The sequence below is a fragment of the Daucus carota genome, chromosome 1 (assembly GCF_001625215.2).
Source record: "Daucus carota subsp. sativus chromosome 1, DH1 v3.0, whole genome shotgun sequence".
Classification (NCBI taxonomy): domain Eukaryota; kingdom Viridiplantae; phylum Streptophyta; class Magnoliopsida; order Apiales; family Apiaceae; genus Daucus; species Daucus carota.
In genome coordinates, this window is record NC_030381.2 from 41,145,405 (window position 1) to 41,388,443 (window position 243,039).

Genomic DNA, 243,039 nt, shown 5'->3' on the forward strand with positions numbered 1-243,039 from the left:
TTAACACATATAAATTAATCTTACATGCTATCTTTCCTAATCTGTTAATTATTATTGGATTTCATCACTATATCAAATTTTCTTACTTTTTTTCATACTAATTTATTTATTTTATCTGTCTAATCTCAATGTTAAAAATTAAGTGAGACATATTTTTGTTATTAGAGCGGGTAGCTTAATTTACTGTAAACATCAAGGGCAGAGAGCTTAAGTTTTTACCATTTACTTGTCGACAGCCTCCACTACTGGTGCCTTGTCCGATATTAAGCCCTTGAAGTGTGCTGGCTTATGGCTGTAATTCGAGCCGAGCCTAATTCGAGCCAAGTTTAATCGAGTCGGTTCGGCTCGGTTAACTAATCGAGCCTAAATCTTTGCCCGAACTCGACTCGGTTAATTTTACGAGTCGAGTCGAGCCGGCTCATTTAGCTAAACGAGCCGGTTTTCACTAGTCGAGTGAGCCGCCTCGTATAATTTTACACTTAATCGAGCTCAAACCTCTACCCGAACTCGGCTTATTTAATTTCACGAGTCGAGTCGAGCCAGCTCGTTTCATTAAACGAGCCGAAACTTTTGCCTGAACCCGACTCGTTTAACGAGTCGAGCCGAGCCAAACACACTTAAACGAGTTCGAGCCGAGCGAGCTCGCGAGCCGCCCGACTCGAATTACAGCTCTATGGCTAACTACTCATACAGCCATACCAATCAAGACTGTTCACTCACTAAGGGGTCGTTTGGATTGAGGTTGGGAATGAGAATCGAGAATGGGAATGAAGGGTATGGGAATGGGGGTTAACGGGAATGAGAATGGTATGGTAACTCAAAGGGTGAGAAGGGTATGATTTAACTACCTAAAAGGATTGGGGTTGTCATTCCATAGCACCAAATAACTAATCCAAACACTTGTTATGAGATTAAGGTTCTGATTGCCGTTAACTGGCCTCATAAACCATGAACCAAACACCCCCTAGATACTTCACGTCAAATTTGCTGAATGGAATATCTTCGACGCCAACTTCATATTTCATAAGGATTTATATGGCAATAAAGGAAAAACAGATCATTTTTACCTGGACTTTGGAGTCATTTTCGGTTATGAGTTGATTCTTTTTTTGTTCATATAATAAGTCCCGAGTTGGCTTAAAATCAAAAATAAATCAAAAAATGGTATAAAAGGATAAGTTAGTTTGATATATTTTTTCTGATCACTTAATTTTTTTAATATTTTTTATATAAAAATTATCCAGATGTCAACCCCGAAGGAGAACAATTGGTCTGTAATCTGTATATATATTATACTTATATTATACTTTGCATGTGTATATTGGTACCGCCGTGTCTAATTTTTTGTATGTCATATAAGAGCATCTCCAATGTAATTAACTACAATCGTTGGCAAAATTGGACTAGTATGACATTATTTAAAATTTGCTGAACTTATAAGAGCATCTCCAACGGTGTTGGCTATAATGGTTGGCTAAATTGGACTTGTAAGACATTATGTAAATTTTGCTGAAACTGTAAGACATTTTGTTTCGATGGTATTGGCTATATTGGTTGGTTATAATTTAAAAATAGTATGTTATTAATATTTTAGATTTTAAAATATAATATATCAGTTTAATATGATAATAAATGATATGTAATATTTCTACAGATTTCTTAGAGCATCTCCAACGGTGTTGGCTATAATCGTTGGCTAAATTGAACCTGTAGGACATTATGTAAAATTTGCTGAACATGTAAGACATTGTACTTCAATGGTATTGACTATATTGGTTGGTTATAATGTAAAAATAGAATGTTATTAATATTTTTTTTTGATAATTCGATATTTCATTCATATAAGGGGACAGTACCTCACTTTGAAAATGAGGACACTGAGAATACAACGGAACGTCAACAACACGCCTAAACAGCCAAACTAAACATACGACTTAAGCTAGCTAGAGCATACCATTTAAACTAGAACATGCTTCTAAGAGGAACCATAGATAGGGAAGGGACTATACTAGGAATAGAGTTCTACTGTAGCCTCTATTCCATACAACCAAGCTACTGACTTAATCTATGTCACCTAATGGAGGCTCATAAGCCCAGAGAGGATCCTTGAGATCGTTGGGGCCGAAACTTGCCACAAACGAGTCTTCCACCGCGCCTTCAATCATTTCCTCCATCTCATCTATATCCATCTCAGAGCGAGCGAACCTTGGAGCATTCAACTGACCCAGACCCAGGTCATCAACTTGGTCTGCAAGAGAGACTGACATCAAAATTCACAGGGTCTAGGGCGTCATAAGGGACCATGATGTCCATGTAGTCTGCATGCGGCACACCCATGCCCTGGTCCCAATCAAGAAGTTCTTCCACGCCCCCAACTGGCCTATCGAAGGTATACAGCCTTTGATAGGTTTCCATACCGAGTTTGACGAGGAAGCGAGGGACTCTGTTACGAGATGGGTGAACGTAAGCCACCGTGCACTTGCGACTCTTGTCCTTTATGAGAGTATCCAGTTGGTCAGTAATATCAAAAACAGAAGCAACAACCCTCCCTGAAGTGCTTGATTGTCATGTAAGCCTGAAAGTTGTCTGTCTCGAGAATGATATCCTTGAAGTCATGCACGATGGCCCTGCGGAGAGGAGCGTACATCGCCCACAGTTGATTTCCTATAAGAGTCAGCCCTGGAATGACACCCGTAGTGACGAGCCTCATATCTGTTTCAGAATCACGGTAAACAGCTCCGATTCCCATTGAGTTTCCAGTGCTGAGAGGGGTTTTGATAGCTGTTAGTAATATATTTTAGTTTGTTAAAATAAAATATATCAGTTTAATATGGTAATGGATGATGTGCAATCATCCTACAGATTTCTTACAGACTGGTTCGAAAATATAGTCATCCATTAAATATAGTCATCCATAGGAGGTTGATATAGTCATCCATTAAATATAGTCATCCATAGGAGGTTGGCTAAAATTATAGACAATAGGTTCATGTGGTGGAGTATGATTTTTTCAACAGGTTGGCTAATTTTTTTATATTTAGAATGCCAACTCATTTTTTAACCAATGGGTTTGTATGGTTGAAGATGCTCTCAGAACATGTAGTGATTCAATAAATATAGTCATCCACAAGAGGTTCACTATAATTTTTTAATTTAATGTTAGATAATTATTGACTCCAATTGACTCTGCATACACAAAAAATTATACTTACTAAAATTCCGTATCTAAATAAAAAATTGTTAGGCACATCCTAAAATATCCATGAAAAATTACCTAAATTAAAATATAAATTTTCATAATAATTAAAATATGATTTTATCATGGTTGCTAAATGCAAATCAGTTTTGCTTGATGCAATTCAGAGAAATTACTTTACTATCCCTTCTAATTTTACGTGCAACATTAAATGTGTACGGCGGTACAGCATCAACACTAATGAGAATTTACAGTTTTATCTTTCCTGTTTACGGTTTATCTTTCCTGCCATATATGTAGCGTTTCCTTATTTTTGTAAGTAAACCAAAATAATGTTTAAATAACATCGATATATATATTATTTCGTTTCAAAAAAAAAGTTCAATATATTATTGTAAGATTAATTTTTTTAACATTTTCTAAATACTGTAAATGAGTTCTTTAATATTAGTTGATGTTTAGATTTTTACCACACATTTTTAAATATTTCGACAGGATAGTTAAAATTATAATTGTTTTATTAAAAAACATATAATCAAAATTTTCATTAAAAATATAATACAAATTAATTAAATTTGTCTTGCATTCAAAATATCTAAAATTAAATGTTGAAACTTAAAATGACAAATAAAAAATCTTATTTATATCTTTTTTTTGAAAAAAATCTTATTTATATCTTATTTATACTTGAGTACATATTGTGATTATATTTACTTGCTATGCTCAAATTAGTATATACAACTTTTGACTAGAATATATAGTGGTAAAAGACATCAGCACAGTGTAATATTTATTTATATAAAATAATAATTATTCAATATCAAAATTATAACACTGTGAAAAGTGAAAATTACAAGTAACTTAGATATCAAAGCATGATTTATATATAATATTTACTATTTTTTTTATTTACCTCATGTGTCCAAAGTTATCATTTTTTTTAAACATGTATTTTAAAATATAGACCAATTGCTCCACTAACTTTTACTTAAAATTATTGTTTTTAATAAAATTAGATTTTAAAATTTTATTTGAGAGAAAAAAAATTGGAAAAATATATGAAGCTGTCTTTTTTATTTTTAAAATACATATAAACAATCAATACGAGAGACAAATAAAATATTATTTTTTATAAAATAAAAACAATATATATACTGTGATAAAAAGAGTTCAAGATAAATTGATTATACTCATTTTCAGAATAACATAATTTTACTAAACACGATGATATATTAATTATACTGAAAATATGAAATAAGTATTGACAAAAGTAAAATATCTTTCTAATAATTTCTAATTTAAAGATTTGAATTTAAAATTTTAACCAAAGACCATTTAAAGAATATTTAAAATAAGTAAAATATGATAAAATCTTAAAATTTTATAAAATATCTTTATGATAATTATTAATTATGTGATGTCAATTTAAAATTTGATATATATTAAAGAATTGAATTTAAAAATTATCAAAGACAATTTTAATTATTAAAATCTTTCTTCTAAATAATAACACAGGAAAACACTAAAATGCAAATGCTCCTCTTAGAGCATCTCCAATAAGCTCTTTAAACAAGCTCTTAAATGAAAAAATAGAGAGCATTAACAAAATGGAAGCTCCAATAGACTCTTAAAGGCTCTTCAAAACCTTAAGAGTCTATTCTCTCTCCTCTCTTTTAAGAGTCTCTCACTCACTCTTAAGTTATATTTTATTATAAAGTAATACAAGCATCCACTTTCTCTTTCCACTCTAGTATTGTAGTCCTATTCATTTAATAATAAAATATTGTTTAAGAGTGGATGTAAAGAGTGTTGTTGGAGATGAATATACATTAAATTGTTAAGAGTGAATATTTTATATTATATTTGAGGAATGACTTAAGAGACTATTGGAGATGCTCTAAGCGCTTCTAATATACCCCCACTCACATTCAGCATTTAATACGTATTGACTGTACTAAAAGGCTAAGAAAGTACTTTATAAAAGAAAAAAAAAAAAGGCTAGGAAATTAATTTGTGCGAATTGCATTAAGCAAAACTGATTTGCATTTAGCAACACCCGATTTTATCTGTTGACAATTGCCTCGCACCATTTTTATGGTAGTTTAAAACTGCACGAATACGGAGGCTAAATTTTCTGTATATACAAAAAATCTCCGAGCTTTCGTATTTTTGTGGCGGCGTATAAAAATCTCAGCGTGCTTCTCTCTAAACTCCGGCGCACACACCCCTCCTATGGCGGCGCGTATACTCCCACGCGTCCTACCTATCTCATCTCTCTCCACTATCCGATCAACCACGCACTTAAAATCTCTCTCTCCGCTCTCATTCAACCGATTCTCGGTGTCATTTTCGTCCTCGATATCTTCGCTGTTCGGCATTCGCCGCCGGCGGAGATTTTTAAGCGACGCTTCGAGGAGCGGCGAGGAGTGGAGTGTAAGGAGAGGAGTATTCGCGGAGCAGCGAGGGTATCGGAAGCTGAGAAGGCGTGCGGCGAAGAGTAAGGAGAAGGAGTTAGAGCTTTGTGTTAAGATTTGCGTTGAAGAACAGTTGCCTGATGATCCTGAAACTCTGGTACGTGTGTTTAATTTTGAAAATGTGCGTCTTTGTTGTTGTCAATGATTGTTTTGTCAATTGGACTCAAGTGTGATGAGATAAGTGGTTGGAATTCAAAATTTGAGATAATATTGGTGGATTTCACGTTTAAAATTTGTCGAGAGAGCTCTCGTTTTGAATTATGTTTCTGTTTAAATTGTGCAGTAGTAGTGTGTGTGTGTGTGAGAGAGAGAGAGAGAGAGAGGGAGTACTGAATCTACAAGAGCATGGGTTATGACAATTTGAAAAATGTGTTGTCATTGGATGTATAAAATTCTTTGTGAAAATGTGAGTGATTTTATGTATAGCAAACTGACTACAATACGTACCTAAAGATATGTGACAAGCTTTTACTACTAGATGATGCGTTTTAAGTGACTGATATACAGATATAGCTACCAGTTACTAAATTTTAAAAAGAGAACTGATTAATTATAACCTATGTTAGTCCAACTCTTTGGTTCCCGTCGTACTTAAGTCGAACACTTGGGCATGATATTTATGGCTGAAATGTGGACACTTAGTCCAGCTGAAATACCCACATATGAGTTGAAAACAGGATGCTAAAAGGAAATCGATGACAAGAAACAAGTAGAATTGAGAAAAATGAACGAGAGATGAAGATACCTAAAATCTATAGTCCTTTTATTAAAATAATGCTTAGTTTGATCTTCATTGTAACTTTTGGGTACTAAATTTTTCCTAATATACTTACTTTTAATAATTTTGCTGGGTCCCCGTGCCTTTGTCTATATATTACAAGTCAAACACTCAGATATATGTCGTTTCCTCAAAGTGTGATGGATGGCCTGTACAGCAAACTATGTCATGGAAAATGTATCTTGTAATTTGATGCTATCTATGATTTGGGTTCCACCGAAACATACTTCAGACATCTGAAACCACAATGATGTTGATTTCCTGCTCTATATTTAGGCTTATGGGAATGCGCTCAAGTTTTTATGATAAGATGGATATAAGTACAGTGTATCCATTAGCAACAAATGAAGTACTATATGGTTTGGTTCTTATTCCCTGATTATTATTTTTCTTCCTACCTCCGTGGTATTTAGAATTTTAAATACCTACCTTAAGAAAAAACATTTTTTTTGTTAGTGATTGTTTTTTGTCTAAAAGTATAAATCAATTTTTGGAATAAATAACTAGTTATTGGATGGAAAGATACTGCTAAAATGTGTTTGTAATCTCTTCTTGCATATCTCTATTAGGAGGTGTAGGTCGGGCTGTGCTGAATTGGCACAATTAAGTGTGAACCGTCACTGAAATTTTTTGGATGCTGGGTAGCCACTAGCCATGTGACAGCAGTAGAATATGTCTAGGCATTTTGTTTTCTGAATTATTGGAGCTCCTGTCTAGTCCATTAAGGTCACATTGAGATATCCTTAAATTAAAGTTTATGTTCATAGACACAAATGCTTTTCTGAGCATTGGCTCGATGGAGTTTTGTGGTAGTTAAAAAAAATGTTACTCGTAAAGAATTGTATGCTAAACAGTGGCCTAGCCACCCTAGGGAGGTACCCACTCCTGGAATTTTTTACAAGTTCTGCTTGGATGATTCTTATTCGTTTTAGTTAGTTAGAACTTAGAAATAGGATAAATCTAAATAACACTTATATTCTTGTGTTTCTTTTATCATTCTATTCTTTTAATTCACATGTAAATGTAAAACTACACAACGATGTAATTAGTGAATATAATGCTCCAATTTATCCAATAATTTATTAGCTATTTAAGCATATCGATTTTGATATTTTCTTTTTTTTATACACAGTATTTGTATTGGGTTTATATAAAACTTTATTACCGGGTAATGGATAATAACAAAGAACAATATGACAGCTTGATTTTTTTTTTTTTTTATCATTGTTAAATTCCAGTAACTTCTATAGTTATTCAACCATATATCTTAAAAGTAACTTTTAAATTTACCAAAAAAAAGGGGCAAGTCATAAGTGTATATTTGCCCCCTTGAGTTTATAACCTGGCTACTGCACTGTGTGAAAGTATTTGATCTATAATATAAATGCTATTAAGCTTTCAGAAACATCCACATGTTGCCATAGGACCCAGTGAAAAATATAAAAATTTATATCCTTGATCCCACTTATATATTTGCTACAAATATTGCTAATAAAATGCTTCCAAAACTATATAAAAAGGCAGTAGTTGTCTTTAACACAAACAAGACAATTTCTCTTTGTTCTTGTAGTTTTAAGTTTCTATTATAATTGCCAATTTAATTTATCATTTGATGTCTTTACTAAACTGTTTTACGATTGAAAACATTGATTTCAAGTTATCTTAAATAAATAGTTCACCCAAGACGCCCTTACATAATTGATTCACTCAAAATGCCTTCACTTGTCAGCTAGTCTTGTTGAAGTTACGCAAGCTCCGAGCCTCAACTTGACACCGTAGTAACCATGGTTGTTACAGTTTAGACATTACCCAGATAGCTGAATGTTTTTACTTTCCACATTCGGCGCAGGATATTGCAGAAGTTCTGAGATTAAATGTCCCAATGGCCATGAAAGTAGCATTTGATGGTCTGAAAGATTCACAGTATAAAACAAGGGATCCTGCAATTGATGATGTTGGTTGTTTTGAGAATGTTGAACTGTCCGTACTTCTTTGCAATGACGAGTTTATTCGCAAACTTAACAAGGACTGGCGGGGTGAGGACCATGCAACTGATGTTCTCTCCATGTCCCAACATATTCCCGAACTAAAGCTTCCGATTGTAAGAATTTTAGACATTTATCTCGCATCATCACTGCACAAGTTTTTGTTTACACATTTTATTCTTTTGCAGCTTATGTTGGGTGACATTGTAATTTCGGCTGAGACAGCAGCACGCCAAGCAGCGGAAAGAGGGCACACTCTTCTTGATGAGATACGCATACTCGTGGTTGGTTTTATTTCCTTGCTGACATGATTTTTTTTTGGTTTTTGATTGTTAAACACACTCACACGTCCATCTTGTCTTTAACAAGATATGAACCCTCGTCATACCGTAAAGGGAGTGAGGGACCATTAAACCAAGAGGTCGTTGATCTTTGTTTAATGTCTGTCATATAGTATTATGAAATATATATCCACTCTCTTGAGAATTGTCTGGGCTGTTGACTTTGAAAGCAGTGCTTCTCTTCCCTTTACATTCAGTAAATATCTGTTCATTTTAATTCGTTTTATATATGCAAAAGGTGGGAAGAGGATAAGTCATCTTTTATATTAGATATGATATAATATGCAATAGCAGGGGGGAAGTTCTACTATCAAGTCTTACCATATTGTCTTGACTTTTGTGATAATAAAAGTTGTGATTCTTAATAATTACTCAATATTCATGCAAAATGACTTTTAAAAGATCAGAACATTATGTGGAAAGTTTGGAAATATTGGTTTGTCTTAATATATTTTTTTTTACTATATTCTGGTAAATATTTGGCTCAAGGAAAGAATTGATACTGTCTAAAGCATCGGCTGGCATTGAGCTGGAATCTTAAGTTTTTTTTTTATATAGTAGTAGATACTACTTAAATGCTTTATGCCCTTTAGGTTCATGGGTTGCTACATCTTTTGGGGTTCGATCATGAGCTCAGCGATGAGGCTGAAGCAGAAATGGAGAAAGAAGAGGAACTTCTGTTAAAGAGTCTAGGATGGAAAGGAAAAGGATTAATTCAGAGCACCCATGATGCTGTTGAAGATAATGTTGCCTCTCATATTGATGTTCTGACTGGTAACGTTCATCTTGTTCAAAGCTTATAAGATTCAATTTCTTTCCTTCTTGTACTTTCTTATTTTGATAGGTTTCATGTAACTGTTCAAGGCAATAATGATTGAAATTATTTTCACATTGGCAAAGTTTACATTCTCGCCCATTCTTCAGAGACCATCAAATTTCATTCCCCACCCTTTTCCCTAATTTTTTAGAATTTAGTTCCCCCCTTTGTTGTCTGTAGGTCCAGCTGGCTGCTGAAAGGTCACATATGTATATGTATTCGACTATCAAGTTACTTAACTAAGATTAGGCTATTAAGTGCCGTCTAGTATTATTAAATATGTACTTGAACCATATAAACTTCTTAATTACAATGTTGCCTTCCGTTCCTAGCCTTTGCACAAAATTGTTTTCCCTCAAGGTTTGCGCCTAGAATATGATGTTTATGTCATTTATCCCAGTTTCGGCAGACAAAGGGTTAGTTTCGAACGGTTTATTTATTCCTGAAAGCAAATTGTGGTGTAAGATTTAGCTATCACAACTCATGTTATCAATTTCCTTAGTATTGAACCATCAAATGCATATGCACAGGGGTGGCAATTTCGGGTAACGGATCGTGTTTGTGTCAGCAATCGGGTCGATTTCGGGTCAACCTAAAATCACTTAAAATTGAATAAAACCAAAAATTGAAGTTATTACAAATGAAATTCTAGTTTCGGGTCATTTCGGGTCCATTTCGGGTCTGTCGGGTAATTTTCGGGTCATTTTCGGGTTTCTGTCTCAGTAAATCGGGTTTCGTGTCGGGTCGGGTTCGTGTCGGGTTTCGGGTCGTGTCTGATATTGCCACCCCTACATATGCATATATACATATATACACATACATACATATATATATATATATATATATATATTGTGTGTGTGTGTGTGTGTGAGATTCTTTGCTGATAAAGTCAGAATCCTGAATCCAGTTTGTGAGCAAATCATAGTTTTATAATTATATTTGTTATCAATACACAAGTTGGACTTAAAGACTGTAACTAAAAAAATTAAGTTTACAAAAATTTATAACAGCTCTGTTAGTGTTGTGAAACTAAAATTTGCCAACTGATTGAACGAGGAAAGGCATCCATTGGTGCATCAACTATGTTCTCACGGTACATTGGAGATACACATTTATGATTTGAAATATAGAGTAACAGCCCTTAAAAAAAGCTGATGGATGAGAATCAATTCTTCAAAGAATGCTTTAAATCAGCTTCGGTCATGACAAGTGCTGAAAACTTCACATAACAAGAATCGTGGTTGGGCATTGTTTTTGTTTCTCTTGCATATATTAGCAATGGCGATGTTTATCAAAATAAAATTTTAAGTTAATTAAGATATATGCCTGTAGTTGGACCAAATGGATTTTAGACTTGCATAAAGGGTTGGAGATTTGAGGAAGTTTTGGTCATTAGACCTTGTAATCATATATATATTTTCTCTTTTTTAGCACATTCTTTTGTGATGGTATGTTGCCATCAATTTGTTAGATGCTTTTGCTATTTCATAGATCTAGATACTTGATAGGATCTTAACAAGTGAAATTGTTAAAAGACAGAAAAAAAGAAGGCAGTCTTCGTTTCTACAGACCAAAGTACAGTCATATCTTTTGCGATGTGGATGGTGAGTATTCTTTATTTGATATTTTGCTAATGTCTTATTTTGTTTTTATCAGCTTTAAGTGCTTACAGTTGGTATTTTAAATGCAAGGAACATTGCTTAACAGCAAAAGTCGAATCACCGAAGCAACGGCAAAAGCTTTAAGAGAGGTTATATCAAGGGGTGTAAGGGTGGTGATAGCTACAGGGAAGGTAAGCATAAGGCTTTACTGGCCTGTCTTAAATTGTTTCTGTTTCCTTCTTTGTCAACACTTTCAAGTTCTGGATGTTTAATCATAAAGTGAACTTTAAACAGACTCGCCCAGCTGTCATCAGTCTTTTGAAGATGGTAGATTTGGCAGGAGAAGGTGGCATTGTCTCGGATTCTTCTCCTGGTGTTTTTGTGCAGGTTTGTTCATCGTGATATAACTTTTGTCTTTCATCATGTTTGGTGCTATAAATTGCCATATATAGTTTTGGAGGATCAAATTAAGATGACAACTTTCCTAATTTGGCATTTTTACAAGATACAGGGACAGTTTGATAGGTCCGAAATAATTTTTAATCTAGAAAGAGCTTGTATACAGATTATGATCGGGTTTTATATCAAACTGGCCACCCGTTACGTCAAAATATCTCACTTGAACCACCCATCTCATCGGCGACTCATTTAAGCCACTACAGATCAAATATATATCATTTTACCCACATCACTATTCATACCTCTATACTTAATCATTTATCAAAAATTAACCGTTTAGCTTTTTACTGCAAAACCACTTCGAGTACTTTCATAATTGTTCCTAGTATTTATCAAAATAATTTGGGAATTTCTAAAATAACATAACTATGTTGTTAAAAATATATATAGCTATAAATATATATTTATGTGATAACCCTAACTATATTGCTTTATAAATTCCCAAATTATTTTGATATATACTATATACAATTATGAAGGTACTCGAAGTGGTTTTGCAGTAAAAAGTTGAACGGTTAATTTTTGATAAATGATTAAGTAAAGAGGTATGAATAGTGATGTGGGTAAAATGATATATATTTGGTTTATAGTGGCTTAAATGAGTCGCCGATGAGATGGGTGGGTTAACTCAGATATTTTGACGTAACGGGTGGCCAGTTTGATATAAAACCCGATTATGATCGGTTCCAGTATTTTATGTTAAATTACAAACTTAAATGATATTCAAATATATACAATAATCAAAGGTATATTTTACAGTGAGTAAACTGGACTCTGGAGAGTCATAATGAATCAGGCTTTAAGACTAAAAATTCCCAAATTTTTGTATCGGAATTGCTTATGCGAAACTTAGTGGTTTCCTTTTTTGAACTGTTCAAACTCCTTAAACCTGGTGGAACGTGGAAAGGCCTTTCAGACTTGGTCTTTTCTATTTCTATGCTTATCCAGACTGTTGTTTTTGGATAGGAACTGATATTTCTTTGGAAAATGATACCTAACTGTAGCCTTTATATTAATTTCAACTGCATAAGGTTGAATGCTTCAGACACACAGAAAACTTGCCGAATTAAAATTAATAACCTATGATTATTGGCTATCCACAGATAATATGGACTGTTACGTAAAGTAATTTTGGTTTTATTGTAACGCTTCGAAGGGTGAAAGTAACTTTTCGTCAAAAGGTCAATCTTGCAAACTTGTATCTTATGTAATGTTTTATTACATTTCTAACTAGCTTATCACTTTTAAGGAGAGAATATAAAAAAGACGAAAAATGATTTTAAGTTGGACTTTCATATTTAGCGTATTATAAAGTTGATATTTTTTTCTCAAGTATATACATATTAAAAGATCTAGAAAAAAAGAAAGGTCTGTAATACCATGTGATAAGCTTTCAATTGTTTCCCAGTTAAATTGATACATAAAATAAGAGGTCCTTATCAGTCTTGGAAAGAGTAGCCTACGAGCAAAACAGAGTCGGTTAGGATCTGTAATTGCAGGTTGATTAAGATCCTAAATTGACGAGGAACGAAAATAAAAATATATAAGGAGTCTTTTAGTTTAGTCCTATCTAGAGTGGAAATTAGTGTAAATTTTTTCAATGCGGTGCTAGTAGCTTATTGAATATGTATTAGGTTATTTATGATAACCGCAATTTGTTTACGGGGCTTAGTCCATTATATAAGTGATGAAATCCCCACATATTAGCAAGACATGATAAATGGAATATTTTTTTGAATATTGAATGGAGCCCCCATTTCTGTTGGGTTGCGATCCGTCATAACTAACCCTTCTGCGGTTGCCTTGGGGTGGTGGATTTTCTGCGGTAAATCCACTCAAATTCTTTTAATCCATCTCTATACAAGCTGTCCTGCATCGATTACTTGTCATGTAAATATTTGTCCTGCAAGACCTTTTATATCTTAACAAGTAATCATCGTGACACACTTCTCTTGTATCATGTTAGATTTTTATGTATGTTTCATTTTGCATTCATTAAAGTTCTAATGTTCAGTTGATTAGCTCCATGAAATATCAATCTAAGTTTCTAGTAATTTACAGGGATTGCTTGTTTATGGTAGACAAGGCCGTGAGATTTGTAGAAGGAACTTAGATCCAGATGTATGCAGAGAGGTAATTGCTTTTCTGCTTGTTTTGTACTAATCTTCTAAGACCATTCTTATCAGGACCATACATCATTACTATTCACTAGTGGTCTTTAAATGATATTAGTTAATTGTTGATTTCGTAATGAGCTGATAATCTGAATTGATTGGTCCTTAATATTGGGTAAAGTAGTGCCTTTTGGGGTCCTTTCTTTCCGTGGAGTAAGCTGATCATCCTGATGCAGAACTTGGTGAATTATTTGATATGGGAATGTTGGATGCATATTACTTAATTCTGGTTTTTAGCACGTATAAGGCGGAATACTGACATGTATGCATAAAACACATGTTAGTTGTTTCTATGCTATTTCCTGGTAGCCCTTCAGCTGTGCATTCCCCATTCTTATTTTAGTTCCTTTTTTTTCTATGGAGTAAGCTGATCATCCTTATGCAAGACTATTTTATTATCCCATACAGGAATGTCATCTGTAGGGTTGTAAATGAACAGAGTTGTTTGTGAACAAAACTCGAATCTGTTCTTTTATTAAAAGAACGCGATCAGCTCGGACTCGTCTAACTCGAATCGGCTCTGTAAAATTTGTATATAAAATAATTAATAATTTAATAATTTAAGTTGACATTAAATACGATTACATGAAAAATGAAAAGTGACTTGTAAGTCTGAAATTGACTTGAACTATGGAAGTTGACTTATAAGTCATGAATGATTCTATGAGTACATTATCAAAAGATAGTTGGATACTATGGGGGCACATGCTTAAAAAAATAGTTAGACATTAAGATGAGACCGGATATAATTTGTAAAATATATTTCAAGATTGGTCAAGTTAAAAATATATGAATATATGCGATCTGTTTGTGGACAACTTGACTGTGTTCGAACTCGACTCGAGATCGGTTCGACTCGAATTGTTCATGGGGTGTAAATGAGCCGAGCCGAGCCGAATTCTAGAGTGCTCGTGTATCGTATGTTAAAAAATTAGCGAACTCGAGCTCGAGCTCGAGCTTGGATCGAGTCAAAAATATTGTTTGAGGATCGACTCATTAAGGAATTACTCTGTTCACAAACAGCTCGCGAACCGCTCACGAACATGTCTACGAGCTGTCTCACGAGCTTTTGCTCACGAACCGCTCATTAACTCACGCTTACGAACATGTCTTACGAATTTTTGCTCACCAACCACCCATTAATTATTTTCACGAGCTTGTTTAATAAACTTTGCTCACGAGCTAGCTTATACTCATAAATTTATTTACGAGCTTGTTTGTTATTTAATATAATTAAAAAAAAATTAAAATTCTAACACTATTTAAATTTATGCTCTAAGGAATCATAAATTCATAATAAATTATCCATTAATGAAACTCCCACATCCTTAGTCCAAAGGGTTCACGAACCATGTTCACGGGCAGAGTTCACGAACTACGCTCACGAGCCAAGTTCACGAACTTATAATTCGAACTTGTTCGCGAACTATCGAATCGAACTCTACTGTGCTCAAGTTCAGCTCGTTTATAAAACGAACTTTAAAATTGTGCTCAAGATCGACTCGTTTATAAATCGAACCGAGCTCGAACCGAGTTTTTTTCGAACCGAACACCGAGCGATTATCGAGCGTATCAACTCATTTACAGCCCTATAATCATGAGCAAACTCGTGTTCGGCTGGTCTATTATCGAGCTGATCTTGATCACCACTTTCCGTTCGGTTAGAACACTCGGATTGGCCAGACTGGTTTTCAGAAAATCTTAAACTCGACTCGGCTAAGACAAAACTCGGCTCGACTCTGTTCATTTGCAGCCCTAGTCATCTGTGTGGCTTGATTAACTTGGCACATAATAGGGTGGCAGACTGACATTTATGCGCATCAAACACATCTTAGTTTTTATGTCAGATACCTGTTTTCCTTCAGCTGTGTATTCTCCATTTTTATTGTCTCATATTCGCCAACATCTGGTTTTTTCTTTCAATCCAAATCAAAATGAAGTTGCTCCTGCATAACTTTTTTGCTTGCTTTATGAAAAACAATAGACGAAACTTGTAGTCCCTTCTTTGTATTAAAATTAATATTAGAATGCTGTGTAATCATATTGGATGATGATACTGAAATTTAGAATTTCTGATAAGTTAATACTTTGTATGTTACTCAATCTGTTGTAAAATCTTTTTGATCTAAAACAAGTATAGTGTCTCTGTTAAGGATTTTAAATAAAGTAAGATCCTAATTCCTATTGCATGAGTACATCTAGATTGTGATTGCAACAATTATTTGAATGTTAGTGGCTGCTTTATTAAATAATGAAGGTATCTGGATCTTTTATACCTGCAGGCATTTCTTTATTCTCTTGAGCATAAAGTTCCACTTATTGCATTCAGTCAGGACCGTTGCTTAGCATTAGCAAATCACCCTTTTGTGGACTCACTTCATTCTGTATATCATGAGCCAAAGGTGCCTTGCTCTTAAGCTGTTTTCTGGTAGCATAATCCGTGTACTTGTTTTGCTAGGTGTTCTTTACATAATTCATTTGATCTTTTAACAGGCAGAGATCATGCCTTCTGTGGAGCATCTTTTGGCTAGTGGTGATGTACAGGTATATTACTAATGTTTTGTTGTTGACACATATCAACTTACACTTATAAAAACTACAAGATAGCTAGAACTAATGTAGTAGCAAGTGGGGCCAAATCCTAAGTTTTGAAATTATATAAATTATGTAATATCAAAAGTTCTAGTTCTTTGTACGCTTGGAACATTTAATGAACATGAGGCATGTGTCTAATATGTATGTTAGCAGTATAGCATATGTCTACGCATATTCACTAGCATACTATATATGTGTATTTGCATGAGCCTGTTACGACCATCATCAAGTTAATATATACTCCCTCCGTCCCATAATAAACGTCCTCTTTTTTTTTCAGGTTTTTTTCATGCATTTCCAAGCTTATAAAAAACATACTTGTACATATTATTTTTTCGTGTTTTTTGTTTTGTATACAAATAGGAAGTTCAAATTATAATACAAAATAAAAAATATGAGAAAATAATGTCTACAATTATGTTTTTTATAAGCTTGGAAATGCGTGAAAAAAAATTAAAAAAAAAAAGAGGACGTTTACTTTTTTAGCAGAGTCCTCTTGATAAGCGAGGATATATGTAAAAACTTCAATGTCTTTTTCTGGCTACTATACTCGATTTAGGTTTAATGCAGAACTTGAATGTAGTCAAAATTGAGCAGTGGAGTTTTAATCTGGAATGATTTTTGTTGCTCTTGAAAGCTATGATATTAAAAAGACACGTTTCAGGAAAGAGGGAGTATAGATGTACAGACGTACAGTCACTTGTCCTCTTGTGGTTCGAGGTTTAACATAATTCAAATTTTGCTCAAAATTTGCAGAAGGTGTTATTCTTAGATACGGCTGAGGGGGTGAGTACTACACTGCGGCCTTATTGGTCAGAAGCCACAAGCAATCGTGCCTCTGTAGTCCAGGCGCAGGAAGACATGCTGGAAATTGTACCCCTTGGAACTTCGAAAGGGAGTGGCGTAAAGATGTTGCTCGATCATTTGGGTGTCCCTGCTAAGGAGGTTTGTTAGCCAGTGTACTGCACAATATTATTTTACTAAATGGGGGCACTGTCTCTTTATACTAATTGACGCACTAACAAATGTTCCACTTATAGAGGGCCTGTGTTAACCAGATTGTGATCTTATATATATATATATATATATAGGGTGAGACTCAAATGAGAACTAGTATGTTCTGTACCTCATATTTATGTGTTCTGTAAATATTTTTCACTATTTTTTGCTTCAATCACATAAAATAGTCTCTTAATTACCTTTTTGTTTGCACGACACATCAAAACTTTATAGAACACGAATTATAGAACAACTATGTTCTGTACATAACATGCACGTGTTCTCAAAATAGTTTTTCATTTTTTTTTTATAAATGCATGTTTTTTCTCATTTTTGGGTTTTAATTTACAGAAATATTTTGAATAAAAAATTTGTAAAATAAGAAGAGTTCTCCGGAGTTCTCCATAGAACCCAAACCTATATATATATATAGAGATATAGAGTTAAGTTCTATGGAGTACATAAAAACATTGGAGTATTGGAGTACAAATCATTATTTTTTGGTTTGATCCTATATAATATCTTTGATTATCCAAATTTTGATATAATCTATCATTTATAAGTTGTCTTGCACATAATTGTCAATTAATCATTAATATCTTTCAACTTTAACAAGTATTAAGATTATTGTTCTGCTTATTAGTTATATTGCGGAACATAGAGTCCTATGATTTATAAAAGTAATTATTCTACCATTTGATCACGATGTTTATGTTGCAGAACATAATGTGCAGGTTGTCAAATGTTTACAAATATTATTGGACAAAAAAAAATTGAAATTTAGATGACTAAATTACATTTTATCAGACTTTGTACTCCAATACTCCAATTTTTTATGTACTATATATATATATATATATATATATATACATATATGTTACATAGGGTCGCGCTCCACATAGAACCATTAGGCATAGAACCTTAGAAGTTAGAACCATTAGCTTATTTCTAGTATTAGTTAGGGTTCTGCAGCAGGAATGCACATGAAAAAATTGTCGTATTTATGTATTATATTTTGAAATTACTTGTGAACACACAAAACGATGCAAAAAAACATGTATTTAGATTTAGATCCTAGTAATCAATATCACTTTTCTCCACAGTAGATATTCTTAAACCTTGTAATGAGTAATATGAATGTAGTTCCCTTTTTACACAAGTGGTGCTCAACATTATCCTATTGTGAAAGAATATTTGACTGCGAGTTGGTAAAACAAACATTTAGTGTAAATAAGCCGGGTGCATATATAAAAAGAATAAGAAGTATATATCTGGTAACTTGAGTAATTGACTATATCTATGCATCTACTTCCTCCACTAATCTTCTTTCCATTTCCACCAACCACATGCAACCTAGGTATTTCAGTGATTAGGGAACAAAGTCAAGGACCCATCTTTATCTTGATAAGTTTCATAGACCTGGCCAATATCCTTTTATCTCACAGTTTTGTGTTTTCTTCTAGGTGAAATCTATCTGAGAATCTGGTATTGATTTATAAAGTTATGAAGTTTGTGAAATTTGGTTCAATTAATAAAGATATGAAGTTTGTGAAATTTTTGTTTATCAGGTCATGGCTATAGGTGACGGGGAAAATGACGTTGAAATGCTTGAGCTAGCTTCTCTAGGAGTAGCTCTTAGTAATGGATCTGACAAAGCTAAAGCTGTTGCTGACATCATTGGTGCGAGCAACGATGAAGATGGAGTGGCCGATGCAATCTACCGATATGCATTCTGAGCATGTACACGAGCTTCAGTATGCACTTATTATTTTTCTTTAATCATGACAAGTTTACAAGGTGAGGATTTTACCGTCAATAGTCCAGATAAGCAAATAGCATTCTTTTAATCAGTACCTGTCTCACGCGCGCGCGCACACACACACATAATTGTCAGTTGTTTCACATCTCGTTTCCACTTGCATTTGCAGGATCTTTTGCAAAGCTATTGCCCATGGAAACCAAGATACTTGTGGCGTTCGAAGGATATTGTATCTAAGAGGGCGGAGACTGTACTGTTACAAGAGTATGGCGATTGTGCTATAGCTATTGCTATTGATATATTTATGAAATAAATTATAATATATATCACTCCATTTTGTGATAAATATAATGCTAAAATAACATAAAATTATAGGCGGTACAAAAAATATAATATATATAGTAATTGAAGTGTTCTTATATCGCTAAAAAGGTAAAAAGGGAAAAAAGAGAAAGGGAAATATATAAAAATACCTATTAAACTGATCACAAAAATACGCATTTTAGCTCTTCTGGAATGATATTTCACCAACGGTTTGGGCACTTGAAGGAGACCTTCTTCGCCTTCCACCTAATAGGTCCTGACATAAGGTTAGCATTTTAGTTCTAGAATGATATCTCACTGACGGCATGGCCTTAGAGGCCTTCTTTGCCTTCCATCTAAGTTACGCCCCGATTACGAAAAGAGGGAGTGGACCTGTGCAGTACCAGACATGAGCTGAAGTTCACAAGAGATCCCATTTCTTTTATTGGGTTCTGCTAGAGATGAAAGATCCTGAGGACTGAAATGACTAAAGATCTCCTTTATTGTTAATTTCTCTGCTCGAAGCCTCATTTGTATGAATAGATATTGCCTCAATTTCATCATTTGAGATTAGTTAAAGTTGCACATTATCCATTATACATTTTCATTCGAGACGGAACTAAATATTTTTTCTTCCAGGTGCGATAAAATAAATAGAATTTATACCTATTTTATAAAGAAGTTAAGGTTAATTAAATTTGAAACAATTTAATAAAATATAGAACTAATCATTACAAAATTGGTGTTTAAATGCTGACAATTATATTTTGATGACGAATTATAGGAATAAATTGATTTTCACTGGGGTTACTCTAAGTCTTTAACCCAACTAAGCGAAAACAGTTTAATGTGTGTTATCATCTAGAAGACTAGAACAAGTGCTTTTAATATTCTTGATTAATTAAAAATCTCTGATCAATTTTTAAAGAATAGTAGTTTGTTGATTTACCGATTATACTCTGGTTTTAATAAAAGTTCTAATTCCAGATTTTTATGATTCCGTTTGACTTATGACAGTGACTTAATATTCTCTCTGGTCCGTTTTATACGTCACCCAAACTTTTTGCACACAATTTTATATATCCTTTGACCATCTACTTAAAGAATTTTTTTTAAAAAAATTTGTTTTCATATATTAAAATATGAGATTTTCATTTCAAAAAAGAAAATTTTAAAAGTATTAATTCTAAGTATGTGGTCAAAACACCTAGATTTGTGTGTAAAAAGTCACAGTTTCTCATATATAGAACACAAAGGGAGTAATAATTATTATATATAGGGATTTAACGTGACAAGTGTATAACTTAAATTGTTTGCTTGGGTAAGTTTATATTCAAATGATTATGAGTTGTCAAAATGTTGATAATAAATATATTTTAATAGATTATTTTTTTAATAATAAAATTCTCTTTTATTACAAAATCACAAAAAAATTATTAGAACTTTTTTATTTCTAAATCAATACTCTATATTTTTAAGTTAGATAAAAAAAATTAATTTATTACACAAACCGTTTTAAAACCGGACATATCACATATGAATAGGCTCCATGTCTAAACATATTCAACTTTCAACCCAATGATGTACAATCTCGATATAGTGCTTGTTTAAATAATATTAAGGAGTTTAGTCTTTTGTAATTTCAAATTATTATGAAAATGATTATATATATATAAAGTTAAAATTTATATAATTGAGTAAAAGAACTACTAGAAATCATATTAAGCTTATTTTAAAATATAATTTTCTTCTAAAGTAAATATATTATAATATTTAGTTAAATATCGATTATTTTTACTTCCAGAAAATCGAAAAGGATGGTAATTTAGGACAAAATAAAATAATATTAAAAATAATAATATCATACATAAGATTATAATCAAGGATAAATATATAATTTTTGAATCAATTTACGCAATGTTTTCTTTTTGAAGAGAATTTACGCAATGTTGTTTTATTAGAAATCAAATCAGCCTTGTTCAAAAGGGCATATTGTACACCGCATGAACCATCGAGATTGTTGTGTGTAGCTCTCAAGTTGCTCAGCTCAACTCTCAGATTTCTAACTGAGGTAATATTTCCCGTCATCTTATTCTTTTATATGAGTTGAATGTACATTTTTTACTGTGCGATTGACTTGTCAATTCATCTGTCCTATGAATTATTCTTCGTTCCTTGGTGTTAGCTGATGTTGGGAGATGAAATTTAAGAATGCCCTTTAGTTCTATTGTTGTTATGTAACAATATTTGTTGGTCCTATATCATGTTTTCAAACTAGCATGGCTAGTGTTTGATGAAAGTCCTCTGAGAATCTTTTTCCCCATTTTTGGAATTTTGTGCGTGCACATTGTTTTAATTATTCTTCTCGCAAATTGTACTCAAATGGGTGTGAGTAACTACTTGAGGAATAACCAATTTGTTTATGATTACAAATAAAAAACTATGGATGTTTATTTTCACTTTTGCAGTAATGAAATTTAGCTTAAATTTGGTTCTGTATGCATAAAGAGTTCACTTTTATCGGTAGTGTTGTTGGGTGCTGGAGTGTAAAATCTTATGCTTAAAGTTAAAGAATTTTCTTGTTGATCAGTTTCAGCAAGATGTACAGGTGTTTTTTGAGTATTGAAAGTCATTGTTGTTCGTAATCTGGGGCTTAGTTGGTAAGAGATGGCAAAATACATGTTTGGGCTCTTAACCTTGGGTCAAAAAATCCAATAAGTCCCTAATCTCACTTCTGACAAAAATCAATAGCTTATATTTTAGCAAACCAAATCAAGTGTACATCACCTTCTATGAAACTCCTACTTAGTTCACCGTCTCTCCTTGATTAGAATTTACATGACTCAGAAATCACAATATCTTTCCCTCAAAATGAATTATCATTCAGCAGAATCATCTCATTCCAAGGTTGTACAGAAAGTTGGTAGTGACGCGCTTGTGCTGACGATGTGCCATATATCTTCCACATCTATACTATACTATTAAAGCCGAAACATTAAAAGTTTGGTCGGTCGGTACGCGGGCTTTTATACGAATTTTTATAATTAGCGGGCTTCAAATAAAATTAGTGAGCTTCAGACAATATATAAACAAATCAAAACATAAAACAAATATACGATCAAAATATAAAACAAATATAAAACCTATTTGACTATACCAAAACTAAAGTCAAACCTTAAAAAATACTACTCCCTCCGTCCCCCTGAGTTGTATACATTGGGGGACGGGGACGCGGCACGGACTTTAATGCTCCTGTAAAGTATAGTTCTATAATTTATTTTTAAGATTTTTCTTTTCTGAATAAAAATTTGAATGTTATATTTTTATTCAGAAAAAGAAAATTTTAAAATAAGTTATAGAACTATATTTTACAAGAGCATTGAAGTGCGTGTCGAGCAGTGAAAAAGAAACGTATAGAATTAAATGGGACAGAGGGAGTATACTATACTATTAAAGCCGAAATATTAAAATTTTGATCGATCAGTACGCGGGTTTTTATAAAGACTTTTATAATTAGCGAGTTTCAAACAAAATTAGTGGGTTTCAAACAAATCAAAACACAAAACAAATATAAAATCAAAACATAAAACAGATATAAGACTTATTTGACTATACCAAAAACTAAAGTCAAACCTTAAAAAATATATACGCATCTGTACTATTATATACTTATATATAATAAGCGTAAGGGAGATAATTTGGTCGCATGGTTCTATGGTTCAAAAGTTTATCATCCGTTGGATCGTATATTGAACAAATAAGCACCGTTAGATTAGAACAAAATTAACTTCTCTACAAGGCAACTGATTGCTATTTGCATGTTCATGATTCCTTTTCTAAATCCAAAACAAATTCTGTCTTTTATGTGTTTATGATTTTTTTTAATGTAAAATAAATATTTACTGCCAGTTTTATTTGTAGAATCATATAAACCGCACTATCTGTTTCAAATATATATATATATATATATATATATATATATATATATATATATATATATAAATCGCACCATCACAATTTTTATATAATATATTTCAAAATTAATAAGCCGGATTTATGTGAGGAACAAATACAAAAACTTTTTCTTAATCCAAAACAATTCTACCTTCTTATTGCATGTTTATGATTCGTTTTCTTAATGCAATACAAATTATGTTTATCAATTTTAATTTAGAACCATAATTTAGAAAAATATTTAAATCACATTATAATAATTTTAATATAAAATACATTTATAAATATAATCTAATAGAAATTGGCCTCACATATTCAACTCAAAATTTTATTACAAATTGATCGAAAGAATTTAATAATTTGGCATGATACATACGAGAAAAAGAATGGCTTGATTACAATAGTTTATTTGAAGCCATTAATTGCTGTGATGGTGTATTTAGAACCGTTCTAAGTTACAAACAAATCATAATTTCAAATTTTATTTTATTGAAATTTTGATTTATTATTTATAAATTAAATTTTTTTCACGCCATTTAAAATATATCAAAAAAATTTATAAATAATTAAAAAGTTCCCGTGCCTTGCACGGGCTATAAGCTAGTAACCATTATACCACTGTGATGAATAATCTACCTCACCTTTGTGTCCTGCAAACCCCCATTGTAACTATCTGCCCTAACATAATTTATAGCAGAAGATTAAATGAAATAGAGTGCATTTCAGTGGTTACAGAAACCTGTCTGGGGTTTTTAGAGGAGTTCTAATAGAACAAAATATTTTTTATTGGTTTGTGTTTGTATAATTTATATGCTCATAGCTTGAGGGTTTTGGAGAAACGACTTGTGTTGCCTAGGGAGTGGTATATATTTGGCGGGAGTTGTTTAATTGGGCCATAAGATCTAAATGAACATGAGGGACTGAATTGATTTTTGACCCAAATTTAATGGCCAAAATGTGTGTTTTGCATTATAGATGGAGGCAAGTTAATACCAAAAGGTCCAAAACCATATGCTTCATTGTGTCATTTTAGCATGCATCAAAAATCATTTCGGTGAACCAAAACTGATGTAGAACAATAATTAAAGTGGATAAAAAAAATATATTTAGGGTAAAGGCTTATGCTCAGTTATTACATGTAAATTCAAGTAGTGTGCAGATTAAAATGTTGAAGACATATAGCTTTATGTTTGTGTAATACAATCATACCAGAGTTCATTTTGTTTGTGTATATGTTGTTATTAGAAGCGATAAGCAATGTTGCTTTTTCTTGAGTTTTGTTGGTTACTAATAGTGTAATACTTGATAGTGCATGTGATTGGTACTTTAGCTCTATCGAAGTAAACCTTTGAATATCTCTAGCTAATTGTAATCGTCATTTTTTCATTTTGCAAGTTAAGTCTCTAGATGGCAAAAAAGGGATCCTCATCCTCAAGTAAAGCTTCTCAAGCCCCTGAGAAGAACGTAGTTGTAGAAAAAAATAAATTGTATCCTACAATACAAAAAACTGTTGGTAAGAGAAAGGCTGTAGATCCTAAAGTTTTTGGTGCCGAGATTGATGAAATATTTTCTAGCAAGAAGAGAAAGAAGCCCGAGACTGAAGACAAAGTGGTGGAAAATAAAGCTGCTACTTCGACGAAGAAGAAGAAGAAACCTCGTGCAACAAATAAACCTACCAACGACATCAAAGGGCCTCTGGACACACCTGCTGGACAAAGAAAGAGAACAAAAGATGGGCTTGTTGTCTACACAGAAGAAGAATTGGGCTTTGGCAAGTCAGACGCTGGAGGTACCCGATTATGCCCTTTTGATTGTGACTGTTGTTTTTGATAGTGACATATTTCCCCCATCTAAGACTAATTTTCTCAACCCATTGTTATGGTCGAATTGTATGAGTTCTTAGGTTTAATACCTTTTTGGTTTTGTCTTATGATGATTAGCATTATTTGCAGTGAAAAGTTGTTAGTAATTTGTGGGCACATAGGTGTACTATATAGCCCCTCGTTAATTCTTGATGGACACAATCTTTTCAATTTCCTTGTCTTGGGCCATGATTTTGTTAACCTGATAATTGAGGTTGAAGATCTGAGATGACATTTTCTCAATCTTTTCAGAATTTCAGTATGTTGCTGAAGTTGTGACTCACGTTACTGCTGTTGTTACACTACATCATAGATGGCTTACAACAACCTAATTTGATTTGATGTTATCATAAACCCCAGTTTGATTTTGTTATAGTCCAAAAAAGAGTGAAAATAATATTTCAGGTGTGCTGGACTGTTTGTCGTTAGCTGTCTATCACATAGGGTTGTCCCCGACGACTTAAAAATTTGCAGAAACTCAGATAATATTGACATGAATATAAGAATATTGCACTTAAACACTAAGCTAGTACAACAATTACTACATTCTTCTGCACACAATTTTTCTTACCTTAATTTCCACACAGACAGAGTTGGTCCAAAAGCAGTTGAATACATGAATTCTGAAATCTAAATCTTGCACTGAAAATATGTTTTTACGTATTCCACAATAAGATGAGTGAAGTAGGTCTTGGGTTGCAGGGCTCTTGGTCTCTCATCATATTCAATTTCAACAATGTTTACATGATATCCTCTGTATGCCAGATGTTGTTCTATCTTCTTATGTGAGCAATGAAATCGTCAAAATCCAGGCGACTATCGCCTCCTTCGCCCACTGATATCTTGACAGCTTTGCACAGCTCTACCGTTCTCTTCCTCATCTCTTCTCCTTCTGCTGATGTCATCAACTTTCTAACAGCATTCTCAATCGCCAACGATTCCACCAACTCATATCTGCGTGACCAGTCCCTCACCACAACTCCGATGTTAAGAACCTCGGTTACTAACAAGGCATTATGGGGTTGATCAGAATGCATAGGCCATGTTGCTAAAGGGACTCCCATTGTAATACTTTCCATGCATGAATTCCATCCGCAGTCTCATAAACCCTCCTGTTGATCTGTGCGCCAGGATTTCCAACTGCGGTGCCCAATCTCTCACTACAATCCCCTGCCCCTTGAGTTCTATTCTTTCTTCGTACTCTTCTGGCAACTCGCGTGCTCTCCCATCCCCCCCAAATATGTCTCCTCTATCCGCGTCCCGCAATACCCAAATGAACTTCTGGCCACTGTTCTCAAGCCCAACCGCAAGCCTCTTTATCTGTTCATCTGTCAAAGTAGTTGTTGATCCGAAAGAAACATATATTACAGAACTTGTAGCTTGTTTGTCTAGCCACTCCAAGCATTTGTGGCCTGAATTCTTGCATACCTCTACGGGGTTGAATGGTCCGATAACCCATTGTTTGGAATTCACCTTTGCAAGCACATCAAGAAATGGAGCTTCGATTGCTCTACACGAATTGAAAAGCGCGCCTGATCTGTACTTGTTATGCTCCTCCTGGCTATTAATGAATTCCATAACTTGTGGAGTCAGGGTAGACGCTCTAGAAGGGACCTGTTTGGCAATCTCATCACCGATCCCATGAGGCCTCCCCAGAGTTTCCCAGAAATATGATGATATTCGGAAGGCTGAGAGGGACTGAAAAGAGTAGGCTTCTGCATTTGGTATTTTACCCACGTCCTGAATAATTGAGGGAACAGAATCATAAATTACGACAAGCCTTCTGGTGGTGGGAGAGAGCGCAAATAGTAGTTTGGTCACCGCTTCTCTAAGGTGCAAGACGGAGTAAAAAGAGGGTACAAGGTGGGAAGGAAATCCAACTTCGGTTTGTGGGTTGGGAAGAGGAGAGGGAAACGCAGGTACTGAAAAATCATGGAATTTCATCATATCAGGAGTCGAGAGTGGGTTCCAGCCCTGGACTCGTAGCTTGGCCTGGCGACTGTGGATGGCGGTGCTTGCATAGTGAACGGGAATGTTGTAGGAAGAAATGAGACGGGAGAGGTGGAGGAGCTGGTTCAGATGGCCTTGCGCGGGGAAGGGAACCATGACTACTATCACCGCATGACTCTCTTTTGCTTGCTTCTCTGCTTCATCCTCACAACTCATCCTTGGCTTGTCTCCTCAAATCTGCAATATCAGTCTTGATAACAAGCAGGGCCGGCCGGCTCTTGGGTAAGGCAACCAAGACTAACGCTTGGAGCGTAAATTTTTCCTTTACAATCTTAAAAAATAGGGACACAGGGACACCATTTTGAAAATTTGTCTAGGATACTCAAATCTCAGGAGCCGGCCCTAATAACAAGTGGAACACCAACCAAACTATACTAGTCTTCTCTTTGTGATTTTAGGCTTCCCCGGAAGCCTTAATATGACAACAATACATGCTGTCAAAAATCATTATGCAAGTTTAAAATAAGAATGGAAAGATATTGATGAATAAAGAACGTCCAGCGATTAGTTTATTACAGGAATGATCCAGTTGATAGATGCTGACAGGTTGTGTTTACATCACTAGCCTGCTCTACAGATATCAACCATTGGTGACCGACATTTCCAAAACCCAATATTGGTTCAACTAGAAAATAATGAATACTTCATATATAGAATTCAATACTAGAACATGCCAATAATTTTCTTTTGCATGGTGTACATTTCATACAAGAATGTAATTTTCGATGAAATATTTTTTTCATAAACTTGTCAAAGATCACATTATCTAGCCAAAGATCCCCGAGAATTTAGATATTAAAACTTATATGTGAAAGGGTAAAAAAAATAAATTCAATAAGTCTAATCCCAAAAAAATCATCATCAATAATATTTAATCATCATCATATATGGTCAAAAATATCTTCTAAGTATGGCCAAAATCATAAAATATTGTATCCATGTCGGCAGAAGCACACTGAGGTGGCACCCAAGAAAAAGAGTAGCCGCTTTCCCACTATAATTCTATTTTCATTCCAACAAATCAATAAAACCATCTCGGTTAATCTGAATAAAAGACACGACTTCCAGTTTCAACAACCAATTTTTCTACAAATTTCCTTTCTGAGAGTCTGAGACTAAAAAGACTTGGTTTCGCCACCCCTATTTCATTAGTAGAGCTTTATTGAAAAAGACCTTGAAATAGGCCGATCACTAAGGTTAGTATTCCTTTTTTTTTTGACAGAACTAAGGGCTAGTATTAAATAACCTAATCAAGACACTAATATACAATGCATATAAGTATTTGCACAAAAAATTTAAAATTTTAAAACAATTAATGTCTAGAGAGTCGATCACAGTTTAATAAGACGTGACTTGGGTTAGACATGCCATTTTTAACACACTTTTTTTTCTTTGATAAATATCTTGAATGCACGTCAGGATTTTAACATGCCATTAATTTTATGTGTTCTTTTCTACTATTACAGTACATAAAGTTGGTACTTTTCGTACACCAACGTTGCAGTTCTAATTTACCTTAAACTTTTAATGTATTTTCTGTTGAGTCCGGGTAGCTGGTGAGTTATTTTTCGTCTGTTAAGTAGAATATCAAGTGATCAGGATTGTAATAAAATTTTAATATATTAGCACTTTTTCACTGTTAGACACGTAAAATAATCTCATCCAGCGATTAAAATACGGAGAAAAGACCCTAGATCTCACAAAATCTAGAATTAATGTCCACAATAACATAGTTATGAGAAATGATCTCAAATATTATATACAGATGAAGTTGCGTTTTATTTTAAAATACACAATGCTTGTGTAGTGTTTTATATAGCAACCTAACGTTATTTTGTGTAGCGTTTTCTACACCATAAATCAGTAACTCAACACCTCGCAGTCTCTGATTACTTGTTGTGGTATGACTAATGACTTACTTTGATAATTCAATTTGGGCTTATTTTGATTTCTGCAATTAAATCTCAACTAGCTTTTTTAAGCAGCATTCAAATTGATGGTATATGATAAAATATGCAATTAGTGAGTTTAGAAATCTATGCATAGAAAATGATGAAACTAGAATTTGACAATCTAACGCTTTTTGTTTTAAAATATTACACTAGGGTAAATCAACGCTATTTCGTATAGCGTTTTATTTTTTAAAATAAAAATATCACACAATATGTTATTAATAAATAATACCCAAGATCATATTCCGAATCTTACAAATTGAGACATTAAATTTTGAAATTATGATAACCGGAGTCAATGTCCTAAAAAACATTGGACAAATTCTCATCCAATGGATAAAATACACTTAAAATATAATAAAATTGGTATATCAGTCATAGAAGGTCCTGCCAACCGACCGGTACCCTAAATTGTTACGGGAACCGGTACCTTTTCTTTTCTCATACACAAATGTTAGTCTTAATTTATCGTAAACTGTTAATGTTAATGCAGAGAGTCAGAGACTATAGTGTCTTCTCATCCATGTGTTACCTTCAGGCGGTGCTTTCGTTTTTTACCAGCGGTAATAATCGATTATTTTGAACCATTTGACTTGATCAATTCTAGAATATATGCATAGAAAAATTAGGATTACAAAGTTGCATGCAACAAGTCCAAAAACTAGTTTAACACAATAAGATGTTCAATTCTTAGTAACTTAACAATCAAACACTTGGAAACACAATAATACCGGGCAGCACAGGGACATGCAAATATGCTATTAAACATAATATCAATCACATATTTCAATAACAAAACCAAGCACTTGATAACCCAAAAATACCCGAAGCTAGTCTGATGCACTTTATAACCTAGATAATAAGACTGACTGGGGAATACATCAGCATATGATCAACCTATCAGTTTTGGGGAGAGGTTTTGACAACCCCACTAGCAGGAACAGACTGAGAAGCAGGTGCTGCATTTGCGTCGGCGGTATAAGCTGGAGGTTGCGAATAGGCATTTCCATAGCTATTGTTATATGTAGGTGGAGGCTGTCCATAGGCAGATTGCGTTGCAGGAGGTGCACCATATGGTGGTGGAGCATAACCTGAAGCTTGTGCAGCACTATAACCAGCTGCTGGAACTCTTTGAGCACCAGGATCTGGCTGAGCATAACCAGTTTGTGACGGGGGAGGTTGAGGATAGCCTGGCTGCACCTGAGCAGGTTGAACGTAACCCCCTTGGGCAGAAGGGGACTGCTGGGTCTGCCCATAGGCTTGTTGGGTGGCTGGAGGCTTCTGAGTTTGAGGTGCTCCATAACTCGAGACATACCCTGAAGGCGGTTGAGACCCGTACCCAGTTTGTGAAGTTGGTGGCACACCATAACCCGGCTGAGTTGGCATCTGGGATGGGTAGGCAGAATTAGGACTGGGCTGCTGGCTAGTGTATCCTTGCTGTCCTGGAGCACTTGAAGGAGGTGCTTGATTGCCATCACCTTGAGCCCCATAAGATGGAGTTTGCCCATCCGGTGTTGCGTTAGCAACATTAGAATATCCTGATGTAGTATTATATGCTTGTTGCTGATCATAAACTGGCTGTGGCTGACTATACCCAGTTTGAGGAGCAGGTGCATGATACCCACCATAGCCATCTTGGGTGTAACTCTGACCTTGTTGACTGTAACCAGAGACCGCTTGTTGACCGTAAGCATAGCCAGAAATATCTGCAGAGCCAGGAGCGCCAGGTGCCTGCTGTGGCGGAGCTGGCTGCTGACTGTAGTAATCATAGGCACCTACTTGAGTAGTCTGCTGATTAGTTGCAGCAGCATTGTGGTCCCAGCCCGTACCATATCCACCAGAACCAGGTTGTGAAGGATACCCAGCATATTGTGGTTGAGTCATATTATACTGTGGTGTTTGTCCAGAATAACCTCCAGGCTGAACATATCCATAAGCAGGAGGTCGGGCCTGATAACCTTGATGAGAATATCCTGTTGCTGCAGGGTTTCGAAGACGGTTCTGCACAAAGTTGTCATCTCAAATGAACCAAATGATCTAATCCAGTAATCCAGTTTACCATGGGAAATACAAACGAAAAGAAAAGAAAAAATCATTTATGCACTCATAGCTAGCTAAAAACATGCCCGAAAAACAAAATAATAACACAGAACAGCTTACCATATTAAGTACAAGAGATAATACAAAATTGTATCAAGTGCAATTAAGTAGGTACCCACATACCCGTACTTGTCGAGAGGTACTATTGCTATGCGAGCAGTCCCATCCTCTCCCTATTCGAAGTGAATGGGTACAAAAGAAAGTTTGCCCCGGGAGAGAATATATGATACACGAGATTGTACAAAACAAAGCATATGCAATATCTCATTCAAATGACAAATTGAAAACAGCATGAATATATTAAGCAAACAACCCAGGGAAAAAACGAGTAGAAAGTAAGCAAATATAAAATCAAAATTATGAGAAGACAAGGCACGATTCGTCTCTTAAAAATTTGAAGGCCAGTGAACAATAGTTTTATCAAAAAATAATTTGGCAAGTTCAAACCGAAAAACTAAATTTTGATAAAAACCTAGAAAAAGTTCAAGCCCTGTTTTTGAAGAGAAATTTTAGACACTGGCACAGCATGTAAACTCAATTTCGATACTTGAAAAAGGTCCAACACCTTGTATACACTTGATCCAAAAAATGGTATCCAGTGCCCCTCCATGCTCACAAGTATGGAATTACCAGCATAAATATCAGATGTCCAAAATTAGATATATAATATATTCAATACATAATGTAAATGCATAGTCTTAATTGCCAGGATTACTAATCATTATAGTGTCAACACATAGAACTGATGAAGTTTGGCCTCACAACTTAAAGTCCAGCACTTATCACAGATATCAAAGTTTATCACTGTATACTCAAAACCTGGTGTCAACAACTAGAGCTCTTGACCAATCCTCAACTATATCACCAATTCATCGCCCAGCTGTTATAATTAGAGACACCAGCCAGAAAAATTATGTGCACGCTGCCAAATGGCCCTGCAGGGGGAGTCCGAATATATACACACACTATCCATCTATCACAGGTATACACATTTATAAACATTACAATCAAAATTATGGTCCCATTTCATTTATGTAAAATGCTTCCTAAAGCACATTTGAAGCAAACTACTCTATCAGGAAAAAATGCCAGTTCCAATAAAGGATAAATAGCTTTAATAGATGATTTTATTACAGATAACATACCCAGCCGTGTACTAAATACTAAATCACTCACAATATGATTCATCATCCTTTGATCTGAGCTCATTGCACAAATAAGCAGTGTCGAAAAACACAATATATATTCAGCTGTAAGAGCCTGAACAGGCTTGATGACAAGATGAAAGAAGTAAGATGAGCAAAAACAGAAGGATCCATACATAAACTGGGGAACAAGAAGATGGATAATAACTTGAACCAAAGCAATGAATACAAACAGTAATATTATTAATTAATAAGCATCATTCACATGCATATAAACACAGAAAATATACATGTACATTGCTCAAAAATATTATAAGGATTAAATGAGATATTGACAAAAAACTTTGACAAGGTGAATGTAATTAATAGAGATGATTAAAGGGAACATAAAAAAAATACAAATTGAACACAATAAGCAACTGTAACTACAAATCAATTTGATATCACATACAGCCGTATTTCTTTGCATACATACACATACCTCAGAATTGATAACTTCATTGACCAATACTTTTGCAGCTTCAATTTGGTCATTTGTCCCATCTATTTGTAAGGTCCTTTCAGTGGAGGTATCACCTGGAGGGGGGTGCAGAGGTATGACCTGCAAAATATTCAAATGCAAACTGAGAGCTAAGCCACTACATTTATACCTTTGTCATTACTCCTTAGCAAGCTGGTAATAAAATGATTTTTACAGGTTGAAAAAATAATTGTTGACGAGAGTGTCAGCAAATTAATTTATTCATTATACCTGAATACGAGCACCTGAATTACTTTGCATATTTTTTATGGTCTCTCCTCCTTTACCAATAATAAGACCAACCTGAAAGTAAGAATTTCATACCAAGACATACTTAAATATTACGAAATACATGGACAACATCAAAATAGGACAGAAATTTTACCTTGTTGTTGGGGATCATCATAACAAATTGCTCATTGCCACCCTGCTGTCCAGTTCTGCGAGAAGGTGCACCAGAACCACCTGATTCAGCCTGTTTCCATCAATAAAAATTTAAACATGTTACCACATGAGAACATCAATTGATATCAATATGGAATAGTGACCCTTTTTTTATAAATGCAGCTAAGCCGAGACTTGCTTCTGAGGTTCAGAAGGACTTCTTTCAATCGAAGAAGGTTTTGAGTGAATTTGTTGAATGAAGAATCTAAATATTTTCCTAAAATATAGTGCAATACGTTATACACGAACTTTTAATAAAGTCTATGAAAAAAAATTATATCTACCTCACTAAGAACATCGGTAATCAGCTGCTCGGCCTTGGCAATCTGGTCAGGATTACCCATGAGCTCCACCCCTCTAGTTGGGGAATTTGGGTCTGCTTCTGTATCCCTGGTAACTTGAATCTTTGCTCCAGATTGAATCTGAAGGTACTTAATAGTCTCTCCACCTTTACCAATAATAACACCGACTCTGTTATTTGGGATCTCGATTTTTTTGCTATTGCCACCATAACCATAAGAAGCTGGAATTGAAGCCACTGTACTCAGTGGCTTTTGTCCTATATCTGCAGTCACAAACACTAAGGTTATTAGCTGAGGATTTCCTAACAGTACTAATAACCATATGAATGACAAAACCAACTAGACAATACACAACACTACTTACACACACACAGACCTATCAATATGATGAGTGAAATTTACTAGCAGCGAGTACCCCCCACCCCCCCCCCCCCCCCACAGAACAGCAAACTGCTAAGCAACTAACAACCAAATCAAATATTTAAAATCAGTTCAAAACTTAAAAGCAACATGATGTAACTTCAATTAACAGGATCTAATACTTAATTAACAGACGTCGCGATATTACCTAGTAAAGCTATTTAAACATATATACACACAATGCACAAATAAGAAGCTTGAGAAAAATAAACAAATCGAAACCATAAAACAACAAATAAAATTATGGAAAAATTAAAACATCGAGAGGCGAAGAGGAAAACCACTAGGAGCCGAACTAAATCCCGAAACAAAAGTCTTAGGCGCCTCATAAGAATCCCCATTCTCAAACCTCGGCCTCTTGGCTTCACCCTCCGGCGTTGCCTCGGCGCTGAAACGAGCAGCCAGCTCCATCGCTTTCTGCCTCGCTAAGAGAATCGGATCTGCCGGCGGCGGAACGCTATTGTACGACGGAGCCGTGGTGTCCGGTGAGGGACCGCCGGAGAAGCCGGTGACTCGAGCGGTCAACGGCGGCGTGGTGGACTCGTCGCCGTACTTGCGCTTGTTAGTGGATGCATCGTATTGCGCCTCTTCCGCCATGGTTTTGGTTTGGGTTTGAGCTGTGTAAAACCCTAGAATTCTACAATTTAGATGCAAAAGATTTCGATGTACTCACGCCTTTTTATATCCTCACTTTTAATTATCTGTTTCACTTTTTTTCATCTTTTGTCTTGTTTTCTCTATTTAAAAATATTTATCGTAATGATTTAATTGAGTCCAAAAAAAAATGAAAAGATATTTACAACTGTATATTATTTTTCAGTATTAAATGTTTAATAAATATTTAACGTTTTTATAGTGAAAATATGTTTTTTCTTCTTTTGAAAAAGTACACATTATGTAATTTTCTTGAAAATAAGTGATGTATTTTTATTTTTAATTTAAAAACCCGGAACTAGTATCATGTTGGTCCTAGCTCTGGGTTCTGGACAAGACTATGGAACTTAAAAATCCCTCCCAAAGTTAAAAATTTTATGTGGCGAGCAAAATCTTAATGTCTTCCTACAAAGAATCATCTTCGTGCGAAAGTGTAATAAAGCTGCAGAGACAATTCTATATGTTCTGTATTTTTGTAGCTAAGTAACTTGTTGGAATAAAATTGTATACTTTATTTATGAGTTGATGTAACTCATATTTTAGCAAAAAAAGAATGAAGAAGTCAATCTAATAGCTATGATGTGTTGGATGTTGTGGAAGACTCGTAACGCTTTAGTATATAAATAACACGGTTTGGAAGTAACCAAAATGGTAGAATCTAACATATTCAGTTTTTAACTAATAGCAGAGTGTTCAAGACAAAACTTTCGATCGTTTTATGGGTTATATAACTCAAGATGATAGTCGCGAATACTAACAACCTCTAATGATTGATAGAGTTAAGATGAATACTAATATGGCCATCTTTGAGGAATCCAAATATTATAGCTATACCTTTGTAATCTGTACGTATAACTGCGAGTTTGTAGAAGCAAAATCAAAATGCTCATATGGTCAAATTTCACCAAATTTAGCCAAAGCTATTGGCATTCGTGAGGCATTGAGTTGGGTCAAAAATAAAACACAAGAAGGTGCAGAGATAGAGTACAAATTGTTCAATCCATTCGTAGTTCTTTTATTAGCATATCTTATTTGGGGAGAGCAGTTGAGGAATGCAGAGCATCACTTGGCAAGTTTAAAAGAGCAAAACGTTGTGTTAAGATTTATTAAATGGTCCATGAATAGAGTGGGTTACTATCTAGCGAGGTACAACTGTTTAATTGTTGATCGTTATTGGAGGATGAGAGATGTCCATCCCAATTTTCAATATGTAAAGATGGATGACTTGAGAATTTGAATGAAATTTTCATTTTGTGGCAACAAAAAAAATATTCTCAAGTTTAATCATTATTCTTTCCCAACATTTTCACTTAAGAGTGTATTCGATTGTGTTTCGTAATTTATATGTAGTATTGTATTAAAGTAAAGGTGGTATCAACCATTTTTAAAATGTATACCAAAATATATGAGTACTAGATTTACACTACTAAAGTGTCAACTTACAAGTAAAGATTTCTATCATTATCATCTTCTTTTTCTCTCCAAAATTAGAGCATATTAGTTTTCTACAAACTCTGGCAAAAATATATTAGACTTGTATCATTTCCTACAATCAAACCTTTTTTAACATGCAAATGAATTTAAGATTTTAGTTATCACAAAATAACATCAACAATAATCAGACATGATCTTAGACACAATCAGTAATTCATTCTATAGATTAGATAGCTTTTTAGCACAGACAACAATTCAGGGTAACGACCAAAACTGATTCTTAATCTTGAATGACAATCTCAAATATAAAATTAAGTCGGATGCATGATGTAATAGTATTCTATGGATATACAATCTAACTAAATAAAGCACTAAAAGAAAAATAAATTACATGTTTCCTAGTGAACCACCTCTTTTCTTATAACTTGTGTTACTGAACCAATGCGGAAGCTATTTTCTTATCCAGCTCTGCCCTATTGGCTCCCACAAGCTTGTCATATTGTTGCCCATTTTTAAGGAAAAAGAATGTCGGAGTAGCTTTGATATCCCACTGCGAGCTGAATTCCTACATACACAAAGATATCAGTGCCATGAAAAATAATAAACTCCTACGATACCATGTAATAAACCCTTCCACAAAATAGACTTCATTTTTCTAGAACAGTGTGCAAGTTGCCCAGGGTTGGAGAAGCATTTATTAAGGGCTCTCGAGGCCCTTCTAATCATTTGTTTAAAAGTGATCAAAATCATGAAGACATGACTTTTTCCACTGAACATCTATGTGCACATATCTTTTTTTCTATTTAGTATTTATAAATAATTGTACTAGTACTTACATTTAGATCGTCAACATCAATACTTAGAAACATTAAAGAAGGATGCTTCTCAGATAATTCAGAGTAGTAAGGCGCAACATTTCTACAAGGATCACACCATGATGCACTGAAATTAACTATTACCTGTCACATAGAAATATTAGTTTAAGAATTGAAGGGGAAGAATCTACAAAATTACTTAATAAAGGATAACAATCAAATTATGGGACAATTCCTGTTTGATGTTGTAGAGTACACTTCTCAATCTTGAAATGACTTGATAGTTTAAGTTTTTTAAAAAACTTTTATTGTTTAATTAAAGAAGACGTTTTGTCTTCAAGTATAACATATACTATTCCTCAAACAAAAAATAAGTGGTTCGTTTCTCTCTAATCCTTAAATATAATCACTTATTTCCTATGAGAAGAAAAGTAGTTGATTCTCTTAATCGTGATCCTCCAAGAGATTTCTATGCAAGCTTCCTAAAGATCGAGATCCTCCAAGAGAGTTTAAGATATGCTTTGAAGGTTGTTAGATAAATTCTTGCTGCACAAACAAATTTTAATTTTTTTGAAAAACTTCAAAAATGGGACCTTTTAGCCAATATATATTTAACTTCAAAAAAAAGACAAGAGTTCCTAAAAAATTCTAACACCATTTTTAATGCATCTAGATAATTTATTGCACATCAGAACTTGAACCGCTGATCTGAAAAAATTGGAATCTCACTTTATATCAAAATAAGTATACAAGTCTCTAACTTTTGACAATATGTAATTAGCTATGCAACTACCTCTTGAAGCATTTTTTTTACTTACAATCTTGTTATCCTTCTTTGCCTCTGCTAGCTTTTGTTCCCAAACATCGTTGGAAGTGATTATATGTATGTTTCCACCAGAGAACTCACTTTCATCTTCAGATTCTTCTGTATTGTCGTACTACAAACCATAATCATATCCTTACATATTTGCAATTTAACAAAAGCATTAAACAAAATACTAAACACGTTAAAAAATGCTATATTTTAACCACTAGTCAAACATGAACAAATAACATAAATGTCAAACTTCAGAACCCAAAATCACATAGATGACTTTTACTTCTAAAAATATTCATTTCAGAGTATATTAGAAAGTAACTGGTGATGTAAAACTGAACTCCTACAATCTCCATTCTTTATGTTTTGTCTTTTGGATGGCAAATGCATAGACATGAGTCATCATTTACTTAAACACAAAGAGAATTGTATTATGCTTGTAACTTTTTTTATAATTGTGTACAACATGACCTCATAAGGGCAAGGTACCAACCAAATAAAAATATAAGTGCACGACAATGTGGCACAGTGATAATACAGAAGTAGATTAAAAGGGGAAATAACAACACAACACATATGTATTTGTAATCTAAGTTGAAGTAAAAAAGACAAATAAAAAAGTAATTTAATACTTGTCAGCTTAATAATTAATTTATAATTTTAATGACTAGGAATATTTACCTTCGAGAAACAAAATCCCATTTCGTCGTAAATGAATTAATTAGTGCAGTATGCCCTGAAATAAGAGTGATGAGTTTTAAATGAGTGTGTATTGCCAAATATAATATATGTAAGAATATGTGAACATTAGAGTAGGTTACAACTATGAAGTATTGTCGTTAGTGAACAAAGCATTTCTAAAAGATAACCCGATAAGCGTAACTGGCTCATTAGTTTTGATATAAGAGAAGGTTAGGTTGATAATAAGAAAATTAATAGCTTTCAAGTCTTATCTTCCTTATTTGGCACTTCTTTTGAGAATTCTCCTGTGTGTGTGTGTGTGTTTTTATTCCTTTGAGATTGCATCTCTTGGAAAACATACCATTTACTACAATTGGTATTTCAAAGGCTGACTCTATATTAATTGTGAGTCAAAGATAGTTAATCTCAGTAATGTTAAAAATTAAAATTAACAAAAAAAATCATAGGTATTGCTTCCAAGATTATGATAACTGATGCATGAATTATTAAGTTGAAAAAAGAGTCGATACTGAAAATATTTCCAGTCAAAACCTTCTTTTTCAACTCAGGTTCGCCCAAAGATATGGGAACAAATTATTTAACTATGGCAACGATATTGGAGGCTGGATCATAAAATATTTATTTATTTTTAATATTAAACACATTTGGGGGGGGGGTTAAATTGCATTTACAGTAATGCACTTTAAAGGAACATCTAAGATGTGGTTTTTATATGTGATTAACAAACCAAACCCCCTTTGAGATGAATCTCTAGCATATATTCTAAGTAGGATTGAGCTAGTAAAGATTAGTGAAAAACTTTTAAAATCATAATGAAGGGGGTTCAACTTACAAACATAATAAAGATAGAAGAGCTCATCACTCTAAAAATTTCAAGGATTCAAGTTTACCAGAGTCCTAGCTATAAATTACGCCAGTCAGCTAATGACTGAAATTTGATTTGGGATGAGAATTGTTAATCACATAATAGTAAATACAGTGTTATATTGGGTTGATAACATGAGAAAACGGATCGAAATTAGAAACTAGAAATTTCATCATATTCGCTAATTTGGCACCATCGCCATTTGTTATCATGCCATCTTGTAATAACCATAACTCTAAAATAGTGAAATGTAGCACAAATATCATCACATTCAAATCAAATTACCATGTATACTGTCCATGTACAACTATTGAAAAATAGAAATGTTTGTATTAATTACCTAAAGCGAGATTCTCCAGATAGTGCAAGTTCTGAAAGATGACTAACAGATTTAACAAAGGTGAGGTAGATGTTGCATGGTAATTTATTTTCCTAAACTATCGCGTTGTTAAAATTTGGAAGTCTCTGTTGTATATTGTTTGAGATTGCATTTGTCGGTGAGTAGGCAACACCTGCATGTAATATTAAATATGATATAATGAATGATATCATTATTATGTTGTAATGTGATAAAAACTGAAATGGGACAAGATTCAGAAAACGAACCTTGGTAAACTCGAAAAATACCTTCCCGACGTGGGTTGATGATTTTTCTTATGCATGTATCATGTTATATGTAATTTGAAACTATACAATGCCATCAATCCAAACCTAAAACAAAATTGAGATGTTAGTTATTCTTCTGAAAACAAGAGTAACAGAAGGAACATAATTAAAACAAACCTGGTGGTAATTAGAAAATTGTCCGACAAGGGGGATTGAAGTGATTGCTAGCTAATTAAGAATTGAGATTTGTTTTGGGAATCAGAATGAATAGATGAATATAGGTTAATTCTGGAAATTTGGGGTAAACAGTCCCATCATAATTTACAAATATATGAATGTTAAAAAATTTAAAATTTAAAATTTTTAATTATATATATATCTTTGATTCTTATACATATAATCCCAATATTATTTGTTTTAGTTAATGTCTTAGACATACATTTAAATTTTTGATAACAACTATCATATATTTGTACTACAGGCACTATCCATCTATTTTGTTATATTATCATAACTATAACATGATATATTTGATTGGTATAATATTATAATAATCACAAAAGTTTAGGTACACTACTTATACTATTTATGTTAACCCCCCCTCCCTCTCCCGCCCCAAAATACATGTCCCTTTTGAAAATAAAATTTGTCCCAAAATACTTGTACCTCTCTTTTTCAAATGAATTGTTTGAATGTTTTTTTTTTTGAATATCCTTAAAATTCAATTTCCAATGTTTGACTAATATACATATACACACAACACAATTTAATTTACTCCACTTATCAAGGATAAACAAAAAATTAAATGTCCAGCTAACATTTTCTTAAAATGCGTAATTTTTTTAAAAGAGACATGTATATTGGGACAAATGAAGTGTTTATTACTCCCTCTGTCCCAAAATAAGTGTCACTTTGACTTTGAGGTGCAAAAAAATCATACTGCTACATATTATTTTTCAAAATTTCTTTTTTTGCATTAAAGTTTAACATCTATATATTTTTTTCAGAAAAATAAAATTTGAAAAATAATGTGTAGAAGTGTGTTTTTCTTGCACCTTAAATTATGTGCCGAAAGTCATAGCGACACTTATTTTGGGACGGAGGGAGTATCAGATTGTGCAGTGAAAAATCAATATTGCATGCACAACTATGACCTCATCACATCAAACAAGACCGATACACCTCTCTCTGCTTGTAGCTACTCCTCTGTTCTCCTTGATTCTCCAATGTGACATTTATTCTCTGTTTTTGAAAATAATTTATTATCTTTTCTATATTTTGGATTAATAAAATATTTTTAATAATTGTTTTATCTTATTTTCTCTAGTCCAATATATTACGTGTTTCAGTGATCGTCCGAATAATTTAGATGACTTATTATAACTAAGTCAGATGTTTACATTGAATTATATTTTGAGCATTTTAGTGAAAAGAGTTTGATTAGTTATTTTGTAGAATTAAATACAAGAAATTTGATGAATGTATGTTCGAGATTGGTATTAGTGAACTGGTGAAAATTGAAGACGCACAAGTTTTGTCTATAAAAAATAGTAAAATATCATATCATAACTGACATAACACAAATTTGAGTATAGTAATGGAGATTTGTTTTATCCATTGCTTATATGAGCTACTAACGTGATGCATTAATTTTTGGACGATTTGATGTTCATCTTACATTGTTGTAATCTTAAAGAATCTTCGAGCATCATAAATCCTTAGCTAAAAATAGTAGACTATCCAATTTAATATCAAGAATAAATCTAAGATATCATAACTATGAATACTTTTAAAGTACCCATTGACAATCTGAAAATAAAATTCTATGAGTGACGATTTTAAAACTTCTGTACTAGAGAAAATTAGGGGGAACTGAACAAATATATAGAAAAATCTCAACTTGGCTGATTTTTAAAACCCCAGTGACATTTTTTTGTCGCTGCGAAATTATTCTTTTATCCCATTTCTTGACCGAAATGCGTTGGTATTAATTTATTGCAAATAGATGTCTTTTTTATCATTTGTATTTCTAATATTAATACAAGCAAGTAATTAAAGAGATAATAAAAGCAAGTAATTCTTATTGCTAACATTGTTGTTGGTGGACTGATCTACATATCAATGTTGAAGACCAACCACACATACTAATATGATATGCCACTAACTAAATCTGCTTCATACTAAAATCATGTACCGTTTTTCAGCCATGGACAATTTTACATGACAATATGGAGAATCACAACAAAGTTGAAGACTAATCACACAAACTAATTATCATACCATTCGTGAATCTTTGTCATGTTAATTATATAATACGTCCAATATACTCATTTATCTCACTAAATAGTTTGTGTGATTTTTGGTTGATCAAATTAATCAAATTCTCATATTCTAACTCATATTTATAAACAACTAATTTTTAGTTTCACAAATCAAAAAATTATATGCAATAGTTATTTTCATTATATTATTGTAACATTATTTATTAAATATTTTTAATACATATAAAATTGATTAATGTAATGAATGGGAAAGTATAATTTTACAAAACTACATAATATAAGCCCCCAAAAAGTCTATGAAGCCGTTTGTGTAAATTTAAAATAAGTGCTTATTATCTAAAGTATAAAAAATGAAGTAGAAGTTAGAAATTAGTTAAAACATATAAATGATTAAAGTGTTTGAGGGAAAAAATAGGAGCCATGAAACAAAAGTTAAATACTAATTTTTTATAAGTGTTTCTCGATTTTTTACACAAAATAAATATTTCCAACTTAAAATTAAACTATAAACTTAAAATTATTGGAACAATTGGAACAATACAAACAACCGAACTCGAATCAAATTGGAACTACTCCTCGATAATCCGTCCAAATCATCTACTCCGAGCTCCGGCGATTAAAGCTTCTTGTTTCTCCGGCGATTTCAAGGTCCAATTTTCCCTTAATTATTCTTTAATTCACGCTTAGGGCTAACAATTCGCATACCCACCTTGCTAAACTTGTTCAATTTTTCTATTTTAGGGTTTCAATCTTTTATACAACACTAATCGTATGTCTACACTCAATTATACAGTTCAAGTTTCAAGTTTTTTGGCATTTTATTTTGCAAGTTTTAATTCCGACCAACATATGTGTGTATATACAGTAGAAACTAGAAAGCTGTTAATGAGTAAGCAGAAATTGAACACTGGAGATTAACATGGAGTAATGTTTTCGATATATTTGTGAAGTTACTAGGTTTACGTTTTTTTTATGATTATAGACGTATAGTTGTCGTGTAATTTGGTACATGTTAGGATCTGTTGGTATGCGATAGTAACGTAGCTAGTTTCATGTTTTTCAGCATATTTTGTGTGGCAGAAAGTTGTGATGATGGGTTGTCAACAGACAAATTGAATGCGGAAAGAAGAACTGTCTGAGAATCAGCGATTAAAACGGAGCAGATGAAGATGGGGCAACTATGATATTCAGCTGCTTCTTTATCTGTTACTAAAGAGGAAGTTTTCCGTGAAATTTGGTGATAGGAACGAAGAAGATAGAGAAAGGATTCTTCTTCCTTTGTGAATAAAATGGCTACTTCTCAGCATCGATGTGTTTTTGGTACTTGTTTCCATCTAATTTGTGTGTGTATAACTTTCGGATCTGTATTGAAATAAGTTGATTCACAAGTTTATTATGAAGATTGCTGTGAAGATCTTAGTAACTTGCTTGAATCATATGCAAAGCCAGGCAAGTTTTGAGCTCTAAGTTCAGAACTTTATATTTTTGACAGTGGGGAATATACCATATGATGCTACTGAAGAACAGCTTATTCGAATATGTGAGGAGGTTGGTCCTGTTGTTTCCTTCAGGTTAGTTTTCATATTACGAGAACACTTAATTACATGTTTTCCGTGGTCCATTTAATATTTATTACAGACTTGATTGACAAAAGAGTCTTTGGGCCTGCTGCCTGCTATTAAAGTTAAATTTTTTCATTCAAATATCGTACAGGTATATTGTTTAAGAATACAACACCACCATTTCTGTTTTCGAAAAAGTAGAGGTTCTCATTTGCCTCAGTCAAATATAATTAGAACCCTCGCTTTAGGTGGACAGTAACGTTGGGCAATTAGTTAATTAGCTATAATAGTGAAAACGACGGGCTCTATTTGCTGTGGCTATCAATGTTCTCATCTCTTTCTCAAATCTTAAGAAACCCTTGCAGCCTTGAGGGCCTTTACTTGCACAAATCTGTGAGATACATCAAGAAACCAAGCATGTTTCTCAGATGTCCTCAATCTAATGATCTATCGTTTAAGATATTTAAGCTTTTACTTTTAATTTCTAGAATCACACATCTTTACATTCTCTATTCAATGGTTTCAGAAACTTTTCAGAATTTTTTTTTATTTGACAAATGAAGGCTTTATGTTCATTTTGTTTGATTTCCATATTAAGAAACAAAATTATTTAATGAAGATCTCTCCTTGTGAAAAAAAACCCCTTATTGTCTATTTGCTTATATAGACTTTGCTTACTATCACGAGCATGAGTGAGGGGATGTTAAACACTATATTGTCAGCTCCATCTTTACGCAAATATTAACCATCAGTTTTGGATATGTTTTTATCATATAAATTAAAACCAGAGACTCCTCAATTGTCTGATAAGCTACGACCTAAGGCATACTCAAGTTTAATGAGTAGTAGATCTAGCTGAATGACAAAAGAAGACTTGTAATTTTGTTAGTGATGGTGCATTGTATCTCTGGACGGTGATTAGCTGTTTTATGGACACTTGTTTCTTCTTTGCAATATCTTTTTGCAGTAATTTTTTTTCGATTATTTACATATAATTTCATATCTGTTCCAAATTATATCTTATAGCCAGAAATCGTTTTTTGTTTTTAATATTCGCCAGATTAGTTATTGATAGAGAAACGGGGAAACCAAAAGGTTATGGCTTCTGTGAATACAAGGATGAAGAGACAGCTTTAAGTGCTCGCAGAAATCTTCAGGGTTATGAGATCAATGGGAGGCAATTGCGAGTTGATTTTGCTGAAAATGATAAAAATATGGATAAAAGCAGAGAGCAGGTAGACAAATACGTCTTAGTTAGCCTATACTTTGCTTCACCATGGTCATTTTCTTATTTTTAATTGTATCAGACTTGGAAGTGCTGCTATTTGTTTTTTTAGCTTATTTCACTTTGTAAGCAATTGACTAGATGTTCTTTTTAAGATTCAAAAGTATGATATAGTTTTGTCCCAGAATAGCTTGAATTATCTAGTACAAAATATGTTTTAGGTCCAAGTCATTAGATATCCGACTAGCTATGATCCGCAAGATGAAATTTAACACTACTTCGACTATATTCACTAATTTGACATGGATATTGGAGAGTCAAGTCACTGATAAAAATATTAAAAATTTCCCTGATGACAACTCCAACAATCATTTGACGAGTTTTCAACTGTTAAATGCTTATCCAGCGACACATCTCATTCTAATTTTTTTTGAGGAAGACGAGATAAATTTCAACCTCAAAAATGAAAATGAGATCTATTAAATTATATTACTTCAATCTAATGCTTTGCTTTCCATGTCTGTGGTTTCATCAGCCCACACCCTCAAGTCTCAAACACGATGCCTATTTGTCCTTCTTCTGGTCAAATTTTCATTTATTAGTTTATTGTTCATTTAATATAAAATTGTTTGTTCAAGAAACTACAGTTAATGTACTACAAAATCAAAATTTAAGATTGTAAATATGTAAAATAATATTTGTTAACAAGTTAATTGTAATTCTCAATTTGATCAAGATAAGGGAGGGAATCTGCATGTCTGTATATATATTTTTGTGTGTGTGTGTGTTTTTGTGTGTGTGTGTGTATACATGGGCAAAATCCGAGTATGGCAACTTTTTATCAAATCTATTTAACTATTGACAATATCAAAAATCATATAAATCTAAGGCTTATTTCACTTAATAATCCATGTGTTTGATTAACAGTTTAAATATGAAACTAATATAATTCATTGTTGTACCAAAAACCTGAGGTGCTTGCATTTCATACTATATGTTTTATCTTCAATGCAAATTTTCTTGATCGAAGAAATGTCTTAGTTGAATTAATGTTAGTAGCTGGATGATTTTTGTTTTGCAGGGTCATGGGGGACCTGGATTGAGTACAAATATAGGCGGTCAGTTTTTCTTACTCTCTTCTTGGAACTTTGTTAAGTTCTTTTTCTCCCGAATATTTGATACACATTAATATTTGTTTATCTTAATATATTTTGCTTTCTTACAGATAATCAAAAACAAGTTGGGGCCCAAGCGGGCCGACCAGGTTCTGGTCTCCAGCAACTAATTGGTCTTCCAGTTGCTATGGCTGCTGCAAACGTCATGGCTGGAGCTCTCGGTGGTGCTCAGATTGCAGCAAAGCCGACTCAATTTGGTTTGGAGAATCAGCCAGGATTTGGTAGTGACCCTTTGACAATGCACCTGTCCAAAATGTCAAGAAACCAGCTGATTGACATTATAGCTGAGCTGAAGGTTAGTGTTTCAAGTAAAGCTCAAGTTATCTAAATGGAGTAATTTTTATTGACAATATTTTTCATTCCTTATGAAAGGTACTAGCTACAGAAAACAAGGAAAAAGCGCGTCAACTACTACTTGCGACCCCATTGCTGCCTAAAGCAATCTTTCAGGTGATCTTTTTTAAATTTTTAAAGGGAATCGACTTGAAAATATTACACAAACATGACACAAAAATTGCATGTGTGGGTTTTGAAAATTGGTACACGAAAGACGAAGGTACACAAACAAAAAGTACACGATAAATTAATCATGGGTATGGGTTTACACTCTGGGTGCATGACACAACACTAAATGAATATATATATGATGTAGTAATTAACTAATTATATATATATATATATATATATATATATATATATGCAGTATATTTACTTTAATGTAAAACACACATATATACAAGCTCTTTTAGAATTATATGTAAATACAAGTGTTTATATGTAAATAATTTGTAAATGTTTCGCAAATATATGCAAATGTCCTGAAAGCTTTATGAAAAATCTAAAACTCAAATTCATAAGTTTGACACTCTATTAAGGCTCCAATGAAGCTCTAAAAGAACAAATAAAGCCTCTCATCTTGTCGCATGACCTAGAAATTACTGATAAATAATAAAGAATAAACTCTAAATGTACTACTGTCTGTAAAGTTATGATCTCTCGTTCTACACACAAAAAAAAGATGACGACGAAGACCATTTTAGTTTCTGCAGGTTTCAATTGCATAGTATAATAATATTTTTGCTTGTGCCTTTTATTTCTGTCTTTGGAGTATTGTGGAAATTTGTAGCATCATTTCTTACAAATTTGAGCTTGATTCTGCTTGCAGGCACAAGTGATACTGGGAGTTGTAACCCCACAAATGGTTTGTTGCTGTTTGTCATATACTAATATAGATTTTCTCGATGAGAATGAAATATTTTTAGAAATTGACACTGTTTTTACCTTTATGTAGTTGCAAATGCCAAATATTCGGGCTTCTTTCTCTTCTGGACAAGGTCAGCAGTCGGGAGTCCAACCTCTTCCTAGCTTCCCTCCTCTTGCACAGAATAACCTGCATTCTGATTTGATGCTCAAGTCACAAGAAGTTGAAGTCCCTGCTGTTCAGCTTCCCATCTTAAGCCAGAGCAAATATCAGCAACAAGGTCCAGCACCAGTGCTGCCTGGAACATCAACAGTTTTTCCACCACACTCTCAGAATATGATGAACATGTCTGCAAGGCCACACATACAGGCGGCTGCTACCCCTTATGCGAAACAGCAAGTGCAACCTTATATGTTTCAACATCAAAGCCAGGCTGTGCCTGCAAAACTGGGGCATAATAATAGTCAGTTGGTACATCCTCAAGGAATCCGAGAGCCGTTTTTGGTATGTCCACTTTTGTTAAACTTTTGGATCCATGGTTGTATATTAAATCCTTCAACTATCAGGTTCTGGTATGTCAACGTTTGTTGGATTAAAATATTAAATGAAAATCATTTTCATCTCATTGCGCAGAATGATGAGTATGTAAAGTTAATTTTTATCTTTTCAAAATGCACTTTCACTACATAATTACTGTTTCTCTACTCACCTTTAGAAAGTTTATTCCGGTACTATTTTGGAGATTGATATCAGCCTGGGTGCAAAATGTCACCTAGAGTTTATATTTCAGATTATTTCTTGCTTTACAAATTATAAATTGGCTATCGGTGCTACTTTTACTGTTGAATCACAAGTCCACAAGTACTACAAATTAATTCTGACTTGAAATACAGGTTCACATAACTTTATGTCAGTAGTTTAGAAGCCTTTACTTCAAACATGTAGTTCATTTTCAACTTCTAAATGACACTTTTACTGTTCCTGGTTTGGTATTATACATTTGGTGCTTCAGTCTCACGTCAGAGTATAACTGAACCAGTTTTTCATCAATGAAATAAGTTCATATCTTAATTCTTGATAAAAGGAATCAAATGAAACCTTTGGTTCATCCTCTTCCCACGCTGAACCAACCCCCCAACCCCCCCCCCCCCCCCCCCCCCCCCAAAAAAAAAAAAAAAACAAAAAAAAAACAACAACACACACACACACAAACATAATCAAAATATGATAACTCATCTGTTCTGTTGTGCCTGGGTTTATGGTTCTTTAGGCAAGAGCCAAGGCATATGCTAACGACTGTGATTGTGAAACGCTATCTTTGCTACAGTAGTTCTAGCTGCGTCTGGTCTTGATATGGAAGGCAATAGTTAGTGCATATGCTAATTGCTAACTGATTGTAAATGGCAAGACCAAATGTAGTCTTACTTGGTCTACAGGAGTGCCAAAGTTAATGTTGAACAAATTTCTTCTGTACTCCTGCATATGTATCTATATAATGGAAGGCATGGTTCTTTTTCAAAATGAATGGAATCGAGTAATATTGGATCACATAGGTCTCATATAGTTTGGAAACAATTCAGAAGACTTTGACAGATATCATAGGAAATTATATACTACTGGAAGCAACCTTTAGTATTATCGTTGAAAGTTTTAATTGTCATTTAAAATATCCTTGGACTAAGCCAATTTGGCTAGTGCCAATATAAAACTGAATTTTTAGACTTAGCAGAAAAAAAAAGAAAAGAATTTTTAGCCTTGTAATTTAGAATGTCAAATAAACTTTTTTTGTTTGATTAAGGTCTAAGTAGTAACTTAATGTTATAACATATAAGCTTTAAACAACAAAAATAGCAAGAGTAAATCATTGAAGACATATGTAAAGTTGTGTCATCCTTAGTTCAAGTTGTTTCTGTTAACATTGGATGTCCTGTTGCACAAATCTGATAGTGTAGATGTCAGTGCTGGATGTAGTGTGTAGCTGTTGCATCCCTGGTAAAGTAAAGATTTGTCAAATCATAATAGTTGCTACTAAAAATTTGCCCTTTTAGTCTTATTGCTAATGGATTTTTTTCCTGGTCGTTTAATTAATTTCAAATGTATCTGTTCAGATGTTGTAAACTATGTTCAATAATAATACTCTTTCTGTTAGCAGTCTAGCTCCTTAAATGTGGATGGCGTTCCAAATTATACAAGCACAGAATATGTTAGACCTCCCCAACTTCACAACAACACAGATAGGGAAACCTATCAGCGGTTGCCTCAAGGATTATCAGAGAAGGCGACCATGATCAACAACAATCAAGATACAGTCAATCGTCCTTCCAAACTTTTAAAATTGAATGATGGAAGGTCTACCTCCTTTCCTGCAGATGTCAATATGTATACTTCTGTAAATGGGCCATCACAAGTTACTGGAATGTACAGTAGCCACCCTAAACCAGAAGAAGCCTCAACTTCTGAAAAACAGACTTCTCAGGTAACTTGCTGTTTTGTTCAATTCAGGGAAATTTATATTTTGAGCAAGTGCTATCAATAGTTATAATCCTATATATAATTAGTCAACCTTCAGTTCTTATTAGATCTATTTTCCAGCTTTATTTACCTTGGTTTATGGTATCTAAGAAACGGACATATTGGTATCAAGAACTATAACTTCGAGGAACATGGCTATTGTTGTAAAATTGATAATTTAAGCTCAACCCCTAAATTATTCTCAACGCTACAGAATACAGAAAGGCGTCTGATTTCTAAACTGCATTTGTTGCATTACATCCATTCCCACCTCTATTTTTTGCCACTATGCAGGACTAGCATTAGAGTCGAGGATCCTCGTCCCTCTTTCTATGTAAAAATGGTGAAATTTGAACAAGTCTTTCAGAAATTACTTGACCATTTTTAATATTAATCCAACAATAATGATTTAAGATTTAGCAATGGTGGTACATTTTACATAAAATGTTGATAAGTGAATGCTTGTGTAACACCGAGAATTAATAATCTTTGTGCATGAGGTTTTCTTGGTCTAGAATACACCGAGAACTGGTTATATCCCTTTTGATTAATTTTTGCATTTCTTTTGCTGTCACAGTTACCCCTTGAGTTGGATTCTGCCATACTGCAGCAAGTGCTAAGTCTGACACCAGAGCAGTTAAGTTCTTTGCCACCAGATCAACAGCAACAAGTAATTCAGCTCCAACAGATGCTGCGGCTTAGTTGATAAACTAGAGCTTATCTGGTCTAAAGTTTCTGAAACCTGTCAATTTTCATGGTACATCTGACGAAATGCAAGAGAACTATATCATAGATGATGTATATCTTCTCGCTGGTGAGTATATGTAGAAACCGGAGCTCGATAGCAATTTTTTGGTACAGAACATTCGAAGGGGTTCTGTATCATTTGTAGTACATATTCTGGAGTCTGATCCGCTCCATTGATCTTTACCTTGGGAGGAGAAAGAGAACAGGCGAGGCAACAGTCAAAACAATTGAAGATTAAGAGGGGTTGAAGTTTACAATTGTATACCATGATATATATATAGTGCTTGAGCAATGTATATGTTGCGACATTTTTGACCAATGTTTTCAAGGTGATTGTCATCCGACGGAGTGTATTGGCTGTTTAGCCTTATAATTTTTTTTGCTTGAAAAACAAAGTTGTGTTGAAATAGTGCATTGTATTTCTTCCATCATTCATAACTTTCTCCAGGTGTTTTAGTGTTTGCCCAAGTTGTGGCTGGGATGGGCACAGAAAGTATTGTTATTTCCTTTACTCGAGCAATTCAGATATTTTACTGTTAGTTGTCTACTACGTTCTCTGAAGCCTGGAGCTGGATATATATGTTCCTGACTGGTTTGATGCAACAAATATTTGTCTATCTTACTTGCTGGAGTTGTCGTTGTAACTTTGTACTGAGACAATTCCATGTCAGTATAATGAGAATTAAAATTCGAATTAAATTCAAATTCTGAGCTAATTAACATTTCATTATAAATAATAATAATATGTAAGAGTAAAATTGTATGGAATCCCCATTTCATTTAATAGGAAGATGTATTTAAGCAAAATATATATTTAAAATGACATTATTCCATGAAAAAATTATTGTGGAATATATATAGGCCATTACTATAAAAAAAAATTCTAAAAGAAGAACAAAGAAAAATAATTTAGAATCGAATACAGAATCTTATCTAAAAATTAAATGAAATTCTAATTTTAAGATAATTAATAATTTAATTATGAAAAAACCATTTGAAATCCCATTTGCACCCGATTCAGTTTCTTTCGAACTAGCAAATGAACTTTCTGAGCCAACAACGGATCGGCTTGGCCCATTCCTCAGATGAGGAAGAAAGAGTACACTGCAATCAAGTCCGTATGATTCTATTGTCTGCATGAGCTTGGATTTAGATTGCATACCTTCTAGTTCTATATACAGCAAATTCAAATCAGCTATGAGCAAGAACAATAGAGTGGAAGATGGTTACTAGATGTTGGACATATCACTTAATTATTTGTAAATATTTTAGTTTGTAAATACCAGCTCTCATACATTTTTCATTTTCCCGCCTAAGATTAGTTAGATCTGGATGGTTTGTTACAGTAGCTTCCATCTCTATATATTTCACATTACTCATTTTGTAACAAGACCATTCTCTTCAGTACCTCAATGATAGATGATAATTTCTCAAATCTCTCTCTCTCTCGATTCTCTGCTAGCTTGTTACTGTATCCGCAAAATATGACATGGTTTCAGAGTCTCTGAATTCGCATATCTCGATTTGCATAGTGCACATCAGTGCCGGTTCAAGCAGACTCCATTGTCGTCTTCTTCGCTTGCTGCAACATCAATTCGATCTGTACGATCTCCATTGCCGTTTTCTTCTCGATTGCTGCAACAACAATTAGGTTTTTCGTCTCAATTTAACAATCAATTACGTTCTATCACACTCACACATATCATTGATTCTGCTTGTGATTGTGTCAAATTCTGTGACATCATGACTACATCTAGCTCTACATCTGTTCCTGAAACTAGAACAATCATAGATCAGAGTAATCCTCTATATCTTCATTCATCGGATAGTCCATGTATGAAGCTTGTTAGTGATCCGTTTGATGGAACTGGTTTCAGTTACTGGAAACGCTCTATGACTATAGCCTTATCAGCTCGCAATAAATTAGGTTTTGTAGATGGAACTTTATCCAAACCAGATGCTGCTTCTTCTACTTTCGAGAGTTGGTCTCGTTGCGATGCTATGGTTATGTGTTGGTTACTTGGTTCTCTCTCAGAAACTATTGGTGGTAGTGTCATGTACTCTAACTCTGCACATGAAATATGGAAAGAATTGGAAGAACGATATGGCTCTCCTCGTGGTATTCAATTGTTTGGTTTATACAAGGAATTGCGTGAATTGTCGCAAGGGAACAATAGCATTCTTGATTATTTCACTAAGATGAAAATGCTCTGGGATGAGATAGACTTTTTGTCTCCTTTGCCTGTTTGTACTTGTGGAGGATGTACATGTGGAGCTTCAACGAAATTGTTCAAGTATCAGCAGGACCAGAGGGTAATGCAATTTTTAATAGGACTGAATGACTCGTACACTTCTACGAGAGGATCTATTCTGATGAGAACACCTCTTCCTAGTATCATTCAAGTTTACCGCATTCTACTTCAAGAAGAATCACTTAGAGAAATTCACTCAAGACTGTCTGGTTTCCATCAATCTAAGAGGCCTGTCTTTGATACTAAGAAATCAGCATTAACTTGCAACTATTGTAAAAAGACAGGGCATACTGTTGACAAATGCTACAAATTGATTGGATTTCCAGCTGATTTTAAATTTACAAGATCCAAACGTTTTGCTCAGGCGGCTGAAGCTGAAATTTCCTCATCTTTCTGCTGCTAATTTTGCTGGTAATATAAATCTTTTTACTGCTTCTTTTTCAACTTCATACACTGTTACCTGGATTCTTGATAGTGGAGCTAGTGATTACATGTGCTCTCATAGGGAATTGTTTTCTACTTTTGAACCATTATCTTCTCACTCACCGTGTCACTTCCCACTGGTCATATCCTTAAAATTACTCATGCTGGAGATATAGATATTTCACCTGAAATTACATACAAAATGTTCTATATGTTTTACATTTCAAACTTAATCTACTCTCTAATAGTAAGCTGGCAGAACAACTAAATTGTGTTATCAGTTTCACTCATAATTTTGCTTATTGCAGAGCTCTTCTCTGAGGAAGCCACTGGTGCTTGGTAATACTCAGAGGGGCCTGTATACTTTCACTCATCCTACTCTTGCATCTATTGCTTCTCCTGCTGTTCCTGTTCCACCTCAATGCTTCCTGCTGCTCATGTCTCTGCCTGCAATTGCACTGCTTTGTTATGGCATCATAGATTAGGACATTTGTCAATGTCAAAACTCAAAACACTTTCTCTTTGTAATGTTGATTTTGGTACTGATTTTCCTGTTTGTGATGTTTGTGCAAAATCTAGACAACACAGACTTCCTTTTCCCCAGTCAAATTCATTCAACTGCTTGTTTTCAATTAAATCATGTTGATATTTGGGGGCCATATCCTGTTAAGACTTACAACAAATATAGTTATTTTTTAGTTATAGTTGATGATTTCTCTAGAGCCACCTGGACACATCTTCTCAGTACTAACAGCAATGTTTTTCTTTCATCAAATATTTTGTAGCCATGGCTGAAAACCAGTTTAATGCTTTTGTTCAATCTGATAGAACAGATAATGCTCTAGAATTAGGTCTAAGCCATAATGCTAGTCAGTTTTTTCTCCGTAAGGGAATCTTACACCAAACATCTTGTGCTCACACTCCACAACAAAATGGTGTTGTGGAGAGGAAGCATAAACATCTGCCGGAAACCTCAAAAGCTCTTTTGTTTCAATCTAATCTATCTAAACAATACTGGGGCGATTGTGTCCTTACATCAACTTATCTGATCAACAGATTCCCATCTACAGTCCTTCATGGTATTACTCCTTATGAGGTGTTATTTGGTCATAGACCACTATATGATCATTTAAAAATTAAAACCATTTGGCTGTTTTGCTCATGTTGGTATTCCAAAGGTGCACAGAGATAAGTTCTCTCCTCGAGCTATTTCTTGTGTGTTTTTGGGAAATCCTTTTGGCAAAACGACTTACACATTTCTCAATGTAGCAAACAACTCTATCACTATTTCCAGAGATGTCAATTTTATGAAAATATATTTCCTCTTGTGAAGAGCAATAATTCTTCTACATGCATTCTCTTATCTGTTGTTCCTGATGTATCTGATATTCATTCCAATTCACCATCGGATCCTATTTCTCATGATACTGATATTTCCTCTTCTCTACAAACTACATCTCCTGTTCCTAGATAATCAACTCGAATTATAAAACTACCTTCTCATTTGCAAGATTATGTACATCCTTTACATACTCACTGTTTATCTTCCTGCTGCTCTTATACTCTTCCCTCTATCTGTCATCCATCTCAGTTGATTGTTAATCCCACTTCTGTTTGTTGTGCATTACCTACTGATAGTATATTACCTCCATCTGAACCTTCTTCATATGACATTGCCGCTCAATTTCCTGAATGGAAACAAGCTATAGCTGCAGAGTTTTCTGCTCTTGAAGCTAATGAAACTTGGTCACTTTTTCCTTTGCCAAAAGGCAAGAAACCAATTTCCTGTAAATTAGTTTTCAAAGTTAAAAAGCATGCTGATGGCTCTATTGAACGTTATAAGGTTCGTTTAGTTGTAAAAGGTTAGATGCTTTTAAAAAGACGAATAGGGAAGATATTGCAGTTAGATTACTCATAGAAATGCAAGAAATAGGTCATGACCCGACACCTCCATGACATTTAAACATGTTATTGAGCTTCTGTTTGATATGGAAAATCCAGAGCAGAAATTTCTCAGAATGTTGGAGATTCAACTCTCCCGTAAGGGGCAGAAGCGTCATGTTTACAGGATGTTTATTTTTGCTGCTGGACATGCCAGAGAACATGATCTGGCTAGGGCAGTGTATGACATGATGTCAGCTAGTAATATTACTCCTGATGTGAAACAAAGATTCATATGCTTTTATGTTATCTCAAGAGTGAAAGGACTTCTTCAGCTGACAAATTATTTAACGATTTGAAAGGAGAAAGGAATGCTGGGAAAAAGTTGTGTCAGTGCTTGATTATTGGTGTTTGCAGGATGAATAAGGCAGAAATGGCATTGAGCTATGTTGAGGAAATGAGGAGGAACAAAGAAACACCTAGTCTCCGATGTTACGAGGAGCTTGTGCCAGTCCTTTGCAATAACATTAAGTATGATGAAGTGTTTAATATTGTGGACGACACACAATCAGAGATGGAAGACCTCTTTCAACTTTTATTGGTAATTAGCTTCTGTTACATTCTTCCAGGGCTGAAAATCTCTGTTGTTACTGGATTCGATCAAGACATAACACCACGTCACCACTGGTTTCAGTTGGGCACTTGGTGAGCCGATTCGTGCATTTTCCCTTACATCAGTGATATTTCAGATATTTTGGACTTGGAAGAAGTTATTCAACACTTGGCTTGCACATTGTTTAAGAGGTAATGTCAGAAATGGCTTGAGCCCAATAGAATAACTTGCGATTATGTAGTACACGGTTTTGCCAAGTTTGGCATGGAATCTGAAGCTAGAAGATGGTCAGAAGAGATGATGAGGAGACGGTTTGAACACACAAGCTGTACTAAATTACTATTGCTTTGACACATCTTTGTCAAAAAATAATATACAAATTAGTAATCATCGAGCTCTCTTATATTCTTTTACGTTTCTTCCACTTTTATGTTCTATCAAGAGCTGGATTTTATTCTGTCCAATACATATAATCACTATATCTGGACTATAGGGTTCTTGAAAATTTTGGACCCTTTACGAGTTAATAGCTGGACCAATTTAAAACTGCAATATTTTTTTATGTCCAACTGGAACATGCACCGTTTTTGTCAAAATGATTACTCGATCACTATTCTAAGAATGGTAAAAAACTATCTAAATGATTATTCGATCTTTACGGTAACTATTTTAATTATTAAAATTATTATATATATTATTATATTAAATCTTAAAAAATAATTAATATAAACTCATTTTAACTACTAAAGTCCAAAATCACTATATATATCATTACATCAAATCTTAAAAAATAATTTATAGAAAATTTAATGAAATCATAATCATGATGCATGCGCCACCCAATTATAAAACTAAATTGGAATCAAAGGTTACAATATATATATAAAAAATTATAATAAACACAGTTGTAACTTTTTTATTAATATTATTTTAAAATTTGAAAGAATGATATATATAGTGATTATAATAATTCAAATAAATCTTACAAGATCGAATAGTCATATTAACAATTTTTTATAATAATGATGGGCACCATTTTTTTACAAGAATGATGGGCGCATGATATAATGCCTCGTTCAGGGCCTTCTTCCCCGCTGCTGAGTACAATCTGGAGCGCTTGTAAGTTGCACTTTTTTTTTTTGAAAAAGTTTCACGCTTTTACAAGCTTTACTTATAAGTACTTGATGATTAAGAGAGAATTAACGAGAAACCTCAGAAAAGTCCTTTCTCGCCAAAACACTTGCCTTTCTTGAATGACTTTCTTCATACAAAAATCATGTTGAAAATAGTCGCAGTTTTGCTTAACCAACATGTCAAGAATAGTCTCCCTGTGAACTCGCCTAGATCTGTTAAAGAATCTATAGTAGTATCTATTATTGTTTAGATATTAGAATGCAAAGTTATACAGGATTACAGGTAGAAAAGCACTGTCATTTGTGTAAACTTCAACTTGTTTCTCCATTTTTGTGTTCAAAATTTAACATTTTCTTCACTGCTTTATATTTTAGCATGCACCGGGAAATTCGGTGAAGCGAAGAAAATCTTACTCTGTAAACTTTTCCCCACACTAGAAAGCAGAAGCAGCTGCCCCGATGGGTATTAGTATTACTACTGTAGTACATATGAACATGCAGAATGCTTTATAACTACTAATTCTCAAAGGAAAACCAACAAACCTGATGCAATTAAAGTACAAATTCATATTTAGTTATACAGATGTAGGTTGCACGACAAGTACAAAGCAGTTCAGCAGAATTTAGAATAATTGAAACCATAATAGTTTTGGATCACCCAGTTAGTTATTATATGTGGCGCAAAAGTCCCAAGAGCTTTAGAAATCGAATCAGAAAGTCCGGACTTCTACTTATATCTTACCTGAAAGGTACCTTGCTACAGAATGGATGGGCTTGTGGGGTTGAGTAATGGCATCTGTCATTCCTCCACATTTTATTTTGATCCTTGCGAGGTAGTCAGATGCTATCCAAGGGAAACTTAACATTACAGTCTCTTTGTCATTAGCATCAGGATCTTGCAGGTCCAGCGCCATCTTGACCCATTTGGGATGGTAAGTTACCTGGTACCATGCCGACGCCTTGCGTTCATACGCTGCATTCTTTTCATCATTGGAATGGTTTTCAAAATCAGTATCCATGTGCTCGAAAACTCTCCTGAACTCCTTTTTCAAAGCGTTGTAAGCATTTTTCAGTCTCTCCTTTAGTTCACCTTGCTTCTTGCTACTATGTTTCTGCATGGACCAAATGTGTCCGGTTACAACCTCTTCTTCCTTGTTCACTTTATACTGTCCTAGAAGATTGTTCAACTGCTCATCGTAAGAGCACTTAATTCCCCATGCTTCATCGATGAAAGATGCCGATCCTGGTGTCTCCAGATCCATGTCATAAGGAATTTCTCTGGGGAGAAAATTGAGCTCCATAGAATCTGTCGAATCGATTTCATAATCATCTTTGATCTTGCGATAAAGCCTGCCCAATATTTTAGTAGATTTATATGACTGAAAATCCTCTTTTTCCATGAAGTCGGGGTACAATTTTGGTTTTAGATGAGTAGGCATGTTTATAATTTTTCCCGTTTTTGGGAAATCAACAGCTTTGGCAGCAAGCTCGGCCAAAAGAATGCAATTTTCATCCATCGCTCCATAATCGCTGCTATCAGCATGAACGACATGGGCATTGCAGATGGTACCCAGGCTTTCATTGACCATGTTTTTAGCAAAGAAATCTGCTACGTCCTGTAATTTCATAATTTATTTATAAAAGCTAATTTTATTCAGATATAAGGAGATACATTATCTTCTCATGTGAGTCTGTATGCAACATTATGACACAAAGAGTTTGTGAACAAAGTTAGGCTCCTGTTTTAAATAATAAAGTATACATAAATGTCCTTGGTAGATATCACTGAGTGACCAGGTCATAGAAGCAAATCAAACCAACAACTCGTAGCAGTCTAACATTTTTAACTGAAGACTTCTACATGTAATAAACACAACTTTAACTAAAAACATTAGATGGACTTTTGGACAATCAACAATCTATAGCACTATTAAAACACTGTATTTTTCTGTACGTGAAGTAAAGGGGGAGTGTTGTGCCACAACAACTAGAAATTATTTCTTCACTTGAGAACTTTTTTTCTTGGTAGCATTAAGCCATTAACTGTATAATCTAAATCTTGGGACCTAAAAATGAACATTATAAATTGAAAACACAAAGTACTCGTAACCTATACAAAATGAGCATGTAGCAAGTACTTATCTAAACAACAATCAGTCATAATTACATGCCAAAGGTTATTAATGGGACATAAAACATTAATACCATTTTGACTCATTTGTTTGTATTTGATATCAGATATAACAAGTTATGATTATTACGCACAATAATATTCAAAAATTTAAATGTAATAGTTGTCCTGATAAAAATATAACTTGAAGTAAGGTTTTGTTTCAAGTCTCTCAATTACTCAATCATGATTAACAATTTTATTCGGTTAAGTTTAGGTAAGAAAAACTTGAGGTTTTAAATGTTGGGGTGCTTGGTGATTAACTGGCAAAGATACACAAAAAATTTCCAAGATTTTTAAAAAATAAACCTCAAGCAAGTTATCAGCATATGCAAATAATCACCTGGAGCTTAATATTGCGCTGCATCTCTTTGACTTCTACAGGGGAGTAATCCATTGCTGGCCAGCTCTTTTCACCAGGCGGGATAAGATTCTTATCCCATGTCACAAAGTAGAGATCACCATCAAGGTCACTTCCTGATGCTTCATTTGTATGCGGACGATCTCCCTTCTGTGGGAATACCACGCAATCAGAAAGGTGACGTAAGCTGGGGACATCTACTGCCTCTAGAATGCGCACATCTCCAGGATGTAGACATGGATTCTTTGCCACCACCACAAAGCCCTTAATTACATGTAAATCTTTTTTTGTCTCCGAAAACTCTGAACCATGCTTCGCAAAACAGTTTTCAAGTGAAGGATTTGACACTTGGACAAAGCACTGCCCTTGTTCAAGTATTGCTTCTTCATCCAAACATCCCATTAACCACCTTCCAGAAGAAACATAGATCCTAGCCTTTTCTCTGAGGTCCCTAAACTGTGCAGCTCTTATACTTGTTAGCATGCCTCTTAAATGTGGTTCACTATGAGGCTTAAAACCAGCACCTAACATTATAGCAGCCGTATTCCCTTCTTCACCACACGAGGAAGTAACAACATCATAAGCTACGTCTACACTTACAAGCATCTGATTCAGCTTCGAAATCATTGACTCCTGCATATTCCAAAATACATTATCACTGACGTTCAAAGCTGAAAGTAAGGTTATAATCTGCCTATTCAAGAACCCAGGCTGGAAACGAGTCCAAGAGCAAATTTCAAGAATTGTGTGGTTGGACTCAAACTTATTCATGCTTTGCCTCAAAGAAAGACGGATCCCACTTTTACTGGCTGGCCAACAGGCAACAACACCTTTGCAGCCACCATACCGAATCTGATAGGCACATGGAGGGTTTACGTTCAACTGCAATCTCTCTGCAACTTCCTTTGCAAGATCATGTGATATCTTGCCGATTCCATCGGAAAAATCATATCCGTTCCTCTTGATATCTGCAAGCTCAAAATCGACGTTATTATGAGGAACTTCAACAGTTGCATAAGTGGATGAGAAGCACAGACCCATTCTAGCAGCACACTTTGCAACATTCCTGTTGGTGAAATGGCCCATCGACTTCATGATTTCCAGCACGGGAGTATTCTGGTCTCCAGCAAAAAACCAGGCAGACCGATCCCTCAATTGATTAGCTGAGAAGGCCAAAAAAGAGTACTTCCGACCACATAAATAGAATCCTTCAGATATGATATCCTTCATTCTCCTAAACACTGAGGTTTTTTGGGGATTCAAAGTTGATGTGATTTCTCTCACAATAAGAGCAGGATAGTAAGTGACAACATTCTTATTTAGGGTCTGCATGCCATCATCCATGAAGGTAACCCGTAAAAATCGATCAGCAAGCAATTTATAGTGTCTAAGAACCCTATTTGAAAGTTCAACTTCTGGTGGAAGACAGTAAGCTCTTGTTGGGGTGATGATTAACCTTCTAACTTCAACAATATCATCCAACTCTCTGGTTCTTAGAAGCTTAGGATTTTTCAGCAACCTATCCTGATCATTTTTCAATCTTTTACATGCATTAAAATCAGGACGCTTGGCAGAACATATATGTTTCAGCGCGGCTATATTTACTTCCTCCTTTTGGGATTTCAGTAAATTAAAGAACTGGTCCGACAATGTGTGCAGATTGAATATGCCTTTATGCAGTAAAGCATTCACTAGGAACAAGATTTTAAAGTTAATACCTTCCTTAAAATGTATACAATATAATGGATCATGCAAGCGCATCCCAAAATCAGGTTCATCTTGGACAGTAAGTCGTGTCTGCAAATCTTCGATAGAAACCCTTTGCTCTTTCAGGTATTGCATAGTTTTCCTCAGCTTCATTCCGTAGCGTGGTTGGATCAGTATTCGATATTCACTACACCGCCCGATGGCACCACATGCAGTAAAATCTGTGGTCCGAATCCAAGGATCATCATCGTCCAAAATATCAAATGGAACTGATTCTTTAATATCATCATCTGCGGTTCTATAGTACAACTTCGGAGAGGACTCCAAATGCAGCAATACAATTAAGTGTGTTGTATCTTTATAATTCTTTATCCATCGAATGTCTCTAACCAAGAATTCGACCTTATAGTTACACTTTATTACAGAATGGTTTCGAAAACCCAGGAAAGAAAAAGCAGTATCCCTCGTAAGAAGAAACTTGCAAGTTCCATCAAAGGGGTCCACAAGAAAATCTGCACCAGTAGGAGGGCCTCTCCAGGCAACAAAAAACTCATCTTTGCTAACCCGGCTCCCAATCTCAATACGGACATCTGGTAACTTGAAGGGCGCCTTGTTTCTTCTCATCTGATTCATGCGATGTGGATTTCCAGCCCCTAATCTGACTCTTAAAGGATTTTTATCCAGTATAAGCTCTGAACGCCCTGAAGCATCGGCGGCTGATTGTGCCGAATCAGGGATTGCAAAATGCACAAACGCATGAGGTATCAAGTTCTCATATGAATTTAGTCTTTTACTTTTTTCAGTGTCAATTTCAGAATCTGGAATTGGATATGCCTCGTTAGGTGTTGAAGAGGTCTTTAATCTACATCTCCAAACAACCCCCACATTATTTTCAAAGTACTCTAGGAGGGCCATTGCAGTTGTAGAAAAATCAAACCCACCAACACTAATTTGAGTAACAACCAAATTCCTTTCACTTTCTTCAGAACCCATTCTTTTAACCCCTGCAACTACAAACCACGATCCTCTGAGATTCGATCTTTAATTTGACCTGGCACGAAAGGCAACATACACTATTTATAATTTATAATAATGTTTACTTCCTTGATGTCAAGCTCTAGTCTTTACACATACATACATTTGTTAATTGATAACTTACACACACATTTAATCTTTTTAATGGATACAAGAGGATAAATAACAGTACTGTCGTAGCAAACTAAACAACCAAACTACATAAAAAAATAAGGTTCAGCATGAACTTATAAAAATAGCCTAGAGATGAAGCATAAAACTAAAAGACAAACTTTCTTCAATCCAGAGCATTTAATAATCTCAACACAGCATAAGCAAGCAAAACTTCAGTCAATGAAATTAAGAACAAGAATATACATAAATTACTTAATTACAAATGGTCTTCATCTTGATAAGTAACTGATGTAGAGTACAATGCAGACTATCAGTAGCATAAAAAGTAGATTTACTTACAATAGTATGACGGAAATAATCAATCACAAAAATCTCCAACAAGAAGTAAAATAAACAAGATATGTCTTTAACTTTAACAAACATTAAGCATATGTAAACACAACAATTTGAAAAGAAGAATACCAACAAAGAAATTATATACATAAAGTTCGAGCATCAAATAATTTCAAACATAACCAGAAAACCATAAACTGCAAAACTCTACAACAAAAATACAAAAAACACATTCCAACAAATGTGGCCATTAAGTTAACTTCCATATAAAAAAGACCCAATATATCTAAACCCTTGTAACATCATCCAAACCGTTATAACAACAATGAGAGTGGTCAATTACATGATAAATTGTTTCCACATCAAATTAACAGTTTTCAAGGGTGACCCAGAAGTGATCAAGTAAAGAACTTTATCATTAAGCAATCAACACAGTCATACATAATAAAAACAAGAAATCAAAAACAGTACAACTTCAAGAACTATAAACCCACATAAGAACTATCATAAATACACATATGTATACAAAATACCTTCTTGAGTTGATCATTCAACAAAACACAAGCCCGTTTGAGAGAAAGAGAAAGAGATGAGATGAAACCCACTATTTCTTTCTCTTATGGCCTTATGGGGTGTTTTTCACTTTTTAAAATTTCTTAATAAAGATTTCCTTACAGAGGAAATATTGAAATAATAATAATAATATATGAATATATGAATAAGAAAAGTGTGTTTATCTTCACGCGGGAAGTAGGACAAGAATAATTTAGGAAAAGAAAAAGTAGGACAAGAATAAAGTGGAAAGAATGATTTTTCAATTTCTTGCGATTATTAAGTGGATACTCATCTATATTAGAACTTCTTGTAAACATGTTTAATGTTAAGGTTTATTTAAAAGAATTTTACAAATATAATAACAAATTTCTTAAATTGTCCTAATATTATTTTGGCTATGACCACTCTGTTTTATAGTTTATTTGGTATTATTAATTTTTTTAAGTTTAATGAATATTGTTGGTAATTTGAATATTTATATGTATTTTATTAGAAAATATAGATAAAAATTAGGTAGGTTAGTAACAAATTCAACACTCACTCGTATTGTTCAATAGAATCAAGGTTACTCATCTCGACTCACTAAATCAATTGATCATCTTTACCTTCTTCCCATTTTTAACATATTTCATGACTCGTCTGCTAGCATAAATTCTTTTTTAAAGTAAGCAGCGTATAAAATTAGGAAATAAGAAACTAGACATTATCTTTATATGCTTTACAATGATAATGGTATATATACACACACACACTAAAGGAGTGGCCAATATATAATCATAATTGATGTATTTCAAAAACTTGAGAGTGTGATAAATGAATTGAATTTATTTTACGAATGAACTGGATTTTTTTTATGGAGGTAACCTATTTGAGATGAATGAAATGAAATTTAAAAACGTGAATAAAATAGTTACTATCAAAAAATAGAAGAATGTATGTCTTATGGATATTATAAAAAAATTAAAAAAAGTTAATTACTACGATGTATCTATATCATTACTTCATTTTAGTGAGGCAAGTAAAATTTCATGGAGATATATTACTTACTAATATTTTTGAAACAATTTCAGTGAAAAATTTGATAATTGACCCAAAATTAAAACAATCAAGTTATTGTAATTTATTTTAAAAGTATGATTTACGGAAAGAAGAATTAAAGAAACAAACCATCTAAATTAACTAAATAAAGAGTTAATTGTAAATTCCACCCCTGCACTTAGGTACAAACACACTTTAGTATACATACTTTTGAAAATTGCATTTCGCATCACCTTGCTATTTAGTGCTATGTAATATACACTTTTTCCACCCATTTCCGTTAAATATCCACGTTACCGTCAATCTAGTAAGGGGTAAATTAGGAATACTATTTTTTAACAATCTTTTTCCCCATATATATCTAGGGATATGATCAAATAAAAACTTTTTTAAGTTACAAACCTTTTTTTGAATTTTTTCTATTCTCTCAACCTGTTGATCCTTAGTTATAGAAAGTATCCATGTTGAAAATTATTGAAAAAACATCAATATTTTAAAAATAACACACAGATAAATCGTGCATTCATCACATTCGTAAATGGGGTTCAACATTAGGTGTAGAACATCAATCATCATTGTGTTGAATATATTTATAGAGATGCTTAAACTATACCTCTGGAGTTTGGTTAGCGTCTAGAAAGATAAATATTGGTTATATAATACGTTTAACTTAGTTCTTATATTGAAAAACTAGTTTATGTATTTCTCCAACACAATTTTAATCGATGTTCAACAAAATATCTTTAAAAAATGTTGAACTCAAGTTATATATGTGTTGAACAAGAAAAGTTTGTAAGTTTGTACCAGAACCCTCCCCTATATACTGCCCTAACTAATATTTACTTTTGCCTTACTGTATATCTGCCCTAATTAGTTATTAATTGCCCTACTGCAAATATAATGGGTATGTATCCGAGAGTTAGGCTCATGAGAGTCGATACAAAGGATACTACCGCCATGGATCCAGTCATGGGTATGGTGTTTATAGCTCTCGTACAGGTGATAGTTATGTAGGGGAGTGGTTTAATGGACAGAGTCATGGAACTGGAGTGCAGACTTGTTACGATGGGTGTTTTTATGTTGGTGAATTTAATTATGGTTTAAAATATGGGATTGGTGGTTACCATTTCACGAGAGATTTCTGTAAAATAATTTTCATTGCTAGAAATTGTAAAATAATTTTCATTGCTAGAAATCGTTAATGGCTTTTGGTTACGTATCTGTAAAGTAGAAGTGGGTCTAGGTTTTTTTTATACCACAAGTGCCTTTAAATTTTTAATGGCAGCGTTAACTTTTAACGGAAAGGGTGTATATTGCGGCGCAAAATAGTAAGTGGATGCGAAATGTAATTTAGAAAAATATGTGTACTAAAGTGTGTTTGGACTCAAGTGTACGGGTGCAATTTGCAATTAACTCTCAAATAAATAAAGAGAAATTCATAATCAACTGGAAATAAGTTAAAATAATTTCTTATTATCAAATATCTAATAGGCGACACAAACAATGACAATACATGATTATCTGAAACTTTTGACATCATTAATCAAGATTAACACAAATATCAAATTTCAGGGAAATTACCAAAAACTGTATCAACAAAACTATAAATAAATTTATAAATCTATAACAACAAAAAAATAAGATATTTTAAAGTTTATATTAGATGATCAATTAAGAGTATATATATATATATATATATATATATATATATATATATATATATATATATATATATATATATATAAGATACCCGATCTAATTCAAATTAGAACAAATATTTAGCCGCGTTTTTTCATATTTTGACAAATTCATATTTTATATTAACATAAACACAAATAATTATATGCGTTTCTTCAAAACAAACTTAAATAAATAAAGGGAAAAAATATCATGACAATCAAGTTTTAATAATACAGAAAAGTATAACTTTACCATCTATAAAAATATGAATAGATTCATAAATCAATTGATAAATCGTAACTCTACCCATTAATATATCAGCAGATCTATCAATCTATTATTACGATAAACATAAGAATTTATATCTAATATATAAATCAACGATTTATATATTAGATATATCTCCTAGAGGGTGTTCCACTGGAGCATGAGTTCATTGTTCAGCAACTTAATCAACGAAAAGCAGACCCTAACTTTGATTTGGAACCCTCTCTGTGCGATAATAACGCAAACGCTCTTGCTGAATATCTAGCGGACTATGGTGCTCATAACTTCAAGGTAATGGTAGTGATTGCACATCCTTTTGGTAGAATCTTTGAGTTGTGGTGCTTGGATATGGGGCTAGGGTCTTCTGATCAACGCTTTATGGCTGTGCATGAGGCGGATCTTGCTCCTGCAGTGGAAGATGGGGTGGATGCTCAGGCTCCGATGGTGGACAACGATGTCCAGGATGGTCAGGAGATTCTTGCTGGTGATGGCGGAGTGGGGATTGTCGAGATGATTAACTAGCTAGTGTTTTGATGTTTTCAAGGAATATGGAAGGGCTGCTGATATGCATGGGGTTTCTTCTAGGAATAGTAATATATCAGTCTGCATAGTTTCATGTAGTTTTGGGAATCGTCATTTTGTCTGCATGCTTGTAGTAGTTTGATTGTTTAGATTGGGACTGGTAATGCTTCTGGATGTATTAAGTTCATTATCTATATATATTCTATTTTGCTTTTCAAAAAAAAAAAGTAATAAATTTAGGAGTTAATTGCAATTGGCACCCTTTGGTTTCAGCATATGCACATTGCACTTAATAATTTTGAAAAATACACTTTGCAGCCCCAGATTTTTAACCCCTAGACACTTTGCACCCTTTCCGTTAATTTCTGCCGTTACCGTTAATTTTTGCAGGAGCATTTTGGGAATTTAATTATATTTAATTAAAAATCAGACCTTTCTTTAAATTTTTTGACCATCTAAACGATATTTTTCAGAAAAACTTAAAGAACGAAAGTTGTAGAGAATAAAAAGATCTTCTTAAAACTATAAGGTTCGAAATTTTCGTAATTATTTTTATAATTATTCTAAAAAAAATTCAAAAATTAGCTATCTTGTAAAAATGAACAATCGTTTTTAAATAATTATTTAAATTTTGAACGTTATTGTTCTAAAAAGATCTTTTTATTCTCTACAACTTTCGTTCTTTAAGTTTTTCCAAAAAATATCGTTTAGATGGTCTGAAAATTTAAATAAATGTCTGATTTTAATTAAATATAATTATATTTCCAAAAATGCCCCTGGAAAAGTTAACGGTAACGGCAGAAATTAACGGAAAGGGTGCAAAGTGTCTACGGGTTAAAAGTCTGGGGCTGCAAAGTGTATTTTCCAAAACTATTAGGTGCAATGTGCAATATGCTGAAACCAAAGGGGTGCCAATTGCAATTAACTCTAAATTTAATTTTAAGAATACAAAGAGAGTGATGATATCATAGAAGGCGGTGGTGTGCAAATGATAAAAAAAGAAGTGAATCAATTGAATCTTGAAGATGAGTAATAATTAATATGACATGTGTAAATATTGTACTCATATGGTATTTTATAAGATAGAGATACTAAATTATGCATTTCGCAAATATAAAGTTTTAAGAATCAGGAAAAAAGAATTGATCAAAATAATCAAGTTTCACTATCATCGACAAAGCATAACTTTACCATCTACAAAATATCAACAAATTCACAAATCAATCGATAAAGTGTAACTCTACCATCTAAAATATCAATAGATCTATCAATCAATGATATGAAAAACATAGCGATTCAGATTCAAGTATATAAATCAACGATTAAATATTGTAAAATTTTAATTTTAAGAAAATAAAGAGAACGGCGATACCTGAAGAAGGCGGCGGTGTGCGAACGATGGAGAACGAAGGTGAATGGCGATACCTGAAGAAGGCGGCGGTGTGCGAACGATAGAGAACGAAGGTGAATTGTGTAAATAATGAAGATAGTAATTAAAATGACATGAGCAAATATTGTATTCACATTGTATTTGAAAAGATAAAAATATTGAACCATATACACGGTGATTTCCCAAGATTTATTCATTTTCTAAAATTAGAATAAGGTATATTTATATTAAATTTCATTCTCTTATATTTAAATAAAATTGTTAGCACAATGTATTTGGAATTGTTCATGTGTATAATTAAATTATTCGGATGTATACGATTCATGTGTTGTTAGCATTTAATATTTCATTATTTAATTTATCAAATTATGTATAAAAGTATAAATTTAAATTTGAGAATATATATATATATATATATATATATATGTTTTATTAGAATTCATAAGTTGATAATAATCCAACTTTGAGTAATAGCATTTAGTGAAAATGTTAAGAATATGTTATGCTTGATAATGCAAAAAATACTTAATTATTTTTCTTAAGTCATTTTCATGTAGCTAATCAATGAATGACATATGCCCGTTTGTTTAAGAGACATAGAAACTGTTTCTAACTTCTGCTTTTCTTGATCCATTTGTGTAAATAAATAGAAGCATTTTTAAAAAATTGAGAATGCTAGCTTCTTCTCATATATTCTAATTCTTATCCAAACATTTTATTAACTTATTTACTTTAATAAAAATCACTTATTTTAAATTTGTCCAAACAATCTTATAAAATTGAAATGAGGAATCGGGTTAAGGCATGAGTTTAAGATTCTCATGAACCAAAAGGAACCCCTACTTATAATAAACACCAGCATCAAAATGTTAATAACACGGAAGGCAAGTTGACTCGAGCTTCCAATGTGCTGCATCGTTAAAATACTTGATTTCAGCTCTAAGGAAAACATATAAACAGAGCTTCAATTATCAGCGCATAGCAATCCATGAATCCAATGTACATATTAGAGTTATACATAAAAGATACTTCATGTTTAGCTTGCATTCTTTCCTTACGAATCTCATCAACAATAATATTGTTGCTCTGTATCACTTAACCATCACACCAATCGCGATATTCACGACATTCGTGATCATCGATATACTTTAGTCATCTGTTCTAGGGATCAAATGTGTTCATGAATCCCCCAACAAAACCAGCTCCACTACAGTTCCCACACAACATGTCTTTCTTTCCGCTGCAACCAAATCAACCGTTTTGTTAGAAATAGCTGTACTTGGTTCATTATCACTACTACTATCAAAAGTTGATCAAAAATTATCTTAAAACGATTAGGATTCTGCCCCCCTTGATTCTTTTTATTTGTGACAGATGGTTTGACACACATTTTAAGACTCCTATAAATTATACTTTCAAAGTTTTTTTTTTTTGGTTTTTTTTTAAAAATAAGTTATGAAACTAAAATTTATATACATCTTAAAATGTAGTCCAGCTGTAAAAAAAATCGTAGAAAAATGGGCGGGATGCTGGGAGTAGTTACCCGCAAAGCCAACATGATTCACCAGCTTTAAACTGTCCATTGAAATGGTCTACGGAGTTAACACCGTCACCTTTGCACTGAGAGCACAAAACGGCGCCTGTGATTGAAATTAATTTCATCAAAAAGCCGAAATAAGGAATTTCATCATTAAGTTGTTCTTTATCCATAAATTCCTAGTAATAAAAGTGAAATTGTGACTCAGAACATCTCTTATACTAAAACAACGTGATTGTATATTAGAGCGAGTAACAGATGCACATCAGATGTTATTTTGTCGTCATCACTCATAACATATTAAGATTGGGGACACCCGGTTACAAGTAGCCACGGCTACCAGTTATATAGCAAATAATATTGCTTGTAGAAAGCTAAGAAGGTCGATTATTGATTTAAAGTAGGGTCTGGTTCCCTGACATATGTATGTTAGTAATATACGATTCCGAGACAGATTAACCCTAAGTTTTTGATATATATACACGGGATGCTACAGTATTATTCAGCGAAAAAATTGCCTCATTTTAGGATTTTTGATGTCCAAGACGTATGCTATTATCATTCCTATGTTCTCTGTATTTACCAAGGTTTTCTATTACATTTATCTAGTTCCGGCTAACAATTTTATAGAACTTCTTACAGTTGATTCGACAAGGATTCAATTTATGGAAATCAGATTGATGATACTAAAAACTACTGACATAGTCTTACCATTACCGTCGCAGTCCCCACATATAACACTATTCTTCTTTGTATCTTGATCACTATTTGTAGCCTAAACAATTCAGACAATGATCAAACAAAGTTCACCCAACAAAATCATGATAAAAATGTTAAAAATAGCTGTAATTTTACTGACAAGTGAAGCAGAGTGCAGTTCTGACCTTGGCTTTTACGCTACTGAACTTAACCGTCCCACGAAGCTTCTGATTGATAAAATTGGCTCTGCAGAAACAAGAAGATGTCGAGAGACCTGGTCTGTGTGCAACTATAGCATCAATATGTACATACAATTGAGTAGTGGATGCTGCCATAGAACTTTCAGGGAGTCTGCTTAGATATTAGATGGGAAAGAATCTAGGAAGTTACTTGGTCTGTAAGTGTACTTGTGCTGCAACCTCTTATTGTGTGGCAAAAGCACATGCCATAGGATAATGTTGGATATTTATAGGCTCTATTTATTTGCAATCATTGTAAATTATATAATTATTTATAATAAATTTAAAAATAAGGTTTTTATTTATGTTGTGATTATTCTGGCTGCTATATTGAATCCCTTGTAATCCCATAGATATTGAACTAATGTTTTGATTGAAAATAAGTTATATGATAATTTAAGTATAATATGTAATTAAAAAAGAGAAAAATTAATGTGCCAAGGAAAAATTGAAATATTGTCAAATGTTAGTGACAGTGGATGATTTCAAAAATATTACATTTTGGAAAATTCTTGATTTGCAAGACATGGGGCACTTCATGCAGAAAACAAAATTCAAAGGCAGGTACAGTCAGTATTATTAGTTTTTGGTCCTGATTAATTGGCTATATTTGGTAATTCCGATCTAGTTCACAGTTTAATGTGTCTTCGGTAGATTAGCATGTCAGATATGGGAGTTTTCCTCATTCATCCAAGGAGAAGTTGGAAAATTAATGAAGCTGGCAAAATATAGGAAGAGGGTTGGCAATTGCTGATAGACATATTGACAAGCAGAGGCTATAGGAATGCAAAGGCTGTAAGGGGTCATATGAAGTGGATAATAACATACCCTCTGATAGTAAGTTTTCAAGACATTTGTGTTGATAAGAGCGAGTCTCTGTAGTTGTCAAGAAAAATAATTGCTGCTGCAGAATTGGAACAGTCTGTGCGTTACACGTGATTCTTGTGTCAGATACTTGATAAGTTGTTGGCTATGGTCGTGTTAGTTGTCATGGTCTCTTGTGGACAGAAGCTTTACTTCAACTCCTTACACAATCTGTGTTTGTTGAATTAGAATTTCGTTTGTACATATAAACAAATTAACATTATTTTGCTAGACTGACCTAATCCGGAACAGTGGCAACAGATTAACAATTCATGTTCACTTCTGCAATGACTAATTTTACTTTCTTTCTTAATTTTTAATTAACTGGTATTCTGTTTTTGTTAGAAAGTTACAGTTAAGTTCATGTTATTTGAATAGACCTTCATCCCCTACTTGACTAATATTTATCAAGGAAACAATGAGTCAACCAAGACAAACTAGAGTAGATCCTCATATTTGTTAATGTTATCTTTGGAACTTGAAGAACAAATAATAGAATCTCATATTAGAATTATTCAAAATACCCTCAATATGACAACAATCAAACAGTAGAAAACAAGATTAAGATCCAATACTTGTATAATCAGTCTACCCTTTATATACATATGCATTGATACATCAGATTCTTAGTTTTCTTCTGGTTGTCTTTCACCATTCAGAAAAATGTTAATCATTGTATTGCTTCTTTTCGGCTTGTTAAACCAAACATATTCCCTTATGGATCCGTTTACTTTCTCATTCCCTTCATTTGATTCTAGTAGTTGTGCAAATGGAAGCAATTTAATATGCATGGGATCAGTTACTGTCAGCAATGGCAGCTTATGTCTTACCCCTGATCCTGAACAGAAGCTTGCAGGGAAATCGCCATCATTTATGGTTGGAAGAGTTCTTTATAAGCATCCTGTTCTTGCATGGCCAGCTTTCTTTTCGACTACATTTACCATATCCATCTTGCCAGAACCAGATTCAGTAGGAGGAGATGGAATGTCTTTCATCATGGCTCAGGATGATAGACCTTCACCCCCCGAAAGCTTTGGCTCATTTATTGGGATTCTTGATCCCTCAACTCAAGGTTCAACTTGCTATTCTGATGAATTTTTAAATTATGAGAGATAAATTCAGTGATTATATATAGTTTATTTAATCTTGGAATTTTTATTAAAATTGTAGGTGGTGCACTTTCTCAGCTTGCAGTAGAGCTAGACACGTACAAGAACGAAGGAGAACCTGATGCTAATCATGTGGCAATTGACACGACAAGTGTGGTTGTGCCAGTCACTGTGAAGAGCTTAAACAGCACTGGGATTGACCTAAAGAGTGGCAAAGAAATCCGGGTCAGGATTACATATGATGGATATAGCAAAATTGTTTCGATTGATTTGGCATATGCTGAGAACCCTCTACTGAATTTCCTGAATCATTCCATTATAATGAGAGATACTGTCCCAAACTATGTCTATGTTGGGTTCACAGCCTCCACGGGTACTCTGTCAGAGACTCATCGTGTTCTTGACTGGAATTTTACATCGTATGAATTGCCACTGGATTCGTTATCAAAAAATAGTCAAAAAAGGGATAAAACCAAGATGTTTGTAATAATCATTGTTCCTATATTTGTTGGTTTATTAGTTGTTGCAGCAATTGCTTCCCCATTAGCCCTTCGAGCTATTCAGAGAAACAATGAGAGAAATATTAGGAAGGATGATATGGAGAATATGACAAGAAATGCTGCAAATGCTCCTAGAATATTTACTTACCGTCAGCTTTCCAAGGCAACACAGCATTTCAGCAGAGAAAGGCTCTTGGGAAGTGGCGGCTTTGGTAGCGTTTACTTAGGGATTTTACCAGACCGGACAGCTATAGCTGTTAAGAAAATATCTGCAACTTCAACTCAAGGTAAGTTATCTCCACCTGCTATTTCAAATGTAGGCATACTTATATATTAATTTTTTTTACCTAATTTGCTGGCAAGTAATGTTATTAAAACCACATATACAACAAACTCAAATACTTTTCAAAAGTTCAACAATCTTTCAGAGATCATTTAGCAGAAACTGATATTGGCTTTATTTGTTCAGAGTAGATAAACCTATTTCTGTGTATAAATGAACTAGGTGAGAAGGAGTACTTGGCCGAAATATGCACAATTGGTCGCCTAAGACACAAAAACCTAGTGCAGCTCCAAGGTTGGTGCCATGAGCGCGATCAACTCCTCCTAGTCTATGAGTACATGCCTAATGGAAGCCTAGACAAATTCATTGGTAAATGCTTCCTGAATTGGAAAACTCGATACCAAATACTTAACGGACTAGCTTCTGTTCTTGTTTATCTTCATGAAGAATGCGGTGTGCCTGTGGTTCATCGTGATGTAAAACCTAACAACGTCATGCTAGACTCTGACTTCAACCCCCATCTTGGTGACTTTGGGCTAGCTAGATTGCTCCAAACTGATTCATATGTCACAACAATGGTCGCAGGAACTCCGGGATATTTAGCACCAGAAGTGAGCTTCACTGGTAGGGCTACACCAGAATCCGACGTTTATAGTTTTGGAATGGTGGTGCTGGAAATTGTTTGTGGTAAGAGATCTAGAGGTATAATGGAAGAGAATAGCTTGGTTGATTCTGTATGGAATGTGTACGAAATAGGCGATCTATTAAAATGCGTGGACCCAAAGCTTGAAGGAGATTATTGTGAAGAACAAGTAAAGAGGAGTTTAGTTCTTGGACTTGCATGTTTACATCCAGATTTCATGTTAAGACCAAGAATGAGGAAGGTTGTGCAGATTCTAATGAATGAATCTGAGCCACTGATGAAATTACCGGAGTCCAGGCCAAGTGCTATATGTGTGTCACTCTATTCTTCCTCCAATTCAACCACATGCTTTGGACCAAATGTTGCTAATGGAAATATAGGATCCATGGAGTCATTGCCAGATGAGATGACAGTAGTATATGATGAATGAGAGCAATGTGATCTATCTTCATCACTTCGTAAATAGATTGTTAATAACTTATAACTTTCTCTTCAATTTTTGTATAATGTGGCACTGCAATAGTTCCAAAACAACAGATTTCTATGATTTTGATTTCTTTGTATCGACTGTTTTGTCGATGGGCTCTCAACACTGTTGATCTGTTAGGTTTTTGGGTCCGGGCAAATAGCACACAACAGGATACATATCAAGACTAAAACAGTGAACTGAAACCGATAACATGTTTTTCTATAACTGTTTACAGCAAGCACTCTGTATATTCAATTCAAACATGTCCTGTTATACTATCTTAGGATAGCATATATTCTGACACTGAAAGGAATTTTCTACCTAACAAAAAAAAAAGCAGCAGATGCTCTGTTACCAAAAATGATCAACAAAATAGAAGCATTGGACCATAGACAACCATTTTAAATCTGGTGTGAAATCATTACTTATCTACTGCAATATTAACCCTGAGAGAATTCTTCGTGTACCATCTGTTTCAACTCACGGAAACTCTGGAATTACAAGTCCCATCAAATCATCAATGCTGCAGTTGTACAATGTTTTTTCTCACATGTAATGTCTACAAAGAATAACTTGAAACGAATGAGGAGAGTAAGTATATCCCCGTTCTAAGCTCAAGTTCAGAATTGAGACTCAAAAGATGGTATAGCGAAGACTAGCTATGCAAGGGGTTTTACTGCAAATCTCCAAGCATCATGGTCTCAATAGCATAGGAATAAGCACAGACACAGTTGCAAAACAAGTAAGATTAAAGAGATGAACATACAGTGGAAAGCATAAAAGATGAGAAATAAGCAGTAACCAAGAATTCAAAACGCCAAATAACTGCAGCAATTTGCTTCGGCTTTGAATGGATCAAAATAAGATAAGTTCACAAGCAAAGAACAATGAAAACAGTATGTAGGAGAAAGTACATTAGCGAGTTCAAGACTACACTGAATTACATCCAAGAAGCAAGATGGATAGTCTTGAATCCCCCCTATTATCAGCAACAAAAACAAACACAAGCCTAACAATACTAAAAATCTAGATATAGATCATTACCTAGTAAATAACTCGTAGATCCATTTGCAATTAGCAGATGGGCGCCCCCAGTCCTTGTATCATCAATCTTTATTCTAACAACGCCAGCCATTTCACACAAACCTGAAAAATTCTTGCTTTTTTATTCTTTTTCAATAATCTTTATATTAATATTTTGGTCCTGTGAATCGCCTTCCTCACTCACCCATCCTCGCCCCCATCCTTCTCAGCCAACAACCTCCCGCCTTCCTCATCATTCCCTCCTTGAGTCTGCGCCTTCTTCTGCGCCTCCTTGGCCTTCATCGCCTGCAACTTAGCATGATTATAATATCCAACACCCAAAAACGCGAGTCCATACCCAATAAGATTGATTGGAGTGACCGTATCCTTGATAACGGACCAAGAAAACGCGATCAACAGCCAGTCCTTAACCACACCAGCCACATTCATGGTCAGAGCAGAAGTCTTCCCAACCAGCAAAAACACAGCCAAATTCAAAGCAAATGCGCAGAAAGAATTAGTCCCAAAAATCAAGAAATCAAAATGGAAACTCGAAGTCTCCCTCAGAACAGGGTACTCCACAAAAACCCAAGGCACAAACAGAAAGGCTAAACAACACGGCGCCACATAATAAAGCGAAGTAATCGGATTCAATTGAATCCCCTTCGATGTCAGCAAGATCTGAATCATGACAAGCCTGGTGGCCTCAAACGCCACGGCCCCCAACTGCAAAACCACCCCGAAAACATCAAACTTAGCCTCCCCATAGGCCGCAATGGCCACCCCAATAGAAATGGAGATCATATTCGCCATGGTCTCGCCCTTGTAGGCCTCTTTCTTGAAGCAAATCCCGATAGTGTAGACGGCTACCGGCATCAAGGCCTTGAGCATCTGAATGAACGAGACCGAGAGATAAATATAGGCAGAATTTGATAGCCAGAGAGATATCGAATATAGTGCACCAATAGGCACAACAGAGGACATGAAGACGTCCGCAGTCATGGTAACAGGCTCCACGAAGGCGAAAACCCGAATAGCGAGGAAGGCGAGGGTGGAGCAGAAGGCCATGTGAATCATGGTGAGGGAAATGGGGAAGGGCCAGTTGTAGAGCTTGCGATCGAGGATGTACTTGTTGTAGACGATGACAGTGAAGCTGAGGAAGATCCAGATGGCGACGTAGGTGTAGGAGAGGATGATCTTCTTGAGGACGCCGTCGGAGAGGTTGGAGCCTTTGCCCATTTTGGGGAGGTTCGGTTGGTTGTGTTGATCTGGAACGAGTCAGAGATTATGTAGTGATTGTGTAGGGGGAGATGGAGATGAGTTTCATGTGTTTAGCTCTTGTGTTTTACGTGTCATGCTACGTTACATGTAGTGTGCTTCATTTATGCTCCCAAGTCTAATTAATGTTTTGTTCGCCTAGGATTTTATTTTATGTTCACTTTATTGAGCTTCACATGAATTTTTGAGTTTGGTTTTTCGTTTTTAAAAAAAAAACGTGACCTATATCATGAGAATAACACAGTTCACGAACAAAATCATGAAATATCACACGATTATTATTCTCTGCGTACATAGATTAGAATTTCGTGTGTTCTAAGCAAGTCCAACAAATGCATATATGTCCTAAATCATAATTTAGAGTATCATGTAAAAAAACTTAATCCAACAATGTATTAGTGATGTCTTATATCACTAGTACAAGCTCTTAAAACTTTATTTTTGAGGCACATATTTGTTTGCCCTATCGTAGATTTTATAGTAAAATATTACTCACACTCATTTCTATCTCTTCCTTTTGTTGTCTTTTAACGATGAAAGAAAACTTTTAATAATAAAATATTATATATGTAATGAAGACAAGGCACATTGTTGGAATTGAAGTTAGTTAAGTATGTCATAAATCACTCGGACCTACTCCCCTCATCCCAAATTAGATGAGTTTTTTGAGGAAAAAAATTCATCCCAAGATACTTGAGCCTCTATCTTTTCAATGCATATTTATCAACAATTTTTCATACTTATCATTTTTTATTTATCATTTCCAATATAGCATCGTAGCTAATACAATTGAAAGTTAACACAATAAATATGGGTAGTGATGGAAAAAAAAAGAATCATTTAATACTCCTTAATATGTGTGAAATGAGCAAAAGACTCATCTAAATTGGGATGGAGGGAGTAATTTTTTATACTCCTTCCGTCCCTTTTTAGTTGTTTTTGTTGGTCAAATTGACTAATTTTTGAACAAAGATTATAAGTCACCCTTTCATTATTTTAAAAAACTGAAAATTACGTCTTAAAGTAGATTATAAGTTATTTCCGGTGACATATTTTTTATTTTTATTTTTTCACTTGATAAAATATTAATAAATTTCAATCAAGCTTTGGTCAATTTGACCGGAACAAACCTAAAGGTGACAACTAAAAAGGGACGGAGGTCTAATTGTTTTAGTTTATTTCAATTATAGTTTGATTTCTCTCCCTGGTGAGAGTGTGTGATTTTTCTCTCCTTTTGTGAGAGTGGTTTGGATTCATAGATAAAGCCTTTCAGGAATTGCATTTGTGGTCGATAGCTCAAACGGAGTTTTTGGAAAAGATGGTGAACACAGAGAAAGGATCTATACATGTACCATCGTCAATTTCAACATCGCTTATTTGTCTCATCTTGGGACAGACATGTTAATTTTTTCTATGTTTGTTCGACTCGATCATTCTTGTAGATGCCGTATGGCCATTATTTATTGAATTATCTCTTTTTTTTCAAAAAAAAAAGGGACGGAGGGAGCATTATATTTAAGACCTCACCTAGGACACTTTTGGACTTGCTCTAACAAACCACCCCATAGAAATGAAATTTTTAGAAGATATTTACTCAGATAATTATTAACAAGCCAACATTTCAGAGAGTTACCCCTTATATGGAGTTACATAGTGCGCCATTGTAAATCATCAAATTTTATTACAAATTCTATTATAGAATACATATAAAACGTGATTCTAATATAGAATACTATAAAATATATCTATTTTAAGTAATTTAACACTTAAAATTTGATGAAAATTAGTATATTTCGAAACTGATTCTACAATAAAATAATTCTGGATGATTATTATTCTGTTATAGAATCATGTTGAGATATTGCATAATTTTAGATGATCTTTGGAATAAAAAAATTGTATAAATTCGTTTTTGGTTTAATAATCAAAATTTGCAATTATATTCCACAAAAAATATAATAGAATATATATTATGTATATATTTATGATGGTGGCTACGTAACTCCATGTAAGAGAGTATGCTATGGAGTGCTCAATGTGAAAAGTCATATAAAAATATATGAAAACTACTAGAGGGGCTTGAAACACTTCTTATCATTCACTGTCTCGTATTTTCTGTTAATATAAAATAATAAGTCATATCAATTATTTATGATTAAAATAATTTTATAATATCACTGTAACACAAATGAAAACTAATATAAATGAGAGTAAATATTAAAAAAATATATTTTTATAATATCACTGTAACACAAATGAAAACTAGTATAAATGAGAGTAGATATTAAAAAAATATACTCCCTCCTTCCCATTTTAATTGTCCAGTTTGACTTTTAAATGGTCAAATTGACCGAACTTTGACTGAAATTTACACATATAATACAATTCTAAAAATTAAAAAAATTATATCTTTATAAAGTACATACAATATATTATAAAATGTAACTTTTACTTTTTTAAAATAATAACAAATTTGTTCTATATACTTGGTCAAAAATTAGTCAATTTGACCGTTGAAAGTCAAAACAGGACAATTAAAATGGGAAGGAGGGAGTATTAGTACTAAAAATTTCTATAAAAAAAGAGTATAAATTCAAAACCCTTGACAAAACTCTTTCATAGAATTCAAAAAATGCAGCACTCTGGCGCCAAAGCCAAGCTGCTCTGTTCTCTTGCTACTCCACCATTTCATACCACCGGAAGAGCTTCAGAACAAAACATCTTATCTCTGCTCCAATCCTGCAAAACCCTTCTCAATCTCACTCAAATCCACTCGCAAATCCTCAAATTTGGTCTTCAAAACAACCCATTAGTCCTCACCAAATTCGCTTCCACTTCTTCCCTGCTCAACGCAATCGATTACGCTTCTTCTTTCATCTTCTCTTCCAATTCCACCACCCACTATGATGCATTTCTGTTTAATACTATAATTAGAGCCTATGCTTTTACGAGTCATACGAAAAAGAATGCTTTGCTTTTGTACAAACATATGGTAGGCATTAATGTGATGCCTAATAAATTCACTTACCCTTTTGTTCTCAAGGCTTGTGCTGGTCTTGGGAACTTGAATTTGGGGAAACAGGTTCATGGGTCGGTGATAAAATTTGGTTTCGATGATGATATTCATGTGAATAATACTCTGGTTCATATGTATTGTTGTTGTAGTGGAGGGATTGAGTTTGCGAGGATAGTGTTCGATGAAATTTGCAAGTCAGATTGTGTGAGTTGGAGTGTGATGATTGGCGGGTATGCTAGGTTAGGGATGTCTACTGATGCGGTTGAGTTGTTTAGGAATATGCAGATTGCGGGAGTTAAGCCGGATGAGGTTACTTTGGTTTCGTTGTTGTCTGCTTGTACTGATCTTGGTGCGTTGGAGCTTGGGAAGTGGGTTGAATCTTTTATTGAGAAGGAGAAGGTTCAGAGAAGTGTGGAGCTTAGGAATGCACTTATTGACATGTTTGCGAAATGTGGTAATGTGGATAAAGCGTTGAGCTTGTTTCGGGGTATGAAAGATAGAACTATTGTTACATGGACTTCAGTAATAGTAGGTCTGGCAATGCATGGGCAGGGTTTAGAGGCTGTTGCGTTGTTTAATGAGATGACAGAAAGTGGGGTTGCACCAGATGATGTTGCTTTTATTGGGTTGTTTACTGCTTGTAGTCATTCGAATTTAGTTGATGAAGGGAAGAAGTATTTTGATTTGATGATGACAGAATTTGGTGTTGTACCTAAGATAGAACACTATGGTTGTATGGTGGATTTGCTTGGTAGAGCTGGACTTGTCAAAGAAGCTGTACAGTTTGTTGAAAACATGCCAATTAAGCCAAACTCGATAATTTGGCGAACACTAATTACTGCCTGTCGTGCTCATGGTGAGCTTCATTTAGGTGAAACGATCACAAAGAAGTTGATTAGTAAAGAGCCAATGCAAGAGTCAAATTACGTCTTGCTTTCCAACATATATGCAAAAATGTCCCACTGGGAAAAGAAAACCTCAATTCGAGACGTGATGGGGAAGAAGGGGATAATGAAAATTCCTGGAAGCACTATGATTGAGCTGGATAATAAGATTTATGAGTTTGTTGCCGGAGATAAAACACAAGATAATTACAAAGAGATATATGAGATGATTGATGAGATGACAAGGAAAATGAGAAGGGCAGGATATGTTCCTACAACAGAAGAGGTTTTACTTGATATTGATGAAGAGGACAAGGAGGATGCACTCAATAGGCATAGTGAAAAGCTTGCTATTGCTTTTGCACTTCTGAAGACACCACCAGGAACTTGTATAAGGATTATGAAGAATTTACGAATTTGTGGAGATTGTCATTCTGCTACCAGATATATATCGAAGGTTTATAATCGAGAAATAATCGTGAGAGACAGAAATCGTTTCCACAGTTTCAGGGATGGAGTATGCTCTTGTAATGACTTTTGGTAATAATACCAGGATATATATGTGTGTGATTTCTTGAATGATATTTTTAAGTCCTTTCAACTTTAGTTCTGCTAATTCCTCATCACCAAGCTTCACCTATAAGCACAAAGCCTTTATAAGACTGAAAAATCCTAGGAGGCACTAGTTTCACACAGTGAGGTCCAAGGCATTTCCACAATCCTTTAAGTCCTTTCGCAGATGAATGCTAGCAAGAGCATGGGCAAATCACTGTATACCTGAAAAGCAGCAGGTCCAAGATGAATCAAGAGGGTTTCTCCTTTGCCGATTGTCTCCAACTTGCAAATTTGCAGTTGTTCCTTGAGGTGACATGAGCTAAGTAATTGGAGGAAGCATATGGAGAAACTGCTACCAGAATAGGTGTAGACCTCTGTCCAGCTGCCCAGCCCACCTTATTGCAGAGTCTATGAAATGTGCTAAATCCAGAGTATCTAATTATCTATAGACGGTGGGAAGCTTTGCCCCTTACTGTTATATTTTATGAGCTCCGTTTCAGTTTGCTGTTTCCAAAATTTAGTTGAAACCAGATGGCATTGATGATGAAGCTGATCTAGTGCAATTTTCTCAGCCTGTCTAGGAGTCTCTTTTTAATCTTATTAATCACCCTGTATTGCAAATTTCATATTGACTTCCATGGTGAAGGTGAAAACAGTGGGACTATATTAAGAATACGTAATCATCCACATATATATGAAGGGCAGTGGAGTCAAGAGGAACATCGATTAGTACAGTTCCAGTTTGCTAGTTTTGAGGATGATGATGACATTAGTGATAATAGAAGACTGTCAATGTGCTATGGGTGCATGTAAGCCATAACAGTTTCCCATCTGTCTTGCTAAGCTTCTGTCTGATGCGGGTTTTTTTCACTCCTGTTCCACTAGGTTGCTGCACAAAATGCATGCAGGAGCATCCTCATTTCACCCCCACCTTGTCTCACTAGTAGCACTCCATTGTCAGCAACTAGTGCTGATAACACCATATGGAATAGCATTTGGAATTTATTTGTCCCTCCAAAAGTGAAGAATCTGATTTGACATATTCTCAGTCAATGTTTGCCGATGGTGGCAGCACTATATCAAAGACATGTCTAGTTAAATGTTTCTTGTTTTTTGTTCTTCTATCATACAGGATGATTACCATATCTTCTTCGCCTGCTCGGTGGCTAAATCTGTGTGGAGTATGACAAATGTAGGAGAACTTAGTAGCTTGTTTGTGACTTTCTTCAAATTTTTGAACTATATTACCATAATAAGAGTATACAGAACATCAACATGGCTGCTATGTGATGCTGGACGTTATGAAATAATCGAAATTTTGCCTAGAAGATGAATTTCTACGCGATGGCTGTGGATTTCTTACTCTCAACACCCCCTTGTGCTCGTACCATGTCCTGATTATTGCTTTTGTGAGGTCAAGTTCCCTTATTCATGTGAAGGATCTGATGTTGATGTGTGTATTTTTTGTGCTTTTGCTCCTTCTGAACCCAGGGTGCTTAATCATCAAGGTCACCGAGAGCACACTCTCACACTGCAGAGGGAAGCCTTGTTTAAGTGTGATGCTTGTGGAGTGAAAGCCGAGGACTATTCCTATGTATGCATCGTCTGTGATTTTTGGATTCAAATATGTGCTTTTTCGCCATTGATGATTCCAGCTCCCACCTATCACCATCACCCTCTCAGTCTTATCTATTCCATTCCTCACACGCATTGCTATTTCAATGGATTTTGTGCAGTCTGCGACAAGTTAGTCTGCAAAAACAACTGGATGTATTATTGTCACAAATGCACATATTTTGTGCACATGAGAGCTTCATCCTCACATACATTGCTGTGAGTGCCCAAATCCAGTGTTGCTTTCGTTTTCTTTATGCTAACTATTCAGTCTTGTTTTCTCTGCTAATTTAGATCAGTTTTTTCCTCTTTGTAGCGAGCTAATTTTTTGTTATTATTATTGCTAAATTATCTTCACTTTGTTGTTTACAGGGATGATATTGAAGCAGATAGCACTGGTAAAGAATCAGATCTGGTAGAATCTCCTCTGTCTAGAGAGCAATCACCATTCGATCTCGTTGAAACCCAGTGTGGCAAATTTAAAGTCAGAGTTTGAAGGTGAATGTGAAAACAGTATGATTATATCAGTATTACATGATGATCAGCACATAATTGAAGAACGGTGTAGTCATAAGAACCATTCAATAGAACGAATCGAACTTCTAGAGAGGATGATCCAGAACTCGATGATCGTGATAGAAGAATCACGGGATTCTCGGGTTTGATTCTCCCCTACATTCTTAAGACACCCTCCATTCTTCTACGAAGGAGTGTTCTACTGTTAGATATGCAAAGAGCGAGCAAGTTAATAATAGTCGGATGTTCTATCATTGTAATGAATGTGATCATTCTTTTCACAATGATCGCCTCTGTCTGTCCCAAAACATCAAGCTAGGAAGAATGGTTAAATTAATGACTGGCAATCAACAACACTTGCATTGGTCGTAAAGTCAAGTAAAAGAAAGAATTCTCGGCTGTACACTTGTGGCAATTGTAATCAGGCTAACAAGTTTAACTTGTTTATAGAATGTCATGGGTGTGGATTTCTTGTCTTCTTCAGTTCTGCAATTAAACTTCTGGTGGAGTAGCAACTTCCGAGATCTTCATACATATACTCGACCAGAAATTTGCCATGAACGCATGTAGGCAACAGATTGCACAAGTAATCGACCAGAAGATCTCATAAGTAGTAGTATTATCTATGCATGAACGCATGTAGGCAACAGATCGGCACTATTATTTTGGACTAGACACCTAGACTACACAACTCAGAAACTAGATTGCCTGATTTTTCCTTGCACCATCAAAATATATGTTGCATGGACAATTAAGAGAAACCTATTAACAACAGTATTTCCAATCTTTCAGAATAAAAACATTAGGAACAAGGCTTCTACTATTTTCATTATCTCACGCGAGAGCCAGCAGCTACTTCCTCCCATCCTGCCTGCCACCACTTGTAGTATTCTTCAGTATCTGAAAATTGTTGCAATAGGCAAGGATGAGCAATTACGCAAATCTTATAATTCGATTTGTTGCAGAAACAAGTCCAATGAATTTCTAAAAAGATACTCCCTCCGTCCCTTCCAATTGTTATCGTTTAGAATGGAGTGTTCGGCACGCATTTTAAGACTCATATAAAGTATTGTTCCATAGCTTATTTCTAAAATTTTCTTTTTCTGAATAAAAATCTAATATTTAAATTTTTATTCAGGAAAAAAAAATTATAAAAATAAATTATAGAACTATATTTTATGTGAGTTTTAAAATGCGTGCCGAGCCTTCCATTCCAAATGATAAGAATTGGAGGGGACGGAGGGAGTACAATTTAGTATATGAAACCAGCATTTCACAAAAAAATTCTTACATACATTGCTGCACATATTACTTACAAATTACACAAAGATATATAGATGTATTTTTTTTCACAAGATATTGTAGCCTTGAGGAAATTAGAATTGGTAACATCTACATGATTAATTAGCAAAGGAAATTGAATTCAAGTGGCAAACTAATATTGAATTGGATTCAAACACCATTTATATATTGCACCTATACAGTTTAGTATACTCTTTTCAGGTTATAAAGATCACTGAGCACAATATTTTCTTACAAAATCTGGGTTGCTCAAATTGCGCCTAAACAGAAGCTGCCCCTAAGTGCATTATTAAGACTTGAATAAGTTTGCATATTTGAATTGTTTAACAGAATGTCAGCTGTAAAGCACAATTCCAATAGTATCCGAAATGCAAAACTCTGACTATTTTAAGTGTGTACAAACAGCCATTAAATGCAAGAATGCCCAGAATTTATCATAGAGACGTACATTCAAAAAGGTTTAGGCAAGTTATTAAAGTGATAAATGACCAGGCGAAGTAATGATGGGATATTTAGGTTGAATAGTTCTAGTTACATAGAATGAGATAAAATACTAGGCTAGGTCATGATGTAATATTGTTACCCTAACAAGATTCGAATGGAAGTAGTATTATGATGCACAAGTGTAACTAATTAATGTAAATATAACATACTTGTCTCAGCATATTGTTCTCATTTTGCAAAGTGGACAGCCTCTCATCAAGCTCAGAGTTTTTCTTCTCCAAATCTTTCACCCTCACTTCCAATTCACTTAAGTATGCCTTCTTCCTTTCCCTTGCTTGTTGAGCAGAAACTCTATTTCTTAGCAATCTATAACATACAAACCCAAATTAAAAAAAAAAACTAACTTAGAATAAAAACAAGAACCAAAACTCAAACAAAACTTAGGGAGAAAAAAAAGGAATTTAATCTGCAAGTCAAGTCGGCCCCATTCAGATCTTGCTAAGCCAAAAAAGAATTCAGAAAATGACATTAGTTTTGTCCAGCTTACCGCTTTAAACGCTTATTCTCTTTGTCAGCTGGGCTTTTACCCCTCTTTCTAGAACCCTCTCCAGCCCCTTGGACCCGGTCTGGACCACCTTGAGAGCTACCCTCCCTCCCAGAAGCTGAAACACCAGCTTCTCCAAATTCCGGTACTCTTCTGATCTCTTCATCACTCTCCACACCTTGACAGATCAAATCCAAACTTATCAAACACTTCACATACTCCCATTTAGCAACAACTTATTATCCTAACCACAAAACATACATATAGCATCAACATAATAATGCTAATTCCAATCAAATCACCACCTCTCCAGAAAATTTCACACCCAGATCATGAAAACCCTTCATCTTTAAAACCCATAAGCAAAAACCTCAGATTCTCGAGAAATCAGCATACCCAACTAGAGATTTACAATAAAGATCCAATCTTTATGATCTAAATTCTAACATCTCATTTAATCATCCTACTCAAACCAAACTAAAAACAAAAGATTCAATCTTTAACATCACCTAGCTCAGCAAAGCAAACATTATCAAACTACAATCCCAATGCACAAACACCCACATAAAGATCCACAAAAATAAGCTCATAAAACAAAAAAAAAGTACCTTCTTTAACTTCAAGTTGAAGAGCAGAGCTAGAAGATCTTTCGCTACTTGATGGTAAGCTCCCTGCAAAAGAACTCGTCGTCGCCTCCAACATTTTTCTACAAAATCATACGATACATACACATCTATATATTTATCGAATATAGTGATTGATACAAACGGTGGACAAAATAGAGATGTAAGAAAAGAGCGGGACATTAATGTTACTATGTTACAAGCAGATAAAGAAACATAGAAAGTGTTTTCAGATTATCACAGCCGTTGGATTGCTTTTGATCGGATGGTTGGAAAGAGTTTGTCGTGGAAGCACTAGAGCCACATCTACGAGGGTCGATCAAAAGGATGGAGTGCATGGATCGTGGATGGATAGTAGCCGTTGGATGAGATTTGTATCGTACGGTCAGTGAGATGTGGAAGGGGATGCAATGATTTTGGACCAGTATCAGTGTATCGGTATGGTGGTTTTGTCGAGGTTTATGAATCATAAATGTAATATTTGGCCGTGGGATATTTTCGGTTTTGTCAATAAACGAGTGTCAAGGATTGCATGGAATATGAGTATTTGTTTCTGTGTTCTCAATATTTTTGATTTATTACAAAAAATTCAACTAATTTTTAAAAATATATTATTTTATTTTGATAATAAAATTTGATTCATGAATTTTTTTTAATAAATTGTGAAGTGATAAATCAATCAATCAGTTTCAACTCCTAATTTCTAGGATCATGATTTCCCTCTATTTATTGAGCTACAAAGTTACTATAAATTATCTTTTTTTTAATATTTAAATGAATATCTCATAATATTGATCGATATCCATAAAATAAAATCTATTTTATAACACATTTTGTTATAACTTTATGTTTGGAACTCTTCATCTTCACTTGTATCTCATACTGAAATGCAATCTTTTTTAAACATTTGTTGAACTCAGGCTTGCTTGGAATGACAATTTGATCGATCGAAACGAGTTTAGTATAATAAAATTCGAACTTGATTTTCTTTAACAAATCCGAATTCAGGACTCAATTGCATCTTGATTTTCACAAACTCCAGTGAGGAATTATTAACATCTAATTCGAGTTAAAATGCTTATGGGTCTGACGATTTTGAAATTGTTGAGATTGGATTAGAGATTAGAGAAAGCGATTAGAGAAGGTGATGGATCAGCCTTCTAAATATGAAATTATTAATGAAATAAGGCCATCATTAATATATAATGTAGCATTTTACTCATAAGATGCCGGATCAGTAGCGTTTTGTAAGGTTTTTCAGACGTAAACGCTAACATGATCTGATGTCTTCTTCTAAAAATCAAAACACCCAATTGTCCATCATTAATAAATAGTATATAAAGCAATTTTTTTAACTATGTTATTTTGGAAATCATTACTTGTGGGTTTTGTGATATATAGAGACTTTTCTCTATTCAACATGAATAACCTTAAAAACAAATTCACATAAACAATATTATTATGTCACTTAAAAAATTGGCGATCCTATTCAAACAAATATTAAAAAAATATTATTTAGGGATATATTATTAATAATCTTGCTTAAAATTATGTCAAAGAGCAAACAAAAATTTAAAATTATTAGAGCCATTTTTAATTAATTCCGTACAACTCTACTTGTATTTCATATTACCGAACTTCATAACTATAAAAAAAAACATTATTTGCTTATAAGAAAAGAATCTGATTACATCAGGATCGACTTCTCATGGTAATATAACAATGACAGCTTAATGCCCAACTCTAAACTGCGACATGAAACCATGAAGCCACAAATATATTTAAGGTATATTAAAATGAATACTATATGCTTTTTATTTTACAAGAATTGAACCACCAACAAAAACGTGCATTTATAATTTTTTGTTCCCAAGCTTAAAGCTGAACTTGTTTGCAGGAGGTTTTCCCGAAGCCGAGAGAGACTTTGTAGGCGAAGATGGTTTAGTTGTCACTGGTGTAGAATAACTTCTTGAATAAACCAAAGGTGCAATACCATCTTCTCCTTCAACATTATTGTTGACGATCATCCCAGCTCCTCCTATACTATAACAATGCCTCAATTCTGGATTACCTGATCCTCCATTTCCTCCGTCCCTTCGGAGAATGATGTCTATTTCCTCCGGTAACAGCTTGTCGTCCCACACGACACCGGAGGATCCCTGCCTTCGGAATGACTTTGTAGACCTTTGTAGACCAGCCATGTTATGTTACTACAAGTCTACAACAGAATGAATCTCAAAGATGCTAGTTAGTTGAGACTTGAGAGTTTGCTTGTTGCATGTTTTATATAGAGAAAGTGATCAAGGAAAGAGGACAGAAGATGGTATATAAGTATGGTTCCATGCAAAGACTTGCGGCAAAAGAATATGCCCTGAGCAAACACTCAGAGTCAAGGACCACATGTTGTCAAAATAAAATTAAAAGGACTATAGTTTTGTCCGACAAAGCCAAAAAAAATATTGCAAGGAGGTATTAAAATGCAGTTCAGCTCCTCAAGATACTTGAATGTATCAATACTCTAACAAGCTCTGTTATTTGCTGTCTTGTCTGTTATCCAACAGCCACTAGGAAATATGAGCAAAGAGGTTAGCCCTGAACAAAGTTTGCTTTGTAAATTTCGGTTTGTGAACAGTTGATTGATTATACTAAAATCCACAAGCATTAAATACCAAAATTGTTGCAAAACAGCAAACCCGGAGAATTTTTGTTTTTCATACTTGCCACGGGCATAATAGAAGTCTTAGCAGCCAATGCAAAAATCCCTGACAGAAGCAGCAAACTTTTAAAGCACCACATTGAACAACAAATCTTGCTGCTGAATATAGAAGAGACAACATATGAATCATAAACTACATGATTTCAGGTCTTTTCCATTCCCCTTTCCCCACAAGATTATTGTAACGCAAGCTTTTAAAACGCAAAAATACCAGTGCTGCGCAATTTTTAGTCCTCGGTTGCAACAGATTCCTCTCCCGAAATTATCTGCGTCTGGTATTCAACTTCAGGTGCACAACTGGGTAATTGTTGACTCTGACTTGGCTCTGTATTTGGGGTTACCTCATGATTAGTGCAAGATGCACTCTCATCACAAGTATTTGATAAGGCTAGTTCAGGAGAAATCGACTTGTCCTTCTCACTGGTCGAGGCAGCTTTATGAGATCCAGCCTTGGTTCTTTCACTTGATAAGCTGGTCCTTTCAGATGGCAGTTTTGGAAGAGACTTGCGTGTCGGCTTCTTTACAGGGACAGGAGAATGTGCTTTATTAGGATTATTTTGAGAAATTTTCTCATCCATACTTAGCCGACTAAATGGCAAACTGCGCCTATTGTTTTCCTGAGAATCTCTGCTGGGTGAATCCTTCTTTCGAGCAAATTTTGGAGATTTTGCTCTTGTTGTTGGTATCTACATTATGAAATGCGGAAAACACATCAAGTCAGTCATTTTCACCAGTCATGATATAAAAATACACATATGCTAAAGTTCTATAATTGCTACTGGATGAACATTTTACTGGAGAAAGTATTCCATCTCGTAACCTACTAATTTCAATTATCATCTTCACATAATCCTGGGACGATATATTTTTCTACAATTATCTACTCTATTTGATCCTCAACTTATCTCATGGACTACACCTCAAACACTTGCTACTTTATTTCCATGGGATTATTAATACCTACACAGAGGGTGGGATTAAATAGTCCCTAAAATGAACTAAAAGTGATCAATATTAGTCCAGGAGATTGTTGTAAAGGATTTAGTGTCACAAAATTAGTACGAATTTTAATAACCCCAAGGTTATATTCCATGCAAACAATCATAACGTAGATGTCTAACAATAATTACATAACATTCATTTTAAAAAAAATCTTGATTAACCAACACTAGAATGATGTGACTTACAGAACACAGTTGGCGACTTGCAGTGGGTTTCACCCCAAAAAGGTGCAATAATTATGCTAATGTGGTGGTAGGGTCCTATTAATTTAATATAGTACACACACACACACACACACACACACACATATTTATTTATTTGTACAAGCATGTAACCCGTGCGATGCATGGCTGTATTTTAATAGTTAATAATTTTTTATATGGCTTTAAATTAATATGTTGTTGGCGGATTCAAACCTTAGAGTTCTAGTAAAATCTTAGTGAAACATAAAAAAATTCAATCTAACACTTCTCATCAATTTGATTATGTGATCTAACAGTTATAATGCACTTTATTGGACTACAAACAAACGACCAAACTTTTGCATTTTTAGCTTTAATAATATAGTATAGACGTATAGTAAGTGTATAATATATATAATGTGTGGAGAAGCATAGAGAAACGGATGAGAACAGATGTTTGGATATTTATATATCTACTATGTAATAATATACAAGGGAATGTCGAAATATTGTTGGGAGAAACCAAATATATGAGATTTATATCTTTATTAATTAATAAGTTGACTAGTTACTAGTCGATTGTCCATGACCAGTCTACTAGTTGCCCAGCCGCACCTCCATCGACTCAACTCAACTCCATGCACCAAACAAAGAAAGGATTAAACCCTCTCCCTTTACCTCGCCTAAACTATCCCATCCCATCCCAACCAAACCCTTTTCAACCCCCAATACAAGCACACCCAACAGACTACTATGTTTTGTCATCATTGTTATTTATATGCATTGTTAGATAAATTACAAAAGAATAGACGTATAGTTCTTTGACTCAAAATTGTGTAACCTTCTCTATATTCAAAGTACTAAAGAACCAGGCAGTGAATACAGTTAATTACCGTGGATTTATTAAGGATATGCAACAAGATAGACTATATTACATCATGTAGATACTTGATATGTACTTGAGAATTTTCCTTTCACATTAAAATTTATGCGTTACCTTCTTCAACTCAGCTTTAGGAGGTGGAGGCTCTTGATAAAAGCTTGGCAAGGGCGTAGCTTTAAATTTCAAGCTCTTCCTCAAGTTCTTAATTTCAGCTTCTTGATTTTCCTGTTCAGAATCAAAAACAAAAAAAGCAGAAAAATTAAAACTGGCACGTAGAGCAGTCTAAAAGCACTGAAATCAAGTATTTTTAAAGCGGTACCTTAGATCTAGCTTGCAGGGTGTTCTCCTCTTGTTCCTTGGCTTGGATTTTTTCCTCAAGTTTAGAATAGTACTAATGACCATAACAATTGCAACTGTAAGCCAATGACAGATTAATGATTATGACTAATGTGACCAAGTAAAACTAACCTCTCTTCTTTTCTCAGCTCTTTCATTACACTTGAAACTGAAACCATAAGATGGTAGAGTTCCCAGTCTTTTGGTTTTACTATCTCCTGCTCCCGAACTTCTATGTAATATTAAGGATACACTGATAACTGAATTCACAAAACATAAGAAATCCATACTAGGTATGCAATAACCAACTCATATGTTCCCAAAGGATGAATACAGTATGTACATATACTGGCAAAATAGGATACGAAGATGAATGAGTGCTTCCTTCTGCTTTATCTGGACCAACTATTTTCTGTGTCTCCCTTTTAGGCTTTTCCCTGCAGGTCAAATATTAAAATTAACTTACAAGGTATCTGCGAATTTTGTGCCCAACTACACACGCTAATACCACAATTACAACTGTCACGAACATACATAAGGCCTTCTGATTCAGACAACTTCGTCCTTGATGACGGTGCACTAGACTTTTCAGAGTGCTGAAAGAAAACAATAATGTGTTACAACAGAAGTAGAAAGATTAGATATCCTAACCACTTTTCAAAAACAAAACAAAAATTTTGGTTTAAAGAAACATGAAATTGGTTTAGTATTGATCATGCCTTAGTTACACGAGCCTTAATTTGCATAGGGGCTGGCTTTGTCTTGCTTTCAGAAATATGCTTGTCATTAATTTGTGTATTCTTTGTCCTAAGAGCAAATGGTTGTTTCCGTTGTGAATCAACAGTGGCAGAAGCACTTAAAACAGGAGTTGCTTGTGACTCAATGCCATTTCCAATCTTTTTCTCGCGTTTCCCTGAAGAAGATTTTTGGTTTGAAGGCTTCCCATTCACGACATTGCTTACATCCCTCTGCAATGCAGAATCCTCTGACTCCTTTCTTTCTCCCATTCCAAGATCCTAAATTGATATACTAAGTATTAAACTAAAGTAAGATAACATTATTAGACCAGATTGTTTGTTCAGAAACATAATACCTTGGATTCACTCAGGCTATCAATATCCTCACGCGTCATTTCCTCATCCTCAGTGAAGGACCTGTTACTTAATTTCAACGAACCTTCAAAACTCCTGTTTATTCGTTCAATGTCTGAGCCATTTCCTTCCTCTAAAGATGCATCGTCATCGAACTTAGCTGGATGTTTTTCATGGTCTTCAGTTTCGCTACTTATTCCATTCCTGGACACAACTATAACATTATCAGCATCCATCATCTGCTGCAAGTTCACAACTTCCCACCTGGAAAATCACAAATTGCTTATAAAATGATCATATATGAACATATATAAAGTGTCGTTAAACACTCTCCCATAAGCAACAGATCACTGGATTAACATATGCAGTCATATTCACATTGTTTCATCTTTTGAGGAAAGGCACTATTAAAATTCATACATATCCAAAGAATAAAAAGACAATAAACAGAATTGGAGTCTGCAAATGCTATATGCTAATGATCCAGCAGCATTTCAACACATTAAACCATAACAAACAAGCTTAACAGATAAAACAATAATATAAAAACATTTCATAAATGGGGTTACACATTGCCAAACCAGACCTAATTCTTCTAAACCCATTATAAAGAAAAGACCATATCTTGGCGCTTTAAGAATGAATCCAATACACAAACTGGTAGCATTACAAAGAAATCGAGCATTTCAGAAAATAAACTTGAAAACAAATTCTAATCCAATCCATCTAGATACAAACACATGTAAGCATATATAACATAAAAGCTAAATGCAGTATACTACTAGATCTTCAACACAAGCAAAAGATCCAAAACCAAAACTACCCAGATTCAAGTAAAACAAAAAGGGGTTGAATTTCACAGTGTTCATAATCTAAAACACATAGCAACCAACCCACTAGATCTGTTGAAATGCAGAGTTTACAATGCTGATGCTGCAGATTAAAGAAAGAACATATACATACAAAAAATATATATAAAAAGTGACTGACCCAAGTTGAGAAACCTTAAAAAGGTTTGATCTTTGGTGTGTAAGAGTGAAATGCAAGAGGGGGCACTACTTCTGTAGGAAAGGTGTTTGTATTAATGCCGCTCTTCGGACAGAGATGGTAAAAGTGAGACTTCTAGAAGAGTGTCACTCGTTTAGTACAGTTCTGGACTGAGACAGAAATTGTTGATTTTTTATTTTTCATACATTATTTTTTGGTGAAATGATTTATTGCAAATTTTAAATTTGTATGGATTTTTTTCATTTGTCGAGTTCACGCTGTTTTTATGGTGAGTTATTTAAAAGTGAATTTGAATTTAAAAATATTTTACAACTATATCCTGTGCAATAATTTTATCTAAAGATATTTTATTTGTCACATACATACAATAATATTTAGTAAAGTGTTAATTAAGTAACTAAAGATTTGCAGAATGATATAATATGCTTAAATAAAATATTAATTTTAGTTTACTAATAATTTGATTAACAGAGTCAAGTTCTATGGAGTACAAAAGAAATTGGAGTATTGGAGTACAAGATTCATAAAATATAATCTAGTCATTTGAATCTTAATTTTTTTTTTCTACAATATTTGTAAACATTCCACAACCTGCAGATTATCTTTTACAACATAAACATTGTAATCAAAAGATAGAACAGTTACTTTTATAAATCGTAGGACATTATGTTCTGCAATATAACTTATAAGCATAACAACAATCTTAATGCTTGTTAAAGTTGAAAGATATTAATGATTAATTGACAATTATATTTAATACTACATATAAATGATAAATTATATATAAATTTGGATAATAAAAGTAATTATTTATGATTAAACTAAAAAATTATGATTTGTACTCCAATACTCCAATGTTTTTATGTACTTCATAGAACTTAACTCTTGATTAACATAAATATACTAATTCAGTTTAAATTTATAAAATCTATAAATCACATGATATCATCGTCAACAACACATGTAATAAAACAGATGTAATAAAAGATACAGCGATGAATAACTGTGAAAAAAATATAATGAAACGTAATTTCTTTTTAGTTATAACTATATAGTCAAAATATTTAGAATTTATTCGTCAAAAATTAAATACTCATATATTAAAAATATTTTTGATCATTTTGATTTTTAAAACCTGTCAAATAGAAATTTCAGATATATGACTAGCAGGACTAATTGCACATTTCAAGTTATTTGCAAGTAAAGGTAGATGCTGAGGTTAGTTGGAGATGTCAATATGAAGACACAATTTAAACAGTCCAGACAAACTACTTCTGTCATTAGTTTCTCCTATCTCCATTTGCCTGTTCATGTTGAGTTCATTTTCACAAGTAGCTGAGAATGCTGCTTTAAGATTAAAAAAGAATCACTTTACCATTAAAATTTCAACTGCCTATCCAGCTTTTTTCTTACAATAGAATTTACATGTTGAAGATCATGTTCGAATATGCCAACTAGGACTAGGATCTAAAAGTTTGACAAAAGCATTCTTCCAGCAGCGCAATTATATTGATTTTCTCCATCTGGCACCTAAGTTTGCAAGTTTGATATAAGCATTCTTGAAGTCTTCAAGAAACAAATCCTCGTTGTTCGCATAAGTTGAGATCCAACTGTTCACCATTGTAGGAAATGGCATATGAATTCAGTTAGCAAAGCAGCAGAATTACTGATAAGAAAACAGTTACGCATCATACTGATTAAAATTTATATTATTTGTATCAAGCAATATCAGATAAATACAGGAACACTGGACACTATACAAAGTGGAAAGAATAATAAACACCCGCCATTATTTAGAAGCAGCTTCACATAATAAACCAGTTTCAGAAAAAAGATAATGCATCCAGCCCACTAGAGTCCCAGTCTGACTTTGAATGAAAGAATGGAACATTTAGAATTGATTTGTTTCATAGACAGGAGATTGACATTTAAGTTTAATGTGGTTCATCGATCAACTAGTAAATAGTAAGGCCTTGGGAAAGCATAGGACGGAAACCTATTTGATAGCAAATGATTCAAAAATGGTTTAGAGGTTGAAATGTTATTTACTAGAATAAACATGTCTTTTTTATCTTCGTTTTTGACATCTGCCGTTTGGCTCCTAAAGATTCATATGCATACAAATTTGCAACAAATTAGGAAGTCTATATTGTACAAAGAGACATAGTGGATAATAGAACTCTGAAGTAATTACCTGGAATATGGGTGTATAGACCGTTTAGGGTCAATAACTACAAATTGCCGTTAATATATGCATATTTAACTTCACATAAACACTGATGTTGTATTTGGTAATCATTCTTTAACGCATAACGAAATGGAATTAAGACATAAGTAAAACATGGTAGTTCGGACGATATAAGAATGAGAGGTTTGCTGTATCCGCTTTAAACCTTATGGTTGCAATAAAAGCTGTAATACATTAGGATTGATTAACTTTTAAGTTAAGGCCTAAATTGTACAGTACATCATAACTCATGGCAAAAAGATTTGTCAATTCAATATAAATTTTCCTACAAATTTGGATTTGTTGAAATCAAAATTGGCATATAGAGTTGTAAGATAAAACTAGCACAAACCCTCCCAATTAACTGCAAAACTAGACATTAGTAAAGATACTACATATCTGTGTTCTTAATAAAAAAAAACTACGATACCTCTAAAAGATGACGATAGCCAACATTTTGGCATTCTCTTCTACTATTCGGTTACTTCTGTATCCTCATATAGTAATACCATTATAATTGATATTATCTCACATGGTTTCTCTTTCCCTGTGGATTTTAAATGTTAAGAAATGCATCGCTTATATCTAATGCAGTTATTTGTCGCCTTTGTTAGGTTAGCTGCAGCACAACATTTCTCCAGCAGGGCCTATTCGAGATGTCCAAGTTGTCTCCCACACTACTGTTTCAAGATTTGTATGCATTTTTTACCTCCGATTTCATAAATGTGAAGGAATATTAATTTAACATGGGCCTACACATTTTACTAGAGTAGTAAGATCTTGTAAAGGGAATCCACCACAAAGTAACAAACTTTGGTTACTGGAACTGTGCTGATAACTGATAAATTTATTCATTAAGTTCGCAAAGGTACTACTTTTGGGATATCTAAGGTATTGGAGGAAATTTAGTAATATATGTATACTTCCTTAATACTAATACAGTACAACAACTACTAAAGGAATTCTGATAGTGTAATTACCTTAAGCATTCATCATCTTGGACGAGTGCTCGGTCTGAGGGAAGACCGATCATACTACCAGCTACAGCATGAATAAGAAAAAGTTAACATATAAGCATAGAAATGTAAAGAAAGAAGAAACATTAAATGTTGAATATTATATTGTGTATCCCCTAAATTCCAAAAGTCTGAATATCTCTATATATTTAACAAAATCCTAAGACTTTAGGCATAACAGCTCTTAAATGTGATGAACCATTTGGATATAGTCCTTGCTCAGTAACTGACAGTAGAAAACTGGAAAAACTCAAATAAGAACTGTAATATTTCTATATATTTAACAAAATCCTAGGTACTTAGGCATAACAACTCCTAAATGTGATGAACCATTCGGATATAGTCCTTGCTCAGAAACTGATAACAGAAAACTGGAAAAACTCAAAAAAGAACTGTATATATTTGATATAAGAAGATGTATACATTTATAAAATGCTTTGGATCACACATCAGTCACTTGGTTAAGTTTGTTTGTATTTATAAGCACAAGCCTACAACTAATGGTAACTAAATTAGCTAGCAATATTTGGATCCGCCTGTGGTCGATTGTCAACGATTCGGTACCTATTAGCCTCACGGGCTTCGACTTGGGGTTTTACATATGGTGTCAAATCTTGACAACATAGTGGTTTGTGCACCGCCCCAGGCTGCTTAGATTTGTTTTTTGGGCTTGACAAGGAAGTCTTGTTACAGCTGATATCAGTTAGGCGGTTAAGTATGAATGCCTTCATAAGCAGAAGCATACAATTGATGTGAACCAAATTAGCTAGCAATTTTGGATCCGCCTGTGGTGGTTTTCTGAACCATTCTATAATGAGTTAATTTTGTGGGTTTGGAGTTCTTGTATTACTTGGACGTCCACCTTCAATTCTAAACATATACCGTAATATAATGAACTACTAGTCACTTGTAAAGTTATAATGTACAGTCTTCTTTTTCCTGTTCAGGATTTTTTTACACTCCCTTTAGTCTCTTATTACTACATGAACTTGATTCTCTGGAATTAAGCCAGCAAGCAGATCTATAGTAGAGTAAATACCTTGTTAACTTTTATAATGAGACTTAATGATAAGAAAACAGATAAAAGCTGCAACTTTTAATGACTTGAAGTGGTTAAACATCAATCACCTGACGACAACCATGGCTTTTCAAGAAGTATTTTGAAGTATGAATTGTCAAAGACTGTAGGTTCCCCAAACCCTTTACCTCCAATAGTATGAGCACCAGACAGAGCAACAAGCTGTTGTGCGCTGCCAACAAAATATTGTTATATATAGCATACCACACTTTTGATATCATGAAGCTTACCATAATGTGTGAAACACAACTTTCAGTATCATGTTTACTGACTTCTAAATTGTTGGCACACAAGATCTCTCCATGGCAATCAGAATGAAAGCATAGCCTCATGTCACCTAGTTGTACTAATTTATTATTACATTCAACCCAAAAGAACAGTTCTTGTTATATTTTCCTGTCTGTCAACATATTTAGATAGCAGCGTACGATATAAACTTATAACTGTGTGCAGAAGTTGAGTGCATACAACAGTTTTCACGAAGCTAAGGTTTCTTCGTAACCTTGTATAGTATGGTTTATCAACTAACTCATCAGCTTATTCATCTTTCTAAAAAAAAATATTATTACAGAGAAAGTTTTGTTTAAGTTTGTCATATACTTACGAGAAACATTTCTTTTGAAAGCACTGTTTCAGGGTAGAAGCATCAAATGATTCTGCAGGAAGTTTGTCTTCAGGATCAGGCACCCTATTAAAGCAGAAACATACTTTAAGCTGCGAAAAGAGCTGTTAAATAAAGCTACTACTGGAAATGGAACAATATGTAACATAACTATAGCTCTAGGACATCTAATATTTAATCTATTTAAAATTACTTGAATATAAGTTTATAATTCTCTATGTTCCATAGTAATTACTCACAATGTTTATTTATCTTCCAACAGCATTTGACATGGGGAAAATAAACTTTTCTTACATTGAATCTATTCTGCCTAACTGAATTGGGATGGAGGGACCTCCACAAATTGAAACAGCTTCTGCTCCAGCAACAGCAATCATATCTGCCCACGAGACTATAGAGTAGACGAGAAAAATGAAGTTAGCCAAGCTACCATGACTACCAGTATATCTATATGAGCTTCAAAAATTGAAGGTCAGGAACCTTTCTGTATCACATCAATTTCGCTCTTTGCTTTCTGTAGAATCTATGTGAGAATGCACCCACCAAGGAAATAGTCGGATTTAGGCCAGGTAAAAGTTGATCAGTCTGGGTGTATGTTCGTATATGTGCAAATTGGACAAATAAATAGAAGTATCAGATAAGTACAGCATGCATGACAACAAATGAATGCTACAAAATCACATGAAGGGAATAAAGCTAAGGGTCACTTAAATAACAGACTTTACCTTCAACGATTTTTTCAGACCTCCATTTTCTGGTCTGTCAAGTTCATAAACTATAGACCCATTCATTCCACCTGAGATTTGGGTAAATTATTGATATAAGAGAAAATGTAAAGGCCCGTATTGTACTAAGCATTTCATGGTTTTTAAGAATAGAGTGGATATTTCAGTATGTCATAACCGATATGGTACTAGCACTTTATGAAGGAGCAACAGAAATGCTATTTTTAATCCTCTTTCTCTGTAACAGGATATGATAGTGGAAATCTTTTAGCATTTGAATTTGTTATAGCCAAACCAGTATTTCACAAGATTGGTGTCTGAAAAAAGTACCTAATTTTGTGTCCATTTCAAAAGTCCCTGCATCATGAAAGACAAGACGTAGTACACCAGGAGCCTTGCTCTTGGTCAACACCTTCCTCACCTCTCCCTGTATGAGCTGAAATTCACTGGCATCCATGTATTGCAGTCAAAGTAAATATACCGAAAGTTGCAAGTACTCAACACATTTATGATTTTGAAAAACATTGTGAGATGACCATCAATGGACACAGTATGGGACTGCTTTAGGGGCACACGGCCCTAAAAAATAAAAATTAACTGATTTAGTAGTATTATCTTGCTTCTTTGAAGAATACAACAGTGGGGTCGCGCTCAAGAGAGAACCAGTCCTTAAAATAGAACCATAGAACCATTAAGGTTCTGCTGCAGAACCCTAAATTTTAAATAGATTTTTAGGATTTAAATCTAAATACATGTTTTTTTCATATTTCTTCATCGTTGTATGTGTTCAAAAATAATTTTAAAATCTAATACATAGATATTGACATTTTTTGCATGTGAAGTTCTGTTGCAGAACCCTAACTCATACTTAAGTTCTGCTGCAGAATCCTGCCTTATAAGGTAAGGGTTCTATGGTTCTCTCTTTAATGGTTCTCTCTTGAACATGACCCTACAACAGTGATGTGCATTAGATTTTCAAAAACTTCATGCAAATTCTATAAGTTGTATATCTAGTCCCTTTATTTAACTCTCAAACTTCTTGCAGAGCTTCAGAGTCTTTGAAGTTGATGAAGATTTACTATTTAAAGAAGACTTAATGTCTTTCTGGCATCTTACAACTAAAGTTTCTGAAACTGCCACTAGAGAGATTATAATTTTATTATAGCTAATCATCCTGAGGGGCAATATACCTTAACATTCTGATAATTTTGATTGGAAATAGTGAAAAATTTCTTGAGGGAATATGCAAAGTCTAAATTATTTTGTTTTGCTGGTGAAGCTGAACTATATAGCATTACTAGACACCAGTAACTGTAACATTAAAAAAGTCACATGCTCACTCGTAGAGTTAGATAGTCAGTCACATTGTAAAGAAACAACATCAATTTTTTAGCCCCACAAGTAAAAAATTAGCTATTTAGTAAAATTCTACAGGCCTTACAATTTCGGAGAATTTGGGAGAGTCAGTAACTTAACATATAAAACAAGTAAGGCAATTAAAATCTCCTAAAAGAATTACCAGTAACTTACAAATACGAAAAATAATGTCCAAAAATATGTTTTTTTCCACCTCATATCACGTGTACGAAGTTAAAACGACTATTATTTTGGGGCAGAGTGAGTAGCTTACTCCTCGTCAGTAGCAGCAAAAGCTGGCATAGATGTATCAAGAGGAAGTAGGAAAGACAATGTGGAGGTGAATGCAAGCGTCCTCCTCCCCCATTTGAGATTCACAACTGCTGAAATTCATGATTTACATATATAAACAAACAGCCACAGGCACATGGGTATGTATATCTTGATGCAAAATGAGCAAGTATAGTTACCTTGAGAATCATGATGATTGGAGGATGATTTTGATGATACAATTTTAGCGGTGAGATTGTTAGCTGGAGGAGTGGGAAGTGTGTTGTTAAACAAGTTTAGTAAGGAGTTGGAGGAAGTGAGAACTGAGAAGTGAGCACTCAAACATCTTCACCATAGGATAATACTAATGCTGTTGATAAGAGAAGAAAAACACACCCCACACTTTATTTCTAACTCACAATTTCCGCCTTTTTATTATTTTGTCCCAGAATGATGACTCTTATTTGTAAAATAATTTAAGATATATATATATAACATAGTTGATCTATACTTAATAAAAGGGGTTAATTATCTAGTTGGTCACTGAAGTGGGCTTAATGTATCAAGTTGGTCACTGAACTCAAAACGGTATCAAGATGGCCATTGAAGTGGCCATAAATATCAAACAAGTACCTTGAAATATAAATTCAAGTAGTAAAAATATTATTTATAAAGTTTTACACATTATTTTTGAATGTTACCAGAACCAAGTAAAAGGTTATCACTTCTAATATTTATGATAATATATTTAGATTTTATCAAGTTTATTTATTATTTATTTTTAATTAAAACAAAAAAAATAACTATATAATAAAATATAAATAATAAATAAACTTGATAAAATATAAATATATTATTTTAAATATTAGAAGTCATAACCTTATAGTTGGTTGTGGTAACATTTAAAAATAATGTCTAAAACTTTATAAATAATATTTTTAATGATCGAACTCATATTACAAGGTACTTGTTTGATATTTATGGTGACTTTAGTGACCATGTTGATACCATTTTGAGTTCAGTGACCAACTTGATACATTACGCCCACTTCAGTGACCAATTTGATAATTAACCCTGCTTAAAAGGGTATATTATTCAATTAGAATTTTAAATGATTTTTTTCGTTCACGAAATCCAGATAATATTCGACTCAGATTTTAAAAAATATAATAGAATTTTGGGATATTCAGTTTATATTTTAAATTATGTTATAAAATCCGTTGATATTCAACTAGGATAATGTTTTAAAATCTGATGATATTCCATTGGAATTGTTTAAGATCTATTAAAATTCGATGGTAAATATTGATGGATTTTGTCGATTATATAATATATTTTAAATTTTTTGAAATCTCTTCACAATTCAAAATTCATTAGATTTTGAAACGCTGTGCTTAAACCCAAATTATCTATACCAAATCTATCAAAATGACACAAAATCAAAATCAAATACAAATCCATTAAAATTGAATACCCCTTTGAAATAAGCCAACTCACTTCTATTTTGTCTTTATCTGTTACATGCGCAACTTTTTTTTTAATCGATGAACACGACCCAACAGGGATTCTTTATTTTGTCTTTGTTTTCTGATTCTTTTACTCAACTTCCAAGTCTGTGTTTAAGACTTATTTCTTCATTTATTATGTATCCATCCCTTCAGTTTTTCCACTAACAATCATAATAATATAAAACAATATCCTAAATCGATGTTAGAGTTTCACTCTTATTGACATTTCTGTCAAGTTCTCACATCTCTGGAGCAGGAGTCAGAGAAAAATGGAACTAAACCAAAATATTCAACTGACTTTAGGAAGTGTAAGATTCGAATACGATCAACTTCTAACAAATGCTGATGCTACCAAGAGATGTCTGCAAGCAAAAACAAGGGAAGTGGCTTTCTCCAGCTAGACCTACTTTGTTGCGAGTCTTACAATGGCAGGTAAGAATCAGATACCACGATTCACGGAACTCAACTGAACACAGACTTTCGAGAAATGACAAATGAACGGGAAACAGACAATTTTTACAAATCTCTGTGGGAGTATGTGCTAACATATCTATACACGAAGGAAGAACAGTATCAACGGCAGATTACTCCCAATAAAAGATAAAAACAAATCACAATTATAGCTAGGAACCAAATGTAAATATAATTAGATTGTTCTGCATTGTTGCAATCAATTTTGTATCAGGAATATCCTTCTTTCTCAGCTGAAGATGTTAGGATCAGCGCATGATGATGCCGTCACCACATAAAATTGTGGGGATAAGTGTTTCCACAGATGGTGATTTCATATGCCATCTATGCTGGTGTTAAACTAATTTACTCTTCAAGCAGTCTGCTCAACTTGTATCATTCGTCAAAAAATAAGACAGATGAAGTACTTCTCACCCTCATAATGCCACTACTAAAGATTGCCACATCTATCAAACTCCCCATATATCACATATGATAACATGGGAATACCTTAATGGCAGCAGCTGATTCCCCTTCAACGGGAACAACAGTAAACTTGAAGAATCCTTTATTTGTCACCTGCCTACGAGTTTAAAGTAGGCATACAAACCAGATCCAAGAAAACCAAGAACTTGTCCAACAACATTCAACTGTGAAGGAAAAAAGAGACCTCAGAAGCGATTTAGATTTGGTGTAAAATGACATTGAGATGCTGAAATGAATAACAAATATCAGATATAACATGAAAAATAAAGATCAGATAATCACTCACAAAATCAAACGGGAGTCCGCCAAAAAATATCCATCCGAGTGCTATAGTGAAAAAGTCCTGCAGAAGAATGAAAATTATATGAATGGTAATATAACTTTTAGCTTGTTGTAATCACAGATCCGAGATTCTTGCCACCTGTACATGGCTGATAAGATGAATAACCAATGATAAAACAGGTGCCAAATGTATTGCATCACATACATTTGTTATCCCTCCTAAACTCAACCAAATCATTTCTGTGATGATACTAAAATAGCTCAACCACTTGTCTTCCAAACTTGAATGAATTTAGACAGGAAGATGGCGAGGGAGAATAAACTTTAATATACAAGTAACTAGAGAGTTAGTTTAAAAGGATAACAGGGTTACTATCAAGGAGTGAAACCAAAATCAGTGACTAACAGACCACAAGTACAAGTCAATAGTTTCCTAGCAGAAAATGTTTACAATCAAGGCGATTATGTCTCCTAACTTGATTCGAATCAATATATGCCATCAAGATGTTATAATATATACAAAGACACACTATCTCACAAACTACAAAAATGTAAAAACCCAGTTTATTACTCTGCCTTGGTACTTCTCCTGTACTAGTCACCGTAAGATTTCCAACCTGAGATTTTCTTTATCATATTCTTGTTCAGTAATGACTGCTTCAAAAACATCAAGGTTACCCATTAATCTGATTATACCAGTAAATTCTATGCACCGAATTATGTATTAATACATAAAGAATCACACAAATTAATATAGTGTCTGGTAACAGCACCCTAAATAGAAAACGAAGAAAGCAAAAGCAAATACCTTTGCAGAAAATTTTGACCAATTTTATCTTTTAAATATTCAAAGTACAAATAAAAGTAAAAGTTATAAATGGTGAAAGTTTAAAACACTTTATAAACACGGAGAGTTATAATGGAGGTAGAAGGTTAGCATGACTTGTGTGTTCATGGATTTTTTAGATTTAAAATAAATCTGTCTATATAAACAAAGATAAAAAATTAAAGTTGGCGCTTGTTTAGTTGTTAAACATTTTATATGTTGACATGGTCAATAAATTGGGAGTAAAAAGAATTCTTACTTTTGTGAAAATGTCACAGACCGTCAATTTTTAAAGAAAGGAAAGAGTAATGTGTGTCTGTTTGTGTGTGTGTACAGAGAATACTACAAATTGCAACACACTGCACAAGGAAACAAAAGACTAATTTGGCAGAGCTGCAGAGGCCGGTAGAAACTAGAGAAATTCATATATTAAAATCCACAGTACATCTCAGTACATTTGTATATGCTCATACAATTAAATCTATTCTAAATAGTCAGATTCGTTCTCATTTAAGTTACAATTTATACAGCAGCATTTGTAGAATAGATTAACTAGCGCAGGACATGGTTAAGATGGAGTGAAAGAAATTATAACCAATCTCCACAGAGAACACATGACACTCAAACAATCTTTTGTTTAGTTCACTTGCACATCAGTCCTTGATAATTTACCTTTAAGAATTAATGGATAATTATATAACCTTATTTAGTGATGTAACTTTTACTCAGCAAGAACAAATCTGTATAGCATATTCAATTAAAGACACTTATTCAGTTCTAATCTACATAATAAACCACTACTATATGTACAAAAGAGGATTTCTTCCTCTTAGAACTGTTATAGCCTAATTTAGCAGCACTTTTCTTTTTAATGTTCTTTTGCCATATTCATTTGTTCCCTTTATGTTGTCCTGATATATTTCTGTTAGTGCAGTACCACAATTAAAGCTTATATTACGGAGGTTACCAATTTGTAAATGAGGTTCCACTAGATTTACAGAAAAGAAACATATTTATTTAAAAGAAGGAAAGAGAACAAGAAGGAAAGAGAACAAACACCAATGGAAATGCAAACCTTCAAATTGCCACAGATTGTTTGTGTGACTGCTGAATTGAGGGTTGTATTCAGAAAGATGCTGTAATTCAAGAAGAATGCCAGTACGCATGAGAGAAGCATCACAAGCTGCCCAGTTTAAAGATGCAGAAATACCATTATCAGAAGCTACAAGATCAATGAAAACATTTGGCAAAAAATGAAGGAGAACTAAATTTCGAACAAAAGCATCATGACACCAAGTTATTGAGTATATAAACGAAGTGGTAACCTCAAACAGATCAATTAATAGATAATATAGTCCTCTTCTCATATTTGCATCGCCAATATATTTATTTAATCACTTGAATGCAATTTATTTACCAAAATAAAGAGAATAACTATATAACTTTAATATGCATCATCAACAGATTCATATGCATGGCTTTCAAGCAGACTTTTCATTGTAATTAAAACATATAAAGACACCAATATTGCGCTCTATAATAGTCTACATATCAGATTCTTATTTACCCAACCTACAACATTGTGTACTGGCATCAAATATGTACACAAGTCGCAGCACATAAACCTAATTTATGATTTCATAAGATGAAATGTGAAAGAGAAACAAATGAATGTGAAAAGTAGTGTTTTTGTTAAGATATTCGTATACAGAATTTGATACTTGGGAAAGAATATTGTAGAAAATAAAAACTATGGTATTTCCTTTCAGGTTTAACCTTGTAAAACCCACCAATTCAATAGACTAGATTATATCACACATTATTATAATGTGTACTTTTCCAATGGATTGGGAACAAAATATTTCACTTTATGTTGAAATAAACTATCAAAGATATTCTACATTAGTTCAGCATAATCTATTCTTTATCATTGTTGTAACGGAGTGATGGCACTATGGTGTTGGTAAGGGGTTCAGGACTCCACGATGCCACGGCGATAAGGCATCCCTACTGTTTTCACCATATATATTTCCAAAACACAAATGTATGCATATATATTCATCTTTTCAGTTCAATTATATAAAAATATTGCAGAAAGTTTTATAGCTTGATTGTCATTAAATATTATTTCGCACATACAAGGGTACACTAAAGAGTTGAATTTTGAAACATCTTACAATATGAAGTATATACTTTTTAATAGGTAAATTATGTAACTATAACTGTTACATTACATATACATATCTAGGGTCAGGTTCCAGATAGAACCGCTTAAACTTAGAACCTTAGAACCATATTAATAGGCATTAAATGAAAGTAATTTGAATGTGTGAAATTAAATATATGAATGTGTTTTAATATGGTACATATTTAAATATATGTGTCTTCAATCAATGCACATTCTTAATTTATATTTGATCATTTTAACAATAAAAATATATTTAATATTTAATTCATATATTTAAATAGTGTGCTGCAACAGAACTCCAAAATACGAAGAGTTGAAATGGTGCTTCATATGCACTTCTCATAAAGTAGATGTCAATAAAAAAAAATTACAAGTTGCAAGAAAGATGGTTGAACAGGTTACAAAAGATAATGAAATCAAGTTCAGCCAGAACAGGTTATAAGGAAGCTACAAAACATAATTTAAGAATTTTTCTACAAAGAAAAGATGCTATCTACTCTTATATATTAGCAGTAGTAATACAGGATTATCATATTGGGATCTTAGACTTGGTTTAGGTAGCAATATTCTGGGGTTTTATTCCTTTAACAAACAATGTAATCTAACACATTCAATATGCTTAGTTATTACATATTATTGGAATGGAGATTCTTATCGTATACTGGTTTGCGATTAAGATAATATAACTTCTGTATGTTGAAAAGGTCTCAGGTGTAGAATATTTATGTCGTGACTTTGCGTAGATCATTTTAATATCCGCCATTGCTGATAAAATATTACACATGCTAAGGAACTGGGAAATGTAAGGAGAAATAATCTAAATACTTCACATGTATGTGTGTTGGCATGGCCATGACTATTGTACTCAAGACAACATGCAAATCTATGAACTTTAGATAGACGCACCCGAAGATATAAACAGTAATCACCGGAATTTAACCAATCTTACCAAGAAAACACTACAAACAATGATGCATCTAGCAGCTGAAGGAGCCTAGTAACCAAACCATATAGACTTGCACACATTGATAAAAAATTTAGCCAACTAAAGCGATGAATCACTCGAGTTTCGTTTATTTTTTCAGCCTATAAAGTAGATGATGAAATGTAGTCCTGCCGACTTATAATCAATCACCTAAATAATAAGTACATCAGTCTCAGTTCCACATCACATAACATTTACGCATTAGATAAAGTTACATCAGGCTGTAAAAACACTAGGAAGTTGGAACTATCATGACATTCTCAGGAAAATATATGCCAATTTGAAACAAAGGAAAAGACACAGGAAGATGTAAAAAACTTATATAGTAAAAGTACCTAAAATACCGAATAAGATATAAAATGGAAGTAAAAATTACTGCAAAAAAATGGATAATACTTAATAATCTGACTCTGAGCAAGGAGCATCTGACATAGTTTAAACATATCTATAAGAGGCATGAAATTGACATGTATATGAACCGTAAGATACCAAACGAAAAACAAGACCTGAATATAACCACAGTAATCAATCTATAGTTTAGAGTAAAATCTAGAAATGCATAAGCTCTTAATAGCAGCGAAAGGTCGAAAAGCACACCCTCTTTACCAAAATCTAAGACTTTACAGGATCTAAACATAATTAATAGAACTATGTAATTATATTTAAAGTATAAGAAACATCTAAATTCTGATTCTGGACCAAATTACCAAAAATCCAGGAGACAGAAGATACTGAAAATTCATTGTCTTCTCCAAGTCACCCCGAATAAGTGTCCAAAAGAACAAGAGTGGTGCACACATAATTCCTGCACAGAGTGAAATCATGTCACCTATTACTTCTCGAAAAATAGTAATTCACAGCTGTTAGTCCTGCAACAAAAGCTATAAGCTCTAAGAAAATTATCTGATTTAAACATATAGGCTTACCATTGCACCACATAAGACCAAAGCTATTCAGACCACTTGACTTCCCTGAGATATTCAAGATATTAGAAGAAGAATGACAAAGAATTCAATCTGCTGAAGAGAGACTAATTTTAAGAAAGTATTACCAAGACGGGATATGGTGGCAAGATATATTGCTGTACTGATATTGGACAGGAAAACGACGCCATAGCCATAGGAGTCAAATGACAAGTCACGAGCTCCAGCAATAAATGCACCAAGTACGATCATTGATACACTGATAAGACCTTAATACTTTTTCAGTTAGACGGATCAACCAGAAACATCATATGAAATCAAAAGAGATGGACAGCAATAGAATTTGGCTTCTCCACATACAACTGGTTATATTTTGACTGCTACATCTACATAGTTTACCATTTGAGATGAATAGAGATGTTCAGTTATAATACAAAATCAACTAGGAAGTTTAATCATCAATCCACGAGAGTAGAGAAATACAATAGTCATGAGAAAGTACTTAAAGGAATGAGGACACATGCTGACAAGCGAGACCACCGTCTCTAATAAACTACCTCATCTACTTAGATTTCACATCCAAATCCAAACATATAGATCAAGGACGTGAAAATATATACTGACCCGTGCAACATAGATCCAACATTCCAAATAACAAACAAACTAAAGGTAAAGTGATACTCTATTAAGGCACTTGCCAAAACATTATCTGTATATCATATTAATATAAATTAATACTCCCAACTTCAATAGAGTGTCAGGAAAGATTAGGTTAAGTTTAAATCTTTATAATGCCTTAAACCTGCAATGCACCTCCACAAAAAAACTCATACGCTAAAATGGACCCCTTTTCTCTTAAAAGAATAGGGTAAATATAATGAGACTTAAGAATATAAATCAGCTGGTAATGAACAAAGCATTGGAAAGGCCCAAAGAAACTTGGATTCCGGAGCCTAGAGATAATATTACAATTATAGCTTACCATTATTGTCTTATCCTTTTGGTTATCATTACCTTTAGACATTAAGGTGATAAACTGATAATTATCTTTTTCTTTGGATTTGCAGTATAAATAAGTATTGGAAATTATTTTTTTTCCTGATTCACCATCAGCTACATTAAGGAAAAGTAACACAAATACACAATTGTGAACTTTAAATATAATTTAACCTTTGTCAATATTTTGGCAAATTATGTTCCCTCCAAATAATTTCATAATATTTCATGATTATAACATAATAATAAGTTTAAACTAATAAACCTAAATTTTTTTTTGCTTGGTGTAGACCAGACAAAGCATGATAAAGACCAAAATATGCATAACTAAACAGAGCATCACTTGACTGATATGCAACATAGAACCGAAAATGTAGAAAACAAACATTTTCATTACCAAAGTCAAGTATGTAGTAACTGAGAAATGCGAGAAACTTTAATTTACCTTACAAGGATAGATGACGTGTACTTTTGTCCTGCAAGAAAATACTCCACCAACATAGTGAATACCACTGTTGTCCTCCTTAAAGTTGTATACATTGGTACATTTACCCCTCGTATAGACTCCATGGATACTAACTTTAAAACATGAAATGAATTATACACAGCTACAATTACAAGTAAAAGTAATGGAACAGTAACGGATCAAAATAATTTCTACCTACCATGTAAAGTAAATAGGAAAGAGCAAGAGGTAGGGTGTGAATCAACGTCTTTACAGGTACCAATTTAGTTGAAGCATCAGTACCGGTCAATGATTCTCCCGCACTAAAAGAAATAAGTTTTCGGCGCCGTAATGCATAAAGGAAAGAAGATGAACTTATCATCTGCAGTATATTGTGCAAGGTCAGATCATCCTAGAATACATACACATACATCCATATATATATATATAATGTGGATCATCTATGAAATTAAAAAAAGTAATTTATATTTAAAGGAGACTTGGATACGAAAGAATACTGAAGTTTGATTACTTAGAACATGGCCAATGGTGATGTATATGTGAAAAATATGTGGAAAGGAAAGGAAAATAGATTGAGAGAGATCAATAACTTTACAACACACATAGAACGAACCATCGGAGATGGCGTGCTATTTTAGCACCAAAAACCACTTTTTGGTGCTAAATTATAGCAATAGCTCCACTTATTTTACATCACCATTGGTCTTGCTCTTAGTATCTAGTACTATTATCCTAAATACAAAACTTGCCTTGATAATAACCATTAACTAAGGAAAGCTCAAAATTTTAATAAGTAGCTCTGACGCGGGCGATTACAGGGGATATTTATGTGATACGGACCAGGGTCTTGAACTGGCATCGCGACTGATTGGACTCATAGAGTCTCTACACCATTCTATATTATATTACTTGGTTTTAGATTGGATCTCTTAAATCTTAACAGCCTTATGAAACTCCATCAGGTCCCTTAAGCCTTGTGTGTAACGAAACTGGGAAAAGAATGAATTGGCCAAAAACAACGAAACACTTTTTTGCACAAACATGGTTCACTACTTCTGAACGATGTTCTCTTTCCACCTTAAGAGCCAAATGGGAGTCGAAGAATTGTACAATCTCTTGGCTCACCTTTCCGCAGTCGCAGCTACTGCAATACTATTAGCTTGTATGATATGCACTACTGACGACGATTCTGGCACAGAGTTATTTATATTCGCAGTGACAAAAAATTTCATCTATATTGCTTCCTAAAATCTTTTCTCCTACTGAATTTGGAATCATATAGAGAACCTATGCAATTAAAATATGTAGTTTCTTCAACCACCACATAAATCTTGATACTCAAAAAAGTTCTAGAAAAAATATAAATAACTACAATGGTGGCGATAGTGTCTCTTTGGGAAGTTGAATTCAGCACCTAGATTTATATCAATATTTTATGTGACAAATTTTCAGTATTTATTTACAACTTGCTTGCTATCGTTAAAAATTCTGGTACTATTATATAAAGGAAGCTATAAAATATAAAAAATTAAGTTCAAGCAACTTTTCAGAAGAATCATCAGCTTAATATTGATATATAAGTCTTGCATATTGTTAGTGTTCTCAACCAAAAGAATCTTAAAACAAGATACAATACCGATGCAACAGTAGTAGTCTCAACTAGAAACATCCTGTTTGGAAGTTAAAGGTTTGGGAAAAATTAGAGGTTTGACCATGTGAATCATCTAATACTTGTCTTTGGTAGTTAGCAGACTGAAATAATGGTTTGGACTCACAAAGCTAATTTTGAAAAATCTACTTGGAGGAGCTTTTTCAATAAGAGGATTGACATATGTCTAGTTAAAGTACAAAAAGTTTATCAAACATCTATTTACCAAACAGTTTCATCCAAAACATTCAACCCACTAGTCAAAACAGTTACTTCAATCAGTTAGTCAAAACAGCTAATTCAATCTGCTAACAACTAACCGCTAACCACTAATTGCCAAAGAAGGCTTATAATTCTATCACAATGGTAGTACTCTCAAGCATAAATTATAGCTCCAACCTCCAAGCATCCAAATATAATATTGTGTTGCATTATAACTTGTGTATATCATCAACAAACAGTAGAAGTTTATAATAGCACAAAAACATCCTAAAGTAAAGTATACTTATATAGTGAAGACAGGGCGAGTCCAATGGTGGCTATATCTTGTTCTATGTCAATATTATACAACAAAAATCGAAATTTACCACTCCGATGATGTTCTATGTCTTGTGCAAAAATAGCACAATGCTATACTTTGTTCTAAATATAGAACAAAAGATAGACAGAGCTATAATTGACCCATGGTCCCACCTCATCAAAAGTGAAAAAGTTAGGTAGGCAAATACTTTTGAATTCAAAATGGTGGGGTACTTGGAGAGTTGGTGAAATTCGAAATAAGATATAGAACCAACCATTGGAGACATGATTCTATTTTAGCACCAAAAATGACGTTTTGGTGCTAAATTATAGGAATGGCTCCATCTATTTTAGCACAACCATTGAACATGCTCTCACAAGACAACATTTCCAAAAATTATGATGAAAAAAATCATATCTCTTTCCTTTGTGACGTTGAGCAATTCAAAAATGCACCGAATATACCAAAATGCCAAGTTGTGATAGATTGATCCTACGTCAAATGGAATATGACTTGCCAGGATTGTGAGAAAGAAAAAGATAAGTTTTCGGAACATATGGTTGGTGACTACCATCATTTTCATTCACTTTTGACAAAATTCGGTTAAGTCATCTTGTGATGTGAAGGGCTAGGCACAAACTTTTAGCAATGAGGAAATAGTTTGCTTAGCATGTGCAGAAGAAGCTCAAAGAAGTCTGTATACAGGAATTTAAACTGAAATCTAACATAGAGCAACAGCAGACAAAGTAGAGTGATCAACTTTATACCTGAAACAACGTGATGACATTTGCACATGGGAAGTTATAAGAAGAAAGAGCTGCTTTGTTGAATAATACCAGCAGCACTGTGAACAAAAGCATGTAAAAAAATAAATAAGAAAAGAATACACAAAGTCCATATCCAGGTAAAATGGAAGAGCCACCCCATTATTAGAGGTTTAAATCAAGAACAATCCTATATACATAATAAAGCTAATAAGCTTTTTCAGGTGTCTATTCCATCACTAACTGCCTGTAGCCTCCACTTAGCATCCTCCAATATTAGAGAAGTAAAACAAGTTGAACAGCTAAATGAGGTCAGAAGGTAATGAATTAAACGGAAACACTATGCATATCTTCTATAAACTACAACGGAGTACTAATCAATTCGTGAACCAACAAAATACTTCCCTGTATAAGAATAATAATCTTCTATAACATTACGTTTTCCTACACATGAACCCAATTCAAACTTCACAAAAAATAAACAAACTTCCGTTCATTCACTCGTATTATTTTCAAGTGTATAGAACATATAGCGAATGAATAATCATTCAGCACTAAACAAATTCCAACATATATAAATTGAATACGATAACACAATTTCTCCTCTTCCTAAATTATAAAATATAAAGACTATTACAATTTATTAATTTAAGCATCGAATCTATGAACTTATCGAGAAAAAAGGCAGAATTGACAGAGAGTATTACCAGCGCAAGTCATGTAAGAGAGAGCAGCATAAACACCACGCCTCGTCATGGCGGATCGTCTCTCATTGCTTCTGGAAGGAGTTGAGGGATCGGACACCGGTAATATCGGGGCTCTCTCCGATGAGTTGAGAGCAGCAGCCGCCATTTCTTGCTAGTTCAATTTAGTTGTTTGATTGAGTACGAGTCGAGGTTACGACATCATAAGCAACAACTATGATAAACAGAGTCGAAGGATGTTTTTGTTTTTGTTTTTGTTTTTGATTGCTGCTGCTGACTTGTTCAAATGTTGGGTGTAATAAAGCAGAGTGGGTTGGGAATTGGGACCGTTTTCTTAGTGGGCTGGGTTACGCCTATCTTTTAGTGGGCGGCGGTAAGGACCATATATAAGGAAAAATGGCTCCGATCTCCAATATTTTTCAAGTAATGTTTTGAATAACAAAATTTTAAAAAATATCTCAAATACCAGTGAATGAAACCTGATAATCTCGTGTTTTCAATTTAGGATGAAAATACTAGATCGTATAGTGTTTTGCTGTTTTAATCCAAGCAAAACGTTACATCTTATAACGTTGTATTAGAGTTAACTTAATTAGATGCTACACGGCTACACCATGTAGTGTTCTTAACCTTATTAGACGCTATATGATGTATCGTCTTGATAGGATAACCTAACAAAACGCCAGATGATATAGTGTTTTGGTAAATGATCAAAACGTTACACGATATAATGTTATTAAATGATATTTGGGCGCCATTTTTCCGGATCTTGATATTTAGGATATTAATGATGGATACAGTGATAGTCGGATCCAACACCCTCAAGCTCTAGTCATAACTATATTTTATAAATTCAAATTTTAAAAATATAAATAAGTCGTCGAAAGAAATTAGAATCGTTTGACTGTGCTTAGAAGAAGTGATATATTGACTAAAATAAACAAGTGGGTTAAGAGTAAATTATTGAAGTTATAATGTATAAGTCTGTGAATTGGTGTCATATAAGTGTCGTTAGTGATTGGAGTTTTAAGTTGATTATTTATATTTTGGATATCATTAACACTTTTGAAATTGTTTTGATCCATATCAACACCAAAAACCATAGTTTCTTAGATAATTAGATTATAAGACCATTAGAATTTTTTTAGGAAGAACTTAGATCAAATAACGGAAAAATTAAGTGACTCGAAATACAGAATCTACAACTCAGGGATCTAGATAATAAAATGCGAATAATTCAAGAACCCATAATTTAATTTTTCCAATTTTAAAATTAGTGCATATTTTAAAAAATTAGTAATACTTTTTTTGAAAAAAAATAAATATTTATTTAATCAAACACTTCTTAAAAATAAGATATCAAAAGACACAGTGGGTGTTTGGTGAACCCTTATAAGTCCAGCTTCCGGGATTATAAATTATGAGCACTTATTCGTACTGTTTGTGTAATAAGTCAAGAAGCACTTATAAAAAGTTAGGAATGCTAGCTTTTGTCTCAGGGTTTCTGCTTATTTCCCAAACACTTTAATCACTTATAAGTCTTATCTTGCTTCTAACTTCTACTCCACTTATTTATTTTAATCAATAAGCACTTATTTTAAGCTCACCCAAACGGCCCCACAATTTTTTTTTTTGACAGAAAACACAAAAAATATTTATTTCTAAAAGAATAAAACAAAAGTACTTGTTGGCTGTTGCTAAAAAAAAAAAAAAGGGGAAACGCGTATGCATGAAACTGCGAGCATGCTCACATCATCACTTGTTAGCACTTAGCATTGTTATTGGAAACAAGCCAAAAAAGAAAAAACTAAGAAGAATGCATTCTGATAGAAGTTTTCTTTCCGTAAACATCTTGCATCCATGTATATATCCAGTATAGTCTGCTTAAAACATACAAATATGTGTAAAAATGAGTAAATTCTACCAAAAAAATCTGCAATCTTTCATTAATCACGAAATATTGGCTGTGAAGTCCACTTGAGATGCAAACTTATTTTCCCTGATTTGGTTCCATCTATTGGAAAAGCCTCTGTGAGTTCCCCTTCTAATGTCACCCTAGTGAGTGTCATTACAACTCTGCCCATCTTATCCTGTTAATCATAGCTTATGTTAGTACCACTGACTCAAAATATGAAATACATTCCGATTTTATAAATTTACATTAAGTTGGGACATTTCTAGAAACTCCGATATTGTAAATTTATATCAAGCTGGGATATTTCTCAGTGATCTGATTGGCATACAGAGCAACCGAACCTGAAGGATTACCGTCCATCTCTAACTATTTATTAAAATTATGCCCAAAATCTAGTACTACAGTTTATTTTAAAATGATATTGTTCATGGTGACCATATTGTGTAAGATATATAGCCATAAGTAAACCTACTGCAATTTCGGTGAATTAGGAGATGAGGAAACTATGAGATAAGAAAGCATGCAATGCAAGTTTACCTTTCCGAAGGTGTCATGATCATAGACTTCCACCAGTAGTAGATCATGCAAAGCATCCTCCACCACAAAGTCAAAGGTTTGATTCCACACCGGATCCAATGAATTATGTACGACCTGTTATATATGAAGAACAATAATAATTATTCTACATCAGTCACGCACCCTCTGCGACAATGATTGAACCCTTGACATCCGGTATATGGAGTGACAAAGATGTCATTGGCCCAATAGGCCGTTTCTTTGTTTTTGTTGTTTTTGAGAATATTTTGCATCCGCTTCTATTAACAAACAATTACGAGAAATTACCAAGAATATATCCTTATCAACCGAGATAATGTATTTATTTAGTAAAAGATTAAACTATCCTAGAGTAGATGAACAGTTATTGAGGGTTTTATCAAAAATCTGTCGCTATCTGAGACTAACTGATTGGATTAGTATTGAATTCAAGAAAGAGTAGCATATATAAAATTTACCCTGGTCTTTTGTTTTTGCTCAGTTTTTCTCATTATAAGAACGACAAAGGGATCAGACTTCCCCATCAGATCTACAGCTGGCAAATCTTCTGCCGATATTACAGTCACTGAAAGAACTCCTCTCAGAATCACATCCTTTCTCTTTCCTGACGTGGGATCTGTATCTTCTTTCTCATCAGGTTCACTTTTAAGAGCCTTCTCCAATTTAGTTAATCTAAAGTCTCGTGTAAAAGGATTCATAACTGCGTTTTCAGTACCCTGAGGACAATATAGTAGCTCCAACTGCACCTACAAGCAAAGAATGTCTAATAATAATAATATGTACAGTTAAAAATATTGCAACAGTCTCAAATAAAGGATGCACATACTAGTTCATTTTCATGATAGTTCAAGTTGATTAGATAATATTTGCAGTAATAACAGGACTAACATAATATTCACAAATTGTCAAAATCATAGGCGAAGTCATTACCTGGCCTCTGTTTTTATTGTCCCTTTGGATTTGCAAATCCTTGACCAGTTTCAGCCACACATCCTTGACTTTGCCGGGCTCAAGTTCTTTAAGAGAAAATTGAGCGCAACCAATGAGCTCAGAAGCTTGCACCCCCTCATCATCAAAAACTCTTACAGTCAAGTGTTGTGTAGTCTCATCTTCGACAATAAAATCAAAGTTTTCATTCCAAATAGGATTCAACTGGTTGTTCTAAATAGAGAAAATAATAAAAATTTTAGTTATTAAAAAACTTAAACCGAGATCATGAGTTTTTATAATTGCTTCAGCCAAGAGATAATAATGATTAGCAAGAACTGCGAAGGATCAAATGTTTTCAAGGAAGGTGTGAATTAACTTACAATTACTTTGCTAGTCTTCATTCTACTACGCACTGGACGTATGAATAAGACTGCATAAGGATCGGACTTGCCAATGATATCTTTATTCGTCAGCTCCTTTGCTTGTACGAGCTTCACCTCTAGTGTTCCAACAGGTTTCAACTCTAGGTAACTGAAACAAAACAGAAACATAAATTAAGACTAAGGTCTAGGTCAATCGCTTGAACTATATAAGCATCAAACTGAGTAGATGCCTGTTAATGGCATGGTAGAATGAAAATTTATCATAATGTTCATGTTCAAAATAAGGGTGTCAAACGGATACGGATCTGCTTAACCATAAGCAGTTTCCTCTCTTCTTTCGTAATATTTAAAATATACTTCAAGATAGAAGGATGGCAAGGTTATCTTGGAAGATGAGAAAGTTAGAAATGTGTGATATTAGCAGAAAGTGTTGCATTAAGTGGTAGATTGAGACAAAAGCATAATGTTGAAAAAATTCAAATGTGGGGTTTGCTAGGAAGGTAGCTATTCATGGAGTACCATACCTATAATCCCCTGGTATAATGGGTATAACTTGGCGAACTGGCCATGTAATTGAATCTGCGATAGCATCTCGTATTGTTTCCTGAATTGAAATAACAAATATTTTTGTCATCTCATTTTACCATCTGCATTTTGTCATCTCTGTGATATGGTATGATTATTTTTGTCAATGCATCATTATTATACGGAAGTTGCTACTTTTTTGAATATGTTAAGGAGCAAAACAAGAAATTTTAAGACCTCAATAGCATCAGAAATTCCTGGAATTGATGAAATATCCCCGCCAATGACTTTAAGCTTGAAATCGAGATTCTTCTGCAAGAACAGTATAATTTGTTGCATATTAGTTTTCTCAAAACCTGATATTATAAATAAGTTTGTTAATTGACAATCTCTGTTTGGTTCCCAGTTATGGAAAAGTGCTCTTACTAATATGTATATGATAACCTCTTTAGACGTCTCTGATGTACACTTACTAATGTGAAATTTTACATCCTCTCCCATGCTGTAGGTTCCGGCGCATTTTAACTATATCTTTGATTTTTTAAATCAAATTATGTTACCACAAGTCTGATCTTATCAAATCTAAAACTAGCATGATTAGGGAGCAACAGAAATATATAATTTTCTTACGGACCATAAACAAGAAAGTTATAGACTATATGATTCAAAAGAGCCAGACTACTTCTGATTAGAAAGACATGCCACCACTATATCTATATGATCCACATAAAAAGGTTGTTCTATGTGTTTTGGACTTACAATTAGAAACAGTTATGCTTGGATAAAATCGGATCAACAAAGATTCACTTATATCTCAGTTATCAATTAATAAAATATAATCATGCAGATGACATATATAATAACAAGAGAATAAAAACTTACATTTTCTCTTAAAGAAAAAGAAATTGCTCCAAAACAGGGAATCTCATCGACCAGTGGTCTGAACACAAATCTAAAAACTCCTGTGAATCCTATGTTTTTAACCTGCGAATAACAAAATCTAAATGAATGGCTCAGCTTTCATGACTTAATATAAAAGTTTAGTCAAGTAAGATTATAATGAGTATATGATACATAATGTAGATATATTTAGCCTTTTTTTTGTAAGGTAGATATATTTAGACTTAATAATGAAATAAGTGCAAAGCATAAAATCAGGCACTGTACATGGTCACACAACCTTAGTTATAATTCAAGTGAGAAAAAAATAAAAATGTATACATCTATGCGTCATTTAGGCAAAAATTAACTACTTATCAGTTTCCCTACATGATAAAATAGGAATTTACCGAGTACTATCATATAATCAATATAGAATCTCATCTATAGTCAATGTACGCCAAAGATGATGTGATGCCAAAAAATTAATCTCTTAGGTTGTCAACTACAAGAAAGGGATAGAAGAACCAAGATTAAGGTCCACAACAGAACAACCAAAAGCTAAGTTCCAGAACATAAAATGCTCAGAGGAAAACAACTGGATTTATGATGGCATGAAGAAGAAAAAGAAATATTCCGGTCTTTAAACATCTTCCAACTCCACCTGAATTACAAAAATACATCAACATCGATGTACTCAAATAATTGTTTACATTATCTTCTCTTCCATATAGCACTGGAACATAAATCTATCTTAGACAGAACTAAACAAAGATAATAAATGGTTTAAGAGCACATAAAATGCAATATGAATTGATATGTGCCGTTTTGCTTTCCTTATATATATACGGTATTAAACATGATACTGAAAAGATAATAATGTAAGTGAATAGTCATCTGTACATTGTACCAAAGTAGAATGTGAGAGAAGACTCGTATCAAAATCACAGATCATAAGCAAGACTCACGGGAGCATAAAAATTAGTCAAATAACCTGTATTGGTAGCCCAACACCAAGATGGGTTCTAATATCAAGTATAATATTGGGGTTCCCATCCCACTGCATGTCCAATTCCATAGTAATTGATTTAGCATCACCATCAATGATGCTTACCCCTGAAAAACAAGACAAAGTGCACAAGGATCAACCAGATTCTGGAAAAAGATCAAAATATTCTGTTACCGCAAATAAATAATGATGGGATATTCTCTATGGTATCACTGTACAATTGGTTTTTTTCAATGGTACCATCACATTTTTCCTTCTATCTGCGGTAACCCTGTACACTTGGTTTTCTACGTATAATTACCTCATAAAATTACTCGCAGACTGTAAAACATATTGTATATTTGAAATTTTTGTGAAAAGATACATGTAATAGACCCTTAACTCATGTAAAACCGAGTAAAAATGAATGAGATGTTAATGGTCAAAGTTTGGTGATGAAATCTGAATATATCTCACTCATTTTCACCCTGTTTTACATGATACAAAGGTCTTTAACATGTATTTTTTCGCAAGAATTTCAAATATAAAATTTATTTCAGAGTCCTCAATCAATTCTATTACTTTTTTTTACTTCATTTTAATTAATATAAAGGCTTCTAATTATGTGCATTTAGATGATTAAATCAGAACAGCGTTGCTTGTCAGGAATAAAAATCCAGCCCTCTTACTAAAATTGTTTGTCTTCAGTCATTTAAGTCCTTGTGTTTTTATCTGTATAACTGATGGAGAAATACTTACCATATAATGTTCAATATAACTAATGGTAACAATTTACCAACAACAGAGCAGGTACCATCCGCCACATCTGTGAAATATTAGGACCTGAACTAACCTGTAAATTGTGGAGCGACAGTACCAAGTGTCAACTTTGAGAATTTAAGTGCAGCTAATACGGCAGGCCTGTATTGCTCAAGCATTGGTTCAACTGAGCTCCTTATTAGCTCAGATGCTGCCTAAGCCACCATGTGACAATCAAGCAAAGAATAATCAATAATAATTAGTGATACACACACTACGATGATAAATCATATAATTCACATCTTTAAAGGTTGTAGGCTTAAAAAAAAAAAAAACTTAAAGGTTGTAACTTGCCTGATCAACATAGGGCCAGATCTTGTCAAGATGCTGATTAAGCCAATTTAACTGGAAAAAAGGGAAAAAGTCCTTCAGATGATTAATACCTTCACGACAACACGAGTGATGCAACTAAGTATATTCATGAATTTACAATCAAGAAAACAGATCAGATATAGCAAGATCAAGTTTGCATCGTGGCATTGGCGTGAACAAATAATTGAAATATTCTGTGTCATTTATCACTTATCTTATTACTATTTTTACTTAGGGAAGCACATTTGAGGATTGGAAACGACTTAACTTGAATATCGAGGATAAGTCTTTGCCACTAGGCAGGCCCCTAGCTCATCATCACCCGATATCATTCCAAAACCACCCTTTAAATGAAAACAACTAACAATTTGGATACTAAGTTATCCATGTTAACAATCAATTTTTTTTACGTATATGAACTTTTCAAAGTACTAGTAAACAGAAGTGATGATTCAAATTCATGACCTAAGGAAACAGAATAAGCGCCTTTGCACTAGATTATCCCCGAATCCTAAAAAATAAAAACACAAAAATGTATAGTATAGATCACCTTCTGGCGCTTCGAAAACACAACCCAAGAAGGATAATAGTCAGCTGGCAGAAGCTTTCTTGTATCATCAACTGTAATTCTCGCAAATGCCGCAACTGTTGCCGCCTAAGTCATTCATGCAAAACATGATTCCAATCACATAAATGTACAATTAATAAATTCAGCATTGATCTGCATGCATGCATATAAATAAACAAAACTAAAAATGATGAATGAGATTAGTTTTTGGGTACCAAATCAGTGCGATGCTTTGATCGGCTTCTCTCAAAGCGAGCAAAACCAAGAATCAATCCAATACCCAATGCAAATCCAAACACAAAACCAACATAAAATGACATCTTTTGGGGATTGATCTTTCTTCCCTCACCATTAATTTTGTAATTACATCATATTTATATAATCAGGGGGGTGATCGGATTTTTATAATTTAGCAAGGAACAGACAGCTTATGTTGTCATCAGATGTCTCTTGGGAAGTGTTATCAGATGCATGAATACAAAGTTACTCCATTTTAAATAGTAAAAAAAAAAAAAAAAGTTACTCCATTTTGATAGTTTTATTTCATAAATTCAAGACTTTTTTTAATACTAGATTCAAGATTTTATTTATTATAATGCTAGCATACGAAATTCATTTTACGATCTTGTATAATTTTATATTTTGACTAGTATGTTTTAGTTACGAGAAATAAAATTTTGGATATTTTCCATATATCCAAGTCTAGAATTTTTTTGTATAAATATTGTAAATTTTTAAAAACATAATCTTACACATAAAAATGATAAAAATACCATTTCCTTAAATTATTTTTATAAAAATACGAAATTTGTGTTTGTAACCATATCTACAACGCTAGGAATTAACAAAAAGCAACTAACATTAGGAGAGTAAATACAATCAATCAGACTTTTGACACGTCATTTGAAAAAAGAATTCGGGATTAATTTTTCGGATACCTAGCATTTTCTATATATTTTAACAAAAATATGAACATTATATTTGATTGGATTGTATATTCATAATCATTTTTAGAATAACAATAATATTATAAAAAAACTTATAGAAATAGTTTTTGACAAAATATAATTGGAATTATAAATATGTTTCGAGAAGAGTATTTTCAAATGATCATATATTTGATTAAATTACAAACATTCATTTGTTATAATCTAAATTTGTTAACTAAATTAACTTACATTTATTATTGAAATAATAAATTGAGATTATAATTGTGTCTTGATGCTATATACTTATAAAAACTAGCTCAATACATTATTATTCAATTATCGGAGTGAACATCTAAAAAAGTTACAAATAAATTATAAATAATAAATTCTAAATTATTTTTTTTTGTCATAAAACTTTTGAATTATATACGATAGTATATATGATGAAAAACAAGCACCTGGATCGTAGCCCTGACTACTTGAGTCATCTGATATACCAGAACAAAATGGATGAATATCTACAAGCCTAGCAAAGTGCAGCATTTGAGGGAGTCCAAGATTAGTTGAAAAGCTTTTACTGTATCTTCCCTGGAATTAGTCATCATCTTCTAAACCCTACCAAATCATTCATCTGCAAAAACCATGATTATCCATGCAGCCTCATTTTACTCCCATTGCAAATTCCTCTCTTTGATTCTCCTTTTTGGTTTCTTTTCTTTCTCATCATCTTCTTCTACTAATACTCTTTCTCTTAACCCTTATCATCAACAAGACTCAACTTTCAACGTTTCTGTGGGTACAAATGTGAGTCTTTGTTTAGTGATGCATGGTTGAATATTTATGATCAGTTTTCATGTTTAAATATTGTTTACGCGTTTAGGAACAAGGCAATGCTGGAAGAGTGGAACAAAGGCTGGCCAGAGCTCGAGCAGCCATACGTGAAGCTGTACGAACACAAAGATATTTGTCAAACAAGAATGAGAGCTTTGTTCCCAGAAGCTCCATTTACAGAAATGTTTATGCTTTTCACCAGTTAAGATCCATCTTTAATTAATTTTTTATTTTTATGTTTTGGGATTTCCAATTCTTTTGGCTTTAAAGTTAAGATTTTTATGTTACTTGCTTAGCTTCTTACTTCTTAGGCACTTGATGATTCTTTTACTCTGTACTAGTTGCCACTTATTTACATGGTGTATACTGAACAAGAATAAGAATAATGCATGCAGGAGCCACATAGAGATGAGAAAGAGGTTCAAAGTGTGGGTATACAGAGAAGGAGACGATCCCATCTTCCATAACGGACCCATGAAAGACATCTACTCCATCGAAGGCCAAGTGATTGATGAGCTTGATACCAGTGGGAAAAGCCCTTATTCAGCTCATAGTCCCGACGAGGCCTCTGTTTTCTTCCTCCCTTTTAGTGTCACCAAAGCTGTTCTGTATCTTTACCCTATCCCTCGTGCTCACTACCAGCGCTATCACCTCCAGAATGTGGTCACCGATTACATTTCCATAATTTCTCACAAGTATCCGTACTGGAACAGAAGCAGGGGAGCTGATCATTTCTTCATAGGCTGCCATGATTGGGTAACTTGCATCTATTTAATATTTCAGAATTCAGCATTTCAAGATTATTGGTTTTATTTATTCATTTGAGCTATTTATGAAAATGTCAGGGACCAGATGTTTCAGCAGCAAGCCCTCTACTATACAGAAACGTAATTAGGGTCCTCTGCAATGCCAACACTTCAGAAGGATTTAATCCAACAAGAGATGCCACATTGCCAGAAATCAAAATTCAAGTAGAATCTCTGGAGATACCTTCCCTTGGACAAAGCCCTGGCAACCGTTCCATCTTTGCTTTCTTTGCTGGTGGCAATCACGGAGACGTAAGATCCTTACTCTTTGAATCCTGGTACAACAAGAAAGATACAGATATCCAAGTTCACAGTTACCTTCCTGAAAATTTGAACTACTATGACTTGATGGGCCGTGCAAAATTTTGCTTGTGCCCCAGTGGATGGGAAGTAGCAAGCCCCAGAGTGATCGAGTCTATATATGCAGGTTGTGTTCCTGTAATTATTTCTGATAACTATGTCTTGCCATTTAGTGATGTTCTTGATTGGACAAGATTCTCTATTCATATTCCGGTGGCTGATATACCTCATATAAAAACAATCCTGAAAAAAGTTTCATATAATGACTACTTGCAAAAACAGAAGCTACTGAAGGATGTACAGCGTCATTTTACAATCCACAGACCGGCTCAACCATTTGATTTACTGGACATGGTTTTCCATTCCATCTGGCTACGCAGGCTGAATTTAAAAATATTAGGAACTTGACTTGTAATTTTCAGTGTGATTATGTGTATTAACAAGAAAATGTCTGATAGTTGTCAACATGGAAGAATTAAAATCTGACATTCAGATTTCTAGATTTAGTTAAGGCTTAGACAGGACCATTACTTGTGGGACATTTCTATATAAATGTGTAGAAGAGGCTTAGATAGGAGAACTATTCGTCGTACTTGGCTTAATACTAGTAGATTTACTACTTGCTTTAATTTGGCCTATCTCTGCTCCATCATTATGTTAGTTCTTACAGTGTTCATGCTGCTGCATTCATGAAGAACATCTGTACTGTTATTTGCTTTTTATCTGAAGAAAACTTCCCCTTCCGGACAATTGACAATTTTTTTGTCCAGTGAATTGCAATGCCCTTTAAGTTTGCCTGTGGGTTTAACCATGACAAGTTTATTAAGTAATCAATCTCGTATCAGTTTTGTAGCAGGAATTGATAAAATTCTTTGGGGGCCATAGAAGATGGCACTGAGGTACCTTAAAGAGGTTATTCTGACCCATAGTGGGGGATGGTGTATACCATATTCTTGTAATGTCAGTGGACATTGGTTTTTCAGAAATCTTAAAAATCTCAATTGAGAGATATTATTTAACAAGATGGTTTAGTATAAATTCATCAGGAGGTATATAGTCTTTGTTTTTGATTTGGGCTGTTGGTGAGAAAAGCATATAATCAGGAGTTTCAGTAGCTTGTTTTTACTCCTGATTTCTTTGTTTACATGTTGAAGGCGGCTATACTTAAAGATTAGAAGTTTGTTTCTAATTACACTGTACTGTACTTGGAATTCATCTTCTAATACTTTGAACGGCTGATGGCACTGTCATCCTATGTTTGATGATCTTGTATTGATTTGGCTGACTTTAAGATTAGTTGCAGAGAATATTGAAATGTAGTTCTAATTATACATGAAACTTGGTGGTATGTTCATTAGATTAAACTGAATGAATTTAGGTCTTTTACCTCCTGTAAGAGATCTGAAAGTTCTTACAGGTGGTTGGTCAATATGAAATCTCTGAATTACAAATAGAGGAGTACTTGTCCCATCTTGTACGTCTTAACAGAAAAGACTTGAAGTATACATCGACAGAGTAGGGTATAAGTACAAAGTTAAGACCTTTGTCTATCGCAGAGGTAATGTTCGGGCTGATATATGCAGAAGCTGTGTGAACGACTTGATCAACTCAATGAACAAGTTATGAGAGTTGTGTCCTGATGAAAAGCAGACAGATATGAGTGCATGCTAGATATATGATTATTCTGGGTGTGTACCAGTTATTATAAATCTCCGCCAACTGTGTATTGCACCAGTTATTCTTAGCGAAACAGAAATGATTCTGACTAATCAGGGCCTAAGAGATTTGTTGCGTTTCAACTTTCAATACATCTAAAATAAAATGTTATCCAAGGGTGGCAAGGAGGTATTGCTGAAGACAGTAGCTCAAGCGTTACCAAAGTATGCGATGGGAGTGTTTCTCTTACCGCTAAATCTGTGTCAAGACTTGGAGAAAATGATGTGTAAATTTTGGTGGAAAACAAACTCCAAAAAAGACAGAGGTATTCATTGGTTAAGTTGGAGCAACATGAGCAAAAAGAAAACGCTTGGTGGTATGGGTTTCAGAAGTGTTCGTGATTTCAATATTAGGCAAGCAAGGCGGGAGACTGATGACTCACCCGAACAAGTTAGTCAGTCAGTGTTTAAAGCTAGATATTATCCACAGGGTGTTAGTATTTAACAGGGGTCTTTTCTCAATGCTAAAATAGGTCACAATTCAAGCTACATCTGGCGGAGTGTTATAGAATCCCAATCTTTGTTAAAGCAAGGCCTAGGGTGCAGGGTGGGTAATGGATCAACAATCAATATTTTAGAGGATCCTTGGCTGCCTCTGGAACAAGATGCTTATATTCATACGAATAGTCGTACATTGCAAGGGCAAATGGTATCCTCTTTACTGGATGGTAACGGCAACTGGGATGTTGATCTTGTTATGGATGTTTTTGAGAGCAGAGATGCTAACATAATTCTAGCAATCCCATTAAATGCTGAAGTTCATGACACCTGGTACTGGAGACGAGAAAAACTCGGTTGTTATTCAGTTAAGAGCGCCTAATCTCTGCTGCAGGATCTCAAAAATAATCAGCATATTCTCTTCTTAACCAGTGGATGAGTGTTCAAGATAAATCCTTTAATCGGTTTATGGCCTACATGAACCAAGAAGATGGTGATGAGCACTGGCATACTCCCATGATAAACAGAGTTAAGATCAATGTTGACGCTGCCATTTTTGAACAAACAAACTGTTATAGCCATGCATTTGTAATAAGAGATCATGAAGGGAAGCTAATCGAAGCTAGATCAAGCTGCATGAGAGGACAGCCCAACCCGGACTTAGCAGAAGCACTTGGAATCAAGGAGGTGTTAAGTTGGGTTCAGGAAAACGATTGCAGAAACACGATTATCGAATCTGATTGCTTGCAGGTGGTTCAGGCAATACGCAGCTCTCTTACTTGTTTTTCATACTTGGGGAGAGTTATTAAAGAATGTCGAGACATACTTGCAAGATTGAGTCATAAAAACTTAAGTTTTAGATTTGTTAAGCGGTCAGCGAATAGAGTAGCTCACTATTTAGCAATTTTATACCGCTGTTCCATTGCTGATCGTGTTTGGAGAGTGGGAGATGTCCACTCGGAATTTTATCATGTACTCTTGGCTGATTTACAACGTGAATAAAATAATCTGATCATTCTTTGGCAAAAAAACAAAAAAATTTGGCGCGTGCATTGCAGTCCTCCAATGTCTTTCACAACATGAAGGGTATTGTCTTGATCGGCTTATCTATTTTACTTAGTCATGTTGTACTGGAACACTTAGAGGGCATAACTTTCACCCCAGCAGCAAGTATTCAAGTACTTGTAGAGACTTTTTTAGTGTTCTGAACAATCGGACTTAGTCGGTGAAGGCATCGTCCAGCGATTGATCGGATAATTGGGGATTAATCGGATCATTAATCATAATCAATTTAATAATTTTTTAAAATTATATATATATATATTTATATAATTATTGAGACTCCATTGAACCCAACTCTAATTATATATACTATAAATTTATAATCTTATAAAATCAAAAGATTAATGATTTTTATAACACAAAACATACCTTTATATACATATACAAGTCCAATCATCTCATATATAAGTTTAAATTTGATTGAATCTACGAAAGAAGATATTGCAGATTTTTGTAATTAGAATTTAGGCTCTAATATTGAAAGAGTGAATGGTAATAAAAACAACTTTAATTTCTGTGATCTTTGACAGACTTTTTCTGATTAATCCCATCTTTTGACCGATTAATTCCGTCTTTCACCGATTTTGAGAAAAAACGATTTTTTCGTCGATTAACGCTTCATCGAGACGGTGACGACCGAACAACCCGATCCGACTTTCAGAACACTGGTTTTCATGCGTAAGGATATATTGCTCAACATATTTGGCCAATATATGTTTGGTCATACATCTTATATTGTTGTTATTCTGAACTTTAGATATTTTTCTCCGGATCTCAACTTATCTCTGTGTATCTTAAACATTCTTCTTGTTTGTTTTATCAAGCACCAGCTTCTTTTTCTGCAGGCATATTTGTATTCTTTGTCGGTCAATAAGCTTTAAAGAGTGTTAGTCAATGGATCATGAATATCTGCAAACAATTCCGAATAAATGATACTAAAATGAAGCTGGCTTTTCAAGCCGAGTCCTATAGAGGGGAATTGCCTGGCTTCTTAAAGATACAAATCCCAGTTTTAAAATTGAACACATTAACAAACATCCGATATATAAACACCACCATAATTATGTATATCAACAAACCAAGCATTCAATCGATAATAACAAAAACACAAATCTCGCATGCACATTCACAAATAGAATTTAAAGCGTTCAGATTTTCAGACAAAACAACTTGATAAGACTGCCATTGCGATACTACATTCATTACTACTCAGACTTAATAATCTAGAAGCTGATAACACAGTTAATAAAACCATAACATAACTTATAAAAACCAGAATACATGAATCAATTCAAGATCTCCCCACATACTTGATTCCTTAACGATCAAAGGGGCCTTTGGGATCGAGCTGCTTGCAAATCGCGAGATAAGTGAGATACAGAACACGATCTTTGGCTCCAGTGCGATGATTCTTGGTGTGCTTGCAGAAGTACTTTAATTGCTCGAGTGTGCAGCATCCCAGCATTCGTCCCAGAAGCAAAAACAGCCAATTAATCGTCTTCTTCTTCTCCGAAATCACGGGCTTGACACTGTTTTCCTGATTACAGAACTTACACGTTGGAAGAACCGGGTTCATCAGACTCGCAGGGGCTCGATCATGCATAGTGGATTTATTTTTCGCCATATACGTCCCGATGTCCTTAAATTTTTCATGCAAATCCAGTTCCATCTGATACTGCCTCTCACATCTCTTGCATTGCACGTCACCCGAAATACTTCTTATATTCTTCGAATCAAGATAGCTCATTGTATGCACCGTGGCTCTCTTCGTAGTAGCCCACGGGTAGGGCTGCGGGATATCCTCCCCTTTAGTCACGTCACGCGGCGCCTGCGTCGGGTTACGTCGTCGATGCTTCGTAGGGCCCGCTCGCGGCACAGGCAGTGGGGGTTGGAAAACAGGAGGGGGTGCAGTGGGTGGGAGTGTAGGAGGAAGCTGGAAAGGGATTTGTTGGATACCGAGGGAGAGAGTGAGAAAAACATTGTTATTGTTGTTGGTTTCTTGCGAGATCTCGATATCATGATCTGTTGAGACGATTGTGGCATCATCGACGGAGGGATCGGATAATTTTCTCTTACGGGAGACTTCTTGCTGTTGCTCTTCAGGGTCGTTGTTAGTCATGGTGAGGAGACGAATTGAAGGATGTTAGAGATAGAAGTGGAGATAAATAAGTGGTTTGTTAGATGACTTATACCGTTTAGATAAACACTATTTATATTTTTCAGGGTTTAGATATCTACTAAAATACAGACAGTCTTTAGATATGTATTACAGAGTTTTACGTGCATGCATCAGAGCTCTCTCGGACGGTTGCTTTTCTATGTCCATTTTTACCAATGCATCTCTAACTTTGATAATTCGAAATAAATGAAATTGCTCTATTTTCAAAATCTAATAATAATTGTTAAAGTAGTTTTAAAGACAAACAACTTGTTTATATTCTTGTTCACATAAGGGACTTGTGACTTGTGTATTTATAACATTCTTTTAATTAGATTGGATATTTCTGATTTTAATTATTAAAATTAAGCAATTGGCTAAGCCGCGCTTTGTAAAAATTATTTGTAGAATTCAGTTTACCTTTTCCTAAAAAATTTGTATATATGTAGTATTTTTTGTTTTAAACTTATCTTGAATACAAATCGTCTTTTATAATTATTTTATTTGCAAAACAAAAAATTGATATTGTTACTAGTAAAATTTGTTCAAAAATATTGTTATTAATATAATAATAATGTGAATGTGAATGAGTAGCTAACCACCCAACATTTCAAAGTTTTAAATAGAGTTTATTTAAGCAATCAATAAAAAAATATAAAATATGATAATATCACATAAATTTATGAGTACAATATTTATAAATATATTGGATGATGGAATAAATTATTTATATAGTTTTTTTGTAGTAATTTTGAATATTTTGATAATTGTTCTAATTTTGAAAATTTGGTCATTAAAATGAACTTGGTTTTCAATCGTTATATAAGAGAAGTTTTTTAAATATAGTTTAGAAGATTTCATATTTGTTAAAATTAGGATAATGAAAGAAAATTTGGAGATGAATTTGAATTCTCCTTCTCTCTAAATTAATAATTTAGATATTTTATTAAGTATCACCTAGAGTATAATTGAGACAATTCTAGTTCCTTATGTTTATAAATTAAAAATTTGACATAAATACTAGTTCTTATTCAATATAAATGTGAATACCCTTTGGATATGTTTTAATTATTTTCTTCCCTAAATATTAGGTTATCAAAAGACAAATTTGACTTTCAATATTTATATTAAAATAATTATAAAAAATATATATATAATTCATAAATTTGAATTTGTTTCTGTATAATATTAAATATCTACTTTAATATAATTCAGTCAATTATAGTTGTTTATGTTTAAAAATCTAGAGATTCGAGATTAGTTCTAATTCTCATTCCGTGTAAATTTGAATTTTTTTTCAAAATAATGTTATTAATTATTTCATTTCCCAAAAAATTGAGGTGGGGACTTTGGTTCTTAATATTTGTATAGAAGAGTTATAAAAAAGTAAGATTAATATAATTAATATGATTTGAAAATTTCCTTGTGTATAGTATAAAGATAAAGATTATAAATTTTAGAGTAGTGCTAAATGCACATAATTGTGTACATAAAACTTCTACATGTCAATTGAGATGGAGGATTTTAATTGGGTTGTTTGATGTGAATACAGGGGGCACATTCCAATTAAAAGCTCCCACATGTCATTATGTGCACAATTCTGTATACAATTATGTGCACCAAGCATTTTCCTAAATTTTAATATCAATATCTAATAAAAAGACAGAAAAGTGATATAAAAGCGTATCTGTGAGTAAACTAATCATAACAAACACCGGGAAGGTAGCTAGAGTTAAAAGTAAAAATTGTTATCCAAGGTCAACCCAAACTCCAGTCTTAAGCCAGGGGACCGTCCAAAAACATTCAAATGTGTGATGTGTCCATATGATAAGATTTGCAGGTACATGTATTTTTGCACTATGTTCTAATTAAACACCGGCTGGTTGTCACACCTGGGTTACAAAGTACTATTTCATTTTCAGATAATATATAATCAGTGTAATGGGTATATGAAAACACTGAAATTCTGGATTGCAAGTCATTAAAATTTCCTCAGTCCACTCTTGGATTAAGCTGATCTGGAGGGAAAAGATACCAAATGCTTGTTACGGAGCTAGTTGATCTTTTAACTGGACTATCCTTTAACTTGTTATAGTCCGTAATTTATTATTTATAATTTAAATGTTAACATCATTTTATTAATATTTTAGTATAAATGGATTGAGTTTTAATTAAATTATATTATTCAACTAACTATATTTTCATATCAGAATTTTAGTACATTTAATTCGAATTTAGTACACGTAGATTTAAAAATAAAAAAAATCAGAAAATTCAAATCTTTTCCAAACATAACTGATCGTGTAATACCTTTGAATGATTCAGTAGTCTAATCAATCGAATTTCAACATAATTTTGTAATCTTGGTTTTTTTTTTTGACAACAATAACTTTTAAGATTAGAGTTAGAAAGGGTTATGTAATGGTTCATGTTTATCTTGAAATAGAAGTCAAAAAGAATTATATGAAGGTTGTTATTAATTAAAAAAGATATTCAAAATTGTATATTAATAATTTTATTTATAACATTATTATAATTTTTTAATGAAATATTATATGATAATGTATTGTTATGAGTGTTTTTAGTATTTGAAACTGTTTAGCAATGTAATACTAATAGACTCCACATTTGTAGACTTGTAGTCCCAAAGGGAGAGTACCAAACCAAAAAATATAACTAAAACCTCGGACTACAAATTATACCCATGTTGACTTATTATAGTATAGTATAGATTAATAGCAAGAGGTTATATATATTACTCAATAAAAGGTCATACAATCATAATCTAGATTTATTGATATTAGAAATTATGCGGAGGAACGGTTATAAAATTGATGTCAATGAATTAATAAGATATATTCTTGAGCGGATGTTAAAATTAATTATAAATATCATTTCCAAAAATTTGCTTCAAAAGAAAAATCATTTTGTATGAGATTTTTTGGTTTCAAGACTCTTCAGTTTGAGACTTTTTACCTCCTTAAATTAATAGTGACCCTCTATTATTCTTGGAGTTACAAACACTTATAAAAGGAGGTATCCCCTCATCTTTGTACACACAAACAATTTATTCTCTCATATATTTCTTTGTACTACACCCTTGAAGATTTATTGCTAAGAAGCCATGTGTATGTAGCGGGGCAAATTCAACTTTAGGATAATGTTAATTCACGCCACGACTCATATATTCTCACAAGTCTTTTGATTTACATTTTCCCTTTTTCCCACATAGCTGTCATAAACATCAAAGGATCAATTAGATATAAATAACGGTCCATTCAGTGAATTGCATAACATCAAAAAAAAAATGGTCCATTCAGTCATGCATATACATAATTATATCTATTATTTATATCATTAAGAGTTTTACCCTATCTATATATGCATTAAGATGATATTTTTATCAATGCATATGTAACTTTGATAATTGAGAATTAATTGAAATTTAATTCTTTTTCTAAATATGCAAATTTAAAGTGATAAATGTTAAAATAATTTTAAAGACTCCAATTACTTGTTTATATTCTTGTTCACATTCAGGACTTGTATGTTTATAACACTTTTAATTAAATTGAATACTTTCGATTTAATTTATAAAAATCAATTATAAATTTTAATATCAATATATGATATCTGCGAGTATAGTGATCATAACAAACAATAGGAAGGTAAAGTTGAAGTAAAAGCTCTTATTTGTAATATGGGTTTAACCCAAACTCGCTCTAGTATATTTTAGGCCAAGACTATCCAAAATCATTCACAAATGTGTCCATGTTTTTCTTATTATTATTTTTTGAATATTTAAGCTTAAAGATGAGTATATGTTCTGATACAAGCAAGAGTCGAACCCAGATATTCTACGACAACAGAAACTCAACACTTAAGCTGTATAATTGTAAGATTTTCAGGTATGCACTTTTTACAGGGTAAAGTACTTGTTCACTCCATATACATTATTATCTAAACAAAACGGTTGTCATATCTGGTTTACAGAGTATTTCAGATCATGAAGAGTTAACTCATTGATTAAGCAAGAATTTATGATTTAGAGAAAAAAAATGATATCAAATGCTTGTTGGCGGCTTAGTTGATCTTTAATTGAACACTGTTGTTGAAATTAGGCTCTTGATAGCAAGACGTCATATCTAGTACTCAATAAAAACTCATACGGAGGCAATCTAGATTTATCTATGTAGGATACTTTGTGGAGGAGCGGTCATAAAATTGACGTCAAAGAATCAATTAGATATGCTCTTGAATGGGACAGTCAAACAATTACAAATACGTAGTGGTCCGACGAATAATAAACTTAACTGGATTAACCTTCGTAAGAAACTTTATAGCGGAGCTGTCATGACATTGACGTCAATGAATCAAATTACATATATACATTATTGAACGGTCATAAAGCTATAAAGCTGTCATCAAAGAATTAATTAGATTAACGTAGTCATCCATTTAAATGACATCTTAGCCTATTAAATCAAAAAAAATATATTTTGAATATTAAAAGTGTAACATCCCACACGATTAGTTAAAGAGTATTTGGGCCCTTTATAAGGGCAAGCAAATAGCTAATGTATATCAATTTGCTAGCACTTTTGAGCCGACCTGTGGTGGGTTGTTGGGTCCAGTATGCATCTAGTTGTGGGCTTGGGATGTTATAAATGGTATCAGAGCTCTACCCGGCCGGAAGTGCTAAGGCACTGCTCGGGTTTCGTAAGTTTGATTGTGGGCTCGACGAGGACGTCGAGCATATAAGAGGGGGTGTTTGTAACATCCCACATCGATTAGTTAAAGAGTATTAATTGGGCCCTTTATAAGGGCAAGCAAATAACTAATGTATATCAATTTGCTAGCACTTTTGGACCGACCTGTGGTTGGTTGTTGGGTCCAGTATGCATCTAGTTGTGAGTTTGGGATGTTATAAATGCTTTGTAACATCCCACATCGATTAGTTAAAGAGTATTTGGGCCCTTTATAAGGCAAACAAATAACTAATGTATAACAATTTGCTAGCACTTTTGGGCCGACCTGTGGTGGGTTGTTGGGTCCGGTATACATCTAATTGTGGGCTTGGGATGTTATAAAAAGTATGCATAAAAACTAACCCGAAAAAGCATATACAATCAAATTATATATAAGCACATTGTTAGACAAGACACATGTATAAATTTGGCCTCATTACTAATCCAGAAAGTTCGACATTCGACAAAATAACAAACATCCAAATCATTTGTAACCGTAATAAAGATGCAAATATCACCATCTATAGTCCCGACAAAATCTCAATGTTTATCAACAACACCAGACACTTCATAGTATTATATCAAAAACATAAATCTCACACAAGATTGCATAACAGACTGAATCAGAAAAGCATTCGATTATTAGACCGAAAGAACTTGACAAGACTGCAGTTTTGATATGACATTTAATACTACTAATAACTCAATAACTAAAAGGTTCATAACATATGATAACTAGATTGAAAATAGAAAACTTAAATTAATTTAACGATCGAAGGGACCACTTGGATCTAGCTGCTTGCAAATGGCGAGATAAGTGAGATAGAGAACACGATCTTTGGCTCCAGTGCGATGATTCTTGGTGTGCTTGCAGAAGTACTTCAATTGTTCGAGTGTACAACATCCTAGCATTTGTCCCAGAAACAAAAACAACCAGTTAATCGTCTTCTTCTTGTCGGAAATCACGGGCTTGACACTGCCTTCTTGGTCACAGAACTTACAAGTTGGCAAAGCTGGGTTCATGAGATTAGCAGGGGCTCGGTCACGCATAGCGAATTTGTTTTTGGCCATAAATGAAGCGATTTCGATAAATTTCTCATGCAAGTCGAGTTCCATCTCATACTCTCTTTCACATTTCTTGCATTGCATTTGACCAGAGATAGTTTTGATTTGGAGAGAGTCGAGATGGTCTAGTGTATGTACTGTGGCTCTTTTGGTAGTGGCCCATGGGTAAGGTTGTGGTACATCTTGGTACTTGGTTGGGTTACGTCTTGTAACCCTCGTCGGCCCTGTTTGCTGTGCAGATCCAGAAAGAGGAGAGACTGGTGGTGGGATACCCAAGGAGAGTGTGAGAGCAACATTATCTTCATTGGTGTTTGTTGATTTTCTCTTACGAGAGACTTCTTGTTGTTGGTTGTTAGACATGGTGAGAGAGAGAGAGAAGTGGGGAGAGAAGGAGAGAGACAGAGAGGTTTGGTGTTGGTGTCAGAGAGAGAAATTTACATTTGGAATGTAGAGAGAGTAGTGGAGAGAAAGAACAAGTTTGTTCGAAATGATATGCACAAGACACAGGGGCAGTATTTGTAATATGAGTATTGGTCCATGCATAATATTGGGTACAAAAATTTGCATAAAATGACATGACAATTGAGGTGGGATCTTTTAATTGGTGCTTTTAATGCATATACAAGGGTCCCATTTCAATTAAAACATAACATATACTCATTTTGTGAATAATTTTTGTACCCAATTTTGTGCATGAAGCATTTTTCTTGTAGTATTCCCATCACATAAAATGCACATGTACAAATTTGTGTAATACAGTCTCTTTGGTCTATACATCATGGTCTCTACATTTCCAGATATATTTTGTTCTCATTTTCAAAAAGCAAATTATTTTTAGTATTTGATATCGTAGAAGCAATCCCTTTTGGTCGGACAATTAACAATTTATACGCATTAGGTTTCTAAAACATGGTCCAGTCAGCGGAGGTTTTATTGATCCATTACAAGAAAGACTAGACTAGACAACACTCCGGAAAAAGATATCGCCTCAATTTTACACACAAAGATGTATTTTCATCACAAGAAATGTATTGTCTAATTTAGTTTCATTAATAGTAATTAAAGGTCTTTTGAATCGAACAAGACAAGTTTTTTCGACGATAGTGTTGTGAAAATTTTGAGGTTCATATAACAATTTCTTAAAGAGTTGTCAACCCAAATTATTACAATAATTTATTAACTGTTGTCTTATAAATTGAATCTGACAAGTATTCTTGATTGTGGTGTTGTACAAATTTAAAGTTTAGGCAACAGTTTATTAAAATGTTGCATAAATAATAACAGTTTTCTGACAGTATTTTTGTTGTATGTTTTCCTCTCATATATGTGTTTTTATTTTAAAAAATCATTGTCTGAATTATTGTACGGTAAAAACAAACTAATATAAGCAAACCTGCAAACAAAAACTATAACAAATCCATAAAACTGAGACAAACCAACCAATAAAATCAGGCAAAGTTATAAAAATCTAGAATTAGTTCATCAAAATCACAAAACCAAATTTATATTTATAAACTGTATTATATCACGAAAGTTGAATTTTTTTCATCTACATATTGCATGCAACTATCAACATCTAGTATATTTGGCACAAGATAATCTTAATTTCTCAAGTTCAACTTCAACGAATTCCTCATTTCCATCGTCGTTATCATCATAATACTTTTTATCTTATAATTTTAGCACCACATATCATAATTTATCAAGATGTTCATCGAGAAACAAACTCGTTTGACATATTTTACTAACACGAATGGATTATTCCGAAATCCTAACCTATTCAAGTTAACCATTTTATATCTCAAGTCACCAATCTTAATTTCTTGGTTGATATCTCTCCATTTACAACAAAAAAAGGACCAGACCCTAAAGTGATTATTGTCCATCTCTCATACACTTGTTACAACTCTGTAATATGTATGTGAGGTGTGTTCAATATTTTGATTCTTACCTTACACAACCATTGTACTGTATTGACTTCTACATACATTACTTTATTGAACTTGACGCGCATTATCATGATTCTTAGTACTAAAGATAATTGCATTCATTTTATAGGTGCTGAAAGTTTATGACATACTTTTGGGAGTTTATGACATACTTTTGGGAGTTTAATTGGTGTACATATATGGCACTATAATTTTAACAGCACTCTCTTTTCGGTGGTTATGTTCATCCCAGCAAAATATATTATTGATGATCCTTCTTTGTGGATGTATTATTTTTCTTGGTTTAATATATTGATGAATCTTAGTTGGTCGTAATGGAGGGGAATAATGGTGGTAATATTTGTTAGTTGAAATGATGAATAGTAGTCAGACGTATAATAGCGAATATATAGTTGGTATTGAAATGATGAAAAATATTTGTTAAGGTACTTTTTGACTTGTTGATTTACATTATATTCTTGTTTTATTTGCATAAATAAAGTCATTGTCTAATTTATTTTTAGTGAATCAAGACATATGTAAGAACACGTAGTTTAGATCATATCATACAATGTTTTTGAAATAAAAAATCAATACAAAAAACAGTTGTGTAAATTTAACTAACACAAGGGATTACAAGCATAAAAGCTATTGACTAACAACAAGAGTAATAATGATAACAATAAAAGAAATTTTTTGTATTTTTTCTTATCCTAATAACCTCTTTAAACATTATAAATTATTGTCAAATGACAATTCACACAAATCAGTATGTAAACTAAAAAGAAACAAAGACAAAAAAGAAATAATTATTGTGCAAATTAATTTCTACCGTAGCGCTTCACTGTATAAGCTTTGTCTGCTACTCATTAGTATAAGAGTTTATATTTGAAAAAACCATCGTGGAAACCAACTAAAACAACTATAAAAAAGAGAAGAAATATTGTGTGAATTGAGCTCTAATGTGTCAAACATTTGCGGGTTCTATTTTGAAATCTTTAACAACAACGTTTTCACTAGAGAAAAGTGTTGTATGAAAGTTTTAAAATAAATATTTGAAACTAAGAAACCACCGTGTGTTTGTTTAACCACAAGAGTTCACTTGTTAGTGAATATTTGGTTTAATTTCCCTTTAACAAGACTCTTTAACATATTTTTTGTGATTTTTAGATGTTATGCAACAATTTCTAAAAGAAAATGTTATAAATTACTCGAAACAAACAATAGTGCGATTATCGTTGTCTAAAGTGTATAATAAACAACGTCACAATACACAACACAAAAATAAGTTATCATAATATTCTTCATATAATTAAGGACTCTTAATCAAAATAAAACTAAATCTTATTTAAAGTTAAATATTAAATCAAAATAGTATGTTCATGCGCTACATCAAAGAATCAAGTGCTTGTTACTGTACTACATCCCAATTTTGACATGCTCATGTAGTTTTTTTAGCATGCTCATGTGGGGCTTGCAATTTCGGGTTTCGAGTCGGGTTCAGGTCAGGTTGATAATCTCGGGTCACAAATTTTACCCAACCCGAACCCGACCTGAAATTTTAATGGGTCAAAATACCAAACCCGACCCCGACCCGCACTACCTGCGAGTAACCCGACCCCGACCCGAAAAATAATATTTATTAATAAATATATTTTCTAAATAATAAATAAATATTATTTAATTCAAATAAATTAATTTATATTAAATTAAATATTTTTATTAAATTTAAGTAATAAATATTACAAAAATAATATAAATATATGTATTTTATATAAATGTATATAATATTTACATTATATATTAATTTTCGGGTAATTTTGGGTAATCCGAATTCAACCCAAAAATGACCTGTTTTTTCGGGTTGATTTTGGGTCAACCCGAATTCGACCCGAATCCGAAAAACTCCAACCCGAATTCATATTTTACGGGTCTCGTGTCGGGTTGCCACCCGTATGCTTATGCATTGCTATTATGTTTCCGTGTGTATGATATCAATATTAGCATGATCATGTAGTCCCCGTCATGGTCATGTGTTTATTTTGCCATTGTATTAATCGTTGAGCCTCATCAATTTTTTCTTATATAAAAAAAGAGGTTTAGTACATACTCTACATCTTTATAAGTTATTTTTTCCCTTTACTTTTAGACATATTAAACAAATATTTTTCAACTTAAAATGAGAAATGTATTAAAACCCAGATTTTTAATACGAGACAAACAGGTTCTACGGACAAAACATCCAAAACAAACTATTGAATAACAGTTACAAACAAGCTAGCAGCCTCCTCCCTTGAAGAGAATATGATATCCTAGTTATACCGGGAGAAAAAAACTAACATGAAAACTGAACTAGATCACAAATTTATTGATATGTTTTAATATATACAAGCTAGCTAATATCCCATAATTATAACAAATAAATCTATTAACGAAATCATAATTAAACTCAGCCCGCATTTTTCGATCGCTCTGCTGGTGGTGCAAAATTACTCGTATTTTTTAGGAAAGAGATTTTTAGGCTCCAAGCATCGTTGGTTGGATAAGAAAATTAAGAAATGTCTATAAAATAATGAAAAATCGAAAGAAAAGCTAACGAAGTGATTGCTTGTTTTTGTGGATGAAAATAACTTTATAAATTGTAGATTTTCAATTATTACTAGCTTAAAAAAATGTGAAAATATAAAAAAGTTAGAGATGCGTTCTTAAAAAACAGATTTGAGGAGGAAGTATTTAACATTGGATATTCTTAATTTGTTATATATACATATGTAATTACTGATCTAAACCATCTTATATAGATATTTAATATTAGATATTCTTAATTTGGTATATAATTTACCTACCTAAACCATCTTATAAAAATGATAAAGATCCTGATAAAAAAATTAATTTTTGAATAATATCTTAAATACATAAGTAAGTAATATTTTTTAATTGAGAATTTTCTAGTCTTTTCAGATTACTGTTTATCTTTTTCTATTCATGATTGTTTATCCATTTCTATTTGTATTTCATTATCGACAATTAAATTAAATATTATAATTTATATTACTTAAATAAATTATAACTTGGTAATATGATTAATAAATATATATTTGAAATAGATTATCAAAATCAAGGGAAATTAATAGATGAAATATAAGAAAATGGTAAATTAATGAGAATTATTATTATTTAATTAATAGATATAGAAAAGTGGATAGAAGTTAATGAGTGAAAGTAACTTTTGATATTATAAAATTTTATTATTTTTGAAAACCTTTTAAAATAAATAAGAGGGACTTTCAAGAGGTAAAATATAAAAATAATGATTGAATCAGATAAGTAGTACTCACAATATTTCTATAAAATTTACAATTTTTATTTAACGATTCTTGGAAATATTTCAAACACATGCATGCATATCTTCTTCCAAACTTATCTTCTTGACAATAATTAATCTCTCCCGAAACAAAATGAACTACGTGGTTCATGTACCGTTAAAAAATAATTGTAGACACATATCATTGTTGTAATTGTGAAACCAGTTGTTGACCGTTATCAGTAATAGTGGCAGGATAAGAGAGAGCTTGACCTCAAGAATGACTCCAAAACAACAGCAATCCCGAAACAGTACCTTAATCTAATGTTTTCTTCTTCTTTTTAGAGATTAATCTAATGTTTATAGTTCTCCTAAAAATCAAATTTCATCAAATTATCAAATCGCTAAATCCGAAAAGGGTCAGCCATTTACGAGATCAGGCACTCTACTACAACTTGATCTCTCTCGAAACAAAATGAACTACGTGGTTGATGCACCGTTAAAAAAATTTGTAGACACATATCGTTGTTGTAATTGAGAAACCAGTTGTTGACATTTATATGTAAATGTGGCCAGAGAGAGCTTGACCTCAGGACCCAGAAATGACTCCCAAACAATATGATTCCACACCAATTCATTTCTTCCGTATCTTTTTTTTTTTTTGACTATCTAATCGTGCTCCTTCCGTGTCTTGTTGATGCCACACCAATTCATTTCTGCATTTTCATAATGCCTAGCTAATCATAACAATCTCTCTTTCCGCTTCTGTGTTGCATTGGTTATAAAACGTTTGTCAACCATTCTACAAGGCTGCTTGATCAAACATTTGTCTTCCTGTCACTGAGCTATTGATCGTCGCTTGGCAAGCTTGATCAAACTGAAATGTTGCCAGAATATGCAAAATATATAGTCTCAGTAGCTATGTTGCAGACTGGGCATAGATGACATCTATATCCACTCTTATGATCTGCAATTGAGTTTTTCAGGGTCAAGGCTCCACATCAGACTACCTACTCTGGCGCTTTAACAACATCTACAGGCCAAGTTTTGGGTGACTTTGTACAGAATGGATGACTCTTATATCTGGAGTACTCTGTAAAGATAGGTTATATCTGGATTACTCTGTCATTCCGGGTTGCAAGTTAGGAACATCTCCTCAAGAAGCTACTCCTGAATTAACAGGAATTCAGTCATTTGGAGACGAAAAGGGTGCCTAGTTACAATATTTAGGTTTCAAGACGTCATATCCAATATTAATCGATAAAATTTCAAATGACGCCAACCCCAACCCCAAATATGACGGGGACCTCAATTTATCTACGTAACAAGATTTGTCGTAAATCTAGATTTATCTACGTAACAATATTTGTAATGAAGCGGTCATAAAATTGACGTTAAGGAATCAATCGGAATAAATGACGGTCGAATCTTAATTCCATGATATAGTAGTCTATCAAACCCAAAAAAACATATAACCAAAATCGAATGTACGCTCCAGCAATGAACCCAAGAAAGAAACACAATGAATAGCCATCCAAATAGCAAACTTGAGCAGCATAACAAACATCCAAATCAGCTGTAACTAAAAGAAAGATGCCCACATCAGCATGACAAAATCTCAATGTTTATCAACAAGGCAAGGCATTCCATTCCATTCATAAGATCTACAACATCAAACTCAAACATCCATACATGAAATTTCAAGCATTCTGAGTTTCAGACCCACAATACAACTCAACAAGACTCCGACACGACGACATTCATCACTAGTAATTAATCTAGACGCTGATAGAACAGACAATGACACCAAACAGAAACTTGAAACTAAAATACATAAACTGACTCAACACACATTTTTAACGATCAAAGGGGCCTTTGGGATCGAGCTGCTTGCAAATGGCGAGATAAGTGAGATACAGAACACGATCTTTGGCTCCAGTGCGGTGATTCTTGGTGTGCTTGCAGAAGTACTTTAATTGTTCGAGTGTGCAGCATCCCAGCATTTGTCCCAGAAGCAAAAACAGCCAGTTAATCGACTTCTTCTTGTCGGAAATGACCGGCTTGACGCTGTTGTCTTGGTGACAGAACTTGCAAGCCGGGAGAACCGGGTTCATGAGATTCGCGGGGGCCCGGTCGTGCATATTGGTTTTGTTCTTGGCGATGAAGGAGGCGATCTCGATGAACTTGGCGTGCAAGTCGAGTTCCATGTCGTACTGTCGCTCGCATTTCTTGCATTGCACTTGGCCGGAGATGGTTTTGATTTGGAGCGCGTCGAGGTGGTCGAGTGTGTGTGTGATGGCGCGTTTGGTGGTGGCCCATGGGTACGGCGGTGGGATGTCTTGGGACTTGGTGGCGTTGCGTCGGCGCGGCGGGGGTTGGGGTTGAGAGGCGGGTGGGGAGAGGGTGAGAGCAACATTGTCAGCTTCCTTGCTTTTGGTTGATTTTCTCTTCCGAGAGATTTCTTGCTGCTGGTTGTTAGACATGATGGGAGAGAGATGGGAGAGAGAGAGAGAAAGAGAGAGATGATGGGAGAGGGAGAGAGAGATGGTGGAGAGAGGGAGAGAGATTGTTCACATAATGGAATATAGAGAGAGTAGTGGAGAGAGAAGAGGGTTGTTCAGAGAGATATGCACAAGGCCTGTATTTATAAGGAATAACCTCATCACATAACGATGTATATACGTACACTACTTTTCCTTCTTACCCTCTCATTACTACGTGCTAGTACTACTACACTTCTCTATGAAAATTCATACATGATTTACCAATGTATCTATGCTCTTGGTTATTTCATAACAATAAAAACAAACGATCTTATCTTTATCTTCTGAGTTTACGATTTTATCGTATTTACACTTCCGAATAGATATATTAAGACATTTATCCCATTTCATCGTGCTCTAGTGGTCTCTGTTTGATCAGATATATTTTTTCCTGATTTTTATAATTTAAACTACTTCTCAATATTACCTTTAAATATATAAAGTCGAAGTTTAACACTACAGGAAAAGCACGGAAAGAAATAGGGAAAATAGATTTTTTTACCACTCAACTTATACTGTTTTTAGAAACTTACCACCCAACTAATTTTTTTATTCTTTTAGTCACTAATGTTAGGTTTGGTTTTATTTTTAGCCACCAACTTAGGTTTGGATTTGATTACCAGCATTATTATAATTTTTTTGTCACTAAACTTATTGCGTTTTTAGAAACTAACCACTGAACTATAATTTTTTTATTTTACTCACTAGTGTTAGATTTAGCTCTTTTTTTTTTGTCACTGAAGTTAGATTCAGATTTGATTATTAGCATTACATTTTATGTGTATCATTATTAAAATATAGTGGTAGTCGGTAATATTTTTGATGATTTGATATATGTTTGTATTTTTATATGTAGTACTTTTTATGTAGTATTTTTATATGTAGTACTTTTATGTCTTCAAGATCGCTTACCTTGAATGAAAAGAATTTTACACGCATTATATGGCCTTTAAAAGATGTAGTTTCATATATAACTTATTTTTTTCTTCCGAATGAAAATTCAGCGTTTGAATTTTTACACACAAAAATAAGTTATGAAACTATGTTTTATAAGAATCTTAAATACATGCTAAGCACTAGAGAAAATTTGTAAACTAATGAGAGGGATGGAGAGAGTAATAATAATATAAAATGATGCATTATATATAGAGGACAATCATCGAAAATTAAGTTTTTCTCTCTATTTATTTATCTCGAAAATTATAATAAGATAAAGTTATTAAAATTTTTGAAGATAAATTTAAGAGAGATCTTAGACTGAGCTAGTCCATTGAAAGTTTAATAGCGAAAGATGATGCGTCATATCACTCAATTACACTTTATCTTATGAGAGAGGGTGAATTGTTTGAAATCATTGATTTCATATTCATGATTTATTGAATTTTTAGAATCTAATTACTATTTTTCCAGATTTTAATTTTTCATCAGCTCATTTTATATTATTATTGCTATATATAAGGATATAAACATACGACACATCATCAAAGATTAGATACTATCACTATGTATAAATGATGCTACAAAAAATTATCATAATGCTAGTAATCAAATCCAAACCTAAGTTGGTGGCTAAAAACAAAACCAAACCTAACATTAGTGAGTAAAAGAATAAAAAAATTAGTTGGGTGGTAAATTTCTAAAAACACTATAAGTTGAGTGGCAAAAAAATCTATTTTCCCAAAGAAATATAACTTTCTGGTGCGTTCATAGGATTTGTACTACCTTCTGTCCCGAACATTCCCCTCCCATTCACTTTATACTCAGTTTTTTTTATTTACTATTTAGCTTTTGGGTAAAAAAAAGTCTAAAATATATATTATGAGTGTTCCAAATTACCCACACACGAGCATATTTGTGATATTTCATTGTTAGTGGAGCGTTAACTACAATACATCATTTTTTTATAAAATATCATATTCACATATTTCATAGCTATGTGAATAATGTAAGTATTTGGAAAATATTTAGGACATTGTTTATTGATATTTTGATCAAATATTATTTAAAAAATAGTATTTTGGATACTCACCCTCTTAAGATTATTGATTATATTTAATAAATATGATAAATTAAATATTAATTATATTTTTATAATTAACAATATATTTATGTTTCGTCAAAACTAATAATAATAATAATATATTTATGTGATAATTATCATGTAATTGAATAATATATGAATGTATGGTGATAGATAAATAACTGGGATTAGAAATGAAGTACTCAAATATAAATGTTAATTTACAAAAGAAATAATTTAATTCTGATTTAATATGTAATTTTAGAGATAATACTCTAAATAATATACTTTTTAAATGTAAGTGTCTGAAATATCATATTTTAGATTGCGTGTCCAAAATACCCAATGAAACTTGCATCCAAAATACCCAATGAAACTCGCATATTTAGTATGCTTATGCTTATTTTAAAGTTTAAAGTTTAAACACTACAGTCTACACGCACAGGGCATTCACCTTGCTTTTAAGATGAAGATACGAGTGTGGGACCTCTATCTAATTGCTCTTGTGCTTTACTCTGGATATTGCTTCTCTGGATATGTATTGTACCAAGCTTTCGCATCTTCTATGTGCGTGGACTAGCCTTCGCATCTTTCATATGCGCATACTACAGACAAGAAAAATAAATACGCACCCGTTAGATGTGTGCCTGTGACTAGATGAAGAAGGTATACTGACACTCGCATTTGTCAAATGCGTATTGCTCTAAACGCATATCCCCAATGCGCGTCCAGTTGGGTATTTAGGACACCTGTTCCGCTCATAATTATTTTGGACCTTTCTCCTTTAAAATTAGTTAAAAAGGGCATTCACCCATAATTTTACTTATCTTGGTATTTTTACTTTAGTATTACGATTTTGTTGAAGATTGACTTCATGTTCATAATGCTCTCACACAAATAAATATTAGATAAAAATGAATGAATATTTTTTAATTATTTTCTATTTTTGATTTTTTTTGTGATTAGGAAATGTTTTTGGATATATAAAGAATATTAACCAGTTAAAATTCAGATGCTCAGCAAAGTGTATTCGTTGATGTCACGAAATAGTTAAAAGATTTAACTGATATTAAAGGAGATTAACTAGTTAAGATCTAGATGCCTAGACCCTAGGAAAGTAAATTTAGAGATAGTTACAAAACAGTTAAAAAAACTAGCGTAAATGCCCGTGCAAGGCACGGGCCGTCATCTATAAATTATTATTTATATTATATATTTTGATTAATAGTTTAAATATATATTTTTTATAAAATATTAATTTTATTAATATTTAAATAATTTTTTACAATAAACTAATAATATCCATAACAACTGATTTGAAATAACTAATAAATTTCCATATAACTCGAATTGGCACAATAAAATTCTCACTTATACTACAATTTTTTAGTGTGATATTCATCAAAACACAACCAAATGTGATTATAAACGATAAATGTAATAGGCGCAGTTCGAGTGAATCATATAAACAAACTCATGAAATAATATGATAATTAAAATTGATTTAATATGTTCATGTGCTACGATAAAAGAGATACGATCGAACACTGACAAACATACTATATAAAACATACTTATATGAGGCAGTCATACAGTGAAAATAGACATAATACTTGTTAATACTTGTTATCTTTTCTTCCATCTCTCTTTCCTCTCCCCCTCTTCCTCTAGTAAATCTCTACATATTTATATATCTTACTCATCAGCGTGATTTACTAATTATCAATTAATTATCGATTAGTGATACACTGATTATCAGTCGGTCGTATTACGGATAACAAATACGAAATTCGACATCCGATGTATGGCATAAACAAAAAAATATATGTTCGCGGAAAACTCACGTCCAACCTGTACAATTAATTAATCAAATTCGTATCAATAATACAGTCAAACAAATTATGATAATCAAGTCTAACATACTCAAGCATCTGCTCTCAAATAATACCCAAGTTTGAACCACATAACAGACAAAATGTGACCATGTATATATAATCATCTTAAATGTAACTAAATCAGAATCTTACATAACTCCAATTCTGAAATCTTTAACTCAAATCATAATTCAATTCATACACGGTTAATACTAAGCCACTAATCCTTCACCAACCCATACCCTTCTTTTTTGTGTAACCAACCTATACTTTTTATAATAATTGTAAACATACAATTATATCCATATATATTTTGGATCACTCAAGCCATTACTATTATTATAACGGTTGATATCTAACAGTTCGATCGATTATTAAATACTCTGTTGTTACCTTATCATGCGAGTTTATCGATAATTAATTGATTGATTTATTTATTTTTTAATAATTTATATGTGATTATTTATTTAATAGTCAACGGTTAGAATATATTGACTAAAATTTGACCAATTTGATTGGTAACTCGACCGAGTACCCGCGCTCGAGTTGGATATATTAGCTAGATGATAACTCCGGTTTGAGCCTAACTCATATAAATCTCAACATAACTCGAGTCAAAAGTTTCTTTTCTCCGTTAGAGATTTTGTTATTTTGTTATTTTAGTTTCTATTAATGTTCGCTCATTTGAGATGTGTTTTTAGAGATTTTAATTTTAGAGTCATTGTAAATTATCTTTTCTTAGTATAAAATTTTATGAGGTGTCACCCTCATTAACAAAAAATAAAAATCAGGGCACCTTGGATCATACAATAAAAAATTTAAATATAATAGAAGGTTAAAAATAGAAAAGATCCCACATAACATAATCATCTAACATTTGTAAAATTTTATATATAATTATAACATAAACTACGATTCATCATATTATACATATATATTAATGATTTAATCTCTAAAATGAGTTTACAAATGTATCCAAACATTTTAAATAAGTACTTAATACGAGTACTCATACGCTTATCACGTCAAATCAAAATTCAATTTTTAATATATTACTTAGAGCAACTAATTACTTGTCACTTGAGTGTTAGAATTTCATTGAACACAAACATCTATCATAGTCTTTGGATCATAAGATATATGTCTAGAAAAACATTCATGTACTCCCACCCTTTAAACACAAGACGTAACAAATCTATTATTTGTTATTTAGTGTCAATAATTAATGTAAAAATTCCAAACTAATAAATATGACTGTCCTACCTTTCGTGCTTGTTAGTTTCTTCAATTCTGAAGTATTTTTACTTCTTTGATTACGTAGTATTCTTTGCTCGCTTATTTAAAATGTGTAATATAATCGTAAGTTTGTTGCAAGAAATCAGTAGCTTAATACTTTTCACACAAAGTTAAATCGAAAATAATTTAACGTATCCGCACATGTAAAAAAATATATTTATTTTTTTATAAAATGAGAATCAGAAAATCTTAATTTAGTAATTATGATTGTAAAGTCTACATGGGAGTTTATTTATATGTCACAAGTTGAATTCACATTAATTTTATATAAATTAACTAACTACATAAGCATTTAATATTTTAATTTCTTTGTAATGAGTGGTCATAAATAAGTGATAACTGTAATTAAATTGATACTTATTATGCACATGTATTAATTACTAATACTTAATTTTCAAGCATAATAAATGAATCACTTGGTAATTTTGTAATTACAACTAATATAAGGGTATAATGGATATTTCACCACCATTTTTTTTGCTCTTTTTGCCCTTGGTTGCCATTTAATATATAAAAGTAGATTTAGCCAACATTTTTTTTAGTAAAATCAATCCATTGAAGATAGTCGGTGTATAATCTCTCTAGGTGTTCCTCCGATCAAGATTTCTTGTGTTCAAAGTTTTCTCTAAATAATTTACTCATGTAAAACAAGTTAGGATTCATCAACGGCTCCGTTGATCTGTTCTTGTTGATAATCTAGGAGAAATTGATACTAAGTTCGCTGGTTTACTAATGATAATCTAGGATTGTTTGCTCACTGCAACACATCTAATTAACAAAAATCCTACAACAATCAATAATTAGAGTTTTTCCTTTGAAACATTTATTTTCAAAAAAAAAAACACATTTTGTGTACTTATTTTCAAAAAAAAGTGCACATTTATGCTTTTTTTTCAAAAAAATCCCTCAATATTTCTTAAAAACAAGATAAGACAAAATTTTAATACATTTTATTAAAAATTTATTCTCTGTCGTACCAGGTACCCTACCAGGTTATAACTTATAAGTCAAATTTCTCAAAAAATGAAAAAAATAAAAAACATGTACTTATTTTTCGAAACATGTCTACTGTTTATTTCAAGTAGTGTAGTTACCACCGTTTTGTTTTCGTTCCATCTTAATATGGGTATTAAGATAATGTGTTTAATATGGGTTTTTCGAAACATGTTCACTATTTATTTCGTGCTCAGCAAAGTGTATTCGCTGATGGGTCACAAAGTAGTTAAAAGATTTAACTGATATTAAAAAATATTAACTAGTTAAGATCTAGATGCCTAGACCCTAGGAAAGTGAATTTCAAAACAGTTAAAAAAAAGTTTAGCCAACATTCTTTTCAGTAAAATCAATCCATTGAAGATAGTCGGTGCACAATCTCTCTAGGTGATCCTCTAATCAAGAATTCTTGTGAAGATAGTCGGTGCACAATCTCTCTAGGTGATCTTCTGATGAAGAATTCTTGTGTTCAAAATTTTCTCTAAATAATTTACTCATGTAAAACAAGTTAGGATTCATCAATGGAAATTACTTGAGTCTTATTCTTGTTGATCAGTACTAAATTTATATCATCAAACTGATGATTTTTCATGCTGATTTACTAATGATAATCTAGAAGGATGGTACTAAGTTCATATCATCAAATTGACGATGAATTTGATGATATTTCATGTTGCTCACTCTAACATATATCTAATTAACAACAATCCTACAACAATCAATGATTAGAGTTCTTATTGAGTATCTTTTAAACAATTATTTTCAAAAAAAAATAACACATGTTGTATACTTATTTTCAGAATAAAGTGCACATTTATGCATTTTTTCCAAAAATAAATCCCTTATTATTTCTTGAAAACAAGATACGACACAAATTTAATACATTTTATTAAAAGATATTATATAAAGTAAAAACATGTACTTATTTTTCGAAACATGTCCACTATTGATTTCAAGGAGTGTGGTTGCCACCGTTTTGTTTTCGTTCCATTCTTATCATCTTCATTCTATTAATAAGTAACAATTTATATCTACTGACCTGCCACCTGAAAATCGAAATCCATTAGGCTTGTGAGACATGGGCCTATTTGGTTCGTAGGAACAAAAACTGCTTCTAGCTTCTGCTTCTCTTGACCCGTTTGTGTAAATAAGTAGAAGCATTTTAAGAAGCTGAAAATGCTAACTTCTCTCTCACAGCTTCTACTTCTTTTCCAAACACTTTATTAACTTATTTACTTCTCACTTCTACTCCACTTCTTTAGTTTAAGCAAAAAGTCACTTTTTTTAAGCTAACCCAAACGGCCCCATAGTCTGGTCATTACAGATTCAACATAATCATCCATTGTAACATTATTACACGACAGAAATAAGCAATTGTGCAGAAGTCTTTGTTGATGACACATTCCATTAACAAGTTCAGAATATAACAATAGAAGTTAAACATTTTGATTCTGACGATCCCAATTTGCAGCTAATTTTTACATCACAAATTCATCCCTCCACCTTTGCAGCTGCAGATGCATAACTGACACTACTGTCTCTGGTGCTTTTGCACTGACTTGACTGTTCGTACTGAAGGAAATTGATCTTTATCTTTGTGGAGCTGTTCTTTAGCATCTGATTTCAATTTTAAAAGTTAATCAGCAATATAAATAACATGGGAAATGATTAATAAACATATAAACATGGCACCGTGGTTTTGTGTAATTTAAATCACATGCAGGAATCATTTGTGTAGTGACGCATTTGAATTATTCAAAGGTCTGATAATATTTTCTTTTTTAACTGTGATTTTTAGGGGCTCAAGGGAGGTAGATTCTGATTGTTACCCTACACCATACTAATTCTGATTGGATATGAGAAATTCTTTTACTATAACTATTTCTGCCAAGTCCTAATTAAGTAGAAACTCATGGGCATAGCCTCAGCTAGTTCTAACTCTGTTAAAAATATCACCTGCTAATTAAAAAAAAACCCCGGAAGATGAAGAAGAACTAAACTAAACTAAAAACCTTTCTGCTTCTACTTGAGACACTGATGATGGCTATGTAACTGGCGTCATTATATTTTGCTCCAATGGAGCAAAAGTCTAATCCGCTCCATATGCGTTTATTCAGAATCGGATCGATCATAGAAACATCCAATCCAAATTAGACATAGATTGGATGTGGATCAAGGCATCAAGCCATTCCAATCCATTGAGAGCAATTACAAAAAGCATCACACACACACACACACACACATAAATAGTTCTCCTAGGGCAGCCTTAAACTTTGTAATATGATTGTTTTCATAATGATCGGATCGTACAGATTTAAAGAACTTGTCCCTCTGGACTTATTTTATTTTACTTCAAATTGAAGAGTATTATTATTGTTTTTCTAAAAGTTTGAAACAATATAGATTTTGATCATGTGTAATTATTTCTAAATTAATATCAATTTTTTTGCATAATATTAATATTTTAAGTTTGAACATGTTAAGAAAATAACTAATTTACATGATTTTACGGCGCAAACTAACACAAAAGTTAGCTTGGAACAAATTAGGCCAAAATATATTTGAAAACCCGAAATTGTGTTTAGATACGTATATGAATGTAATTCTACATATTATTTAATTCTAAATGTCATATCTTAAGTTGCAATCACTGTAGCATTTTTTTTAGTATAATTAAAGAATGAAGTAATTTTCTTTATTAAGTTAGAGAATCTGAAGTTTATATGGACCAATTTCTAAAATATCTGCAATCAACCTGATCCAATTCAAATCCAGTAAACCTGGACAAATATAAAATTTGTTGGTGATGGTGGGAAACGGAAACAGTAAGGAATTCACGGGAAGGATTGAAAAGCAGCTTCAATGTGGAAGGTGGCTACTTGAGGAAGGTACAGAGGATTGTGCTCGATGGAGAGAATATAGAAGAGAGAGTCCATATGATAGATGTGGATAAAATAGGTAATAGTTGGAGGTGTAGACTTCAGGTGACGAAGGACATTTGACATGGTCCAAATTGTGATAGCGCCAATGCAGGTAGTAGTAAATAAAAGTTGAAGGATTGATAACAGCAATGAACGTGGTAACAGTAATGAGGTGGGGATGATGGCCTATAACATTAATCTGTGTAAATTCTTGGAGTTGATCACCAAAAAGATGACAAGGGACTACGAGGTAGAGATGGCTTCCTCGTGGGAATCTCATAGCAGGGATGTGCAGGCTACCTCTCATATAACCAAAGCACATAAAATTTAAAACGAGCTAACTATTTTCTGCATCAACAGTTGAATGTACTCGTTAGATTACAACATGCTAACTGTCATTTTCTGACATTATTAGTTTAGTGTATAATGTCAAGACAAAGCACTTATTAGCTTCGAATATATTGTCATAGGATTTAGCAACTAGATTAATAAACTTGAATCGGGCATCAACAAAGACGAATTTTAACAAACAAAAAAAATCATCAGATTTCTTATTCATTATCAATTTGGTAAGGTTTAAATTCAAAGAAAAAGCAGAAGTTGAGGCACTTACATGAAGAAATACACTTATTGGATGGCGTCCACATATAGTGTTTTCGGTCTCCAACAGATATTTTTTAAAAGATTCTGCATCGCCAGTTTCAATTATGTCCATGCCCATCCTGTCCAGTGCCTCAATAGATTTATGAATAGCACCATGTTTCTTGTCATAATGCATGTAATCAAACCTGCACACATAATGAAAGATGTAAACTCAAGTACTGAATGACATTTAAGATTCAGATCAATCGTAGGCCAAATAGGAATCCAGTTATGAGCACAACCTAATGAGTAATTCAAATTTGAGAATATATAAGACACAGTTTGCACAGGTGCCCTTATTCATTCCATTGGTGCTACTTTCAATAGACGTCTCCTATTTTAACTTTGACAAGCATACACATGAGCAGACAGACATATATTTAGACACAAGCATGTACATCTATGCACATGCATACACACATACAAAATAGGTACAATCTACACAAATATATACACATATACGTTGTAAAGGTCTATACATATACACACCAAAAACTAATTGATTCTGTTATTTTGTTCTATGTTCTACGGAATTTGTTGTAAATGAATAAATATTAAATTATATATATATATATATATATATAGGCTAATGATCAAATAGAAACCACTCTTAAAATATAAACTAAAAACCAATCCAATTTAGTGATATTCTCTCTAACATTTAGTGATCGTCTCTTCAGGATTTAGTGATCTATGTTACAGAATTTAGTGAAAACTCCCGGATACTGGTGAAATTCTCCAGATCTGTTCTAAAATCTCCAGATCTGCTTTAATTATCGCTTCAAGTGGTGGTTGCGGTGGTGAAGATAGTGGAGGTGAAGGTGGAGATGGAGTTGGTGGACATGGAAGCAATTTTTGTCTATGTTCGACAATTTTTGACAAAGATTCAGAATTGAAAATGGGGGTAGATAGTACAGGATGTAAAAACGATCAAGGTGTGGCCGGAGGTGGAGGTGGAAGTGGAGACGGAGGTGGAGGTGGTGGGGCTGTGGAGGTGGGTTGGATTTGATGGTGATATAAATAATGGAGGCGGACATGAAGGTGGTGGTTATGGAAGGGGCGGGCGGAGATGGAGGTGGTGATGACGGAGGTGATGACCGAGGTGGAGGTGGAGCCAGTGGCAGAGATGGGGTTGATGAAGATGAAGGTGGAGATGGGGTTGTTAGGTAAGTTAGTGGTATTTGCTTTAGGATTTAGTGATATTTCAGCTTAGTTTTTAGTTTCTAGTAGAGTATGACTCTACATATATATATATATATATATATATATATATATATATATATATATATATATATATATATATATATATATATATATATATATATATCAGGTAAGAAGATTACTAAAAAACATCTAAAATTCATAATAGTGGTAGTTAAACCACATAAGGACACTATTGATAAATATAAAAAAAGTAGACATCAATATACAGTACTTTCCTTCAACTTCTAAGTCGCAATTTCCTAGAAAGTTTGTGTATGGTAAGATTTTAGCTTATATTAGAATATAAATTTATCCCAGAAAACATATGACTGACACGTACTGGAAAATACAAACTCCATCTGCTTGTACAGATAAAGTATTTACTACTTAGATGCACATGCAGAACACAATAATACAAAGAAAACTGGTTCATGACTAACTTTGCACTAATACAATTCAGGTACCGAAGCTGATGCTAAAAACATAATTAAGGCAAGGGAACATACCGCGATCCCCAGTGGCAAAAGTCCGAGGACACAGAAAAGAAATTAGTGGGGTCATCCAAATATTTGGCCAGCAATCTACCATATAAAGCTTCATTTTCAGCATTCAGAGCACCAACCAAGATTGGAACAATTTTTACTTTGTATCTGCATCCATTTGAACATAAGAAATAAAAAATGAGCATCTAAAATCACATTAGATTAATGAGTACGAACCCATGGAAGACTCTAGCAAGATATGGAAGGTGCATTTCCATACTGTGCTCTGCCTCATCCACTCGAAGATCCATTAGTTCAAATTTCCCTGTGGCTTTTAGTTCTTCGTTGACTAGAAGAGGAACAAAGCAAAAATGAGAATTAGTTTCAGACAATAGTACCATATAATAACTAGCATACGTGCAACAGCCATAAACTTATTCATATTTTACAGATATGTTCGATTTCTACAAACATTTTAGAGATATGTATCTAGAAATAGATACCAGACTAGCAGAGACTCGAAAGGAAAAAAAATGAGAGAAAAAGAAAGTGAACCTAACAGGTCCACAACATTCATCAGGTGTATATCTTGTAATAAAGTTACTAAAACGAAAATACCAAATACCTTCAACATCTATAGGCAAGTCCCCAACCGGAGTACTGTAAATAGTAGCTTTTGAAAGAGCACATTTTGGAGTGTAATAGTGGTGAGATGGACCAAGAAGGAAAACCCGGGAACTGAAAAGAATTAAAAAAAAACTCCCCACAAGTTAGTAAGGAAATGGCTTGTGTCAAATTTGTTTAGAAATATCAGAAGGATACATGTACGAAGTATATACTCACATATTACTCGGTTCAATGTTCCCAAATGCATAAGCTGCTGCACGTCCTGAATATGAATAACCTGCATGACTAGTGGATTCAATTCCACCACAAAATAATATAAGTAATTGAGCTGATAGTTGCGTAAGTAACATCAAACATATTGATTATAAAAATTGTAATATTACTTACGGTGCAATAACACCTCTCACATCTGGAGATTTAGGGATGCCAGAAGCTATAAGCCATTCATCTAACTCCTCTGCTAATTTTTTTGCTGATGAAAGAAGAAAATGCAAAGATGTTATGTTGAAAATACCCATTTCCTAATAACCGACGACTCTCCATTGTCAAGGCAACTGTGCACATGACTGGTTGTTGACAAGCAAAAAAACTGTATAATATCATAAAATTTAAAGGTAGACCGGGAAGTAATAAATAGAGCTAGTATTCAACATCACTTATCTAAGATGCAAATGCAAGCATACCGTGTAATACAAGTTTATATAGCACAGATGAATTTCACTATAATGCCTTCATGATTGGCATGACTTAGACTAGAGCAGATAAAGTACAAGATTTTAATCTTGCCTGAGCAAACAGAAAAATGCAGATGCCAAATCTTTGTGCAGCAAACCTTGATCTGCTAAGCAGACTAGCTTCAACACACAATTGATTTAACCCCAAGAGGCAGGAAATCAACTCACAATAGAGATAACTGATAACCATGGAAAGCAAAAAGTGCACTTAGGTACATCTGTTGGTACTTATGCAAGGCACATTTACACTGTAAAATTAATGTTGAATCGCGAAGCTATAGTAATGATCATGGCATACACAAACCCCAAAAGAAACCCAATCTAACAAAGAAGTCCCCCGAGTTGAAAAAATAAAAATAGAAAAACAAACAACATGGTTGTGAGCATGCTGTGAGTGACTTTATGTAACGTTGTCTACAATAATCTCCAATAGATATACAGAAGGGAGTTAAGAGAGATAATTAAAATATTCCCTTGCTGTTAATCTAAGCTCACAACTACTGACAACACACTCTGATTCCATAATGACCAACCAATGCTCAAAGTTATTAGTTATTGCATTATTAATTTAATATCATTATCACTGCAGACCACATTAACATTAACAATACTCTGTTACCATATCTGATGAAGTGATGCATATTAACCAAATTCAGTGATGGTGCATGCATCAATTGCTCTAGGAAACATACTCAACCAACGAAAGTGATAAAGTATACCCCCTTTAGTCACATTTTCTCTACATGTACCAAAGAGTTAATCCATAACAACACCTCTGTGGCTCCAAAGTCCAAACCATATCAACAGCTTTAAATCTCGATAGTGTTTACCTACTAATCTAATCTAACCAAATCCCCCCAAACTATTTCAAGTATTTTCATTATCGGATTATATTATTGGAACTACCCAAACAGCTATCTTCTGTTAATGGTCACAGTCATACTTCCTTGTAGCAAGCAATGAAACTTCCCCGACTCAAGGAAGAATGTGCCCGGTCACACAAAACGCTATCTAATGTAAAACTACAATTCTGCACTAGAAGTGTGTATTCAGATGAAAACGTAGTTATGCTCCAAAATTTGATGAATTGGGGGCCATACTTAAGACGATTTCTCTCGAAATGACAACACTTTAGACAAGAATATAACCAGTACACATATCCGACTAATCAAGTAACCACATAGTCCCATAAGTTCCTAAACCAACACACAATCAACTGAGTGTGAATTCAAGATTGCACCCCACCTCTTAATAATTCACAAAATGGAGCAATAAAAGAGAATAAATTCGACAACTTTACCCTTGCAATCCATCTAATTCAAGTCAATCAATTTAAAACCCTAACTTTAACATGATCAATTAGCATTTAGAGAATCAAATTACAAGAATCAATATTACATAGACAAATAAACAGTGACTTACGATTATCAGAGTACCAAGAACCAGCGTGAGATGCTCTTCTGACTTTCTCCATTTCTAGCACAGACAAACAAATCAAATGCACTTCTTCTTCTTTTTCTTCTTCTTCTTTTTCTTCAATTCACTCAGAACTGAAATGATAGTATATCATAATAATTATTTATTTGTTTAATGGAAAGGAGAGAATATGATTCCGATGAAAAAGTGAATTGTTGGAGAGTTTGAGTACAAGGCTTTAACCGAACTCACAAATCTTCATCTTCAATTATTTTCATAATTAAATATACAAGCTTAGTATTGTTTACTATTTTATAATTATTTAATACAATACAATAATTTAAAAATGATAAAATAAAATATCATGATATTTTTATCCCTTTGTAATTGATAATATGAGTTATAATATTAACAGGTGTCTGAGCCTTGACACTCTATACAACGGTTTAGGTTGGATTATTTGTCCTGAACTACTCATACATATTATAATACTTAAACATTTGGGTGAATCGGATTTCATATATTACAATTTTTTCGTTCATAGATCTTGTCATTCACAAATTAGGTCGAAAGCAGTATAACAAACCTGATTTCTAATACTTGGTGTGGTACATGAAATGTAAAAGAAAGTTTGAATCCAATTTTAACCAAAACACTAAAATCAAACTGTTATCATGCACTCAACAAATAATGACTGTTCAACCGTACTCACCGACCCAACTCGCAATTGAGTTATCATGCACTCAACAAATAATGACCATTCAACCGTACTCGCCGACACAACTCGCATTTAAGCATCTTGCTTTGTGCTCGTCACACCTTGACAATTTGACTCTAAATAGAGAAGGATGAAGGACCCTAAAATTCTATACTACATTGATGTAGGCCCTTCACATAGGTCTTAAACATTTTGGACAACATGATGTCACAGTGCCCCATCCTGGTCATCAAGGATTCGTAAATCTAATAGAAATCTTCGTATTGCCTTTCACGTTGAATTCGTGCATCGTTGGAAACTGTTTGCTTAGTAGTAATTACTAGTATTGCTCGATTGCCTAAGACCGGCTCATGGTTGATCTTCCTCTCTTTATAATATTCTCGCAAAGTCTTTGATACTTGATATGGGAAAGAATCTGGAGGAAAAGATTCGGAGGAAGATGTAATCAGATAGGGGTTAGAAAGAAACCACAAAAGAAGACTGAGGTAAGAAGAAACATGATAGTCAGTATGCATTATGAGGATATAAAGGGAAAACTAGTTTCAACCAACCACCGAATATGGAGATACAATATTACAAGAAGAAGGGAAAAAAAATTATGACTACTGCATGATAAGAGCACAACATTGACATGCTTCCACTTGAACAAATTGATTGGAAAGATGGTCAAAGCTGGGGAATTGAACCAGTTTGTATAAAACGGAGGGGAAAGTTAGGTATGAGGGAAAACAAAGGAAAAGCGCCCCAAGAACAAGAGAATTGAGGACTATATCAAGAGGGATTGTGCTGGACCCAAGTAGCAAAACAACATGAAAGTATTTTGGACATGTCTATAGTCCGTCTTAGGTGAGTTTGGTCAAACAGTCATTATCGATCTCCTTTACCATAAGAAGTCTATGAAGATGTCATCCAATCGCATGAGGACCCTTTGATTGTTTATTTGTGATCGGGCTTAATATGATATGGAAGATTCTGATTTATGAGAATGTTAAATCTAAATATGTATAACCAAAGATCATCTTATATGATATTATCAAGGTTAGAATAAAATTTGGGAATTGATAAATAAGCTCCAAACTTTGCTATTTAAGCTCCAATTCTACTTTTTTTTCTTCATCCAAATGGCATTATCACCTATAATATGTATGAATCATGTATGGAAGGCATGGGTAAATGTGATATAAAATTTACAATTGAAGCTTAAATAGAAAAATATAGAGCTTATTTATCAATTCTTGCTTGTGCTTTGCACAGAGTGATTTTTTTCTAAAAACAAGTATAAACAATTATATAAAGTGTAAATGACAGAGAGGAGGTGGCCAGAGTTTTTCAAAATTTACAAAACATTGGCAAGACTTTAAAAATAGCAGTATAGTGTCTAAAGTTTAATTCCGTCTTTTAATAAGGTGGCGCTCGTCAAGCACCATTGATGTAGCTCCTTAACTCCAAAAGGTTGAGAATAAACAAGGGGGTAATTAGAGTTTTTCAAAATTTGCGAAATAGTGGCTGGACTTTAAAAATAGCAGAATAGTGGTTGGACTTTACTTCTGCTTTTTAATAAGGTAACGACCCTAACGGAGCCAGGGGTAAATGTGAATTTTTGGTACCAAACAAAACAACTTTCATGAGTATTGTAGTATATATAGTATACGCAGAAGCTCATCAATCAAAATATTTTTCTTTCTTCCTTGCATTCTAAAAGAAATTGCCAGAAACATGGATCATCTGTCCAGGCCACCCACCCTGCTGCAATCTTACCATAATGACAGTAATCCATGTCTATGGCTGTTTCTTTTAGATTGCAAGAAAAAAAGAAAGTTGTTTTGGTTGATTGATCTTTTCTGTACTATATATATATACTACACTGCTCATCATCATTGTTTATACCAAAAACCCTCATTTAATTCTAGCTCCGTTAGAGTGTTAGTGATTATTTAACGGGCGCTGATTTATTAAAAGGTGGAAGTAAGCTCTCACCACTATTTTGCTATTTTAAAGACCAGCCAATTTCCTGCAACTTCTGAAAAACTCCAGCCACTCCGTTGTTATTTATTCTTAATTTTTTGGAGTTAATGGAGCTTGACGGGCATCACCTTATTAAAAGGCAGAAATAAATCTAGCCACAATTCTGCTATTTTTAAAGTCTAGTCAACATTTTGCAAATTTTGAAAAACTCCGGTCATGCCTTTGTCATTTACTCCTACATTAATAATGAAAAACATGCTGACATATGTTTTCTTAATTACAAATTTATAACGTATTTTATCAAAAACAAATACGTACAATCTTATAAATTTTTTTAACTTGGATGCGTTCTGCTTCAAGAAAAACATGAATGGTCATATAATCCTTTTTAACTCTAACATGTATACTTCAAGACAAACATGAAACTAATACATGATAAGTATTGTTCATTGTTTACACTACCGATTTACAATATAGAAAAATATTGTAAAAATTAATTTTCAAGAAAAAAATATAATTAGCCTGTAAGTGTAATCTAATCAAGTTTTAATTTATTAATATTAATATATCAACAAAATAATGTTAAAATTAAAATTATAAATAAAAATTTCAAATTATATACACGGGTTTAAGGTCAGTAAGTAGGAGTAAAAAATAAAGTAAAGTATGGGGAAGGGAAGGGGCGGGGCGGGAATCGGGGAAAGTCTTATAAAAAATTCGGGGATCGGGGCGGGGGTCGAGGATTCGTGTTTCCCCACCCCGACCCCGATTATATAAATATAAAAATAATAATGTATTTATATATATCATACGAAATAAATTATTAAAAACAAAAACTTTTTATAATATTATGAAAAATAAAAAATAAACTATATTTTTATTGATCAATTATAATTATATTGTAGTATAATATATTTTAGAATTGTCGATTATTTATATTATAAATCAATTTTAATATGATTTGATGTTGAAAATATAAGATAATATTTTTTTAGTATATTAGGAGTTAATAGTTTATTTTTTTATTAAAAATATATTATATATTATAAAGTTATTATTGTTTTATTAAAAAATAAATTTCCCGAATTCCCGCGGGGATCCTCGTTCCCCGTCCGGGGCGGAGATCAGGGAGATATTGTGCCAGTTTGTTTGCCTAGACTTCTAGCTTTTTTTATAAAAAAACTGACTTCCACTTTTCTAAATCCATTTTTTTAAAAAGTCAGAAATATTTACTGAAAATTTAAAATGCTAGCCTTTCTATCAAGATTACTTCTTTATTTTAAATAAAAATATTTTTTTTTAAGTTTATCCAAACCCTTTCATACAGGAGGATGGCCCGGCATTTCTATGGTATGTATATAGTAGTATGTACTATCGCCTCTGACTCTGAGCCAAATTATAACCAAACTTTTGTAAGAAATGTGTGTCAGGCTATATAATATGGTAATGTTGAGAATCATGAAAAGGATACGACTATATGAAAAGATGTACCTGTACGTTAATATAAAGGACACATGATATAAGGATGTTTTAATTTGTCTCTCCCGGATGTTTTAATTTGTCTCTCCCGCGCATCAACCATTATTTATTTGCTTTGCAACCTTCACCATAAAAGTGTTCAAGAGGGAGAAGAGACAACAGATTAAGATGTTATTAAGGAAGAGATTGCGGGGAGGGCAGAAACGCCCACACAACTCTCATAGATTAAGGTACGCATAACGGGGCCCTAAATATGTATACTTAAAGTGAACACTTTCTAATATTCATGATCAACAAGAATATAACACTAGAGAGTAGAGACCGTTTACATGTAGAAATAATCTAAACCCAGAAAGTTATACTCTATTCCTTCTCTTTTATATGTAGATTATTTAATTTAATTTTTGCAGGGTGATCTTAGAAATAAGAAAATGGATACCCGCTCAGTGTTTTCTAAATTCCATTTTTATATGTTATGTTTTTATGAAAAAGAGAAATATAAAATAACAAGTAGACCTAAAAAGATTTAAGGACAGGGGGTGGAGGGAATATTTAGGTTGTTTGCAAATTTTTATTTCAAACCGAAATTTGATTCCTATTTGATCACTTTGGACAGAGGGGCTAATCTGCGGCAGATCTTATCAGCATTTGTCCTTGTGGTGTTAATTTCTGGTAAGTGACTATATCATTTCTCTGTTCAACTATCTCATATCAGTCATATGCATGCAAACACGTACTGTGATTTGAATTGATTTTACCATGGAGTTTTTATACAGCTATTCCGAGCAGAGGAGACATTTGTCTTCTAAATAGTAAAAATATCCAAGGGACGTTCTACAGTGGCATCTGCCTCCACAATTGTCTGAGAATGTGCCAAAGAAATGAATTTCAAGAGCCTGTACAAGGCAATCAACGAAAGCGACTGATTGAATCGAATTATGTTAGATTCGATCATATTCAGTTTGTTCAAATCTGGACTCCCACGCCCTGTGGTCCAGGTGGGTACATGAGGTGTGTGAATCCCCTTCCACCCTATTACGCGAATAACTTTTCCATGCATGGGTTATGGCCGGCTGCGGCTGATGGACGAACTCTCCAGTCTACCAGAAGACCGAGACGTATTCCAGATGATGTGGTACGTATACGTGCATAGTTATTAATGAATAGGTTGAATCCCCTTGCACACATTGAAATAGTTATACTTCAAGAGTTGAATTAACCAAGTTAAAACATTGAGGCCGTATCAGTACAAACCCCCAAAGTTTCAATACATATTCATTTGTGTTAATTTGATGATTGAACTTCTTTGTAATGTGGATAGTTCGAGAGGATCGAATCAAAGATGAACAGATGGTGGGCTAACATCAACTCCAGGCATGCAAGCCGCTCTTTCTGGGAACATGAATGGTCTAAGCACGGTGTCACAGGAAATTGGGGAGAAGACGGAGCCCAAAATTACTTTCTTGATGGTATAAGATCCCGCCAAAATATTGATTTGTTGTTTATATTAAGAAGTGGCGGAATCAGATTCAATACCTACTATACGAAACGAGACATAGTTGGTGCCATCAGAAAATGGCTGCCAGTGCAAAACATATATATATCCTGCAGCGGGCGACCAGGAGGATTCTACTATCTCCATGAGATTTTCATTTGTCTGGACCATAACCTTAACTATATAAGTTGCCCCTTGGATAGCAATCCGAGGAGGTGTTTCGGAGATTTCTTTCAGATTCCGAGTACTTGAATGTACTTGCCTACGCAGTGTAAATTTGTAATATATTTGTATTTGCCTATCTGCAGTGCTTTAGGTTTCGGAACATGAATTGTGCGTTTTAATTCTCAGGAGAATAATTTTCTTAGTGTTCAAATCTACTTTCTACTATTTATTCTCCTGTTGCTTGTTTAACTTTTCATTCTTTTCATCTTCTGAAGATAGATATCAAATTTAAATACAACTGGAGTGGAGACAAAATCCCCAGCTTACATTTGTGTTTAGTACTAGATAAGTAGATATCCTGAACGCCAAACTTTTGTCCTTGATTAATCTTGCTAAATATTAGATTTACTGGAAAATAATTTGGTTTAGTGTTGCGGGGGCTTTGCTCTTTACCATGTATAGAAATGCAAACTAAAAAGCAGAACATGACTTCCCTCTCTTTCTTCCGTGTGTCAAAACAATTTCAGAAACTTGAAGACAATATTAATGTTGAAAGAAGAAATCACCGACTTTCCTCTGTTTCTTCCCTGTGTCAAAAAATTTCGGAACTTGAGGACAATATTACTGTTGAAAGAAGAAACCACCCGAGAGATTATATTTTGATTCATGTTGCTCAGTGTCTCTCAACCCGTTTGTTTAAACTTGAATCGGAGAATGGGAAAGAAAAAGAAAAGTGGGTTATTCGTGCAGTCCATGTATAGAATTGCATACTTGTTTGGAACCTTTTTTTTGCCGGAGAATGAACGTCCGAATGATCTGCAAGAAGAAGAATGTGAGGGATTGGACCCGATTCACCTCTGGTGTGAGAATCAGTTAATAGGTTCGTTGGGTGATTAGTATAAACTGCAAGGGCTCTGTGTGTATGTGATATGAATTGAGTGTGCAAACTTGTACTAATCTCTTTTATTCAAAAGGGTTCTGTCGTGAGCACGATTGGATAGCCCAGTGATGGGTTTATCATCTGTTGTTTCGGGACACTCGGATTCGACTCTAGCTCACCCCGAGAATTATTAGAACAGATACTAATTTGTAAGGCATATAAGCCTGCATTGTCAAAAAAAAAGGGTTCTTTCGTTTTCAATCGTGCCCGAGTGGAACGGAAGTTGGTGAACCGTCCCGTGAAACTTAATGTAGGGGACGTTGGAGAGCCAACATCCAGAACCGGCTATCGAGGAGTGCAAACAGCCCAACTGAATATAGCCTCCAAATTTTTAGGGCCCCAAATATTTCTGGCCCATTTATAAATATATAATATATAATATATGAGCAAAAACTAGAAGCAGGGCTCATATCAAAACTTTTCATCTTTAAAAGTTACACATTCTTTATGAAAATACATCATCCCTATATTTTTTTATTAATATCATCAAGTTGTTTACGTATAAAAAATTTATTGTCATTATAAGAAAAAGAAAATCAAATTTTTGATATTATATTGTGGGCCCAACATTTTTATATAGCACTTGGCCCCTTAAATGTTTAAGACGGGCCTGCCAACATCTAGCCCGAAGCGGGCCAAGGAGCCCGAAGAATCCGCTAATTTTAGTATTTGGTAGTTCAATTGGGATTTTAAAAGATATTTTATTTGGTAGCCCGAAAAATTTAAGGAGGGTGTGTTCGATTGGGATTTTAAAAGATATTTTTCATTGATGAAATTTGAGGGTATTCAATTGAGTTTGTTTAAAATTCATTAATGGGGTACTCAATTGATATTTTAAATTATACTACAAAATCTGGTGGTATTCAATCAGGATTTTAAATTATGCTTAAAAATCATATGGTATTCGATTGGAATTGTTTAAAATCATTAAAATCTGAAGATATTCAAATGTCGATTGATTTTTTTGGCTTTCATAAAATTATGGATTTTGTCGCATTGCTCAGTGTATTTTAAATTTTTTGAAATCCCACCAAAATGCATGAGATTTTGAATTATTGTGTTTAAATCTTAAGAATCTCAATCGCATACACCCTCTAAATATTAATGTGAATTTTACAAACTATATTAAACCACAACAAGTATGAAAAACTGGAAGATGCTATGTATCCCAAAATTATTCCCAAATTTTTTTTTCATAATCCTAGTTGACAATATTTGATTGGTTTCACTCGAATTAATATTAACGGAATTCGTGTACGCACATAAACCACCCGATTAAGACATTTGTTTATCTCATTTGAGACAAGATTTGGGGTAGGGGTGAGCAAAAAACCGAATTGAAACCGAAACCGAACCGAAACCGTTAAAAACCGATAAAAACCGAACCGTATAAAACCGCACCGAACCGAAACCGTAAATTAAAAAACCGAACCGATTCTAATGGTTGCGGTTCCGGTTTTAGATTAAAACCGAACCGAAATAAACCGAACCGAACCGATTATTTAAAATAAATAAATAAATATTATTTCTAAATTATAATACACATATAAATATAAATATATAAATATATTTATATTAATATATCATGAACCATAACTAAGTAATATATAGAATTTAGATTATAGTTTGGTATAGGTTGGAGAATACTTGAATTAGGTTCGATCCTTTTTACATACCTTAGATTTTATCCAAAAGAGTAGTACGAAACATACTATCAAAATTATAGACTCGCAGCCTTGGACTTTTTCATCGATCTAATACCGTAAAGATACAAAAAGATAACTTTTAATGTTGTAAAATAATTTTTAAAGATTCAATACGTAATTTTTTTCCTTTTCTCATTTCTTGCGGTTTTATAACCGAAACCGAACCGACTAAAACCGAACCGAGTTTTTTGAAACCGAAACCGATCCGACGGTTCGGTTGCGGTTTCGGTTTTTAATTTTAAAAACCGAAGATTCGCGGTTCCGGTTCCGGTTTTACCTTAAAACCGCCCCGAACCGAACCACGCTCACCCCTAATTTGGGGTATGTAGATCCTTATACATTTGACATATTCAATTAAAATTTTCTCAAATCCTTTAAAATTTAGTTTAGTTTCGAAGCATTTTCAGGATTAAAGAAAATATTGAATTTTGAAGAAGTTCTCAGTGCTTCTACATGTGTTGCAGTCCGTCTGAAATCTATCAGATTGTGTTCACAGAAATTGTGAGAAAATCTATTAATTATTAATATATTGTTATTATATTAAAATCTTTTGAAATCCGAATTGAATATTCTCCCGAAATCTTACTATTATGCATCATATATACTATGAGGTCCATTAATATATTCAAATTCTACGAGTGTAGTATCAATGTTTTAGTATCTTTTAAAAATCTAAGTTTTCCACCTAACAAAATATGCATCATATGGGCCTATGGGGTCCACTAAATGTATTCAAATGTATATATCTCTTTTGCGTAGAATATATTTTTGTTCACTAAGTTTAGTGTCTTTCTTTCTCCATTCATGTGCCTTTCTCTCATCCTGGTAAATTGAAAATTGTTCCGGCAAAAAAAAAATGGCCTTTGATAATGAGTGGGAGGAAGAACTAAAATTGGCTTCTGAAAATGGATGGGATAAAGAAAATTTGTCAGTGATGCTCCTATGCTATTTTAAATCTTGTGTCATATTATTTAATGTTATATATTTAAAAATTTTAATATCTTTGATATTATGTTACTTGATTTGATTTGAATATTTTCAGGTTTCAGCTTTACATCTATAATCGTCTAAAGAAAAAGAATTTACATAGTGTTGCAGAAATATTTGCACAAGAGGCAAATCTTAAACAATCACAAAGTAAGTGGTTTAATCATCAGAATAGATTTGATTGTGTATGTATAGATGTTATCTTGAAAAATAACAGTGTAAGTGGTTTAATCGTCAAAATATATTTGATTTTGTATGGATGAATGTCATGAAAAATTATTTGTGTAGTCTACGTCATGAACTATTATGTGGTCTTTTTTTGACAATAAGTATTATGCCGTTAATTAGCCAATATAAAACTCAATTCAAGATGACAATTTTCAGTAGAGGAAGTTTGTCTAATAATAATGAAATGACTAAAACAGATGATGATATATTAGAGAACTTATACGTGATGTAGTATATATATGAAATGACCGCAAGACATAGAGAATTTTTTTCACAGCTATAAACATACCCCACTCTTTGACACATCACCACTGGCTAATCTGTTATGGTGCTTCTTTTATTTTAGTAATCAATCACTCGAGGATATTTCCTTTTACAATCAAAATGAGTTGAATAATACAGTTACACGACTTGATTCCCAAATTACAACTCGACTAAAACCATCTGTACTGCATAGAAGAAAGAAAAGAATACTGTTTATGATAATTGAACTTCATAATATATATACACACATATATATAGTTATAGATAATTATTTAGTTTCAAAACGTTATATTGTTTTCAATATTTTTTTCTCAAGTATAGTTGACAATGTATGATTTGTTCCACTCACACTAATAATTTTGGGATTCCTTTTATGCGTATAAATCATCCAATTAATGCTAGTCTTTTGTATGTCACGTCATTTAGAAAATAAATTTGAAATACAATTTGGGATATGTAGCATTTTGTTTTTGAAAATATTGGATATTCATCGTGCAAGTCTATATTTTCATATGAAATACATTTATATTAAATTTTGCCAAACCGAGATTTGTTGCATCCCAATAAAATAAGGTATTCTCTTCGTCCGTTTTTAGTTGTCATATTTCTATTTTTATTAGTCAAATTGACTATTTTTTTATCAGAGATTATAAATCACTTTTACATTATTTTAAAAAAATGAGAATTACATATTAAAGTAGATTGAAAATTATTTTTAGTGACTTTTTTTTATCAATTAATGAAATATTAATAAATTTCAGCCAAATTTTGATCAAATTGGCCGGTCAAAAGTCATACTCAAATGTGAATACTGTTTTATCATCTATCTAATAACTAACGTGGTCAATTCATTACTTGATTATCCTTTATAAGGAAAAATGTTTGTCCCAGCTTCTCAACTCTGTCACATTCCCCTGTCCTGCAAAGTTGTGTGATGATTTGTCTTAGAAGTTTTTGAAATGATCTTCAGTGGTAAGCTGCAATGACAACCTGTTGGAGGAGTGGTGGGAAACATTTTGGCCAACATATTGCTCAGTTGCTGGAGCAAATGGACAATCTTCTGGACAGGTCTCAGTTAATCAACTCTAAATCTTTCTCGTTATTACTTCATTGTTATGTAATGTATATCTAAGATTTGATTGCATGAGTAAAAAGGCGTCAATGGTAAATGCTCCGGAGCAGTTGGCCTCTCAAGTACCTTTCATGGGAGCTGAATGGTTTGACCCAAGTCAACCACTGTTTCATGCTCAGCACATGCATGACACAATGCCCCCTTCAAACACTCCGAGGTGATTCACTTACAATTATCACTTTTACTAATATATGATTCGAATTCATTAAGATTTTATTGTTAATTTTATAGACAAATTATTATGTGTTAGATGTTATTATTAATGAAAGAAAAAGATTATTACAATTACTAAAATTTGATTGAGACTAGGGCTGCTCATGGGTTGTCCAACCCGTTCAAACCAACCCAACCCAACCTTGAACTAGGCCGACTAACCCGACCCATTCCAAACCGTGGGTTAATTGGGTTGATTTTTGGTTGAGCCGTTTATAATGGGTTGGGTCGAAATATAACTTTTAAAAACCTTAAACCAACCCAACCCGGCCAAAAAATATCTTTAACACTTTGATAGAATATTTTTGGTTGCTCACGGAACTATATTACTTATTTGATGATAGAATGTGCAGTGAGTATAGTGCAATGTGCAGAAACAATTAGAAATAAAGCTTTGTAGTTCAAATCAAACGACTCACATTGCTAGTTCTTATGATTATAAATCATGGCGGAAGCATTATTTTTAATAGTTATTACTGTATATTCTTTCAAAAAATAGTTATTACTGTATTAAGATTCAGCTGTCCACCTTAGTATGGAGAGAATATCTACACTCTAAAAGCACCTAATATTTTGTATCGGTGCAGTGTCCTATGTTATTGCTAATTGTACACAACAAAATGGTGTAAAACATATTTTGGATTATGCTTATCTTGCAAAATTTTCAACCCGAGCAACCCTACCCTAACCAACCCAACCCGTCATACAATTAATAGGGTTGGGTTTCAAATTCTTTTTATGATTAATGGGTTAAATTTTTGTAACCCGTACTAAATGGGTTGGGTCGCTTGAATGGCCGAAACCGACCCAACCCAGCCCATGTGCAGCCCTAATTGAGACCCAGTTGTTACTTCCTTGGCTTGGATTTTATACTATATACATATGTTTTGTTGTTAAATTTGGGTCACATGGTTTGTAGTCATGACTAATGAGCATCTTGACTCCTTTGGCGGCAAAAATGATTCATTGCTACTGCATTCTCAAGTATTCATAAAGTGCTCAGTTTTAACTTGAATTATGCATGATTATTCAGGTTCTGTGAGATTAATGATTTGCAATTAACAAGGACACTCCTAGTAACCTATTTTTCGGTATAGTAATGTCATGGGATCAGTAAAGGTCATTAAAGATCGGGAAGTATATATTGGAGATGAACTTGTGATTATATTTATATTCTTTTTGCTAATTAAGTACCCCGTGACAATGTTTTGTAAACCAAAAAACTGAATCTCATTCAAAATGGAATTTGGGAACATCTCTTTGTTTCATTAATTGAAGATTACAGATATTGGTTTTGTTGTTTTTGTTTGTTACAGCCACCAACAGATAGCTGGAGCAAATGGACAATCTTCTGGACAGGTCTTAGTTGATGAACTCTGAATCTTTCTAGTTATTACTTTATTGTTATGTAATGTATATCTGAGATTTGATTGCATGAGTACACAGCCGTCAATGGTAAATGCTCCGGGGCAGTTGGCCTCTCAGGTACCTATGTCGGGAGCTGAATGGTTTCACCCATGTCAACCACTGTTTCATGCTGATCAAATGTATTACACAATGCCCCCTTCAAACACTCTGAGGTGATTCACTTACAATTGTCACTTTTATTCTTTAGAGAACAACAAGAATATCATTTATATGTATCATATATAATCATCAGAAACTTTTTTGGTAATATATGATTCGGATTCAGTAAGATTTTATTGTTAATTTTATAGGCAAATTATTAATTGTTAGAGATTATTAGTAATGAAAGAATAAGATTATTACAATTAATAAAATTTGATTTAGACCCAGTTGTTACTTCCTTCGCTTGAATCTTATACTACATGTTTTGTTGTTAAATTTGGGTCACATGGTTTGTAGTCATGACTAAATGATCATCTTGACTCCTTTAGCGGCAAAAATGATTCATTGCTACTGCATTCTCGAGTATTCATAAAGTGCTCAGTTTTAACTTGAATTATGCATGAATATTCAGGTCCTGTGAGATTAATGATTAACAATTAACAAGGACACTCCTAGTGACCTATTTTTCAGTATAGTAATGCCATGGGATCAATAAAGTTCATTAAAGATCAGGAAGTATTGGAGATGAACCTGTGATTATATTTATATTCTTTTTGCTAATTAAGTAACCCGTGACAATGTTTTGTAAACCAAAAAAACTGAATCTCATTCAAAATGGAATTTTAGAACATCTCTTTGTTTCATTAATTGAAGATTACAGATATTGGCTTTGTTGTTTTTGTTTGTCGCAGCCACCAACAGATAGCTGGAGCACATGGACAATCTTCTGGACAGGTCTTAGTTGATGAACTCTGAATCTTTCTAGTTATTACTTTATTGTTATGTAATGTATGTCTGAGATTTGATTGCATGAGTACACAGTCGTCAATGGTAAATGCTCCGGGGCAGTTGGCCTCTCAGGTACCTATGTTGGGAGCTGAATGGTTTCACCCAAGTCAACCACTGTTTCTTGCTGATCACATGCATTACACAATGCCCCCTTCAAACACTCTGAGGTGATTCACTTACAATTTTCACTTTTATTCTTTAGAGAACAACAAGTATATATTATGTGTGTGTGTGTGTGTGTCTATATATATATATATATAATCAGAAACTTTTTTAGTAATATATGATTCGAATTCAATAAGATTTTATTGTTAATTTTATCTGCAAATTATTAGGTGTTAGAGATTATTAGTCATGAAAGAATAAGATTATTACAATTAATAAAATTTTATTTAGACCCAGTTTTTATACAATATACCTATGTTTTGTTGTTAAATTTGGGTCACATGGTTTGTAGTCATGACTAAATGAGCATCTTGACTCCTTTAGCGGCAAAAATGATTCATTGCTACTGCATTCTCAAGTATTCATAAAGTGCTCAGTTTTAACTTGAATTATGCATGAATATTCAGGTCCTGTGAGATTAATGATTAACAATTAACAAGGACACTCCTAGTAACCTATTTTTCAGTATAGTAATGTCATGGGATCAATAAAGTTCATTAAAGATCGGGTAGTATTGGAGATGAACCTGTGATTATATTTATATTCTTTTTGCTAATTAAGTAACCTGTGACAATGTTTTGTAAACCAAAAAACTGAGTCTCATATTCAAATGGAAATTTGGAACATCTCTTTGCTTCATTAATTGAAGATTATAGATATCGTTTTTGTTGTTTTTGTGTGTCACAGCCAGCAACAGATACCAGTACTGGCTACGGAAGCTCCTTTTCAGGTTACCAAGGTATGACTGCATTGAAAGGATTTATTCTAATGAGCATTCAGGTAGCAGAAACTGGATGAAAACTAAGCTTTACTTATGCTGCAGGATCCTAAGAATGATGGTCTAGGAATGTGTGCCTTGCAGTACGGTACCGGTATTTACAATCTTTACTTCTCTATTATATTCCTCAATACGCTCACGGATAATCTTAATAATTTCGTCCTCGAATTGTTACCATGAGTATTTCTTACTTCGTTTTTGAAAAAAAAAAAAAAATACCTACATAGTCTTAGATAATCTTCTAGGACCGGAATCTGCTTATACAACAGTTGAACATCATGCGGGTTTGTCTGAAACCTTGAAAGAATTTTTTTAAATGTCATTTGACATGTTGAGAAAATTGCTGCAACATCTAACTTTTTAATATTGGTTTATATAGTTCATAATAATTCAAGTTTAATTTGAGAAGATTATCTCTCCCGATGTTGCACAACTATAAAGGGCAAAATATATGGGTGGTTTAAAGTGGTAGGCATGTTTGAGTATGTTGTCCCCCTGTTTCCTTTTGCTTCTTGTATGAATACTGATCCTGCTTTCACCATTTTCTTGCTCTTATTTCATTATGATATACTATTTGCACTTGACCCCTGGTCATGATGTATAGGTGTTTAATTTTGTATTGTCAATTTACAAAGCTATTACTTGCCATAAAGAAAGAAGAAAATCTCCAGACTGCAAATATATACTTTATGACCTATATCTTATAATAGGAATATACTTTTCAAAAATAAAGTTAATTGTCAAAAAAATTGATACATGGATAACAAGTCAAAACAACATACTTGTACAAATCATTAGTACATCTACCTTGAAACTTTGTTTTCCCCCAAGAGTTCTTTTGTAGATACTTAAATTTAGTTTAAACTTTAAACTATAAAGGTTTAAGCAAGCTTTTCTTATCAATCTTTATGTAACTGTGTGTTTACGGCCACTTCAAGTCTTGAACCCTCGAATAACTAGATCCAAAGATACATATCTTATAAAAGTTTCTTGCTCTTCCGAATTGTGATCTGGCCAAATTATGTTGCATGGAGACCTGAACAGTAAGAAAGGGTCGTGCTTTCCTGTAACACACTGTTATTAATTGTCATGCTTTGCTACAGCAATATGTTTTATTCGCTGGGTTTATTTTTCATGTCTGACCTTTCCACTGGCATATCATGATAGCTAGGATTTGTTAGATTCCCATGTGATTTTTTTCACGACTGACGCAGTTATCTGATCTTTCCATGAAAATTTTGTGTTCTTATTTATTTGTTTTTGGTGCTCGTTGTTTGTATCTAAAGGATCGTAGACATTATGTTTAAGGCATATATATAAGCAAAATGTGAGCTCAGCTAATATAATAAGTAGCAAAATTTGATAAGCAAACCATAGGTTCAACCAAGCTCGTAATCAATATGAAAATCTCAGAAAAAAGGGAATTGAGGATTAATAATTAATGGAACAGGTCTAATTAATAGATAAGTTTGATATATGGCAAGTCATGAGAAACATATTGTTATTGGAAAAAGTATGCTGATAGTGAGTTCACACTTTCATGCTGCCCAGGCCTTATCCTCACTATTGCGTTTAGACTACTATTTTGCATGGCTGCTCAATGTACATTCTATACATAAAATACATGAATTTTGCTCAGCTCGGGCATCGCACGAATTGCTAGAGAGATATTTGCAAAAAGTGTGCATGACCCTCATTGTGTGGGAATAACAGTTAGAGCTAAATGTGCTTTGCTCTGCCTCTGTATGCATCTCACACTCAAGACCTCCAACCTTTAAATGATATAGTTAACTCAATCATGATATCCTGTGATCTATAGTAATAATCAGTATAAGAAAACAAGTATTCTCCCTAGTTATTACTACCTTACTGTTAAGTAGTATCAGAAGGCATAACATCGACATAAGCATCATTACATCATAGTGACATTACCATTACTCTAACAAGATCAGGGAAAAAGTCTTGTTTTCCTTTTCAAGAGCTATTGCTTTCATCCTAAGATAAGGCCTATCATATTGTAAGTTCTAAAACTGCTACTATTCTAGGCTGGCCAGCTGCCCAAGCACGCGGGGAAGGGCCTCTCGGATTTGTTCCATTACAGTTTCCTATGACTCTATCAATACCGGTGCCACCTGTCATCGATTCTAGGTAATTTTTGTTTCATTGTGGAATTGCCAAAATCACCTGATAATCATTCACTAAGTTTACATGTTTCACTTGATTTGTACATGAATATGGGAACTTGTATGAGCTGTATGATTGGATAAAAAATAACCTCCTCTACATGGTAATGTTATATTTTTACAAAGATTTGAAATTATTGGCTTTTCTTTCTGCGATTGAAATTTCAGCACGACTACAGCTTTCATTATTAATATTGAAATGAACAGATCTTTTATCCATTTGATATGAGAATCTGGAAACTGGGCATTATCTCTTTTTATTGGTTGGCACTTACTGATAGTGATTTCTCATCCTTTTGTCTGCATTTCTGTGTCACAGCCACCTGCAGATGGCATATACTGTTCAGCCTCCTCCGCAAGTTGCCATGGTATGGTCTTGACATAACAAACATCATTATTGTGAAAATGAATGGAGAGCAAGTCCTTCTGTTGCAGGTTCCTAGAATGTTGTGCTTATAGAAAGGTCTGTGCAGGTGAATTCTACTTATCCTGGATGGCAGGAGTCGACAGATACACCAGCAGCACCTTCTCCGGGTTCGTCTAATTCTCAAAATTATATTTTTAACTACACTATAGAATGTAAACATTTTTGTGTTGATATATAATATGCTGGCTAATCTTGTTTTGTCTGATGAATAATCAGTATGAGTTTCTTTTGAGATACTTCGAGGGCTCGTTTAAATTTTAGAATAGGAGCACCATTAGTGCCAAATATTATCTAAGAGTCAATTTTACTTCCTGTATGATTTCATTGTGCAAAATATTTGGTGGCTAACTTTCTAGGGCAAATTTCTCCTTGTTTCCTTTTCAATTATCTGTACAGTATAATTATGTTTCTGTTGTACTGTTAATTTGTTCTCATCAAATAATATTCTACAGTACTATAATGGGAAAGTATGAAGAGGGTTGATCAAGTAGAAATCTATAAGAAAAGCACCTAGACAACATTTATACTTTATTTCCTATAAATGGTAACTGGAAATGCACTTTCTTTATTCTCATGCACATCATTAAGAACTCAATACATATATAAATGATGGCCAAATGCATTGTTTCCGGATCTCGATTGAACTTTTTAACTACGTAGGCCTGTATATCTAAGATGCTTGAACAATGGCTTTTCCTGCCATGCTCCAAGAGCTCTTTTCTGCAAAATACGGGAATTTGATATAAGGGTTTAGCCAGCAAATTTCCCTCTTTAACTACGTGGCTGCATGTTTACAACCACTTTTAACCATGGAGGAAGCCACTAGGTTTTATCCAAAGAAAGATGTATATATATCTCTGAAAAGTATTTACTCCTTTGAATTACAACCTGACCTAATAATATTGCTAGAAGGCCTTAACAAAAAGATATGGTTGTGCCTTGCTATAACAATCTATTTATTCATTATGTTTTCTCTAACCACCTGTGCTATTCGCTGGGATCATGTTTCATGCCTGACCATTGTATCTGAGATTGGAGGTTCCAGTGGTTAAGAAATATATTTTCCCTTTTTATCTATTAATTACAAAAAATAACAGCAATAATTAATTTCTCACTAGCTAAGTGATTAACAACCTAAATGCACTTGGATTTACTTAATATGGAAGCGATCGTATGTTTTAAATGATAGCTAGATAAGGATCATTAAATCTTGTCCCAGAACTTGTTAGGAAATTAATTTGCTCTAAGAAGTTTGATTACATGATGCTACATAACTTTTCTTCTCTAGGTGGTCTCTGAAAACCTATAACCAATTACTAAGATAACATTATGGTGTATGACAATGAATCAGAGATAACTCTTATTTTATTATATGTTTTAGCATACTCCAGTCATTAGAAATGACGAGTATGTGACACTTGAATGACTATGAGTGGGCTTGCAGATAACTTTTGATCTAAACATAATTGCACTCACAAATCTTCTGGTACAGTGGTACTAATAGATGTACTTTTCAGGTGAAGCCAACTGGAAGGACAAAAGGCCACTGACAGGAGGGCAAATGGCAGTACCTGTAAGTGACCTGCATATTGTAGCATATCTTATAAATTTCATTTCTAGTTGATGTTGCATGTTGCGCCAATGGTTGGTTTACAACCCTGTTTATTTTCTAATTTTGTTATATATTGCCAGGGACCTGATCTTGCTCCATACGAGTCTGGTGTATCAGCTTCATCTGTACCATTGACGCATCAGGCAGCGCAAATGCATAGAGCGGGTTCTCATCCGCCGGCTGATCAATCTTCCAAAGTAAGGCACAAATACCTTTTTACTGTTTTAATTGTATCTTGTTTCTGCTGCAAGCATCTCTGTACAGCGTCTACTAATGGCTAAAAAGTCTAATACTTATTGTTCAGTGTTTTCAATGGTAATAAAGTGTGAAAGCTAAAAAACAATCTGATAACCTCTTTCCATTTATACATCATATTATATAAATAAGTAATGTGGGGTGCTTATCAGTTTCATTCTGCATTTGTTTATGCTATGTAGGAAGTACAACAAGAAGCCAGTGGAAGTTTGCCAAAGAAAAAACGTGGACGCCCCCCAAAACCATCAAAAGGAAAGGGAACTGCTAAATAGCTAACATGTATTAGCTATTAAAATTGGAGATGACAGGAGCTACACCCTACTGAGGACTACGAGATAAGCCATATTAATGTGCAATTATGTTCTCATTAAGATTGTGTTTGGTATTATTCTTCGTCTGTTATAGGGGCAAACCCACTGGATTTTGGTTTTGCTTTTAATTCATCTTGTGGGATGTTTATTCTGATATTGTCAAATTATGGGATTATTTCTTTTTATTTTTTGAACAATGTCTGGTATCTGCATATGTTATGGAAATTTTATGGCACGTTGGTGTACTAGTTTTAGTTGACCTGGGTATCAATTCTGAGTGCTTGAGTTGGGAATATGCAGGCTTGGGTGTTAGGTTAATATCTACATGAAATAGAACATTTCGCATCATGTTTCTGAATTTTTTTCAAAGTAGCAGAACTTGAGCTGTTAAGATGTAAACTAGTTTCATGGTCCATGATGTTTAAGAGTGTGTGTGTCCACTTCATAAAATACATATTACGGAGGGATCGCCAGAATATTGAGTATCAAAGTATATTATCATCAATATAATATCCTTCTTGAGTTAAGTTTGATGGCGACCACTTTTTTTGGAGATCTTGGAGATCATTTATGTTCTCTAAAATAAAATATTGCATAAAAACATTAATACGTATAATTTTGTGAATCATGTTCTAAAATCTTGAATAGCATATATGTTTTGTATGTAGAACATTACAAAATGTTTTATTGTACGAAATATGTTTAGTTTGCAGAACATTTGTTCAGCTTGCAGAATATACACATTCTACTCATAAATGATCTTCAGTAATTTTAATGAATTAGTGATATTTGAAGAACATACTTCACAAAATAATATATTTTATAATGTTTTGATAAGATAATATGTGGTCTTCAATGAAATATCAGTCTCTACGGAACTTTCCTCTTGTTATTGTATTCTACCAAATTTATGTGGTGGTTTCAATTTACATTGGCAAATATTAAGTCTGTTTGGCGTAAAAGCAATTTAGAACAAAAATTTATTTTGTAGAAAAATATGTAGGTCTCTCTGGTGTGTGTTCATGACATACACTAACAACTACTTTTTAGTCAGGGGGAGTTTTTTGCGATTAGTCATAGAATTGCACCACCAAACTTAAAATGTGAAAATAATATATATGTATACAATTTTTGAAAAATAAGTAATTAAGAGTGACCATGATCCAATCATTAGAAGATTTACTCCAAAAGGATCATCGTATCCCATGACATGAAATCATTATCATATATCTTCAACTTTGTCATTATATCAACGCAGGGCCGGCCCTAGAGATTCGAGTGCCCTAGACGAAAATTGAAAATGGTGCCCCTATTTTTCAAGATCGTAAAGGAAAATTTTACATACATTCAAATCAATATACAATGACATAATCAAAAACACTGTTTTAAAATTAACACGGTAAATTCAAATACAAATAAATATATAAATGCATAAATTTATTAGTATATACTAGATATGTAAAGATTTTTTGGTGCCCCTGGGACAGTGGTGCCCTAGGCGGCCGCCTTGGTCGCCTTACCCAAGGGCCGGCCCTGTATCAACGGGTTGTCTAACCCATGTCCTGAGGCACAGGTTAAGGTGTATTTAAAACAACTCTGTGGTTGTTGACAGCTCATATGAGTCGGTAATACTTATTATTTCTGACTTTTTTTAGTTTTATTAATTCTTTTCTTCTCTTTGGAGACGCATTCTTGGAAATTTGTTAAAGTGTATTAAAATGATTCCTTAGTTTTATTAATTCTTCTCTTCTTTGGAGACGCATCCCCACAAATTTGTTAAATTGTATCAGAATGATTCCAGTACTTAATTGTACTTGCCTTTATAGCTGTCACACAGCATTAGATTTACAGAATCATCAATCCAGCGCATAGATATCATCAACAAATTGAAAGAAATGAAATTCCTATTGAATTTTGAAGATTAGGGGTGTAAATGAGCCGAACCGAGCCGAACCCTAGAGTGTTCGTGTATCGTTTGTTAAAAAATTAGCGAACTCGAACTCGAGCTTGGATCGAGCCAAAAATATTGTTTGAAGATCAACTCATTAAGGAATAACTCTGTTCACGAACGGCTCGCGAACCGCTCACGAACATGTCTCACGAGCTATCTCACGAGCTTTTGATCGCGAATCGCTCATTAACTTACGCTCACGAACATGTCTCATGAATTTTTGCTCACCAACCGTTCATTAATTTTGTTTACGAGCTTGTTCAATAAACTTTGCTGACGAGCTAGCTTATACTCATAGATTTATTTACAAGCTTGTTTGTTATTTAATCTAATTAAAAAAATAAATTAAAATTCTAGCAATATTTTAATTTATGCTCTAAGGAATCATAAATTCATAATAAATCATCCATTAATGAAACTCCCACATCCACAAGCCATGTTTACGAGCCAGGTTCACAGGCGGAGTCCACGAGCTAGTTCACGAACTAAGCTCATGAGCCAAGTTCACGAACCATGTTCACGAACTCATAATTCGAATTTGTTCGCGAACTATCGAGTCGAACTCTACTGTGCTCAAGTTCAGCTCGTTTATAAAATAAACCTTAAAATTGTGCTCAAAATCGACTCATTTATGAATCGAACCGAGCTTGAATCGAGTTTTTCCGAACCGAACACCGAGCGGTTATCGAGCGTATCAACTCATTTACAGCCCTAGATATTAGGCTTTATTTCCATTCTTTTAACCTGGCCTCGCCCTTGGAACCCAAATCTAAATCTAAATCTAAACAACTTGAAATGAGAAAGGGTTGGATGGTAATTTCTCGGACTCTAAAGTTGTAGGATTAATCGAGAACAAGGACAATAGTGTCTTGGACTAAAACAAAACCATCATAACAATAATCACAACTAACATTTTTGTTTTACAGTAACTAATCTTCCCAGAGGAGATTCACCTGCCTTTGTGCTTTGTTGTTTCAATTACCTTGTCGACAACATCAAATATTTCTATTCTTTCATTGAACTAAGTGTATCAAAGTTGTATAATTACATCGACCTACAATCTTCAGTAGGCTACGAGCAGCTAGTTCAGTAAACATGCTGTATCGGCTTACTGGAAAATGGAACTCTGGGTGTGTAGAGTTCTGCTATGTCTTGGCTCTTCTGCACCACCTATCAATAAACCCGCAGGCATATACACTCCTAGAACCAAAAAAAATGGGTTCAATACCTGCCACCATTTGGTTACAGCGAATACAAACAAGTCCATATATTCTAGTTTCCCAGATTGAAATTCGAACAAAATGATACCCAGAAACTGTTTTATGTGCAATACATATCAACCCTCAATGAATGACAAACCGTTCAACTTTACACAATAAATGATGACAATGTGAACAGACCGTATAATTGATATATGAAACTGTATACAAAAGAATTGGTGCCTAATCCTGACCCCTTTCTGTGGCCTGGCCAGAATGAATCCCAAATATTTAATCAAACTATATGAATACGATGTGGCTGCAGATGATTTATACCTTGCTCTCCATCCAAAATAATCACAACAAACAATGTGTATATTGCTTCCAAAAGCAAACATCCGTGGATATACAACAATCAAGCATACCTGCCATAAACATTTTGTTTATTAAGATAGAACAAATCATAGTGAAATCAAGACTTAGGAGTATGATTAAATTTTATTGAAGTATGTAGTAACAATAATGCTAAATACGAAACACCTCTTAACATTGGCATTATATAATTCTCAGCTATACTAACAAATATATGATACTATTACTGTCTTTAGTCAATATCTAACTGAAGTCAAAATTGTTTACAGATGAGTTAACTGAAAAGCTGGAATACTGTAGATGTTTAGGAATGTTATACATATGTTTAAGACTTAAGAAGTCCTAAACACTCTAAATACATATCACCCTTTTGATTATAGAAATTCTTTTCACCATCACTCAATTTTAGCACCAATTCCAGAAAAAAAAATTACTTAATATTGTCTACCCAGTTGACATTATTAAGTTGGTTTAAAGGACATGAACCCTATAGGACAAGTCAGAAATGGAAAAAAAAAAACTCCTGATATCACTTTTCTGATGGCTCAGGTGATAAAACACACCACAGATGTTTAGTGATAACAGGCTCAAATGTTTAGTGAAAATAGGCAAACTGGCATAAAAGAATTATTTTCAAGGTATATAGTACAATGTAGTTGTGAGTGCTTTAATATCTTCTAATGCAGGATATCCAAATGCTGTCTTGGGCCCGTTATCACTAAACTTTGTGATGCTCCTTCTCAAAGCTAACTACTTTACCCTTTCAATTTCATAGCCCAGGATCATTGCTAGGATCCTGATTCCTGACAGGAGTCCGACATATAAATCAGTTGGCGTTGTACCGGCTGGGGTGTCAGGAAAATACAGAATCTAGGTGACTAGGCTTAGAGCAAGTCCAATAGGTTACCTATCCCATTACCTATTAATAATATAAAATAATGAGTCTTAGTGAGTCCTAGTGATTTGAGGAATCGATTTTTAGTGTCAACTCCAATAGTAATCCCTATTTTTGTTCCCTATTATTATTTTAATAATAAATTTGAGGGGAAGAAGGGTGAAAAGGAGGAAAGAGATAAAGAAAAAAGGAGGGAAATGAATTTTCTATTCATAAGTATTGGATAGGTAATGGCTAGAAGTTACCTAAAAATAGGTAATGGATGTGCTAGTGATTTAGGTAATCACTAGCATAGTGTTGGAGACCATTTTTTTGATAAATGTGAGTTTAGAAGCACATTTAGGTAACCTATTGGACTTGCTCTAAGCTATTAAACTAATCCACTAAGACTCTGTATATTATATCTGCTGTTCTACTTGCATATTTTATGTTTGTCTTGAAAACCGAAATTTATGTAAGAGTTAAAAACATAAAGATATTTAATCCATCAATTAAAAAACTACCGTATATTTCCAAATGAAAAGAACAACCAGAAAAATAGTTCATGGATTTGTAATAAGAAGCAAAGGTTTATGAAATTAGATATCCAAATCTGCTGATATGTTACTTTTTCCTAGTTTAGCTTTTACAAGCTGGGAACTGGTAAAGTGGATAATAGCACATTGGCAGTTTGCCTAGTAAAAGAAATACCAATCCACCATCTAAATAGTAAATTTACCCATAAGCATATTAATATTGATCCCTCTGCTTTGCGATAAAGTTAAGCAGAAATAGGAACTCTTTAATGAAATATAAACAGCAAAACTATTAAGGCTTTGTCCAGCTCATTTTGGATATCCCACAAACTATATCCGACTGAAAGGTCAAGAGATAAGGTAATGGAAGACTTGATATTTAGGAACAATTAAATTTGTAAATTACCACAATTACCTAAATTCTTTTAAGGTTATAGATTACTGAGGCCAGTGTGAAAGTTCAGTGCTTAGGCATGCTAATGCTCAAACTTTCTAACATAACAAATAATCAACAATTTAACACCAAATTAAACAGATTGTAGAACCAAAACTATTTACTTCAAGAAGCAATCGAAAGAAGATGATACCTGTTTCAAATAAAACATAACTTTGCAGCAAAAAAGGAAAATACTGATGCTTGCCCCACTATTTTGTAGAATCATCAGTTGTGCAAAACAATGAAACATGCTCCAATACAGAATGAAGCTTTGGCACCCGACGGCGAAACATTGGTTCTAGACGAAAGGAAGGAACTCCAGTCTGCCATCTTTTTGCATCATACATCTCATTCCATGCCTGAATAATCTCATCAATTTTAAACCCGAAACCTGCAAAGGAACATTAATTTAAAAAAAAACTACCTTCAATAATTGAAATTAAAAATTTTATCTATCACTTTGTGTGTCTGTATCACCTTCCAGGGCCTCTCCATTGGAGATGTGATTCTTTATCATTACAGCTATATCTGTTTGAGATGCTCCGGAAAGTTCAAACTTCTCAACTGCCACCTCCAGACATTCTTCCCAAGTAGGCAAGTCCAACTTAAATTCCACAATGGAGCGCTCATACAGTACAGTACCCCATAATAGGTATATCTGGGATCCCATGTTTCCAGCCTGCTCTGCTGCTTCATCTGCAGATAACTCTTTAACTAGACCATTCAACCCCATTTTGTTCAAGTCAATTTTGTATTTATCCGCTTTGTACAGACCGTTTAAACGTTGTTCCTCCAGCTCTTCCCACATCTGCATGCCTCGGTCCAAGCTGTCTTCAGCCTTATTGTACAAGTCCAGCACCTCTATCGAAGGCCAAGTTTTCAGATCAATCTTGTTGCCTATTGCATAATACCAACAGAGCTTTGCTTGCTCAAACTGTTGCAATCCTAGTGCAAGAAGAGCTTCATAAAAATCTGATTGTATTTGTAGAGCTTCTTCGTACTTCATTCCTGCCATCTTGTATTCCTTTTTTGCCCATTCATATGAAATTTTCACTTGTGTCATTATGGTATCAGTGGAACTATCTTCTCCGAAAAATACACGCTTCCTTGCCATGTTCATGTGAACATTTCCACAATTGAACAAGGACAAAGCAGACATTTCTTGAAACTTGTCTGCTGCCGTTTCAAAAAGTCCTTGGGCATCTTCATTCGTAACAGTCTCCTCCATAGCTTCAGAGTAAAGTTTCATCCCTAGCTCATGAAGATCCAAATATGAATCTGAATCAAAGCCAACATGATTTTTAAAGAGCCGTGCAAACTGGACAATCCAGTCTTCCACACAACTTGGTGCGTTCTCGATTTCTTTCACTTTATCAACACCACCATTACCTTCACCATTACTCGGTTTACTATTGAGATTTTCCAACTCAGCTTCATCATCCATTCTTTCATAAACAGGCTCTTTCTCTGGACTCACTTCCACAATGTATAGCCTCAACGAACCAATTGCACCCGCTGATGCTTCAGCTAACCTCAATTCATCAGTGGTTGTGATTGTGATCAAATCACCTTCTGGGTCCTTATACTTAATGAGTACACCCTTTATGTAAGGGAATCGATCTTGAACTACTTCCCTCACCAGTCGAATGCCACATCCCACCGGCAACTGTGTAAACCTTATATCCTCTCCATATACCAATTTCACAGGTTTTGTCACCATTTTGTCCTCCATAGGGCTAACCTTCTCATCCACAACAACCTTAACCTCTGGCATTTTCTTCTCAATATCTTCACTCTTCTTATCCTCAACTTTCACATCCTTATTCTTAATCTTTGCTTCTTTTTCCTTAGTCCTGTTCTGCTGCTGTTTACTAGTCTGCTGTCTTCCCTTCTTTTTCCTATTATCTTTCCAAGCCCTGTTTACATTAGGTTCCACATATTCAGTAGGCAAAACCATTTCTTTGTCTTCAATTGACAAACCTTTCTGCTCGAAAGTCTTTTTCAGCTTATCCATGATTTCCAATGCTAAAAGATTATTTGGTTCCATGCTCAAAACATAATTAACATCTCTCAAAGCCAAGTCAAGCCTATTTAAACCCTCATAACACTTAGCCCTCCTCAACAAAGCTTTACTATACTTGGGTGCAACTTCAAGTGCCAGATTACATTCATTTATCGCTCTTGGAAACTCAGCTAAACCCATTTGCATAAAACAACCAGCAATATTACTCCGTAAATACGCAATATCAATATGATTCTTCGGAAGCAAATTAAGAGCCTTTTCATACTTCAAAATAGCGCCTTCATAATCATGCTTTTGAAACAAAATATTTCCTTCTTCCTTATATTCTTGCGACAAATTAATGAATACAGCAGTGTCTTCATCAAATAATTTCGAATTTCGATCCGAAACCTTGTTATTCTTCACATTCCCTTCTGCAATCTTTTTCTTCCCAATTGGCTTCCCCATTTTCTTTTCTAATCAAAAATACTAAAAACCTAAAACCCAAAAAACCCAAATTATTTACTAGTATGAATCCCTCAAAACCCAATCAATCACTTCAAAAGCCAATCAAACAGTCTCCAAATATATGAATACACAAACACATATGATATTATATAAACACACACACATATACAGCAAAACCAACACTTTAAGGATCACGAATAACACAAAGAAATGAACTTTACATATAGAGATACGAACTTTATATATATATATATGTATGTATATGTGATTACCTTTCTTGATAGCTATCTGATGAAAAATGATGAAGTGAAGCTTATATGAAATGGGGTTTTCTCTCTCCTCGAGATGAAGAGAGAGAAAATAAGTGGGCAGAGAGAGAATGAAAGAAAGAGGAGCTGTAAGACAGCACAATGTAAGACATACAACATGTATATATATGTGTGTATGCAGAAGACAGACTAGGGTTTAGCAGGCTGAGCACAAGGGTTGACCTTCTATTCTTCAGTGTGGGGTCAATTCCACCTGCTTGGCTTTGATCGCTAATTTCATTTTTAGAATCTGGAAAGTTTTCGTGAAAATACAGTAACTTTTTAAGTATTTTATAAAAGCATAATCTTTTAAACAAAAATTGTAAGCATACAATTTTAAAAGAAAAATTAAAAATATGGAGATTGTATTTACAAGCGTATATGTAACTGCTAACAATCATATGTAACCCCGAAAATTATTAAAACATATATCAATTTGTAAGGCATGTAAACTTGCATTATCAAGATAGAAAAATCACAAATTCAAATTAAATAAATGTCCAAAAGCGACAGAATTAAATTTCAAGTATCAATCAATAATAACTAATATAACTAATTCTCAAGAAAAAGAAAACCAAATCCAACTAAAATTGCAAATTTCCAACTTCAATTCTAATACAACTCTAAAAATAACTATATCAATCAAATTTGACTATGACAATAGTATTTTTTTCATTCCACTTCTTCCTTGAAATGCTATAATTTATCGAGATATCTTCATAATCAATTTTAGGTGATTGATCATGCTTTGAAGACGTCTCTTTGTTGATTCATTTTATCTCATCTATAATAATGTTAGTTAATGTACTAGTTCATTTATCAAGGTTCCTTGTTTTTCTTGAATCAAATAAGTCACTCATACTTCTAGAATGCTTTAGGTTCATTTGTTAGCATTAGTTTATTCTCTTCACTATAAAATTTGATTTCACAAAGAATATTGACAACCGATATATAAAAATTTCGTTAGTGCTTTGATATCATTAAAATGGAAAGACAAGCTGATAATCTTTTAAACTTCAAATTCACAATAAAAATTGGCTTATTTGGATATCATAACGACATACAGATATTGCATTTCATAAAATTATGTTCACACATATATTATATTAATACGTATAACAAAATATATTTTGTTGATATATGTAGCAGTACCGGATGCAAAAAGATACACGACTTTCTGTTCATTATATGTTATGTCAGTTGTTATTTGTTCAGATTACAAGCATTGGTGCACTAGTTACAGCAGAATAATATGAATTAGCCCGCAAGGGTTGGTTCAGCTGGTTAAATAGGGGACTTGTATTCTCTTGATCGACTGAATTTATAATTATAGCTCCCAGATCAGAGCCTGTCGTTTTAGTATTACATCTTTTTAAATTCAGTTTGTGACTTCAATTATAAAATGCGAGCAAGTTTCTGTCCAACTTCCAGTTAAGTTTGTATCTAAAATAAGTTTTTGTTAACTTCTAAATTTTTGTCTAAATTAAGTTTTTGTCCAATTTTTAATGTAAGTTTATGTCTGAACTGCTAATGTAAGTTTTTATTTGAATTTCGAGTTCGACTTTAATTTTGTATTTATATGTTTGGATTGTAAAAATCATTTTTTTTACATACAATTTTGACCGTTAATAATTGTCACAAAACTTGCTTCGAGTATTGTTTCATAGAAAGCTTTTGTTATTTAAATTTAATATTTTAAAAATGAAAAAGTTTGCTTAGATTATTAATGATTGCGACGATAGCTACTTACCGAGCTAGGGGTGAGCAAAAAAAACCGGAAAATCGAAACCGAGCCGAAAAACCGAAAAACCAAACCGAAAAAAACCGTAAGCGAACCGAACCGATATAACGGTTTGGTAACGGTTACGGTTTTACCCCTAAAACCGAACCGAAAAACCGAACCGTTTATATAATATATAATAAAAATATAACATTTATTATATATTATTATATATAACATATTATATATGTGTGTGCTACAATATATTAATTATATATTTTAGTAAGAGAAATTGATATAATAAGTATATAAATATTTTTCTAAAATTAATAAAAATATTAAATTTGTATAGTAGTTTGAACCAAAAAAACCAAGCCGTTTATATAATATATAATAAAAATATAATTATATATATATATATATATGTGTGCAACAATATATTAATTATATATTTTAGTAAGAGAAATTGATATAATAAGTATATAAATATTTTTATAAAATTAATAAAAGTATTAAATTTGTATAGTAGTTTCTAATCATATAAAAACCGAAAAGAAACCGAAACCGACCAACGGTTAACCGAACCGAAAAAAATCGTCGGAAACGGTTCGGTTACGGTTTCCACCTAAAAACCGAACCGAACCGAAATACACGGTTCGGTAACGGTTTTAGGTAGAAACCGAGCCAAACCGACCCGTGCACACCCCTACCGAGCTGCCAAGTTCACTCCCTTTATATATTTGAAGTTAAGAGGGGTGTATTGGATTGGGATTTTAAAGCATTTTTTTGCATTCATGAAATCCGAGGGTATTCGATTGGGATTGTTTGAAATCCATTAAAATCTTGAGGTATTCAATTGGGATTTTAAATTATGCTACAAAATCTGGTGGTATTGAATTGGGATTTTAAATTATGCTTTAAAATCCGATGGTATTGAATTAGGATTGTTTAAAATCCATTAAAATCTGATGGTATTCAAATACTGATGGATTTTTTTTCATTTCATAAAATGATGGATTTTGTGGCATTCTTCAGAGTATTTTAAGTTTTTTGAAATCCACCAAAATCAATGGGATTTTGAAGCATTGTACCTAAATCCTATCAACTCTGCGACATTATATCAAGAATCCACACAAAATCAAGATCCCATACAATCCATTAAAATCCATAGACTAAAAACAATCCATCCATTAAAATCCCAATCGAATACACCCTCGTTAGTTTTTGGAACTAATAACCTTTATATTGAATTAATAATCTTTATATGTTTCAAGTTTAGTTTCTTCACTTCTTGAATGAATAAGGACATGTGGAGAATGCTTAGGCAATTCAAAATTTAAGTTATGTTGCAAATAGAGTTTGACTTTGTAATTTCTATAATTTGTTTCTCGCTATAATATTTTGAAAAGTCGAAATGGTTGGTATGAAAGCCAGGTTTTGATCCTGCGACCCTCAAGGGAATTGCCTATAATACTAACGAAAACACGTAAACAAAGCCCTGAAATAATAGGGTTCTCACAACTGTACAAGTTAGCAAAAGGCTCCCAAAGAAAACACAGCACTAAACTTACTAAGAAAATTACAAGTGTTTATCAGATTGACAAAAAGTTAGTATTATACAATCATGACAAGAAACATCGGTTCTGATTGCAGAATTGAGTTCAGTAGCAATCTATCTGCACAAATCTGTGGAATAATCTCTGCCTCCAGAAGAGTTGTAGTTCAATAATGGTCGCAAAGTAACAGTCAGAAGAGAAAAGGTTGCGCACATTTAGGAATCTTAACAGTAAACTCAGATGATAATGTGAGAATATTTGACCTGCACTACTGTGTGTTTAACATCTTCATCATATCATTCAGATATGTACATCCTTTCAGCCGTCAACTATGTAAGTAAACTGTTAGTTTTGCTTTGTTGCTTCATACAAGAGGCCAAACATCTTAGAAGTTGGAAGTAGCATTAGCTTTTCAAGCAGACCAGTTAGGAAAGAAACCGTGCAGCACTAAATTTATCTGTACCGTTCCAAATGTGTGACAAAAAGCTCAGTATTCCAGCCTCGGTAGGATGGCGAATATCCATTTCACGCTTCTGCAGAACTCTAATGAATTCATCGAAACTTAGGGAACCATCACGATTTGTATCGAATATATGAAATATGACCCCAACCGCATTGTCAGTTAGGGAGATTCCACAAACCTGCATCAAGTACAAAGGACAGTTAAATTGTTCAGGTGTCAAAACTGGGTAGGAAAGACTACATTTGGTTGCATAACGAAGTATTCTACAGGTTTATAGTTATAAAAGTCAATGCCCTAGAATTTATCAAGACTAGAACAATCACTCAACAGTGGATTCTAGGAAGTAATATCTATTTTTGGAAAAAGGTTGGTCAGAGATTCCAAATAACCAATCATTCTAACCAAAAATATTATACAGTTAAAAAAGCAGAGAAAATTTACAAATTTGTTTGGATCAAAATGCAATTAGCGAAAAAGAATAATGTACCAACACAAATATACTATACAGGTGCCTCACCTGAGAAGCTGCTCGTTGAAAATCCTTCTTTGTCAGCAGCCCGTTTACTTGCCCATAGCTGAAGAGGGCAAGTGAAAAAGGCTGTAATTTCCTGTGTAGCTCACTGAAGTTCTTGAATTCCTCGAAAGTTATGCGTAAACCATTTAGACACGGCACATTGTCTATATCATCAACCCGATCAAGCAACTTGCTTAAATGGCTAAGATCCGCAGATGCAACCATTGACAAGGCAAAATCTTTTGCTGATATGCTTCCTCTTTTCTTGTAGTCATAATGAGCAAACTCCAGCCTCGTCATCTTGTAGAAAATACACAAGGGAAGTTATTATTGCACTGAACTAATGTCATACAACAGGACATAATTCAGGATTTCATGATACAGCTAACTGAAAACTTGCTACATTATCTGGTGCTTAACAAGACTACTTGATGTTAACAAGCTTCAGTTTACATAGCAGTAACATCTGCATCTGCTACGACTCAAATCAATTTTTAAAGATAAGCCACTCATATAGCTAGTACATTATTGCCTATGATCACAAAACTAAATTAGTAATTTATGAATTAGTCGTTTTATATTCAACTTAAATGATCTAACAAAATTAACATTAGTTTGATTAGAAAATGAAAATCATAACTTCAGAGATAAAGTTCAGATTTCCGAAAACTTCTAATGTATATTTCCAGAAGAGGTGAAATGATTATAGAGAATAAGTAAAACCATGGTGCTCAAGTATTGTAAACAGGTTTATGGTTTCCTTCAAGGTTAATTTTCCCGTGATAACTACAGGATTATGTACACATAAGATTCAACAGATACAGAGAGAATTGCACAAAATCTTTTTAAAAGTAGAATCTAGAATGCATTGCTCTTCAAAGCTTTAACAGTTCCTACCTATAGAAAGACCATAAAAGGGAATAATGGAGAACAACTTGTGACCATGAGTAACATACCGACTGTACAGTTGAAGCTTATCTCCCATATCTGATGATTTATATTAACAATAGTACACAATCCTCCGGTGGCCAAAACTGTTAAAGCATCCTTGTTAACCCTTACAGAACAAATTCACTATTGACCTCTATGATGTCAAGTAACCTCAATCATAACAGACTAGATCATAGAATGTTTATGGCTCTAAATATTACTACAACATGCTTTTTGTTGTGCCAAGTACCAAACTGAGAGAATAGTAAGAAATTAAGAGGTGGAGCATATTCCAGTCTTATTAGCATCTTCAACACCAAAATTGCAGTATAATTGAAAGCCTGACTGATTTAAAAAAAGTAAAGCACTGTATATACTGAACGAACATAAGAAAAATAAGAAGAGCTGGGACGATGATGACAACAATACTAAGCTTTGCATAGCCTAATTTTTCCGACAATTATGTCCATCATAACAGTGTTGGATAATTTATGTGTTTCATACCTCATAATGAAGATCATCTAAAAATTGGATAAAATCATTATGTTGCAGTCGCTTGTTGCCATCTTCTCCGAAAAAATACTCTACCAGGCCTCCATCCTCTACAGAACCCCCAACTTTCAGTCCAGCTCGAAGTCCATCCCTATGGTTAGCCCCTTGTCTATTGTGAGCTCGCATCATAGCCATCACCTTTTTGAATTCTTCTTTATCTATCTCTCTTTCAATACAATATAAAGTCAATACCATAAAATATCTCAGAGAGCGTATATCAAGATAGTGAATTAAGCTTACACATATAAGCTTTATAACAAGAGCAGCAGTATAAAGCTAATAAAGTTGGCATGAAAATATAATATGAGGACTTCCAGACTACTCACCTAGCTTCTCAATATATTTTAAGGTTCAGACCGTAGCATAATAATATAACATTATTATCATTGGCATAGATAAATATCTTAGGTTTTATACGCAAGACTAATAGGGCCTTTAAACAAAAATACAACTAGGTATTGAGACATAATAAATCTTAATGAAGCAGTGGCTGGCATGAAACAAAGCAGTCTCAAATAGGGGATTATATTTTAGGACAACTGAAGTATCAGAACTAGTGCTGAGATTTGTACGATATTACCACTCTCTCCTCCTAAAACCTAGATGGGGTTCGAATTGAATGGCATTCTTACCTAATTTGATGAGAAATTACAAATTGTTCTACATTTTGTAACTCTAGAAATTGGAGGTTTGAGTGCATTACATACATATTAGCATTTAAGTTTTGTGTTTTAGGATTTTTTTTTCTTTAGGATAAATAAAAATACAAGGCAAAGTTTGGTCAAGTTAACAAAAGTATTCATATAATCATATTAGAATTTAGACATCTTATGTGAAACAGAGGGAGGATGAAAGAAGTTAACAAGTTATTAACCTTAAAAGTAATAGAATGATTATCAATCAAGTGGTTAAACATATATGTCTAAGAAACATAGCTTTTTCAGAAACTAATCCACTGAACAGCCTTTGATTTCCTTCAATTAAGATGTCATGTCTTTAAATAATATATGAAAAGATATTAGCTTTCTCTATAAGTTTCACCTAGAGGTTCATTCTAATCACACCATGTTTCTATTTAAATTTTTTTTAAGTATCTAATAATCATCTGAAATTGCAACTGAGTATATATATCCAAGTATTAATTAATCTTCTGAAAGTCCAAGCCGTATGCAATCAGACTTTTATAGCTAAAAATAGCACAAAAGAGAGACAATTGCACATGTAGAAAATGTAAGTTTGTTTGTAGTAAGGACATTGGTTTAGTAATCTTTATGAGGTGTATATGTATGCGTTACAGGTATCACAAAAGAATCAAAATTTAGAGTTTAACTTACCCACTCCCGTCAATGTCAAACATTTTAAATGCTACTGAAAAGCTTGATTCTGGTATGCTGAGCAGTGTGACAAAAAATATGTACCTGCGACAAGAAAAAGTATATGGCATATAGGTAAGTTCCCGAATTGAAATGAAATTCATATAAGCAAGCAGGAGACCATGACAAATAACTGTGAAGTCCTTGCAGGAAACCAACAACATATTTAAAATTTATGACTCACTCTTTAAATGATATATGCCCATCATTGTTTACATCGAAAAGCATGAAAAAATCTGAATGATCACAACGCAAATGCCCAGGACTCCTCTCCCCTCGCAGATATCCGTCCCTAACAAGGTGCGATTCTGAAGGAGGGAATACAGGAACTGTTGCACGCATCAAATCTGCAGGTGTCATTAAAACTTCTCCTTGGGTGCTTTTAGCTGATGCAAAATACTCGAAAACCTAGAAGAATTTTAAGAAGAGAACTTATAAATATATGCGTATTAACTTTTAACCCTAGAAAATTAAGAAATTTTATATACTATTAAGTATTAAGCAAAACACTTCAAGAGCACCTTTTCACCTAAATAAAGTATTTTAATCCAAATAGGGCCAAGAGGTCTCCCTCATGAACAGCACAAGAGGTGTGTCACACGAGTACCTCATTGAAGTCTGGCACAAAATATTTGAGAACATCAATAATTAATATATCACATGGCAAAACGATTTTGAAACACCTTCTCACCTAAATGCAGTATTTTAAAACTCCTTCTATGGTAGGACTTTTTGTAGTCAAATTGACCAAACTTTGCCTAGTAACTAATAATTATTCTTACTTGATCTTAAGAAACTGAAAAGTACATCTTAAAGTAGAACAAATGTGCTGTCTAATATTATATTTTTTTATAATTTTCCAATTATCTAATATATATAAATTTTAGCCAAAATTTGGTCAATTTGACCAAAAAAAATCAAACAAGATTGATAAATGGGGTGGAGGGAGTTTAAGAAAGTGAAGTCAAACTAGGACCAAGAGATATTGTGATCAGCACAAGGAGCTATGTGACACAACTGCTTCCTTAAGTCGGGGACAAATTATTTCGGAACATTAATATATACAATTTACATAAAATAAACATCACATTTAACTGTTGCATACTAGATAGAAATCCACAAATTTATGATCTCTTTGTAAATATATATTACATGTCTTAGAAACCAGGAATGAGGTAGCTTCTTGAATCTTGATCATCCCTATATCCAAAGTATCTAATTTGTAAAGGACATGGCTTTATTCCTGAAGTGAGCAGCAAATATACAATTTTTTACAATATCACCTATCATTGTTGAATTCTTTTAGTAAAGAGGGGATTAGGTATCTTTTTCTAAACCACAAAAGCTCTAAAGTTTCAGATTTTGTGAGGACTGGAGTTCAGTGCCAACTAACCATTTATGAGTTATAATGCATGATTAGTTCTGATATTATAGGATTGTTCTAAACCTTCATCAAAATTTATGCTGTTTCTACATGAATTATACCGACCAGTAGTATTTTGTTACTATATTGCCCATCTTGTCAGATTTTTAATCAACATGAGTATAATCAACAATCTTCGAGGACACTTCTCAAACCCAGTCAAATACTCTCAAGTCATCCCAAGACACATGCCACTTTGCATACTGCCTTTGCCTGGACCCAACTGTCTAGATTTGACACTCCACCCCCAATTAGTACATTAATATATATATATGGTTTCCTTAATGAGGATGAGAGAGACCTGACGGATTGTAAAGCTACAAATATAGAAGGATCAAGGAATTTATACCTTTTCAGGAGGACTACGCATCCTTATACGTTTTTCATAGTTGAAGAATATTTTTTTCCGGTATGCCTCTGAAATGCAAAAAGGACCATTCTCAGAATATGTATATTTCATAGTAGAGTGAAGACAATAAACCTCAGAATGGACTGTGGTTTTACAATCAAAGATTATCAAAATCACGCAATCCCGCACAAAACATGCTCTCATAAATTCCTTTTCATTTTGTAAAAGCCCGAAAAGTACGATTCCACATTGCAGAACAATGAAATCAGATCTCGCAACACAAAAAAATAATCCTTTCATAAATCAGGGAATATATACTAATTATACCCTTTTACGCTTAGCAGGTACGTGTGTATACCTACAATCATTACTTTTGCATTTCTTCCTTTATAATAAACACCATTTTTTTTTGCCAAGTAATGAATAAATTACACATTGTGTATGCTAAAACTACTAAATCAACAATTAATAAAGCTATACATCAAACTAATAAAACAATTTCAAATTATCTTCGCAGAGCCAACCTAAAATCAACTTCTCTGTTCAGAACGAAACATTGGAAAGTCAAATTCAATAAACCCCCATATCTTGAGCTTCAAATAGCATATAGATCGAATTTCGGTATAGATCATATATACGATGATAATTTTTAATTCCTATCAATTCGACTTTAAAAAGTCAAACTAAAGTCAATTTAACACGATTTGCATAATCTTTCCCAATTCTGTTGACGAATTTTAGTTTCGGCCAGTTCCGATGAACGATTACAATCAAAGTCTAATACAAAACAACACACAAAGACACATAGGAATAATTAGATATAACAAATTGGTGAGGATAATATAGGGGAAACACCTCCGAAAAAGAAGCGTGGAGATGGAGAGTCATCGTTACAATCAACAAGTGAGGCATCATCAGAGTTGGAATACGTGTAAGTTGTGTATGCAACGCCGGAAGTGATCGCGAATCCCGAGAACCATCTGAGCAAGGAGCTTAAGTTTTGACCTAAATTGGAGTCTACGATGAGAGGCGTTTGCGCTGAGGATGTCAGATGGCGAGTCTGACGGTGTCGTATTGCGGTCAAAGGGCGGAGCAACGGCGAAGTTCGTCGGAGATTTGACCAGGACATAGTATGTAGCAGAGAGAGAGATGAGAGTTAAGAGTCAGGAGATAAATGTAGATATTACAAAATGTTCAGGAGACTTTTCTATTCACTTTCACTGTTTGCAGCAATACTTTCTAATTTTTCTTTTAATTTTTCACGGGACGCGGTTTTCTTATAAAATCGCTCATATTTAGTTAAATATTTAAATCGCAATTGTATAGCGTTAATATAAAAATTATGTAAAGCATATCATAAAAGTAGGCCTGACAATTTGACACGCTAACACGAAACAAAACGATATGAAAAAAACCGATATGGATTTTGAATTTCGATATACGAAATACGAAAGTACACGAACACGAAATTACACGATGGATTTCATGTCGGATATGGGTTTTCATTTAGGGTACACGAAATATTTGTAGATAATATTTATTATATATATATGTTATGATATATTAAATATATAATTGAGTAAAAAGTACTCCCTCCGTCCCAGCCAATTCTTTACGTTTGGTTTGGGCACGGAGGTTAAGAAATATGTATAAAGTAGTGGGAAAGAGAAAGAAAAGTGGGTGAAGTGGTGGGACCCATTAATTTTTAATGTATAAAAGAGAGTTAGTGGAGTAAAAGTAGTGTGAAAAAGAAGTAAAAGTAGTGTGAAAAGGGAAGAAAAGTTGGGAAGTGGTGGGACCCATTTACTATTTTTGGTAAGTTTTGAAACGTAAAGAATTGGATGGGACATCTTAAAGAGGAAACTGTAAAGAATCTGCTTGGACGGAGGGAGTATATATTTATATGTATGTGTGGATACATATTGTAGATACATTAACAAATTTATAGAGAATTGTATATAAGTATAAATATATCATTCACATTTAATAAATTTATAAAGGAAAATATATATTTAATCCATTTTTTGATTAAAAAATATATTAATATTTTTATATATAATATACACGAAAAGTACACGAAACGATTCGGATCGGATACGGGTTTCAAATTAGGTACACGAAATTAATAACGGGCGGATACGGGTTTCACTTTCGAGTACACGAAACACGAAAATATACGAAACGAAACGATTGCCACCCCTACATAAAAGTGCGGTACTGTTCGTATGTTTTATATATATTTTAATTTACATAATTTTAGTTGAATTTATAAATAAAATTTAAATATATGATGATTAAAACATTTTTGTATAATAACTTTATATGATACAAGATCGTCCAAACCGCAAACCATCCCTATCATACGGCAAACCATCCCTATCAACAGTGTTGTAAAAAGCGAGAATCAGACTTAATCGGTGGAGCCACAGAACAAGGATTAATCGGAGATTAATTGAATTGATTAGGAATTAATCGGGTTGATCAGTGATTAATCGGAGATTCAATCAGTTCGGCAAGCTACGGAACAAGGATTAATCTTGATTAATCACCGACTTTTAGAACAGAGTCCCTATGATACATTGATATATCAACCATAATGCTATCCAAACGTGCTCATTCTTATTTTTTTAAAAAAAAATCATCTTTTTAAAAAAATTTGGATATAAATTTTAAAGAGATATTTCATATTCGTTATATGACAAAAAAATAAGTACTTGTTTCAGAAAAAAGTAAAATTTTATACACTTTTCTTCAGAAAATAAGAATAAGCCCTTATTTCTGAAAATTAAGTTTAGCCAAACCGCGCTATTATTTTCTTTTACTTTAAACAATGACCCACGCATTGCAGACATGCATTTGATCCCAAATACCTCATTCGCATTGCTTGAAAGAGATATAAATAACAAAGAAGGTAGTTAAAATTCAACATCATCTTACATGCATAATTACTTAAAGCTAGTAATACGAAGCTTCTATGACAAGCCGTAGGATAATATACAGGGATCTATCTCTAAGCCAACAAACTGATGGAACATGGTGAATTTACCATAGCTTGGTTTCAAACTTGATAGATATGCCCATGCTGAAAAGCTCTTGGGATAGTAGCTTTGCTCCATAAGGTACATTTACCTTAATAATGTCTTCAGCAGACTCGCAATAGCGACAATATGGTCCCCTGATTTTGTGTTTGCCCCCCATTGTGCGTTGTATGACATTTGCTGTGTGCTTGCATTTCCGACATATATGCATCTGTGCGTAGTCACTACATAAAAAGAGTCGCTCCTGCAGATTGGCTGATGCTCCATGGGCTATAAGACAATCACGTTCCATCTCGCCAAACTTAACTCCACCAAACCGTTTACGATCAGCAACTGGTTGCCTCGTGAGAGGATGCACTGGGCCAGTGTTCCGGAATTTGACCTTGTCTTCAGCCATATGGGTTAATCGCTGGTAGCATGTTGGACCCATGAACACGAGGGTACGTATCATTTCACCAGTACGACCATCATACACTCTCTCGCTTCCCGATCTACAAAATCCAGCCCTGCCAGACGAACAGTAGGGATCAGACTCGAGGTTGTTAGAGGTGTGACTATGTGATATACAACATGCAAGGTCTTGATTTGACAAGTTGATACATGTACTGTTCTGCATGTTGATCTCAAGAAGATTCCCCAAACTGTATCTATAATCTAATGATTTTTCTCGCATCGAACTTAAACTAATATCTCTATACTGCATATATGTTAAAATACATACCGAGTTTTCAGAACTTACCCCCAAAAGTCACTTTGTGGGATTGTAGCAAGTGTATAATATGCACTATTTAACTGCTGCTATCAAGTGAAATTGAGTAAGACTGATATTTAAAAAGGTATCAGTTATCCTCATTTTTTTCTTTAATTTCATTTCCTGAAGTGCATAAGAATTGAATTGTTGTCTTTTTCTGATGATGGAAGGGAAATAAAGAAACAAGGATACACACGTGCGGGGGTGCAGGTGTGTAGTACGTGGACACACCGATTCGACAAACCTTTGGGAATTAATATTTTAGTGACAAAAAAATGAGCACGAACAAAAAATATTCTGTAACAGTTCCTAAACTACGCATGATTATATAAATAAAGGATGAAACAACCTGGCAATTACGCATAGTAGTAAGCATTACTCAGAGTAGGCAAAAAAGAAGAGCATAATTATCTTACTTGTGGAGTTGGTCTGCTATGACTTCCACAGAGGGAGTGGAATAAGGCGTGGCATATTTTTCATTACCTCCGAGGGCAATCCCTTTACCCAGAGCAGCCTCTAAAAGTTGACCAGGAGTCTGACGTGAAGGAAATGCATGTGGGTTTATCACTATATCTGGAACTATCCCTTGTGCAGTGAAAGGAAAATTCTCCTGCGCCTCCAAGAAGCCGAGAACGCCTTTTTGCCCATGCATGCTAGAGAATTTGTCCCCTAGACATGGAAATCGAACCTACCCAATTCAATCAAAACAAAATCGCCATTAGAAAAGACGAAAATCAATAACAAATAGACAGAGACACCTGGTGACTTTTAGAGCATCTTCAATAGTCTCTCAAGTCACTCTTCAAATATAATATAAAAAATTGACTCTTAATAACTTAATGTACATTCATCTCCAACAACACTCAATAAATAATATTTTACTATTAAATTACTTTTATTAAATAGGAATACAATACAAAAGTGGAGAGAGAAAGTGAGTGCTTGTATCACTTTACAATAAAATATAACTTAAGAGTGAGTGGGAGACTCTTAAAAGAGAGGAGAGAGAAGAGGCTCTTAAGGTTTTGAAGAGTCTCTAAGAGTCTCTTGGAGCTTCAATTTTGTCAATGCTCTCTATTTTTTGACTTAAGAGCTTGTTTGAAGAGCTTGTTGGAGTATTGGGAGTAATTTATTTTACACACCCTCATTGTTTATTTATATGTTATACCCATGAGTGCAATTTTGAAATTACAAAAATAGGCATCAGGAGTAAACAAAAAGCATTTTCTCTAGGAATATATGGTTTCCATATAGTGTCAGTTCAATTTTGAGATGCTGACTAAGGTATAATATAAATGATAACTACTCTCCCTGAATAACTTTTAACACAAGTAAATGTAAATTAACTTCTCTTCTAATTTAAAACACAGTAGAAGAGATATAGTATCGTCCCAACATCCACGTATAACTTATTCTAGACATAAGAGCAGAGTCTGCTACAATTGCCAGAAAAAGTTAACTGACCGTCTTTTATTAATGATTTAGATACCAAAAAATTGATATTTTCTAGTAAAATATCTCTTAAAGCAAGTCCAATGCAATGCTCTAACTTGGTTCTATTTCTATAATTTGGCACCAAATGTATAAAAACTCAACTACTTTTTTGGATGCAAATATGCATAGGCATGCATCCCGGTTCTACATTTGAAACCAAGGATGAATTTATGCATCCTTGCAACATCAACATATACTATAAACGGAGGAGAAGTAGTTAAACAATTATTACATTGTACATCACCAGATACCACAAGCATATGGAGTTAGGTAAAAGTTAAATGAGTTGGTAAAATCCGAAACTAGTTATACAACTAGCATCCGAGTGCAACTTTAATTTTAGCATCAGAATGTACTTTTTGGTGCTACATTACAGCAATAAGTTAATTTGCATCTAGCATTGGACTTGCTCCTATACTGTAGCACTAGCTATGAAGCCTAAAAACAGTCGCACACATATATACTAAAAACAGGGACACAGAAGATATTTTTATTGGACAATACTTCTTCATGTGCCAACAAGATTGACATGCACTACACCGAAAAAGTTAATAACTTTAGATGGTCTTGTCACATGCGCAATTACAAAAATCTTGCAACTAAAAAAATGTAAAATTACAGCAACACTAGTGTGCGACAGAGAAACAAAAAGTAAACAGCCATCCTTCATGATTAATAGAATTTGGATAAATAAAGACTGATGATTTATATTTTGGTAATGGACTAGTGAGAACTGATTTTTGAGCTTGACATAGCATTTATAACTGGCCCATGTAAAATTTATACATTTAATTCTTTTCACTTAACAGGTGTTAGGAAGCTTTACCAAGTATGCCTATACCTACCCTTGGTGTATCTACGAATCTACATAGGCCTCATGCTCTAAGACAGAATAATATCCTTCGTGATTTAACCCATGAACGTGAGCCTTACTGTTCAATAAGAGTGGTAAAATTAGGCTAGGCTATGTGTCGATTTAATTTATCAGATATAGCATGCAAGTTTTCCACATAAAGATCAACAACAATTTCTTTTTACCAAATACATCCTTAAACAATAAGTGCGGAATTTGTTCAGCTTTGAATCAATTTCTTTAGTTGTGGAAGTCTAAGGTTCAATATGCAGTTGCACACAGAAAGAAAACATTGATGATTAGCATGCAATTAAATTTGATATTTTTTTACTCATTTAGCCGATATGAAAGAGGGGCCACGTACAACCTATTCTTTTACTTGACTTGACCTCCATTTAAATTTCATAAGATATGGGAACTACCAAAAACATATAGTTTGTTACAAATCTGCCATTTCTCACCCCATATTTAGCTGCTAATATATATATTTAATAATCAGAACATAATACAATCTAAAAGATTTATCACTACCGAAGGATAGTAATTTGCATTTAAGGTATATGTTTTAGTTGCAACTTCTAAAGACCAAATAAAGCAGAAACAGGAAGATTAAGAAGCTTTCCTAGAGAAAAGTTAGGTCATGGTAGCTTCTACTTGAGAAGGTATACAGTAGTGCATGAAGTGCTTTAAATTATGCAAAAATTACCTGTCTCAAAGATACTATACCGAAATTTTTCCCTTCATCATTAGCAGAGAGTACTACTCTCTGAACCGTCCCTCTTTCAGTATGCTTCAGTTTTAGACTCTGGTCAGCCCCTGATTCTGCATGTTTCCCAATAATAATATCACCAGCCTTCAGACTTGCACCGATATATGGGAAACCATCTTCTTCTAAGCATTCGACACGTCCAACTCTGCTTTGGATCTTTCCAAACTTCATCGAATCCTCTACTTTCTGTGGCTTGGAAAAGGCTTCATCGTTATAGATATCAGCTTTGTAACTTCTGATGTGCTCTGACCGAAACATACCACGTTCTGCTGAAGCACGATTCATCACTATTGAATCTTCTTGGTTATAGCCAAAGTGAACATTAACTGCGACAATAGCACATTGGCTATTATAGAATTCTGGCCTAAATGGCGTTATATTGCAATCAGGTCTTCCTAGACAATCAGAAAGCATGGTCCGGAAAAGAGGCTTCTGGGGATAATACAACTGATGTGTAAGAGTATCAACTCTGATGCGCGGATTCGTAGTAGAATAACCTATTGCCTGATGGGAGTGTTTCTGAGACTGGTAGAGAACCCTTTTTGCATGGTTATGATTCGCAAAGGGGACAAGTCCAGCGCTTAAGCCTAAGCAAAATGACATGTCAAGTTCGCAGTGCGTGTAGTTCATGGGTACATCCCCTCCATATGCCGACCTGAGATGCTCGATTCCCCATGCCGTACGACAGTCTTCCTCCTCCTCGGCTCCGATAAGTTCAATTATGCCATTGTCCAAAAGGGATTGAAAACCATAGTCTCCCTTTTTAATTGATTTGATCCTCATTATATTTTTGACAATTAGAAGAGGCCGTAGAACCCTTCCAGCATCACAAAATATGCGTACTTCTCTCTGCTTCTCATCTCTTTTGATTTCCACCTGAAATAGAATCACACAAAAATGCTAGTCCACAAAATTCCTAAGACATCATGTACAAACCACATACACAGTGAAAGATGACACTGAAGAGACAAAAAAACAAATGCCAACCAACCTATTATATATTAATATTGATATTAAGACATAAACAAAGACTTTATTTCAGCGTTGTAATACTAGTTCAAGCATATTTCAGTAGCGAAAGGTGAATTAATCTTAGAACAAATGCCTACCAACCCACTATACATGAATACGATATTAAGACGTAAACAAAAACTTTATTTCAGTTCGAGCACATTTCAGTACAGAAAGGTAAACTAATATTAGTACATTAGCAGGTGCCCCCACCGATAAACAAGTATGACAGCCAACTTCTATTATAGATTTTATAACGAAAACAAGAATAATGTATCAGAGCAGGATGCAATTCGCTACGTTTCTTTGTTGAAAAAATTAAATATCTACATGATAAGTGCTACAAATTTACAGGGAGAAGCGTTCAAACCTAATTATACAAAGAGGAAGCAGAGGATTAAACAAAAAGTGTTCATTATACTGCACCTCCTACTATAAAGTGGGTATCGAAATTGAAATAATTTAGGTTCTGTAAAGGGACTCTAAGACGGGTACCCCCCCCCCCCCCCCCTCTCCCTCCCTGGGGGTATGCAGGGAACAGAATGTCCATAGGCATATTGCCTCTGCCTGCGGATACAGCCCCCCCCCCCCCCCCCCCCCCCCCCCTCTCTCCCCGGGGGTATGCAGGGAACAGAATGTCCATAGGCATATTGCCTCTGCCTGCGGATACAGACAATCTTACATAATCCAACAAGGAATACCCACACATAAAATTATACTTGTTCCTCTATTGTACTTTGTAACTGAAGCAAAGTATATACATATAACATGAATATGGAATAAAAGAGAAAGGTAAAGTTTAGTTATTTAAAGATATTTTCAAGTATTTATAATACATATGTTTCTACAAAATTTGGTTCAGGAAAGTACACAAGTGGGTAGTATGTTATAGGCGTAGTACTCACAGGAAAACAGGACGGGCTGGATGGAGAATGATTAAGCATTGACGGGTAGAGTATGGGAATTAAAGTAAAATAACACCAGATATACCTAGCACACCTGTAGATATATGACTTCATACAGGAAGCAAATTGAGGAACTGCCCCAACTGTAATCGTAATTGCTAAGTAACCATTCCATCTAAAACCATTAGGTGTTAGAGAAATGCTAAGAGGACTTGAACCTGGGACCCCTCCCTAAACCAAGGTTTCCTACTATGCTAAGTAACCAGTCCATCCCCCAACAGTATCTTATATAATACAGCAGGAATTAACCTCGAATCTTGATGGATAATGGCCAAAGAATGTGGATTTTCGTCAAATCCATCTGTTCAAAAAAACACATTCTAATTGCAAAACCAGCAAGTGATTCGTAGTATAAACATCTATATTGTTCTAGAGGTTGTTCACATTGTCGAAATTGGCAGCGTAGGTGATAGAGATGAAGCCAAAGTATGAATGAAGTAATATGAGAGGGCGGAATATATGAAAGATAGCACTAAATTAGTCTTTACCAGGCCAAGGCACATCAGATTATAGGATTAAATGATTTGCCTCATTTTTGGTAAAATAAACTTAAATGCTAAATATGTTTTATAAACCATGTAAATCAGTTCACAGAAAGTGATTGTTCATGCTTATCATGGAACCAACAGTGAAAATGAGACTGAAATCCTATATATATAGGGTTGCACTCCACAAAGAACACCTTAAAAAAAGAACACAAAACACGATTATAACACTTCATTTTTCATAAAAAAATGACTTATTGAGATTATAATTACATAGGTAAACACCAATTAAACAATATATGAAATCTAACATCCAAGATCATCCAAATTATTAATTTGAAATATTATAGAATCCAGAATAGAATCATATAATATATATATATATATATATATATACTCCCTCCGTCCCACCCAATTGTTTACATTGGGTTTGGGCACGGAGGTTAAGAAATATGTATAAAGTAGTGAAAAAGAGGAAGAAAAGTGGGTGAAGTGGTGGGACCCATCGATTTTTAATATATAAAAGAGAGATAGTGGAGTAAAAGTAGTGTGAAAAGGAAGGAAAAGTGATAAAGTGGTGGGACCCATTAACTATTTTGGGAAAGTTTTGTAATGTAAAGAAATGGATGGGACGTCCAAAAGAGGGAACTGTAAAGAACCTGGTGGGACGGAGGGAGTATATATATTTATTTATTTATTTATTTATTTATTTTGCACGATTAATTTTTCATAGAATCATGCTATTTTTAATCTATATTTATTGCTAAACATGTTAAATACTATTATTATTCATAATAAAGGTTAATTAGCCTAAAATTAGAATTCAATTAAAGTTTTAGATGAGATTCTATATTCGATTCTAAAGTATTCGATGTTGCTTTTTGAGCAATGGGATATGTATGTATGTATGTACATGTATATGTGTGTGTGTGAGTTAGCAAAATTCTTTTGCATGTATAAATTTAGAGTACCTGGTTTGGTAATTCCTTTCTACGTCTCATACTTCTTAATTCTGCAACAAATGAAGCTGAATCTTGACAAACTCCAACTAGTTCTCCGTCAACAAAAACTAAGTTCTTTCCATGAAGTGAAGTCGAGGTATCATTCACCAACTCTTCCATCCCACAGTCTAGCAATTTGTCAAAAATTGGTTCCAAAACTCTCGTACTGACAAGTGCAGTGCTGGCTAAATTTTTTATCAAACCACAGTTTTCTCCATCTGGAGTAGAGACAAAACATATCTTCCCCCAATGGGAAGGGTGGCTGCATCCAAAAATCATGCACAGGATTAAAACAAGTAAGAGAATGGAAATAAAATTGACGTCCACACTCCTATGTTTGGTTTAAAAGATGATTGTAGAGAACTGTGCAACTGTACAGAGGTGAAAGTTCAAATTTTAAAGCATGGTTGTTGATTCATCAACTCGTACATCAATTCTTAAGTGCAAGCTAGATAAAAATACTAACCCAGTAAAAAATCTTAAGATGTTAAGAAGAATAAAGACATATCTGACTAAACAACACTACTTTTCATTATCTCTCTACCTGCAGTTCTAAAGTTCCCTGATTCCAGGATCCTTAATTTCTGTGAGCAGAGGGTGTGATATGATTATATATCATGACTGTTAGGATAAAATAGATCTGTTAAGCTGTGTTGCAAATTAAGCCTCGTTAGTATGTAACCCCAAGTATTAATATAAAGTTTTCAAATAATTTACTTCATGGGTTATATTTGCAATAGAATGAGAATAAAAAATTGTATAGAATGCACACAGATCTAAAGCATACCCCAAGCGCAATTAGTGTGAGAGTGCATGAGGCTGGTTGATTACAATAACATGTTTGGTATGAATTTTACAGTTAATCATGGCTTCAAATATTTATCTAATATAGTTTTCTTGAATAAAAACTAATAATGTGGCCCCACTTTCATGTCCAAAAATTAGGACAGGGTACTTGTGTCCCTGTTTCCGGATGTCTGAGTACATCACTTATCCCGAGTCTGAGTCGCATAGCTCAGAATACAACTATACCCACTATTGTAAGAAATCATCACCATATACTTTTTTCAGATGGCAAGATCAACAATGAAACAGCTACCACTGCGAAAACAAATGTCATGCAACAACAATATACCGACTAACAAGAGAAAGTGTTTCAGCTATACATTTACATGTAAGAAACTGGCAATAGTATGTTACTTACGGATATCTTGCACCACCAATTTTCCCTGTGTATTCAACACGCTGGCGGGTTCTTCTCATTTCAGATATTGATTGGAGTGGATTAGTTCGGCTCAGATTAGCCACAACACCAGAAATCTTTTCCGCTTTCTTGTATGGATGTGACCATGCTCCAGTTGAGAATGCCCTAGAAAGCCCATTTGTAATGATTGAGCAGTCTAGATAGTGTTCAATTCGATTCATGCTACGATCTCCATCAAGATCTCTTTGCATAACCTTGATCATTCTCCTTTTAGCATGATTGATATGAACTCTCAGTTCACGATCTAAAAGCTCACTGGCCAGCTCTAACCTTTTGTTTCTGAAATCATCCCTGCAATCAAATTTTCTGCGGCCAGTATAAGCCTTTAGAAGACACTTCACCATATAAGCAAGAAAACGAGCCTTTTGCTTGATACCAACAAGCTTGGGTAACAGAAGCTTGTCAATGCACTCCTGAACGGACTCCTCAGGTGGAAATTCACAAGTTTTGAATTGTTGTTCTATATAACTAAGAGCAATTCCCCTTCTACGGAAATTTTCGCATTGATTGTCAGCTTCACGCATTGAAGCTCTTAGGATATTGACAACAGTACCATCTTCAGCATTAGCATCAATCAGGTTCACAACCTCTTTATCAGAGGAAACACCAAGTGCAAAAAATAAGATCCAGATTGGCATTTCAGTCAGGAATTTTACACTAAGAACTTTTCTTCCTCCAGTATGTTCAATTTTGGAAGAGTCCACTAGTTTTACTTGCACCCTTTTTCTTATAAATGTATGACGATAAGAGGCAGTCCAACTGGGATTGCAAGACAACCACAGCCTCTTCAAGCAGCTTTGCTCCTGGGCAACAAAGACCTAGAGCAACATTGAGGATCAGTTACCATTTAATCCACACAACTTACAAATATACACAATAACTACCAAATCCTTCATAGGAGAAGAATTCTTAATGGTAATACATGTAGACATTGCGACTCATGGCCTTGCTCAATTAAGCATACTTGGACATAATAAAAAAGGAAAAAGAATTCTGTTAAGAAGTAAAGCAGAAAACTTGAAGCATGATAACTTTAAAAAAAATAACTTAAATATTATCAGCAGATTTGAATTGTATTTGCAGACAAAACAAATATAATCGTATTGTGCTTCAAGCATTTCATTGAGCTAAATTAAAAATTAATTAACCACAATTATTACACCAATACCAATCAGCCAAACAATGAAGTTTCACCATATGAAAGAAATAAAGAAGAAAACAAGCACCTTCTCAGCTCCGTTGATTATAAAATAACCTCCATGGTCAAAATCACAATCACCTTCGGTAACTCCTTTCATTCGGCACAAATCTGATTTCACCATAACCGGAAGCTTCCCCATAATCATTTCCGTGTTATTTTCACTAGAAACAGTCTTCTCAACATACTGATCATTTTCATTTCCAAAGCCAACGCTTCTGGCCATCTTTTCGGTGTATACCTAATGTTTGCAAAACATTACTTATTAAATATAGTATGCTTCAGCGGTTAGCAGGTAGAGTGTTGAGGAACAAATATTCTTGGGACCTTTGTTAGGTTCAATACAAGAGATTAAGGATAGGATAAGGTAAAGATGAACTACAATCAGGTGCTTGACCCTGAGATGTGGATCACCCAAGCTAAAGTTATATCATTATAACTTTATATTACATGCTTATATTGCAAATCAAGTAGAAGCACAAACCTAGACGTGTGTGTCAGTGTGTGTGTGTGTTTGTCCTGACAGTAGTACCTTAAAGTTGACCTGGACTTTCATCCTAGCTGCATATGTCATATTCTGAAGCCTAGCATGTCTGGGCAACATATCCTTAAAACAATCACCATCATCTGTTGGGAAATTTTCGCCTGCATAGAATTTCGGTTGTTCAAAGGTGACCTTTCCAAACTTTACTGATGCAGATCTCCATTCACCATCACCGTATTGAGATGAATCATACAATGGCTTAACAGGTATCTCTCCAACAGAGCTGAAAACCTCTTGGATACCGTCTCTTATGAACTCGTTATATGAGTTCAGTTGATGACTTATCAAGCCATGTTGTTTGAAAAAGGATTGGGTTGCTGTTTTCAAAAACTTCTTCAGCTCAATTTCGTGTAGACCTTTCGAATCCACAAGATAGTTACTCTCATCAGGAATATAATCCACATCCATAGGTACTTTAGCCATTAGCCCAAAATATCTAGTAGGCAAAAAACATAATCATGAGATATAATTAACTAAGTTCAAAAAAAAACTAAAAAATTATAATTGAGAATATAGAAACATGAAACCAACAAAAGCTACAGTACTTCCACATCAAAAAATCAAGAGATAGGAATACATAGAAGAAAAAATGTATCTCATACTATTTCCTTCAAACATTCTTTCAAAAGTTAAATGTAGCAGTTAGCATTAACATTCTGGTAAAGTTTCGAATACTGTACATCCCTAGCAGTGGCGAACCCAGGAATTTAATTTAATCTAGTGGGTTCCTAAGATAATATTAAAATAAAATGATACAATAACAAGTATAAATAGTATGGTGGAAATGATACAATAACAATTAGAAATAGTACGGAAGAACCCCGTCCTGTTCTCCTTAAACAAACCACATGAATCATCAACAAACCACATGACAACAGCCATTTGTTCCTTTCTAGAAACATCACTAGACTCATCAACTAATAAAGCAAACATACTGTCACCAATTCCGTAAAAATAGGTTCGAGTATTTATTGTGCAAAACAATGACTATCTTTTTGAATCTTTGGAGACACCATTTGATTGTTTCGCTGAGCATTTTTTAGTGTAACCTTCCAAACACTTTCATTTTGGCTTTGAGTGTATTTTATCATCTCTGAAAAATGTCCTCTACAAAGAGAGTTTTCAGACTCATCATGACCACGAAACAGCAATGCACTATTCAACAAATATCATGATACATTGATTGAAGCATTTAATCGAATCCGATAGTCAAATTTCGCAATATCACTTTGCTTAGGTAAAGCAACGGCGATAGATTGGTCTTGTCTCGTTAGATCATCATAATTTTTAACTGCCTTATCATGAATACTATCAACATCCCCAACATAACATGAGACTCAAGTCTTTCATGTTTTTATTCCAACCACTAACCTTCCAATACAAAAGCATCACCCCGTCCTTTCAACAGTGATCCTTAAACAACTTCACTATACACTAACCAATCAAAGTCTTCATACCATTTAGGATTAAAGCGTCTCGATTTACCCCCCATCAAGTAGGTCCCCTGAGTATGTATGTTCGTCTTATTTCATCTCTTTGATTAGGATGACATTCTAGAATTCTTTTTCTATCACAAGGATCCGAAGGAATTTCTTTCAAATCAATCAGTTTAGGCATCATAAGAGTTGAACTAGATTGAGACACTTTAACATTTCCACTCGAGATAACATTAATAATTTCCTTTTAAAATATCTTTCCATTTTTAAATCTGTAAATAATCATAAAATATGATCATGATTATAATTCGACAATTAACATTTACTTATTATCATTAATGTTCAACAATTAAACATCAAATAAACTAAAAAAAAAATTACTCATCAATGAAGCTAAATTATGTACTTAAACACGTATAAAATTTAGGTGTGGAGAGAACCAAGAGAAGAAAAGAAAGTTACTTACAAGTGAGTGAGAATGAAGTTCAGTGCACTTTGCAATGAACTTCCGAAGCAATAAAATAAGAGAGACGATAGGGCACCAATTGATTTTTAATTTTTTCACCGAGAGCCGAGAAGACAATGAGTAATTGGGAGATCAGGATGACAGACACAACAGTAATGAATTATTGATCTGACTTGTTTTATTACTTTTTTCATTAACCGTGTTTAGTTATTTGGGCTTGTATTGGGCTGATTTTGTAACGTTCTTTTTGCCCCATACTTCTTTTATGTTCAATACTATTGGGCTGCTAAAACATAGAGTGAGTTCCTGACCAAAATCTAAGCGGGTTCAAAATTTAAGCGGATTCCAAATAAAATTTCCCCATATTTATTCTTTAAGCCTAGAACCAAGGGGGTGCCACTTTCTATGTCAGTCCGCCCCTGATCCCCCGGACAAAATTTCTGAATAAAGTATTTTCTACATTATTCTTAATATTAATCGACTTTAATATAAACATATCATATGGAGCATGGTTAATAACCCTATTATCACAATCGTTATAAAATTAATAACATAGTCAAAATATCCCTTGTCAAGAACAATCAGTTAAACAAGAAAAGAACAGCATGCATCTCAAAATTGTATCAGTAACATCCCACTCATGTTTCGATTACCCACAAGACAACTCGAACCATATATCACAAACATAATTACCCACAGCCACAAGCATTGAACATAAAACAAATATTTCTCTCTTTTTTTCTGCTAAACAAACATACAACAAATCCAGGATTTCAGGTACATACAGATTACATTTTTGTACCTCTAAGCACATTACACTTGCCACATTATCAAACAACCTATAATCAGACAAAAGCCCTCAATTTCATGTAAATCAATTTACTTAAAAAATCCAATCAAAGCCCTTAAAGTTGAAGCCAAACCCACAAATTTTCTTAAAGATTTACAGAATACAACATGAATTACATACATACATGCAGTTATACAAGGGTATGCACATATATAAAAGGATATATATGTAGACTTACAGAAGTAAAAGCGAGATATTGCGAGCTTGACTGGAAAAATGTCTAGGGCTTTTTGACTCTGTAATGAAAAGTGTGTAATCGTGGTCGTGGAAGTATCTTTGATATATGGAAAAATCAAATTTGTAAGGAAATATATAAGAATTTAACGGTCGAGCAGCTTGGTGTTCTTGGAGGCCCAGTATAGAATGCTTGTCACGGCTCACGAGCCATTACTGTATTTTTTTGTGTTTTGAATTTGAAGGACATAATCTAGTTATTATTTGTAAGCAAAAAATTTATAGGTGAAAAATATTACTTATTTACTTGCTTATAATTTATACTTTATTTTAAATAATAATAATAATATTAATTATTTAAAATTAAAAATTCAAACGCTACCCGTGTGCGAGGCACGGGCCAGATTGCTAGTATATTATAAATTATTCCCTCCGTCTCCTCAATTATTTACATTAGGGGCGGGGTCGGCATATATTTTAAACCTCTCATAAAATATAATTGATAAATTATTTTTTTTAAAACAACTGAATAAAGTTTAATGTCTAAACTTTTATATGAAAAAAAAATTGAAAAAAGTTATGAACTTATACTTTACACGTACTTCAAATACGCGTCAAGTAATTGGAAAAAAGTGTAAAAAAAGATAAAAAAACAGAGAGGTTATCATTTAAAGTGTTTATTGATATCTTATGACAAGTAAAAAATCTAAAATAAGAGTAGACCGACCCGGTCTGTTTTGTTAATCAATTTCATAATTAATTAATTAATTAGGCTTTGCGTTAAAGTGAAGTTCCTGAATAGACAAATATTAATGTCACATAATTCAAAGTATTTGTCGATATTTTGTGACAAGTAAAAAACTCAAAATAAGAGTAGATCGATCCGATCTGTTTTGTTAATTAATTTCACAATTGAAGTGGAGTTCGTGAATAGACAAATATTGATGTTACATCTTTTCAGTCCGGGGTTTGGACAGGAGGAATCCATGACCACAAAATCATATAATATTCCGATTCCGACAAGTCCGATCACATATTATGGTTTGAAACAAATAAAATTAAATATTAATAATTCCGTCTAGAATTATATTTATAACCTAAATATTTTATAAGTATGATTTAATTCTTACAAAATCTCAACTCAAATACCTAAGCTTCCCCGCAATATTTACTTGAGACGTTAAACACACATCTAGACACATAGCAGTACGTACAATTCTTTAAGGTAATAAATTATGTTCGCAGCATCTTCAAACCTAACTGATGGAGATAACAAAACATGAGTTAAACATGGTCAACAGATAGCCAGTATAATTCAAGAAAAATAGGTTAAGACATAAATAAAAATGTAGGTAATGTTAGGAGTTGTCTCATATCAATTGTGGGAACGGCAGAAAGTTAGAATATAAGCAGTAAGAACAACTCCAATAGTACGAGGTCTTTTGGGAGGTGCTCAAAAACAAAGCCGTGCGGGCTAGTCTCAAAGCGGACAATATCGTACTATTGTGGAGTTAGGCTCGCTTAGCTGCAGTCAGAACAACTCCAATAGTACGAGGCCTTTTGGGAGGTGCTCAAAAACAAAACCATACGGGCTAAACCCAAAGCAGACAATATCGTACTATTGTAGAGTTAGGCTCGCTTAGCGGGCCCAACAGGCAACAGACAGATAGTTTGTCTAATTTAATTAATTTCAAGATTGCAGAGAATCACCATTGATTTAGAAATCATTTTGAATTCTAAATAAAAACTTGGTTAATTTAATTGACTATAATATAAATATAAATAATCAATAATAAACACACATTAAATTTAAGATTAAATAAATTAATACAATATATAAATAGTAATTTGGATATCCAATGGTCAAGATTTATATCTTGTATGAGACCTAAAATTGGATCATCCTTACTGCATACTCTCCGGTGCTAAAAGTAAACACTACTGCTTCCAACAGCTCAACTGTATAATATACTTAATTCTGATACAGTATCTCAGCTTGGTCAAGATAAGCTGCTTTGAACATAAAGTAGATCACTAACCAACAACAATGGCCTCCATGTACACTAGCATGGCACTACAGCAGTTTTTGGATGAAGGCCTCAGAGAAAATGATATCTATATGGGACAGGGAGGACCAACACCAGGGCCATGACTCCATGCCACATGAGTTGCCTTAAAAAGACTCGTCATGTCCGCATTCTAGATAATAAGAATGAACACGGGATCTCATAGCTCCATCCCACTGTCTAAATGCAAAAACACTAAAGATCTCACACCACAGCAGAAAAGCAAAAGATAAACTGTCCTACATGTCTTTTGAATAATCCAGCAAATACAATAGTTAATATCATTTATGTAAACTACACTAACAATGCCAAGTTCTGGTTATAGATTAGTAACAGCAAATGGCCTTGCCAAACCAAATACATTGCTGGCTACACAAATACAATACATCAAGGCCTTAAGATCTCTTTGTCCCCTTGCCATCACTTTTGCTTCCACCTCGCAGTGTTTTGCTTTTGCTCTTTGAGGCTGATTTTCCTTTGTTCGATTCGGAGGTGCTTATGGGTGTAAGAGTTTCCTCGTTATCAGGGGGAGATTTCGTACCACCTTTTTTCGACTTGATTGCTTTGCTACTTGATCTATTGAATTCAACAGGGGTCAAAATCGCCATCAAAATATACAACTTTTAACTAAAAATTGTCAACCTGTTGATTATAACAGAAAGTATATGTTTGTGTGGAAAGATATTTCTCTCAGATTCATGTTAACCAAAGAAGTACTTACGATTTAGTTTGAACATCCTCATTAGAAGTTTTGCCTTCTTGCTTGTTCTGTAAAAAGAAAGCATTTTTAGCCTCTTAGAAATAACAAGAAAACATCGACACAAAACATATCACCAAACGTATCTCACCTTAATGGTTCCATCTTTGACAAATTCCCATCTCTCATTTTTAAGAGTAAGGATTTCTATTTCTCCGTCATCATATAGTACCTAACATAGATAATAAATAAATAAAAATTGTATGCAGTTTACTAGTCCAAAACACAATTAAAACATATGAAAAGACAACTCAGGCTACCTTGTGCTTCTTGTTCTCAGGATCAAACGAAACAACAACACCCTCATAGAACCTACAGATAGAACATTTTAGACATTTTAGAATTGTTAAAGTCTTACAGATTACCAATCTTTATTATCTACAGAGAACATGAATGTCTGAGACTGAGTAAAGGTCATATTACAATTGCAACTTCTGAATCTGAATTGATGAAACAGAACTTGGACCTTTTCCTAATGACCCTATTTTGAGAGAGTACTAAATATGTTTCATAAATGTATAACATACAGGCCCAATATGCATCAAATGCTATTACATAGAATACAGGATTCCACATTAGATCTTAAACAATCGTTTTTTAAGTAAACATTATAAGACTTTTGCAAAATGTTCATCCCTAAACCCAACAGTGAGGCTAAAACATAATGAACGAACAATACTTAAAGAAGGGGATGACCAACAGTTAGGCTAAAACATAATGAACAAACAATACTTAAAGAAGGGGATGAGTAACAGCAATGTAAATTACTGTGTTTACTGTTTAAACATAACCAAAAATGTAAACTACTTACTCATGATCATCTTTCCACCAAACTTTAATCTTGGAATCAACAAGATTTGCCCCATATGCAACATTTGCCTGCATCAAGCAATGTATTGGAGCAGAACATCAAGTCAATAAAGCATACAACTAAATTGTGATGCATACAATCACAAAAAATAAACAAAAGAAAATTAAAGCCCCACCAAATTAAATACCTTATTTTTTCCTGTTTGCTTTCTATTGTCTTTGATTTTAGAATCTTCTGAGTATTTTCCATCTTTGACAGATTTCGAGGACAGCTCAGTTTTAGGGGAAGAAATTACCTCCTGCACAGTTCACAACAAAGTTACAGATATAAACCTATACTCAAACATTTACACCAAGAAATTTACTGGTACTTACTTTGCAATCATCTTTAATATCAGCTTTCTGCCTCCTCTTAGTAGATTGTTTCAATATTTCTGCATCTGGGACAGTTTCAGCCTTCAGTTTCTTCCTCTTCAAAGACACTTTCTCTTCTTTCATATCAGTGTTCTCCTTTCCCTTGCTTTCATCATTCCCTTTCTTCCCTCTCTTAAAATACTTGATAAGTTTTTCCTCTGGCTCAATTACATTAGTCTCATTTTGACCTTCCTTGACAGATGGCTGGGCCTTTTTGTTATCAGTTACCTTCTTTTCCTTAGGTGATTGGGCACTTGTAGCCTTCTCTTTCTCATATTTCACATTCGCAGCCTCTGGTTTATTTAGGGTCATCCCCTTCCGTTTTTTACCAGATAATCTCTTTGCGATCTCCATGATAAGTGGCTTTGTCTCTGAATCACTAGTAGTTTCATCCGATTTGGTATCTGTAAGAACGTTAATCGGATCTGTAAGAATGTGAGCGTCTATCCTGTTGCCATCCTTCTCTGTTTTACCATCTTTTTTAGCCAATATCTCTTGCCTTGGGTCATCTTGATTCAAATTCATTTGCTTCCTCTCCGAGCGCTTTTGACGTTTAACCGACATGTTAAAGGCTCGGTCAGCATCCTTCAAAGAACTCTGATCACAAGGTGCATCCAAAGTGGAGTCCTTTAATTTGATTTTTTGTGCTTTTATTTTGGAGTCGCTGATTTTTCCCGTTACATCATCACTAAGAACTTTCACTACAACTACATCACTAGAAGTTCCTTTTCCCAGAGGCATACTTTCTCCAACCATCTTATCTTCCACTAATTTATCTTCTTTAGATGAGTTATTGTTCACTATCTTACAGTCCTTTGGTTGTGTGACTTGCAAATCACCGTTTCCATCACCTACCACTGCACCAACAGGATCTACATATGGTGTACCTTCTTTAGGATTCTCTTTTGCACAAAGACTCTGATCATTAAGGATTTCAGAAGAAATCTCTGCCTCTTTGTTCTTGAATTGTTTTGGTGAGGAAACCCATGCCACCTCTTTTTCAATTGCCAAAGAGGGCAGTGGACTAACATGTGAATCCTGATCGACCAAACTATCCTTCTTGTCATTATCTCGATCATCATTCAATTTTTGAGATTCCATCTCCGCTTTGGAATCTTTTGTCACATCAACATTCAACAAGGCATTGTGCACATTTGGAGGAATGACCTGGGCAGGCTCATCTAGAGATTCCTCAGCCTTATCCTGAAAGACAATTTCGATGAAAACCATCAGATAATATTCATTTACCTGCCTATATAAACACATGCAGTATATTTAATCACAAGTGACTTTGGTGAACGTATTGAAAGACCATCTTCCATAGAGGTAACCTGACTCGTACAAATCAAGAAAGACATAACCATGCAAACATGAAAGACAATATTATAACTTTCAAACAGTACATATATAAACAAAGTGACAGTAATATAGTAGTATATCCAGAAAAAATAAAATATACCAATTGGTTTATAGACCCATTGTCATCGTGATGCTCGACCACACCAGCTTCTTCACATATGTAAGAAACAATGTCACTATATTGAGATAGAGGTCCACCTAAGGATTTTACCGCTTGCAAAAGATAAGGTTTGATCTTGACTGTGCATGTCTCTAACACTTTTTCCCCCAATTTTTGGGAAATAGTTTGAGTGTCCTAAAAAAAACATTAAAGTTAGACACAGCAAGGAGTACAGTATATCCAACAAACAAAATCACATCATACCTCATTGTCTTTCTTCAGAACACCTAGTATTGGGGTCATTAAATCTAGTGAAACATCTTCACTCTCTTCAATTACAAGAGTCATAACTGATTCCATGTATTTAAAAATACTTTCTGGATGATAATCCCTGTAAATTTAGTGAAATATATTCGTCAGCCTTTTGAAAAAGGAAGAGCCTTTTTAACAACATATTTAGGCATGGCTTCCAATGGAGATCGTACAACTATTGTACTCCTTACGAATTGTAATGCATATTTCAAGATAGAGCTCAAAGTGAAATACATGTGTATCGTGTATTTGTAGTTATAGTAATGCCTACAAAAAAAATTATAATAAACATCAAAGATACTGGAACCTAAATACACACAGACATAACAAATTAAGAAGAGACCGTTTAGTCAGTTGTTTTTCTACAAAAAACAAATGTGAGATATTAAGTAACATATTTCTATTATCTTTTTTAAGGCCATAGAATCAAAAGGGCTTACTGATTGCAACCTAACTGCTAAGTACATCTAGTACATACAAACATTTATGCAACACAGTATTTTCAAACTAAAACTTCAGATAAGAATCTTATCATCTAAGAAAAACAGTAAAAATACAACAAACTCATCAAAGACAGCACTACAACAGATGACTTGGAAGATATATAAGCTTGTCTGATTAAGTATGTAGGATTTAAAGTCTAGTATTTTAGTTTGAAAAAGGAGGTACCTTATCGATCCCAGGAAGTTATAAAACATCTCAACAATCAGGGAGTCACATTCAAGATCTAGCATGACAACAGGTGACCTGACTCTGGCCACATTGTCAAGAATTGAGACTCGCTTGGAATATGATCTACTAGACATGTCAGATAAGTCCTTAAACGATGACACAACTAATCGAAATATCTCCTGCATATATTATATAGAAAAAGGTTAATATTGAACATACAAACATATCCTAATACAAAAAATTCCTGATTCTCGAAATCCCATACCTTTATCTCATTATCTTCATAGGGTAACTCCGGTGCCGTTATTCTAAACACCTCACACAAACACGATGCTAAATATACTTTAACATCGTCATCACAATGTTTCAAAAGAGGCTCCTTAACCAATGCTTTCATAGCAATAGAACACGCATCTAGTAACTGTCGACTCGGTGACTGCTCCACTTGCGACAAAAGAACATCAACCCGCTACAACACAGCAAAAACATTAAACTAATCAAATCAAGCGCCAACCTAAAACCACCAAACTAAAAATTCTCACAGTATGCAACTAGTTCCGAATTTCCCACCACTATCAATGGTTTAATTAGGGCATAACATAACAACTAAAACCACTTATTTCAAACCACTACAAGGAAAAAAAAACCTAATTGATAAACAACCAGACATGTATACGAACATTAAAACCTAATATTAGTTTCGGACAAAACCCAAAATTTAAGACACGAAGAGGTGACTTACATCAAGAACAGGCAGAAGCACATCGACTTCTGTCGGGAGCTCGCCAAGGCTATGCCCAATTTCTTCGATTTGCTGAACCAGGTTTAAGTCCTTTGATGAAACAGCCATGCTTCAATTCTTACAATTCAGTAAAGTATAATAAAAAGTTGAAACAAAAGGAGAGAAAACTCAGCAGATTTTAGGACCAAATCAAGAACCCAAGAAACTAGTGTTTTGTAAGAGAAACATAACTATATCCTAGGCGTGCATATATCATGTATGTGGAGTAAGACTAGAACAGACTCTGCACAATACTGAAACTGTGTTTGTTACTTTGGTTTGTCTTTTCGGAACCTTTTGTTTCTGTTGCTTTCTCTTAATTTTATACTTGGGTTCCCCCAGAATTGTACTATTTCATTTCTAGGGCTTAACCGGTTAGATAAAAATAAAATTATATTTGCCGATTTTTGTGTCGATAAGAAATATTCACGGTGGAGGCAAAATAATATCACAAAGGTGTTGCCTAGGTTTTTTTTTATCATTATCCTTGTCGGTTTAAAAGAAACTAAAAATATAAAAATTATTCAAAAAATTAGTTTCATCAAGTTCAGACAATAATTTAGTTATTTATAGTTTATCATTTATTATTTCCATCTATAGTTGATGGTGAAATTAATTTTTCTTCCTTCTCTAAACCTACAAAAATGGTGATTAATTTTCCAAAACCCTTCCACTGATAGTAAATCCCGACAATTCACTAAACCCCTCTTAATTATAACTTCTTCGATTGCAAATTAACATAAATAGATATTTGCACATCTATTTAAAGGATCTTATTAGAAATTCTAGGGTTTCGTATCTTATTAATATTACACATTCGAGTTAATTTTATATCCAAAACGAAGATTTCACCACTCACTCTTGTAATACTCATTATATAATTTTGTAACTCTCATTATTATATACATTTGTAGTCTTGTATCATAGTTTATTCAGTACATTTCTTTAGTTAATCTAGTTTGGAGGTTTATTTCTATTTTTTTTAGTGTGACGACTATTTTTAGACACACAATTATGATAACTGGACTTTTAGTTTTTTTACATAATATTTAAGAAACGAGTAAAGGAGTTATTGATACTTATGTATATGATTATCATGTCATCTGATTTTTCATGAAACTAATTCTGAAAGAAAAGTTTAAATATAATTGGATTTGTTTTTCAGTCGGTTGATGAAAATGTTATGATATTAGTCTACTTTTGGTCCGAAAATAGATGATATCACCGATATTCAGAGTACTAACTATTCTTTCAAATAGCTTTGTCAACAAATAATGTGCTTAATGACTTAACATGCATACTTTTTTAATAATTCAGTGAAAGTTAAACTTAACGAGGTTGATAATTTCATAATTTGTTGTATCAAAATAAAATTATTACTCCCTCCGTCCCACCAGATTCTTTACATTTTCCTTTTTGAGTCGTCCCATCCAATTCTTTACATTTCAAAACTTACCAAAAATAGTCAATGGGTCCCACCACTACCCAACTTTTTCTCCCTTCTCACACTACTTTTACTTCCTTTTCACACTACTTTTACTCCACTATCTCGCTTTTATACATTAAAAATTAGTGGGTCCCACCACTTCACCCACTTTTTTTTCTTTTTTCACTACTTTATACATATTTCTTAACCTCCGTGCCCAAACCAAACGTAAAGAATTGGCTGGGACGGAGGGAGTAGTTTAATTTTATGTGCGTACACTATAATACTAAAACATGTGTATCCAATTATCACCGAAAAGGTCATATAAACATAAATATAATAACCCACCACAGTCAGCCCAAAACTGTTAGCAAATTGGTATACATTAGTTATTTATTTGGCCTTATAAAGGTCCAAATACTCTTTAACTAATCGATGTGCATGTTACACACTATATTATGCATACAAAATAATAAAAACTTTTGTAACAACTTGATGATATTTTTTGTATGCATGGGATCAAAGGGCGTTGGGGAATTTGTATAAGGGGTTTTGTTTTATGTGGAATAGCAACACTTGTGGATATCCTGAATTTTTCACCTTACTAAATGGTAGAGCTTGTGTTACTATCTAGTGCATGTTGTTTCCTCCTAGATATGTAGATTTTCCTCGAGACTTTACCACCCATACCATCCTTCTTTGAATTATTTTTCTTCTCATCTTTTTCACCAGGTTCTTTTGATGAATCGCTTGACTTAGACCTTTTAGACCTTTCCTTGTTTGATCTTTGTCATTGTCATTTTTTTTAATTTTTGTCTATTATTAGAATCTTGGCTTGAGGTACAAAATTGTATTCTAGAAAAAAAATCGTCATCTTCATGAGATTTATAAGTTTTAGCTCTCAATGCACTTTCAAGGTCCAACATCACTTTTAGTTAGACATAACATAATACATCGACACCTCACACTGATTAATCTTCTTTGATTTATCGCTCATGTACACCACACGCCATTATCTAACACAAGATATGCTTCTAAGAGATTTGGCTTCTGATATCCAAGCAACATCTTAGCTAATTTTTTCTTTTTTTATCTTACTTTGAGATCAATCTTGGTTTGGAGTTGATAACATCTGACTCATTAAATCTTCTATATCTGAGGTTATCCGAAGCGATGTGCAAGCATTAATCACCTTTATAAAAAATCACATCAATGGCTATACTTTGTTGTTGACTTTAATGCATTGTGTTCCCTTGTCATGGAGAAGCTTCTGAGCTAGTTGATGTTCATAAAAGTTTTATAGGAGTATTTTTTATCGACTGAGATACGACGACAATTCTTATAAATAGTCATGAGAATTTCACATTTCGATATGGTCTTTCGGCAATCATTTTTATTTACTTTCTTAGTTCACCAAACACTTCAAATTCTTCATTTGACAAGTTTTCACCATGCTTAAGAAAATGTGATTATGATTGCTCAGTAGGCATTGACATCTTCATTTTCATCTTCATAAGCTTATTATCACCCATTCGAGGTGTATTAGAAGTCTGGAAGCCACTATCTAGAGCATACTTAAAAAATTTATCTGAAGTTTTGGTAAGAACCTGCTTGAACTCAAATAACTTAAAGTTGTGCGCTATATGCAGCTGATTTTGTGCTTTCAAGATTTTCCTTCTATTTAAGCTAATTCAGACTTTAGAATCCTACCAATGAAAAGCCTTTAATGGTGATTTATAAAGTTCATTTATAGCCTCGTAGATGGATGATGGATAGAGATCTTTGATAGTTGATCCCAATGATGTAAATTTCTTCATGAAGGTTGATAGTGTTTCGTTGTTGCCAAACTAGCTGTCTAAATTGCTATAATCTTCTTCAACCACTATTTTGTCTTACAATTATTGCACAAATGTGTGCATCTTTACACAAACCCAGGTACCTGTGAAGGTACACCGCTTGAAAGTGGATTTGCACCCACCTCAACATTGATTACATCCAAATTTTTAATATCAATTAGGGATGCATCTTCAAACGTGTTTGTACAAATTTTAATAGCAATTAGGGATGCATTTTCAAACGTGTTTGTACAAGAATTTATTGTATAAGAACTTCGAGATAAAATTGATGGTACTTGAAGGGCTCCCCTCAAGATGATCATCCTTAGACCTTGAAAGGCATTTCACGTGAATGTAATTCTAACACTTGAATTTGATGTTCTTGTTAATAATAATTCATGCGTCTTTTTTAATTTGCATTTCTCCTGATGAATCCAAAAACCAGGATTGGTTCTTTACTCGTGTAAGCAAACTTAAAGTTATTTTTTAAAATTTAAACCAGCATTGTTTGAATAAATTTCACATTACATGTATAAATTATTAAAAATTAAATAAAGTAAGATATAATTTTAATATATTATCTATTTAATACATGATGTTAATTTTGATTTAAGAAATTATCAAAATAAAATAAATAATTCATAATTATGACTAGTTTTAATATTAATTGTTTTTTATTTATATCATTATCAAAGTCTTTTTCTAACTCAAATTAAAATTAAGTTTTTAACTTTGTTTATTGTCGAGTTATAATTCGCAACCGATAGTATGAAACTACACCATAATTGTGATTAATTTTTTAAAATTTTAGTACAATAAATATTTGCATTTTCTGGTAAGTATGAACACTCGTTATATTTTGACTAAATAATAAACATATGCTTTTAGTCAAAGCTAAGCACAATTTAATAAATTAACTATCTAATTAGGTATCAATAATATAAAATAACGAATTCTAGTGAGTCTTAGCAGTGATTTAGGTAATCTACGTCGGTAGTAATTTCTGTTTTTGTTCCATATTATCATTTTAATAATAAATTTCAGTGTAAGAAAGAGAAAATGATAAGATAGATAGTAAAAAAGAGAAGGAAAATGAATTTTTTCAATTTATAAATATTAAATAGATAATGACTGATAGTTACCTAACAATAGATAATGATAAAGAAATTTGAATAATTTTTATTTTAATACATTATCTAAACTCACATCTATAAGCTCATTTACGTAATATATTTCTAAACCACACCAAGTTTATCGTCCAAAACTTCCTTAAAATAAATAAGAAACCAAAAATTGAAATAGACTGAACTGAAGTAAAATGTAAAATATAAAATTTGATTTCTTAAAATCGATTTCGATATTCATAAAACAGGAGCAATTATTAAATGGTCAACACAGGCTGCCCAGTAATATCAATATTTTGTGTGCGTATAAAATGTTTACAGAATTACTTTTTCTATTTTGTATCTATCTATCTACAATTTCAGAAGTCAGCCCATGCCCTTATTTTTCTTCTCCTCTCCAGGCGCTCTCACTTGGTTCATCAACTTGAAGATCTGTTCACTTTGACCCCTTTGTTTTTCATGTTTCAGGTCAGATCCTGTTTCAAATCTTTCATTTTATTGATGACCCATGTGTTTTAATCACTTTGTCTGGTTATTATTTTACTCTCTGTATGTGTATGTATAGTTGTATGTATTCAAGAATGTAACAAGATTTCACTTTGACAACTGGGTTGTTTTCATATTGGTTTGTTTGTGATTCTTTCAGATCTAATTGAACTTTACTAGACCCTTTTTTGTTTTTTCAAGAAATCATGTCAATTTTGCAAGAAGATGATGATTCCATTGAAATTAGAGATGTTTGGAATGAGAATCTTGAACAAGAATTTGCTTTGATTCGTGAAATTGTCGATGACTATCCATATATCGCAATGGATACTGAGTTTCCTGGTGTGGTGCTTAGACCCTTGGCTAATTTTAAGTATATCCATGATTTCAACTATCAGACTTTGAAAGATAATGTTGATATGTTGAAGTTGATTCAGTTGGGTCTTACTTTCTCGGACAAAGATGGAAATTTGCCAACTTGTGGGACTAATAGGCATTGTGTGTGGCAGTTTAACTTTCGGGAGTTTAATGTGAGTGAAGATATATTTGCTTATGATTCTATTGAGTTGTTGAGACAATCAGGGATTGATTTCAAGAAGAATATTGAGATGGGTATTGATGCGAATAGGTTTGGGGAGCTTTTGATGTCATCGGGAATTGTTTTGAATGATAACGTGCAGTGGGTGACGTTTCATAGTACCTATGATTTTGGCTACTTGCTTAAGTTATTGACTTGTCGAGATTTGCCGGATATGCAAGCAGGTTTCTTTGAATTGATCAATATGTATTTTCCGGTGGTGTATGATATTAAGCACATGATGAGGTTCTGTAATGGTTTGCATGGTGGATTAAACAAGCTTGCAGAGATCTTGGAAGTGAAGAGGTATGGTATCTGTCATCAAGCGGGTTCAGACAGTTTGCTTACATCATCCGCGTTCAAAAAGCTCAAAGATGACTATTTCAACAACTCCGCGGAGAAGTATGCTGGTGTTTTGTATGGTTTGGGCCTTGAAAATGGACCTGAAACTAAGTAGAGTTCACTTATGTATGTTTTGTTTGATTAGATGGGCATGTATTTGTACACAATTGCCAAAAGGTTGTTACATTTTAGTTCGTTATTGATTTAAATTTTACTCTTCTTGGTCCATCTATGTAACTGAACCCTCAGCGGGTGTTGTAGTTCAAGTGCTGTAAATTATTACAGTTAATGTTTTAATAACAATCTTAACATCTCAGTTAGTATACTGAGGTATTTTAGTTTTTAACACTTATCTAGTCTGATTTTAGTTCCTTGTTTCTATATTAAGAGGTATATTAAATGATTATGCATCTCTTTAAGTCATGCAATAGTAGTTGCATATTAAACATATATATGGATTTGGTAATTATGTAATTCTCCTTTTGATTACTCTGACTAGAAACATTCGGTGATACTTGAGTACTTAACTTTTATCTAAAGTTTATGTGATAAAAATACTCTTTATAGATACTCTTCGTTCTATAACTATCCCTTCATGCAGCTTGAACTGTTTTTCTTCTTAGTTCTTCAGAAAGGTTGTGGGAGCTCAAAACAAATTGTATTCGTCAATCTTACCAGCTGCCAACTAATGTCTTTTCAAAGTGATTGTGCAGAAGGATGTAATGACTAGTACATTCTGCAGAGAGGGGCTCGGATAAAATTCAAGCAAGTCCAGAGATGTGTGACCTGTTTACGATGTGACATAAAACAAGATAACGTGATCTGAGATGGTTTTCTCTCTTGCTCTCTCTTTCGCACCTTCTCTTCTGTGTTTATTACAATAGATAAATTTAATATTTTTTTTTCAAAGTTGTGATTGGTGTTATCTTTAGATTAATCAGATTTCTTTTGATCATCATTACGACATTACCTATTATTTTCTATATTATTAATGTGTTATGCTTTTATTCTTTTTCAGTTTTGGTAGGCGAATCTAGCCAATCATATAAATATGATATTAAAAAGTAAGGATTTTCTTTTCAGATATTTGTTAACTTCAGTGCTCCATCAACATATCTCTATATCTCATAGTAAATGAAGTTATAATCTGTATAAAAGATATCAATCTAGAATTATAGATATGTCAGTCTCTTAATCATTTGAATAGCAAATTATTTTCAGCTTGCGATGAATGCAGATTTCCTTTGGTTGCATATAATTATATTTACAAAGCACAAAAGCACGTGCATCTATTATTGCAAAGTTAACTCGTTGCATATTACCTTGTTATCAAAATATAATTGGCTGTTGGTTCTTGTTTATCTTGTATGCATTTCATTATAAAATGTGTACTTTGAGTTATCATTTAATGTTGCGGATACCATAACATGCCTAAGCTTATGTATGAAAATACTTGTATAGTATTCATTCACCCCCTGCTAAATGCCATCAAAATAAGGGTAAACTTATGTAAGATTTTTGTGCATTATATTGTCTTCAACGTAGTATACAATTTCTTTTTCTGGTTTTGAGTAACACGTAGGAACTAGGAAATTCTGGTGGTTAATTATCAGATAGGAAATCTGAACTACTATAGTTACTTCTACCTAGTAAAGGGGCCCAGGCTTCTGTTGAAATAGTGCTATAATGTTTTAGTTGTGGTTGGTGCCGTTAGTTAAAGTTAATTTTGGTTCTAATGTTTTATTGCTATATAATGCAACTTTGTGTTCTTTACATCGTGATTGATGTCTTCTGGGTTGGACTTCACTGGAATCAATGTTCCTATTTCTCCTATATAGTCAAGTTTGTATCGTCTCTCTGACGTTCTTTATAGATTAGCTAAAGAACAGATTCTGAGCAGTTAAGGTTTCATTTTAATGGTCTAATTTCTGGATATATCTGCCTTGTAAAAAGAACCAAATATTTCTAGGACAGATTGAGAACATAAATTGATCAATATCAAAGGCTCTGGATGGCCATAATCAGGCCTCAGAATAAAAGATATTAGAAAATACCGGAGTAAGTAGTTATTTAATATTCCTTAATTACAATGATTGCACCAAAGGATTTTCTTTAAGAATAGATTTTATATATATGTTAGTTTTTGCATTCTGCTAACATATTGTTCAGCTGCTTATAACTAAGAAGTGTTATTTGCTTAGATGTGTTATACACAATTGCTTTAAGATTATTGACTTTCTATCGGACCCTACTGATCCACCCCATTCCAGTTCCAAAAGTTACTGAATGCCCTGAGTGCTAGAAGTTCATGCCAATCGTAATCGATTTCCTTGTTTTAGAACTATTTGTCAAGCATTTTGTAGGATTTACAAAAATCAGACATACCATTTCAGGTGTTCCTGTTATATGTGTTGTATAAGTATGTTTATACTTCTTATCATATTTTTAAACTTTCGATGATCTTTTATATCATTTAGTACTATGTAAATTGTGTATATTTATTGATCAATATTTTTGCAATCCTCAGTTGCAGGCCCTTCTTATATATGAGTATGATCTGCAGAATCGACATATCTTCTCTGCAATTTTCATGAGTTCAGTTTACTCTTATGGTTTATTTAATTTTTTGAAAGGTCTGTTTAATTGTCAATGTTTTCTTGAAAATTTATACTCTTCTAATTTTCAAATCTCTGTCTTTCTTTATGTTCTTAGTGGAAACATCAGAGTGTATTTTGGATGCATACAAAGTGTTTAGGAAAATTTGGCAACAGAAAGGTCGAGTTTTGGATTTTATTGAAGATTTCAATTTACTTTCTCAATTTGGATTTGTCTTGTCTATCTACGCTTCATGCTATTTTACTTGCATTATTTTCAGACCTTCCTATCTGAACTATTTATGATTTTTGGTATAATTCTTTAGTGGAAGGCACTTTTAGCATCAGTCTCTTACTGATATTTTCATTTTTCTCTGAAGATCTTTCGAGGTCAGTGATCAACTATATTTCCCTTAAATGTTGTTAACAAGTTGAGATCTATGTGTATAGTGTTATCAATTAAAAAATTCTGATGCCAAGGCAGACACAATGCCATTTCCCCGATCAAGACCAGGCACCTCAACTTAATAGTATGTGTCTTTCTTTGATAGATTTCTGTAACGTACCTGTGAAGTGGATTCTGTCATACCACAGGCATCTCGCATTTTCTACGAAATGACAAGTCGTAGGGATTGTTCATGTTGACTAAGTGTCTGTACAAAATCTCCAGAGAAAATGCCTCCCCTTAAAGTAGCATTCATATTATTTCAAGCCAAGCTTGGTGAAATGAATCAAAACTACAACCTTTGACATGTATGATGTTTTTGTGGAATACACATTATTTTCTGAGTAAGCCTAATCTAAAGTGTCACAAGGAACACGGTTACTTACAGGAATCAATATGATATCATCTTTTATTTCTGTTGTTAAAAATATTCATAATTATATAATTAAAATATACTCTATCAAAGTCCGGCTTCTTTGTGTGTGCTTCATTCACTTGTCACAAAACTATATTTATCTGCACTATTTTGAATGGCTTATTGGTTTCCACATGAGTATGTAAACCAGCAAAGCGCTATGCTGGGCTGCTGCAGTGTATCAATATTTTAGAGATCCAAAATAAGGATTGCGATGGAGATGCTCTAGTCATGAACGCATGACATGTTCCTCAGTGAATGTGCATCATGTTCTTGATACAGATGAGCATAACACCGAGTATGTGGTGGTGATGATTACTAGTCGAATCTAATGCTCAAAAAGATGTATAATTGCAAGTATAATATACTTAAAGATTGATATTAAGCTAGCATATGAACCTGAGTGGGGTGGAAAGTTGGTATTTAAAGAAATGATGTAAGATAGATGTTTCCCTCAATGTTAATTCTCTAAAACAGCTCCTTCATAAGAGAACTCTGAGAACTGAAAGCTCCAAAAAAGCTATAATTTTAAGAACAATGAGGCACTGGAGTGTATTGAATATGTGACCAGAAATGCAGATGAAGAAAGTTGTTTCTGAAATACTCACTCGAAATGCAGGTGTTGAGTATCTGCAGCGTCATGGCCTAGACGGAGGCACTGATATTCATAGTTTCAAGAAGCTGGTGTGATTATATTACTTATAAAGACATTCAGCCTGATATCAACCGAATTGCCAATGGTGCCTATTTTCCCAGCCTATTTCCGATTTCTTGACAAGGTTCGTTATCAATACTTAATTTTGTTTCTGTTTTTACACCATCTTTTTTCCTTGTCCTCTTCCGATTTGTAGCCTGAGCTCCTCCTCAACTTTCGTGTTACTTATGCAGAGAGATAAATTGGTGACAGTACAAGTGATAAGCCTCAACTTCATTGTTAAGAAATTATTGTTCTAAGGGGAAGCCTACACAAGCCTCTACTATCTTAAGTTGTTGTTACAAGGGCTTAATTTGTATATCATGCTTATATGTGATCAGCTCTCTGAGTTGAACAAAATATGGACTTGTTAGCAATGAAAGAAATTATGTTTTAATCTGGCTGCGTAAAATTTTGGTTTTTAGGTGATCTTAAATTGATGAAATGCTGTTGTAATGGATGTAAGAGGAACAAATCAGTCAGGAATAAATTCGCTTGAACTGCATTCGCAAAAGTTTTCAAATAACGAACCCAAAAGACTAATCTAGCTGAATCAAAATCAAGGGTCGCGCTCAAGAGATAACCACTCCTTAAAATAGAACCATAGAACCACTAGGGTTCTGCTGCAGAACCCTAAATTTTAAGTAGATTTTTATGATCTAAATCTAAATACATGTTTTTTTTCATCGTTGTGTGTGTTCAAAAATAATTTAAAAATATAATCCATAGATATTGACATTTTTTTTGTGAAGTTCTGCTGTAGAACCCAACTAATACTTAAGTTCTGTTGCAGAACCCTTGCCTAATAAGGTAAGGGTTCTATGGTTCTCTCTCTAATGGTTCTCTCTAGAACATGACCCTCAAAATCAAATAAAGTTTACTTTATCATATATACATGCCATACAGTAGAAAAAATATTTTAAAAATACATGTGATTGCATAAAAAGTATATTTTATTTTTTCTTCGTATCTATATATATTTGCACATATTTAGTATCATGAATACAAGAATGCAATGAATTTATATCAACACATATATTTAAATCGTTATTAAGTAGGTAGGATCCAGTATCATCAATATAATTTGAACTATATCTTTATATGAGATATCTTTAAACATCATAGTAGATTAGTAGGATGCATTTATGTGAGATGTCTTTAGCGGGAATTTTTTCCTAAATATCTTCACATGAAATGTTCCGGAAGCATGCTGCGCATATAAAATATATATTTGCGCATATTTAGTATCATGAAATCAAGAATGCAATGAATTTATATTAACACATATTTAAATCGTTATAAAGTGAGGTAGGATTAATGATTCATCTAATAAAACTGAGTTGACATTCTTGAATTTGGTACGTAAGAATTCAGAATGGTGAAGATTTTTTGCCAAATTTCCGACGTGTACATGTCTTAAAAATTGTATAGAATATTAGGTGTAAGTTTGATCTTGCCTAAGAATAATGGTTCAAAGCCCTCCGCCTGGCGGCGTCTCCGCCGATCCCGGCCTTCCTACAAAACTCAACACACACACGCGACCCTCCTCTCTCCTCTATTTCTCCCCTCGCTGCCTTCTCCCTTTCTCCCGGCGGTCGACGGCGTGAACCGCCGGACGACACTCCGCCCTCCCTCTTTTCGTTGTTTCCTCCCAATCAACACCCTTTTACCTTCATCAGCGGCTCGCATTTCAATTTATGTTGTCATCAGATGAATGTAGGCCGGCGGATTTCTATTCAATGACGGAGATTGATTTGTGTTATGATATCGGGTGTCGGCTCAGTCTCGTTCTAGAGAGTTAGGACCGCGGCGATGGCCGAAGACGATGACGGTGACGGCCGTTGTTCCGGGATCAGTCGGTTTCAAAATGGAAGGCGTTAATTATGCCTTAATTGAGAGCATTAATCGCCTCTTAATTTGTGCCTTAATTGAGGCTTAATTGTCTCTTAATTGAGAGTTCAATGTTTGTTAATCGTGCCCTAATTGAGGGCTTAATTTGTCTCATTTATTGAGTTATAGTGATTTTGGTTTATTTTGACCCGTACAAGCATTTTAGCATATATTTTTTTGGTTTTAAATTAATTGTCATTTGTCGCGTGTTTGGTTTTAAATTATTTCTGCACTATTTCCTTCCTTAGTGCTCACTAATAATTTTTCGCTTAATGTCTACAATCTTTTTACAGGTTTGTATTTCAAGGAGTTTTGGAGGTAGGAGATGAAAGTTGAATATAAATGGACAAGCCACTGTAGCAGATTGATAAAAGTAGGGGTTGTAGCAGATTGACGAAAGTAGGAAGATACGAGTTTTTCTTGTTATTTCTTTGTAACTGATGTAATTGTGTTCTGTGGGTACTCTTTTTCCCCCTTGAGTTTTTTTTCATAGGGTTTTACTCTTGCGGGGTTTTAACGAGGCCCGGTTGGTGGGTTTTTTTTTCGGACATTAAAGGTCATATTGTCTAAACGTCCGAGAGTACTTGCTTACTCTTCGGTTAGATGGTATACTTTTTTGGATGAAAGAAACTCTGTATCATCGAACATTGTATTTTCGATACTCAGTATCAATGGAAATTTATTTTCCTGTTAAAAAAAAAAGTGAGGTAGGATTCGGTATTACCAACACAATCTGAAAAATGTTCATGGAGCTATATCTTTATAGATCATAGTAAGGTGCATTTGTGTAAGATGTCATTGTTTTTTGGAATATCTTCACATGAGATGTTCCAGAAAGATGCTACATATATAAAAAATTTTAAACATATTTATAAGTCCGTTGATAGGAGAGTCAAAATTTTTAATTTTTATATTATTTTTATATAAAAATACATGACTGATATAATATTTGATTTTCTTTTAAAAAAAATAATTATCTAACACATGCAATTAAAGAATTTATATGCATGTCAAAAAACCAATCGACCTATATCTTGTTCGGATGAGCACCGGGTAAACCCACGACGCAATCGAGGAGGCATAATCACAACTTTTGCTCCCTTCAGAGTCAAACATGTGACCAAAAGATACATGTTTCCTCTTTAACCTGGTGAACCAACCTATATCATGTGGATTTTATCATTTTAATAAATATTTAGATAGATAAGAGCATGTCTTACGTGCTCTCCAAACAAGATCCTAATTTCAAATTTAAAGAGTATGGAAAATAATGCTTTAATATATTTCTGGTGGCTTTTAAAAATTTAAGAGCGGCTCCTCGCTCTTCTCTTTTAAAAAATATCTAGACGTTCATAATTTATTATTAATATTGAATATAATATTCATGTCTCTCCAATTTTGTTCACTTATCTTTTCAACCTTCTTTTTCAGATAATACAAATTATAAATTGAAAACAAGTATAAAAGTATCTCAATGTAATTCCTAAATCATTTTAAAAAAAATAATATAATAGACGTGCGGCTCTTAACAAGTTAAATTAAATATCGTACGTGATAACTTCAATACCATTCTTTACTTGTATATAATTATTTTTTGAAAGGAAAGTTGTACGTACATAGAAGTGAATAGAATCGCAAGAATGTGAATATTATATTCAATAGTACTTAGATATTCTTTAAAAGAGAGGAAATAGATTTTTTTTAAAATTGTAAAATGTTATCTAGAATCTAGAATTCATTAATATTATTCTTTCACATGCTCTTTAAATTTGAATTTAATTTTTTTTGAAAAATTCACTGTGTACATGTGCTCCAAGATTTTCCGAATTCAAGATGAAATACATTTGCACGGAGAGAAGTTGTTTCTGCAAATTATGTTCAATCCAATTAACAAACAGAAAGATAAATGGAAAACATGGAGATAAGGTAAACAATGTACAGGTGCACTGGACAGCTACTAGTTGCAAGGCTTCATTTACTGTAAAGCCAACACGTGTTGAGACCAAAACGCACAAGCTTGAGACACGTACCCCACACGTGTCGCACATGCAGGCGCTGACATAAATCCCAAATATAGTATATGAGTTGGTAAACACCATGCAAAACGAAAGAAACAAATCTGAAATCACCCAAATGGAGAAAAATAGTAACACCGGAGATGCAAACAAAGCAAACTCTGAAAAAACCAAAAAAATAGAGGAAGGGCTGCCAATAGAAACCAGTCCATACATGCAGTACAAAGATTTGGAAGATTATAAGCAAAAGGGCTATGGGACTCAAGGTCATTTGGAGCCGAAACCCGGCCATGGTGCAGCCAACTCTACCGACGCCCCCACCGACAGTGTTTCTTCTCATGCTCCTCTTCCATCTACAGATAAATCTGCAGTTTAATTTTTGCTTTTTTTAAAACTTTTTTCCAGTCATGTTTAAAGAAAACTGAGTGACAAAAAAGATTTGTAATCCTTATTAATTACAGTATTTATGTTATGCATGGAACTTGTTTTGTGATTTTGGACTTTATTTTAAGAGAGCTGTATCTGTTTTGTGATGTTTGGGCTTTTAATTTTGGTTGAGCTGTATACCATATGTAGATGATATATGGACAAAGTTAGTTTTTGGTTGTACGTACACCTTAAAATTTACTCTCAGATTTTTGCTTAACAGATGTATCTTTCCAAACAGACATCCGCTATACATTTGAAACACTTTTTTAACTTTGAATAATTATGTTATAATATGGGAAACTCCTAGTTATTTATTTATTTGATTTGATATATTAATTTATTTCTTGTTCGATTTCACAGCCAAACCATGGGCAAAGAATATTTTGCACAAAATATACATGAGAATTTAGAAGATAAAAATATTAATTGTGTTAACATAAATTTGCAATTTAAAATATAAACATTTTGTAACCACGTACTTATTATTTGTGGGTAATGTATCCAAAAGCCTTACAAAATTCATGCATCGAGTAAATGGCTATATTTAATATTATTCTATTAGACTAAATGGGTCTATAAAATTTATAAATATCTTGGTAGTGGTTTTTAAGATTAGGCAGTGGTTTTTAAGATTAGCCACATAGCCGAATATATAGTTATAAACATAACTAAAACTAAGATTAGTATAAACATTAATTAAGATTAGTATAAACATTAACTAGAATTAATTACAAGATAAACATAGCTAAAACTAAGATTGGTATAAACATGAACTAGAATCAATTATAAGATATATAGCATCATCAAAACTAAAGATGCACAAACATTCAACTTAATACTCTAAGTTTTTAAAAATCTAATCTGGTTTGCTCTAAATAGATAACTAAATTAAGATTAAAGTTATTAGATATATATATTAATATTAAAATTTTATAATTATTATAAATATACAAACATTAGAAGTTATGATTAAAAGTATAATATAAATATACAAAAGTTATGAACTATTTTTGTTCTAGAAATATTTTTCGGATCTATAATCTTAGTCCGAAAAATATTTCTAAAATAAAAATTACAAATTAATATAATTTTTTGTATATCGTTTCTAAATATAACACTTATAATATATATATTGATACTTGAAAGATGACAAAAGTTATGGTATAGTAAAAAAATCCAACCGGAAAATTCAAATTAAAATGAAGAAGATTATATCAAATGATGGAAGAATGTATATTAATTATGCCTGGTGCTTTGGTGCTTTAACAGATGCATTTAATTAGATTCATCCATTAATTTGAGTACCTATCCCTCGAGATAAGTTAAAATTAAAAACTATTTAAATCACTTTAAAATATAATATATATAGTGTACAAATTAAAATTAAAAATTATCTAAATCACTTCAAAATATAGTATATATAGTATACAAATTGATCGCCGGAAGATGTAAAATATTATGATGAAATCAAATTTCAAATTTCTTCCCATTAATGAGAAAAATTAAACTAGAAATGAAGGGTATTATGTGGGATTTAAGAAGGTGCATTATAATTGCATGAGATGATTTGTAGGGACCACATTGATCTAAAGACATAGGGGTCATGTAGCCAACCTTAAAAAAAAGTGACTTTTTGCTTAAAATAAAAAAGTGAAGTAAAAAAGTGACTTTTTGTTTAAAATAAAAAAGTGAAGTAGGAGTGAGGATTAAATAAGTTAATAAAGTATTTGTAAAAGAAGCAGAAGCCGGGAGATAGAAGTTAGCATTCTCACCAGCTCCTTAAAAGTGATTCTAGTTCCTTACACAAACGGGTGAGTTTGTAATTTGTATTTGATTATATATATATTCCTTCCGTTCCACCGGAATCATTACTTTATTTTTTGGCAGGCATACTCTTATAAAGTATAGTTTCATAAAAAAAATTTTAAATTTTTTTTGCTTGAACAAAAAATTGATGTTTAAACTTTTCTTCAAAAAAAAATTAAAAAAAACATTGTGGAACTATATTGTATAAGAGCCTCAAAATGCGTGCGAATGGTGAACGTAAACAACCTGTCGAGACGAAGGAAGTATCAGAGATATATTAATTATATATATAACACTTACAAAAATATATTATTAGTAACAAAATGTAATTTACATATAAATACTTATAAAATAAGCTTATATTTATGTATCAGAAAGGGAGTTATGCAATTAATATCTGTTTATGTTATTAAAGTGTTACATACCCATATAAATGTTCGATTAAATTTTTAAATGAACGTACACTTCTCCTAATGAAATGAATTTCATAATATATAAGTTTAAACTTGTGAAAGAAAGAAATGTTACCTCGAAAACGACGCACAAAATGGCAAAAAAGGAAGAGGGCCAAGATAGGAAAAGAGTTAATAAACACAAAATTACGGTATCACACAAAACAGAGATGTTAAAATTTTGAAGTTACCGGGTTTAGTACAGGCGATACACTCGCATGTCTTCTTTGCACCAAATTTTTGTGTCCCTGACAAATTTCAGTAGAAACACCCTTCTGTCCCCTTTCATTTGCATTTGTTCTTGTGTTTCTCTGCTTGAAAGCCTCTTGAAAACCCTTCATGGAACCTGATGGGGATGATTTTGGTCCCCTTTATTCTGATCATGTTGTTAAACCCTGTTCTTTAGTTCAAGAAGCAGGTTTTTCCAATGATCAGAGCCCCTCTAAACATTGTGCTAGTAGTGTTTTTTCTGCAAATGTGGTTGAAGGTTTACGAGAGTATGATGGGTTCTTGTTGTCTCAATGCGGGGGTGGTGGTGAAAGCGGGGCTGATGATGTGGGAATGGAGGAAAATGAGGGTGGATTTGACGGAGAGGGTTTGGATGTTGATGGAAAAAAGGGCAAGATGGTTGATGAAAAGGAGGTGGATGTGGTTGCGGAGATGATGGATGAAGATGATGTTGGATTTTCTGCGGGTGATGGTGATGCTCAATCTTTTGATGTGGTGTGCAAGGGTAATGAAGATGGTGTGGAAGATTTCAAGGGTTTGGGGGATGATGACGTTTGTGTGAATGAAGAAGAGAGTGAGGGTGATGAGTCTCTCGATATCATTGTTGAGGACAGTGGTTTGAATGAAGGCTGTGAAGGGGGTGACAAAAAAGAAGTTGAGATCAAAGAGGTTGGACTTGCTGATGTGATGTGCAAGGGTAATGAAGATGGTGTGGAAGATTTCAAGGGTTTGGGGGATGATGACGTTTGTGTAAATGAAGAAGAGAGTGAGGGTGATGACTCTCTTGATATCATTGTTGAGGACAGTGGTTTGAATGAAGGCTGTGAAGGGGGTGACAAAAAAGAAGTTGAGATCAAAGAGGTTGGACTTGCTGATGTGATGTGCAAGGGTAATGAAGATGGTGTGGAAGATTTCAAGGGTTTGGGGGATGATGACGTTTGTGTGAATGAAGAAGAGAGTGAGGGTGATGAGTCTCTCGATATCATTGTTGAGGACAGTGGTTTGAATGAAGGCTGTGAAGGGGGTGACAAAAAAGAAGTTGAGATCAAAGAGGTTGGACTTGCTGATGTGATGTGCAAGGGTAATGAAGATGGTGTGGAAGATATTAAGGGTTTGGGGAATGATGAAGTTTATGTGAATGAAGACGACAGTGAGGGTGATGAGTCTCTCGATATCATTGTTGAGGACAGTGGTTTGAATGATGGCTGTGAAGGGAGTGATAAAAAAGAAGTTGAGATCAAAGAGTTTGGTCTTAAAGAGAGTAACTCTATTCCCGAATATCTTGATGATGATCTTGAGCCGGGAGAAATTCCTGGGATGAAGATGGAGTTTGTAGATGATGTTGAGGCTAGAGTTGGACACTCCAATCAATCATCTGATGAAGCGTTCAAGGTTTGTTTCAAGTATCATTGCAAGTTACAGATATCGTAAATTTTAGTTGAATGTAACACTAATTTGTGCTATTTCAATTCTTTGGCGGAATTCTAGTATTTAGTCAACAGACACTTCCGATGTTTGTTTTATACGATTTCTATAAATTTGAATAGATACTTTAAGTATAAGAAATATTTATTTAGCAAAGATAAGTGAGAGGTAATGACTTCCTTGCAAAGATGGTAATTAGCAATTGACTTGGAATATTAGATTGTGTTGGGGAATATGTATTTAATTTCGAATTTTGGATTTCAAATGACATGATTTGGGTGTCATTTCAAATTCTTTTATACTAGTTTTGAATATTCTGGATTTCAAATGAAATTCACATCCAACTTTTTTTTTGTGTATCCAAACATGCCATTTGATCAAATCCAAGATTTCAAATGCAATACAAGTTCCCAAACTTGCCATTTCAAATCGCAAGTTGTAGCCTATAGCTGCAAGCTAAGTGAATTATTTCTTTTAAACTTGAAGTTAGTTAGAAACACAATGACTACTCACAGTCACCTTATCATTGAAATCCTCATGGGGTAGTCGTCAAAGATGAATATTATGCTCTTCATGTTCAAACCCCTGGTCTCCCTAATTATATATTTTCTGTGCATGATATTTTGCAAGACAATTAGACTTTTATCTGTAAGAAAATGAAATGAAATGTAGTAGTAAAGACTCAAATTGCCATATACAGGTATAATCAAACTAAATTTTACTGCTATTACATTTACATATACGCACTTGAATGATCTTTATGTTCCTAAAACTAAATAATCCTTTACTTTGTCTAGGTTTAGGCGTCCCTCATCGTTTCCTTAGTTTTCAGATGCTTATATATTCACTTTATTGTCTGTTAGGGTGTAAGATCAGTGTTTACGTCTCAAACAATTGACAAAGACTCTAAAGGTGAACAAGATCAAGTCGAACCAGTTCAAAATGCTGCCAACAATTATCGCGTCGCCAGATTCTGCGATCTACAAAATCAAGTCAATCCAGTTCATAATGCAGCCTACAATCATGGCATCAACAGATTCCGCCATCTGCCAGAAGCTTACAAGTAAACTGATTAATTTGTCAAAACTTTTCATCATTAACTTTATCTGAGTGTGCCTTCATTCTAAAACATATTGTCAGTCATTTGCTTGTGGGAAAATGACCAGAGTAGCATATAAATAGGGGTAAAGTGCCCAAAATAGCACTAACGGTCAGTTGTCCACCGTAGCACTCTTCTAATGCGTATAAATACTTGTTATCTTTTCTTTTTAAGTTATTTTCTTACAGGCTATGGTGGCTGAATGAACCCAACTCACAGAAAATTATTTCAGGAGAAGTAATTGAATCAGTGTGGTTAAATAGGCAAATCAAATATTTAGCCAAAAAAAAAAAGAGGCAAATCAAATAAAGAATCGGAAAAATACTTATTGAAGATAAGAACCTGAATGTGAAAAATTAGAAGAAGGTGGTGTTGGCGGTTCTCTGGTGAAACTGTGGCGTAGTTGCCGATTTTGAGAAAAGCACTGTGGTCGTATCATAGAGTATTCTAATTGATATAAACATGTATGTTACTTGTGCATCTTCTTGAACACATTTAGAACTTGCGTTTCACAAGTCAGACAATTTTTTTTTGTTTTTTCTTAAAGTCAAGACGCATATTTAATTTGCGTTTCTATTTCACACGTCTTAAAAATGTGTCAAGAAGCTGCTAACATGGGCTGCTATTCTGAACATTATACCTTAAATTGTGATAAAAAGGCCGACACCCGTTGCTTGTTCTTTCCAGAATAGTATTCGAAATATATAATAGGCACTCACTCCTCATGTTTGAAAAAGTAAGCATGATTATTGTTGGCGCTTTAAAGCACACCAATATATTTGCATAAATAGCATGCACTATGAAAGCACATTAACCTCATCCAGACCCTTAGCATGTGTCCGTATTTCCTTTTCTCTAAAAGTACAAGGTATCTGCTACCCTTTTGTTGTTGGAAATTCGCTAAGAGTATGCTTCACATGATATAAGACAAGCTTCTCTGTTATTGAATTAAAATCGACCAAAGAATTTGCCTAATACGAAAGGTCCTCAGTATCTGCAGCAAATGCTTCCATTATCCTAAAGGTAGATTAGATCCTTCAGTCAAATGCAGAAGGCAATTCGGAATAAACTTTATATATTGGTTTTATTAAAGTAAAACAGAGGAGAAAAGTTTGATGTGTAGTCTCCGCCATTTTTTTATGAGTGTTACTGTATAATGCTATAATCTGTCTATTATTCTATCTATTGATCATTTTATAAACTCATGATTTCCCAGGAAAGCGTTTAATTTAGAAGATAAATATTCACGAAATAAGCCATGGACACGTCCTGGTGCTAATTTGTCGGATTATTTCAACTTTGACTTGGATGAGGAGAGTTGGCAGAATTACTGCAATCAGCTGGCAAGTATTAATTTTTTGTTTTTAAAATTATTGAGAACGCATACTGATGCCGTCATTATTTTGCAGAAACAATTGCTCCAAACTTCTTCACCAAGTAAGGCTGTTGGCAATAAAAGTGGACAACTGCAACAGGTAATTGAAAAGCATTGTATATGTTTATGTAATAGTCAAGATGTGATCATGCAAAGAAAATGCCTTCAAGAATTTGCCAAACACAAGAAGGATTACAGAAAACTACTCATAGTTGTTCTCATCATTCGGTCCAATTTCTAAATAACTACCAAATAATGAGCCATCAAGAACAGTAGCATTAATATCTTATCATTTCATGTCAGCATGACTTTTCTTTTCTTTCCTGTGCTCTGGTACAACAGAGTGGAGAAGCGAAACAAGTTCACGTTAGCAGTGGAGAACAAGTTTCCTGCCGACAGAAACACCACCAAAGGGAACATGATTCAGATGTCACTATCGAGGTATTTCATGTTCTAGTTCAAATTATAACTGTACAAATGCATTTTTATTATTCCCATATCTACTGTTTATACCATGCAAAGAAAACGCCTTTAAGAATTTACCAAATACAAGAAGGATTACAGAAAATTACTCGTAGTTGTTCTTGTGTGTCAGTCAATCTCTAAATAAATACCAAATAATGAGCTATTAAGAAACAGTAGCATTACTATCTTATCAGTTCATGTAATGACATTTCTTTTCTTTTCTGTGCTCTGGAACAACAGATCGGAGAAGCAATACAAGTATACATTAGCAGTGTTGAACGAGTTTCCTGCCTAGAAAATCCCCACAAGAGGAGATGTGGTTCAGATGCAATCATCGAGGTATTTCATGTTCTAGTTCAAAATATAACTATCAAATGCATTTTAAATATGATCATGACTATTGTTTATACTGCCCATTTTAAAAAAGCATTTTATGGCCTAGATTGTCTGTGTGGATTCGGCTGATGATACCGAATTATTTACTAAAGATCTAAGGGACTGTGCTCTCCACGAGTATAAGACACGTCCAACAACAATTCACAAGATAATAAATGGAGATAATATCCTTCCTTTCCCCTTGGATGGATCTTTTCATCAAATTTCTGATGACGAGAGGTATATGTTATAAAACTCTAATTTCTTCCATTCCTCTTGTTTGAAATCCTTGCTCCATGTTAATGTTTCTGCTATATTAAAACAGTGTGGAACTTATGTATGTATTTATATGAAAACCAGATATATTAAAAACTTCTTAAGTTTTCAGGTTTTTTTATTTTGTGCTTCAACTTTCAGAAGTTAATGCTATTTAATTTGTGCAGGAAAAAATGATTTCCTAATCAGCCATTCAACCTTATATGCACCAATTTTATTTTGATGAAAAGAGAGGGTTGCAATTGGGGGCACTTATCTCTTAATTTTAATCTTTTGACTGTTAAAAGTTTATCCTTATATCACAGAGTTGCATGAAACTAGAAAAGCAAAAGTGTATACTTGTGGATGTAATCATAATTATGAACATGAATACCAATCTTCTGTCTATATAATATTGGAGCTATATTTAGAATCCATCCTTTTTACGTGCTGCTCAATATTTTCTATCATTGAAATTCGGAATTCTTATCTGAAACTGCGGCATAAGCTTTTGTCTTGACAAATATAGGACTTCCCCCTGGGTGATGATGAATTATGCCCTAGAAGGAAGATGGTGGAGGGAATTTGAATTAGTGGTTGGCAAAAAGAAGGAACGTTTCTATAATCAAGAAAGGAGTGTGCATCTTGACTACCCAAAGGAGAGGACCGAGGCTGAACAAAGATTGCACGGAGAGTTGGTGAAGTGTGATAAAGTTCAGATTAGGCTTGAGAATAACCGTTTCCATAACAGTGGAAGAAGGAGCCGGAGGCAAGGTGATAGCAAGTATAAGAGAAGTTCGGAACTACCAGATGAATCAAAACCAACTGCAAATGTATATGTTAACAACGAAATAACCAAGAACAGATTTGACAGTTCCAGAATGAGCATAGAAGAAACTTTATCTCAAACAAATTATGAGGGAGGGAGTAATGATAAGGTAATGTTTACTGATATTTCTCTACATTTATTATAAAGATAAAATGTAATTCGTCCTCATCTCATTTCCATAAAATAACGGTCTTCGAGCTAACCTCTGTGCCTGCATATATTTCATAGATATTTATTTATGATATCTGGAACAAGAAAAAAATTCAACATTAACAACCCTATATGTGTTTTTATGTATCATATTCTTATCAACATGACAAACTCTTGAGCTACTCAACTTCCGCGATGTGTATTGTCCAGTTGAACAAGGGATGCAGGGTTGACAAAGACAATGGAAATGGAATGAAAATAGAAGAATTTTTATCTCAAACTGATGACCGGGAAGGGAATAATGATAAAAAGGTAAGATTTATTACTATTTCTATACATCTGAGAATGAAAAGTAATTTAGCCGCATCTTAGTTACGAACAAGTGATGGTCTTCGACTTAAGTTGTATGAATGGATGTGGATATAACATAGATGTGGTGAATATTTGTTTATGTATCTGAAATTAGAAAAAGAATTAACGTTACACACCCTGTATATTTATTTATGTCATTTTTTCAACCAAATGAGAGAATCTTTCAAGTTAATTAGCTTCCTGAATGTGTATTGTCCAGTTCAACATCGGAAGTGCGGATGACAAAGGCAATTGCAGAATGAGAAGAAAAGAAACTTTATCTCAAACAGAACAACAGGAAGGGAATAATAACAAAATGGTATGGTTCATTAACTCTAATTATTACTGAGAATGAAAGGTAATTCAGCTGTATCTTAGTTGCAAACAATTTATGGTCTTTGACGTAATTGTGTTCATGCATGCGGAATCGACATTAAGCTTGATAGAGTAAATATTTAATTATGATATTTGGAGTTTAAAAATTAATTATGTCTCATCTCTTTAAATGTCTGATAGTATCTGTTACTTAAATATTTGAATGAATATTGTCCAGCTGGATCTGGGAAGTGCGGTTAATGAAGATACTTGCAGAATTAGAATCGGAATCGACATTAAGTTTGATAGAGTAAATATTTAATTATGATATCTGGAGTTTTAAAAATTAATTATGTTTCTTTTAATGTATGGTAGTATCTGTTACTTAAATATCTGAATGAATATTGTCCAGTTGGATCGGGGAAGTGCGGTTAATGAAGATACTTGCAGAATTGGAATCGGAATTGACATTAAGTTTGATAGAATAAATATTTAATTATGATATATCTGGAGTTTAAAAAATTAATTATGTTTCATATCTTTAAATGTATGATAGTATCTGTTACTTAAATATCTGAATGAATATTGTCCAGTTGGATCGGGGAAGTGCGGTTAAGGAAGATACTTGCAGAATTAGAATCGCAGAAACTTTATCTCAAGTAGATCATCAGGAAGGGAATGACAATAAAAAGGTATGGTTTCTTCAGTTACTTTTATTTCTGAGAAATAATTCAGCCGTATCTTAGTTACAAACAAGTTATGGTCTTCGACTTGTGTAAACAAGTTATGGTCTTCAACTTAACTAGTATACCTTTGATATCCGGGCTTGAAAAAATATGATCATTACGCACCCCATATGTTTATGTCTCATATTGTCAACAACATGACAGAATCTGGTAACTTACTTGACTTCCTGAATGTGTATTGTCCAGTTCAACATGGGATCTGCGGTTCATGAAGACAACTGTGGAATGATAATAGAAGAAACTTTATCTCAGACAGATGATCAGGAAGGGAATAATGATAAAAGGGTACGGTTTATTAGTATTTCTCTACAGTTACTTCTGAGTTTGAATGGTAATTTAGCAGCATTTTAGTTGCAAAATAGTTATGGTCCTCGACTTAACTTTGTGTGCATGCTTGTGGAATCAACATAGATTTAATAGATATTCATTTGTGATATCAGGAATTAGATAAAAACACACCACAGACACACACACACACACACACATATATATGGGCTCACTCTACTGGAAACCAATTTAGCGTATAAATCAGAAACTAGTCCGTGACCAATTTTTTATCATTGTTTTTAACCGCAAAAATTACTCGTTTGTACATCATAAATCATTGTATTTAACGACATATTGTTATCGACATGACATAATTGTATTAGTTACTTAAACTTCCTGAATGTGTATTGTCCAGTTGAACAAGGGACGTACAGTTCACGAAGATTTTTACAGCAAACAAGCAACAAAGCCAATAGACAACCATGAGCAAGAATTTCCAAGTAACTGCAACCTGGCGAGCAATTCAGGAAATAATGTAATCTTTGGTGATCAGAAACATGAAGCCGAGAGAGGGAAGAATGTGGACAAAGAGTCTGAAAAGATGCAAGGTTCTCCAGAGGCTAGAGAAAGTCCCTCAGAAGATATGAAGGAATTAATGTCAAACATCCGGAATCTCATGACTGAAATAGATGATCTGGTACGTCAACATGAGCATGAACATAAAATCTGCTGTTTGAGATAAACCAAATGAAGTTGGAGAGGATCATGAGGTGAGTAACAACCATATAGCGTTATGTGCTCCATAAAAATAAACTATGACAAAACCAAAAGCAAACTTCGAACCAAAGTTAGATTAAACGTTAATGTTTGTCCTTTATCTGTTAATTTTCTAGGTGTACTCTGTGTGGTATCATATCATAGAGAAGACATTGTGGAAAAAAACAAGAAAGATAGAAAAGAACTGTACTTTAACAGCATGCATGTTTAAACTTGTAGAAGTAAAGTTATTTTGTGTTTTAGACTCCAAGACAAAACAACCAAGTTTTCTGCGTTTGTGATATATGGTGCATTCTTTACTGATAT

The 243,039-nt window shown here is 33.5% G+C and overlaps 28 protein-coding genes and 1 pseudogene across 39 annotated transcripts; 11 read left to right on the forward strand and 18 right to left on the reverse strand.

The window, feature by feature from the left end:
* Window positions 1-5,293: 5,293 nt before the first annotated feature.
* On the forward strand, window positions 5,294-19,547 carry LOC108205386 (endoribonuclease YBEY, chloroplastic). 2 transcript variants are annotated; one of them, XR_010287537.1, is made up of 13 exons: window positions 5,294-5,767; window positions 8,298-8,549; window positions 8,622-8,717; window positions 9,368-9,548; window positions 11,127-11,195; window positions 11,283-11,383; window positions 11,487-11,579; window positions 13,713-13,784; window positions 16,108-16,227; window positions 16,319-16,369; window positions 17,177-17,365; window positions 18,988-19,216; window positions 19,348-19,547. XR_010287537.1 is itself a non-coding variant. In XM_064084334.1 (13 exons), exons 1-12 carry the CDS (start codon window positions 5,429-5,431, stop codon window positions 19,153-19,155), a joined length of 1,731 nt encoding a protein of 576 aa, XP_063940404.1. In that variant the 5' UTR covers window positions 5,344-5,428; the 3' UTR covers window positions 19,156-19,173; window positions 19,348-19,547. The 2 variants fall into 2 exon arrangements, 1 of the variants encoding a protein (XP_063940404.1); XM_064084334.1 differs by having other exon boundaries at window positions 5,344-5,767; window positions 18,988-19,173.
* A 6,210-nt stretch (window positions 19,548-25,757) lies between these two features.
* LOC108195768 (zeatin O-glucosyltransferase-like) lies at window positions 25,758-27,759 on the reverse strand (annotated as a pseudogene).
* A 2,093-nt stretch (window positions 27,760-29,852) lies between these two features.
* LOC108203644 (uncharacterized) lies at window positions 29,853-34,853 on the reverse strand. Its single transcript, XM_017372648.2, has 6 exons — window positions 34,472-34,853; window positions 33,753-34,033; window positions 33,410-33,499; window positions 33,256-33,327; window positions 32,986-33,105; window positions 29,853-31,260 (listed from the first exon to the last, which is right to left on the reverse strand). The coding sequence occupies exons 1-6, from the start codon at window positions 34,785-34,787 to the stop codon at window positions 30,160-30,162; spliced, it is 1,980 nt and encodes a 659-aa protein (XP_017228137.1). The 5' UTR covers window positions 34,788-34,853; the 3' UTR covers window positions 29,853-30,159.
* Window positions 34,854-36,708: 1,855 nt separating this feature from the next.
* LOC108222764 (thioredoxin H9) lies at window positions 36,709-38,612 on the reverse strand. The gene is made up of 4 exons (XM_017396667.1): window positions 38,592-38,612; window positions 37,912-38,031; window positions 37,115-37,237; window positions 36,709-36,843 (listed from the first exon to the last, which is right to left on the reverse strand). Exons 1-4 carry the CDS (start codon window positions 38,610-38,612, stop codon window positions 36,709-36,711), a joined length of 399 nt encoding a protein of 132 aa, XP_017252156.1.
* A 4,281-nt stretch (window positions 38,613-42,893) lies between these two features.
* LOC108205435 (cleavage stimulating factor 64) lies at window positions 42,894-51,325 on the forward strand. 3 transcript variants are annotated; one of them, XM_017375393.2, is made up of 11 exons: window positions 42,894-43,013; window positions 43,429-43,685; window positions 43,858-43,936; window positions 44,988-45,162; window positions 46,234-46,270; window positions 46,378-46,622; window positions 46,700-46,777; window positions 47,493-47,528; window positions 47,619-48,032; window positions 49,681-50,004; window positions 50,617-51,325. In XM_017375393.2, exons 2-11 carry the CDS (start codon window positions 43,655-43,657, stop codon window positions 50,743-50,745), a joined length of 1,548 nt encoding a protein of 515 aa, XP_017230882.1. In that variant the 5' UTR covers window positions 42,894-43,013; window positions 43,429-43,654; the 3' UTR covers window positions 50,746-51,325. The 3 variants fall into 3 exon arrangements, with proteins under 3 accessions (XP_017230882.1, XP_017230880.1, XP_063940379.1); XM_017375391.2 differs by having other exon boundaries at window positions 49,678-50,004; window positions 50,617-51,217; XM_064084309.1 differs by having other exon boundaries at window positions 42,907-43,013; window positions 43,446-43,685.
* Window positions 51,326-51,831: 506 nt separating this feature from the next.
* LOC108196485 (hypothetical protein) lies at window positions 51,832-54,109 on the forward strand. The gene is made up of 2 exons (XM_017363789.2): window positions 51,832-53,449; window positions 53,770-54,109. The coding sequence occupies exon 1, from the start codon at window positions 52,530-52,532 to the stop codon at window positions 53,439-53,441; it is 912 nt and encodes a 303-aa protein (XP_017219278.1). The 5' UTR covers window positions 51,832-52,529; the 3' UTR covers window positions 53,442-53,449; window positions 53,770-54,109.
* Window positions 54,110-57,617: 3,508 nt separating this feature from the next.
* On the reverse strand, window positions 57,618-63,497 carry LOC108204482 (RNA-dependent RNA polymerase 6). Of its 2 annotated transcripts, none has more exons than XM_017373944.2 (3): window positions 63,342-63,497; window positions 59,602-62,377; window positions 57,618-58,704 (listed from the first exon to the last, which is right to left on the reverse strand). In XM_017373944.2, exons 2-3 carry the CDS (start codon window positions 62,317-62,319, stop codon window positions 57,820-57,822), a joined length of 3,603 nt encoding a protein of 1,200 aa, XP_017229433.1. In that variant the 5' UTR covers window positions 62,320-62,377; window positions 63,342-63,497; the 3' UTR covers window positions 57,618-57,819. The 2 variants fall into 2 exon arrangements, with proteins under 2 accessions (XP_017229433.1, XP_017229434.1); XM_017373945.2 differs by having other exon boundaries at window positions 59,602-62,336; window positions 63,342-63,471.
* A 5,703-nt stretch (window positions 63,498-69,200) lies between these two features.
* LOC108213307 (protein BUNDLE SHEATH DEFECTIVE 2, chloroplastic) lies at window positions 69,201-70,933 on the reverse strand. The gene is made up of 4 exons (XM_017385092.2): window positions 70,682-70,933; window positions 70,509-70,572; window positions 69,804-69,900; window positions 69,201-69,500 (listed from the first exon to the last, which is right to left on the reverse strand). The coding sequence occupies exons 1-4, from the start codon at window positions 70,829-70,831 to the stop codon at window positions 69,422-69,424; spliced, it is 390 nt and encodes a 129-aa protein (XP_017240581.1). The 5' UTR covers window positions 70,832-70,933; the 3' UTR covers window positions 69,201-69,421.
* Window positions 70,934-72,264: 1,331 nt separating this feature from the next.
* Window positions 72,265-74,706, forward strand: LOC108222774 (probable L-type lectin-domain containing receptor kinase S.5). The gene is made up of 3 exons (XM_017396679.2): window positions 72,265-72,671; window positions 72,770-73,495; window positions 73,714-74,706. Exons 1-3 carry the CDS (start codon window positions 72,317-72,319, stop codon window positions 74,562-74,564), a joined length of 1,932 nt encoding a protein of 643 aa, XP_017252168.2. The 5' UTR covers window positions 72,265-72,316; the 3' UTR covers window positions 74,565-74,706.
* A 767-nt stretch (window positions 74,707-75,473) lies between these two features.
* Window positions 75,474-77,008, reverse strand: LOC108196274 (probable sugar phosphate/phosphate translocator At5g25400). The gene has a single exon (XM_017363492.2). The coding sequence runs from the start codon at window positions 76,863-76,865 to the stop codon at window positions 75,828-75,830; it is 1,038 nt and encodes a 345-aa protein (XP_017218981.1). The 5' UTR covers window positions 76,866-77,008; the 3' UTR covers window positions 75,474-75,827.
* A 2,505-nt stretch (window positions 77,009-79,513) lies between these two features.
* On the forward strand, window positions 79,514-81,410 carry LOC108204230 (pentatricopeptide repeat-containing protein At5g48910). Its single transcript, XM_017373562.2, has one exon. It carries the CDS (start codon window positions 79,537-79,539, stop codon window positions 81,346-81,348), a length of 1,812 nt encoding a protein of 603 aa, XP_017229051.1. The 5' UTR covers window positions 79,514-79,536; the 3' UTR covers window positions 81,349-81,410.
* Window positions 81,411-84,079: 2,669 nt separating this feature from the next.
* On the reverse strand, window positions 84,080-86,582 carry LOC108204232 (transcription factor HY5). The gene is made up of 4 exons (XM_017373565.2): window positions 86,388-86,582; window positions 85,783-85,957; window positions 85,445-85,601; window positions 84,080-84,389 (listed from the first exon to the last, which is right to left on the reverse strand). The coding sequence occupies exons 1-4, from the start codon at window positions 86,479-86,481 to the stop codon at window positions 84,342-84,344; spliced, it is 474 nt and encodes a 157-aa protein (XP_017229054.1). The 5' UTR covers window positions 86,482-86,582; the 3' UTR covers window positions 84,080-84,341.
* Window positions 86,583-89,092: 2,510 nt separating this feature from the next.
* Window positions 89,093-93,766, reverse strand: LOC108204231 (protein WVD2-like 6). Of its 3 annotated transcripts, none has more exons than XM_017373563.2 (9): window positions 93,603-93,766; window positions 92,615-92,876; window positions 92,241-92,537; window positions 92,056-92,117; window positions 91,887-91,958; window positions 91,654-91,753; window positions 91,505-91,576; window positions 91,300-91,410; window positions 89,093-89,804 (listed from the first exon to the last, which is right to left on the reverse strand). In XM_017373563.2, the coding sequence occupies exons 2-9, from the start codon at window positions 92,849-92,851 to the stop codon at window positions 89,346-89,348; spliced, it is 1,410 nt and encodes a 469-aa protein (XP_017229052.1). In that variant the 5' UTR covers window positions 92,852-92,876; window positions 93,603-93,766; the 3' UTR covers window positions 89,093-89,345. The 3 variants fall into 3 exon arrangements, with proteins under 3 accessions (XP_017229052.1, XP_017229053.1, XP_063940408.1); XM_017373564.2 differs by having other exon boundaries at window positions 91,654-91,750; window positions 93,603-93,743; XM_064084338.1 differs by lacking the exon at window positions 93,603-93,766 and adding an exon at window positions 93,506-93,591.
* Window positions 93,767-94,952: 1,186 nt separating this feature from the next.
* Window positions 94,953-101,259, reverse strand: LOC108205727 (putative L-ascorbate peroxidase 6). Its single transcript, XM_017375769.2, has 10 exons — window positions 101,115-101,259; window positions 100,919-101,027; window positions 99,619-99,734; window positions 99,289-99,359; window positions 99,044-99,086; window positions 98,858-98,954; window positions 98,546-98,629; window positions 97,992-98,113; window positions 96,828-96,888; window positions 94,953-95,230 (listed from the first exon to the last, which is right to left on the reverse strand). The coding sequence occupies exons 2-10, from the start codon at window positions 100,945-100,947 to the stop codon at window positions 95,125-95,127; spliced, it is 729 nt and encodes a 242-aa protein (XP_017231258.1). The 5' UTR covers window positions 100,948-101,027; window positions 101,115-101,259; the 3' UTR covers window positions 94,953-95,124.
* A 1,615-nt stretch (window positions 101,260-102,874) lies between these two features.
* On the reverse strand, window positions 102,875-113,931 carry LOC108205167 (UDP-N-acetylglucosamine transporter UGNT1). Its single transcript, XM_017374986.2, has 10 exons — window positions 113,664-113,931; window positions 112,960-113,036; window positions 110,224-110,385; window positions 110,004-110,137; window positions 108,691-108,821; window positions 108,566-108,610; window positions 108,347-108,444; window positions 105,542-105,649; window positions 103,645-103,701; window positions 102,875-103,522 (listed from the first exon to the last, which is right to left on the reverse strand). The coding sequence occupies exons 1-10, from the start codon at window positions 113,806-113,808 to the stop codon at window positions 103,448-103,450; spliced, it is 1,032 nt and encodes a 343-aa protein (XP_017230475.1). The 5' UTR covers window positions 113,809-113,931; the 3' UTR covers window positions 102,875-103,447.
* Window positions 113,932-115,458: 1,527 nt separating this feature from the next.
* On the reverse strand, window positions 115,459-120,818 carry LOC108192411 (synaptotagmin-5). Its single transcript, XM_064088501.1, has 10 exons — window positions 120,689-120,818; window positions 119,842-119,963; window positions 118,851-118,952; window positions 118,206-118,280; window positions 117,968-118,047; window positions 117,441-117,591; window positions 117,061-117,291; window positions 116,589-116,876; window positions 116,113-116,226; window positions 115,459-115,750 (listed from the first exon to the last, which is right to left on the reverse strand). The coding sequence occupies exons 1-10, from the start codon at window positions 120,771-120,773 to the stop codon at window positions 115,607-115,609; spliced, it is 1,392 nt and encodes a 463-aa protein (XP_063944571.1). The 5' UTR covers window positions 120,774-120,818; the 3' UTR covers window positions 115,459-115,606.
* Window positions 120,819-123,702: 2,884 nt separating this feature from the next.
* LOC108222780 (probable glycosyltransferase At5g11130) lies at window positions 123,703-124,808 on the forward strand. The gene is made up of 2 exons (XM_017396689.2): window positions 123,703-124,050; window positions 124,140-124,808. The coding sequence occupies exons 1-2, from the start codon at window positions 123,703-123,705 to the stop codon at window positions 124,806-124,808; spliced, it is 1,017 nt and encodes a 338-aa protein (XP_017252178.2).
* Window positions 124,809-126,221: 1,413 nt separating this feature from the next.
* Window positions 126,222-126,935, forward strand: LOC108222787 (uncharacterized mitochondrial protein AtMg00310-like). The gene is made up of 2 exons (XM_017396702.1): window positions 126,222-126,506; window positions 126,564-126,935. The coding sequence occupies exons 1-2, from the start codon at window positions 126,222-126,224 to the stop codon at window positions 126,933-126,935; spliced, it is 657 nt and encodes a 218-aa protein (XP_017252191.1).
* Window positions 126,936-127,021: 86 nt separating this feature from the next.
* On the forward strand, window positions 127,022-127,555 carry LOC108222796 (uncharacterized). The gene has a single exon (XM_017396712.1). It carries the CDS (start codon window positions 127,022-127,024, stop codon window positions 127,553-127,555), a length of 534 nt encoding a protein of 177 aa, XP_017252201.1.
* A 1,378-nt stretch (window positions 127,556-128,933) lies between these two features.
* LOC108200526 (uncharacterized) lies at window positions 128,934-129,748 on the reverse strand. The gene has a single exon (XM_017368713.1). The coding sequence runs from the start codon at window positions 129,732-129,734 to the stop codon at window positions 128,934-128,936; it is 801 nt and encodes a 266-aa protein (XP_017224202.1). The 5' UTR covers window positions 129,735-129,748.
* A 5,538-nt stretch (window positions 129,749-135,286) lies between these two features.
* Window positions 135,287-135,946, reverse strand: LOC108222805 (uncharacterized). The gene has a single exon (XM_017396721.1). It carries the CDS (start codon window positions 135,944-135,946, stop codon window positions 135,287-135,289), a length of 660 nt encoding a protein of 219 aa, XP_017252210.1.
* Window positions 135,947-150,862: 14,916 nt separating this feature from the next.
* Window positions 150,863-157,851, reverse strand: LOC108207640 (uncharacterized). The gene is made up of 8 exons (XM_017378077.2): window positions 157,576-157,851; window positions 155,807-155,891; window positions 155,636-155,704; window positions 155,418-155,530; window positions 155,030-155,141; window positions 154,817-154,960; window positions 153,079-153,253; window positions 150,863-151,161 (listed from the first exon to the last, which is right to left on the reverse strand). The coding sequence occupies exons 1-8, from the start codon at window positions 157,625-157,627 to the stop codon at window positions 151,036-151,038; spliced, it is 876 nt and encodes a 291-aa protein (XP_017233566.1). The 5' UTR covers window positions 157,628-157,851; the 3' UTR covers window positions 150,863-151,035.
* A 10,520-nt stretch (window positions 157,852-168,371) lies between these two features.
* On the forward strand, window positions 168,372-177,185 carry LOC108194830 (uncharacterized). 3 transcript variants are annotated; one of them, XM_017361775.2, is made up of 14 exons: window positions 168,372-168,584; window positions 168,672-168,805; window positions 170,178-170,220; window positions 170,308-170,441; window positions 171,123-171,165; window positions 171,253-171,386; window positions 172,072-172,123; window positions 172,208-172,256; window positions 174,208-174,310; window positions 174,665-174,713; window positions 174,819-174,879; window positions 176,290-176,345; window positions 176,465-176,581; window positions 176,822-177,185. In XM_017361775.2, exons 2-14 carry the CDS (start codon window positions 168,678-168,680, stop codon window positions 176,909-176,911), a joined length of 1,059 nt encoding a protein of 352 aa, XP_017217264.1. In that variant the 5' UTR covers window positions 168,372-168,584; window positions 168,672-168,677; the 3' UTR covers window positions 176,912-177,185. The 3 variants fall into 3 exon arrangements, with proteins under 3 accessions (XP_017217264.1, XP_017217258.1, XP_063940434.1); XM_017361769.2 differs by having other exon boundaries at window positions 168,372-168,805; XM_064084364.1 differs by having other exon boundaries at window positions 168,372-168,805; window positions 172,208-172,250.
* A 2,968-nt stretch (window positions 177,186-180,153) lies between these two features.
* On the reverse strand, window positions 180,154-185,226 carry LOC108204683 (protein PHOX1). The gene is made up of 4 exons (XM_017374247.2): window positions 185,061-185,226; window positions 182,796-184,817; window positions 182,470-182,709; window positions 180,154-180,525 (listed from the first exon to the last, which is right to left on the reverse strand). Exons 2-3 carry the CDS (start codon window positions 184,786-184,788, stop codon window positions 182,528-182,530), a joined length of 2,175 nt encoding a protein of 724 aa, XP_017229736.1. The 5' UTR covers window positions 184,789-184,817; window positions 185,061-185,226; the 3' UTR covers window positions 180,154-180,525; window positions 182,470-182,527.
* Window positions 185,227-188,297: 3,071 nt separating this feature from the next.
* LOC108204817 (calcium uptake protein, mitochondrial) lies at window positions 188,298-195,181 on the reverse strand. Its single transcript, XM_017374443.2, has 7 exons — window positions 194,832-195,181; window positions 193,977-194,044; window positions 192,389-192,612; window positions 192,166-192,249; window positions 190,784-190,997; window positions 189,353-189,649; window positions 188,298-189,013 (listed from the first exon to the last, which is right to left on the reverse strand). The coding sequence occupies exons 1-7, from the start codon at window positions 195,103-195,105 to the stop codon at window positions 188,798-188,800; spliced, it is 1,377 nt and encodes a 458-aa protein (XP_017229932.1). The 5' UTR covers window positions 195,106-195,181; the 3' UTR covers window positions 188,298-188,797.
* Window positions 195,182-196,831: 1,650 nt separating this feature from the next.
* Window positions 196,832-210,504, reverse strand: LOC108205279 (DNA-directed RNA polymerases IV and V subunit 2). 2 transcript variants are annotated; one of them, XM_017375170.2, is made up of 8 exons: window positions 210,280-210,504; window positions 207,338-207,785; window positions 206,834-207,046; window positions 205,548-206,425; window positions 204,314-204,605; window positions 200,819-201,757; window positions 198,182-198,453; window positions 196,832-197,520 (listed from the first exon to the last, which is right to left on the reverse strand). In XM_017375170.2, exons 2-8 carry the CDS (start codon window positions 207,770-207,772, stop codon window positions 197,019-197,021), a joined length of 3,531 nt encoding a protein of 1,176 aa, XP_017230659.1. In that variant the 5' UTR covers window positions 207,773-207,785; window positions 210,280-210,504; the 3' UTR covers window positions 196,832-197,018. The 2 variants fall into 2 exon arrangements, with proteins under 2 accessions (XP_017230659.1, XP_017230660.1); XM_017375171.2 differs by lacking the exon at window positions 210,280-210,504 and adding an exon at window positions 209,252-209,390.
* A 2,054-nt stretch (window positions 210,505-212,558) lies between these two features.
* LOC108204835 (sister chromatid cohesion protein PDS5 homolog C) lies at window positions 212,559-217,897 on the reverse strand. Its single transcript, XM_017374470.2, has 12 exons — window positions 217,508-217,897; window positions 217,031-217,234; window positions 216,763-216,944; window positions 216,046-216,172; window positions 215,782-215,976; window positions 214,284-215,525; window positions 214,097-214,207; window positions 213,910-213,977; window positions 213,359-213,410; window positions 213,190-213,270; window positions 213,063-213,109; window positions 212,559-212,917 (listed from the first exon to the last, which is right to left on the reverse strand). The coding sequence occupies exons 1-12, from the start codon at window positions 217,613-217,615 to the stop codon at window positions 212,737-212,739; spliced, it is 2,598 nt and encodes an 865-aa protein (XP_017229959.1). The 5' UTR covers window positions 217,616-217,897; the 3' UTR covers window positions 212,559-212,736.
* Window positions 217,898-222,257: 4,360 nt separating this feature from the next.
* Window positions 222,258-223,682, forward strand: LOC108204842 (probable CCR4-associated factor 1 homolog 7). 3 transcript variants are annotated; one of them, XM_017374484.2, is made up of 2 exons: window positions 222,258-222,399; window positions 222,578-223,682. In XM_017374484.2, exon 2 carries the CDS (start codon window positions 222,624-222,626, stop codon window positions 223,449-223,451), a length of 828 nt encoding a protein of 275 aa, XP_017229973.1. In that variant the 5' UTR covers window positions 222,258-222,399; window positions 222,578-222,623; the 3' UTR covers window positions 223,452-223,682. The 3 variants fall into 3 exon arrangements, with proteins under 3 accessions (XP_017229973.1, XP_017229981.1, XP_017229988.1); XM_017374492.2 differs by having other exon boundaries at window positions 222,266-222,399; window positions 222,619-223,682; XM_017374499.2 differs by having other exon boundaries at window positions 222,273-222,399; window positions 222,598-223,682.
* Window positions 223,683-231,486: 7,804 nt separating this feature from the next.
* LOC108200267 (uncharacterized) lies at window positions 231,487-231,992 on the forward strand. Its single transcript, XM_017368368.2, has one exon. The coding sequence runs from the start codon at window positions 231,508-231,510 to the stop codon at window positions 231,763-231,765; it is 258 nt and encodes an 85-aa protein (XP_017223857.1). The 5' UTR covers window positions 231,487-231,507; the 3' UTR covers window positions 231,766-231,992.
* Window positions 231,993-243,039: the final 11,047 nt, after the last annotated feature.

What these genes read in the sequence shown, in the direction of transcription:
- LOC108203644 (XM_017372648.2), bottom strand. Translation starts at nt 34,787, where the DNA reads ATGGCGGAAGAGGCGCAATACGATGCATCCACTAACAAGCGCAAGTAC. An exon ending in ATTTAGTTCGGCTCCTAGTG is followed by an intron (nt 34,034 to 34,471) that starts GTTTTCCTCTTC and finishes TTGTGACTGCAG; the next exon opens with ATATAGGACAAAAGCCACTG. An exon ending in ATTCAGGTGCTCGTATTCAG is followed by an intron (nt 33,106 to 33,255) that starts GTATAATGAATA and finishes AATATTTTGCAG; the next exon opens with GTCATACCTCTGCACCCCCC.
- LOC108222764 (XM_017396667.1), bottom strand. Translation starts at nt 38,612, where the DNA reads ATGGGATTTTGTTTCTCGAAG. An exon ending in CAAAGAAGGATAACAAGATT is followed by an intron (nt 37,238 to 37,911) that starts GTAAGTAAAAAA and finishes TCTATGTGACAG; the next exon opens with GTAATAGTTAATTTCAGTGC. An exon ending in TTGATGTTGACGATCTAAAT is followed by an intron (nt 36,844 to 37,114) that starts GTAAGTACTAGT and finishes TTGTGTATGTAG; the next exon opens with GAATTCAGCTCGCAGTGGGA.
- LOC108204230 (XM_017373562.2), top strand. Translation starts at nt 79,537, where the DNA reads ATGCAGCACTCTGGCGCCAAAGCCAAGCTGCTCTGTTCTCTTGCTACT.
- LOC108222796 (XM_017396712.1), top strand. Translation starts at nt 127,022, where the DNA reads ATGGCCTACATGAACCAAGAAGATGGTGATGAGCACTGGCATACTCCC.
- LOC108204232 (XM_017373565.2), bottom strand. Translation starts at nt 86,481, where the DNA reads ATGTTGGAGGCGACGACGAGTTCTTTTGCAGGGAGCTTACCATCAAGT. An exon ending in GAGAATAAGCGTTTAAAGCG is followed by an intron (nt 85,602 to 85,782) that starts GTAAGCTGGACA and finishes TGTATGTTATAG; the next exon opens with ATTGCTAAGAAATAGAGTTT. An exon ending in AGAACAATATGCTGAGACAA is followed by an intron (nt 84,390 to 85,444) that starts GTATGTTATATT and finishes AACAATTTTCAG; the next exon opens with ATACTGAAGAATACTACAAG.
- LOC108205727 (XM_017375769.2), bottom strand. Translation starts at nt 100,947, where the DNA reads ATGCCAGCTTTTGCTGCTACTGACGAGGA. An exon ending in TTTGCTGCTACTGACGAGGA is followed by an intron (nt 99,735 to 100,918) that starts GTAAGCTACTCA and finishes CATGGATGCCAG; the next exon opens with TGAATTTCAGCTCATACAGG. An exon ending in TGAAATGGACACAAAATTAG is followed by an intron (nt 99,360 to 99,618) that starts GTACTTTTTTCA and finishes CCCAAATCTCAG; the next exon opens with GTGGAATGAATGGGTCTATA.
- LOC108205167 (XM_017374986.2), bottom strand. Translation starts at nt 113,808, where the DNA reads ATGGCGGCTGCTGCTCTCAACTCATCGGAGAGAGCCCCGATATTACCG. An exon ending in CTCTTACATGACTTGCGCTG is followed by an intron (nt 113,037 to 113,663) that starts GTAATACTCTCT and finishes TTTTGTTCACAG; the next exon opens with TGCTGCTGGTATTATTCAAC. An exon ending in TTCTGTCTCCTGGATTTTTG is followed by an intron (nt 105,650 to 108,346) that starts GTAATTTGGTCC and finishes TAAACTGGGCAG; the next exon opens with CTTGTGATGCTTCTCTCATG.
- LOC108222780 (XM_017396689.2), top strand. Translation starts at nt 123,703, where the DNA reads ATGAGAAAGAGGTTCAAAGTGTGGGTATACAGAGAAGGAGACGATCCC. An exon ending in TCATAGGCTGCCATGATTGG is followed by an intron (nt 124,051 to 124,139) that starts GTAACTTGCATC and finishes TGAAAATGTCAG; the next exon opens with GGACCAGATGTTTCAGCAGC.
- LOC108205279 (XM_017375170.2), bottom strand. Translation starts at nt 207,772, where the DNA reads ATGGCTAAAGTACCTATGGATGTGGATTATATTCCTGATGAGAGTAAC. An exon ending in TAATCAACGGAGCTGAGAAG is followed by an intron (nt 206,426 to 206,833) that starts GTGCTTGTTTTC and finishes ATGTTGCTCTAG; the next exon opens with GTCTTTGTTGCCCAGGAGCA. An exon ending in ATAGCAGACCAACTCCACAA is followed by an intron (nt 197,521 to 198,181) that starts GTAAGATAATTA and finishes TTCGTCTGGCAG; the next exon opens with GGCTGGATTTTGTAGATCGG.
- LOC108204842 (XM_017374484.2), top strand. Translation starts at nt 222,624, where the DNA reads ATGTCAATTTTGCAAGAAGATGATGATTCCATTGAAATTAGAGATGTT.
- LOC108204835 (XM_017374470.2), bottom strand. Translation starts at nt 217,615, where the DNA reads ATGGCTGTTTCATCAAAGGACTTAAACCTGGTTCAGCAAATCGAAGAA. An exon ending in ATATTAAAGATGATTGCAAA is followed by an intron (nt 214,208 to 214,283) that starts GTAAGTACCAGT and finishes TGAACTGTGCAG; the next exon opens with GAGGTAATTTCTTCCCCTAA. An exon ending in GAGGATGTTCAAACTAAATC is followed by an intron (nt 212,918 to 213,062) that starts GTAAGTACTTCT and finishes TGAATTCAATAG; the next exon opens with ATCAAGTAGCAAAGCAATCA.
- LOC108204482 (XM_017373944.2), bottom strand. Translation starts at nt 62,319, where the DNA reads ATGGGTTCTGAAGAAAGTGAAAGGAATTTGGTTGTTACTCAAATTAGT. An exon ending in AGCGCAATATTAAGCTCCAG is followed by an intron (nt 58,705 to 59,601) that starts GTGATTATTTGC and finishes ATGAAATTACAG; the next exon opens with GACGTAGCAGATTTCTTTGC.
- LOC108222774 (XM_017396679.2), top strand. Translation starts at nt 72,317, where the DNA reads ATGGATCCGTTTACTTTCTCATTCCCTTCATTTGATTCTAGTAGTTGT. An exon ending in TCTTGATCCCTCAACTCAAG is followed by an intron (nt 72,672 to 72,769) that starts GTTCAACTTGCT and finishes TTAAAATTGTAG; the next exon opens with GTGGTGCACTTTCTCAGCTT. An exon ending in ATCTGCAACTTCAACTCAAG is followed by an intron (nt 73,496 to 73,713) that starts GTAAGTTATCTC and finishes TAAATGAACTAG; the next exon opens with GTGAGAAGGAGTACTTGGCC.
- LOC108204231 (XM_017373563.2), bottom strand. Translation starts at nt 92,851, where the DNA reads ATGATGGATGCTGATAATGTTATAGTTGTGTCCAGGAATGGAATAAGT. An exon ending in ATAGCCTGAGTGAATCCAAG is followed by an intron (nt 92,538 to 92,614) that starts GTATTATGTTTC and finishes ATATCAATTTAG; the next exon opens with GATCTTGGAATGGGAGAAAG. An exon ending in CTAAAGCTGAGTTGAAGAAG is followed by an intron (nt 89,805 to 91,299) that starts GTAACGCATAAA and finishes TTCATAATGTAG; the next exon opens with ATACCAACAACAAGAGCAAA.
- LOC108207640 (XM_017378077.2), bottom strand. Translation starts at nt 157,627, where the DNA reads ATGGAGAAAGTCAGAAGAGCATCTCACGCTGGTTCTTGGTACTCTGAT. An exon ending in AACATTGAACCGAGTAATAT is followed by an intron (nt 155,531 to 155,635) that starts GTGAGTATATAC and finishes AATTCTTTTCAG; the next exon opens with TTCCCGGGTTTTCCTTCTTG. An exon ending in CTTGCCTATAGATGTTGAAG is followed by an intron (nt 155,142 to 155,417) that starts GTATTTGGTATT and finishes TTCCTCTTCTAG; the next exon opens with TCAACGAAGAACTAAAAGCC.
- LOC108200526 (XM_017368713.1), bottom strand. Translation starts at nt 129,734, where the DNA reads ATGACTAACAACGACCCTGAAGAGCAACAGCAAGAAGTCTCCCGTAAG.
- LOC108205435 (XM_017375391.2), top strand. Translation starts at nt 43,655, where the DNA reads ATGGCTACTTCTCAGCATCGATGTGTTTTTG. An exon ending in ATTGAGTACAAATATAGGCG is followed by an intron (nt 46,271 to 46,377) that starts GTCAGTTTTTCT and finishes GCTTTCTTACAG; the next exon opens with ATAATCAAAAACAAGTTGGG. An exon ending in ACATTATAGCTGAGCTGAAG is followed by an intron (nt 46,623 to 46,699) that starts GTTAGTGTTTCA and finishes TCCTTATGAAAG; the next exon opens with GTACTAGCTACAGAAAACAA.
- LOC108196485 (XM_017363789.2), top strand. Translation starts at nt 52,530, where the DNA reads ATGACTACATCTAGCTCTACATCTGTTCCTGAAACTAGAACAATCATA.
- LOC108205386 (XM_064084334.1), top strand. Translation starts at nt 5,429, where the DNA reads ATGGCGGCGCGTATACTCCCACGCGTCCTACCTATCTCATCTCTCTCC. An exon ending in ATGAGATACGCATACTCGTG is followed by an intron (nt 8,718 to 9,367) that starts GTTGGTTTTATT and finishes TATGCCCTTTAG; the next exon opens with GTTCATGGGTTGCTACATCT. An exon ending in TGGTGATAGCTACAGGGAAG is followed by an intron (nt 11,384 to 11,486) that starts GTAAGCATAAGG and finishes AACTTTAAACAG; the next exon opens with ACTCGCCCAGCTGTCATCAG.
- LOC108194830 (XM_017361769.2), top strand. Translation starts at nt 168,660, where the DNA reads ATGAGTAAAAAGGCGTCAATGGTAAATGCTCCGGAGCAGTTGGCCTCT. An exon ending in CCACCTGTCATCGATTCTAG is followed by an intron (nt 174,311 to 174,664) that starts GTAATTTTTGTT and finishes TCTGTGTCACAG; the next exon opens with CCACCTGCAGATGGCATATA. An exon ending in GAGGGCAAATGGCAGTACCT is followed by an intron (nt 176,346 to 176,464) that starts GTAAGTGACCTG and finishes ATATATTGCCAG; the next exon opens with GGACCTGATCTTGCTCCATA.
- LOC108200267 (XM_017368368.2), top strand. Translation starts at nt 231,508, where the DNA reads ATGGAGAAAAATAGTAACACCGGAGATGCAAACAAAGCAAACTCTGAA.
- LOC108196274 (XM_017363492.2), bottom strand. Translation starts at nt 76,865, where the DNA reads ATGGGCAAAGGCTCCAACCTCTCCGACGGCGTCCTCAAGAAGATCATC.
- LOC108222805 (XM_017396721.1), bottom strand. Translation starts at nt 135,946, where the DNA reads ATGTCTAACAACCAACAACAAGAAGTCTCTCGTAAGAGAAAATCAACA.
- LOC108204817 (XM_017374443.2), bottom strand. Translation starts at nt 195,105, where the DNA reads ATGTCCTGGTCAAATCTCCGACGAACTTCGCCGTTGCTCCGCCCTTTG. An exon ending in TCCACGCTTCTTTTTCGGAG is followed by an intron (nt 194,045 to 194,831) that starts GTGTTTCCCCTA and finishes TTTGCATTTCAG; the next exon opens with AGGCATACCGGAAAAAAATA. An exon ending in TTTGACATTGACGGGAGTGG is followed by an intron (nt 190,998 to 192,165) that starts GTAAGTTAAACT and finishes TTGTATTGAAAG; the next exon opens with AGAGATAGATAAAGAAGAAT.
- LOC108222787 (XM_017396702.1), top strand. Translation starts at nt 126,222, where the DNA reads ATGTTATCCAAGGGTGGCAAGGAGGTATTGCTGAAGACAGTAGCTCAA. An exon ending in CTGATGACTCACCCGAACAA is followed by an intron (nt 126,507 to 126,563) that starts GTTAGTCAGTCA and finishes AGTATTTAACAG; the next exon opens with GGGTCTTTTCTCAATGCTAA.
- LOC108192411 (XM_064088501.1), bottom strand. Translation starts at nt 120,773, where the DNA reads ATGCTTGAGCAATACAGGCCTGCCGTATTAGCTGCACTTAAATTCTCA. An exon ending in GAATTTCTGATGCTATTGAG is followed by an intron (nt 118,048 to 118,205) that starts GTCTTAAAATTT and finishes ATTTCAATTCAG; the next exon opens with GAAACAATACGAGATGCTAT. An exon ending in ATCATGACACCTTCGGAAAG is followed by an intron (nt 115,751 to 116,112) that starts GTAAACTTGCAT and finishes TATGATTAACAG; the next exon opens with GATAAGATGGGCAGAGTTGT.
- LOC108213307 (XM_017385092.2), bottom strand. Translation starts at nt 70,831, where the DNA reads ATGGCAGCATCCACTACTCAATTGTATGTACATATTGATGCTATAGTT. An exon ending in TCAGTAGCGTAAAAGCCAAG is followed by an intron (nt 70,573 to 70,681) that starts GTCAGAACTGCA and finishes TGAATTGTTTAG; the next exon opens with GCTACAAATAGTGATCAAGA. An exon ending in GAATCATGTTGGCTTTGCGG is followed by an intron (nt 69,501 to 69,803) that starts GTAACTACTCCC and finishes ATTTGGTTGCAG; the next exon opens with CGGAAAGAAAGACATGTTGT.
- LOC108204683 (XM_017374247.2), bottom strand. Translation starts at nt 184,788, where the DNA reads ATGGGGAAGCCAATTGGGAAGAAAAAGATTGCAGAAGGGAATGTGAAG. An exon ending in CAATGGAGAGGCCCTGGAAG is followed by an intron (nt 182,710 to 182,795) that starts GTGATACAGACA and finishes GTTCCTTTGCAG; the next exon opens with GTTTCGGGTTTAAAATTGAT.